Consider the following 288,358-nt stretch of genomic DNA (forward strand, 5'->3'; position numbering starts at 1 on the left):
GACGAGGGAATCTAAGAGGCCTTCATTGTTCATATTTACTAAAGAAAATACACGCTTCCAGAGCTGCCAGGGTTACTGAACAGAAAACACAATTACCACTGGAAAAAGCCAAGGACTGTTTTTTGATCATAAATGTTCTAAAGATAGCTGTATGCTGGTTATTAGTTGAGCTGAGGTTTGAAGGAGCGTTTGAGGACCCGATTCAGGGAATTAGATGGAAATGTACTCGAATGAGAAAGAAAGATCAAATCCAAAGGAGACGCAAATCAAGCACCTTCCAGCAGCTTATTGGAGAAATACTTTCATAGTCCATTGTTCTTGGCCCTTGAAAAATGTTTGTTGAATGAACAAATGGATACTCGGGTGGTAGGAATAAATGCTACCGTGCCTGAAAAATGTGCTACCCTGTGGCCCCAGCTTTGAGATCGGAAGAATTCGCTTGGTATTGAAATGGAGCTGGATACAGTTGTCTTCAAGATTTCTCTTCCCAGATCCCACAGAACTCCACTCGGAGTCCAACACTTCCTCTGAACGTCAATCCTCTCTCCCGTGCTCTGTTTTCCCCTTCCAAAAACAAGATTAGACCATCTAGAAAGCCTAGATTTTGGGATTCTCCGTGGAGTAATGGAATTCGCCTGGAGAAACGAGTGATCTGGGTTTACTTCCTTGCTTGGCCTCTTGCCAAATGTGTATGTGCCCTTGGGCAAGTGATGCAAACTCTCTGCCTCAGTTTCCAAGCCTGTAAAATGGGACAGTAATAGTACTTGCAAGGTTGTTGGGAGACTTTGGGATAATATATGTGGCGTTCCTGGAGCGTGAGGGCTAAAGAGCTGGAAATGATTTACAATGAATAAGCTGTCGATTGGTGTAGAGCAGGGAGAATACAGTTTGTCTCTTCTACTGGGACTTAGGAAATCTGGAATTTCTGAGTTTGTTCATACCTGTCAAGTACAGGGGAAAACCCTTCTGTGCCCGTTCAGCTCCCATCTTCGTTTAGAATTCTGAACTCCTTCTTTCTGACTATTCCTTCCTCCAAATCCCCCCCGGGGACAAGTCACATTCTCAAGCTGCTAAATCAAATGACAGCTGCCTTTTATGTCATATGTTTCTCATTCCAGAATGTTGTTTCAGATATTTTCAGCTACCAATCATAAACTCTGCGTAAACTCTGGTTGCCTATGTTTTGCCTTCTAATTCCTTCCTTCTTTCCCTCCTTCCTTCCTTCCTTCCTCTTTCTTTCTTTCTTTCTTTCTCTCATCTTTCTTTCTTTCTTTCTCTTTTTTTGCACATTTCAGATGCCTGCTTTTGGGTTTCACATTATTCTGTGGTTTCCTACTCATTTACCCCGCCCTCTAATTGCTCTGCCAGCCCTTCATCTCCCGGCCAGCCAAGACTGTCTCCCCCTTGTCCTAATATCCCTGGCTCTCCCCAAGGGCTGTCCCTAATCCAGCGGGCTCTCGAATGCTTTGCAAAATTGAAAGTCCTCTGTTTTTCCTGCCCCCTCCCCTCCATGTTCATGGCAGCATCTCCCCAGGGGTCCCGTTTCCTGCTCTTATTCTTGGCTCCCAGCCAGGCATCACACATTCACATGAAATCCTGCCTCTCCTCACAGAAGGGAAAGCCTGGCAGTTTCCATTCATGGAATGTTCCTGTGCCACAAAGATGCTACGCCCTGGCCACAGGCAGGGTGTTCTGAGTTTCCTGGGCAAGATTGGAGGGCTCGGGCCCCAACTGTTATTTCCAGTAATGGCAGGTCAGCCTGGAGAACAGTGTAGCCTTTGTGGGGAAGAGGAGAGAGCACAAGCAGTTGATTCTAACTGACCTGCATTTTGGTCCAGGTACTGTTCCTGAGCCTCAGTTTTTTGGTCTGTGAAATGGGCATTGGAATATTAACCACTTGACCGTGTTATTGTGAGGATCAGGAAGGGAGGAGGCTTTGCACAGTGGAGAATGATATTCTCCCCTTAGGCTTTTATTTTCTCTCCCTCTTATTAGTTGCTAAGCCTTCAGGTTGGCCAGAATTTCAGCAACGAAAAGAATGACAACTCAAAGGGATTAATTGCCAAGAGTGTAATGAAGGGATCACCTGTAAGTTTACAGTGGCATTGCAGGGATGAGGAACACCCTGGGCTGCCACAGCCAAAAGCCACAGCACGCGCAGAGGGGTGAGGCCAGGGTGTGTGTCTGCCCACGCCTGGTGCGAGCTGAAGCGTGAGACAGGGGCAGGGCAGACTGGCGCTGGGAAAGTGCTCTGGGGTCTCAGCAAACCTACATCATTTCCTCCCCTCTTTTCCAAGATCCTAGATTTCTACTAAAGCCTAGGCAAACCCAGGTGTGCCCTCTCACCTTCCTCCCCTCCTTCCTTCCTTTCTTCCTCCCCTCCTCCCTCCCGCTTTTCTTTTCTTTTCTCCTTCCTTCCCCTCTTCCTTCTCTCTGTCTCTGTCTTTGTCTCTCTCGTGGTTCGGTAGGGGTCATGGCTCAGGTGAAGGAGTGCAGCCACTGCTAACCATAGCCATCAGAAAGAGAGAGGGACCCAATACCCCCATTTTTTCTCTTTCCTCCCATGGTTTCCATTGGCTGACTGGAACGGAAGCCACGGGCTGAGGTGCCTGGGTGACAAAGTCCAGTAGCGGTGGCCTTCTGGGCACAGAGAAAGGCTAAGAAAAATGGAAAATGGACATGGAAGAGCAGGAAATCATCTTGTCATTTTTCACTTACTCACCAGTCACTTTGTGGAAGGCTCTGAGCCTCTGTTTCCTATAAAGTGGGCAGGAAATGAACCTGGTAGTCTACCTCACAGGACTATCATGATGATCAAATGGAAGCATTGGGACAATTTATTCTGTAGTGTGCTCCCCTTCTTCATCTGCATTAGCTCACTTAAATGCCCAACCTTCCAAAACAGAGGGACTCTGTGTTCAGAAGGAGCGGGTTGTCCAATATGGCTTGGCTGAGTTTGCTAACTGCGGGATTATAAGCAAGTAACTAAAGTCTCTCAGTCTCGGCTGCTGTCTTACTTCAGGTTCCCCCCAAAGTAGATCCTGAGAAAGTATTTGACTTCAAGTAATTCATTTGGGAGGTGATTCCAGGAAGCATAGACCGAGGGGTTGATGGGTGGTGAGGCAGAGAAGGGAGGAAGGCCTATAGTGGGTCTCAGTCCCACAGGGAACTCTGGGAGCCTGTGTAGGACAGACATCCTTGGATTGTTCTAATGCAGAGGGCAGGTGCTGGGGTGTTTATCCACCAACTCCCATCTTTCACTGGCTGAGGGTCACTCCTAAGGCTCTAACTCCCTTCCAGGCTGCCTGCTTGTGGACAGAGAAGACTCAAGCAACCAGAGAGACCCAGGAAGTCACGTAGATGCTCTCCAATGAGCCAAGAAATGGCCGGAGGGCCCATGGCATCCACTTTGGCGTCCTAATTTGTATGAGAGATGATGTCTTTCTTGCAGGTGAAGATAAAATGATTAATGATAATGTAATTAAATGTCTGCCAAAGCATGGCCCATTGTAGGTGTCTGGTGAATGGAGGTATTCGTAATAAGGTGGGTAAATATTATCCCTGTATTATAGTCTAGGGCAAATGGGATGCAGAGAAGTTAAGACACTTGCCCTAAATTATAATGACAGTTCTTCAGCGACCAAGTCTGGTCCGATTCCCAGTTCGTTCCCCTTCTGCTCCCCTGTAGCCGCCTCCTGGTAATGGACAGCATAGGCAGGCTGCTTTGGCATCATAAAGTGTGAGAAGCTCCATAAATGTAAAATGTTCGTAGTCCCAGGCATGCTAGCTCAGATCCAAGTTAAAGTGACCCTGGGTAGCTCTTCCCTCAGTCCCGATTCCCACAAGCCCAAATATATATTTTCTTGGTCCCCCAGGGTCTTCGTTCTGGGCCCCCACCATCCCCAGCCCTTCATTAGTGATGCTTAGGTGTCTCCACATATTTCAAAGGGTGCCAGAAAGTCTCCAGGCAAAATAAAGTAAGCTGTAAAACACTAAGGGCATAAAACTCTAGACACCTTGTTCTCCATGTAATGTTTCCTTTTAAAAACAAATATTTGCAAAAGCCCTCTTTACTATCCTGCTGATACACACATAAACTGTACAACACTTTTTAAAAATTGTAGTAAAATATACATAGCATTAAATTTATTGTTTCAACCATTTTTAAGTACAGTTCAGTGCCATGAGGTACATTGGTGTGTAAGCATCACCACGGTCCATCTCCAGGTCTTTCCATCTCCCCAAATTGAAACTCTGTACCCCTTAATAACACTAACTCCCTATCCCCTTCCAGCCCAGCCCCTGGGAATGACTGTTCCACTTTCTATGTATTTTGTGAATTTGATTACTCTAGGTACCATGTATAAGTGGAATCACCCAGGACCTGTCCTTTTGTGGCTGGCTTATTTCGCTTGGCATTAAGTCTTCAAGGCTTGTCCATGCGGTAGCGTGAGTCAAAATTCCCTCCCTTTTTAAGGCTGTATAATGTTCCATGGTGTGTGTAGACCACACTTTGTTTATCCGTTCATCTGTTGATGGACACTTGGGTTGTTTCAGCTCTTGGTGATTGTGAATAATGCTGCTATGAATACGGATGTGCAAATATCTGTTTGAGTCCCCACTTGCAATTCTTTTGGGTATATACTGAGCAGTGGAATGGCTGGATCATGGGTAATTCCATGTTAAATTTTTTTTCATTTTTTAAGATGTATGTATGTATGTGTTTATTTATTTATTTAAGAGAGAGTGTGAGAGCAAGCAAACAGGGACGCAGAAAGAGAGAAGGAGAGAATCTCAAGCAGACTCCCCACAGAGTGTGGAGCCTATCACGGGGCCTGATGTCACAACTCTAAGATCATGACCTGAGCCAAAATCAAGAGTCCGACACTCAACCAACTGAGCCATTCAGGGGCCCCTCCATGTTTAATTTTCTGAGGAACCTCTGTATTGTTTTCCTCAGCAGATGCACCATTTTACATTCCCACCAGTATAACTGTTTTATAAAGGACAAAAATAGGAAAGTAAACTGTAATGAAATAGTATGTAGTGTTTTAGAATGTCGTCCCTGGGCTGGAGCACATAGAGACACAATGTGGCAATCGCAAGTCTGCATATCTGCCTCGTCTGCCATTTGACTTGTTACCTTTGTGTGTGTGTGTGTGTAACATACATACTATATAGATACTATGTACTACAAATCATATATATAATATGTATTATATATTACATGTTATATATACAATTACATATTATATATAATATGTAGTACATAGCATATATAGTATGTATGTGTTATATATATATATATATATATATATATATATATATTTGTTGTCATTAATTTGTGAGAGCGAGAGAGAGAGAGAGAGACATAGCATGAGCAAGGGGGAGGAGGCAGAGAGAGAGAGAAGCAGACTCCTCACCGAGCAGGGAGATCCACAAGGGCTTGATCCTAGGACCCTGAGATCATGACCTGAGCCAAAGGCAGATGCTTAACTGACTGATCCACCCAGGTGTCCCATGGACACAATATAAATTGAATGTGTATTAAAAATGTACAAACAGTACCTTGATATGTGTATGTGAAACAAAATTATTATCAGAAAATTACAAATAGGCTTTTCATCTACTTGCCTTTCTAGTAGGACATTTAGAAGTTGTATGGGGGAGGCTTATGTTGTATTGTGAAGAACTATCCTATGCCTCACCTACTAATTTCTAGTAGAGAGTTTCTCCCCAACGTTGCAGCCAAAAGTGCCCCTACAAATCCTGCAAGTGCCCTCTAGGGAGTGAGATGCGGCCCCCCATAAAGAAATGCTCTATCAAGCTCACCTAGTGTCTTAAGCATGTAGGTGGGTAATTTTGGTTGCTTGGCAGTATGAATGAGAGTTGTTGGAGCAAAGGCATTTGAAAATGTCCAAGGAGTCCAGGATCTTGGTCATAAAATCAGCACCTGGGGTTTCTTCCATGAGTTTCTTCTATCCCACTGGAGCTCAGCTGTTCTCAAAATCTGTTTTTGGTGCCCAGCCCACAGACAAGGACAAAAGGCAGGAGCAAGTGTGGTCTCAGTGGATGGGCACAGAAAGGGCAGACATGTGAGGAGTTTTCAAGGCTGACTCTCTAAAACTGAAGTGATAAGACGTGGGGAGTGAGGCTGGACGGCACACTCTGGTAGGAAAGAGTGGATCTAGGAGACGGGGCTGTCAGTGGTTCAGAGTGCTAGCAGGGGGAGCAAGGCATTTTGGAGCAGAACTCAAATTTAGGTTTCTGCTCCACCATTCATAAGATGTGAGATGGGGACAAATTGATTGCAAATGCCAGTTTGCTCATCTGCAAAATGGGGCTAATGCCAGCCCCAACTTCCTTCCCAAGGGACCTGTGTGCATGAGCACAGAATGTTTGGCTCCACAGCCTTCTCTGAGACCTGCAGCCCCTCTCACCTCACACTTGAAATGTTAATAATTACCCTGTGCATATCAGATAGGGTTCTCCAGAGAAACAGAAGCAATAGAATGTATGTTTTATACACTAAGGGATTTATTTTAAGGGATTTATTCACGTTGATCTTGCAGGTTGGCAACTTTGAAATCTGTAGGGCAGGTCGGATTTCCGCGTTAGTCCCAAGGCCTTGTGAGGTAGACATTATTAGCTCTTCTTTGCTAAGTGTCTTGACTGTGGCCGCACAGCTAATAAATAAGGGTGCTTTTATTCATTGACTTTGTACTGTGTCCCTCTTGGAAACCTGGGACACTGGAGCCTGGTGTCTGCCTATAACTTAGCTGATCAACTAGAAGTAGTGATACTTTAGTAAATAAATGTATTTCTTCATGGGCTGATTTGTTCATTCATCTTGCATTTGAATAACCTCCCAAGTGCAGCATCTGTTCCCTAGGGAAAGTTACTGAGTCCACCAAAGAGGGAGTGAAGGGGTTCTGTGCATTTGTACGTGGCACCATCAGGAATGTGGAGTTGGGTAGGGAGGTGCGAAGAAACGCTGACTGTGGGTTCAGCATGAAACAGCCCTTCCCCATAGCTCCCAAGTAGGAACACCAGTGTCTCAGAATGTGTTAGTCTTAAATTCCATCCCAGCTGCACGGCCCACATTGGCCCCACCCAGGCTGGCAGGGAAGGGGTGGGCTGGGGCCAGCTGCCATCTTTCCAGTCCCACCACAGGGCACAGGGTCAGGCAGATGTATGTGGATGTCTGTTGGAAAGTGTGATACAAATATGGAGAACTTTCTGGTGGTGACTGTGCCCGCCTCCCAGCCTTTGGCTGCCTCTGCCTAGGTCACCCACCCTTCTCCCTCTTGTGTAACAGAAGCTGCTCCTCATGGCCCTGGCAAGTGATTCTGGAATTCTGGGAACCACACTATCATTCTCTCTCCCTTTCCACGGAGTCATGGGTGTGATGAGGCTGTACCTGGGTTGCATGCCTTGTTTCCTGGCATGACTCTGAACTCCCTGTCAGGTTGCCCAAGGCCTGAGGTAACAGAAGCACCTGTCCTGTCCCCTCCACACATTCCTCTCATGAACACGCTGCCCGGGCTTCCTTTCTCTGAGTGTCCTGTCCTCACCCAACAGAGCTCTGCACCTGATGGACTTCGACCCCTGGGGAGACTTGTGGCTTCCTCAATGCAAAGGCTGCCCAATTCTGAAGATGTAGCCTCTGCAAGCTGTCAGGCAGCTATGCCCTCAGGCAACGGTCTTCTGAAGGGAGAGGGGAGCAGCCCACCTTGCAGGAGTAACCCTGGGACGAAGCCAATGCTTCGGATCCAAAAGGTTCTACTTACTGGTCACATGACCATAGGTAAGTAAACGAGGTTTTTTGAATAGTGGCCTCTGACGGACGGGTGGATTAAATGAGGTAATGTATATAAGAGCCTGTCATGGTTCAGTTGCTTAAAAGGTGAATTCATTTCCCTTTTTTGGAGTCAGCATAAAATAGGGGCTAACAGGACAGATACTGGGTGCAGAGCACTTGGGTACAGATCTTATTTCTGTTCCTTGTTAGCTGTGTGATCTTGGACAACTTGTCAACCTCTCCAGGACTCAGGTTTCTCCTCTGAAAAATAGAGGTAATAATAGTTCTTAATCTCATGGGGTTCTTGTGAGACTCAAATGGGATTATCCGTATAGAGGAGTCAAACAGAGTAGCTGGTATTATTTGCCTGAATTCTGGTTCTGCTTCTTTCTTGACATGCCATGCACAGCAGTGACCAGCAGAGGGCAGCATCCCCGCAGTAATCTGCCTCTCCTCTGGGCCACTGTTTTTGCACCCTTCAAGTTTAGGGCAGACAAAAACAAAGTAGACAAAGTGACAGAATATACCAGAGAGATGCGAGGGCATGCGAAAATGGGCACAATTAAAAAATACATACATTTATAGGTGGAAGCTGCAATGAAACAGAATGAGAAAAATATCCAGAATTTAAAAGAAAAAACCCAGGTAGAACTTTGTGTGAGCATGCAAAACAAAAGCCTCTTACTGAAAATAAGATATGGGCTCTCTCTTTCGGTCTGTCTTGGGGACTGCTGGAATCTGGTGACCTGTCCCTTGTTTGTTTGTGTAGTTTGTGCCAGAGATCAAGACACTCTTTGAAAATACTTGGAAAGCAACCGGAAGTCCAATGATCCAGAACTGACCAAGTTGAAAGTGGAACATCTCTGGACTTAACACAGGACATCCATCTGGTGTCTGATGCCATCTCAGTTCCTAACCAGTGGGGTGACTTTAATGACCACTGGGACAGCTTTCTATGGGATGAAGATTACTTTTTAAATAGTCAGGAGCAAGGGCCAGGAAGGGGATAATCATGATTCCATAATCTATGCCACACCCCCTAGAAGTTCTTCTAGATTTACCTCCATGTTATTCTGCAGGACATTTTCTCAAGCATCCTGGCTACATGGGGGCATTTTCCTATACTCTGAGCATGCCCGTGACTCTTCTTGTGACTAATTATAACATCTACTAACCTGGCCTCTTAGGAGCCTCTTGGGACCCTCATTAACCATCTTTAAACCCAGAAATCCCCAGAGCTATTTGCATGGAGCCTTGCTTCCTGTACAAGAGTACTTTTTTTTTTTTAAATGTTGTTTTCAACCTAAACGTTTAAATTCCTGCCTCGTTCTGTACCTAGCATTCTGCAATTTGGCCTTTTTGCCTAACCCCATACCTTAGGGAATATCCCAGGCCACATGTAAAAATTGACCTTGTTCTTTATAATGACTTGATGGTAATCCATTGTATGGGTATGCCAGAATTAATGTAAGAAATCTAGTATCAATGGACATTTAAACTCTTTCCAATTTCCCTCTTTCAAAAGCAATGCTACAAGACTGTTCTGTGTGTCTTGTTGCCCATATCTGCAAGTCCTCCACTAGGATGGATGCCAAAGAAATGGAATTGCCAGATTACAGGGGGCGAGTGTTTAAAATTTTGACAGATACTGCTGAGTTGCCTCCAAAGGCCATACCTATTTACATTCCTGTCTCTAACACGTTTTTTATTATAGCCCACAGATGACAGGTAGGTTTTAAGTCAAAAACTGATGGACTTGAGTGGAAGTAAAGCTTCGTGGTCAAGAGCCAGAGACTATATTCAAATCTTAATTCTCCCTCAAACAATTTATGTGAATTTGGCAAGTCACTTAACCTCTCGTGATATGGTTTTCTCAAGGGTAAATGTGAATATAAATTGTACCTAAATCACAGGTAGTTGTGAAAAGTAAATGAGTTAATGTATGTAAATCACTGAATCTTGTTACACTGGAATCATTTTCAACGTTCTTTACTCTTTGGCCTTGCTTCGCTCCTGTCTTTCTGGCGTGTCTGTTTTTTTCCGTGTTTGGTGCATTGCGGTCAGTTACAAATCCAGTGTGTGCTCCCCTAGCAGCTTCTTCCAGCAAACTTAAGTGAAGACGTGACTTCAGATCTTGGCTTGGTTCCTTAATAAACCTATAAAGTTGTGCAAGTGAGCTAATCTTTTGGAGCCTCATTTACCGCAGCTAGGAAATAGGGATTGTTTCCGTGTCAGGTAGGAACCCTTCTGTCCCAAAGCCTCAGAAACTCATCCCAACCAGCATCTACTGGCTCACATTGAGTGGCGGGGTCGCAGATTCCCATTTTAAGCATATTTTGATCTGTGACTAAAAGGCCATCCCAGGGCCCAATTTCTTTTGCTCCTTTTTGATTCTTTAGTTTTGATTCCATTCCCAGACTTCAGTGGGTAGCGAGATAGCTGTACATGCTCCATCCCCTACACATCCCAGGTTTGCATCCCAAGGAAAAGCCTGTCTGCCTCTGTCCCAGCTTCCGGGTGAACACTCTGGGGGCCTCCCTGAAGCTGATTGGGTCTTGTGCCTGTGCCTAAACCAATCACGATGGGTAGCAGAGTGGGAGGTGCTGATTGGCTTACTAGATCACATGACCCATGCTTGCGGAATAGAGCTCCTCTGGATGCTTTAGACTGAACGTGGGAGGACCTTGCTCCTGGGTGCAAACTGTTGGACGTTACTCAGGGAAAGAGAATGGGTGCTGGGAGGCAAATGACCAACGTTTGCTCTCATAGCTCTTCTCCAGGAAGGGATGTGTTGTGTGGATGGTGACTGGCCACAACTCCTGGCAAAGTGATAAGTGCTCAATGATCAGTGTCAGTTTTCTGTCAATGTCCCCTATCTGGTGACGCTTTGGATAATGCTGCTTTCTCTTTGTGTTCTTTCTTTCGAGATTTTGTTCACTTTGTAACAATCTCCCAATTTGTATTTTTATCCCTAGCCCTAAACTCCACATAGATTTAGTCCTGTGTCTCCGGTTGACTAATGATCGTTTTCACTTAGGTATCTCACTGCACTTTACAGTTAAGAACGTCAAAACCCAACTCCTCATGTTGATCTGTAAATCAGATCCGCATTCCCGAATCCCTCACTTCTGCTCTCGGGTCCCCTACATTCATTAGGTACTAAAATGGCTTTGATTTTACTCCTTTCCATGTCCACTTGATGCCTGGATCGTTTAAATGACCTCTTCTGCCGTGTGCATGCCCACCCTTCTGGTGAACCCTGGGTCACTCAAGACGAGGCTCTCAGTCCCACTCCCTGGGGTCATAGCTTGGTTTACAAGTCTTATAAGCTACCAGAACTTGAATAAATAACCCTTCTAAGCCTCAGTTTCCTCACCTGTAAAATCTATTTTGCTTTTTGCAATGTCTATTTTTGATTTAAATCACATGTTTCTTTGATAAAGGATTGACTCTTCAGAGCACTGTATGGTCTGCTGGCTTGACTACCTTATATGGTCTTTCCTATCCCATTTTACTCTAGTTTATGATTCACTTCACTCTTACTATTATTATTTTTTTCTTCAGCAGCAGATATTTTTGATTTAGAGAGTGTTGGCCAAACCTATGGAAGTGCTACTTTCACACCTGTGGAATATCATGTTGCCTGACATTCACTTCTGTAGCACTTCTAATCCTTGCCAGCTCTGGGATATGTAATTGTATACACCCTTTCTCAGCTCTGGCTGCTGTAGTCCCACTGCTGGATTGCTTGTCTGTTTCCTCTTCACCTTCCAGTGACCCCTATGAGGGTTGTACCTGGGAGGTGGATTTCTCCAGGCAGAGGCAAATGCCCTAGACACAAATATAGCCTCATCTATAGGAACCAATGGGTGTGTGGTGAGTTACATGTGGGACGGGACCTGACTGTGAGTGGCTAAGCAGCCATACGTGAGGTGAAGTAATGTCTGGGAGCAGAGACGCAGGGAGCACACCTGGTTGCCCAGGCATTACACCTGCACTGACCAATATGATAGTCATTATTTGCAGCCTCATGTGGTGATTGAAATTCCAATGAATTAAAAATCACTATAAATTTCTGTTCCTTAATTGTACTTACCGCATTTCAAGTTCTCAATAGCCACTCGTGGCTATTGGCTTCCATTGTACACAGCACAGATACAGAACAGTTCCATCACCCCAGAAAATTCTGTTGAACAGTGCTGCTCCGAAGTGTGGCAATAGGAGTGGGCATGCTGGGACCTCAGCCAAGGCTGTCAGGAGGGAAAGGAGAGCCCTGCCCCTTGGCTGTTAGGATGTGGCTGAAGAAATTGGCTTGGTTTCAGAGGTGGGCCCTGGACGCCCAAGGAGCAGACAAATCCAAGTGAAGCTCCCTTAATGCTACGCAAGGAGGGTGGTCTCGTCTTCTTGGGCCAAGCACAATCTTGAGAGACACAGGCAGATGGGAGGCCCCAGGAGGCATGCCCTGTGCTGAGCACTTTACATAGATGATTTCATTCAACCTTAAGAGGGATAATATTACCTCCATTTCATAGATAAGGAAACTGGGCCACAGAGAAGGGAGCCTATGTGTAAGCTCCATACTGCCTCAAAGTCAGGCTTGAGGGACCTGAGCGCTGGAGGAATGGGAGGTCGAGTTCTTGGCAGGAAGAAAACTTGAATCAGGCAAGCTCGGATTGGAGCTGGGGCCAGCTCTCCCACTGTCCAAGAGAACTGGAATGTAAGGTTGAGAAGAGGAGGCGGGGCAAAGTGGGAAGGGGACACAGGATATACCTCGCTCTGGGGGTGATGCTCACAGCTGGGGATGCATGAAGATGCTATAGTAATGTCTTCTGTAGATCAGGAACAGGACTGTACGTCCTCCAGGGATTGGACAATTACGCAGCACTGGCATGACATGGACTCTGTGGGTGATACAGCCCTTCTCTATGTCCTACTTCTGCCATTATTCCTTTGCTGGAGCTGAGGTCACCTCCCTGAGCTTCAGTTTCCTGGTCTGTAAAATGAATATGAAAAGATGGCATTTAGTATTATCATCATTATCTTTCTAGCCTCAGGCATGAATACCATACTTAAGTACAACCTCAATAAAAAAAATGGAATAGAATTGAATCCAGCTGTGAAGGCTGGAGAACATAAGGACTGAAACAAGAGTCCACCTGGATGGAAAGAAAGATACCTACTCAGGTCCACACTAGGGCAATAATTACAGGAAATTACAAGACCATTTACTTCTGGCCTGATAAAAACATTTGTTCAGCAATGCTACTGGGAATCCCAGAGATGTGTTCATCCATTTGTAAAATGCCCACTGAATGCCACCATTTTATGACCTTTGGCCTTATCCGTATCAAGATCTATATTTACCTGATGAATTACTTGGCTCAAGCTAGAAATTTATAAATTATTGTTGTCCTTTGAGTGGGGTATAGTATGTTGTACCTGTACACACAAAGAAGTTTAAAGCCATTTGGCTTAATTTAGTTAAAGAAATTAATTTAAAAAATTTTTAGTTTCTAAATATTAAAGCCAAATTTTAAATTAGTTTATTTGTACCTAAGAATTGGTACATGGAGACTTTCTCAGGACTGGCCAGACCCATATTCCAGCTGCCTGGTGAGGCTAGTGGGTTTTTGGCTTCTCCTATGTATATATCTTGGAGTTAAACTCAAGGTCAAACATATTGTGATCAAGGTTCCCAGTATTAATAACATTGTCAGTAAATATTGTCAGATGTCTGTTATGGATGGATATGGATGTTAGCAACCCTTACCTACCACTACCATCCACTCAATACATAGGTGTAATTCTAACCCAATTCCTAAGGTAAATACCAACTGCTTTGAATAAACCCATATGAAGGAGTTTAGTTATTCAATGACATAGTCCAATAGACTGAGTATTTGACTCACATAAGGTGAGGACACTTGCAACGAGTCCCTCAGCTAAATTCTCCAGGCAGAAGGTTAAAGATAGAATATATAAATCCTGCGTCCTTGTGTGTGTGTGTGTGTGTATGTGTGTGTGTGTGTGTGTGTGTGATATGTGTGGTCTGTGTGCATGCATGCACGTGTATTAGTGAGGGAGAAGGTACACCTGTCTCAGGATGCAGGCATGGGGTCTCCATGAATTACTGTCACATAGTCCTTTACCTCATGACTGTGAAGACAACCCTTCATGAAGAAGCCAAAGAACTTAGAAAGCCATTTATTAGGTGCTAAACTTCTTAAAGATTTCCCAAATAGCTTGAAAACCAAGTTTCAGTTTTCTCTTTGCCTTAAAGTATCATCTCCTTTAAGGGTTTTTGGGAAAGGAGATAGGGTGGCAACACGGATAGGTTGTCTCTTATCTGCTCTGGAGTTGTCTACCAGCACCCTGTCTTCTTCTCCTGATCCCAGTCATGCTGGTCCCTGCCTGAGCAACAGGACACAGAGCCCTCGCTAGGATGCTGTTGTGTTCTTGCAATGGCAGCAGAAGGGGGGGAGGTGGGCAGGCTGCCCTCTCCTTTCTATTACAACAGCCTGACCATTCAAGGCTTTGTGTGAGTGTCACACTGCAGTCAGGATTGAGGGAAAATAAGAGGAGGACATTTGAAATTATGTGCTAATTATTAATATTCCCATCCTAAGGAAAAGCCCCAAGGGAGTTCAAAGTCTTTATATGCTGTTGGTCTCTCATGGGCATCCCCATCTCCTAACATCAATCCTTTGTCCCAGGTCAAGTCCTCTGTGAGTACAGTCTTCCTCTGTTGTGTGCTCTATGTCTGACTTTCAGGAAAACCTCTTTTACCCACAGGATAGATCCCTCTTCTCCAGCTGAGTCATTTCCTAAGTCTCAGTTATTAAGATAAAGTAACCCAGAGTGTTGCTGCTGTTGTCAACCCACAATTGTCCTTCACTATTGTGTTTTTGGTATAGTCTGCGGCAGAGTGGGGTTGTAGGGCTGGCTGAATCTGGAGACTCTAAGCCTCACGTAAGGTCCTTGATGATCCTGGGCACCCAAGTGAAGTGTTGTTGGAGGTCTCTACAACAGTTGTGAGTTTTGGAGCCTTGATTCTTTCCTTTCTCTGATTGTCTGGGTGCTAATTGTTGGGACCTCTCCCTGACTCCAGACACCATAGATACATCCAAACATACACATATATCCTTCCCAAGGACCAATGTGGATTCCCAACAGTAGTATAGTCAAAACTCACATGATGTCAAAGCTTCTTTCTCATGATGACATTCCTGTCTACCTCTCTCACCTTGCTTTCAAATCATTCCCCCTTCAGCCTATTGGGAATATGAGATATGCCTATCCCTGAGTTGCACAAAGATCCAGGAATCTTTGGTTGCTATGAACAAGGGCCTGCTTATTTTCTTAGGAGCCACTTTCTACCCCTCTCTTTCTGGAAAGAAAATCTGACTGGGTTCATTTCTCCAGCTACATAATTGTGTCCATTCACCTTTACCATTACCACCTTGCAGATTTGATTTAAAAAAAACCCCAGTACCAGTCTTATTAGAAACTTCGATAGGTGTTTTGAGTTCATGTCAATCATTACTAATTTGACATAATTCCCCGATTTCCCAAAATTTATTAAAATAGTCATTGCACTTACCAACAAAATAGTTCATCTGAGTCTTAAACATCACTGGTAACCAGTAGTACTTTCACATAGACTATTATCTCATTTGATCCTTATAATAATCCTGGGAGGTGGCCAGACCATGTTCTTCTATTCTCTTTTTATAGATGAAAAACTGATGTTCAGAGAAATGGACTCTTCAGGTCTCTCAGCTTGTAAGTGATAATTTAATTGCAAATAGTTGATTCAACACTTTTGCAACTATCCTTACAAGCATTCTTCCATTTCTTCATAAAACAAACAAATTATTTTGCAAATGAGCTTAGGGAAGATTTAAGAATGTGAAAAGTGTGGTGGAATTTGGTTTTTATTTTCTGCTCCATAAGACCCCCCACTGTTCAATTGTAAGCAGAGCATTCAGCCGGCTGATCTGTGAGCTATTGAAATCTTTGGTTAAAAAGGAAATCTGATCTCTGTCTAAGTGGCACTAATGTGTGGGCTGAGAATTCTGTAATTCAGCATAACAGAATATCTGTAATACAGAATTGCTGTAAATTCAGCAAGGGATTCATTAATGCCATGAGCCTCCTAGAGTACTGTGGATGGGTGACCTCTGAAATAAAAGCATAACCAGAAAAGATAAGGCTTCATGCATGATCTACAGGACTCTGTTTCTGGTGATCTTCAAGATATCTTAAGTCAGGAGTACTTGGGGCCAGAAAGCCAGGAGTTTGGTGGGGAGGGGGAGACCACCCAAAGATTAGATGATGCCACACAATAGATTCTTGGCTTTTTGAAATTCTTTGGCAAATCTCCACTCCCCCCCACCCCCCATTTCCCTTTGCTGGGAATAGTTTTTGCACTTTTCTCTTTGCTGGGAAAAATAGGCTACTGTTTTTGAAATGACTAGGCTGTAGTAAATAAGGCTCATGAGCTCCTGATGGGAAGATGGGCTGGAAAATATGTCAGAATCCTGCTGGGAACCCCAGTTGTTGGGGTGTCACACAGACTTTGATAGAAGGTGTAGGGTAGGGGCACAGAGGGCCATGGCTTTCCTAAACTAGCCTTCTGGATCTTCCTCTTAGGATACCAAAGCTATCCTGACTGCAGGGCAGAACTGTTTTTATTACAAATCGATACTCTCGGTTTGGATGTCAAATCGGCTATTTAAAAAATTATGCTCCCCTCCCCAAACTACTGTATAGGATTTCTCAGGCTGCTATAACAAAACTCCCTAGGTTGGGTGGCTTAAACAAGAGCAGTCTAGTTTCTTATCCTTCTGGAGGCTGGAGCTCCAAGATTAAAGTGTCAGCAGGTTTGGTGTCCGGTGAGAGCTCTTTCCTTGGCTTGCAGATGGCTACCTTCTTGTTGTATCCTAATGTGGCTTCTTCTGTGTTTGAGCAGAGAGAAAAGGGAAAGAAAAGAGAGAGAGATTGATCAAGATCTCTGGGGCTTCTTCTTCCTATTCTTGTAAGGACACCAGATCTAGTGGATTAGGTGTTCATTTTATGACCTAATTTAACCTTTATTATCACCCTAAAGGCCCTATTATCTCCAAGCATAGTCACACTGGGTTAGGGTTACAATATATGGATTTTGGGGGACATAGTTTAGTCCATAATAACTACAAGAGGATATATACTTACTGTAAAACATTGAACAATGTTGAACTATAACAAGAAAATGTCAACTGTCTCCTCTCACTTCTGCCTATCCACCCAAGGGACCGGTGAGTATGTATTTCTCCACATCTTTCCTTTCCTGGTATAAGCACATGGCACACTGTATTTTTGTTTTTTGTTTTTTTTGTTTTTTACATCAGTGAGGTTATATTGTGTTCACTACTTTGCTTTCTATCGGACTAACATTAAATTGATTTTTAAAAAACCTGTTGAAATTTCCCATAGGTGTCTATGACTTTAGAGCAAGTGTTCCCAGCTAAAGTTTGGGACTCCTAAAAGTCTGTGGGTAGAAGTCAGGAAGTCTATGAACTTGACTGGGAAGGGAAAAAATGCATCTTGATTATCGCTCACCTTTCACTGAAATTCAGTGCATCTTTTAATTAGGAATATAGATAACAAATGATAGTTGTATTTTCAAGAACTTCAGGCATTTTTTTTTAAGATTTTTTATTTATTGTCAGAGAGGGAGCACAAGTAGTCAGAGTTGCAGGCAGAGGCAGAGAGAGAAAGCAGGCTCCCTGCTGGACGAGGAGCCTGATGCGGGACTCAATCCCAGGATCCTGGGATCATGACCTGAGCAGAAGGCAGCGGCTTAACCGACTGAGCCACCCAGGCGTCCCAAGAACTTCAGACATTTTTATATCATACTACACTTTTGCGGATATCTCAGAATATCCTATATGCTTTATTTTATAATTATAATCAGATCTATTACTATAACCTGTTATTTAATGGGTTAATAAAGATGTACTTATAGTACTATACTGCAAATTTTTAAATAAAACTTTTTGATAATGTTTCAATATAATTTTTGTTTAAAGATTTTATTTATTTATTTGACAGAGAGAGAGAGATCACAAGTAGGCAGAGAGGCAGGCAGTGAGAGAGAGAGGGAAGCAGGCTCCCTGCTGAGCAGAAAGCCCGATGCGGGGCTTGATCCCAGGACCCTGAGATTATGACCTGAGCTGAAGGCAGAGGCTTAACCCACAGAGCCACCCAGGTGCCCTCAATATAATTTTTTTAAAAAATTTTATTATTTGAGAGAAAGAGAGCAAGAACACCTATGCATGTGAGGGGGGAGGGGAAGAAGAAAAGAATCTCAAGCAGACTCCCTGTGGAGCACTGAGCCCAACATAGGCTCCATCTCACAACCCTGAGATCTGACCTGAGCTGAAGTCAAGAGTTGCTTAACCAACGGGGCCACCCAGATGCCCGTCAATATAATTGTTTTTTTTAAAAAATTATCCTATGTTATTATTTTTTCTTTTTCTAAAGACTTAAAAACAGGATTTTGAGAAGGGACCCATAGACCTTACCTGTTGTCAAAGGGATCCATGGCACAAAAAAGGTTGAGAACCTCTGCTACAGGATATGGCAGACTGAGGATGTAATATTTTGCTTGGAAGCCAAAAAGGATGTGGAATGTGGAACAAGATCAAGTTTTTAATACTCAGTTTGGGAGGTTTATAAAGGATAAGACACATCATAAATGTGAGTACTGACTGGACAGTGATTTTGTGTCCACTTGTTTCTTTGAGTTTTATATGAATAATGAGAATTCCAGCCACCATCGGTGAGTATCTACTGTTAAAGATGATATTCAGAAAAGACAAAATCATGATGTTTGGAGTTAGTTAGGTGGTGAGGGCCAGGGCCTCCAACAAGAAAATATAGAGTCAGGACGGCTAAGACAAAACAGTGCTGACATCCTGATTTACAGCGTAGGCAGGAGCACACTAGCATTCTGTTTTGCAGTCTTTCCAGAAATGACTTATGCAAAACATCCTAAAATAGGATAATTAACCACAAAGCATGTGTCACCATCACAGGCAAGGGTCAGTTGAAACATAAGCTCCCAGACATCAGCAAAAAAGGCCATCAGCACGTAGACATTAACCTAATAGGTAGACAGATATGTGACCAAAGCCCTGACTAGCACAGCTCAGCACACCCTGGTTGCTTAAGATAGTTCTGCAAAATTGCTTATAAAAACCCCTAAACTTAGAAACTCCTGTGGCAACCCTCTAGGGTCCCCTCCCTCTTTGGGAACTTTATATTATTGCTCAATACATTTTGCTTTGCTGTGCACCACTGTTCCTCTGGTCTACCTCTTCATTCTTTGAAGTGGTGTTGACCAAGAATCACGGGCACTAAAGGCAGAGAATTCCTGTGATAATGACTTTCATGTAGATACAAAATAATGCATGAAAATGATTTTATTTAACTCATAAATTAAATAAGGGTGATAGAAGCAATGGGACAACTGTGACCTTCTACCCTTGTAATTAGATTGGGCGCTGAAAACCAAAGCCACGGGTCACTGTCCATATTAACATGACCTGTGCTGTTTCCTTACCTTCATTAGCATGATTTATTTCCCCAGGTGTCTGCTGCACACCCCCCCAAAAAAGGGTTTCATTCATTGTAAGAACTTCCTTAAAAACACATCCTAAGATTCTTTAAATTCCTTGCCTTTCAATTTTCCTCTTGCTGCTTCTGTCAATCCTGGACTATTGTTTCATGGTCCTTACTCGATCCTCACCAAGACTTTGAAAGATCTGCCTTGAATCAAACTTTCAAATCCCAATGAAGTCTGACCTCACATTTCCTTCTCTGAGACACTGCCAAAGCTCTGTGAGGTGGCACTCCCTCTTAATGCAGTGAGTAGCAAGTTCAGCTTTGACATAGCAAGAGGTTGTGTTGGTGATATATGGGGAGATAGTTTTTGACAGATTTGAAGGTCCCACTGAGATCCAGCTGGGACCAAGATCTCACTGCCATGGCCAATGCCCTGGAATGGGAAACAGGATGTCCCCCTGAGGTCCTTTGAACCTTTTGTTCAGGTTCCTTCTGACAGTGATGATAGGGTAGATAAATAGATCTTGCGTTAGTTAGAAATTTAGATCTCCTTCATTCTACTCCAAAATGCTGAGTTTATTTCATTTCCTAAGATGAAGAAACCCTCCTTAGGTGTCTACATTTGAAAAAGTGCATATATGGTTGGTGGAAATCGGTTCGTCTCTCTGTCTTTGTCATTTTTTGGTCCATCAGTAAGAGGAAATTGATTAGGAAGAGGATGGGTATAGGCCCTCAAGTAAGCTCTTTCCTCAAGCTGGCCCTGGGGACTGAGAAGTTAGTTCAAACAAGAAGCAAATGTGCAACTTCCAGCTGCCCTCCTTTCTCAGCGGGCATAAAGAAGCATTCCAAAACATTCAGATTCCAAAATCCCTTCCTTAAGAGATTCTTTGGCCAAAGCCAAAGAAAAACTGAGTACTGTCTCTCTTTTAGATCCTCCTAAAGCACAATGTAAGCCTAATAATAGCCTTTGTCCAACTGCCTTCCCCAGTTCTGTACTCTGCCATTTGCCCTGCCTCTGTCCTCCTTCTGATTTGCTCCTCTTCCCTTCTGGCCTGCCACACTCCCTTAAGCTCAGCTGTCTCTTAAAATTAAACCTCCCTCAGAACAAAAAACCTCTTTCCTCTGATTTCAAGTCCTGGTCTCACTCTGAGCTGAAAGCCCAGCCAGGATAGGAGAAATTTACAGAGGAACTTAGAATAATTTTATGAATGTGTAGTAAAAGCAGCATTGGAAGCTCTCAATAATGATTTAAAGGACCCTGAATTTCACAGGAAATTGGAGGGGTTCAGAAAAACTCTACATATTGGATAAGGTCTTTTGGAGTCTATCCCCCAAATATTACTTAGGAAAGTAGGTTAGGTTCCAACCAGCCTCAAGTCCAAAAAGGATGAGAAGTTTGGAGACTCCAGGGAGAGACCTCCTCCACATTTAGACAACATTCAGGAGAAGATCTAGAAGCAGATGTGACCCCAGCTCCTCTCTCACTTTTTAAAAACAGTAATAAGCCAGAAATTGAGTATTGAATACAAAAGCATGAGCTAGAATGGGAAATAGCCCTACTGCCAGAATTCCAACACTTATGGAACATTTTGAAAATAGGATAAAAACAAGTAGAAACTGGAATAAATGAATAGCCTTATAGATAAAACATCTAGATGCTCCCATCTCAGCTCCAAAGGAAGGAGTCTCTTGATGTAGATAGTTTTAGATATTATAAACAGAAAAGACATTGGGGAAGAACTGCCTGGTCTTGGCTAAGAAAAGAGGCAAAATATTTAACAGATGAAATGATTGATTGATGAGGGGCTCAGAGGGGTCTGCTGAGCAGAGATTTCTCTAAAGTTTAAGGGAACTCTTCTGATTGGTTTATTCCAAGTAAGCGCTATGTCAATCAATTAAATATTAAATCCTAGAAATTAAGGAGATCAAAGTAATACTTCCAATATGTTAAAAAGAATATTCTTATAGAAATTTAACTCAAATGGTTTAAGAGGCCAAGCTCAGATACATTAAGTAAAATTTTGCACATGAAATTCATTTATTATTTTTGGTTTAATAAAAAATAATAGTCTCTGATTTATAGTGGTAAAGCATAATAGGAGCCTATGATTCTATTCTCCTTGGGTATGTTCTTAAACTTATACAGGTTCACTGTACTCATCAAATAAAGTAGCATTACTTCTACATAACGCTTATGGTTATGAAAAGTAAAAATTTGTGTGGATTTCTTCTGAAAATTTAATTGCAATGATGATTATATTTTGTAATATGTCAGCTGGAAGATTCATTTCTAGGACCTTTGGGACTGATATTAAACTGAGTTGATTAGTGGGTACTCATTGGATGGCTAGATCATTTCTAAGTAAGAGAGACTATTGAAACTAATCTCTGAACATAATTTCAAATGTGTATACTTTTGCTTCTTATTTTTATATGCTATCTTTGGGCCTCTTGATGAATGTGTTCATTTTTGCCACGTTGAAAAGCTTTATAAGGGATGTTTGTGGCTCTAGAAAGTGGTGTTATGCGTATTCACAGGCTCTGCTGGTCTGCTAAAATGTCTATGTGGGATAGTCAACAATTATCCACACTCCTTTTCCTGCTCTCTCCTGTTCTCTCTGTGAAATAGAAGTTTCTTCAGTTAAAACTTGTAATTAAATAACCTGATGACTCTCTACTATAGCAATCTTGGCAGAGAGGTACAAGTTTGTATGCAGGATAATGAGGTGTGGTTTTGTTAAGGGAAAGAAGATTACAGTATGTGCAGATGAGTCTGAAAAGCTAGAAAATGTGTTAAAAATCTAAGCAAAATTTGCTCAGTGTTGATGGGCTTGTTTCCTTGTTTTACTGTTCATTGCCTTTACTTACAATATAAAGGCTTTATTTATTTATTTATTGGCCCATTGGCTTTTCCTTTAGGAGAAAGAGACCAGTGGATTTCTCACTACTCCAGGGGAATTCTGGGTTTGACTTGCCCTAGGCCTCTTCATTTCATGCTTAATAAGAAGCTTGGAAAGTTGGGGGAAGTCCAGCACTCTATGGTTCAGAGAAGAGCAGAGGCAATTTAGACAATTCCATTAAGGCCACTTAAAGGGATCTGAATATGCTACCCCAAATATGTCACTTTGGCACAAGAATAATTTTGAGCTGAAGGCAATTGAGAAACAGCAGATACTGGATGTACTCTCTGCCCTCTCCCTTTCTGCCTAAAAGCTGTACACATATTTCCCTTTGCGGAGGGGACATAAATTTTCATTTGTAAAAGTGTTTCCCTCTTCCACGCCAAGAAAAGGAGACCAACTCTTATCTGCATAACAAGCCTTACCAAGCAAGCCTTATGTACCATGCCTTTTCTCATTACCTTTGCGAATTTACCACTCCTTAGAGCCCCCAACCCCCTTTTTCCGTTGTTGTCCCGTCACTCCTCCATAACACCTTTTGTTAGGAGGGTACACAAGCTTCCAGGTCCAACCACTTTTTTGAGGTCTTCACTCCTTTTCTATGAAGACCTCCATGCATGGAAAAATAGATATTTTAACATCAAATCACATTTGTATGCTTTTTCTCTTGTTAATTTGTCTTTTGCCGGTTTAATTAGCAGGCCCCCGCACTAAACCTAAGAGAATAGAGGAAAAGTTTGTTTCCCCCTACATCATAGATCTCTTCATCTAGGAGGATTATGAAATTGTGCATGTGGTTGTTTCGAACAAAGCGGCTTCAAGGAGGAATGTGTTCTGTTTTAGAGGAAGAATATCATACTAGATCCCTGAAGACTTCTCTTAGCTCTTTAATGTTGCCAAAAAAAAATCTGGGAAGGAAACAAAGAAATCAGACAATTAGGTAATTTTGTTAAAGACTCCATATCTGGTTCTGTGGATTTTCATATTGGGAAGTAGACTGTTCTGTTAGCTTAATCTGGGTATCCTTGGCTCCTGGCTAAGAAGTGGATGATGAGGGGCTCCATCAGTTAAATGTCTGACTCTTGGTTTCTGCTTAGGTCATCATCTCATGATTCATGGGATGGGGCCCCACATTGGGTTCAGCACTCACTGGGGAGTTGGCTTGAAGATTCTCTCCCTCTGCCCCTCTTCCCATTTAACATGTATATGTGCTCTCTCTCTCAAATAAATAAATAAATATTTAAAAAAAAAGGAATGGAAGGTGAACTCTGATCATAATCCCTTCAATTATTATTCATCTATATGGCAGTGTTCTGGAGTGATCTACAGAATTGTAAATGCTATTGCTCAGCCGCTGTCCCAGCAAATGGTATAGCAAAGGGCCAGCAGAAAGAACTGGAAAATATGACAGTTTTAGAGATGGAAACAACTACTATAGGAAAGTTGAATGGAACTCTTGGTGGAATTTGGAAACGCAATTGTGAAACCTCAAACAGCTGTGGCAAAGACCTGGGTTATTACACCCCCAGATATTAATGATCTAGATCTACTCTTCAGTTGAGGCTGAGGAATGTCCTCAAGAGGCACCGAGAACCAATCTGCCTATCCTCACACTCAGTATCAGTATGGGCACTGAGAACCAGACCATACCACCTTACTCTCTACATTTGCGTGATTTCGTGCTGTTCCTTGGTCTTTGTAAACATGACCTTATTCTTCCAGGAGTTTGCTGCAAATAGCAAATAGTACAATTGTTCATTACAGATCTTCCAGAAGATTCTTTGAATCTTTTGTTTTGAGGTTCTCACCTCGCTGTGTCCACCAATCCTGGACTCTTGTACCACCATCTTTACCCAAGACTAATCAGACCCTTGCTTTGAAAACTCACTGTCCATCAAACTCCAATTCTTAATAAATGCTGACTTTCCCCTCCTTCTTCAGAGTCACTGGCACAGTTTCACTAGGCGATAGTCTCCCTGACTGCAATTAGCAGTAAACTCAAGCTTTGTTTTATGTGTTGTTGACTTTAGGGAAGACAGCTTTTAATGGATGTTACACTTGCTTTAAAGGAGGAGTCAAAATGCAGACACTTTGGCAGATTAGAAATAACTAAATGAATTTGCAACCAACCACATAACTGTCTTAAAGGGAGGGGTCTGTTATCCCTCCACTTAAGAGAATTTATTTGCCTGTCTATAGACAAAAATGACTTGCATTGCTATTGGTTAACTACAACTTACAGAGCCATAAAAAAACCTCAAAGGCAATGTAAGTTGCAGAACCCCCAATGAATCAGAATGCGATGACTCAGAAGGATGTGCTCTAGACAGGGCCCAGTTCTCTACTGAAGCCCAAATTCTTCCCTACACTGCTGAATGCTGGGTATCTAGTGAGGTTCTAGGACATTTCCCAGACCTGATCACACTTCATCTTTACCACGCCCTGCAAAATGAATATTACAATTTCCTCTTTTCAAGAGAGGAAACTGAGGCTCAGAGAGGCTTTTTCAAAGCCACAAAAATGCTTGAAAACATGTGTCCTAGATATTAGGTTGGTGGAAACGTCCTGTACAGAGAGGAAGAATGCACAAATCTTTGAATGATGAAGAGAGAGGGATTCCTGGGTATCCTGCGGAATGCTGAGCCCTCTCCAGTTCTTTAGCTCAAGTTCCTTAGTTTTATCTGCACCTTTCATTGTCTTTGAGTTGTTTCAGAACTGTCTGAGTTGAAAGAACCCCCATAGTAACCTAGACAAATCTTGGTCACATTCAGTGCAAATTAATGTCTCGGGGAGGAAGCCGGAGTTGCATCTCTTAACAAATGCATCTAAGCATTTCTGAAAAGCAATCAGCAGTTCTGATTGCCTGCATGTGTGTCTGCTCCTTGCCTTCTCCTTTGAACCAGCTGAGCACCTGAGGCTGCCCTCTTGAACTGATGAATCATGTAGAATCTTTGATATGTGTTCATTTTATTTTTGTAGAAGAGTCATGATTTTCATCTTTTCAAAAATACCTTTTAGCATTTGGAAATGCGTTTAGTCTTTAATTAGCTGGCTCTGGCGGCACTTAGCGTTTCAGGCTACACAGTTGATTAGCGGCTCATCTAAGGCTCTGAAATGATTTGATTTTATGACTACATAACTGGCATTCCTCGAGTCGCATGTTAAGCCCGTTATTGTTTTCTTTCCAGAGCTATCTGATAGCACAGGCTGTCTGTTAAATACAGTCTGAGCAATTAGGCCCAGCTAACATCTTCCTGACTAAAATGCCAGGACAAATATCTAATGGCAGTGAGTGAGTGAAAATAAATACTGCCAATTAATAAGAACTCATTTGGTGTTATAAGGGGAACAGGGGCAAATGTATGCATTCTCAGTTCCAGTTAAATGTGAGTTCACTCCAAGGGTGTTTGAATTTCAGAAACATTTAACTGTTTGGGTCCTTGGAAACTTTCACAGATGTCACTCTTGCATTGTAGACATGTCTGGATTTTCACAGGTCACCTTCGTAAACTTGTAACTCCTGTTGCGGTGTCCTGAGAGTTGCACCATGAACTACTCAGTATAATGTATGAAAGTGGGTGTTTTCAACTTCCAAGCATCAAAACATTCATATGTGTTCAGAGGAAAGAGTTTTAGTTATGACCCTCTTTGCTGCAAGTGACAGAAAACCCAACTCAAGCTAGTTTCAGCAACAAAACAAAACAAAACAAAAAAACCCACGGTTGGGTCACATGGCAAAAGTCCTGGGGCAAAGTGAGTTCAGGTAAATCTAGATCTAGGGGCTCCAAAAATTTTACTAAAACCTGGTCTTTCTCCTTTTGGTTCTTCTTCATCTGGGTTCACATCACTGCAAGAAAGCCTCCCCTTTGATGATCTCAGGATATTCCTGTCTTGTAACTTCACTTGCCCAAAACCAGTGGAAAAGAGTCTCAGCAACTCTTTCTGGGTTGTTCAAACCAAAGTCTTAGAAGCTTCTGCACAGCAAAGGAAACAGTCAACAAAACAAAGAGGCAACCCAAGGAATGGGAGAAGATATTCGCAAATGACAGTACAAAGCGCTGATATCCAAGATCTGTAAAGAACTCCTCAAAGTCAACACATACAAAACAGATAATCACGTCAAAAAATGGGCAGAAGACATGAAGAGACACTTCTCCAAAGAAGACATACAAATGGCTAACAGACACATGAGAAAATGTTCATCATCACTAGCCATCAGGGAGATTCAATTCAAAACCACATTGAGATACCACCTTATACCAGTTAGAATGGTCAAAATTAGCAAGACAGTAAAGAATATGTGTTGGAGAGGGTGAAAGGGGAATGCAAGTTGGTGCAGCCACTTGGGAAAACAGTGTGGAGATTCCTTAAGAAATTAAATATAGAGCTACCCTATGATCCTGCAATTGCACTACTGGGTATTTACCCCAAAGATACAGATGTAGTGAAAAGAAGGGTCATCTATACCCCAATGTTCATAGCAGCAATGGCCATAGTTGCCAAACTGTGGAAAGAACCAAGATGCCCTTTAACAAACGAATGGATAAAGAAGATGTGGTCCATATATACAATGGAATATTACTCAGCCATCAGAAAGGATGAATACCTTTCATCCACTAAGTTGATGATATATGAATATCATATATCATATGTATGTTTTTGGCATTGGATAAGGGGTTGTTTTTGTAAAGGAGGAGTTGTAAGTGTAAAACTTAGAACTTACTGCAATAAGAGCTAGAGATGAATAACAGGGCCATGTAGTTCTGTAACAGGGGACCCCAAGCCAGGCTTGTGGTTGATGAAGTCTTCTTGAAGAAATTGAAGGTAATGTTTGAAGAAGGAAGGGGTGGGTTGCCAGTGGCTCAGTCAGTTAAGTGTCCAACTCCCCATTTTAGCTCAGGTCATGATCTCAGAGTCGTGTGACCAAGCCCTGCATTGGGGTCTGTGCTAAGTATGGAGTCTGCTTAAGATTTTCTTTCTCTCCCTCTGACTCTCCCCTGACTGTACTTCTCCCTCTCTCTTAAAAAAAAAAATGTGCCTGTTGCTGTGCTTTGTGACTTATGTGAATTTGGTCATTTTATACTTATAGCAGCTCTGTAAACTCTGAATTATTGTTATCACCATTTTTCCAGATGTACAAACAGACCACCCCCTCAACCTCTTCTCTTGCCTCACCACACACACACACACACACACACACACATAGACACACACACACACAGATTAAGTAAGTGGCTCCAAGTCACACCACAAGAACAGGACAAACCAGGATTTGAATGCAGGGGTGTTCATTATACAGTCTCTTAACTGCTGTGTACAGAAGTTTCTGGAAAAAAATTGCCAGTGTGGTGGGAGCTCAGGGAATTAGGGGGAAAATGGTATGAGATATGGCTGGAAAAGTAGCTGGGGTTAGGCAATGAAATGCCTTGTATGCAGAGGTGAGAACTGGGCCACGTGAAGCCTTTGAGAGGTTATAGCAAGACCACAATGTGATCCAATTTATGTTTTGAGAAGATTTGTCTAGCTGCTGGCCTGAGAGTAAATTGTAGGATAGGATTTGAAGCAGGGAGACATTTTAGGAGGTTGCTTCCAGGTGAGAGCTAATGGCTCACTGGACAGAGGTGGTAGCAGTAGAACCAGACATAAATGGGTATACTCAAGAGATAGATAGGGTATAAAATTGCTTGGGTTTAGAGATTGACTATGGGGGGAAGATGGAGGGCAGTGTCATTGGTGACATTTAGGGAACTGACTTGTGGACCTGGATTGATATTGGCACTGCCCACTGAGTTGAGGACATAGAAGGTGACTATGCCCTGTGATTAAGTTAAGGCCAATGGAAATTACAACTCAATCCAGGCAGGACTAGTAATGGTCCAGATCTTTCAAGAATGAAGCTTTGGGTCATCCAAAGGTAAAGAACCACAACCAGCTGAGGTACTTGCTGGAGGCCAAAGGGATACAGAAGGGACAGTAGAAGGTAGTTATAAATACAAGGACTGTAATCGGTGTGAATGTTTCCTCCTTATTTTGTGTCTATATACATATAGGAAATAATATCTTCGATCTTTTTCCTCTCCTGTTCCCTCATCGTGTAACATAAGATATACTAACTTCTTATCATAGTATTTAAGTGCTATTAATATACACCATACTAATTTAAGTTTATGGGATATAAAAAAAAAGAGTAAACGTCAGTTACCTTTTCTTCTGGAGAAGGGGTTAGTGCATTTGTGGCTACCTAGTACACTTGTATCATGTTAGGCAGAACTACTACCTTATTAATGTCTTTATTTGGAGATTAAGTATGGTTTAAGGAGATGCATATAGGTATAAAGTTGACGAACAGTGGTCTTGTGATGGTTAATTTTGTGTGCCAACCTGCCTGGGCTAAGGGATGCCCAGGTAGCTGGCAGGGCATTATTTCCAAGCATGTCTGGGAAGGTGTTTCTGAAAAAGATTAGCATTTGATTCAGTAGGTTGAGTAAAGAGAATGTCTTCACCAAGGTGGGTGGGCATCATTCAATTTGTTTGGAGCTTGAGTGTAATAAGAATACAAGGGAAGGGCAAACTCTCTCTCTTCTTGTACTTCCCCATCTTATCTTGACCTTGGACATTGAAATTCCTGGGTCTCAGGCTTTCAGAACCTGGCACTTATACCTGTTTCCCCCAGGGTTCTCCCGTTCCAGTTCTTAGGCCTTTGACCTCAGACTGAATTATACCATCAACTTTCTTGCTTCTCCAGCTTGCAGACAGCAGATGGTGGGACTTCTTGGCCTCCAGAACCATGGGAGTCAATTCCTATAATCAACCTCCTCATACATATCTCTATACAGTTGACCCTTGAATAACTCAGGGTCAGGGGTGCCAACGTCCTATGTAGTAAAAAAAAATCCATGTGTAACTTGGATGCTCCAAAATAATTTCTAATAGCCTTCTGTTGACTGGGAGCATTACCAATAACATAAATAGTTGATTAACACATATTTTGTACATTATATATATTTTATACTGTACTCTTACAATAAAGTAAGCTAGAGAAAAGCAGATATTATTTTTTCAAATTTTTAAATTTTTAAATTATATTCAATTTAGTTAACATATATTATTTGTTTCAGGGGTAGGATTGGAAACAACATACAGAAAAATGAAACTGGACAATTTTCTTACACCATACACAAAAATAAATTCAAAATGGATGAAAGACCTTAATGTGAGACAGGAATCCATCAAAATCTTAGAGGAGAAAGCAAGCAGCAACCTCTTTGACCTTGGCCATAACAACTTCTTTCTAGAAACATCGCCAAAGGCAAGGGAAGCAAGGGCAAAAATGAACTATTGGGACTTCATCAGGATAAAAAGCTTTTGCACAGCAAAGGAAATAGTCAACAAAACTAAAAGACAACCTATAAAGTAGAGAAGTTATTTGCAAATGACTTCTCAGATAAAGGGCTACTATCCAAAATCTACAAAGAAATGATCAAACTCAATACCCAAAAAACAAAAAACCCAGTCAAGAAATAGGCTGAAGACATGAAAAGCAGATGTTATTAAGAAAATCATAAGAAAGGAAGTGAATTTTCAGTACTGTGCTGTATTTATATTAAAAAAAATCCACATACAAGTAGACCTGTGTGTTCAAACCCATGTTGTTCAAGGGTCAACTGTATATCCTATTGGTTCTATTTCCTGGAGGGCCCTGGCTCATACGGGTGGATAAGATGTTGGATTACATCAGGGATATGTTGAGTTCTGTTTTCTTTGAGACATAAAGTTGGCAGTTAGAGATATTTGTCTGGAGCTCAAGGTGAGGCCAGAGAGCTTAGCTACACATTTGGGTGCTATATTAGTTTTTAGAGCTGCTGTAACAAATTACCACAAACTTGGCTGCTCAAACAACAGAAATGTATTCTCTCATAGTTGTGGAGGCCGGAAGTCCAAAGTCACGGTGTCGGCAGAGTTGGTTCCCTCTGTAGGCTCTGAGGAAGAATCTATTGCATGTCTTTCTTCTAGCTTCTGGTAGCTGTTGACAATCCTTGGCTTCGGGTTGCGTGACTACACTCTGTCTTCACATGGCCCTCCTTCTCTCTGTGTCTTCTCCTTCTCTGTCACTTACATGGTCACCCATCATTGGATTTGGGGTGAAAACTAGATACAGGATGATCTCACCTTGAAATCGTTACCTTGATTATATTTGCAAAGAGTCTATTTCCAAATAAGGTTACATTCATGGATACTGGAAGGGATTGGACATATCTTTTTGGACTACAACTCAGTCCACTACAAGTGCTATCAATTTAGAGATATTATCTGTACCTTGGAGCTTGCATGTCATCACCTCAAGGGAGAATACACAGGGAGAAGAAAAAAGAGGGCCCAGAGAGAAGCCTTAAAGATCTCCATTATTTAATGGTTTGGGTAGAAGTGGATGAACCTACAAAGTAGGATAAAGAGAAGAAGCCAGAGAAGTAGAAGAAACACCAGGAGGTAGAAGTCAGGAGAAGAGTGCATTTCAAGGAGGAGGGAGGGAACAATGCTTTCAAATGATCGCTGAGAAAGTGCCAGGTACTTGCTTAAAGTAATATTCATTATTGGTCTTTAATGTTGCTAATCTTTTAAGAGTTAACGTTACACATTTGTTCTATTTTTTTTTTTTGGTTGAACTTTCATCAGAACATAAAAAGGAATCTTAATTTTACAGAAAGTTCAGTCAGAAAAACACACATATATCAACAGAGAAATTTTCTGAACTCTCTCTCTCTTTTTTTTTTTTTGGTGGAGACCATCCACATAGATCATCACCTGAATCTTCCCACCTAAGATTTAATTTTTATGTAGTAAATCATTTATCCTTCGACTTTGGAATAAACCAAACTACAGCCCTGAGTCTTGCTTGCAGCAACATTTTTGAAACAATTCCCTTCTTTTGGGGCCTTTGTAGCACAATGATATTGCCAGGAAGACGATACATTAAAAAACATAGGGAATAGACTACCCATTTCTAGCAATATCACTGGACTCCAAAGAAGACTTAATACTGTGTTCCTTTGGAGATAGCACACGAGGCAAAAATGCTTTGGTCAAAAATATTCCCCTGTATTTACCAAATGAAATTTCTGGCTAATGGGTAGATTGAAAACAGGGTCTAGCTTTGTGGAGGAACACTACCTCTTTACAGGTATATTGGTGCTTCCTGCTTTTGGCTGAAGTGTCTTCCAGAGGGACTGGCTAAGGGTGACATACATGCTACCTGCAGCAAACCTGGGAGCTGGGGTCTCCATGGCATGAACGAAGGACATAATTTTTCTGGTTGTGTTTGTGTAGGGAGTGACGGAGAAAGTGGAGAGAGTTGGGTCAAATTATGGAGAACTTTGAATGCCCCGCCAAGTTCAGGACCTCCCAGGGGAAACAGTGGGGTCTGTCCCAGAACAGAAAAATCCTTTCTCTACTTCCGTGGCTACAATGCATTTTTTATTTTCAGTGCAAATATAGGAATCCAAGGTGTAATTATTTGTGTTCTCTCTGGGTTAATTTGAGAGTTTCTCTGGACTGAGGTCAGATTTTCATAAATTAATGATAGACTAGAATAGAATTCCTGTGCTAGGAGCTGGGAATAGTGGCTCAGGTAAAGGCAGCTAGGTTGGGGTCCTATGATGCTACAGGCACGGTGGCCCCATGGGCTTGGCATCACACAGTGTGGCCCCCATCAAATGGGTTACAGTGGTAGAGTCCCTTGGATGCCAATCAGAAGTGACCAGCAAGGTCATGTTCTTCCTGTGTGTATTTTTATGTCCCTACCTCTTCCAGCTCAGAGCAACTCTGGAGAGATGTGTTCTTTCTGTGTTTATTAAGTACTTCTGGTTTGAGGAGTGAAAGAGAAGGGGAACAGGGAGGGGGTTGCAGATGATATGGCCTCCAGGCTGGGATTTATAAGAACATCCTTCCACTGGGTGATGTCTGCATGAGGTAGAGGTATGGTTTCAATTCCGCTCTGGCAAGGAGGGCCAGCCCATGTTGCCAGCGCATAGCTCTCTTTCAAGTCTCACACTGATTCGAGAGTTTGTAGACAACTTTGTACTTTGGGTCTCTGCCAGCTGTCCTGGAGAAGCAACTGCCCTTGGCTTCACGTTTTCTAACTCACCCTCCCCACTCCTAACTCAAGTTAGAGAATAACAACTGTTTTCTTAGCAAACTCTGCTCCTAAGTAAACCCAAGCGGGACCTCAGCAACTGTGCATTTGGGACCCATGGAGTCTTTTTCATATTTTTGTGACTTTCTTTCCTTTGGCTGCAGAAGAACAGTGCCCTCAGATTTGTACTGCCTTAGAGACCGTCTGCAAGGACAGGGTCATTACGCATATAGACATCAGGCTGGTGGTGGGGGCGGGGAGATGACTTTTTGGTTTTTGCTTTGTTTTAAACTACTAACCCTGCTCTAGATTTTTTTGTACTTAATTTGCCACCATATTTTCTGATGTATCAATAAAAGGAAAACAACATATTTCTATTTTGTCTCTCTCATTCTCCAAAATGCTCTTTGTTTATTAAAAATGTAACCAGCTCCTGTAAAATCTTATTTACCTGTCTGGGGACTACCCAAACCATTGGCCCCTTCCTTGTCCTCCTCCTAATCTTTTTTACATGAGGACAGTTCCCTGTGTGCTGGCCCAGCTAGGGTATAAAGAAGGGGAAGGTGGCAGTAGATCTCCCCTGTGTCAGCACATTCTAGATCAGCATCCAGAATCTGTGCAGAATGCAGGTTTGACCCTAGAACCTGTAAGCTTAAAAAAGGGACTGGCCACTTTTTATGTAAAGAGTCTGATCCTACATATCTTAGTCTTTGCAGGCTGCACTGCAACTGTGTTTATAGCATGAAGGGTGCATAGATCCTGTGTCTGTGAGTGGCTATGGCTGTGTTCCAATAAAAATGTTATTTACTAAAAAGGGTGGAAAACAGATTTGGTTCAGGGCTGCTGTTTGCCAATCCCTGGCTTAAAACCCTTCAGTGCTGTGCCTGTGCCCTCAGATGGAAACCTACACTCCTAGCCCACATGCAAGGGCCCTGTGCTTCATTCCCTCTCACATCTAGTGAGCTTTCTGCCTCCTGCACTGCCCTCCAGCCCCATTGGGTTGTTCCTGGCCCTCAGACGTGTCTCACTCCCTCTCACTTCGAGAAATCTGTGCAAGTTGTTCCATTTACCTTAAACCATCTTCCAACCCCTTCTCTTTTCCTGCATACCCTTACATGAGACTCATTTTCCAGATCTCAGATGAAGCTTGTCTAGCATGTCTCTCCTAATCCCTGTGCCTAAGTGAGGACTCCTGACAGCAAATGACAGCAATTAAATCTCATTATACTGAGGCATTACAAACAAATGATGTTGTTTGGCTGAAATCAACAAACTCTGGATAGGGCTCAGAGGAAGTGAGCTTAGGCATGACTAAAATCAGAGATGTGATGAGTGACATAGTTTATGTATAACATGCTCATCTCACAGCAGACAGGTGGGGATGTCTCCTAAATCTGGTGGCCTCACTGATTACAGCATAGCTGAGAAACTGAAACAACAAGGGCCTTTGGGCATCAAAAAGGATGGTAACAAATGCTTTGTATTAAACCAACCAACCAACCAACCAACCAACCACACAAACCCAAACACTTTAATTGTATCACAGGAGAACTTTTCAGATACTAAATCAGAGCCTGTTTACATTTGATTTAGGCACAATAATAACAAGTTTATTTGTCAAGTTTCCCAGGCTATAGCAGATTAGCAACAGCTGATTTATTTATTTTGTTGTTTTACTGTGGTGAAAAGGAACTGCCAGAAGCAGACACATTGACATCAACTTGGAGTGACAATGAAATGACAAGGAAGGTAGAGAAGGAAACTTTCAGAAAGCAGAGGGGGCTGGGGCCATTTAGTGAAGAGAAAGCACTTACATTCTTTAGTAGGTACCGAGAGCGTCAGTACTTTCGAATAATACCTAAGAACAAAATGGAGAGGAGAAGGGAGTTGAGGGAAATTGGAAGGGGAGGTGAACCATGAGAGACTATGGACTCTGAAAAACAATCTGAGGGTTTTGAAGGGGTGGGGGGTGGGAGGTTGGGGGATCCAGGTGGTGGGTATTGGAGAGGGCACGGATTGCATGGAGCACTGGGGTGTGGTGCAAAAATAATGAATACTGTTACGCTGAAAAAATAAAAAACTAAAAAAAAAATGTATATGATGTTTATTATATGCCAGGCCCCATTCTAAGTACCTCATGGGAATTATTTAATTTTGCAATAACTCTATCAATGAATGCTACTATCATTACCATTTTATAGGTCTTATTAGTTATCTTTTACTGTGTAGCCAAAATTCCATAGCTTGTAATAACAGACATTTATTTTCTCATAGTTTCTGTGGATCAAGTGGCCTCTTGTGGCTTAGCTGGTCCTCGGGGTCAGTGTCTCTTCTAAGTGTGTGATCAAGATGTTGGCTAGGGCTGCAGTGACCTCAAGGCTCAACTAGGGAAGAACTCTCTTCTGAGCTAGGTCATGTGGCTGTTGGCAGGATTGCGTTCCTTGTGTCTGTCAGACTCAGGGCCCCAGTTCCTTGCCGTGTGGGTCTCTCCATAGGACAGCTCATAATACGGCAACTTGCTTTATCAGAGTGAGTACATGAGAAAAGTCAGAGACTGAGCAAGACGCGAGTCAAGGGCTTTTGTTACCTAAAGTCGGAGATGACAACCTATTGCTTTTGCTGTATTCTGTTCATTAGAAGCGAGATACGAAGCCTAGCCCACACTCCAGAGGAGGGGATTACAGAAGAGCCACTAGAAACCAGGTCAGTAGCCTACCACAGAGATGAAGAAACCAAGAGACCAAAAGGCATGGACCTGGCCTAGGGCCACATGGTTAATAAACTAGAGCACCTAGAAATGAGACCCAGGACTTGCGCTCATAAACATCAAGGCACCCTGGGCTATTAGATTTGAATAAGCTCCTGGATGATTTTAATGTGCGATTGAGACTGAATGACAAGTCTACCCCTTCACAAGCTTCAGTGTGTGCACAGCTCACCTGCATTCTGTTTAGAATGCTGACTCTGATTTGATGGGTTTGGGGTGGGACCTGAGATTCTGAATCTCTAGCAAGTTCTGGGTGATGCTGATGCTGGTCTGTAGGCCATACTTTGAGTTGCAAGGCCCTGAAGGAACAACTCTGGGCTGAAAGTCAGGCAATTGTATTCCACTTGTGGTTTTTCCTCAAGCTGGTGGTAAATGGACTAGTCATTTGATCTTTCTGATTTTTAAATATCATACATTTATTTTTTCATATATTCATTCATTCATTCATTCATTTGCATTCAGTGTTCAGGAGCCATTCATCCAACAACAGCCAATGCTAATTTTTAAGCCGTTTGTTTTATCCTGGTTGTAAAAGTGATAGCAATTCTTGTCTTTCAGATTTGATGAAAATGTTACTCCCTATGGAAATCTCCCCTACTCCCCAAAATGCCTTCAGACATGCTTACATGATATCCTTTGTATCTTCATCGCTACATTTACATTGCATTGTAACTGCTCATGGTCACGGCTACCCCGTTAGATGGTTTTATGTGTATTTTAATTTTTTAAAAAGTAGGTTCCATGCCTGAGTTTGGGATTGAACTCATGACCCTAAGATCAGGAGTTGCATGGTCTACCAACTGAGCCACCCAGGCACCCCCAGTTTTATATGAATTTTAAATATTATTTATTTGACAGACAGAGATCACAGATGGGCAGAGGGGCAGGCAGAGAGAGAGGAGGGAAGCAGGCTCCCTGCTGGGCAGAGAACCCGATGCGGGGCTGGATCCCAGGACCCTGGGATCATGACCTGAGCTGAAGGCAAAGGCTTAACCCACTGAGCCACCCAGGCGCCCCTATATGAATTTTAAAAAGACATCCCCTTTTCAAAACTCTGTATGTTCATTCCCAGGAAAACTCAATGAAATATCAAGTCTGGGATGTATGTGATGTTGATGATGGCTCTCAAGTTGTTCACTGTCCTTTGCCTTTGTTTCTCCTTGTCCCCCATGCTGGATGTCAGCTCTGGGGCTGGGACAGTGTCTGTTCCATCTTTCTATCCCTCAGGGCCTAGCACAATGCGTAATGTGTGATAAGCATGCAAAAAGTATCTGTTGAACAAACAAATGTTTATTGTAGAAAATATTGAAAAGGAAAAAATAAAAAATCAAGCACCATCCTATTTCACAGAGGTAACCTTTGCCAATGGTTCATTGTACTTCCTTTGGTCTTTTTTCCATTCATAAATATGTGCATTATCTGTATCTATGTTTGCATTTGTGTATGTATTTTTCCTCCCTTTCTTTTGAGTGATAACAGCCAGCATTTACTGACACTGTGCTAAGTGCTTGGGAAGATCCATTGTTAATAACCCCCCCTTGTTGCCACTAAGCTCTTGGGAACTTGGAGTCTGGGGACAGAGTTGGAGTCATGCTAACAAGGCACAGCTGTCATGAGATTTAGCCTGGCATCTTCAGTATGCAGTGGGGAAAGCAGTAGGTCTGAGTGCTGCTAGGAGGGGTGGGACAGACCCGAGGACCTGACCCCGGGCCACCCCTTCTGGGACCCTCTGACAGCCAACACCGTTCTCCACTTGATAAGAGCAATTCTACTCTGAAAATCTCCCAGAATAAGGCACATTATCCAGAGCTGAAACACACTACTACTTTTAGTGGGGAAGAAATATTTTTATTGCAAGCCCTCAGATTGACCTCTGTTCTGCTAAAAAAAGAAAATAAAAACAAATAAAACAGCACAACCACCAAATCCCATTAAAATGTATGAAATTACTTCCTTTGTTAATTTAGCCTGACAAAGCATTGCCCTTCATCAGTTACTGTCTATAATGTGGCCATTTACTTGCTCTCATTAATCCGTTATACTGAGCATAATTAAGGCTTTGCTCTTGAATTATAGTTATGATACCAAATTTTTAAGCAATTCAGTCTTTAGTGCAAACACATAAACTCAAACAGAGCAGTAGGGACAAAAGAAATCAACTAAAGCAAAGAATCCTACTACACTCTCAGGAGAGTCATCATTGTGCAAGGGTCGTGCTAATCTTCTCTTTATCGTTCCAATCTTAGTACGTGTACTGCTGAAGCGAACACTACACTCTCTGGAGAGTTGATATCACCGGGCTTAAGGGACAAGATTGTGTCCTTTATAAATGAGCAGACCACCCAGATTCTGAGGGGGAAAAATTCAGTGAAATGTGTGCTAACCATATAATGGCCAAAATGGCCCTGTGGTCACTCTGGACTGTGGCACCCAGCTGCCTGCGAGGTGAGCAAAGGGCCAGCGGATCTTGCACTAAGTGTAAAGTTACAAGTAGCTGAAGGAGGACTACTGAGTAAAACTGGGTTGATGAGGTGAATCTAATGTCGCGTCTATGTAATTATATCCACATTGTACCAGAGGCTCCCAAATGTCATAGAAAATGAGCTAGTCTTTCTCTTTTGATGCTGTTACCTCTAATCCTGTTCCTCTGTGCATTCTCCATGGTGGTAAAAGGTACCACCTTCCACCCAGTTACTCAAACTAAAATCCTAGGTGTTCCCTTTGTGAAAGTTAAGTTCATGTGTCAACTTGACGGGGCTGCAGGATACAAAGTTGTCTGGCTAAACATTATTTCTGGGTGTTTCTATGAGGGTGTTTTTCCAGAAGAGATCAGCATTTGAGCTGGCGTTGACTTGAGTAAAGTAGATGGCTCTCCCTAACGTGGGTGGTTTCCATGCTGTCCACTGAAGGCCTGAATATTACAAAAAGTGGAGGAAGGTAGAATCTGTGCTGTACCTGGGTACTTGAGTGGAACACTGACTGACCTTCTCCTGCCATCATCACTTCTGGTTCTCAGGCCTTGAGACTCAGACTGGAATCCATACACACCAGCTCTGTGGCTCTCTGGGCTCTCAACCACACCCCTGACTTTCCTGCGCCTCCAGTTTATAGACGGCCTCCAAAATCATGTGAGCCAATACCTTCTAATAACACTCTTTCTATATCTCATTGTATCTATAGGTCCATATCTAACTTGTTGGTTCTGTTTTTCTGGAGAACCTGGATTCATACAGTCTTGATTCTTGCCTTTCTCTAATCTCCCGCATCCAGTTTATCAACAGGCTGTGATAATTCTGCCTCCAGAATATATCTTGAATGGACCCACTCCAAGCCACCCTTACCTTTCTGAACATCCTGGAGCAATACAACAGTCCTGGTTGGTCTCTTTGCTTCTTCTCTTACCCCTTTCAAATCTATTCCCCACAATGCAATGCTGTTGATGAAACACAAATTAGATCATACCACTCCTCTGTGTAAACCATACCTTAAGTTGCCATCAAACTTAGAATACAATCTGAACTCTCACTGTAGCCCCCAATCACCATGTGATCTGGCCATAGCTAACTGTACTCCCACCACTCTCTGCCTGGCTCACCACATTTGGGTGGCTCTATTAGTTACCTAGTGTTGTGTAACAAATGACCAAGGACTCACATAAATGACAGCAATCAACACTGAATGCCTCACATAGTTTCAGTGGGTCAAAACTGAGAAACAATGCAGGTAGGTAGCTCTGGTTCAGGGTGTTTCATGAGGCTGCCATCATCTGGAGGCTTGATTGGAGGACCTACTTCCAAGGTGGCTCATTCATTTTTTTTTTTTTTTTTTAACAGAAGGCCTCAGGTCCTTGTCATGTGGGTCACTCTGTAGAGCTGCTTGAGTGATCCAAGAAAACACAACAGAATCTGCAATACCCTTTATGACCTAGGCTTGGAAGGCATATTCCTTAGCTTTGCAGCATTTTTAGTTACATAGACCAGCCTGATTCAATGTGTGGGCAAGATACATAAGGGCATGAGTGTCAGGAGGTGAGACTCACCCGGGGCCATGTTGGGGGCTGGCTATCCCCTAGCACTCTCACACACACCACAATCTTCGTACACCATGACACTGTGGTTGCTGGTCACTCTATTCTCCTTCTTCCATGCTTTCCCAAGCCTGACTTTTCCCTCATCATCTACATTGGAGCTTAAGAATCTCTTGGAGAACTCTTCCCCAACAACCACGTTTGGGGGAGATACTCTACGCAACCCCCTCCCCAGTGTTTAGTTCATAGCAAAAATGGTAATCCATAATGGTATTCTTCATGCAGTCATATGTTTGGGGACTTATTATCACCTTCCTTATCCACTGAATGTAAACTTTCGGAATAGCTGGGATCCATTGGGACCACAGCTCCTAGCGCAGTATCTGGCAAATGAAAAACTCAATAAATATCTGCTGAATGAATGATTTTTAAAAGTTAAGGCTAAGGTAGGATGGCTCTTTTTCTTTCCTTGGTTTGACCAAAAGTTTTCTCTTGTGATTAGGTAGGAGTCTGGGGATAGGGTGGGAGCAAAGGAAGGAAACTAGGAGGTCCTGGTTGGAAGCAGATTGAGGGCTGGGCTAAGAGAGGAGGATGCCTGAATGTGACTCCTCCTTTCATGCTCACCACTGGTCCCCACAAAGACAGGACTCAGAGACAGCTGCCTATTACCACAAGCCCCACTGGGTAGCACTAAGATTTTATTCTGACTCCAGTAGAAGGGGATCTTCATTGGGATTCCAAAGGAGGTAAGAGACTTTCTAATTCTAGCTTTTGCCAGAAAGTAGCAGAATGAGAAGGTGAGACAAGGTCACATTCATCCTGAGTGGCTGGGAGGTAATAATGGGAATGACTGGGATGTGTGGAGGGGGAGACCTAGGTTCTCCATCCTTTTCCTGTCATTTATCTCCAGAGTATCCCATTAGGGAGCATTCAGAGCCGGGCAGAACAATGTGAGGAAATTTGCAGAATGTTATCTCTGCACTTTGCCAAATAATTGGTAAGCCCTAGGGGGCCGGTCCAGCCTCTGCTTTGACCTGGAGCCTCACTTGGAAGCTGGGGAGGAAAGCTCCTCAATGGAGCTCAGGAGTCAAGTCCTAAAGCTCCCACACAGTGTGTGCTTGTGGCAGGGGTCAGGTCCAGGGCTGCTCAGTGGCCAACACAAATTTGAAAGGTGTTGCTGGGATGTTTCTGTTCAGCCAGGAATCACATAGCTCCTTAAAGGCCTTGTTTGGTCCCCCAGAGAAAGCCTCGTCTCTGTGCATGGTGTTAAAGTGTAATTTTCAAAAGGTTAAAAAAGCATGACTCTAAAAACAAAAGAAAAACTCATGCAAATACAAAAGGAATACATGTCAAAGATTTTATTCAACTCATTAATTAATTAAAGAACCAGAAATATGTTGAAACTTGTCCAAAGGGCATTTGAAAATCTAGGAATATATACATATGTGTGTGTATCAAATATATGTATGTATAATACATGTATGTATATATATGTATATATGTATGTATTTATATATGTATATATTATATATTTATGATATAATTATGATTACATCATAAGAGTATAGTTATATAATTATAATTATTGTATAATATATAATATGCTAAATATAATCATAGCATAATATATAATATGCATTCATATGTATGTATGCATATCTCCCAAGATTCTCAAATAATAATATTATGTTATGAAGTGACTATTTTGTAGCCCTAGAGTATACACTATAGGCTGTTGCATCTACTGAATTTCTAGTATTAGACCGTCAGAGTCTTGGCCATTATAGATTGTCTGAGAATGACTTCAGAGGTCTGTCCTCTCCACTTGGGCTCCCTGAACACCTTGTTCTGCTTTGCCCTTGGGTAGAGAACATCAGAGAGTAGGCTGGTTCAGCTGGACAAGCAGTGCTGGGAGCAGGTCAGGGTCAGATCTGCCTGGTGTGGGCCTGACAATGGGTTAGTGGGAGGGTGGGATTCCAGGATGGCTCTCATGAGATGTGGGGAGGATTTGTCAAGGGAGCCTGGAGGAGGGGGAGGAAAGGGTATCAGCAGGGGATGCTTTAGCAGCTGGAAGTGGGACCTAGTAGGCTACATACAACTGGAGGGTTCAAGTTTTTTCCAGTGGAAAAATGCAAGGGCAGAAGTATCCAGAAGTATGTGTTAGTGAGGAATTAGCAAGGACAGGACAGGGTGGCCCCAGTGCAATATTTGCAATGCAGATCGGATGTATCATTTCTTTGCATTATGGCGGGATGAGCATGTGTTCGGACAGCGGGTTCCAATCCTCACTCCATGATTTGTCTTCTCTCATACAAGTTACTTCATTTTTTAAAAATACTACTTGCCCCATACCATGTCATAAGATTAAAAAGAAAAAAGATATAAGGCCCTCAGACATTGGCACACCATGAAATAAGTAACAGATAAATGAATTAAGTAAAATTGACATAAAATAGAAGCCCAATGCTACCCATTGGTAGCATTTCGATACACTAACAATGAAGTCGCAGAAAAAGAAATTAAAAAACAACAACACCATTATAATTGCACTAAAAAGAACAGAATACCTAGGAATAAATGTAGCCAAAGAGGTGAAAGACTTGTACTCTGAAAACTATAAAATACTGACAAAAGAAACTGAAGATGATACAAACAAATGGAAAGATATTCCATGCTCATGGACTAGAAGAATTAATATTGTCAAAATGTCCATACTACTATAGATCTATAGATTCAATGCAATACCTATCAAAATACCAACAGCATTTTCCACAAAACTAGAACAAATAATAGTAAAATTTGTATGGAACCACAGAAGCCCCCCAAATAGCCAAAGCTTTCTTCAGAGGAGGAACAAAACTGGAGGTAGCACATTCTGGATTTCAAGTTATAGTACAAAGCTGTCATAATCAAAACAGTATGGTACTTTCTCCACATCCTCTCCAACACACGTTGTTTCCTGTCTTGCTAATTTTGGCCATTCTAACTGGTGTAAGGTGGTATCTCAATGTGGTTTTAATTTGAATCTCCCTGATGGCTAGTGATGATGAACATTTTTTCATGCGTCTGATAGCCATTTGTATGTCTTCATTGGAGGAGGGTCTGTTCATATCTTCTGCCCATTTTTTTTATATGATTGTCTGTTTTGTTTGTGTTGAGTTTGAGGAGTTCTTTATAGATCCTGGATATCAACCTTTTGTCTGTACTGTCATTTGCAAATATCTTCTCCCATTCCATGGGTTGCCTCTTTGTTTTGTTGACTGTTTCTTTTGCTGTGCAGAAGCTTTTGATCTTGATGAAGTCCCAAAAATTCATTTTCGCTTTTGTTTCCTTTGCCTTTGGAGACCTATCTTGAAAGAAGTTGCTGTGGCTGATATCGAAGAGGTTACTGCCTATGTTCTCCTCTAGGATTCTGATGGATTCCTGTCTCATGTTGAGGTCTTTTATCCATTTTGACTTTATCTTTGTGTACGGTGTAAGAGAATGGTTGAGTTTCATTGTGTTGGAGAGGATGTGGAGAAAGGGGAACCCTCTTACACTGTTGGTGGGAATGCAAGTTGGTGCAGCCACTTTGGAGAACAGTGTGGAGATTCCTCAAGAAATTAAAAATAGAGCTTCCCTATGACCTTGACATTGCACTACTGGGTATTTACCCCAAAGATACAGATGTAGTGAAAAGAAGGGCCATCTGTACCCCAATGTTTATAGCAGCAATGGCCACGGTCGCCAAACTGTGGAAAGAACCAAGATGTCCTTCAACAGATGAATGGATAAGGAAGATGTGGTCCATATACACTATGGAGTATTATGCCTCCATCAGAAAGGATGAATACCCAACTTTTGTAGCAACATGGATGGAACTGGAAGAGATTATGCTGAGTGAAATAAGTCAAGCAGAGAGAGTCAATTATCATATGGTTTCACTTATTTGTGGAGCACAACAAATATCATGGAGGACAAGGGGAGATGGAGAGGAGAAGGGAGCTGAGGGAAATTGGAAGGGGAGGTGAACCATGAGAGACTATGGACTCTGAAAAACAATCTGAGGGTTTTGAAGGGGCGGGGGGGTGGGAGGTTGGGGGAACCAGGTGGTGGGTATTAGAAAGGGCATGGATTGCATGGAGCACTGGGTGTGGTGCAAAAACAATGAATACTGTTACGCTGAAGAGAAATAAAAAATTTAAAAAAAACCCATATGGTACTGGCACAAAATAGATACATAGATCAATAAAAAACAGAATAGAGACACCAGAAATAAACCCACATTTATATGCACAATTAATCTACAACGAAGAGACGAAAGTATAAAATGGAAAAAAGAAAGTCTTTTCAGTAAATGGTGTTGGGAAAACTGGACAGCTACATGTTGGGAAATCTGGACAGCTACAAAAATGAAATTGGATTGCTTTCTTACACCATACCTAAAAATAAACTCAAAATGGATTAAAGACTTAATTGTGAGACCTGAAACCATAAAAATACTAGAAGAGAACACAGGAAGTAAATTCTCTGCCATTCGGCATGGCAACATTTTTCTAGATATGTCTTCTAAGGCAAAGGAAACAAAAGCAGAAATAAACTATCAGACTTAATAAAAATAAAAAAGCTTTTGCACAGCAAAAGAAACCATCAAGAAAACAAAAAACAATCCACTGAAAGAAGGAAGATATTTGCAAATGATCTATCTGATAAGGGGTTAATATCCAAAATATACAAAGAACTTTTACAACTCAACACCAACCCCTCCCCCCCGTACAATCTGCTTAAAAAACGGCAGAGGACCTGAATAGGTATTTTTCCAAAGACATGGATGACCAACAGACACATGAAAAGATGCTCGAACATCATTCATTGTCAGGGAAATGCAAATCAAATCCATTATGAAGTATTACCTGGCATCTGTCAGAAAGGCTAAAATCAAAATCACAAGAAAAACCAGGTGTTGGCAAGGATGTGGAGAAAAAGGACCTTTGTGCACTGTTGGTAGTAATGTAAACTGATACAGCACTGTGGACAACAGTATGGAGTGTCCCAAAAAATTAAAAATAAAAATACCATAGGATCCAATAATTCCACTATTGGGTATTTACCCAGGAAAAATGAAAACACTAACTTGAAAAGATATATGAGCCCCTATGTTTATTGCAGTATTATTTATAATAGCCAAGATATGGAAGCAACCTAGGTGTCTATTAGACAAATGGATAAGGAAAAACTGGAACACAATGGAATATTATACAGCCATAAAGAAGATGAGATTTGTGCCATTTAAGACGACATGTATGGATCTACAGGGTATTAAACTAAACAAAATAAGACAGACTGAGAAAGACAAATACCATATGATTCTACTCATAAATGGAACCTAAAAAATGAATAAAAGAAAAGCAGACTTAGACCTACAAATACAAACAAACTGATAGTTACCAAAGGAGGGGTGGGGTTGCACAAAATGGATGAAGGGGAGAGGGAGATACAGGTTTTCAGTTATGGAATATGTAAGTCATGGGAATAAAAAGCAGTGCATAAGGAATACCATCAATGATATTATAATAGCGATGTAATGGGACAGATGGTAGTTACATTTGTGGCGAACATAGCATAATATGTAAACTCATCAAATCACTAAGTTATGTACCTGAAACTAATGCAATATTGTGGATCATCTATACTCAAGAAAAAAAAAGAAAAAGAAAAGAAAGAGAAAGAAAGAAAGAAAGAAAGAAAGAAAGAAAGAAAGAAAGAAAAGGCTTATTATTCATGCTGTTGTCATTATTATTAATAGAGAATGGACTCTAAATCTTGTAGCATGGCAAAGAAAACCATCTGTGATCTGGTTCTGCCAATTTCCCTGGCCTTATCTCCTCCTCTTTCTGCCTCATATTCTCTGATCTAGTTAGGATTGCTTATACCACCTCCCAACCCACACACAGCTAGCAGAACTTGGGTGATTTTGCTCATGTTGTTCCTCCAGCCTAGATTATCTTCCAACCTAAATAGATGTAGTTGATCTTTTTTTGTTGGCCTGGTGCACCCACCCACACCTAGCAGCTCTGGGTATGGGCTGCTGATGGCTTATTGCTGCACTCTTTTCCAGAGATTGCCCTTGATCAGGAAGTCTTCCAGAAGGGAAATGGCTTGATGGTCATACCCTCCAACCAGCAACCTTTGACTGAGTACTACTAGGTTACAAGAGCGCAGCCTCCTTGCTTCAAGGAGGGACAGTTCACTCTGTTGAGTTTCTCACAGTCTACAACTCCCTGTGGGATCAGGCTGATACCAAAGCTTTCTAGCTTCCTACCATCCCCTACAGCCTCTTCTAAGGTCACTCCTTCAGTAAATTTCTTAGACATGAATCCTCATCTCAGGCTTTCCTTTTAGAGAATATGACCTAAGAGGTTACTTTTCTCCAAAGTTCAGCTCAGGTGGTACCTCCCCGACAGAGCCCAGCCAAGGTGGTGTCAACTACATCTCTGTGCTCTCAAAGCTTCTTAGACATAGCTCTATCTTATCACTTATATGTTACACCAATATAACCTGCTTATAGGCCATTTCTCTGCCACCAGACCATGAGAGTACTTCCAGGCCATTACTCATTCTTTTTTCCACTCCACTCTTGGCCTCTTGAGAGGTGATTGTAACATAGTAGATGCTGAAAGAGATATTCAAGTAGACACCTTATTTGTATTTGGGGATCATGAAAGTTTTTCTGAAAGAAGTAGAATCTAAAAGGCTAATTTTGCCAAAGAACCAGGTACTATCCAAATTATTTCCCCCTTGTCTTTTCCTTCCTCTCAGGGTCTGGCTGGTGCTAGGTGTTTATTGCAAGAGTAGGTTGGCTAAGATGTTTGACAAGTAGGGAGGATGGGGTTTGGATCTGTCCTCTCTCATGTGGTTGGATATAAACAACCATAGTGACCTTCTGTATTAGTTAGGATTCAAGACAGATGCATAGGAAAGAAAAGACAGTGGTTAAAACATAAAAGTTATTTCTTCTTATAAAAGAAATCCAGGGGGCGCCTGGGTGGCTCAGTGGGTTAAAGCCTCTGCCTTGGGCTCGGGTCATGATCTCAGGGTCCTGGGATCGAGCCCCACATCGGGCTCTCTGCTCAGCGAGGAGCCTGCTTCCCTTCCTCTCTCTCTCTCTGCCTGCCTCTCTGCCTGCTTGTGATGTCTGTCAAATAAATAAATAAAATCTTAAAAAAAAAAAAAAGAAATCCAGGACTAACATGGTTGTGTCACAGTCATAGAGATCCAGCACCTTTTCTCTTTCCAGCTACCATCTGCCAGTGTATGACTTTCATACTCAAGGTTGCTTCATGGCCCAGGATAGCTGTTAGTATTTTGGTAATTACATGCATACTTTTACTTGGAAGAAGGAAAGAAAGCAGAAGGGCAAGAGGATATGGGTTCCATCCCGGTCAGCTTCTTCAATGGACCTTTCTGGAAATACCATACAACACTTTGACCAACAATTCTTGGACTGAGGCTTAGCCATATAGGAGGATGGATGAAGTAACAATTACAATCTCTTGCTTCCTGCCTCTGAGGGGAGAATGGACATTTGGAAGGCAACCGGCTGTCTCTTCCATACTGTTCACTCCAGGTTTTCTGGAAGGATCTTATTTCAATATTCTGCCTCATGGTTTCACAAGCCATTGAAATATCCTGGAATATTCTCTATTGCAGTCCAAGTTATACCACTTAGACTGCCTTTCATAATAAAAACCCTTTGCCTAAACACATATCTGAATTTTTGTTCTTTGTAACTTGACCTCTAAAACTTGATCCTGATCAAATAAATTATGTAGACAGAAAAATGTTTGGTAAATTTTAAAAAGACCAAGGAGTCAAACCAAGCAATTTCTTTGCAATGAATGGCGTAATGGCCATGGACAAATTTCACTCCTTTGGCATTTCATTCTTTGATATCTGAGCAAATAATTCATCTAGGAGATGGGAAGGAACATCTGCTGCAGTTCCCAGGAAGAGGAAGGGAAATGAAGGGATGGCAGATCTTTCTGAGATGGTTGAGATGGTGGGAGCAGAGAATGCTGTCTCAGAATTAATGATGACCACTGAAGAACTGAGAAATGACTCTGTTTGCTTCCATTGTTGTGTAAATTGTCAAACATAAATAAAAGCGAGCATGAATTTTGAGTCTTTCCTCTGCTATATGGTTCCCACTTGTGTTCCCAGCCCTGGGGTCTCTCCATCTTCTGTGGGCTCCATAATCAATCAGACTTCATGACTTTCTGTCCTCTGTATACACCTGGCTTCTTGCTTCTGTGCTCTTGCTCATGGTGTTGTAAGAGTTGGTAAGCCTAGTGGTCTCATTTCCACAAGTCCACATTTGATAATGAGGCTTATGAGCATGCCTACTTTAGGTTAGACACAGCTTGGCTGCTATTCAATTGACTTTTCATCATTGACTGGACTTGATTGGAGACCTCACGTTACCTAAAGTTGCCTTATGACCTTTCAAAGGTCAAGTGGAACCTGGGCCACTTCCATTTTTTTGAGGCATCTGGTTTATTAAAAAGAAAGAAATGCCCAAAGTTGGTGGAATTAAATATTTATATAAGTTCGAAATGGATGGCAATGGCTCTCTGTATTTCTATGAATAAACTCAGTTGGAGGTAATTTAAAAAAATGTAAACTCAAGGTCTTTTTGATTGGGATATTTGGGCCAAAGATCTTGTTCCCTGTGAGAGGGGCTTTGCTCTGGGTTCTATGAATCACTCCTTCTGAGTTATTTCATTCAGCATGGTATTTTGGGAGCAGATCAAAACTTATTGTATATCTGTGACCCAGCTTTTCCTCCACTGTCAGGCTAGACTTCCATCAGCCATCTTGTGTAGTCTTCACAATCCCCATCTTTTAAAACATGAATTACAGGGTTGCATCCTGTGAGTACTTTCTATGTCAAGAGTTTTTTCATGAATTACCTCATTTAATCCTTTCATTGATCCCTAAGAAGTAAATATTATTGGCCCCAATTCACAGACAAGAAAAGCTGAGATTCAGAAACATAGGTAAACTTATTGATGGGTGGTGGTGGAGTCTGAGCTGGAACCCCAGCACCCTTGCTCTAGCACCCATATTTTTTACAACCTTACCTCCCTCCCTCATTTCTGAGAGAAACATACTCTGAGGAGCCAATCCTTCCATCCCTAACTCAGTTGCCATATTCTCCACAGGGTCTTTTTGGGTTACCTCAGTTGGAAGCTCATTCCTTTCTTAACTCATGTTCCTGAGCACTTTCTCTAAACTCTTTTATAACTCTTACCACATTTTTCCATTTCCTAGAGTGATTTGTGTATGTTTCAGAAAATAGGGCCCTTGTCTAATTCTAAGGCACAATGCCCTGCTTATAGAAAGGACTCAGTGCGTTTCTGTTGAATGAAGGGAATTTGCTTGTTGCCCTCAGGGGCCAAGCCTTCAGCTCCTCCATCTGTGCCTTGCTCAGGGTTGTGCAGAAAGACGCATGCTCAACACATCCTGCTGACCGACTGACCAAAACTGAAGTGCCTCCTGAGGATGGTTTTCTGGTTTTTTTTTTTTTTTTTTTTTTTTTTTTTTTGTCTTTCATGTGTATGAGGCTTTGTTTCTTTTTTTATGGTATTAAATTTCTAAATACAGAAGCTAAGAATTTTTCATTTCATAAGGTAGGAAATACTGGATGGAAGGAAAACAGAATTTTGCCAATCCTTAAGAAAGTTCTCAACAAAGCTCCCATCAGGAGCCCCAGTAGCCTGTTGAAGCCCAAAGGCCCTGGGTTGAAACTCTGTCGAAAGAGGTCTTTTTATCAGGTCTTAGTGGGTCAAAATCCCATTCTGTGTGTGTGTGTGTGTGTGTGTGTGTGTGTGTGTGTGTGTATTTTTTAAATAAGGAAAGCTATTATGTCTCTGATGAAGAGACGGCAAGTTAACATCTTTTCAACAGACCACTCCAGGAGTGGTTATTTTCAACAACAATGGGTTACATGGGGACATGGCAGAGACAAGCAGCAGAACTGGGCTTTTGGGGCTGGTTCTAAATAAGATGGAGACATAAGTGCTACCTGACTGGCACATCTGGCTTTCAGATCTTTTGGCCAGTTTTTCCTCTTCCTCACCTAGCCTACTTCTAACTGTCACCTCGTTGGCCCCTGTCTTCAGAACATGAGTCTGAAGTACCAGACTCTTCTCCTGTCAGGATTTTTCTGACCCTCTTCCCCCCTGTAGAAATGTAGATATCCTTCCATGTTTCCTTGCGACCTGCTCTTGGAGTCTAGCTAATCTGTTAATGTGATAATGGGAATGCATGCCTTTCTTCCTACCCTAGATAACATACTTGCATTTTATTTTCACTCAGACACAGACAAGCAGGGAGGTTGTTGGAGCAGGGCCAACACTATCAGATAGCATCAAAGTTACTGCAGTTCAGCCTCTTGTTATTGTTTTTGTTTTAAAAAGCAAAGTACAAGCCAAGCAACAAACAAAACAGAAGCTGTTCTGCAAATTCAGGTCCAATTTATGGTTCACTGTAGCTTTGAAAAAAAATTTTTTTTGGTTGGACTCATACATAACAAAGCTCTCCCCCGCTTGCAGGTTGTACAATGTATTTTTCTGGGTGACTTGCATAAATAAGAAAAATGTTTAATAAATAGAACTCCTTCTCCACGTCTATAAGATTCCCATTTCTTTCCATCTTCTCTGCAGTAAGAGCCTTCCTCACTGACAAGGCTATGACAGAGGAGAGAGGACAAGGATTATCATTCTCACAATTCTTGAATCCTCATCCACCTGCCTGCCCCACCATGCTCAGGATTCTAGAGATGTATTTGCAGGGGGGAAGCAAGGCAACACCAGTTACTTCTCACCAGAGCCTGAGCCCTGTTCTTTCCTGGCTTCTTTCTGACAGGGCAGCTTGTATGGGAGTCCGGAGAATTCCCTTTGCTCCTTTTCCCAGAGTCACCCAGGCCTCGTCTTCCACCTCCCTGCTTTGTACTCTGAGATGCAGGATGCCCCTGACTAAGGGGTTATCTCATTTCCTCAGTTACGAAGGAAGGAGAGGAAGAGCCCATCCCATGGAAGAGAACCAGCTCTGCTTCAACCTCCCACCCAAGCTACACTACCTACCTCAGCAGCCCCAGTGTCAGCATTCTGTGGGAATTCCTTCCCTATGAATGGGGAGCCTTGATCTTCCCTTGGAGGTTGATAAAAACAAGGTGAACACTCTACCATCTCTGCTCCAGGCACATGGCAGACATCACTAATCAATTATAACTTTCCACGGAGCCTCGGGGAGGGCTGGTCCCGGCAGGCATTATCAGTCTGTTGGAGTTTGCTTTGTAGAGCAAACCCATTTGTCATGCTTTACATAGTGATGCCTCTGTGGTTCATGCGGGAGGGTGGGAGTCGGGAGCAGTTCTTCAGCTGCCTGTAGCTAACAAAACATGGAAACAGGGGAGGGAGGAAGAGGCTGTTTTCTTAGGTTTCATGTGGATTTAGTTTTAAGTCTAAGAGCTTTACCTGGCTCTCCTGCTCTGGGCCTAGATGTGGCATCTCCATTCATTTTATCTGCCAAATAGGAAACAAAAGTGCAAGAAACCAGCTCTCCTTAGGCTGGCATCAAACTTTCTCCTTGGGGAGGAAGGTGATGCATGACAGTGACTCAGGCAGCCAGAGGGTCTCAGAAAGGGGGAGGGGTGTCAGGGGCTGGGGACAGAGGGCTGGAGCTGGAGGTATCGAGTTCCCTGGCAGCCCAGGCAATCCTGCAGAACAACACACATTCTCCTTGCTCACCGCTGGTGTTTAGACGCCGCTGGAATGTCCTGGCAGGACTGTCTGTACAAATCCATTCAAAATTGATTTTTGTGTCTTCGATGGGGAATTTTGGCCAGGATCTCCATTGCCTCCCATTCAGTTAGACATTCTCCTTTCACTGTAGCTTATTAGCTGTCTCTCTGTGGGAGTCTGAGCCGGTTCAAATGATCTGAAGCTGTAGGGAGGATCGAGGTGGGTGTGCACTGCAAATCTGAAATGCCCAGATGCCTTTATTTAAAGCAGCAGCCTCTCAGCAGGGTTGACACAGCCCAATGCTGAGAAATTGGGTTCTGGGCCAGAATCTCCCCACTTCATTACAGAGCCAGGGAATGGGTAGGAAAGTCCAGTGCCAGAGCAGAGGAACAGAAGGAGGGAGTCAGAGAAGAAAAGCAGAGGATGTATAGGAAAATCCTTGTAGGATTTGCTGCGAGATCTGCTCCTCCACTCAAAGTGCCTTCCTTCAAGCCTGCTGCTTGCTCATGGGGTCAGCAGCTGGGGGCACATCAGTAAATGCCAGGTGCTCTTAGGGGCTTGAGGGCTGGAGGAAGAAAACTCCTATTCTCCAGGAATTTACAACCAGGAGAGTGATAAGTACACACCTAATGAAACTAAAATGTGGGAAAGAAGGTGGATAGCAAGGTATGTTACGAGGAGTTCAGATGAAATGGTACTACATTCCTCTGTGGGTTCCAAGAGCTAGATTTTGAGGTGTGGGTGTGTGTGTGAGTGTAAATCAGGAGTTCTCTGTCCTCCAGACAAGTGGCTGTCTTCTCAATCTCAGCTTCCTGACTGTGTGTTGGAATCAACTGAGGAACTCTAAGAAATGCCGATGCTAGGCTCTAACTGGGGCTCTGATATGATAGAGACTAAATCTACTCCGGGGAGAGTTCCATGTGGACGGCTACATCGTCCTGTATGGTGACTGGCTGCTGTGATCCATGAGTGCTCGTCTGCTTTGATCAATAAGCCAGAAAATGGTGACAGTGGGAGGGTTTCGGGCAGCTTCTGCAGGTCACGTGGGAGATACTGCTCTTTTCCCTGGGGCAGGTGAGGAAGGAGAGGGTCTCTGTGTTTGGGAAGTGCAAGGTGCACCTGCACTGCCCAAAGAAACACATTCTTCTATTTCTTTAATACCAACATACACTCCGGGGCAGACTTTCCTCATTCCCTCTCTCCCTTCCTTACTTTTATCCATAAATATTTATTGAGTCGTGCCATGTCCCAGTCACAGTTCTGGGGGTCCAGCCAGGAGCAATGCAGATTAGTTTTTGATTTCAAGGAGTTGACACCTTACGTGTTACCCTAAAGCAGACACGGGTGATGGTAGAGATGCATTTGTGTTCTGTACGCAGTACTTTTCCCGAAGAGTCAGCAGTTGGTGCCTTGGTGCTGTATTTTGTGGCTGTCCCAGTATCTTTGGTAAGCCCGGCATCCCAGGAGCCAGATATGTAGGTGAGCCCTTTTGGATATGCCAGTCCGGTAGAGGTCCCAGAAGACTGAAACCTCACCTGACATCACGGTGAGCAGACCCTCCCAGCTTGCTGTGTCATTTTCACATTCAACAAAGATGTCCCCCATCCCTGGAAAAGATGGTGAGGTAATGATGGTGAGATGGTGGAAAGAATTTTATCGGGCTATGGAAGACTTGGGTCCACATCTAGACTCTCTTTCTCCTACTAGATAGAATACTTTGGGCAAATTACTTAGCCAGGCTCAATTTTCAGGTTCAATTTTCACTAATTGTTGTAACCAAATATTTTCTGAGAGCTTGTTGTGGGCTACTTACTAGGTTGAGAACTTTATACATGTTCTTTTGTTTTAATCCTCACTTTATTCCTATGAGATAGATGCTGTTATTATAGGACTCAGAGAGATTAAAAAGCATGTCCGATGTCGCAAGGCTGGTAAGTAGCAGGATGGGAATGAAAACCCGGGCTGTGTGACTTCACACAGTGAAGACTTCAGGGCCGGAGCTCTTGCCATACATTGGAATAACAATATTTCCCCACTCACTTTTTCTGAAGACTACCTTATTTACCATGTGAAAGCAGAAACCAGCCCAATTAGTGCCTGACACACAGGAGCTTTTCAATCACTGTCTGATGGTTCTTCAACTCAGGTGCTTTATGACCCCATATTTGTCCTTCCCTAAATCCTGACGTTATGCTAACGGGAACACAAAAGGGACAACATTTCCAACAGCATTCTGCAATGTTCCCAGTCACACTCAGCAGTGATCACGATAAATAAACGTGTATACAGTGCTGTAATAAGATGTGCATCCTGTGACCTGAGCTTGCTTCCTGGAATCGCCATGAAGTTTGGCATTCTCTAGTTGTTTATACAAAGATGAAAAAGGTGACATAAGGACCACACTACTCTTTGCCACTGTTATGATAAAATCGTTCAGATCTTCTCACTGGAGAAATTAGTTTGATTAATAGTCACGACAACCAAAATGGGGCTTAATATTTCTGTAGCATGTTTTCATTGGGAGAACTTCAAGCCAGATCTTTGTATTACATCTTTGTACTCAAGCCTCACTTTTTGAGCTTATCTTGCTCCGCTTCTCTGTGGCGGTAGCGACACTCCTGGGTTCTCCTCCTGCCCACCTGCCTTCCAGGATATCAGACTCCTTATTTACTCACCCCTGAAACTGTTCTTTTCAATTTGGCTGGTTCTTTCATCTCTGCCCAGCCCTTAGATGTTGAAGCTGCTACTTTGGAGGTGAAGCACCACTCCTTTATTAATTTATTCGGTCATTCAGTGAAGATGTCTCAACCCCCTACTATGTGCCAGGCACTGTTCTAGGTGCTGTGGATGGATCAGACCTTACGGAACTTCCATGCTCAAGAGCGAGGCAGATAATGAAATAAATCTGTAAATTAGATAGTGTGATAGGTGATGGTAAGTCGTAGGAAGAAAAATAAAGTGGGAAAGGAGGGGAGAGTACTAGCATTTGCTGGTGGTCAGGGCAGTTCTTGCTAAGAAGATATTTACCCAAGGACTTGAAATCAGGGAGGGAGTGTCCTGTAGCATCCGGGGGAAAAGAATTAAAAGCAGAGGGAATAGCAAGTACAAAGGCTCTAGGAGGATCCTGCTCAGGGAGTTTGAGGGATATCAGAGAGGCATGTGTGGAGTGAGTGAGTGGGCAGGAGTGCAGAGGAGAGGAAGTCATGGGAGGAGACCTCTGACACCACTGTGAGGCCACTGGCTTTTAGCCATCTCAGGGCTTTGAGCAGAGGAGTCATATCTGACCTACGTTATAAAAGGATCACTTTAGGTGCTGGTGGAAAACCGACTGTGGTGGGGGTGGGGTGGCAGGAGGAGGAAGTAGGAAGACCGGTTTGGGGGTTATTCTAACATCTAAGTGCAAAAGGAGCATGGGGACTTGATCTAGGGTGGGGACTTGCAGGGGCAGTGGCAAATGGGGTTCCTCCCAAATGGCCGTCCCAGCTCAGCTACTAATTTGTATCACAGATAGGTCTCCCATAATGTTTTCAGGAATGGGTCAAGAGTACAAATGGAGGTCCCCAAGCATTTAAAAGGTTCAATCAAGCTAACAAACTCTTACATTTTTATTTTCATTTTTTAGATTTTATTTATTTGAGAGAGAGAGCACTAGTATGTGCATGATTGAGGGGGGCGGGCAGAAGAAGAAGAACAAGCTGACTCCCAGCTGAGTTCGCAGAGCTGGATGAGATGCTGGGCCGGATCCCAGGACAGATCTCAGGACCCCAAAATCACCATCTGAGCCAAAGTCAGATGCTTAACTGACTTAGCCACCCAGGCGTCCCGTGCAAATGAACTTCTAAGCAAAATTATTTTATTCCTCTTGCCATGGCAATATACCTTCATAATGACAAAATAAAAAAAAATTATTGTTAGAGAGCAATCATGTTTCCCTGGAGCCATTCAGGTGATTGCAAATCCCACAGAATTAGGGCTGCTGCGTCCACCCTGCCTGTGAACTGCCCAGGAGCATGAGTGATGAACCCATGTGGACCAACCCTACACATGCATTCTCCTCTCTCACCTTCTAGCAGGATGTGTACCCTTCTCTTCTTTTCTTTATGAATTCATATTTTATCCCCTCCCCCATTTTTAACTTAAATTACACATACTGCTATTTCTGCACTTGATTTTTTTTCTCTTAACAATGTATCTTGAAGATCTTTGCATGCACTATTATGTAGTGCACAGAAAACACCCTCTTTTAAATCATTTTTAATGACTGCACACTGTTTTTTCTATATGAGTAGACCATAAGTTATTTAATTAGTCTCCTACTGATAACTGCTTAGGTTGTTCCCAGACTTCTGCTCTTTTTTTTTTTAATTAGTTTCAGATGTAGAGCTCAGTGATTCATCAGTTCCATGTAATGCTCAGTGCTCATTACATCAAGTGCCCTCCTTAATGCCCACCACCCAATTACCTTATACGCCACCACCTACCTCCTCTCCAGCAACCCTCAGTTTGTTTCCTAGAGTTCAACATCTCTTATGGTTTGTCTTACTCTCGATTTTCATCTTATTTTATTTTTCCTTCCCTTCTCTTATGTTCATCTGTTTTGTTTCTTAAATTCCACATATGAGTGAAATAATATGGTATCTGTCTCTCTCTGACTGATTTATTTCATTTAGCATAATATCCTCTAGTTCCATCCACACTGTTGGAAATGGCAAGATTTCATTCATTTTGATGGCTGAGTAATATTCCAACACACACACACAGACACACACATTTTTTTTTTTTTAACAAATGTACAATGGGTCCAAGACATGGTTGCTTCCTTGGCTCCAAATCAGAGGGGGCTAAGTTTACTTTCCCACATTTCAGGAATGGCAGAAGTTTTTCTAGACAGTGGTTCTGGTCTCCCTGCTGGGAAGAACCAGGTTTTGGTTTCATTGGTTGAGTTCTGTTTTTTTTTTTAAATAGCTTTATTGAGATGTTATTAACCTATAAAATTCATCTGTTTAAAATGTACATTTCAGTGATTTTTAGTATATTTTCAGAATTGTGCATCTATCTCTATTTATTTTAGAACATTATATAACACCACAAAGAAATGCTGTACCCACGAGCAGTTGCTCTCCATTTTTCCCTCTTTCCCCCTGAAAATCTAGACAACCAATCTATTTTCCATCTCTAGAGCTTTACAAATTGTGGGCATTGCATACAAATGGAATCAAATAATAGGTGGTCTTCTATGACTGCCTTCTTTGACTTAGCATCATGTTTTCAAGGCTCATTCATGTTGTAGCATGTATCTGTCCTTCATTCCTTTTATGGCTGAATAATATTCCATTGTATGGCTATCCCACATTTGACTTACCCATTAATCTGTTGGACATTTGGATTATTTCTATTTTAGGCTTATTATGAATAATGCTGCTCTGATCATCTGTGAACAAATATTTGAGTGAACATGTGCTTTCATTTCTCTTGGGTATATACATGGGAGGGAAATTGCTAAGTAATTTTGAGGAACTACCAAACTGTTTTCCATGGCAGCTGCACCTTATACACACTCACCAGCCACATGGGGGGTTCCAGTTTCCTCATATTCTCACCAATACTTGTTACCATCCATCTTTGATTATAGCCATCCTAGTAATGGCAAAGTGGTGTCTTGTAGTTTTGATTTGCCTTTCCATGATAAGTAATGATGTTGGGCATCTTTTCCTGTGTGTGTGCTTGCTATTTGCATATCTACTTTGGGGAAATGTGTATTCAGATCTGTTGCCTGTCTGTAAAATTGGGTCGTCTTTTTATTGTTGGGTTGTAAGAATACTTAATATGTTCTGGACACTAGCCCCTTATCTTGATCTGCAAATATTTTCTCCCCTTCTGTGGAATATGTTTTCATGTTCTTAATTCAGCTCGATTGCTGACTTTTCTAGGTTTTGGAACATATCTGGGCCCTGGGTGCTTCTGGTCCTTACCAAGTCACCAAACATTAGAGACAGGGACAAACATTTATCAAGTATCCTTCATGAGTTATTCATTTTAATTTCCACATAGTCAAATGGTATATATTTGTTGGTCCCATTATACAGTGATAAAGGTGAAACTCAGAAATAGGAAGGTAACTTGGCTAATGTTCCCCAACTAATAGGAATGTAAAAGGAGATTTAAATCCATAGATGTTTGATTATAAATCCATGCTTTTCACTCTAGCTGGTAGGTCCCCTCCTATCACAATGAGTTGACACCAGATTCATCAGTTATAAAAACAAAATACTGATATCAAAGAAACAATTAAGGGCTTGGCCTGAAAAGCCATTCACCTAACGTCACCTCCATTGAAAGGAGTGGGAATTGTGTGTATCTGGGAGCTTGGCCTGGGAATGAGAAATCTCAAGTGAGGGCAGGTGAGTATTGTTGGTAAGCCATTGTGTTTGCTCTTCCTTTTTGAGGGTGTTGGGGTAACTCCACATGGCAACTATTTATTACCACACTTGGCACTGCAGCCTGGGAGCTGGCAAAGTGGGGCTCCAGGGCATGCTGGGATACTCATTATTGAAGCAGATAAAGGAGTTTGAAATCAGCAGCTGGCCTGGATTTCCTGGTGAGATTACAGGGACAGATATTGCTGGCAGGGAAAAGGACCATGGGTAATGCCCTGGGAGAGTGATTGGCTGTGGAAGGCCGAGAGGGCCAGCTTCAAACAATCCTTTGTCTCTGGAACACGATGTTGGGACATTTGATAAACTAGGATCCCAAGGCTAAAGTGACAAAGTTGTATGGAAAGGAACTCTCCTGGAAATGAGGTCCTTTACTCCAGCCCACTTTTTTTTTCTTGGAAAATTAACCAAGTGGTCTCTCTCTCTTGAGGGGGGTAGCAAAGATAACCTTTATTTTTTCCTACAAATATAAAACTGAAGATTGCATTCGCAGCAATGTTATGTAATATAAATAATTTTTTAAATTTATTTTTTTCTTTTTTAAAAATTAACATATAATGTATTATTTGCCCCAGGGGTACAGATTTGTGAATCATCAGGGTTACACATTCACAGGACTGACCATAGCAAATATCTTCCCCAATGTCCATAACACAACCACTCTATCCCTACCCCCCACCCCCAAGCAACCCTCAGTTTATTTCATGATTAAGAATCTCTTATGGTTTGTATCCCTCCCTGGTCCCATCTTGTTTCATTTTATCCCTCCCTACCCCCCATGACCCCCACCCTGTCTCTCAAATTCCTTATATCAGAGACATCATATGATAATTGTTTTCTCTGATTGACTTACTTTGCTTAGCATAATACCCTCTAGTTCAATCCACATCATTGCAAATGGCAAGATTTCATTTCTTTTAATGGCTGCATAGTATTCCATTGTGTGTGTGTGTAGGAGTGTGTGTGTGTGTGTGTGTGTGTGTGTGTGTGTGTGTGTATACATACCACATCTTCTTTATCCATTTGTCTGTTGATGGCCATCTAGGTTCTTTCCATAGTTTGGCTATTGGGGACTTTGCTGCTATAAACATTTGGGTGCATGTGCCCCTTCAGATCACTGCATTTGTATCTTTAGGGTAAATACCCAGTAGTGCATTTGCTGGGTTGTAGGGTAGCTCTATTTTCAACTTTTTGAGGAACCTCCCTACTGTTTTCCAGAGTGGCTGCACCACCTTGCATTCCCACCAACAGTGTAGGAGGATTCCCCTTTCTCTGCATCCTCACCAACATCTGTTGTTTCCTGACTTGTTAATTTTAGCCATTCTGACTGGTGTGAGGTGATATCTCATTGTGGTTTTGATTTGTATTTCCCTGATGCCGAATGATATGGAGCACTTTTTCATGTGTCTGTTGGCCATCTGGTTGTCTTCTTTACAGAAATGTCTGTTCATGTCTTCTGCCCATTTCTTGATTGGATTATTTGTTCCTTGGGTGTTGAGTTTGCTAAGTTCTTTATAGATTTTGGACACTAGCCCTTTATCTGATGTCAATTGCAAATATCTTCTCCCATTCTGTCAGTTGTCTTTTGGTTTTATTGACTGTTTCCTTTGCTGTGCAAAAGCTTTTGATCTTGATGAAGTCCCAATAGTTTGTTTTCGCCCTTGCTTCCCTTGCCTTTGGCGATGTTTCTAGGAAAAAGTTGCTGTGGCTGAGGTGGAAGAGGTTGCTGCCTGTGTTCTCCTCAAGGATTTTGATGGATTCCTGTCTTACATTGAGGTCTTTCATCCATTGTGAGTCTGTTTTTGTGTGTGGTAGAAGGAAATGGTCCAGTTTCATTCTTCTGCATATGGCTGTCCAATTTTCCCAACACCATTTGTTGAAGAGACTATCTTTTTTTCATTGGACATTCTTTCCTGCTCTGTTGAAGATTAGTTGGTCATGCAGTTGAGAGTCCATTTCTGGGCTCTCTATTCTGTTCCATTGATCTATGTGTCTGTTTTTATGCCAGTACCAAACAGTCTTGATGATTACAGCTTTGTAATAGAGCTTGAAATCTGGAATTGTGATGCCACCAACTTTGGTTTTCTTTTTCAACATTCTTCTGGCTATTTGTGGTCTTTTTTGGTTCCATATAAATTTTAGGATTATTTGTTCCACTTCTTTGAAAAAATGGATGGTATTTTGATAGGGATTGCGTTAAATGTGTAGATTGCTTTAGGTAGCATAGACATTTTCACAACATTTGTTCTTCCAAGCCATGAGTATGGAATATTTTTTCCATTTCTTTGTGTCTTCTTCAATTTCTTTCATGAGTACTTTATGGTTTTCTGAGTACAGATTCTTTGCCTCTTTGGTTAGGTTTATTCCTAGGTATCTTATCATTTTGGTGCAATTGTAAGTGGGATTGACTCCTTAATTTCTCTTTCTTCTGTCTTGTTGTTGGTGTAGAGAAATGCAACTGATTTCTGTGCATTGATTTTATATCCTGAGACTTTACTGAATTCCCGTATGACTTCTAGCAGTTTTGGAGTGGAGTCTTTTTGGTTTTCCACATAAAGTATCATATCATCTGCAAAGAGTGACAGTTTGACTTCTTCCTTGCTGATTTGGATGCCTTTTATTTCTTTTTTGTTGTCTGATTGCTGAGGCTAGGACTTCTAGTACTATGTTGAATAGCACTGGTGATATTGATATTGATAGTGCTATGTTGATAGCACTGGACATTCCTCCCATGTTCCTGACCTTAGGGGGAAAGCTCTCAGTTTTTCCCCATTGAAAATTATATTCACTGTGGGTTTTTCATAGATGGCTTTGAAGATATTGAGGTATGTACTCTCTATCCCTCCACTGTGAAGAGTTTTGATCAAGTAAGGATGCATTTAGCAAGACAGGAAACAACATGTGTTGGAGAGGATGTGGATAAAGGGGGACCCTCTTACACTGTTGGTGGGAATGCAAGTTGATGCAGCCACTTTGGAGAACAGTGTGGAGATTCCTCAAGAAATTAAAAATAGAGCTTCCCTATGACCCTGCCACTGCACTACTGGGTATTTACCCCAAAGATACAGATGTAGTGAAAAGAAGGGCCATCTGTATCCCAATGTTTATAGCAGCAATAGTCACGGTCGCCAAACTGTGGAAAGAACCAAGATGTCCTTCAACAGACGAATGGATAAGGAAGATGTGGTCCATATACACTATGGAGTATTATGCCTCCATCAGAAAGGATGAATACCCAACTTTTGTAGCAACATGGATGGGACTGGAAGAGATTATGCTGAGTGAAATAAGTCAAGCAGAGAAAGTCAATTATCATATGGTTTCACTTATTTGTGGAGCATAACAAATAGCATGGAGGACAAGGGGAGATGGAGAGGAGAAGGAAGTTGAAGGAAGGAAGGGGAGGTGAACCATGAGAGACTATGGACTCTGAAAAACAATCTGAGGGTTTTGAAGGGGCAGGGGGTGGGAGGTTGGGGGATCCAGGTGGTGGGTATTGGAGAGGGCACGGATTGCATGGGGCACTGGGTGTGGTGCAAAAACAATGAATACTGGTACGCTGAAAAAATTAAAAATTTAATAAATAAATAAATAAATAAATAAATAAATAATATCTTAAAAAAAAAAAAGAAAAGATGCATTTTCAGCACCTATTGAGAGTATCATATGATTCTCATTCTTTCTTTTATTAATGTATTGTATCACATTGATTGATTTGCTGATGTTGAACCAGCCTTGCAGCTCTGGAATAAATCCAACTTGGTCATGATGAATAATCCTCTTAATATACTGTTGGAGACTATTGACTAGTTTTTGGTGAGAATTTTGCGTCCGTGTTCATCAAGGATATGTGATTCTGTAATTCTCCTTTTGATAGAGTCTTTGTCTAGTTTTGGGATCAAGGTAATGCTGGCCTCATAAAATGAGTTTGGAAGTTTTCCTTCCATTTCTGTTTTTTGGAACAGTTTCAGGAGAATAATTCTTCTTTAAATGTTTGGTAGAATTCCCCCTGGGAAGTCATCTGGCCTTGGGCTCTTGGTTATCTTGGAGATTTTTTTTTTAAGATTTTATTTATTTATTTGACAGAGAGAGAGATCACAAGTAGGCAGAGAGACAGGCAGAGAGAGAGGGGGAAGCAGGCTCCCTGCCGAGCAGAAAGCCTGATGCAGGGCTCGATCCCAGGACCCTAGGATCATGACCTGAGCCGAAAGCAGAGGCTTTAACCCACTGAGCCACCCAGGTGCCCCGGTTATTGGGAGATTTTTGATGACTGCTTCAATCTCCTTACTGGTTATGGGTCTGTTCAGGTTCTCTATTTCTTCCTGGTTCAGTTGTGGTAGTTTATATATTTCTAGGAATGCATCCATTTCTTCCATATTGTCAAATTTGCTGGTATAGTTGCTCATAATATGTTCTTAAAATTGTTTGTATTTCTTTGGTGCTGGTTGTGATCTCTCCTCTTTCATTCATGATTTTATATATTTGGGTCCTTTCTCTTTTCTTTTCAATAAGTCTGGCCAGGGGCTTATCAATCTTACTCTTTTAAAGAACCAGCTCCTAGTTTTGTTGATCTGTTCTACTGTTCTTTTGGTTTCTATTTCATTGATTTCTGCTCTGATCTTTATTATTTCTCTTCTCCTACTGGATTTAGGCTTTCTTTGCTGTTCTTTCTCCAGCTCCTTTAGGTGTAGGGTTAGGTTGTGTACTTGAGAACTTGTTTCTTGAGAAAGGCTTGGATTGCTTTATATTTTCCTCTCAGGACTGCTTTTGCTGTGTCCCAAAGATTTTGAACAGTTGTGTTTTCATTATCATTTGTTTCCATGAATTTTTAAAAATTCTCCTTTAATTTCCTGGTTGACCCTTTCATTCTTTAGTAGGATGCTCTTTAGCCTCCATGTATTTGAGTTCTTTTCATCTTTCCTCTTGTGATTGAGTTCTAGTTTCAGAGCATTGTGGTCTGAAAATATGCAGGGAATTATTCCAGTCTTCTGGTACTGGTTGAGACCTGATTTGTGACCCAGGATATGCTCTATTCTGGAGAATGTTCCATGTGCACTAGAGAAGAATGTGTATTTGGTTGCTGTGGGATGGAATGTTCTGAATGTATCTGTTATGTCCATCTGGTCCAGTGTGTCATTTAGAGCCTTTATTTCCTGTTGATCTTTTGCTTAGATGATCTGTCCATTTCAGTAAGGGGGGGGTGTTAAAGTCCCTATTATAGTATTATTGTAGATTTTTTTTTGTTTGTTTATATAACTGGTTGCTCCCGTGTTAGGAGCATAGATATATTAAATTGTTAGATCTTCTTATTGGACAGACCCTTTAAGTATGATATAGTGTCCTTCCTCATCTCTTATTATAGTCTTTTGCTTAAAATCAAATTTATCTGACACAAGGATTGCCACCCAGCTTTCTTTTTTTTTTTAATCTTTTTTTTTTTAAGATTTTATTTATCTATTTGACAGAGAGAGATCACAAGTAGATGGAGAGGCAGGCAGAGAGAGAGAGAGGGAAGCAGGATCTCCGCTGAGCAGAGAACCCGATGTGGGACTCGATCCTAGGACCCTGAGATCATGACCTGAGCTGAAGGCAGCGGCCTAACCCACTGAGCCACCCAGGCGCCCCCCAGCTTTCTTTTGATGTCCATTAGCATGGTAAATGATTTTCCACCCCCTCACTTTAAACCTGGAGGTGTCTTTGGGTCTAAAGTGAATTTCTCATAGACAGCATATCAGTGGGTCTTGTTTTATTTTTTAAATCCATTCTGATACCCTGTGTCTTTTGATTGGGGCATTTAGTCCATTTACATTCAGGGTAACTATTGAAAGATATGAATTAAGTGCCATTGTATTGCCTGTAAGGTGACTGTTACTATGTATTGTCTCTGTTCCTTTCTGGTCTACTACTTTTAGGCTCTCTCTTTGCTTAGAGACCCCTGCCAATATTTCCTATAGGGCTGGTTTGGTGTTCACAATCTCTTAATTTTTGTTAGTCCTGGAAGCTTTTAAGCTCTCCTATTTTCAATGACAGCCTGGTTGGATATAGTATTCTTGGCTGCATATTTTTCTCATTTGGTGCTCTGAATGTATCATCATGGTCCTTTCTGGCTTGACAGGTCTCTGTGATAGGTTTCCTACCAAACTAATACTTCTACCATTGTATGTTACAGAACTCTTGTCCCGAGCTGCTTTCAGGATTTTCTCTTTGTCACTGAGACTTGTAAGTTTTACTATTAGATGACAGAGTGTGGACCTATTTTTATTGATTTTGAGGGGGGTTCTGTATGCCTCCTGGATTTTGATGCCCTTTGCCAAATTAGGGAAATTCTCTGCTATAATTTGCTCAATATATGTTCTGCTCCCCTCTTTCTTCTTCTGGGATCCCAATTATTCTAATATTGTTTCTTCTTATGGTATCACTTATTCTCGAATCTCCCCTCTTGGTCTAGTTGTTGTTTGTCTCTCTTTTGTTCAGCTTCTTTATTCTCCATCATTTGGTCTTCTATATCACTAATTCTCTCTTCTGCCTCATTTATCCTAGCAGTAAGAGCCTCCATTTTTTATTGCACCTCATTAATAGTATTTTTGGCTTCAACTTGGTTAGATTTTAGTTCTTTTATTTCTCTAGAAAGGACTTTTATTTCTCCAGGAAGGGATTCTCTAATATCTTCCACACTTTTTTTGAGCCCAGCTAGCACCTTGATAATCATCATTCTGAACTCTAGTTCTGACATATTGCTAACATCCATATTGATTAGGTCTCTAGCTGTCAGTACTGCCTCTTGTTCTTTTTTCTTTTTCTTTTTTTCTTTTCTTTTCTTTTTTCTTTTTTCTTTGTGGTGAGTTTTTCTGCTTTGTCACTTTTCCAGATAAGAATAGATGAATGAGAGGGGTATCTGGGTGGCTCAGTGGGTTAAGCCTCTGCCTTCAGCTCAGGCTATGATCTCAGGGTCCTGGGATTGAGCCCCACATTGGGCTCTCTCATTGGCAGGGAGCCTGCTTCCCTCTCTCTTTGCCTGCCTTTCTGCCTACTTGTGATGTCTCTCTCTCTGTGTCAAATAAATAAATAAAATCTTAAAAAAAATAGATGAATGAGAGAATACAATACTAAAAGGGTAGCAACAACCCCAGAAAAATATGCACTAACCAGAACAGAAAAGACCTGAAATGGGGGGGTGAAGAAAAGGGGAGGAAAAAAAAAAAATATATATATATATATATATATATATATATATATATATATATAAAAGTTAGTGACTAGAACAGAGCCACCACTTGATTGATTTTGGGTGTATTGGAAGAGGAAACTACATCCCAAAATTTTAAAGGGAAAAAAACTTATATATATATAAAAATAAGGGTAAACATGATGAAGGGATGGAGTATGATTGTAAAGATGAAAATTTGAAAAGATTCTAAAGAAGAAATTGATAAGATAAGAAGTTGGTTGAAAAAAGAAAAAAAAGTGGAAAGAATACGATCAGGCTAGAGACTAGAACAAAGCCATGTGCTAGATTTAGGGTATATTTTGATCTATTAGAAGAAATTGTATCCCAAAATTTTAAAGAAAAAAAACCTGTATGTATATAAAAAATAAGGTTAAATAAAATGAAGGGATAAAATATGACTCTAATGATGAAAATTTAAGAAAAAATTTTTAAAAAGGTACTGATAAGGTAAAATAGTTTTAAAAACCCTTAAAATAAGAAAGAGGAAAAATTTAGAAAATAGAATAAGAAACAAATAAAATTAAAAAAATTTAACTTTGAAAGACTAAAGGATCATGGGGAAAAAGCCATGAATTCTGTGTTGCTTTCCTCTAGCTCTGGAGTTTGCAGTTCTTATTGATTGGTGAACTTAGTCTTGGCGGGCTGTTCTTGCTGATCTTCTGGGGGAGGGGCCTATTGCAGTGATTCTTAAATGTCTTTGCCCGAGGTGGAATTGCCCCGCCCTTGCTAGTGGCCAGGCTAAGTAAACTGCTCAGGTTTGCTCTTGGTAGCTTTTGTTCCCTGAATGCTTTCCCTACAGCTTTGGAGGACGGGAATGAAAATGGCAGCCTCCCAATCTCCAGCCATAGTAGCCAAGAGCTCAGGGCCCCACTCATCAGTGCACCCTCAGAGAAAAGCAGGCAATCCCTCCTGTCTCCCTGGTCTCTAGCTGCACTCCAAGCTCACCCAGTCTGTGACTGAGCATTTCTATCTCTGGTGCACAGCCCCTTTTGGAATCTCCAAATCCAGCAGATTCCTATAGCACTCTCCCATGCCACTCTTCCCAGAGAAAGATGGTGAGTCTCCCTGGTTCTGCCACTTTTGGGTCCCTGCTTGAAGGGCAATGGTCTGACTGTGCCGTGGATCACAGTTTAAGGTAAGACCAAGCTGAGAGCCCACTCCTCTTCTCTGTCTCTGCAGCTGGCTTCCCCATTCTGATAGCTGGGAGCTCTGCCACACTCAGACACCTCCAGTATTCCTGTGACCCTGTGGGTCCTGAGACCATACTGTCCCCACAAGGGGTCAACACCTGGTTAGGCTCTGGAGTGACATCCCTCAGGGGAGCAGATTTCTAAAAGTTCTGATTTTGTGCTCTGCTGCTCTCTCACCTTCTGGGAGCCAGCCCGTCCCCCTATGGTCTACCTTCCCATTGCTTCAGATTCACTTCTCTGCACCTCTTACCTTCTGGAAAGTGGTTGATTTTCTGTTCCTAGAATTGCTGCTCTTCTTCTCTTCTATCTCTTTTTGAGTTTGTAGGTATTCTGAAAGGTTTGCTAACTATCTAACTGAACTCCTGGTACCTGATGATATTTTGGTCTCCTACTCCTCCACCATCTTGCTCCTTCCAACAGATGGTCTCTTATATGCATTTAAAACATACTCTATGTAGGCTTTTCTAAAACTTCCAGGTCAGTTGGAAATGACCAGTGTTGGAGATAAGGATTCAGTAGCTGGTATTCTTTCCTACCCAAGATGCCTTCCCCTGTTTCCATTCACTGTTTCAATCTGGCAGAGTAAGCAGAGATCAGCAGAGCAGATGGTGTGCACTGGTCAGTGGTGTGGATTTGGTGAATGGGGTGATTTTTGAGGGAGTGTTAAAAAGCCTTCAAGTGCTTTCTAAATACATGCTGAGTCTTCTCCAGCTCTGCATTAGAGAGCCATATATGGGTGCTAGTGATGGTAGTTTGCTAAATTCTGATATAACTGAAGGAGTAGGGTTTGCCAAGCCTCAAGAGCCCCTGTTCAAATAAGATACTCTAAATCATGAATATTTTCAACAGAAAACTGTTAGATACATGGTATTGCCTTGATACCAGACACGTGTTAGGTGTTCTACATCATAGCAAATTCGAAGACATGGCCCTTACATTCATGAAGTTGACTGTGTAGTGGGTAGAGGCTGCCATGGAGGAGTAAATGAATTGATTATTACAGTTCAGACAGGAGAGAAAGTGTTTGTTCTCTTAGAAGGCAAATCCAAATCAAATTGGGAGGATCAGGGGAGACACAGGAAAAACCGACTTTTTAATTTCAAGAGCTGCCTTTAAGACATTTTCTAAACTCCATTCATTTGTTTCTTGGAACAACAACAACAACAAAAGTCTGGAAATGATTACAGTCCTACATGTCTTGGTAGGTGTACCAAGAATGCAAAGTCCTGACTTCTCTGTACCTGGTCAAATTTCAGACTTGTGTGCAGTGAGTATCCTTGAGGGATGAAGTAGAATCTCACTCTAGGACAAAGAGCAGACAGGCTTACTGCTTGCTATAAAAATAGTAGATTCCCCCATGGGTGCCTGAGTGACTCAGTCAGTTGAGCATCTGACTCTTGGTTTCAGCTCAGGTCATGATCTTATGGTTGTGGGATCCAGCCCTGTGTCTGTGCTCAGCATGGAGTCTGCTTCATATTCTCTCTTTCCTCTCAGCCCCTTCCACCTTCAAATAAATAAATAAGTAAAATCTTTTAAAAAAATTAGTAAATTCCCTCAAGCTCAGTGCTCCTCAGCAACAACACAGACTCACTTTGTGCAAAGCTTCCCTTGGTCTGATTTCATTGTCACATGGAGCATGGGGTAAGGGGTTCTGATGCAAATGTGTTGTCACCCATGTTGCTCACTATGCAATGAGTGATAACGTCCTTCATCTCTGACCCAAGAGTCTTGTGTCTTCTGCCAGTGTCCATGAAAGAGTGACATGCTAAGTTACTGGCTTGTACAATGTGAGGCCCAGCAATGCTTCTTTCACCATGTGAGGAAATGACTTTTCTGTGCTTTGCTTTGTTAGAAAGGAGGAAGAGGGCCCCATGGTCAGGTTGCTTGAACTCCCAGACTCTCACAGACAAGTAAAAATGTAGTTCTCTTTGAGCTGCTATCACCATGGTACTGGGGGGTAAAGATCTGGAATGAGACAAGATGAATTTTTCCAGAGCACAGGTTTCTGATGTTTTTCATTTTGACAGCTGAACCATTTCTTTTCCTCAAGTAATTTATAAAAAACACCAATATATATGAGAAACACAGAAAATTACCTCTTTAAGGATTATGCTAAACTTGAGAGTTGCTGACTTTTTGCAATTTAGATGTATTACAGCAAAGAACAATTTTATTTTGATGACAGTTGACCTGTAAGGCACCCTAGTTATCCCTCTGTTAATTCAAATACAAGGTGTTTGGCAATGGAGGGCTCTTGCTAGGAAAGGCAGCTAAATCTCTGCTCATGGGGAGGCATTTATTTCTCTTCTGTTCCTCAAAACAGACTAGTACAGCAGGGATTTATTTCTAAAAGAATAGTGCTTTTCTGACTTAGAAAATCCTTTTACACATATTAGCACATTTGATCTTGTATATGTGTGTGTGATTATAACAGTCCTGTGAGGTTGATTGGATAGGTTTTCCCTTGTTTTATGGTCGGGAAACTGAGACTCAGAGAGGTTGTTTGACTAACTCAAGGTTATACAGTTCATAGATCTTAGAAATCCAGCTCTCTTTCTTCCTCTCTGTTTGTGATGCATATAGTTTAGCTTTTGGAGAAGAGTACTATTCCCTATTAAAGACTGGTGGGTGGGGGGCACTTGGGTGGTTCAGTAGGTAGAACATCCGACTCTTGATCTCAGGTTTTGATCTCAAGAGTTGTGAGTTCAAACCTGCATTGGGCATGGAGCCTACTTAAAAAAAAAAAAAAAAGACTGATGGGTGGAGCTGTCCCAGGAAGGAGGTGGAACTTACATGTGGTTGCTGTATTAGCTCAGTTCTGGATGGCTTTTCCTGTTTAATAAACTGTGTTAACTTTACTAGCACTTGTTCTTGGCCTCACTACATAGCAGTGGTTTAGGCAATGTGTTGGGAAACTGTGCTAATTGCAAGTTCTAATTTCCTTCCATGCTAAAATAAATACTTAGCATTTTAGTACTTGGAGAGAGGAATGACAGTGTTGCTGGAGACTCGCAGTGGTGGTGGCTCAAGGATGGGCTGGAGGGTGTGGGTGCAGAATGTACAAGGGGAGAGAAATAGAAGTTTGCAGATGGTCCTGGGGCTTGGGGTGTAGTTGGTTGGAGGGGTATGTACATGGGTGTGTGCCATTGGGAGGGTGAGGTGCTGTGCAGAGAGAGGCAGAAGGAAGGGGTGATGGAAAGTTCTGGAATGATATCATCAATGATCCTTGTTCCAGAAGAAGGGAGAATCTGATAGTTCATAGGGCTTGTTGCTATGTGGCAATTATAAATGGATAATGCATCTGGTCATGAGTTGCATAGATTACAGAATCATTCTCTCATTCAAGAAGTGTTGTATAGCACCTATGTCTCCCAGGCACTGTGTTCCATGCTGGGCAGACAATGGAGACAAGGCAGAGCTGATAGTGGAGTTCTGGAATACCAGAACTGGAGGGACCTTAAAGATAATCTCTTCAACCCTTTATTTTATAGTCACAGAAACTGAGGCCCAGAGAGGGTGATGACCTGCAGTCCTATCATTCAGCTAGTTAGTGGCAGAGCCTAGACAAGAATGCACATCCCTCTCTCTTATGTAAGATTTTATGTATTTATTTGAGAGAAGGAGAGAGAGAGAGAGAGAGAGAGAGAGAGCGAGCACGAGTGGAGGGAGGGGTAGAGGGAGAGGGAGAAGCTGATTCCCTGATAAGCAGGGAGCCTGATGTGGGGACTCCATCCCAAGACCTGAGCCAAAGGCTGACACTTAACTGACTGAGCCATCCATGTCCCTCAAGAGCTCATGTCTCTTGATCCTGGCCCAGATTTCTACTAACCTCCTCTTACCACCACTAAAATGTTGTACTATTCATGACAGGAAGCCATGGATCCATGGAAGTACGCTCTATTGTAGTGAGGGCAATGCTGGTGGCTATAGGACGTAAGTGGCCTAATCAATAGAAGTTGATTCCTCCCTCGTGCTGCATTCTTTCGGCAACTGGAATCTGCGCCGCTAGATCCTGTCATCTTTAAACGCTGGCTTCTCTGGTCATCCGAAGGACCTGGATTTTGCTAAGAGGACGGTTTCACTGCCAGGCCTAGAAGTGGCACTCCTGATGCCTTGGCTAAACCTCATTCACAAGGCAGGACCTCACTGTCCTGGGAGATCAGTCTAGTGGCCCCAGATGGAGGAAGAAGCAGGTTTGGTGGGCAGTTAGCCAGTCACTGTCATGTACATTACCTATGAGTTTCCCGGCATGATATGAAAGGGAAAGTCATAAAGTACTTGTCACAAAAAGAGGATGCTCGGTGTGATAGATCTGAGACTCATTCTGGTATGGGAAAGTCCTCCTCCAGAGGCATTCAGGAGACACTTCCAATTTTTTCTCTTCCTGTGGTTTTCTCTTCCTTTTTTTTTTTTTTTTTTGCAACAGCAATCAGACAACAAAGAGAAATAAAAGGTATCCAAATTGGCAATGAAGAAGTCAAACTCTCTCTCTTCGCAGATGACATGATTCTTTATATGGAAAACCCAAAAGACACCACCCCCAAACTACTAGAACTCATACAGCAATTCAGTAACGTGGCAGGATACAAAGTCAATGTACAGAAATCAGTGGCTTTCTTATACATTAACAATGAAAATACAGAAAGGGAAATTAGAGAATCAATTCCATTTACTATAGCACCAAGAACCATAAGATACCTGGGAATAAACCTAACCAAAGAGGTAAAGGATCTGTACTTAAGGAACTAGAGAACACTCATGAAAGAAATTGAAGAAGACACAAAAAGATGGAAGACCATTCCATGCTCTTGGATCGGAAGAATAAACATTGTTAAAATGTCTATACTGCCTAGAGCAATCTATACTTTTAATGCCATTCCGATCAAAATTCCACCGGTATTCTTCAAAGAGCTGGAGCAAATAATCCAAAAACTTGCATGGAACCAGAAGAGACTCCGAATCACTAAGGAAATGTTGAAAAACAAAAATAAAACTGGGGCATCATGTTAACTGATTTCAAGCTTTACTACAAAGCTGTGATCACCAAGACAGCATGGTACTGGCATAAAAACAGACACATAGACCAGTGGAACAGAGTAGAGAGCCCAGATATGGACCCTAAACTCTATGGTCAGTTAATCTTCGACAAAACAGGAAAAAGTATACAGTGGAAAACAGACAGTCTCTTCAATAAATGGTGCTGGGAAAACTGGGTAGCTATATGCAGAAAAATGAAACTCGACCATTCTCTTACACCGTACACAAAGATAAACTCAAAATGGATAAGACCTCAACGTGAGACAGGAATCCATCAGAATCCTAGAGGAGAACATAGGCAGTAATCTCTTCGATATCAGCCACAGCAACTTCTTTCAAGATATGTTTCCAAAGGCAAAGGAAACAAAAGCCAAAATAAACTTTTGGGACTTCATCAAAATCAAAAGCTTCTGCACAGCAATGGTTTTCTCTTCCTAATAAGATTTCCTTTGGCTTGCTGAATGCCAGCTCAGCCTGATTTGGAAGGGCCTAAACATGGCTCCAAGGAAGAGGGAGAGAAGTTGGTGGACGGGCTTTCAGCAAAGACTCCCCATGACTTGCATGTGTGGGGTCCTGTGCTGGGCAATGTTGAACCTGATGCCCTCCACAATCTTAATCTTAATCCTTCACTAATGAGATATGAGCCTTCAAAAGCTTTCATGTTTGGATAACGCCTCCTGGTTTGCAAAGAGCTTTCTAGAACATTATCTTACTTTGGCATCACATTAAGCTCCAGAGATGAAGGAGGGGGAAGAAGGAAAGGAGCTAGCAGAAACCAAGGGAGTTCAGAGAGAGGGAAGGTTATTTCCAGCTGAGTGAGGGGCACAAGGGGCCTCGCTGAGGAAGTGGTATTTGAGACGGGCTCACAGAGGACAGTATCCCAGGGGGAGGCCATGTCATGGGCAAAGGCGCAGAGGGGTGAAACACTGGTGCATCTTGGGATTGGGAGATGAGGTTAGCTTGGCTGGAGCACAGACTGTCTGCAGGAGAATGGTAGAAGCCTGGCTGGAAAGATGGAGTGGGTGCTGGAGGCAGCATCCTTCCTATCCTTATCCTCCCTTATATTCCCTGAAACCTCTTTCTGGATCACCTGCTAGAAGCCAAGCACTTTTCTGGGTGTGGGAGACACATGCAAACATCACACACAGTTACTGCCCATAGGGAGCTTACAGACCCACCGAGGAGAAATGGCACACACTCTGCAACCTTTAACGAAATATATAGGAGCTGCTTATAAAGTTTGCACTTCCATTTAATGTGTGCGTGCATTCCTGCTCAGATTAGAAAAACAGAAACCTCCCAAAGTTCCCCTTTCACCTGCCTCTAGAGCTCTCCCTTGAAAGACCCTAGCACAGTGTCTGGGGAGACACAGTAAGCCCAGTGGTTAAGAAAGACCACAGTATCTGGAGACAGAAGGCCTGCGTTGAATCCGGGTTTCACCACTGATGACGTAAGGGCTCTGCTGGAGCTTTCAGTTCTCTAGTCTTGGTTGTCGCATCTGTGAAACAGGTGCAAACACTACCTGGTTGATTGGGCTGTCATGAGTATCAGTTGGGACAATGCAGGGAAATGCTTAGTGCCACAGGTGGCATGCAATGAACATTCAGTAAATGCTAACAACAACAACAACAAAAAGATACTGGAGCACCTGGGTAGCTCAGTTGGTTAAATGTCTGCCTTCGGCTTAGGTCATGATCCCAGGATGCTCAGATCAAGTCTTGCTTGAGGCTCCTTGCTCTGCCAGAAGCCTGCTTCTCCCTCTCCCACTCCCCCCACCCCACCTGCTCTCTTGCTCACTCTCTCTGACCAAAAAAATAAATAAAATCTAAGGAAAAAAAAAGAACAAAGATGAAAGAATGCTCTTGGCCGTGCCTTATAGAGCTTGCTGAGCAGGAGTCGGGTCTCTGAGGGGGGAGACCCCCAAAGAACATGGTCTTCCCGGAGATCCCCCACACAGAAAGCAACACTGGGCTGGTGGTCCGGATCCTTGGCAACATTTCTTGGCTTGGAGAGTAGAGATTTCTTAGTAAGTCAGGTGTGTCTTGGAGACACACGCGGCACGCACACCCTCTTCAGCAGTGCCTGGAATGCAGGGAGGATATTCGGACTGCGTCACCACGCATGGCTACAGCCTGTTCTGGGGTGGCGTGTTTCCAGGGGCCAAGCCAGTGCGGGTGTCTGCGATGGGGTGCCGGAGTGCGGGGGTCGTTCTGCGCGGAGCCCAACTCTGGGGCTGCACTCCTCTGTACCGCAGACTCCTTGAGCTCTTCCTTCCATGATACTGCCCAGAGGGACTCCGCGCTCTCCGGCTTAGTTGGCTTTCCTCTCCTAAGAGTATGGACTATTTCAGGCTGTGAAAATCAGCTGTGTTTATTAGACAGCCTTTGTTTCCCCTTCTTGGATAGGAAGCTCATTAGAAACAAGCACGAACAATTACCCTTCAACCTGGAGTTTAAATTGTCCCCTGAGGACCAGGAATATGCCTGCGGGGGGTCACGTTGGGAGGCGCAACCCTACTCAGGGAGGCTCCGCTGCCAAGTTAGGTCCCAGGCGAGGCGGGGCCGGGGATCAAACAGCCCTCTGCCTGCAGAGGATTTGAGGTTCTCCGAGGTGAATGCTTTCCTTCTGTGACCCCATTTCACAGAAGAGAAGCAGGGGCCATGCATATACAATGGTACACAGCGTGCTGCTTCGATCCCTCGATGGCCCTGTCTCCTCTGACCTCTCCTGTGCGCACGCTGTGCCCACTGCGGGTAGAGGGGTCCTGGGCTTGCGTGGGAGAAACAGGATGGACACAGTGAGTGGAGCCACGCCTCCCCTGGAAAAAGAGGCCCCTTCAGAGACCGCAACAGGTGGTTGTTGACCCTTGGGGGCAACCAGTCCTGGAGTGACTCTCCGTGGAGACTGGATGGACGTGGAACTTGAAAGAGGGACCCAGGACGTGAAGGCCTCTGGTACGCAGGGCAAGAGGACTCCTGCGACAGGGTCCAGCGCGACCAGGGGTTGTGGTGGCCCTGAGCTCTCCTGGGCAGCAGCCGGTTCCTCTTCTTGGAGGGCTCTGGGAGCCCACAGAGACAGAGGAGGGGCTCATGCCTCTGTGTCCCAGGGGGGCTCCACTCCGCTGAGTCCCACCACTTCTTAGCTGGGCAACTTCCTCACTCTACCTAAGCTGGGCCTCAGCTTTCTTATTTGTATTATTTATTTTTATGAGTCTAGGAATAACACTTCCCTTATAAAGGTTGCTGTGAGAGCTCAAGGAAAAAGCGCTGGTCAGGGGGTGCCCAGTGCCTCCCTGTAACGTGTGGCTGAGCAGTGGTGGTTGGATGCTTCGAGCCACAACCCATTCTAGAGAAACCGAGACTCTGGGCCTGTCTGGGCCTTGGAACATCCCTGTGCAAGCGCCCAGAGTGCTGTGACAAGACCCATTCACCTGCTTGTCTCCCTCCTGGCCTTCTTTCCGGTCGGGGGCAGCTGGGTGGATGCAGAAGAGGTGGATTCCCCAGGGGCTCCGTGGGGGAAGACAGTTGTTGTCAGATGGCCTGTTCAGGGCCCACAAGCTCCACTAGGGGAAGGTATAGAAAGAGGAAGCGGTATTGGGTACATTACATCTTTTACTGGCATGGCAAGGTTGGAGCTTCATCACCATGGTTACCAGAGAGGTTATCAGTGGCTTATTCTTTGTCACAGTTTTCAGGGGGCAGAATCAGAACTTTAACCCACTTCCCACCAGCACTGCATTCCCCTCCTTTCCCTATCTCTCCAGGGTTGCCCCCCTTTCTCCATGCTTCCTCGTATCTGAGAACACTATAACTATCTGCCAACACCCTCGTCATGGGCTATGCCTTCATTATCTGTTAATGCCAAGAGGATGAGTGGGACCTGTGTGCTCGGAACCCAGCTGGGAGGCAGGCAGATTCCCAGATGGGTAAGAAGGAAGATGCAGAGGAGAAGCTGCCCTCATTACTGGGCTGTCTCCTGGCTGGGCCTGTGCCAGGCAAAGAAATGTTTGCACTGAGCTTGAGTCTGAAAATAGGAAACATAAAGGTCCAGTCCAGGGGCCACCACATTGGGAGCAGACACACCAGTGTACTAGCCAGGGACACAAAGAGCTGTGTCCCTAAGACAGCTCCATCGTCCCCAGACACAGGACTCGGAGGCCAGAGGAGCAGTTCACATGTAAATTTCCTAGTGTGGTGCCGGGTGGAGGAGGTGGGCTAAGAGGTGTCCCAGTTCCCTTGAAAGATCACTTGGGATCTACAATGTCCCACCCCTCTTCAGGGACCTTCCTCCTTCAGTTCTATTCTTTTCTGAGTTCTCATTCACTCTTCATCCCTGTCATCATCCCTTTCAGGGTCTGATATACTAGAGTGACTTCAGTCACTATACCATTTTTCTGGTCCCAGTGATAGAACTACTTGTTTAAAGATGTCCATACTTGCTACCTTTACTTCCTCATCTCTCATTTATTCTTTTATTCTTTTTTTTTTTTTTTTAAGATTTATTCGAGAGGGAGCAAGTTAGAGTGGATGGAGGGGCAGAGAGAGAGGGAGACAAGCAGATTCCCCGCTGAGTGGGGAGGCCAACATGAGGCTTGATCCCAGGACACTGAGATCATGACCTGAGCTGAAACCAAGTGTTGGAGATTCAACTGACTGAACCACCCAGGCCTCCCCTTCTCATTCATTCTTAAAAGTGTTTGTATGTGTACTATTACATATTTGAATAAGAGTATCTCAGTAACTTATTGTAAGTACATTATTAGTTAAGTTAGGCTAAACTATGCTTCTGTGTTATATAATCTCAAAATTTCAGTAGGTGAATGGGCTAGGCATATTGTCATCTCTACTTCAAATGGTGTCGGACTTAAGGTAGTATTCCTCCATTTGATTTTTCTACCCAGCAGTGTTCCTAAGAGTCATACGGAGTGATGAAGGTAGCTACAATTTATTTTACAATTCATGTGTACTGCTTGCTAGATGAACCGGTTAAATAAATCCAATGCACTCATCACTGAATGTCAGCAATTATGAATACATGATCAGTCTTGTTTCATTGACAACCTTGCCTTCTCCCACCTTAGAACTTTTTTTTTTAAAGATTTTATTTATTTATTTGACAGAGATCACAAGTAGGCAGAGAGGCAGGCAGGGGGTAGGGGGAGGCAGGCTCCCCGCTGAGCAGAAAGCCCGATGCGGGGCTAGATCCCAGGACCCTGGGATCATGACCTGGGCCGAAGGCAGAGGCTTTAACCCACTGAGCCACCCAGGCGCCCCCACCTTAGAACTATTTTTAAGAAAATCTCCAATATTACATTATTTCACTGCAAATGTAAATCATACCTTTAAATTTACATTTTAAACTGTTGCTGGTGTGTAGAAATGCAAATGACTTGAAAATTGAAATACTGGATCTAATAGCTTTGTAAATCTCTTACTCCAGTTCAGTGTGGAAGAGAGGTGGTGATATCTTCGGGTTTTTTCCCCTGTTTTAATAAGAATAATTCTAATATTTTATACTAAGAATGATGCTTTTTGCAGGTTTACTGGTTTACTGGGTTAGTACTGGGTTTGTTCTTTGTTATCTTGGTTTCCTAAGAGGATTTAAAAAATTTTTTAAAAGATTTATTTATTCATTTTAGAGAGCGAGAAAGAGCCGGGGGTGGGGAGGTGTAGAGACAGAGGGAGAAGTAGAGACTCTCAAGCAGATGCCGCACTGAGCACGGAGCCCAACGTGGGGCTCCATCTCACAACCCAGAGACTATGACCTGAGCCAAAACCAAAAGCAGGAGGCCTAACTGACTGAGCCACCCAGGTGCCCCTTTAAAATTTTTTAAAAAATTATAGTTTTTGAATTTTATGAAAACCTTTTTCTGTTTGTACTGAAAAGATTATGTGGTCCTTTGGACACTTCTTCTGCCAAATTCTCAGATTCTCTCAGCCTTAACTTTCTCTTATTTTGGTCACTGCAGCAGTGACCAATTTTGTGTGAGCTCCAACCAGTCTTTTGCAGTGTCCCCTGGCAACACCTAACTTCCGGCGCCACCGCACCTTTCTACCCTTTTTGCTGATGCTATGGTGGGACTCAGTATGGGAACCACTTGGCACTCACCAAAATTTATGCACTGAGACAAAAGATTTGTCCTTCTCTTGTATGGACAGTAATGAGATGCATTTTACATGACAATTCAAACAGTCCAGGGGGATTAAGTCACCTATGCAGTGGCCAACCTGAGAACTCATCTTTTTGTTGGTTCTCCTTCCTTCCCTTCGACTCTCCTTTCTTCTCGCCCTTCACTCCTGCTCCTTGGATCTCACTTCTCAGAAATTTACTCACACTTTAGCCTTTATTTCTGGAGAACTCAAGTTAACATCTGGCATTTCTCCTTTAGTCTATTAATGTGTTAATTACACTTATAAAGTTTCTGATGTTAAATTACCCTTGCATTTCTTTGGGTTGACCAGCCTGGTCACAAAGTGCTACTTAAAAAAAAAAAAAAAACATTTCTGAAGTCTGTTTGCTAACATTTGGTTTGGAAATTTCACATCTGTGTTCATGAATAAGATCAGAGTATGTTTTTTCTTTTTAAAGCTCTCCTTTCTCCTTGTCTGGTTTTGGCACCAGTGTTATATTAACCTCACAAAATGAGTTGTAGGGTGTTCTTTCTTTTTCTGTTCCCTGGAAAAGATGTTTGAAGATAAGAAAGGCACGTTCCTTGAAAGTTTGTAAAATGTACCTATAAAGTTGTCTGGGCCAGGTTTTTGTTTTCAGAAGGATTCATATGGCTGATTAAATTTCCTTAGTGGTTATAAGATTATACAGGGTTTCTATTTCTCCTCAAGTCAGTTTTGGTTACTTATTTTTTCCTAGGAACTTATATATTTTAATCTACACTTTCAAATTTATTGACATTAAAAACATTAAGTATTCACTGATAATTTTCAATCTCTATTATAGTGCTATAGATTTCCCTTTGTTTCTACTTTAATTTGTATGTTCTTTTTTCTTTGATTGGTCTTGCTACTGATTTATCTGTGTAGTCTTTTCAAAGAAATCTCCCCAAAACAAAAAAAACCCAAGTTTCAGCTTTGTTGATCCTTTCCATTATGTTTTTGTCTGATACCGTGTCAGCATTATTCTTCTGTTCTCTTCATCACTTTTTCAATTGGTTGCTCAATTCATTAATTTTAAACCTTTATTCTTTCCTAATGCAAGTGTTTACAGCATAAATTTCCTTTGAAGTATTGCTTTCACTATACTTGTAAGTTTTGATATGTAGCATTATTGTTTTAATTGAGTTCTATGTATTTTTAAATTTCTACTAGGTACTTCTTTTCCCATGAGTAATTTATACATTTTTTAAAAAAAATTCCCAGTGTGTTTTAAAAGTTATTCTTTTTGTTATTGAGACCTAACTTAATTGCATTGTAGTTAGAGAATATCTTCTCTATGAGACTCATGCACATCTCCTATGTGACAGTTTGAAATTTGTTGAGACTTATTTTTTAATATACATGCATGAGTGGCAATTTAAAAATAAATGTTTCACGTTTGAGACACATATTTTCCAATTATGGGAAGCAAGTTTCTATGCGCTTACATCAAGTTTGTCAATAAGTTGTTCAGATCTGCATTTTTTACTTTTTTGTTTGCTTGATCAATTAATCATTACAATGGTGGATTTATCAATTTCTCCTGGTACTTCCATCAATTTTGGTCTGTATAATTTGATGTTATTTCATTAAATATGTCCTAGTTTAACATTATTATAACACACTGGTTAATCAGATTGTAGCAGTCTGCCATTCACTACATTGTATCAACACCATATAATTGTCTAACTGTGTCTATACTGCCCACAGATTGTCAGTCCTGGGAATTCAGGCCACAAATCTGTCTTACTCACCCAGTACAATGCTCAATTAATAATTGTCAAATGAATGGATACATGAATGAATTGAACTCAACCCCACCAATATGGCAAATGATTAATACCGAGTTCTGTATATCAGGATCTCTCGCTTTATACCAAGTCCTAATATGTGTTAAGAGTATCAGAATTGCAATGCATCAGAGGCTGGGTTGCGAAAATCCACATCTTGGTTTAGTGTTCATCCTTACTTTGCTAAGGACTAATCTGCTGAGGAATCCTGCTGGCTATAGAATTTTGATGGTGACTCTGTTTCTACTTGGTTGGTAATCACTCTTCCTACCCTTTTTTGCTTTTTGGGACTTTTTACTTAGGAGAAAACACACAGTCAGCAGGTTCTTTCCTTCCCTTGAGGTAATATCAAAGTGCTGATGAAGGAAAAGAGGGAGAGTGGCTTTTATAAGGGGCAGCAGGAAGGCTTCCTTGCCATTTGTGTCTGGAGAATCTGAGATTAGGTTGGGAGTTTGCTAAGAAAGAATCCAAAAGACTTTAGTTAGTTTTAGAAGCATAAAGCCTGAAAGCCCTATTTGTTGCCAAGAGGATTGACTAAATGAAGGCTCCTCCTTCAGGCTCAACTGTAGATTTAGAGGGGTGGGTAACTATTTTAAGTCAATCAGACAAAAATGCTTTTATTGGGCACCTGTTGTATACCAGGCACTATGCTAAGCATAATGGTTGCAAAGGACTCACTACCTTCCTGCTCTGTTGCAGGTCCTATTCTAGTTGTTTTAATACATTACTGACTTTAATTCTCAAAAATGACCCTGCGAGTATTGGTACCATTTAATCCCTGCTTTGCAGATGATAAAATTGATGCATGGAGAGATTTAAAAAGGTTGGCAAGGCTAACAAGGGCCAGTGGTGGGATTTGAGCCTACAGAGTCAGGCTCTGGGACTTACATTTTAAGCCCTACAGATGCAACATGATTTAATACAATAATCTTGGACTTGGAACCCTAAGACTCCATTTTGAGTCTCAAATCTACCTCCAACCTTCTTCCTACATACAGTGGGTCCGTGGACCAGCATTAGCATCATCTGGGAGCTGCTAGACATGTAGAATCTAAGCTCATCATTTGGCCTAAATCTCCAGATGATTCACTTGTTTGTCACCTGACCCCAAAGCACTGTCATATCAGCTTGGCCAGAAAAAGATCCCACAGGATCTCCCTTCAGCCTCAGTTTCTCCAACTGTAAAATGAGGGCAGCATATGCATCTGCTCCCTCTCAGGGCTGCTGTGCAGATCAAAAGGCAGGAGGTATGCGGAGAGGCGTTGTAAATTGCACAGTGTTCTGCAAAGGTCAAAGCCAAACAGTGAACCAGAGCATTAAAGCTTTAGAGACAATTCGACAAACAGATAATGCCTTTTATCCCCATGGCCTGGCTGCGCAGGAACTCACAGTGTGGTGTGTTATGCAAAATAACCAGACAGAAGAAATGCCTTTTACAAGCAGTTCCTGGAAATTTCGAGCTTTATCAAGGAATTTGGTCTCTCCAGTTCACTGCCTAGCAAAAATAGCGGAGACTTAATAGGGTCCAGATGTTGACACAGCCACTCACCTTCCCCGTTGCATGGATGCGTTTCATACTGAATTTCACCTAAGGAATTTTAGACTTTAAAGATAATCAAAAACACGGCTAGCTTCCCTTTGGGATTCTTGCTGATTTGGGAGATCAAAGATGTCCCAACAACACAACGAATGTCATGTCGACAAAGTTGGGTTTCTTTGCCCGCTAATGAAAAGACTAACTCAGTGTAACAATGGTCATTTTAGCGCTTTTGTCCAAGGTCTGCTCCAAGCCGCTTCTCTTCTCACATATTTTTATAATCCGCACCCTCCCCCCACCCCCCACGGCCTTCTTCCCCTTGCGCTATCAGACAACGTGGTTGGTGTGCTAACAACATTAGCTTCTGTTTCAAATACAATTAAATGGATGCCCTTGCTGGTTAATTCTTGGCATACCTAAAAAATACTTTCTCCGTGTCTGAGATGTTTAAATTCCAAACAATGAATGACTCCCAAGGGCATCTCACATGGAGTTCGGTGGGATGGAAATCTGGCTCAGAGGAAAGGCACCGCCCCCCCGCCCCCCAATGGTGGCCCCTCGCTTTTTCCGGAGGCGGCCTGATTTGACTTTCTGTGAGGGGCTGAGAAATAACATAACTCTTGACTTTCGAGAAAGCCCCACACTCTCGTAGACGCACATCTAGAGACCAGGCTGTTTTCATTACACACTCACTGGAATGCATGGGATCTGCGACGGGTCTCTGGGGATTGCACAAACCCCAGAGCAGGAATGGCAGAAATTTGACTTCCAGAGCCTGCTGCCCCTCTTCTATTTGCTTTTATCCCCCTTTCTAAAGAAGCTATCAAGGGAAATAGTCTCAAAATCATTTTAAAGGGCCAGACAAGAGAGACATAACCTCAATGAGGCTTTCTTCCCCCAAGATTAGGGTATCCTGTGGGCATGAAAGACAGAGGCATGAAAATGGGAAGCATATTTACCATTTGGGTCCGGATTTGCACCCTGCTCTGCCACTTAGCTCACACCGTGGCTGGGCAGGACCTCACTGTCTTGCATTCTGTTGTGTTTTTTTTTGTTTGTTTTTTATTTTATTTAATTTATTTATTTTTTTCTATAAAAAGGGGGCAGCCACATCTCAGAACATGCTTCTGCAGATGACATGGGTGTCTGGCTCCTGCTACTGGCAATCAGTGGATTTCTTGAGAAAGATATTGTTTCTGTCCAGGTAGGAAGTCACCACGGTCAAGCTTTATTTTGAGTTATATGACCTGGAAAATATTTAAGAAGGTAAATAAAGAGTTGGTCTATTTAAGGAGTAGCCTAGATCATGCCAAGAACCTGGGTCTGCTCCAGTAGCTGCTCTCAGTGGGAGTTTCAGACCAACTGAATTCTTTTCCACCCATATGTACCAGGCTCCCGCATCAGCACACGCAGTCAGCGTTTACAGGAGGGAATGAGCCAGACCTGGTCCCTGTGGTCAAGGCACTGAAGAAGGATAGTGGAGAAAATAAGTAATTGGACAGAATAGTGTGATAAATGCCATGAGGAGGAAAGCATAGGTCCTCAGAACACCTGCGAAGACCCAAAAGGTAGGGGGAAAGTTTCCCAGAGGCAGTGATATTGAAGATGGGAACTCAGTGACAAAGGAGACAGACTGGGGGACACGGGTGCAGACATGTGGAAGTGGGACCAAGCAGGACTTGTTCTGGGAGGTGAGAGATGTGCCATGAGGAGCAGCAGGGCTGGGGGAGAGGGGAGCGTGATGGCACATGAGGCCTGGGAGAGAGCAGGTCCCATCCTCGAGGGTTGTAGACTAGTTTAGGGAATTTGGATAAAGCTGAGGACAATTGGGAGCTACTGAAGAATATAAAGCAACAGAGTAACATTATCAGGCTTCTATTTTACACAGACCATGGCTTCTGTGAGTTCAGCTTACAAGCAGGTGTTTCCATGAGCCTCTAAAGTCCCCTCTGCTCACTATCCCATCTTTTATCCTGCTGGATGGCAACTAACTCTTCCCCAATTTGTATGCCTCTGGAGCCTGGAGACTGGGTTTGCTCACCCCTAACCTCTCTGTCCCCTACAAAGTGCCTGCATGAGGTAGGAGCCCAATAAATATTTTCTGGGCAATCTAAAAGGAGAAAGAGAGAAGAGCGCACAGTTCTGAGTACCAGGCACAAGTCGAGCTATCAAGATAGCCCTGAGCTATCATGAGGTCCTTAACTCTCTACAACTATCTTATGAAGTAGGTACCATTTTTGCCTCTACTGATTGAGGAGAAACTGAGACATAGAGAGATTAAATCACTTGCCTATGGTCATACGATAGTATATAGCTGACATTTGGGGGTTGAGCTTACATGACCTAGTGGTAGGGTCTGTCCTTTCCTGATGAAAGAAACACTCACCAGGCTGCTAGCTGTTTACCCAGACAAGAGCTGCCAGGTCTCCATGTGATATTCTGCATTCTCTCTCTGCCGTGCCCTCCTCCTGTCTCAGTTGAGGGCACCACCTGGACCATCTAGAGGTACCACAGGAGAGAGGGAGTCAAGTGGTTTCCTGGAAAGGACGTAGCACCATCAGCAAGGCCTCTCAGAGAAGCAGGGCCCCCCTCTCTCAGGGCTTAAATAGAATGAAAGACTTTTGAAGACAGAAATGTGAGAAGCCTGGTGCCCAGTTCTGAAATGCTGAGCAAAGCCAGCAGAACGGTAGACAGTGGAATAATTTGGCTGGAATGGCCACTTGGGATTCCCTCAGGAACTAGGTTATTGGAGTCCTGTGTATCGACACAGGCAGCCTCTGATCTCCCTAGCAGGCCACCTCATGATTCCTCCAGGCCTCCTTTTGCACCTCTATGCCTTCGCTCGTTCTGTTCCTTCTACCTGGAATGCCTTCTTGCCTAGTCTGGCTCATTCCTACTTGTCCTTTGAGACTCAGTTCAAATGCCTATGGATTCCTTCAAGCACCATCTTCACCGTGCCACTGTCATTCCTGCTGGGGTCTCCTAATTGCCTGGGACAGCCTCCTAACTGACTCCTCATCTCATCTCCTGTCCCTACACTTGACTCTCCACAAGGCAGCCCCAGGGATCGACAAAGACTCTCTCCTTGACCAAGTTCTAGCCAGGCTCCCCTCAGCCTGTTGCCCTGCCCTTGAGCTGCTGAGCCCAGTTTTAGCAAAGAATCTTGCTAAGTCATTTTAGCAGGAATCAACCCACCCTTAATATCTGATCAAATTCATTACTCCCCACTCCACTCTTACCCCTCCTGATCTAAGTCCTCAGCCTGGCTTGAGTGAGAATCCTGGTAGACCATGTCAGCAAGACTCCCCTGCCATTGACATCTCCTTTAGTGATTTCCATCCACTGACCCCCTTGCTCTTCTGTTTGGCTATAAATCCCTGCTCATCCCTGTTGTGTTTGGAGTTGAGTTCCATCCCTTCCCCTACCTCCACGGTCTTGAATAAACTCTTCCTTATCATTTTAACAATTATCAGAATAATTTTTCTCTAATAGCATCCTATTGAGATATGAAGTCAGTCCTTTGATAGAATCTGAAGTCCTTACCATGATCCCCCCAGGGCTAGTCCTCCCTGAGGCCTCCTGACGTCATCTGTACTTGCTTATTTTGGCCACACTGGGCTCTGCTCCTTTGGGTCTTCACCTTTCCACTTTTGCACTTGTTCTTCCTTCTTCCAGGAATATGCTTCTCCGGCTCTTTTCATGCTCACTCTCTTGCTTTATTTGGGGCTCTGGTTAAATGCTACCACCTCAGAGCAACCTTCCCTGGTTTCCCATCCAACCAGAGCCCCTGTGACTCTCTAGTTCCTCACCTCTCCTTTGTTTACCTCACATTACATATCTGCATCTGCATTATCTTATGTCACTGTGTTATTGGCCGTCCTCCCAGGAGGGCAGGATTTCATCTGCCTGGTTCACAGTTGTATCAATAGTGCTTAGAAAAAAAATGTCTGGATTGTAGTAGATGGCCATTAAATGTTAGTTGATGAGTCAGTCAACAAATGTATTTGAACACTGTTCCAGGAAGGGAGGCATCAGGAAGGAGGATTACATTGTACCCAGATGGCTCAAATGGGTGTGAATGGAGAGGAAACTCCTACGGTCTCTCTACTCTCTCTCTCTCTGATCACTATGGCTCTAAACCTGCCAGCTATAAAGCCCCTGTGAAGCGGTCCGCAGGAGTTGGTCTTCTGGAACAAAGAGGAAGACACAGAAGGGTCTTGAGGCATGGGGGTGAATTCAGAATAACCAACTAAAGCACCCAGTCTATACCAGGCCCTCTGCTTGGCACCAGGGATACAAGATTGAGGAAGACACAATTTCTTCCCTCTCTTGCTATGGGAAAGCCTCCTTTGATACATTTTGAGAAGAATTATAGACCCTTCTACTATGTTCTCAGAGCATTCGGAACATCTCCATCAGCAGATTTTGCCTTATATATCTTATAATGGATTACATCTATGTGGCTACTAGTCTCATTTTCTCCAGTGTGAGCTCACTGAACTCAAGGGACTAGATTTTATTCACTGGATCAGTTAGTTACTGCCACAATCATGCTGCATAACAAACAACCATACAGCCTGTTGAAATCTTTAGTTAACCCAACAGTGACATTTCTTTAGTCAGCTGGGCATTACTGACTCTGAGAAATGTCAGCAAACCCAAACCTAGCATTAAAGTTTCATGTTCCTATAAGGGTTCCATTTGCCCAGAAGTCACACCATCCAGGAGACCAATCCTTGATTGTTACGTGACTCAAATATTTCCCTTGTTCATTTTTAACTTTTCTATTTCTTGTTTACTTTCTGTTAAAAATTTGCCATTTTCTCCCTGCTTTTTAGTTCTCTGGACCATTGAGAATGGAGAATACTGGCTTCATAAAATGTTAAATAAAGTTTGTTCTGTCACCTAAACTGTCTTCATTTTTTTTTTTTTTTTTTTTTTTTTTAGCAAGCCTCAGTAACCTGCAGCAATAAGCACTTAGGTAGCTCACACAGCTGGGTGTTGTCTGGGGGCTGCTCATAGAGCCTGGGCTTGGTGAGATAGGTCTGCTCTGTTCCACCTATCTTTGGACAGCCAACTAGACTTGCTTTGGGATGCTCTTCTCAGAGCAATGGCAGAGGTGCTAGAGGGTAAGCAGAAGAACATAAGGCCCTATAGGGCCCAGGTTTGGAACTAGCCCCCCTTCATGTCTGCTGTATACTACTGGAATTAGTGAGTCACAAGGTCAAACCCAAACAGAAGAGGCAGAAGAATCCACACTACCTCTTGAGCAGAATGAAGCACAAAGTCACATGGCAAAGGGCATGATGACATGGAGGGGGACAAATTAGGATGTGGCAATCTGCCACATCAAATTTCTATCTCCAGTGCTTGATGTATGAATGTATTCAGTACATGCTGCTGGCTTGAAATGAGAAAACTAAGCCTGAATGATCAAGTGACTTGCCCAACTAAGTTGCCCATGATCAGTACAGGGAGACAGAAAGTGTGGTAGGAAGTATTCAGTAAGAAGCATAAAGCTCAAAGGGTTTTCCAATGGTTTAGGACAATTCCCTCATTCTCAGGAACCTGGGAGATGAAATCACTCACTCAAGATCATGCAGCTCATCTGTAACAGAGCTTTCCCTACAATGAAAATGCCCTGTGCTCTTCTGAGCTCCTCTGGTGTGCTAGGAACCCATGAGCTGTAGGTAGCTGAGGCTCATCATCAGTGGGATGGAATGGGGGTTTTCTCCCTTTTCACTGTTCTTTCAAAAACTAGCATCCAAACAGGTCCTTAAAGTTGAAGCACTTAGATACTAAAACTCAGGCAATACAGTTAGAGGATGCCCATCTTGGCAGTGTGAAAGTCTGCTTTTCTGGAAAATGTTCCATTTACAAGATCAAAAGAACTCTTTCCCTTAGGCAGACCCCCAATATAACCCTAGTTCCACAACCCTACTGATGGAGACTGGATCTGGCAGAGTTTATTATTAAATTCTCTTACTGTTAGTCAGCCAAGTACACTCAGAGAGTCCAGGATAATGCACAAAAGAGTCCTTTATTTTACAGTCAAGTCCCATCTTTCAGTACCCACCGAGTGCACGTGGCATGAGAGGCTTTGGAAGGGGTTTTTCCTCTTTTTCACTCTGCCTCTGACTTCCCATGGGCATAGAACCTTTTATCTCGCCTGACCAGGTAGCTTCCCTTCTCATGGGGGCTAGAAGATAAAAACTTCCTTTTTTTAAACCTCTCCTGTCTTTGGACTTGTGGATAGAACATTTGTCAGGCACTTACATCATTTATGCTGATGTTATGCTAAAAAGAGTTCCTGGCTCTTCCTCTACTTTACCAAAAGTCCTCTTTTTATTTTAGTTGTATTTAAAGGCATAGCTAGGCTTTAATATCATGAGTGTAACTGTGGGTGTGGAGCCAGGTCAGAGTGGTTTTGGAGGTGGTGGTGACAATGGTGATAATAGTGGCAGTGGTGGTGATGGTGGGATGTGATAGTGTGATGGTAGTGATGGTGCAGGTGATGGTGGTGATAGTAGAGGTAATGGTGGTGATGGTGATGATAGTAGTGATGATGGAGGTTATGGTGGTGATGATAGAGGTGATGGTGATGAGGGAGGTGATGATGGAGGTGATGGAGGTGATGATGGAGGTGATGATGGATGTGATGGAGGTGATGATGGAGGTGATGATGGAGGTGATGGTGTTGATGATGGAGGTGATGGTGGGGATGGTGGAGGTGATGGTGGTGATGGTGGAGGTTATGGTGGAGGTGATGGAGGTGTTGTGGAGTTGATGGTGGTACCATTAGTGATACTGGTAATGATTGGGGTTGGTTGTTGTTGGTGGTACATCTGTGTCACTGATTAGTGGGGTAACAAACTTCAACATTTTTCTACTTTTGGTGTAGATTTCATGGTCTTGCTTTCACACTGTATCACTTAAAAAAGAATCATACTCTCAATAATCATTTGTTGTTACCAGCTATGCCTTTAATCACAGTCAATTATGCCCATAAATTATTTGAAAAATTATTGGAAAGCTGTCAGTTTGGGAGAATATGCTTGGGGAATCCACTTCCTTGTTGAACATCTGTGGGTCTCTATTTCTTTATGATCAATCCAGCCTCGTGCCTATGAGTGCATGTAATAAGCCTGATAATGTGTGTGAAATGTCACTATTTGTTTAGCACCAACTCAGTGATAGTATTAGAAACTCACATACATTATTGGTAATTCTAAAACAACTCTGTAGACATTGTTTTGTCCTATTTATTTATTTTCACTTTGATTCAGAAAAGATTTTCAGGTTTAAGAGTATGTTTACATTATATAAAATGGCATTGCTTTATTTTATTTTATTTTTTAAAAAAGGTTTTATTTATTTATTTGACAGAGAGAGCGAGAGGCACAAGCAGGCAGAGCATCAGAGGGAGAGGGAGAAGCCGGTCCCCACTGAGCAGGGAGCCCTATGTGGGGCTCGATCCCAGGACCCTGGGATCATGACCCAAGCCGAAGGCAGTCACTTAACCAACTGGGCCACCCAGGTGCCCCAAAATGGCATTGCTTTAAAGATTAGGTAAAAATGATGGGGTTTCTGGGTGGCTCAATCTGTTAAGTGATCAACTTGTGATTTTGGCTCCGGTCATGATCTCTGGGTCTCTGGTTTGAGCCCTGTATTGGGCTCCATGCTAGGTATGGTATCTGTTTAAGATTCTCTTTCTCTCTCTCTCCCCTGCTCTCCACCGCCACCCCCCCACACTATCTCTCTTTCTCTGAATAAAATAAAATAAAAGAAAATAAATAAAAATCAGGTTAACAAAAACATAGGTGGAGCCAGCAGAGAGGTTGGAAGGCTAGCACAATGACTTCCTTATAATTTCCTTTTCATATGTGTGTTATCCTCACATTTCCAGGGCCACAAATTGGACACATCTTCCTAGCCGCTATTTGGAAAGAAAAGTTGGTTAGTGACATACAACTCAGCCTCCTTCAGAAAAAGTTTACTGGTTGTTTGGCAGGTCAGAAGTCCTGTAGGTGACCTGCAGGCCACCTTCCCAGTGACTGGGGAGCCAGGTGAGATACTTTTGCTTGTCTCACTGCCTTGTGTTCCATTCCTCTAGTCTGTAAAGGCAGCAGCAGGTGTTACAGACTGTCCACGTGGGCCTAGTTCTAACTTGTCTTTAAAAAGAGAAGCCCCTTGCCATCTTGTGTATATATTGGAAGCAATCTGAAACTTGTAAGATTTTGGGTGCTTAGGATTTGTTATCAAGCTTGGGGTAAGACACAGACAGCCACCTATCCCTTTTACTGTGGGGTTTGTGGTTGCCTTGAACAGTGCCTTCATACAGTAGCCAACTCAACTGCTGAAGAAGGCTCAGAGCAGGGGAAGTGTGTGGAGGGTGAGACCAGTAAGAGGGGAGGGAGGACATGGGTAGGGGAATGAGTGGGATTCTCCCTTCTCTTCATTCTGAGGGATATGGATATTTAACTGCCTTTCCCACTAATCCCTAGAAATCCTAATACTTGTGGAATGAGGAATTTCTCACATATGGGAGAAGACTGGAACCTTCTAGGTGATGTGTGTAGGCACATGTCAAATGATGCATTAGCAGATAAGAAAGTGACCCCAGAGGTGGGAGATGTCAGTGCTCCGTGCTTCCTGTCTTCTTGTTTAGAATTCTTTTTTGGAGATATGATATGACCTCCAGGTTCTATCTATCATTGTCAACTCGAGATGAGGGAAATGCATGTGTTCTCTATGCACATTGAATTTTGTTCCTCTTCCCTAATGCCTTGGTCTCCCTTCTTTATGACATGTCTATGGAGAGATAATGTGCTTAGATGATAATAAGGCAGTGGAGTTTACCAAAGAGCTACTGTGTGCCAGACTCCATGCTGATTGCTGCACTATGTCACCTCCTTTGATCATCCTAACAGGAACCATTATCACATCCAAGTGTACATGAGCAATGTAAGACACAGGGAGGTTGTAGAAACTGTGTAATATCATATGGCTTAGATGTAGTGTGGCTGAGATTTGAACCCAAGACTGTCTGATTCCAGAGCTCACAGGCTGAACCACTAGTGTTTATCACCACCTCTCAAAATGGAAATAGTAGTACAGGAGTCATGGCCTTGAGTTTGATGCTGGCTTTGCCATAGAGAGAAGTGAGAGCCTTGGTAAGGATGTCACATCTCTAGGACTCAAATCCCTGTTGAGGGACACTGGGACACTGTTGTTCTAAATATTCTCTAAGGTACCTCCAGCCACTGGTGATTCTAGAATGATACATATGATCAAGAGCTGATCAAGAGCTTGAACAGTGCCTTCATACAGTAGCCAACTCAACTGCTGAAGAAGGCTTTATTTATTACCTTTTTTAAAATGGGCCTGGCTTCTTAGAAAGAAGTGTTGGTTTGAGATTAGGAGCCTGATCTCATTAAGAAGGCTGATGTTCAGCATGGAGTTTTATGGGCTTTGGAGTCTTTGGACTAAGATCCAAATCTTGGCTCCATCATGAGTTTACTGCAAGTCATTTTATCTCTCTAGGCCTCAGCTTCCTGACCTGTAGAATGAGGACAATAAACCTTTCCTACAGAGAATCCATGAATACTTCAACTATAAAGGTGAGCACAGTATTGTGTCCTCCTTGAGGGTGGGATCATGCCTTATTTATTTCTGCAGACATGGGGTTGGGGCTGGATTGATTTCAAGAGGGAGATAAAGGCAAGCCTGACTTTCTCTGGAAAACAGAACAGAACAAAAACAAAAACAAAAACACAACAACCGGGGTGTATTTCGTGCTTGTTGAAGGTGAGTAGGGTGCATTTCCCAGCTCTGGTATTTCCTGTTGGCCAGGATTTGACCTGTCCCCAGAAGATCACTATCCTCAGTACAGCGGACTATATTATCTCCTGCTACACCAACTGGATCATGCTCACGTAAAGGGACATAGCATACTGTGTCTCTGACTTTGATCATGAAAGAAGGATTTGGGGTGGACTGGTCTTTCTTTGACCTTATATCAGGTAGCCAGGTTGTGCTTACCAGTCTCCCTTCCGCACATGCATACACATGGGTTTACTTGGTGGATTTTCTCCTCGGGGCTCCCCATATTGAGAAGTCGTCTTGGGAAACAACCGGTTCTGGAGTCACACACACTCTGGTTGGATCCTGTCTGTTACCAACTTTCTTTCTCAACCACAAAAGGGGGTGATGAGGGTACCTGGGACCGTTGTGACAAGTAAATGAAGCCCTGTACATGGTGAGGGCTCAATGACTGATAACTGCTTTTGTTCTGGGTCCCCTCTGCCTGGCCCTGGAAACTCATGATCACTAAATAGATAGAGTGATGGGGAGAAAAGGAATGAGAGCTGTGGCTTTCTTTTAAGCTGTGCCAGCCACTCTGACCCAGAGTTGAATCTGCAGTTTAACTTAGAAATATTGAGCTCTGTAAAGGCATCCACAACTCTTAACTGGAATCATTGGCATTTCAGACCTGGGATAGACTTAGCGATCGTATATTCTGACCTCCTTTTGGAGTTGGGGGAATTGAGTAACAACAACTCCAAAAATAAGCAAAATAAGCAAAAACAACAACAAAATAAGCAACAACAATACCAACCAAACAAACAAACCCAAAGAAACCAAACAAAACAAAATAGTGGTTTACATAAGATATAAGTCTGTTTGTTTTCATGTGAACATCAGCAGCCCAGGGCTGAAGGAACAACTCCATGAAGATCAGTGAAACGAAGCTCCTTTCAGGCATGTTGATCTCTTATCCTCAATAAGACTTCCACTTTGGGGTCCGGAGACCACAATAGCTGCTCCAGCTCTGGCTATTGCACCTTTAATCCAGCCTCCAAGAAGGAAGAGAAGGACAAAGAATGGCACAAACATTCCACTTAAGTACACACATCATGGGTGTTGTGCAAGCCCTATCGTACATTCATAAGGATTTCCGTATAGAAGGATCACATAAGTCATATTAACTTATATCCCATCAGTTAAACTCATCATATGTCCATACCTAGCTGCAAGGGAGCTTGGGAAGTATACTATTTGTTGAGGTAATTATGTACCCAGGCAATATTTTGGAGGGAAAGTTGTGGAGGAATAAAGAGAGAATGCATCTCAGGAGATAACCATCAGAGGCTCTAACACACTAAAGTAACATACCTACTTTACTGTAAAGTTCAAATACAGATCCCTTGTCCTCTCAACCCATGCCTTCTCCATGCCATCACGAATTTATGTATATATATATATGTATTTATTTATTAAAGATTTTATTTATTTATTTGGGAGAGAGAGAATGCGAGAAAGACAGAGCATGAGCAGGGGCAGGGGCAAGGGGAGGGCAGAAGGAGAAGTAGACTTCTAGCTGAGCAGGGAGCTCCACATGGGGCTCAATCAGGAGCCCTGGGATCAGGATCTGAGCTGAAGACAACCCTTAACCAACTGAGCCACCCAGGTGCCCCCATACCATCACAAATTTAGATTACATTTCTCTTCAGTTCTTAATACAGTTTGATAAAAATTTCAAATCACAAGATGTGGCAGCTGGCAAGTTCCAGACTTGGATGAGTTGGCAAGAGTATAGACGGTGAGTTGGGGAGAACAAAGTGGGGGAGAGAGCCAGGGCCGGCAGTAACACAAATGCCTTCTGTCTGACTGGATCTCTCATGTTGAGGATCTTGGAGCAGGACAGAGGAGTTTCATTGCCCACTGCTGAGGGAGCACAGAGAAATGAGGTTGCTCAGTGTTGAGAGAAAAGGGTGAGAATTTCTAGGGGAAACAAGACATACATAGAAACTCCATCTGATCTGTAAATGTAAAATAATTTGCTGCTAAGATAGGTAAGCAGGCAGCCAGAGCAGTTCCAGTCATCCGAAACAGCGGCCAGAACACTGGGGAAGACCAGAGGAAGAAGATCTGAATCCAGAATTGACAAAGGGCAGAACTGTGGAGCCTTCAGAATGTTTTGGTCTCTGAGACATAGTAAGGAGATGTGTGTGAGAGAGGAGTGTGTGTGTGTGTGTGTGTGTGTGTGTGTGTGTAAGAGAGAGAGATGTGGGGGGAATAGAGAGACAGACATGGGGAGGGAAAGCAGAGATAAAAATGAGAAAGTGAGTATGAGAGAGAAAAGTAAAAGGAGGAAAGAAAAAAGAGCATTTGAGACATGATAGAAAAGAATGGAAGAGAAGAAAGAAGGAAAGGAAGGAAGGAAAGATGGAAGGAAGGAAGGAAAGAAAAAGGGAGGGAAGGAGGGAGGGAGGGAGATATAGAAGGAAAGAGGAGAGGCAGAAAGGATGGAGGGAGTGAAAGAGTGAGGGAAGGGAGAGGTGTGTTTACGTGTGAGTTCATATCAGGAAACAGATTGCTGAGTAACACAAGCTGTCACAAGCCTCTGCCATAATTTAATATCAAAATCTAGCTTCTCCAACACATAGCAGATCTCATGGTAGCTCCCCAGGTTCCAGGAAGCAGTGAGGACTCACTGAAGTTTCTCCCCCCTTTATCTGCTCTCCTGAACATGTTCCTGATCCTGCATGACCCCCGTCGCACCCTGTCTCCACCCTGGTGGGGTCCTAGAGCCACTTGGGCAATCATGGAGTCATTGGCTGTGCTTTGGCCAAGGAAACCAGGGGTTTCAGTCTGCCATGTGTTTTCAGCGTGCTGGCTGCCTGAGAACACACATCTGTCAACCTTCACATCAGAGAACAAAAGCTTGCATTTGACATGAGAAGGACAGCAAAAGAGCAGCCCTGACCTGACTGCCATGTGGCGTTCCTAAGCATGCAGAGATTCGGCCTGGAAGATATGCACAATACTTGAAAGAAGTCTTTTATCCAGGCAAGAGGGGATAAACACATCTGTATGGCATTGATTCCCCCCACCCCCTCATCCCGCCTTTCTTTCTGGGATTTGAGCTGGGCTGGGGGAAGGAACAATGAAAACATTTGAAACATCTGACACTGAGTTGGGGTTGTGGGTAGGCAGCATTCGGGGGGAAATGGAAGGTGAAATGCCAAATTTAGTTTGGCTCTTCTTTGTTTCTGGCGCCATTTTTCTCTCTTATATACCCATGTTTTCCTTTTAGCACCGGCTCACGGGGCCGGGGGTGGGTGGGGGGAGGAGATCATGTAACATTCCTACTTAGCACATACATAGCTTGCCTTGTCTTGAAAGGGAAATATACACTGACAACGGAAACCTCACAACCCCCCGAGTGGAGATAGCCTCAGGATTCTGGCTTCCAGGATATTTATTTTGGTTACTGTTTAGTGTACTGAACACCAACCAGGATCCCTTGACTCACAACTGAAATGGGATCAGAATCCAAAGGCATGATGTCTTTGCTGGAAACACAAAGACTGTAGCTATACGAGAATAAATGATTGTATTTAAGAAGAAACAAGTCATTTGTACAAGGATGGGACCAAGTATACCCATGTGTCAGGAAGAGTTTGATTTGTTAGGTTCTGGAAGAGGCTGGGCTGTTTTATTGAAGGCCACCACACAGCCTGCTGGTGCAGCTAGGTTCTCTGCTGTGGTTTACCAGGTGTCCCAGAAAAAGGATAGATGTAGCAGGAGAGATGAGAGAAATCATGAAGGTGATCATCCGAGATGTAGGAAACTTGAGATTCTTCATGTGGTTATGTGTTGAAGTAGACCTTGGTTCAAACGCAGGTATTTCATCTAGTAGCTGAACGGTGTCTGAAAACTCAACCAACCTTTCTGAGTTTCTTATTCGTTGTTTTAAAAAATAGGATGCATCATATGGTTTCGCTTATTTGTGGAGCATAAGGAATAACACGGAGGACATGGGGAGATGGAGAGGAGAAGGGAGTTGGGGGAAATTGGAGGGGGAGATGAACCATGAGAGATTGTGGACTCTGAAAAACAATCTGGGTTTTGGAGGGGCGGGAGGTGGGAATTTGGGTGAGCCTGGTCGTGGGTATTATGGAGGGCATGTATTGCATGGAGCGCTTGGAGTGGTACATAAACAATGAATTCTGGAACACTGAAAATAATTTTAAAAAATAAATAAAAATTTAAAAAATATGTACAAAAATGCTAAAAAAATAAGATGCTGTGAGATATAAATGAAAATATATATGTTTAAAAAAGTGTGATACACTAGGAACTTAACAAATGCTAAATAATCTATATTTTCTTATTTCCTACAACTGTGTCCTCCACTAGATCATAAGCTCCTGGAGTGTGTATGTACTAATTTTTGGAATTTCTATATAATTTTTAACTTTAGAACCTTCTTAACTTTCATCAAAATTTTTTTTTTACTAAATGTGCCTTACTTGGTTATAATTAACTTTCTTCCCTTTTAAGAGAAATTTTTTTAATGTCTTTTTTTTGGAAAGTCCTCCCTGAGCTCTTGAAGTATTTTTCCAAATCTTTATTTTTTTTAAATTTTTTAAATTTTTCCAAATCTTTATTTTTTTTAAAAATAAAGATTTTATTTATTTATTAGAGAAAGAGAGAGAGAGATTGTGTAAGGGAGAGGGGCAGCGGGAGAGGGAGAAGCAGACTCCTCACTGAGCAGGAAGCCCAATGTGGGGCTCGATCCCAGGACCCTGGGACCATTACCTGAGCTGAAGGCACAGTTAACTGACTGAGTCACCCAGGCACCCCTCAAATAACAGTTTGATTGAGGTATGGTTCACATACCACAAAGTTCATCTTTTTTAAAGTGTGTCTCTCAGTGATTTTTATATATACACAGAGGGATGTGTCTATCACCACTAATTCCAGAACATTTCATCTACCCGAATAGGAACTCTGTACCTAATAGCACTCATTCTCTATCCCCCTACCTTCTTCCCTTGCAGGTCCAGGTAACTATTACTTAGTTTTCTTTCTCTATATTTGCCTATTGTGAACATTTCACATAAATACAATCTGTGGTCTTTGTGATTGACTTCTTTCACTTACCATAATGTTTTCAAGGTTTATCCATGTTGTAGCATGTATCAGTACTTCATTCCTTTTTATGGCTGAATAATATTCCATTGTATGGATATACCACATTTTGAATATCTGTTCATCAGTTGAACATTTGGGTTGTTTCCATTATTGGCTATTATGAGTAATTCTTCTTTGAACATTCATTTACAGATTTTGTGTGGACATGGTTTTCAATTCTTTTGGGCATATACGTAGGAGTGGAATTAATAAGTCATAACTCAATATTTAACTTTGTGCAGAACTGCCAAACGGTGTTCCAAGGAGGCCTCATTATTTATTTTTAAGATGTATTTATCTGTCTGAGAGAGAGACACACATGTGTGAGTGGAGGGAAGGACAGAGGGGGAGGGTGAGGCCAGGTGTGGAGCCTGACCTGCAGCTTGACCCCATGACCCAGATATTATGACCAGAGCCAAAATCAAGTGTTGGATGTTCAGCTGACCGAATCACCCAGGAACCCCAATGCTGCATAATTTTATATTCCTGCAAGCAATATATGAGTTCCAATATCTCCACATCTTTGCCAATATTTGTTATTGTCCGTTTTCTTTTTTTATTACAGAAAGAAGTCCATTTTTTACTTTTGAATGGAAATAACACAAAAAAATCCTAGAATAAACAAATTTAATTGTGAAGATAAATCTGTAAAGTAAAACTCAGTAAATACACATAAGAAGTTACCTTTATTTTTAGTACTCTCTGTAATATTAATTTCCTGAACACAATAGGATTGTGAAATAACTTAGTTCAAAGAAGAATGACACATATTCCTATTAATATTAAATATGAAAAAACACCTCAAACCTAAGAAACATCAATACAAATAACATAGAGCTGACTACTACAGTTTTCTTCTAGTATTTTACTAATGCATATATGGATTTATATAATAGACCTCATGCCCTGCATTATCTTTTGTAGTGTAACTTCCCAAGACTTTCAGTATTCCAGGAAAGGACAGTACATTGTGGGGTCAATGGCTTTTTAGGTTATATCCATCTTGGTGGGTATGAAGTGATATTTTGTTATGGTTTTGATTGCATTTCCCTGAGGATTAATGATTTTGAGCAACTTTTCATATGCTTATTGGCTACTTGTATATCTTCTTTGAAGAAATGCCTCTTCAAATACTTTGGAGAGTAATTAATTACTCAATTAATTTTAGAGAGAGAGTGAGAGAGTGTGCCAGTGGAGGGGAGGGTCAGAGGGAGAGGGAGAGAATCTTAAGCAAGCACCACACCCAGCATGGAGCCCATTGCTGGCTTCATCTCATGACCCCAAGACCATTACCTGAGCTGGAATCAAGAATTGGTCACTTAACCAACTGAGCTACCTGGGTGCTCCCTTTGCCCATTTTTAAATTGAGTAGTCTTTTTAGTATTGATTTGTGATTTAAAAAATATATTTTGGATACAAGTCCCTTTTCAGATATATGATTTGCAAATATTTTCTCCCATTGTATAGTTTGTATTTTTGCTTATGGATAGTATCCCTTAAAGCATAGAATATTTTATTTCCATTTTATTTTTATTTATTTATTTATTTTTTTAAAGTTTTCTCTCTTTTTTTTAAAGATTTTATTTATTTATTTGACATTGAGAGAGATCACAGGCAGGCAGAGAGGCAGGCAGAGAGAGAGGAGGAAGCAGGCTCCCTGCTGAGCAGAGAGCCCGATGCGGGGCTCGATTCCAGGACCCTGAGATCATGACCTGAGCCAAAGGCAGCGGCTTAACCCACTGAGCCACCCAAGCGCCCCTTTATTTCCATTTTAATATTTTTTTGTCACTTGCATTTTTTGTACATCTTTAAGAAATTGTTGCTTAATCCAAGGTCATGAAGATTTACTTCTATGATTTCTTCTAAGAGTTTGATAAATTAAAAATAGTTTTAGCTTTTATATTTATGTCTGTGATGATTTTCAGTTAATTTATGTATACAGTGTGAGGTAGGGATCTAATTTCATTATTTTACACATGGTGTCCAGTTTTCCCAGACCACTTGTTGAAAAGACTATCATTTCCCTGTTTAATTCTCTTGGCATCCTTCTTGAAAGTCAATTGACCATAAATTTAAGGATTTATCTCTAGTCTCTTAATTATACTCCACTGATCTGTATTTCTATTTTTATGCCAGTAGCAGACTGTCTTGATTACTGTACATCTGAAGTTTTAAGATCAGGAAGTGTGAATACTTGAACTTTGTTCTTTTTCAAGATTGTTTTGGCTATTCCTGGTCCCTTAAATTTTCATGTGAATTTTATTATAAGCTTCTCAATTTTTGCAAAAAGGGCATTTGAGACTTTGGTAGAGATTGCTTTGACCCTATAAATCAACTTGGAGAATATTATCATCTTAACAATAGTAAGTCTCCCAATCTATGAACATGGTTTGCTTTTCTAATTATTTAGTTTCTTTCATTTTTTTTCAGCAACGTTTTATAATTTTCAATGTATGAAGCTTATGCTTATTTAATTTTATTCCTCATTATTTTATTTTTTATGATATCATACATGGAGTTGTTTACTCAATTTAATTTTTGGACTATATTGAAAATTTATAGAAATGCAACAGACTTTTTTGTACACTGATGCTGTATTGTGAAACCTTGCTAACCTCATTACTGGCTTTAATAGTTTTTAGCGTATTCCTTCTTATATGCAAGATCAGGTCATTTGTGAATAGAAATAATTTTACATTCTTCTTTCCTAGACAGGTTTTTCTTTTTTTCTTGCCTAATTGCACTGGCTAGCACAGTGTTGAATAGAAATGGTGAGTTCACATCCTTGCTTTATCTTAATCCTAGAGAGAAAGCATTGTTTTTCACCAGTAAGTATGATGTTAGCTGTGGGCCATTCATAGATACCCTTTATCAGATTGAGAAAGTTACTTTCAATTTCTAGTTTGTTAAATGTTTTTACCATGAAAGGGTACTGGAGTTTATCAAATGCTTTTTTCTGTGTTTATTAAGATGACAATGTGTTTTTTCTTTGACTTAATTAATGAGTCACTGATTGATTTTCATATACTGGTTTCATGTGTTGAACAATTCTTGAATTACTGGCATAAACTCCACTTGGTCATGATGCATAATCCTTTTTTATTTATGTTTAAATTCTATTTACTAACATTTTCTAGAGTTTTTGTGTCTATACTCATAAGGGATATTGGTCTATAGTTATCTGCCTTATGACACATTTGATTTTGGATTCAGCGTAATACTGGCCTCCCCAAATGAGTTGAAATGTGTTTCCTCCTCTTCAAAAGAGTTTGTGAAGGATAGATATTAATTCTTTATATGTTTGGTAGAGTTTACCTATGCTGCTATCTGCACCTGGGCTGTTCACTGGGGTTTTTTGATTGTTAATTTAATCTCTTGTTATAGGCATATTCAAATTTCTATTTATTCTTTTTTTTTTTTTTAAAGAATTTATTTATTCATTTGACAGAGAGAGACCACAAGTAGGCAGAGAGGCAGGCAGAGAGAGAGAGAGGAGGAAGCAGGCTCCCTGCCCAGCAGAGAGCCCGATGCGGGACTCGATCCCAGGACCCTGAGATCATGACCTGAGCCGAAGGCAGAGGCTTAACCCACTGAGCCACCCAGGCACCCATCAAATTTCTATTTATTCTTGAGTCAGTTTCTGTAGTTGTGTCTTTTTCGGAATCTTAAAAATTTGATTTATGTTACCTAATTTGTTGGCAAACAGTTTTTAATATTATTGCCATTGAATCCTTTTATTTTTGTAAGGTCACTTCTGAGGGGAAAGTTGGCACAGAGAGAGTAGATCCCTTGCTAGGTCTATCATCCCAATCAACAAGAGAAAAGTGAGAATGAGAAACAAACACTGTGCTGTTTTCAGGGAAGTGATGCTCTCTCCTGATACATGTAGCTCAATGGATGTCAGGATTTACTGGTATCACCAGTCAAGTTACTTCTCTTCTCAGAAGATACAAAGGAGTCTATACTACCTCCTCCAGGAGAGTGGGGCACATATTCCATTTTATATCGGGACTCTTTAGAAAATCTCCAGACTCAAACTGGTTTGAGTAAAGAGTTTATTGATCCATATAACTGAAAAGCTCAGGAATTCTCTAGGCCATGACAGCTGAATTTCTTTTTATCTTCCTCTACCTTTAACATGGTGGCTTCATTTCTGGCTCTTCATGGTGGCTTTTGGTATTCCAGGGTCATATGCTCCCATATTCAATCCTGCAGAAAAGAGGATGTTTCTTTTTCAGACGTCCCAACAAAAGAATCACTATATTTCAATGACTCTGATTGGGTCATATGTCCATCCCCTGAACCAATCACTATGTCCAAAGCCATATAATGACCTGAGTAGCCACCTCCTATGAATCTGGCATGGCATCAACTCCATCCATAATGCATATGAGCTAAGTAGGAGAAAGGTGGTTCTGGAGAGGATGATTCAAGGATACCACTCAAGGAAAAGAATTATAATGGAGAAGAAAGGCAGATATTCACTGTGATGATTTTCCCATTAACATTTTTGAGATTTATGTTGCCTAATATGATAACCATTAATCATGACTTTGAACACTTGAGATGGGACAAGGCCAGACTAAGATATAAAAGATGTATTGGGCTTTGAAGACTTGGTAAGAGAAAAAAGAATATAAAATATCTCATTAATGATTCCCTTATATTGAAGGAAAAAATTCCTTATATTGATTACACATTGAAATAGTTTTGAATATATTGTGTTAAATAAAATATATTATCAAAACAAGATCCACCTTTTCTTTTTCTTTTTGTAACGTGGTTATTAGAAAATTTAAATTTACATTTGTGACTTGCATTATATTTCTATGTGACTATGCTATTCAAGATGTTTTTATTCGTCTTTAAGTTCCATATTAGATGTGTGTGTTATCTGTCTTAGATAATAACCCATTTTCAATAGAATGAATGCATACTTCCTCAACAATCTGACTTCAATATTGTATTTCAAACTTATTTCCCTTAATAGTAGGACCATATCTCCTGGGCCATGTTATATGCAAACAGGCTTCTGTCCTCTTGTCTCCTAGTCCAGCCTGCAGAGATGATGGAGTCAGGACACAGAAGAAAGAAGTGGATGAGAAAGTGTATGAAAAGAAACAGGCTGTCATATGAAGAATCATTCATCTCTTGATGCTCTAGCCATAGCTAGAGAACCCTCATTCTCTGAGGTGCCCCAGAGTTTTAAGGAATGTCTGGGGGCATTGTCCCCAGTAATCTAGTCTTGGACTTACTCCAATTTGGACTTCCTGGAAAATCTTCTTAAGATTCCCAGTGTCTGTAAATATGCTGGTTCCCCCTTTGGCTTAAACTAGTTCATCTGAATTTTGGTCAGTTGTTTTCATCAAGAATCATCAGAGAAACACAACCCTCCTAAGAGTGTGGATGGTAAATATTGAAGGAACAATTGGAAGTTTCTGTGACCTTAGTTTAGAGGGCAAAAAGAGCAGGAACTGGAACCCAGATCATTGGGCAATGTGTTCAATGGTTTTAATTTCTGTATCACACTGGGCCACAAGAGTGAAATACTAAACAAGTACCGTGCACTCTTTATAAAAGGACATGATGTCTGGTTTCCTTCTTCAGGAAGTTTTCCTGTGGAGGGAAGTAGAATAGATTGTGGGCACATGGCCATGGTATCTGTTGTGTCTGTACTTGTTCCATGAGTTTTGAGCTGTTCCCTTGGTCCCCCAGGAAACAATGTGTATGTTAATGTTTCCTGCTCAGGTTTTCCCTCTTTTCAGGAAAAATTTCTGGGAAGAGTACAATGCAGACACTATCCTTAGAGGGAGACTACAACCCTCGTCTCAGGCCTGTGGTGCTCTGTAGTACTGAGTCTGGCTCTGTTGCAAGGTCAACAGACACACCTGTAGTCTGACAGTTGTGAATCCCAATAGCAAAACATCCAGAGTTAACTGAGTTCAGGCATAGTTAGACCTAGGTGTTCACTGGTTTTATCAGGAACCTGCTTTTCTACACCTGTTTCTATCTTTTTTGGTATGGACTTCATTCTTAGGGTGGAGGGCTTTACTCTGAGTGACCTGAGGTAGCTCTAGGTTTATAGCCTCACAATTGAATGACTCTTCCTTGATCATGTCAACAACATTTCCAGAATTAACTCTTGGACCCACTTAAGCTACATTTCCACTGTTGAACTATTTCATTGTTTCATTGTTTGTTGAACCATTCCATCGAATACATGAATTATTTTCTATGTTCAAGTGGGATTTTAGGTTCCTGGGGATATAGCATTAAGAAGACATACACGATCCCCACTTTCATTCCAGAAGTGAGAAATACACACATACACACACACCCCACAGAAAAATGAGTGAATAATAAGAAAAGATTTCACATAATGATAAAAAGCTAAGCAGAAAATTAAAATAGAGAGATTGGGTTTCTATCTTCAGATTGGGTGAAAAGGACAGGCCACCAAACACCAAGCCAGCAAATGGCATTCCCTGAATGGTAATGCTGCTGTTGCCCCACATATCGCAGAGACAGGGCAGCATTCCTATTGAAACCGAGTGCCTGAGAAGCAGAAAAGGCTGGCTTCTGAGGGAAAACTAGAGTGCTATTTCTAGAATCAAAGGGAGTGGATGATGGGTGTGGAAAAATCGTAGTTACAGACTATAAGAATCTTTTCATCAAAAGATTAATAAAATTTTTTATGAAGATTCTTAAAATATTAAAATAAATGAACACAGCATTTTTTTCTTAGGATGAGTTTATTTGGTAAGTTCAGTGTTACTACAGCAAAGCTTTGCGAAGTCAGGCTATGAGAACAACGGCACTGTTTGATGAACATCAATGTACGATCTTTGTTGAGTTGTACGAAAGGCAACCCCAACCCTTTCTCCTGTTGTCTCTTCTGCAAAGGGAACAGAAGGCACACTGTCCATTTGCATTCTGATCCTTCTGCAAACAACTGTATGAAGGAAGAAACACCAACTCTGAAAGAATAAAAAATGGTCAGCTGAGTGGTAGACAAATCCATATGGAAAAGAAATTTTTCCATCCCCCCCAAACCCATAATGTTCACAGAGACATAGCTCTGAGAGGCTTTGGGCATAACAAAACAGGCTATGATGTTTGTTTGCCTAAATTAGATGTATTTACCCTACTGGAGTCTGTCTCCTCCAACATATTCTTGTTTTACTTTTGCATATCTAAAAGGATCGTTGATATGGTTCTCTAAAGAAAAAAAAAATCCACCAAAATGGATTAGCCTATCCCAAGGGAGAGATCAGATTTTGGTCAGATTCTTAACCTTATCCATTCAGAGTCCTCCAATCATGATTACACCTCAGTGCTCATATTTTTATCCTTAACTACCAGCCAATGCATTGTTGGCTTCAGCCTGAGCAAGTTCCTCTCCCTCCTTTGTATATTCTGTGCCAATTCAGCCTCCACATTTTTTACTTATGTTGTGATACCTCCAGATTCCCTCTCCAGTTCTTTCCAAATCCCAGCTATCTTCCAAGGGTCTATTTAAAGTCAGCCTTGTTCAGGAAATCCTCTCAGACCAGCCCCCCGGATTTCCGTAATGCTTCATTTCTCTCAACGATTTGGATTTCATATTTAAGTTGCAGATGGGAAAAATGAGGTGAAATGTTTATGATCTGACTTCTTCTTCTTCTTCTTCTTTTTGGGGGGGGGGGCAAAATGGTGGTTTACTAAAGTAAGGGGACAGGACCCATGGGCAGAAAGAGCTGCTGCATTGTGGTTGTCATGGGCAGCTTTTTATAGACTGTGGGGTTGGGGGAGGTGAGGGAAAATGGAGATTTCAATAGAACTTTCATATGCTAAAGAGCACATACAGGAGGACTTGCCATTGTCAGGTTAAGATTGTTTTTCCCTGGGGCACCTGGGTGGCTCAGTGGGTTAAGCCTCTGCCTTGGCTCAGGTCCTGATCTCAAGGTCCTGTGATCAAGCCCTGCATTGGGCTCTCTGCTCAGCAGGGAACCTGCTTCCCCCCACCCCCCGTCCCCCTCCGACCTGCCTCTCTGCCTAGTTGTGGTCTCTGTCTGTCAAATAAATAAATAAATTCTTAAGAATAAAAAAGATTGTTTTTCCTCTCTAGCAAGGTATTAACTAACATTAACATAGTTGGGAGATTCCTGGAAGAATGACTTCATTTTTTTTTTTTTAAGAGTGTGAACAACTTTGACCAAAACACCTTGATTTGTTCATTAAGGGGACAGGCATCCCAAAAGGCAGGGGTTTTTGTGGGCTTATAGGCACATACAGGGATGGCTCCGGTGCTCTGCTGGAGAGGAAAAGAGAGGCATTTGCTTTCTGCTTCTGAGAGGGAGGGGCAGGGAATAGAAGTGAGATGATGGGATGGGAAGAGAGGGAGGAATTGGTGAGACCTATCAAGGTGGGGTGGGGCCCTTGGACAGTGAAGAGCGCTGCTCTGTGGTGGGTGGCAAAGGTCTTTTAGAAAGAGGGGCCTGACGCTCCCCCTGACATTGTGGGCACAATGTTGATGTAATCCCATTCTCTCCTACACCCCTGTAGGGAAGTCTAGCCCTCTCACAGAGCTTTGAGCAAGAAGGTTTTAGAGGGAGTTGAAGAAAGAACTGGGTTTTAGATCTGGGTTGATGTGGTATGGAGAGCATGAGGGAAGGGAAGCGAGAACCTGGACCTTGTGGGTATGCAAAAGGCTTTGTAGAAATCTTTTAGGAGAATCTTTTTGGAGTTATAGTCTATCATCACCTTATCTCAGGAGCTCACACTGGGGCTACTCTGATTCTAGTCTCCACATGGCAAAGTACACTAGTACCTTGGTAATCTCCAAACACCCATACAGGATATCTCATCCCAAGGTCCACTGCTCCAGTAAGCTGCTTCTCATTCTCTCCCCTTCTTTCTCACATCTTCCATGTCTTCTTTGTCCACCCTTCCCTTCTTCTGCCTCACCTGGTCTTAGTTAGGACAATATGGCTTCTACCGTCCTCTGTTTACTCCCTCTGGGAGCATGATAGAGACCTGGTAATGGACCAAATGATCAAAACGTCATTCCTTTTGGGATAGTGGGAGGTAAGGTGTGGAAGGGGTGGATTGCAAATTTTTAGAGTTTAGTACATTTGATACTTGTCTCACTGTCATATATATAAATATATATATATCTTATCGGAACCTCTAATTTTTAAATTCTCTGTAAGTAGGGACTGTGTCTTTTTCATGAGCCCTATCGAACAAATCATAGGGGACTTTCAGTGAGTCACATGCCATCTATGGGAGGAGGAAGGGAGGGAAAGGGATGGGAATTTGTGGCAATTCTATTTCATGCCAGGCACAGTGTGCGCCACTTGACATGTAATATCTACAGTGTATTCAATGTCTGTTATGCATCCAATACTCTGTGTGAGTTCTCTTATTTAATTCTCACAGTTGAGCCATATTGCTCACTTCTAGGGATTTTGCAGAATGATGGCCATTCTTACAATCACTTTATCACCGTAGATACTGTGGGAAGCATTACACCGATGAGTTTGGGGCTCTAAGAATCATTAACTCTGTTGAGTTTCCACAGAGGAAGTGGCAGAAACAGAACAATTTGTCCTGGTCTTTTTGACTCCATGGCCCCCTGTCTTTTCCTCTCCATAAAACAAATCCATTTCAAATGTTTGAAGATAAGACACGTAGAGACCAGGAATGAGGGAGCCTGTGCTTATCACCAATATGCTATGGAGGAGGAGGAGAAAGGATGGGTGGGGGATGACACAGCTCACTCCTGCTGTGTTTCACAAGGAGGACACTATTGACGTTTTTGGCAGGACAAGTCTTCATGTGCGAATGTTCTGTGAATTGCAGGGCACTTTGTGTCCCTAGTTCTTGCCCACCATATGCCAGTAAGGTCCTTTCTTTTTGTGCCACCCCCAAAATAAGGGCTCCCAGACTTTTCCAAATGCCCCTAGGAGCAGGTGCTGTCCCTCGACCCTAAGAACCACTATAAAGTTTCCTCCCTAAGTGAACTCCTAGGTCTCCTCTAGTTTTGCTATTCAATCAACAGTGTAAAAATTAATTGGAAAAACAAAACAAAACAACAGTGTAGAAATGAGTGAATGAATGAATGAAGAGAGGGTCAGGAACAACCCCAGCATCAGCTTGCTCTTGTGAGGGCAGGTTTGAACGGAGGTTTGAAGGACTCAGGATGACACCCAAATGGAAGTGTGATGTATGACCCAGATGCGAGATGAAAGGACCCAGAAGGCAAACTTCATCTACTCCGCAGTTTACCTCTGACCAGGTCCCTTCCGGGTGCTTTCAAGACTGTTCAGTGAAGGCTCTGGCTATTGAGCGGCAGCCCAGAGCGGGAGCAAAGGCAGGGAAGGAGGTGCATCAGCCTCCCTAGAGTAAAGTGGACTAGCATCGCTCTCGGCGCTAATGCAAACCAGCTGCACGCCGGCCCCAGCCTGTGATAGAACAGGCCGAATTCTTGGACACTGAGTTATTCTTAGAAGCATGTGCACAGCCCCCTGGCAAGGCTCACTGTGAATCGGCTGTTGCCAGCCCCTGTCAGGGTGCTGTGCCAGCAGACCCAGGAGTGACTGTTCTTGCTTATGAAAAATAACTTTGGGATTTTAATTTCAAATTACTCACAGAGCTAGGGGCCTAGATGTGTAAAGTGGTGGTAAGGGCAGAGAGGGGAGCAGGACAAAGGGAAGGGACAAGGGACAGAAGAGCCTCAGTCATCTCCTCAGCAAATATTTATTGAGTCCCCACCCTGTGCAGATATGGGGGTTCTCATCATATCTTGACTTCCATAGATGGACAGTTAGTTAGACCTTGAGAGTGGGCATGCTCACATGTTTTTAGATTCTGGGTATTGGGTACTTTGTGTAGACCAGGCTCTTTACAAAGGAGATCTTATTTTGTCTTCACAGGAACACTGAGAAGGAGACATCACCACTCTTATTTTACAAGGAACAGAGTGTTGGAGAAGGAATCTGCCCAAGGCTCCATAGCTATCAAGTGGCAAAGCCAGGATCTGAATTCAGACAAGCCAACGCCTGCTTTCCCACTTGTGTTGAACACCAACTCTGTTCTAAGGCTGAGCTAGACAATGGGGCTACAAAACCAAATAAAGAGGCTGAATTCTAGCCTTCAGTTCTCTCTGTTGTATTCTCTATGGCAGAGACAGGCAAGGGCAAGGCACGATAGTAGCAGGATCTGTAAAGAAGGAGATCAGAGGTATTGGAATCTGCCAGGATGCACCAGGGACAGACTTGGGGAGGCAGGAATGGTTGAGCCTTACACATGTAGGGAAGGCGATGGAAGAGAGCACCTCCAGCAGAGGACCAGCATGTGCAGTAGCCCATGGTCAGCGATCATGAGATGCTTGCTGGTGGTGCAGCATGGGGTGCATGAGAGGGGATGTAAGATCAGGCCAGGTAGGTGAGCAAGATCTGCCGGTCAGGGCCTTGCAGGACAGGCCAAAGTGTTGGACATTTGTCCTGGAGGAACTGACAATGCATGTATCCATTTGTTTAGTCATTCACTCATTCATCGTCTATTTGCTGAGCACCCAATGTACACCAGGCACTCTACATTTAAAGGGTTTCAGGCAGGAAGCAGGTGCATGCTTTGTACCTTAGGGGGGGAAAAAGGTACTTGGATGGCAATTATTTAGGGGCCCTCTAAGTGACCCAAGTGAAAGGTGATCCACTTGACAGACATAAGGGTTTCACTGAAGCTCTTGATTTCCTCTGTAGAACACATTGATGAATGCATGCCCACGTCATGGAAAGTGCCCTTAAATGTGGGCTGCTCTCCAGGACACCCACATATGTCTGCTGCCATCTAGAATCGTATGTTTATCGAGAATCATTTGTGTTGGGTTCCAGATCTATTTATGCCAGCCTTACCTGTTAGTCACTGAATGCAATATTAGCCACAAAAATAAACTAAGTGTGAAAAAAAGGACAACTGTCTTCTATGAAGGCTGAGTTGAAAGCTTTGAAAAGACTTAACTTAGGAGAATTGCAAAAAAAAAATTTGCTATAGAATTGGGTGTGGTTGAGACAATGAAAGAATTGGGGAAATCATAAAATTCTAGCAAGATTTTATACTCCAATTGCTTTACAAGGGTCTTTAAGGTCTCACTCTACTTCAAAGCAACTGACGCTGGAAATTGTAGATGATGCATTATGGGTGTGGTTTATGTAAGAAAGATGACAAGAAGCTCCAGTCAGCAGATCCCTTCTCAAAGAAAAGCCTTGGCTCCACATCAAAAGGGTGGTGAATGAATGTGCATTTATATGCTTTAAGTTAAAATTAAACAGGTTTGAAGTATTATGTATCATTTTTTAGCTTTAAGAAAAGTTTTTATTGAAGTGTAACATACATAGAGAAAAGAGCACCGATCTAGGAGGACAGCGAGATGGAGTTTTACAAAGCAAACACCCAGCATCACCAGCAACCAGCTCAGGAAACAGAACTTTGCCAGGACTCCCAAAATCTTTCCTCGTGTCTTATTCCAATCATTACACGCTCTTGCCTCAAATGTGACCACTACCCTGACTCCTATCAACATTCGTTATTTTGCCTATTTTATAAATCAAGCAGAATGTTTTTTGTTTTGTGTTTTTGGCTTGACTTCTTATGTTTGGGACTATGTTTGCAAAATCCCCCTATGTTGTTAAGTTAGCAATAATTGGGTCAGTCTTGTCTAGTAGTCCATGAGCTATAGTGGTGCACAGTAAGCACTCAATAAATGGTAGCCAACAAGAGATGCTTTAGCAAAATATGTGATCTTTAGCAAAATAAGACCACATCTGGATAGTTCCCCCCCATCTAAGTTTAATGGTGCTTTGGAGGTGGCAAATAACCCAATTTATTTATCCATTTTATTATTGGAGGATATTGTTTCCAATGTCTGGCTATTGAGAATGGCGCTGTAATACACATTTTTATACAGACCTTGTGACAAACATATGTATGCTTTTCTTTTGAGAATCCTTCTAGGAGGAAAATTGCTGGGCCCTAAGTTGTACTGGTATTCAAGTTTTGTAGATACTGGCTGACACTAACACAACAAAGTAGTTGTGTTAGTTTATGCTTTTCGCCATAGAGTATGAAAGGTCCAGTATTTCCAACATCCTTGCAAATATTTGGGTTTGCCTGTGCCATTGTTGTGTTCCTAATTTTAGCTATTGATGGGGGGGGTGATGTGGCATCTTACTGTTTGTTTTTAGGACCTCTTTTATTGTGGAATAATTTTAGATTTTAAAAAAAAGTGGCAAAGATAGTACACAGAGTTCCTGTGTTGACCTCACCCAGTTCACTCCATTGTTCACATCTTACATTACCATAATGTATTGGTTGAAGCTAGGAAACTGACATTGGTACATGACTATTAAGTAAACTCCAAACTTTATTTGGATTTCATCAGTTTTTCTATTATTTTCCTCTTTCTGTTCCAGGAGCCATTCCAGGGAACCGCACTGCAGTGAGTTGTCAAGCCTCCCCAGCCTCCTCGGGTCTGTGACAGATTTCCAGTCTTTCCTTTGTTTTTATGACCTTGATCGTATTGAGAAATGCTGGCAAGGTAGCCTGCAACCTAGCCTTTAATCTGGGTCTGTCTGATGTCATTACTAGAATGGGGTTAACGATTTTTGGAAAGAATGCCACAGAGGTGAAATGCTCTTCTCATTACAGCATAATTAAGGACTACATACCAACCACATGACATCACTGATGAGGTTAACCTTCACTTGGTTAAGATAGCATTTGCTGGGTTTCTCATTGCAAAATCTCCATTTTTCCTTTCTCTGTTCTGTAGTTTGGAAGTGAGCCACTGTGTCTAACCACCCTCAAGGCGGGGTGGGAAGGGAGAACTTGATTTCATTTGTATCTTCCTCATGCACGCATGGGTTCATGCATTTGTTCCTATCAGTATGGACTCATGTATATTCATTTTGTACTTTGGGTTATAATCCACTACTACTTTATTTCTTTGTTGCTCAAATTTTCCCAGCATTGGCTATTGGGAAAACTTTCAGGGTGGCTTCCCAGTCCCCCCCCCCTTTTTTTAAGCACTGTTTTACTTCCTGGGACTATAAGGCACTCCTGGGTCATGCTATATTTGCCCCACTCCAGCCTTAGAATTATCCATTTCTCAAAGGAGCCTTCATCCCCTCTATTGGAGAGTCATATTTAGAAGCAAGATCCCCAGAGCTCAGGTGAATCATGAATTTGCATTTCCATGAAGAGGAGCACATTTTCAAATGCTTATTGGCCTTTTTTTTTAAATCAATAAATATTTATTCAAAATCTACTATTCTTTTTTTTAAAAAAGGTTTCAGTTTTTACTGATTGAGGATGATATGATTTTTTAAAAGATTTTATTTTATTTAAGAGAGAGAGAGTGAGAGAGAGCATGAGAGGGGACAAGGTCAGAGGGAGACGCAGACTCCCCGTGGAGCTGGGAGCCCGATGCGGGACTTGATCCTAGGATTCCGGGATCATGACCTGAGCCAGAGGCAGTTGCTTAACCAACTGAGCTACCCAGGTGCCCCAAAATCTACTATTCTCAGGTACAGTGCTAGGTGAAGAGTAAGTTGAAGTATATGATATGTTTTTTTTTTAATTGTGTTATGTTAGTCACCATATGAAGTGGCTATTCAAGTAAGTCATTTTTTCTGTTTTTCTCTTGGAATGTCAACATCATTTCTTAGAGATTTATAGATATTTTTTCTTTTTCTGTATAGTCTAGATTTCAGTCCTCCATTGAATGTGTGTATCACAAATATCTTCTTCCACTCTGTGGCCTGTCTTTTAATTTTCTTGGGACTGTCTTTGAGAAACAGACCTTCTTGATGTTATCACAGTACAATTAGTCATCTTTTCTCTTATGGTTCTGTTTATGATCATGAGAATATTCTCTGAAGTTAGATCCTAAAAGCTTTATTGTTTTACCTTTCCTATTTGGATCTATAGTACACCTGGAATTGATTTTCATGTGTAGTGTATGTTAGGATGAGGATGCTTTCTTTCTTTTTTTTATATGGATGTACAATGAGCAAGCCCCATTTATTAAAGAGACCACCCTTTCCTCCCTCATGCATTTTCATCTTCGTTTTTGGAATTTCTGTTTAATTCTGTGTGTTTGTCTATCCTTTCACCAATGCCACACTACCTTAATCACTGTCGCTTTATAATAAGGTTTAATAGCTGGTAATGTAAGTCCTTGATTTTTTTCTTATTTTCCAACATTATTTTGGCTATTCTTGGTCTTTCTCATATAAATGTTAGAACAGCAGTTTAATTCTCTCTCTCTACATGTGCATGCGCGTGCACATACACACACACTCACACATTCCTCTCCGATGGGAATATCATTGAATCTATTGATCCATTTGGGAATAACTGACACTTTCAAATGATCAAGTCTTCTTCTCCATGACAACATAGCAGATCCTTCAACTTACTTAAGTCTTGTAAAATTCCTCTCAGTAAGGCTTTCCAGTCTTTGGCGTAAAAGTCATACATATATTTTTAAATTTTATTTTCTTATTTTTTATTTTTTAAATTTTGTTTATTTATTTTTAAATTAACATATAATGTATTATTTGTTTCAAGGGTACAGCTCTGTGATTCATCAGTCTTACACAACACCCAACACTTCCCACAATACACACCTTTCCCGATGGCCATCATGCAGACACCCCATCCCACCAAACTTCCTTCCCTCCAGCAACCCTCAGTTTGTTTCATAGGATTAAGAGTCTGTTATGCTTTGTCTCCCTCTCTGGTTTCATCTTGTTTCATTTCTTTCCTACATATTTTGTTTTAATTTTAAGTAGTTGGTATTTTTTGATGTTATTGTATAAAGTAGCTTTAAAATTTTCTTTTTTAACCGTTTATTGATAGTGTATCCAATATTATTTTAAAATACATTGATAGTTGCTCTGCTTAACCCTTGCTAACTTCCCTTATTAATTTAATTATTTGTCTGAAGACTCTTTTGGCTTTTCTATGTATACAATCATATTATTTGTCAATAAGGGCAACATTTTTTCTTTTTTTTCAATCCTTATACTTTTCATTTATTTTTTCATATTTCTTTCTTTCTTTCCTTCTTTCTTTCTTTCTTTCTTTATTCCATGACTTCCAGTACAATGTTGACTAAAATGCTGGTAGTGGATACTCTTGTCTCACTCTTGATCTCAGATGGACATTTTTTTTAAAAGATTTTATTTATTTATTTGACAGACAGAGATCACAAGGAGGCAGAGAGGCAGGCAGAGAGAGAGAGGAGGAAGCAGGCTCCCTGCTGAGCAGAGAGCCTGATGCGGGACCCGATCCCAGGATTCTGGGATCATGACCTGAGCCGAAGGCAGAGGCTTTAACCCACTGAGCCACCCAGGCGCCCCTCAGATGGACACTTTTGATATTTCACTGTTAAGTATGTTTTCTGTAGCTTTTAAAATATATATACTTATCAGATTATAAAATTTCCTTCCATTCCAGGTGAAGTTTGCCAAGATTTTTAGAATTCATGAGTGGATATTGGCTTTATACATGCCTTTTATTCATTTATTGAGATAATCCTATGATTTTTCTCTTATATCAAATTAATTGGTAAATTACATTGATTGATGAATTTTGAACATAAAACCAACCTTGCATTACTGAAATAAATCAAACTTGGTTGTTACATATCATTCTTTTTATATATGGTTGGACAACAACATTTGGTTTTGATTTTTCTATGTTTATAAGAGATATTGAACTGTAATTTTCAATTCTTATAATGTCCTTGCTAGGTTTGTTTTCAAGACTCTGCTGACATGACAAGATAAGCCGGGGAAAAAAGTTTTGTTTTTTTTAAATTTTATTTGGAAGAGTTGTTTAAGATGAGTGTTATTTCTTCTTTAAATATTTAGAAGAATTCACCAGTGAAGTCTTCCGGGCCCAGAGACATTTTTGGGGGGAGGTTTTTAATTACAGACTTAACTTTTAAATTAGATATAGTACTATTTTAGGCAAACTCCAGGAGTCCTTGATTCCTGAAAATGTAGTTAAGCCAAAATGTGCTAAAGAGATCAAGATTAAAGCCTGGGCTACCAAGTCCATACAGCCTAGTAAGAACATGAGCTCTGGAAATCTTCTACTCTAATTCTCTTCAAAAATGAATTTTAAATGCAAACAAAACAAAATCCTTGATTATTGAGTTTCTGTATTAGAATCTTACACAGTCAACAGAATCCTGGATTAAAATTTTCATCACATTTCTGCTCCACATCTTAACCTTCTGTTCTGGACAAAAGCTTTGAGGAAAAAGAGGGTTGGGCTTGCTTCTCTATGCTTGTCTTCTCTCAGAGACCTTGGACTCTCAATTCTTCACTTGATTGGAAGCCATACACTATAACCTTTTATCGTCCCAGCTCTGTGAGATTTTTGAAAACCTTCCTGGCATCACTGCCCTTAACAATTGTCCTCTGCCTGAACACCTTGCAAATGCCATGAGGGGAAAGAGAGAAGGATTGTTGGCTCACCTGTCTGTGGTTACCTGCTCTCCAGGATCTTGAATTCTCCTGTACTGGCTGCATCAGCAACTTCCAGGAGACTTTGAACAGATTTGTATTTGCATTTTAATCAGCCCTTCTAGTTTTTTCTTGGCATAAATGATCTGCTGCAAGCTATCCGATATAGGCAGAGTTAGATGTTTGAATATATTATTACAATTATAATTATTATTATTAATTTCTCACTTGATTTGGCTATTTAACTTAATCAGTCGACTAGGGATCTTAGTTAGTAAGAGATCTACTACTATGATAATGATATTAATATTAATTAATGTCAATATTAACCAATATCCTGTAATAGTAATAGTAATAACTGCAGCTAACATCCTTGGCTAAATCACTGGGTGCAAGACTATATGTTAAATTATTTCTATGTATGCTCTCACTTAATCTTCCTAAAACCCCAAGAGGTAGGCACTATTATCTTCATTTTTTTGGAGGAGAAATTGAACTCAGAGTAATGTCCTCATGGTCATAAGACGAATGAATGGTGACAATAAAGTATGAGGCAATTCCACTTTTAAGCAGAGGCCACACCCTTACACTGTGTTTACTTTACAGTTGTTGTATTTGGGTTAGAGGGACATGAGGTAACTGGAGCAGGGGAGAGTATTTGGAAGTCTAGGATAAGAGGAAAGAAAGCCAGTCTAGAAAGGTAAAGGGGGCAGGCTCCTGTCATGTGGGAGATTGACTTCTTGCTTAGAAGAAAGGGAGATTCTAGTTCCAAAATACCCTATTTCCTTCAATCTGAAAATCAGTAGTTCACATGTTTTATGTTCTTATGAAAAGGGGTTGTGTCTTATAATCTATGTCAAAAGAAACTTGGCATCTGCTCAGCCCAGAATCAGCGATAACAGACAGTTATCGCCAGCAAATCCCAGCACACAGTGTGACCTGCCTTTCTTCGTCTGATTGTCACTTCAGTTGAGTTACTTAATTTGGTAGCACCTTACAGAGTTGACTATTACTTAATGTTGTCCCCACTCATGAAACTTCTTCAAAGAAATTATACTAGGATAGAACATCATCGAAATAAGAACTGCTGAATTCACAGGTTTTCATCATATTTCAGGAAATGCCATTAATGCAGTTGAAATTGCCAAATGTTTTGGAATTCAGCATAGACTTTCAAAGCCGACAGTGGTTGGTTTGACTGATTCACATGTCATGAAGAACACCAAGCACCCAATGTCTAGCTGTCAACGGCTTCCAGCTGACTTTCAGGAGAAGCTCTTTAACTTCCAGGAATGTGTACTTCAATAAAGGAAAAAACAAAACAATTAATTTAACCAAATCGGAAGCGCAAACAAACTCCAGCATTCTTTGATATGCCTGGAAATTACTCTGTTAGTCAAAGGTTCCCGAAAGGTCAAGATCAAAGGTTTGATCTCCAGAGGAACTACAGCCTATTGTTAAATTGCACCACCTGCTTTTCAGTAGCTAGGGAATTGGGGACACCTCTCTCTGCCTCACCTCTCTCTGCCTCTGTGCAAAAAACCAGTACCTTCCTAAGACAGTTGTCATGAGAATCAAACACAACATAACATCAACACTAAAAAGGATGTTTGGCGAATGGCAAGTGCCCCATGGGTGTTAGTTATTAGGATAAGCTGCACACCGTCCCTGATATGCCCCATGCTGCGCCTGACTGCTCCTGGCCAAACGTGATAGAAAAATATTTAGATTCAGGATTGAAAGAGGGCTTGGGGGCCAATTTTGAATGCAATCTCCCTGAAGTAAAGGGTATGAAGTACATGGATCCACATCATGGATAAAAGCACAAGGATAACTGTCAGCCACTAAAGGTTTTATTTGTTGTTGTTGGTTTTGCTTAGACTTATTATAAATTTTCTTTCAGCTCTTCACCAAGCTGCTGTTAGATTGTAATTTCAGGAAGTGGAATCAATAATCTACTCTCCATCCCAGCCCTGTAGTCCATATCTATTGTAGCTACCTCTGAGCAGGTCTCCCCTTTGTTCCTTTACCTCTTTGCAATCTTTGCTATGCACAAATGGCAGGTACTACTAACACAAATTGGATTGTGTGGCTGTCTGTGCAAAAGCATCCAACGACTCCCCACTGCTCTCAGAATGAATTCAGAACCCTTCCGGTGGTTCCCTGAAACTTACCCAGTATGCCACCTTTCTGGTCTTATGCACCTCTGCTTCTCACTTCCGGCCGCCCCCCGATCCTGAGTCCCATCTGTTGGTCCCTCCCAAGCGCATCTTGCTTGGAACCTTTGCTGTCTTCTTTGCTTTGCCTGAAGGCTGATGGTCTAACTTCTACCCACTCTGCAGAGGTAAGCTGAAGCCTCACTTCCTCACAGAAGCCTTCCTGGATGCTAGGTCTAAATCACACCTCGTGTTAGAATTCTTTTATAGGACTTACCACAATTTGTTATTCTTTATTCCTTTGGGGATTATTTGCTTAATTCTTTCCCCCTACTTGCTCCTAAATTCCAGAAGGACGTGGATTGTGCAGTTTTTAAAGTCTCAAATCCCTAGTTCCTGGCACATTCGTGTGGGCTGTGTGTGTGTGTGTATGTGCATCATACATATATATATAGATGCATATAGCATATACATGTCTTACTAAAATATAATATACATAAAGTATACAAACTTATAATGTATAGGTTGATGTGAAACTAATAGTATGTTAACTGAATTTTAAATAAAAACTTTAAAAAAAGGCTGAAGCTTCTTCAAATAGGAAATCTTCTCCAAGTTTAATTCAAGTGCTTCTTGTTTTGGTTTCAATTATGAATACTTCAGAACCGGTTTGTTTGGTTCTAGCTTTATTCAATTGCAATAGAAGCCTATAATCAACAACAGAATATAACACAAAAACAAATAACAAAGTAACAAAAACGTACAGGTTGATGAATTTTTGCAAAGAAATACTTTCATGTTACCAGCACTCAAATCAAGAAACAGAACTTTATGAAGGCCCAGAAGTTTCTCTTCTGCCCCTTCTGGTCACTCCCTAAAGGTAACTACCATTTGTTACCTTTGATGAATTTTGCCCGTTTCTGAGCTTTATATAAATGAAATTCTAAGCTTGTTGTCTTCTGCTTAACATGTCTGAGATGAAATGCAGGTTCTAGTAACCCTTTTTCATTGCTGTATTGTGGGTCTATTGTCTGAATATACCACAATTATTAAACCATCGTTCTATTGATAGACAGTTACATTGTTTCTAGTTTTTTTGGTGGGGGTGGGTTATAACAAATAATGCTGCTAAGAATGTCCTTTTGCATGCTGTCTGGGCAGACATAGACACTGATTTCCCATTTCAACAATCCAAGTTTGTGACCTGGATTGCAATTTCAGCCACTGTAGCAATTTGGCATCTATGTATTTGACAAAACATATGTTTTCTCATATGTTTGTTATATGTCTTGTCAAATACATACTTGCCAAATTTTACAAAACTGCAAGAATTCATGGAGTGTGGCGGGGAGCCCTTGCCTCTATTTCTGATGGGGATTCTGCCAGAGTTCTGGAACTTACCGTAGGCTTCTTTTTGCTAAGTGTTTCTGGACCGCGAAGATTGGCAATGACAGGTGGATTGAAACTGACTGTCAGGAGCGTGGAAAGCATTTGTGGGGGGCGGGGGGAATGCAGAGGTGCAGATTTCTTCTGACGTCCTGTGGAAAAGTGCTGATCTCCGTTCTGTAGTCTTCCGGGCTGGGTCCCGTCAGCCTGCCGCACCCATTCACTCCCTTCCCTCTCCTTCTTGGCCTTCAACCTTCCGATTGTTCTCACTTTCTGGAGGAAATAGGTCCCAGGGATGAGATTGCAAACATCTTAGTTATTTGTCTCCTGGGACTGAAGTTTCTCCCCCAGACCCTGCTGCCATTGAACCAGCAGTGTTGGAGGCATATAGACCCACTTGCAAGGGGCTGTCCGTTAGATCTAGTCGAGGCCAGTAGCCAGGACTGTGCTGATTTAGAATTAGGGTTTGGGTAGGCGGCAGAAAGATTGCTCTGTTCAATCCTTTCATCTCCTTTGGTGTGACAGTGACAAACTCCATCGTGACTTATCTCCCCTTTGGTTAAGCAGCCACCCGGCTATCACACCCAAACTTGGCTGCCAAGGTCTCACTGGCACCAGAGCAGAGGGATTATACATGCCCCGCAAGAAGGCCACACCACTGGGTCCTGAGTGCTTGACTGTGAGGACAGCTCTGTCTTCTAGATGGGAGGCCCTGGGGTGTGCTAGTGGAGGATGGGGTGGCTGGTGGAAACTAACACAGCCCCAGTGGTAAGGTTCTGGTTGGGGTGACAGGGACTGAGACTTGGGTCTAGAGGGGAGCTGGGAGAAGCATCCACCCAGGGAGTGAACCTGAGCTGGGTGTGGATGGGGGAGGCGTGCAAAACCAGAAATCAGGATGTAGGAACTCAGTCGAGGTGGGTTCTTCGAGCTGGGAGTCACCAGTGTCACTGGACTGCAGGGCTATGGGCTGAGATGGAGAAAGGACATGGTAGGGGGAGGTCTGAGTGCCTTGCAGATGTGCTGATTTCGGGATGTGTATGTGCGCGTATGTGTGCACGTGTGTGTGTGCATGTGTGTGTGCACACGTGTGTGCGTGTGTGTGCATGTGTGTGTGTGTGTGTGTTCAGAGACTGTGGCAGGTATTTGTCCATCTGGAGACATGCAGCTGCCCGGCATCCACAGTCTGGTGGGGAGCTTGGGGCCTCGTCTGCCTGTGCCCATGAGAGCCCCCTGCTGCCTTGCCAGCAAGCCCGCTGAGCAGCGTGTGCTGGGGGTTGAGGGGGTGTCAGCCGTCACCCCCGGCTGGGGCAACCGCACATTCTTAGACGCTCTATGTCATGGAAAGAAAGGTGATGTGCTCCGTCTGCTCTGCTCTGTTCTCCCCAAACATTACCACTCCAGCAACAAAGAGGGGGAGATTTTCTCTCTCCTCTTGGAGGGTGGGGAGAGTCAGATCCTGGAGTCCACGGTGATATTAAGTTTAAGGAATTTTTCAAATCATCATCCCGCAGAAGCAGCTGCTAACCACCCTTCAGGGAGACTTTGTCCCAGGAGAGGGATGCTGCGGGAACTCACGACACGCTCTCTCTTCCATAGCTGTTTGCTCCAAGTGATGAACACATTCAAACATCCAGCCCCGCTATGTGCTCTATCCTCAGTGGCTGACAGCCTGGCAGGTCCCGTGGAGGTATAGGAAGGGGCTCCAGGGGCAGGGGGAGCCAGGGCTTCTAGAGTCCCAAGTAGGACTTCCCTGTGCCCATGCCCTTTATGGAATGGCCATCTGTCTGTTCTCTTTCTTAGAACCCTGCTCCTGCCGTCTGAACACAGTTGGCTCTTGGCCTTGTCTTGTAATAGAGAAGAGCTCGTTTGTCCAAGTGAAAGCCCTTCCAGATCAGATGACAGCCCAGCTGATTCCAAAACACATGAGGAATTCCGACCACAGCTGACCACTGTCGCCTGACCATGCTCCACCAAGAACAGCAGGACCACTCAGCTCCCCTAGAGATGCATGAGCAAAAAGAAAACTCAGTGTTTTGAGCCTCTGAGTTTTGAAGTTATTTATAATGCAGCAAATGCTAGCTGATGCTGTGTGGAGGGCACACGTCCTGCCTCTCAGAAACTCGCTGTCTAGTGACTGCCCAGCAACCTCTTTGTTCCTTACAGAGGTGTGACTTGGCCAGATGCAGAACAACACAGGGGCTACCGCCAAGGTAGAACTGAGTTTGAACCCTGGTTTTGCCACCTATCCATTGTGTGAACTCAGGCTCAGTTTCCTCATTTGTAAATGGAGTTGATGATAATATCTGTACAGGATGTTATCTTATCTATTGGCTTTCAGCTTCCAACTAATCCTTCTGTATTCTCTTCTGTATATCAGCCCAGGAGCCCAGAGAATTCCTTTTCCTACAGTCCCTTCCCACCACTGGCTTCCTGTTGGGATCTGCCAATTGGACCCAGGGGTGGGAAGCTAGAGGCAGGAGAAGCATGTTTATCTACCCTCAGCGGGCCTCCAGCAGCAGCAGTGGGCTTCTGAGGCCACTAACTTTGGGCAACAGTGACTGCACCGGCACCGGCCAGCTCTTCCAGCAGCACTGGTGGGATTTGACTCCAACCACAAGGTTAGCAGCAGCTTCTCTGCTCCCCTTTGCTCTTCCAGCCACCAACACCTTTATAATGAGTTCTCTACATTAATTGGCTTTGTATTTGAAATGCTTAAAGTGGCTTCCAAAAGAGACCCACAAAAGCCCCTGAAAGGGCGAAGTACTCAACCAGTGGGACCTGAGACAGGGAGGAGATTCGAATCCAAAGAGAACTGGAGCTCTAAGGTGCTGATGTTCTTACCATGAGGTTGGGAACCTGTCTTATGATAGGAAATATTGGGAATGAATGAAATTGCATGGAAATAAGGCCCCAGGAGAGTTGGGTCAAGCACCAGTCCTGTCGTCTTGTGTTCAGAGTCCATCTCCTTACCTGGTTGAGGCTTGCTTCCAACTACCTGATCCCACTGCTCAAGGATTGGGGCCCATGTGGGGAAAAAAAGCCCATCTTAATAGTTGGCTATGACCTTGTTGAGCTGTTGGGGGTTTGCCACCCCTGTTGAGGTGGTGGCTAGAAATTGGGAGGTGGGCAGTTCCTGTTGGTTTAGAGAACAGCCTCAGTTTGGAGCAGGGAGGGAAAGTGTCAGGGAGGAGCCCAGAAGACTTAAATCTATTCTGGTGCATCTTTCTTGTGCATTGTAATTTCTAGTACATTCTAGTGCATTCTAGAGCATCCGAGACAGCTTTGTCTTTTGTCTTTCATTTTAGCACATGGTTCTGTTGATGGAGGAGACAGGTGGGTGGTTAGCGTATTTCTCCACTCTGTGTCAATGGTCACAATGTTGTTGGATTTTGGCTAAAGACCTTGATTTTGGCTTTATTGTGGATTGTCTTGGTGTAGAGAGTGATGAGGCGAGGTTCAGGTTCCAGACCTCAAGCACTTTGAAATATCTATTTTCTGAATCTGCACATTATGATTGTTTGAAATTTAAAAAATTGCATACTCGAGCCCAGCCCCAGAGATCTGATAAGTCAGACATGGGATCTGGCCTCTAGCATTAAAAAAAAAAAAAAAATCCACCTAAGGGGATATTAATGTGCTGGTGGGGTCAGAATTAACTTGCTAAACCTTGACCCTTATTCTCATTTTAGGATTGAATGACTGATGCCAGTTTCCCCTCTCCTTGCCAAGCAAGATGGCACTTTCCCTGGAAGACCAGACTCACCTTGCTTCACCTTCCTCCAATGCTTCCAACTTCCTAAAATACCTCATCTCCAGACACTCTGCCAAAACCTCATGATGACAACTTGTCCCCAAAATGTCTTTTACTTTCCAGTTAGTAATACTAATAATAGCTAACATTACTGAGTGCTCTCTGTGTACCAGGCATGGTTTCAATTGCTTTCTGTGTATTAATCCATATGACCCCCACAGCAGCCCTACAGATGCCCATGTCATAGGGTGGTTGTAAATGCAGACTCTGGGGCCCCAGGTCCTGCATGTGATTCCTGACTTTGTCCATGTACCCTCTGTGTGACCTTGGGCATATCATTTACCCTCTCTGTGCCTCAGACCCCTGTGGATTATAAAAGCATCCACTTCTGAGGCTTGTCATAAGGCGTACAAGAATTAACTTGTGAAAGTCTTCAGAAAAATTCCCGAACACCTGACACATAGGAAGTGCAATGTAAGTGTTAGTATTTCCACTCCTATTTTGAAGATGAGTTAACGGAGGTGTTGAGAGGTTAAGGAACTTTCCCAGAGTTCTACAGCTAGTAAATAATGGAGACACTCTTTGTACAGCACATCACAGTTAAAATCTTGTCTTGATTGGTGTCCGAGCACCCTGCTGAAGTAAGTTACCATCGTTATATGGGTGAGGAACCTGAGACTCAGAGAGGGGAATTACCTTGCTCAAAGTCATCTAGCTGACTTGTGATAGAGCTGGATGTCTTATTTAGCATGGTTTCTTTATGTGATGGGGCTGATCCCTAAGCTTCCCCCAGAGCTGCCACTGCGGCAGCTTAGCGTAATGGCAGAACCCCCCTCACCTCTCACCCCCAACCTTATGGCTGAGCCCTGGTGCAAAGCCCGACTTCCTGACAATCATCTGGTCTTGTTACTCTTCCTCATCTCCGTCTCTCTTCACCCTTCGGCACTGATGTTGAATCCTGCTTGTCTGGCAGGAGACTCTCCCTTCCTCTCTGCCTTCTCCCCTCCTGGCTCCACAGGAGAGCCCCTTCGTGTAGCTTTCATGGGCCACAGCTCCTGCAGATTCACCTACAATCTTGATCCTTTGACTCTAGGTTCAGCCCTCTCTCACCTACACCAAGTGAGGGCCTCCTGAAGCCATTTCTGAGTGATTGGTAGGGGCTGCCTGGATGGAGTTCTAAGTTAAAAAGGACTCTGAGGCCCTGTCTTGGCTCAGTGGCCGAGCTCTGTGATTGAGGTCCCATGTCTGCCATGGGTGCAGGGAAGGGGACTGGCAGCCTGCACAGCAGGTGTGTTTGTCATTGATATCCTGTCTTGCTTTGGTTTATTGTGAGATATGGAATGTCTGTGCTTACTCAGACTCCTCCTCTAGGTCTAAACTTTGGTGTCACATCTTCCAGGAAGCCCTCCCTGAGTTTCTGAGTCTAGTGAAATCCCCCACATCTGTGCTCCTACAGCTGTACCTGGCTGCTTGTGTGTATTTGCCTGCAGCTCTGTGAGCAGAGGCCATAAGTAGCTGCTTCATTGTTGTATTCCCAGCACCTTAGAATTGTGCATGGCAAATATGAAGTGTTAAAGAAATGTATGATGAATGAATGCATGCTTGCATGAATGAATAATGGAGAGGAGTTTGGCGCTGCTTTCCATGCCTCTGTCTGAGCCTTGGTTTCTCAGTGAGGCTCTCTTTGTTCACTATTGGCCTCTGCAAAGTTCCTGATTTTCTGCAGGATCAAGATGCACATTGTCGCCGAAGCAGCCCTTTTTTTATCCACCCTCCATCTTCCAGTTCATCATCTATTTGAAGCAACAACAATGTTATAGTTATGTGTTGTAATTACATATAATATAATATAATATGTTTAATTATATATAACATAATATAATATCTTATATTATAATTATATAACAACAATGTTATATAATTATTGAACGACTACGAGAATGTTATATAGCATTTCACAAATGCTTTTACAGGGAGGAGAACAACATAGGGATGTCTGTACCACCGATACTTATTTTCCCAAAAGCACTTACCAGAGGCTAGTTGTGGAAAGAAGGAATCTGCTGAACACCTCTGCTGCTTGGGGAGAGGAGAATCTTCTGGAAAAGATCTAATGATGAGAGAGAAGCAAGACACTTCCCATTTCTTGCAGAAGGGAGGGAAGGGAGTAGAGGAAAGATGTAGGTCTTTCCAGGTAGGGATTTGATGGAGCGGATCAGAGATTAATGCATCTGAATATTCATTCATTAATTTCTTTGTTCATCCACTTGCCATCTTTTTTGAGCACCCACTATGTGCTGGGCACCTGCTAAGCCCTGTTGTTACCATGGGGAACATGGTGAGCATCATTTCTGTCCCTTAAAGCTTGCATTCCAGACAGGTGAACAACACTGTGAAGGACAGATGTGGTGAGGATTCTCCCAGGAGACATATGGGTGGACAGTGCGGATACCACGGAGTATGGGACTGGAGGCTAGGCAGCAGCTCTGGCCAGCTCTGGCTGCTCAACCTCCTTTCCCCCATTTCTGGCTTGAGTATCCTGATTTCCTGCAGTGGAATCATCTCTCCCTGTCCTTGTGCAGTCATGGTGAGTTAAATCAAAGTGCCTGCTCCTCCTCAGCCACTCAGCTCCTTTCTCTCCCCTGGGACTTTGAATTTTGAGCTCAGTGATACACACACACACACACAAATATAACCCAAGAGTTGGGGTGCATTCATCTCAGGGGCAGAGGCCTGCCAAGGCTCTGAGTCATTTTTGCCATTTAGACCCTGCAACTCTCCCGGCTGCTGCCCTTTTCTGGGAACAAATTACCAGTGGTTCCTTTGATTTGGTGAATTATCTGATAAACTTCAGATAAATTCCCTTCCCGTGTAGGCTAGCCAAGACTTGTTGCTTGCCACCACAGACCTCTATTTGATTCAGTGGCCTTCCTGGGCTGTGCTCAGCTGCACCATGTGTTAATGTCAATGATTGACAACGCTGGCCTGGCATAGGGCTTCTAAACATTCCTATCACTTCTCTCAATATGTGTTCTGAAAACTCCATACACTTCTCATAATATGATTTTTTTCCTGACTTTTCTTCAGTGCAAAGATTAGCAACATGTTTCAGTATAGGGCCAGGCCAGAAGGTACATATTTTGGGTTGTGTGAGCTATATAAGATATTAATTTTCTATGGTGAGGAACAGTTTATCACAAACTTAGCAACGTTAAACAACACATGTTTACCATCTCACCAGTTGAGCAGGATATGGGCATGACTTAGCTGGAATCTCTGCTAGGGTCTCATAAACCTGCAGTCAAGTGAGCCGCTGGGCTGCATCCTCATCTGGAATCACACCTTGGGAAGATGCCACATCCTAGCTCACATGGTTGTTGGCAGAATTAAGATCCTTGCAGTTTGTAGGACTAAAACCTCAGGTCCCAAAACCACCTGCACTTCCCTGCCATGTGGTCCTCTTCATAGACAGCTCACATCATTGCAACTTGCCTCTTCAAAGCTGATAGGAGAGTCTCTCCGGTCTGCTAAAATAGTCTTAAAGCAAAGCGATCAAAGGAGTGATATCCCACCACTTTTGCTGTCATCTACTGGTCAAAATCAAATCATAGGTTCTACCTAGATTCAAAGGGAGGGTATTATACAAGGTTATAACTCATTGGTGGGGGGTGACCTTAAGGTGTGTTGGCTATGTAAAGTCTGTTGCAACTGTTAAACTCTGCCTTTGTAGTGCAGAAGCAGCTGTAAACCAACGAGCATAGCTATGTTCCAATAAAACTTTATTTTACAAAAACACGCTGAGGGCTCAGCTGAGGGATTATAGTTTGCCAACCCCTGATTTTTAGAGTAATATTGTTGACCTGCCCCAGAAGATTTTTGCTAAAAAAATGATTGAAGTAAAACATACTGGAAAAAATGTTTTGAACACCATGGTTTTTATATTTGATTAGGTTTCCTTCTTCACTTTGGTTGCTAGGGAACTCTGAGCCAAAGTACAACATCCATACCAAGTGTAAAGGACTCCACAGTATGCATTTTCTGTATTGCCTTATTCCTGGCTCCATTCAATGTTCTAATCTTGATTCCTCTTCTTTCATGCTGGCATGATTCATGTCATCTTGCTGCATTGTGTGTGTCTAAATCCTCTCTGTATAAGGTGGGGAGAATGTTTTATAAAGGAAAATATAATTGTCCTTTAGTATGTAGGGTGCATTGGAATATGAATTTCCCAATTCCAATATTGGAATAACCCCTATATTCAAAGTAGGACTAATAGCAATTTAATGGATGAATATCCATGTTCCCCTCTGTTATTAAGGCTGAGGAGAGTTGAAAAATTCTTCCTCAGTGAATATTGTTGGTTTCTTTTAGTTTATTCCAAGGTTGGGCTTAGAGAAGAATATTAATACCAGTTCATGGGCATTGTAGGCTGTATTGGGTGCACCTGGGTGGGGCTAGGCTGGGGCAGGGATTCTGGCTCAGCATTTCTGGACCTTTGAGATCACAAGCTATATCCTACAAGGGTGCCATTGTGTGTGGCGCCATGGTGATGATTTCACTGCTGGGCAGTCTCCCTCCAAGATTTCTTACAGCCTGGGGAAGGTAGGTGGAGCATGGTTCTCCAGTGAAATCATCAGGTCCAAACTGCAGCTGTCAGCCTCACCCTATACACCCAGGTCCCAGTCTCATCTCCTGGGGTGGAGGTGGTAAGGGGCGAGCAGCCTGCTTTAGTCAGCAGTGGTGATGCTAGCAAGCTGGCCCAGGAGGTCTGAGGTAGCATAGCTCAGATGATGTTCCCAGAGAAACCTGGCCCTTTCCATGGAGCTGAATCATGAGACCAGCTTTCTGAGGCCAAAGGACTTTGGCTGCCCTGCTCCTTCCACACTATGGATGCCCTGGAATCTTAGGATTTTTTCTGGGGCGGGGGGTGGTGATGTGTGCATGACTGAAATGTCTCCTGAAGTGACTAGCACAGGAGGAATGAACCCAAATGAACTAACTTAGGGAAACATATATTACATGGCTCCTCACAGATAGTTTTCTTTTATCCAGCAAATATGTACTAATTTGCCTAGAAAGCCAGTATAGCATAATGGTTAAGAGCAAGGGTTCTGGAGCCAGGCTGCCTTGTGCAAATCTTGCCTCTGACACTAACTAGCTGGGTGATCCCGGACATGTTACCTGACTTCTCTGTGTTTTCTTATATATAAAATAGGGATTGAAACAGATGTGGATTTTCTGTCATGTCCCTGCTTTTCCTCTTAATTTGCTCTCCCTGGGAGAAGCTAGCTGCCATGTCATGAGGACAGTGAAGCAGCTTAATGAAGACATGCCTGTGGAAAATCTGAGGCCTTCTGCCAACAGCTGTGTTAGCGAACCATCTTGGAAGTGGATCCTCCAGCCCCAGTCAAGCCTTCAGATGACTGTGGTCCACACCAACATCTGGATTATAACCTCATGAGAGACTATGAGCTAGAATTGTACAGTTAATATGCTCCTGGTTTCCCAATGCTCAGCGTGTGAGATGATAAATGTTGTTTTAGGCCACCACACTTTGGGGTAACAGTAGATACGTAATAAGAGATTACCTAATACAGACCTTTTTTTATATGTACAAGACAGACATGGTTTTGACTATCATGGAGGTTATATTCTACTACAGCATAGAAATGAGTAATGTATTTTCACAATACAATGTGAAAAGTGCTCTGGGGAAAGCATAGAGTGTGATGGGAGGATACAGGAAGGATGTAGGTGGTGGTCAGGAGGTCTACCTAGAGTCAGTAATCTAAGTTGCATCTGGAAAGGTGAGCATAAGTAGAGAAGCCTATTTCAGGAGAAGGAATGGCATGTGCAAAGACCTGAAGGTGAGAAATGGTAAGTAGGGGCAGGAGTTAGAAGGGGGCCAGATGATATTGGCCATTGGGCTCTGTGATAAAGGAATTTGGACCTTGAAGTGTTTTAGGCAGGATGGATAAGGCTTGCATCATGAAAATGTCAATCAGACTATGCACTGGAGTAGACTAGAAACAAAAGAAAACCTAACTATTTATTTCTATTTATTTGTTCTATGCTGATAGCATATTACATTATCAAATATATGCAGACTTGTTTTTTTTAAAATAGAAGTAACTCTGAATATACTGAATATACTTATTTTACTTAAAATAACTTTAGGTTGTAAAGATTTTCTCATTATTACCATTAAATACAGTCTAATATGATGGCAAAGTGGATCCGAATGCACCACAATTGATTTAACCACTCTCCTGTTGGTTGGTTAGATTATTTTTTATTTTCCACAGTTATAAATACTACTAGGGTAAATGTGAGAGGGTCTCTAAGAATCTTTTATCTTGTGAGTTTTGTTTTCTGGTGGTTTTGAGTAAGAAGTTGAAGGGTGTGTAGGGACAGGAGTATGTAGAAGTAGTAGTAGATTGTGCCCTAATTACCTAATGTATTTGTGACATCATTCTTGGTATTTTCTGAGACATTCCTGATTTGGAACATTCCACTTCATTGGGACCATATATCCTGAGTTTTTGTTTGGAAAATATTATCACCCCTCCAGGCCGCGAACTTCATGCTTCAGCAACATGGACTTACTTTTCACATCCCACACCTGCTATGCTGTTCTCACTTCTTTGCTTAGGCTGAAGCCTCTGCCTGGAATGCCTCCTTCTCTATCTTATCTGTCTATGTCCTTTTCGCCATATTTTGGACTCATCTGAGGCATCTCCTCCAGCAGGTTTTCCTAATCTTGTTCTACCCCAGACTGGGTAGGGATCTTCTTCTCCATGTATCTATAGTGTTCTGTGCTTACTTCTCCCAATGAACTCAGCATTTTACGGCTCTTGCCCACCCAGCCATGAGGTCCTGGAGAGAAGATGATGATAGATTTCAAAAACAGAACAAACTATTACTTTATATGATGACTGAATACTTTGGGCATTGAGCAAAATTTTAGTGCAAGGGTAAATGAATCAATGAGCCCCAGTGGAAAAGGTGAGTAGTTGGGCTGCCCTAAAGCTGGGGTTTTGCTAGACAAAGCTAGCCTATTTGGGCAAAGAAATGGAAATTGTCAGGACAGTTGAAGTGGTGGACCATGGGTTGTGTACTGGTCAGGAAGGAAGTGAAGACAGGAAGGGCTGGCAGAGTGAATGCAGAAGAATCAAGAACCAGAGGGCTCTGTGAATTTGAAGGACTGGTGTGGTGACAGAAATGTTAGGGCTGGAGCCACAGGTAGTGGTACATGATACTGAAAAAATGAAGCAGCAGGGCCACGATCCTGCAGCTGGCAAGTGGGGAGCTCTCAGGTAAAAATACAGTCCCATTTGGGTGCCACCTCCATACTCTTTCTACTGCATCATGGTGTTTGGGGGTGGGGGGGCTTTCCAGGTTGGAGACATAATCAGGAGACTGGATTAGCACTATCATTAGCGGCGCCCAGGCATGTTGAGTGTACTGGTGTCTACAAATATCTTCAGAGGTACTTTTCATTGTAGGCCACATCTACTTGAAGTGAAAGGCAGTTCAGTGCTTTTCAATGCTTAAGCATCGAAAGTCAGGGTTTTTTTTTTTTTTTTAAATGCTCTTGACTCAGGTCAAGATCAGAGCTAACAGACCTTGTAATGGGCCAGATCAAAGTCATGATCAAATGGCAAATTGGTGCAAACATCAGGACCCCCTGCCACTGAAAGACTCTTGTTCTCTTCTTAATTGCATAAAACTAGGCAGTTTTCTCTATTCTTTTGTTTCCCCTTCTCCCCTTCCTTTACTGGACATAAAGTAACTGTATATGTGCACAGACATATTGCATTTTTAAAAACTAGATGTCCAAAGGCATGTTTTGATTGATATCAAATGGAGATGGGCTGGCGGAAAATGCTGTTTCTTTGAGAATACCCCATCTCTCCATTCATGGCTATTCACTCAGCTCTCATCTCTATATTCCAGTAAGGTGTTTTGCTTTCACTGCTTAAAAAGAAAAAAACAACATAAAAATCCTTGCATCCCTTGTTTGATTGGAGAATTTTTAATAATTTTCATTTATCATTACCAAACCAAGGACAATTTCATTAATTTTTTGTACATCATTGTTACAAAGAGGGTGATCTGTCTTTAAGTAGGGATAAATCGAAAGAAATGAATCCTAGGTGGTTTTCTCTTCAAGCCAAGTATGCTGTTGTTTAAATTAACTTCTTCTTTAAAAAAATAAACTGCCATGTAAGATCTATCCTGAACCTGTCTGCTTCTCTGTTGCTATGACTCCCGCTCTTGTCCACACCATCACCTCCTTCCTCTGAAGCTGCAGGAGCCTCCTCAGTGGTCTTCCTCTTTCCAGTGGGCCTCTTCCAACCCATTCTCTGCATATAACTAAAGCGATTGCTCTAAAAACAAAATTGGGTCACACCCTGCTCCCACATTTAATCCTTCAGGGGCTTCTCATTACACTTGGAGCAAGAACAACACTCCCTCCTATAGCCCCAGTGGTCCTCTGAAACCACGTCCCTGCCTCACTCCTAGCCCAGCTTTGCTCCCCCATCTTGCCTGTGTGTGTTCCTGGAACAGACCAAGATCTTTCCCACCCCACGGTCTTTGTTCTGGCCATTCTGCTGGCCTGGAGGGCTATGTCCCATCTTTGCATGTCCTGCTTCTCCCATCATTCAGAGTCTCCACAACTGCAGAATCTAAAGCCCTCTCCTCTCCCTCCCCCAGCTGTTTTTGCACAAACCTGCTTTATTTTCCTGAGAGTGCTAACCAGAAGGAGAACCTATGTGATTTATTTACTTGTTCACAGGTTTGTTGTCTGTCTTTCCCTGTAAGGATGTCAGCTCTGCAGGAATAGCTTGCTGTCTTCTTTGTTTGAGTCTGCACCAGCAGCACTGAGAAGAGTGTTAGGCACATAGTAGGTGCTCAGTAAAGATTTACTGATGGACTAAAGATCAATCAGCAATGAAAGTAAAGCATGTTTAAATAAAAATGTAAGTCAGTGGGGGAAGAGGTGAGTCAAGCATTTGTGTTGTATGCAACAACGTATTTTTAATTTATTGGCCCTTAGAGGAAACCTACTTTCTCTCGCCATAAAATCAAACTTAAAGGAAAAAAATCATAAAACAGATCTAAAGGCTTGATTCAGGATGAGAAGAACTTGGTGTCTATGTCTCCAGTCAAGTTTCCATCAGGGAAATTAGAGGGGAATTGAGAGAACATTTGGTGCTGGCCTGCCAGAGGCTGGGGCCGTGCTGGGCTCATGAAAATCATAATAAACGGCACTTACTGTGGGCTTATGTGGTCATACCAACCTCAGCACACATGTGACATCCCTTATGTTAATTAATCCTCACCATGATTCTACAAAATTGCCACTGCCACGGACTTCATTGTACAGAAGAGGAACTGGGGTTCCAAGAGAGAACTTGCCTGAGGTTTCCATCCCATTCTCTTTGACTTTGAAGCTTGTTATCATATAACCTTATATATGACACACACAGCGACCATTAAGTATCTGTTCACAAGGGCAAGGCCCAGTCTTTAGGTAAAGGTATGTTAATCAGCCAGGATCAAAATTCAGTCTCTGCTTCTCACTTTAGGCCAGATAGCTTACTGATTGGTTTCAGCCATCTCCTACCTTTAGTTTTCTGGTTTGTTTTCCTGGGAGCAGATGTCAAATGAACTGTGTGATTGATTCATCTGTTCCTGGTAAACCAAAGGCCTGGGAAATTTTTGCTGACTCATGGAGTGTGATGTTTGATGCTTGGCATTGGAATGCTATATGCCATTGGCAAGAATACCTCAAATGCTTATTGCAAGCCCACTAATTGTCCGATATTCACAGTAAAGGGTTGTTCTGTGGGTCCTGGTGTCAGACAGAACTAGGTTTAGTCCTGGCTCTGTCACTTATTAACTGTGAGACAATGCCTTTTGAAGGTCCCCTTTATGTGTGTGTGGACGCACCCAGGAAACAGAAGTTGCCCACCTCATAGCCTGTGCTTGATTGTGGCCATGCCCTCCACACGGTGCCTATAATTAGCCCTCAGTAAGCATTAGCTATTGGTGATATTTTTATTATCATTACTACACCAAACTTAAGGTCTGTCCAGACTGCAGAAGAGGACTGGGGACACAATGATGGGTGAGTTTTTGTGGCCCAACTACATAGGGAAGCTTTAGATTAATAAGACCAGGGACGCCTGGGTGGCTCAGTTGGTTGGGCAGCTGCCTTCGGCTCAGGTCATGATCCCAGCATCCTGGGATCGAGTCCCACATCGGGCTCCTTGCTTGGCAGGGAGCCTGCTTGTCCCTCTGCCTCTGCCTGCCACTCTGTCTGCCTGTGCTCGCTCTCGCTTCTCTCTCTATGACAAATAAATAAATAAAATCTTTAAAAAAAAAATGATTAACTTATAGATTAATAAGACCAAATATCCTGACTGCTCATGGTTTCTACATCTATAAAATAGCAATGATAATAACCTCCTATGGGCATAAAATGTCAATAAAAACACCTGTAAGGTTGATGTTAACAACGGTTAATATTGATCGAACCCTTAACATGTTTTGGATATTGTTCTAAGAATTTAATGTATATTAACTCAGTAAATTCACATGACGAACAGTCTGCCGAAGCTGCTGTCATGGCCTCCATTTTGGAGATGAAGGACTGGAAGTAAGTGTGTGTCTTGGGTATCGCAGAGATTAATTAAATATTTATTCCGTGTGGACATCTCTCAGGGGAAGAAACTTTTTATTATTGCCAGAGTGTGAACTGCTACCTGGTACATAATAGGTGATCAGTAAATTTTTATTGTTGAGTAAATGAGACAGAGCAGAGTTTGATCTATCCCGTTAGGGATTTCATAGTAAATAGGTTGGCTTTGTGTTCTGTAGAACATAGGGGGCCGTCAAAAGGTGTTGTCTCACGGTTAATAAGTGACAGAGCCAGGATTCGAACCTAGTTCTGTTGCAACTTCTCAAAACTTCTGGGGCTGGGAACGAGCTGCCATAGATAGTCTGGAAATGCATGAGTATGATTGCATTCTGATGAAACTATTTCCAAAAACTGGTGGCAGGACAGATTTGGCTGCAGGCTGGAGTTTGCCCACTCCTCATAAGGATGCTGATGCTGATAGATGGTAACACTTATTTAAGTGCATATTCTGGGCTAGGAATAGTTCTAAGTACTTTCAGGCACTGTCTCCTGAGGAATGGACAAGGAAGTTGTGTTCATCATGAAGTCTAAATATTTTTTCCAAGTCTGAAAGACAATAGAGCCCTGGCTAAGGAGATAATGTTCAAGATTCTGAACATTTTCCAGATGAGTGTATGAATTAAGTCTAGATCCTTACTAGTCAATGTCTGCTCCATGGGCCAGTGGCATCAGCATCATCTGGGAGCTTGTTAAACGTTGGAGTCCTCCCCAGACCTCTTAAGTCAGAATTTATATTTTCATAAGATTCTCAATTGGTTCTCATGCATATTACAATCTGAGAAGCCAAACCAAACAAAGCAAAAGACCCAATAGTGTTCAGTTCCCTGAAGTTTTTAGCTGTTGTGAATAACTTAGTTAATAATAATAATAAGGCTAAGCTTTTCATTCATCTTGTGGGTGTGAGCCGATTGATAGCCTGTTGCTGTAGAACATGAGAGGCAGGAACATGTCTCGCATGAGGAAAGATAAGTATAATTGCCAAATAGAAGCTTTATTGTCTAATAAACTTTGGAGGCTCCTTGGAAAATGCAGCCAATGACTTAATAATTTTTAACATAAAGGCATGCAGAATATACATGAGCTGGCAGTTTCACCAACTGGAGATAGAATTCAGTTGCTTGTGCAGAGATTAAAACCCAGTTTGAAAATTTTCAGAAGCTCCCAATCGGAGCCAGGAAGAACCGTGTTGCCTTTGGCTTCTTTCTTGTGACCGGACCAGTCTCAGTAACCCTTGTGACAGCCTCTCCTGGCTGTGGCTTTAATCTGATTGACAATCAGATCTGCACACAAAGGGCAGTGAGAAATCAGTCTGCTAACAAGCTCCTTGCTCTCCAGTCTCTGGAAGAATGTTGACTGACAGGGACACAATTCAAAGGGGATTGATTTATTGAACTGGAATGCTCTGGCCCCCCCTAATCTCAGCATCGCTCTGCTTGCAATCACCATTCCCAAACAAGAGTCAGCCTACACAAATGAAACCCTCGTGATCACCAGGGAGCCAAAGACACTCTTAGTTTACCAAAGGTAGCTCAGCCCCAGAAGCCCATAAAGAAAAAACACATAAAAGAAGTCCTTTCCTGCACCAGGGCCTGGATAAGGATCTGGAATTCAGCAGGGAAGGATGATCTAAACAAAAAGCAAGCAATGGTGATGAAAACTGCTAACCTTGGCTCTGGGTGGAGGGTAGGAGGGAAAGGGTTGAGAAGAGTAAATGGGCAAGCAGCCCTATTTTTGTCTTTTATATAATGAAACTGTAAATTTCTCTTGGAAATCACAGGGTCATTGGGCACCTGGAATGCTGATGGGGATGCCAATGGGATTCAAGGGAAGAAAAAAGTCTGTGCATTTGAATTCAGTGCTTCCTTTGAACTGTTTCATTGAACTGATGCGGTTGAATCTCAGCGATGTGTCTGCCAATAATTATTTATAGTTGTTGCGACTGGAGGGGCACCCCAGCATTTGTACCTCTCTTGCTCACCAGTTATGAACTGATGAGGAAGTAAAACAGAAGACTTGGCACCTGGGGAATCAAACTGCAGTACCATCTTTGTTACTCATAAAGTAGAAAATGTAGCTGGTAGATTTTTTGCTCCTGAGCCCTCAACCTAAAAAAGACTTACCTTCCCGAGTCGTTGCAGCTCTGGATGGGCCCTTGTGAAATGTTCGCTGCTGGGGGGCAGAGCGCGACAGGTTCCCTACAGACAGGCTCACTCCCAAGAACAGGAGAAAAGAAAGGAGCTGGGGCAGGATGTGTCTGATTTCTCTTTCCAAACTCACCGGATTACAAATATCACTTTCTCCCTGGGGGTCATGAATGAGGGGACAGTAAGAATTCAGGAGTGAAGTGGAATTTTTCCCCATGGAAGCGATTGTCATCCATGAGGAAGAAGCACCTTTTACTTCCTGCGAGTGAAATAATTAACAGAAATAATATTAATAATGACAAGAGTTATAGTTTATGAAATATTTACCCTGTTTAGGCTTTGGACAGAATACTCTACCACATCTATTCTTCATGATAACACATCGAGATTGCTTTCTCATGTCTCTCTCACAGGAGAGAACAGAGTCTACTGTCTACAGTCCATGGGCACACAGCTAGCGAGGAGAACTATGGGACAAGCCCAGCTTTACTGGCTCTAGAGCCTGCCATAGGAAGCAGGGTTTGCTCTATATGTGGAATGAACAAAGGGAATGAAGGGATGAGTGAATGAGGTGAAATCTTAGGGAAACTGGGTGAGAAGCTTGGCCATGGAACAATCTGTGCAGTGCTGTAGGTCTGGCCATCTTTCTTCTAACTCAGGGGCTGGCCCTACAACCCTTCATCTGGATGTCCTGCCCTGCCAGGCCAGGCCTGCAAGGGCCCAGCAGTTGAGCTGTGGAGCTGGTCCGGCTGCCCTAGGAGCCCAGCATCAGGATGTGCTGAACAGAGAGTCCTGGGCATCTGCTTGTCCTCTAGGCCAGCACCATCCCCTTGGTTTGGTCTTCGATTTTATTCTAGATGGCCAGCGGATCTGCTCCGACTGGCCTTCCAGATGGCCTAAATGCCACTGGCCAGAGGAGCAGTTGGACAAAGACCCCTTCCTCAAAGGGAGTGGGCTAAGCCATCTCTGCCCGAGTAGAAGTCCCACTCATGGGTGAAGCAAAAGTCTGACTCCCGGAGGCTGACATTCAGCTTCCCCTCTTCTGGTGGGAATTTGGCAGCCTTCTGTGCATCTGGCCACCACACTTCCAGACATCCTTTTACCACAGGGTATTACCAGATACAGAGCCCCCATTACCTTGTTCTCCCCTGCTAGCCCTTCATACCTGGAGATTTATCTTGTATCCATAGAGCAGCCATAGCTCTCTATCGGTGTGTCCTCCCTGCAGGAGAGGACCCGGTACCTGTCTCCTGCTCACCAGCCTGGCCTCCTCATTTGCAGTCATGCCAGCCCTGGCTTTGACTTCTGTTACCTTTATCTCTTTCTCTGGAAACTTCTGTCGCTTCCAGTTTTCCCATTTTCTCCTCCTACCTCAACCTCCAACCCCCCAGGACCCCTTCACCTTCTCAGCTTTCTTTTCAAAGATGTTGTATTTTTCTCCTTATTTGGTCCACTGTGACCTGACAGGGTGGCCGAAGCAGCATATTGGTGATAGAAATATGTACTGGTTTTCCACAGATATATATATATATATATATATATATATATATATATATATTCTTTAGAATGGGGCATTTGCAATAATTTATGTGGTTTAGTCAAAAGGTTAACAATTTTCTATTTAAGAATCAACCTCCCTAAATGAAAAATTTGGGTGCTTTCTTTTGTTTTCTTTTCTTCTCATTGTAGTCAGGTCTCCACGTGCCCTGAGCATAGAGGCTGTCCTAGAGGGCTTCCTGAGGGATGCATGTCAAGTGTGCTCTGCTTCGACTCATGCCTTAGGAACGCTGATTTCATGGACAGAGAAGAACATGCAGTTCTTTTGTCTTTTTAGGATTCTCTTTCAGAGAAGGGATGTCAAAATGAGGTGTCGCTGATGGTGAGGCACATGGAGTCGAAACTAGAGTGGTGTCAAGTCAGGGGTTCATTTGTACTTGAACCCCTCCAGGATTGGTCTCTATGGAAATAAATGTTCACGGAACAAAAGAAGACCAAGCAACCCTGAACTTGTTGGGGAGACCCCGACTCTAAACCTAGTTGCCAAACTTCAGTAGATCCAGGCTCTTCTCCATAGATATTTTCTTTTCTTAAGCTAAATGGTCCCAAGGAGTCTGGAGGGGGTGCAATTCCTATTCCCACCCAGATCCCCATTATCAGGCTGGGGTACCCATACTCAAGTGGCTCTGGGTATTGCTTGCTGAGATTCTGACATGAGAATTCCTATTGGGTAAAACCCATGTTTGTTGAGAACGTGTCTTGGTACCTTGTCTTCAGCAGCAGACGCTGAGCCCAGGAGGGCTGAGGTGAGTGGGACACTTGATGTAACACAAGGAGGTGACTGGTTGTAGTGGGGAATGTGGAAGGGCAACCAGAACATGGTGGAAAATTATCTGCCCCACACAGTGTTTCCTTTCCCTGGGGTTTTCCAGATCTTTAATAAAGAGCACATTCTCGAGGCAAGAAGCATTTCTGTGGAATCAGGGAAGGTGCTTACTCATGGATCCATGGCATCCCACGTGACCTAGAAGTGGGTGGACCGAAGTAGCATGGAAAGCTCACATGTCAGTAACTTGCAGAGGGTTTGGTACCCATGAAAGTCATGGAGTATGGTTTTTGACTAGTTCAAGTCCATTTTTTTGGTGAGGTGACTTGAAGGGGATAAATTTCTTATCCTGTCTGAGAGATTCTTGGGGGCAGAGCCCTAAAATCCATCTTTTTTGTGTCTTTAATTTAGTGTTGATGCAACAATTATTGATTTAAATTGAGATACACAAAAATAGAGGGTGACTTCTTTATGGAGGAGTGGGTCCTATAGGCGATTTTGTTTCTCGTACTTGGAATGACACAATATGCTCTTCTTCCATGTTCGCATTTGATCTTCACCTTGGAAGATAAACTTTGATAAACTTGTAGACAGATAAAGAAACTGGGGCTCAGAGAGGGTGAGTGGCTTCCTGAATATCACACAGCCAGAAAGTTACAGAGCTGGGCCTTGAACCAGAGCTCCTGGATCTAAGTTCATTGCTCACTTCGTCTCTTACACCAGGCACCCCCGTGCACTCTTACAACTCATCAGGTTGGACAGGAAGAACCTGGGGAGATGGGTTGCAGAGCCTTCTACATTAACTTTTGAAGAAAAATTATTTTGAGAGTATGAACTAATGCCAGGACCTGTTCTTTTTTTTTTCTGAAATTATCATCATGAAATGTTTTGTTTATACACAGAGAGCTAAGAATCACCAGACTTGCTTCTAATGCAATTCCAGGATCCCAAAGCTTGGAACCATCAGAAACAACTGATCACCTGGACCACCAAACCAGAGCATGCCAGTCTCTCTGAAATTGGAAAGATTCTTATATGGGTGTCCACCCCACTGGGAAGATGGTCATTGATGGTGGTGGGGTGTCATCTACCATTTGTTGCCTTCGTTATTGTTGGGCACTGATCCCTGTATCCCATCCCATGCAGCATATATGAGATTTCCTCCTGGTGACAAATGAGGAACTGAAACTTGAAATTGAAACTTGAATTGAAACTTGCCCAAGTTCATGCAGCTAATAATGGCGAGATTTGAAATACAAACTCCTTTAATACAAACACCCATAAGCTGCGATCTCGGCCATGGTGCTCTCGTGCCTTCAAGTAGATACTTGGTGATTGAACGTGGTTGAACGGGAATCCAGGAGCAAGTGTGGCTAAGTGCCAAATGGCGAGCACAGAGGGAACCGCTGTAGCTGTTGAGAAAGAGGGGACTGTTTCTGAGAGGCAGTTGGTGCTGTTCAGGGGTTGTCAGGTGGCCTGGCCACTGGGTCAAGCTGGCAACTGCTGGCGGGGAGGGTCTTCTGGGCAGCCAGGGAAGGATGATACCTCATAGGCAAACCGTGCCAGCAATGGCCACTCCGTCACCAGCCCCCTTTTAGGTCATATTTCAAAGACTGGCTCAGGGCCACTGGCTGGGGCGCACGACTGTGAGATCATGGCTGAGCAATCTGACTCTGAAAAATGTAAGGACCAACTTGGGAGTTTTATCGCATTTCTGCCGCCCAGGCATGAAGTCAGCTGGACTGCGCGTGACAGGGAGCGATCCTCTTGTAATTAGCCGAGGTGTTTTTCTTTCATGTTCTGCCTAGATTCGGTGTGCTGTGAGCGCGTCCGCTCCCTCCCAGCTACCCCACAGCAGTAGCGGAGGTGAGTCATGGCCATAAAATTTGGAAAGCTCATCGGGGGATGGAGGGTGGTGGAGAAATATAAATTATCATTATCATCTTTCAGGCACAGTCGAGTTAATTATTGCACTTTGTCCAGCTGCATCGTGCCTCCACTAACCCAAGCCAGAAATGATGCTTTTAGCGGGAAAGAAATAGATGCCCTACTAGGACGGTGGCGCTGGAGGCCCCTTGCTCTTTGCGGGGAGGGTAGGGCACACTAAATTCCCAACACTGTTGCTCCCCAGCTGGGATCTGTGTGGATTTGCTTCGAGACACTTGAGTGTGAGCAGGGTCACGTTTTCTTTATTTTTTTTTCTAGAGCAAGTAAGTCTGGCTTGGTTCTGCACCTGCCAGGACTGCTGGGAAATCCTTTTTTCGTTATGCCTTTTTTTTGGAGGGGTGGTGGTAAGGATTTTTTTCCCTCTCTTCCTTGGGAATTAGGTAACTCAGCAAGACTGAGGGCAAGTTTCTAGGCATGGGTCCACTGTGGAGAAATCCTTGCTCATGGTCTGCAAACGCCATTTTGAAGGGAGTCTCCTAATTCATTCCTTCCCAAGCCTGGTCAGGGGGCCTCATATTTTCCCTAGTGCACCCATAGTTCACCACCCTCCCCATTCTGTGCTGCACATCTCTGCCCTCAGAGGCTCTCAGACCATGGTCCTTCCCCTCAGGGGAGACAATAAACATTTCAGGTTCAGCCACTTACCCTCTGTCTTCCTACATTCAGGTGAAAATTAACTTATCTCTCTCAGCCTTCCTTCAAACAAAACAGACAAACAAACAACGGTTAAGTTACGTTAGATTTTTTCCTTGGCTATTTGCTCAGAAAAGGAGAAAAATGATCTTTCAGTTCTTTGAGTCTCCTCTAGGAGAATAAGAGAGAGCCCCTTCTCCGTGAGTTTGTCATCACTCCGACTCCTCCATCTTCAGCCTCTCTGAGGCTCAGTTTCTCCTTTAAAGGTGAGATATACAGCCCCTTAGGGCAGTGACGTTGTGAGGATGAAGTGTCCTATGACAGTGATGTGTCAGGCACTTAGGGTGCCTACAGTTGGCTCCCAAAGCATGGCTATTGCTAGAAAACTGTGAGCTCTGGGACGATGCTCTTCATCCTTGAGGACAGGGCTGGAATGTGCTTATCTCAGTCACCTCAGCAACTGGGCCAGTACCTGGCACTCGAACCTTCACTATAGGAAGGCCACTAGACATGACCTCTAACCTTCACTATAGGAAGTCTCCTCACTCAAGGCCACGTTAAGATTTCCAGGAGTCTGAAGCAATCTTGTTTTTTTGGGCAACTTCCTCCATAAAAACATGTGAAAACATAGTAATGGATTTTCAAGGGCCCTAAATATTTCATTTTATTTTCCAATGTAAAAACCAAGTTAAAACATCTTATTCCATCTGAAAAGTTCATATATATATATATATATATATATATATATAGAATTTTAAAGAATAACAAAATTTTTCTGGGTCCCTGAAGGTATGGTGGGCCCCGGCACTGTGCCTACCTGCACAATGGAGAAGTCAGCCCAGTCATCACAGATGAAGAAGAGGCATCAGAAGGCAAGCTGGGACATGCTTGGGGGTTTTGATTTCTTGGTGCCCATATCTAGATGCAGCTTCACTTAGTTGAGAGCAAAGTGACTATGGTAGAGTGGTCTGTACTGAGAGTAGGAGCCAAGGTCTGCTTGGACTGTGGAGGGCCTGTGGAAGCCCCATCCTGCAGAAGCCACCCAACCCTTCCCTGCATGTTCACCTCAGAGCACCGGCATCAGCGGTTCCCTCCCTTCACGGTTCAATCGGCCTTTGAGGAATAATTTCTCTACTCAGGACATGTGCGCATGTCCACTGGGAGACTTCCATGACACCCCTGGAGACCCTGTGCTTTTTTTAGGATGAACCATGTGGAATTGCCAGTTGTGTGAGTCATGAGTTGTTATAATCATTATGTGTGGTTCAACCTGATTCATCAATTATCCAGTCTTGAGTGCGGGTCTCACCATCAGTGTGTAAGTTCCTCATGCATAGAGGCTGTGATTTGAACGTGTCTGGGTCTCCAGCAGCTATATCACTGTTCTCTAAGTATTTCTGGGGTGAATGGGTAATTCAACCTGAAGGGAAGATCATCCCTATTGCATACACTCTTCCCTGCTTATAGAGCTGTAGGGTTCTCAAACTGGAAAAGGCATCAGAGTTTTCTGTGAAATTTGTTGAAACACAGATCACTGGACCCCATCCCAGGGTGCTGATTCTGGAGGCCTGATCATTAGCATTTCTAATGAGTTATCAGGTGAAGCTGGTCCTAGACACCATGCTTTGAGAACCTCTGTTTTATTTTTATTTTATTTTTTTAAATTTAATTTAATTTTTTCAGTGTTCCAAGATTCATTGTTTATGCACCACACCCAGTGCTCCATGCAGTATGTGCCCTCCCTAATGCCCACCACCAAGCTCACCCAACCCCCCACCCCCCTCGCCTCCAAAACCCTCAGTTTGTTTCTCAGAGTCCACAGTCTCTCATGGTTCATGTTCCCCTCTGATTTCCCCCAATTCACTTTTCCTTTCCTTCTCCTAGTGTCCTCCATGTTATTCCTTATGCTCCATAAGTAAGTGAAACCATATAATAATTGACTTTCTCTTCTTGACTTATTTCACTCAACATAATCTCCTCCAGTCCCATCCATGTTCATATAAAAGTTGGGTATTCATCCTTTCTGATGGAGGCATAATACTTCACTGTATATATGGACCATATCTTCTTTATCCATTTGTCTGTTAAATGGCCACAATTGCCAAACTGTGGAGTCAAGACACCCTTCAAGAGAACTTCTGTTTTAGATTAATAGTTAGTTCTCTCCTGGGAATGGGAGGAAGATTAGTCCTAAGTATTCAAAAAAAAAAAAAAATCCCCCCTGAACTGGGTTGAACAGTGCCCCACCCGCAAATTCATGTCTACCCAGTGACTATGAATGTGATATTATTTGGAATAAGATCTCTGTAGATATAATCAAGCTGAGATCATATTGGATTAGAGTTGACCCTAAATCAATTATGATTAGTGTCCTTATAAGAAGAGAAATAAAATAAAATGAAAAAAAAAAAAGAAAAACTTCAACACACAGACACACAGAGACCCAAGGAGGGGGAGAATGCCATATGAAGATGGGGATAGAAGGTGGAACGATATATCTACCAGCTCAGGAATACCAAGGATGGCCAACAACCACCAGATAAGCCATGGGACAGATTCTCCATCAGAATCCCCAGATGGGACCCATCCTTCTGACACCTTGACTTCAAAACTGTGGGCTCCAGAACTGTGAGAATAAATTTATGTTGTTTTTAACCATTTCAGTTGGTAGTAATTTTTTACAGCCCTAAGAAACTAATATACTCACTAAAATGTGAAAAAAAATTCCACAGAAAACCCCATGCAGTGATTTTTAAAAAGCTTTTCTTTTTTCATGAGAAACTTTAGAGGGTATTGGAAATTACCAGGGTCTGCAGGCTATTCCCATCTGGCAAAGGGGGTCCAGAGCACTCTAAGTCATGCAAACCAAGGGCCACACCCATTCAGGGATACCACACAGGGCTGCTCTACTAGGTTCCAAACCCAAGAGTCTGCTTTTGTGATTTGGATGTGTGTCCTGGAAATCTATATTTAACAAAGTTCCCAGGTAGTTTATTGATAGTCCAAGACTGCATTTAAAAAAAAAAAAAACATAGGTGGAGGGATGGAGTATGTATAATTTTAAAGTTGGCAAACCATACCTTTGACTTTCTAAACAAGAACTTATTTTTTCTGTGCCATTGATCCTTTGGCAATTTGTTGAAGCCTGTAGATGCCTCTCAGAATAGAATATGACTTTTTTAAATGCATAAAACAAAGCACATAGGATTATAGAAGTAGTCAATTATATTGAAATACAGCAATGAGATTATGTAAAATTCCCAACTTTTTCCCATAGTACCATTGTTTATTAACATACTACATAATGAGAATTAGCAGTGCACCTAATAACTACTATAATTTCAAAGTGGTAGAGTATAAATAACGTTTTGAAAAGTAGTGACCCTATAAAGTGATAAGAAAAATCTGTGATCTCACTTCATGCAAAGTCACAGGAACTGCTCATACTCTTGTGGTGTATGGTCCACATTTATAATTGAATACATTTCAGTTAGAATTAGTAGAAACTAGAATTAGTAGAAATAAAGGTGAAAATGTCCCCCAACTTCATGGTCTCCTGAGCTCTGTTCACATTGCATTGAAAGCCCATGACCTTAAGTTAAGAACCTCTGGGGAGCAGCTCTTCATCTTTTTGCTTTCTCAGTTGTGGCTCCTATCACCCTACAAGGTCACAGCACATTCAGATTCTCCTCTTCTTAGCCACATAAAAATCTCCCTTAGTGGCTGTACGGGGAGGTGGACCAGACATGGGCATTAGGGCCACAAGCTCCATGGGTTCAAATACCTCTTTTCCAATTTATTAGCTGCGTGACTTTCATCCTGTGAGCCTTGGTGGCTACATTTATAATATCCACTTTGTAAGACTACGGTGAGGATTTGAGATGATGTATATAAAGTACTTGTAACACAGTAGGTGCCTAATACAGACTAAATGCCAGTTATTACAAGCTATAAATAACAGATTAAAAAACACTTTTTTAGTATTTCTTCAGTTAAGAGATATTTAAGTTTTGACGAGGAGTGGATGGGAAGAATGAGAATTCCTCAAATCACTCCATGTGGGAGCTGGGTAGTTCATTCATCCAACAGTTTTTCAAAGAAAGTGCTGAGCCCTGCACCTACCGTGTGCACAGCTGAGCCAGAGGAGCACCCAGAAGATGCTGCCAGAAGCTGCGTCAAGTTTTAGCCTTTCAGGCCTCCTGCCAACTAGCTGGCCAGGTTGTGACCGTGGCAATGACTGGGCCAGGCAGAAGGCAGGTGGGACTTGCAGTAGCTTGACAACTTCTGGAACATGGCTTGTGCTTTGGCTGGTGTGGGGGCAGGCTGTTGAGAGGCAGGCAGATAGGTGGGGATACTTTCTACCACACTGATCCAGGCAGCCCTCATGGGGGCCTGCTCCTTGTAAAGCCCACGTGTGTGTGTGTGTAAGGGCCTCTGACAGATGTAATGGGGGGCCTCTACTTGTCAAGTTTGTTCCACTGGCCGTTCTCTGGCTGGCAGGGGGCCAAGCCCTCCTGCACTCACTTCTTCCCATCTTTGTGAGGTTAGAGCTAGCATTAGAGGTCTTGAGAGAGGCACACCTTTTGTCCCAAGGGAAGGAGGGAGTGATGGGTTTGCAATTTTCCTGCTGTCCTCCAGGGTCTGGCCATAGTAGTCAGGCAAACTGTAACAGTGTCTACCAAGGTGAGAGAGACAGGGAGACAATCCTGTGCCTTGGCTCCTGCCATCCAAAAGATGAGCTCTCCATTCTTTCTTTGTCTCCCCTAAACCTAGTCCTCCTCTCTTAGTGGATCCTCCCACTCTTTCCTCCAGTTTCTCCTTTCTGCCCAAGGTCAAGATATTTCCCCTTCTCTGTTGTTGGGGTCAACACCTCTCCCTTCAAGATTCTCCACCTACCTCAAGTGTCTCAAAGCACTTTTCCACAAAAGACCATTACATCTCCAAGTAGAATTTGTAAACTTGTTAATAATAATAATAATTCACCAAATCATATGAAGATTACATGAAATAATGTAAATGAAAGTATCTTTGAAATACAAGGTATCGCACAAAATTCATTCCTCCACCCAACCATTTCTGCAACAAACATTTGTGAAGACTTTACTAGGTGCTGGAGATGCCTTCAAGGATTTCACAGTCTAATGAGATGCTAGAAATAAAGTGAGATGCTATAATAAAGTGTAATAAATGCCATAATTGTACAACATCTCATGTGTAATGGCATGGTAAAGAAGGGAGGGATTCATATTACTGTAAATATAATATAGAATACACATATATAAAATACAATATAGTATATAATATAATTCTATTATAACATAATAGAATATAACATAGACAAACAAGATCAAAGTGCTCTTCCAAGCATTTTGGAGACAAGCTTTCTGTTTGATTGATCTAGTCCCTGGAATTATATTGACAACTATCTGCACCTTCTCTATGTGTCTATAAAGTCAGATCTGTGTTCAAGGTCTGGAACTTTATCCTTGGGACAGCTTATTTGAATTCTTAAAAATCTCAGTTTTCTCATCTGTTAACTCTGTATGATAATCCCTCGTAGGTTCACCATAGATACTGAAAGAGAGTCATTAACTTGTTTGTTTGACAAATAATTCTTGAGCAACTCCTATGTGTTGGATACTGATCTGGGCACTTGTGTTTTTATGGGGAGTGAGACAGTGGGTTCTTGTTCTCTCAGAACAAATGCCCTACTGGGGAGATAAGATAATTATTGGTGTGCAGCCCTGTTAACTGGCACCTACAAACAATGTAGCACCTTCATTGTAACCTTTCCTTTCAGATTATCTTCTTTTCTCAATTCCTTTGCACTTTGCCTCAAAATTCTGTTGCCTTGGACTCCTTCAGGTAGAGGCTGCATCAGGGAAGTCACAGAAGTCTGGGAGGAGGAGGCAATCTCAGCTCATGGGCCTGCAGGCTGAGCTAGTGAGAGTCTGAGCTAGTCCAGGCTGTTACAACAAAATACCATAAACAACACACATTGTTTCTCATAGTTCCAGAGCTGGGAAGCCCAACATCAAGGTGCTGGTAGATTTGGTGTCTGGCGTGGAAGGACCTGCGATTATGCCCTCACATGGCCAAGGGAGAGACAATCTCTCTCACTGAATTCCTTCACATTCATGACCCAATCACCTCTCAAAGTTCCCCACCTCCAAATACTGTTGCATTGGAGGTTAGGCTTCAACATATGAGTTTGGAGGGGGGCACAAACAGCTCATTGTAGGGAGAAAGAGTGGGGAACAAATTAAAGATGTTTAAACCAATGAGCAAATCTCTCTCTCTCTTTGCTGCTTTCTGGGACACGCCCAATTTTTTTTTTTTTTTAATGACTTCTCTTCTTTGGTTTAGGATTTATTACAAATGTGCTTCCTCTGTTTCTCCTATAATCAAGTCATTGAGTGGCCCAGAGATAAATGTCAACAACGTAGCCCTTAAGGAGCTTTGGCCATGGGGAGAGCGAGGGAGCTGAGTAGGACGCTGGCAGGCTCATCAGAAGACACATTTATTAAACTGTGGGAAGGGTGGGGTGATCCATCCAAGTCCTGGGTCTGGCAGAGTTTACAATCAAGCCATAGGGAACAGAACACTTTTGCGTCTCAGCAAAGCTTCTCCTTAGCCATTGGGCTATTTTTCCCTGGCTCCTTTGTCAAGCCTGGGTTCCTCAGTTTTGACATTTGTTTTTCCTTTTGGACTTTTCCTCTCATTACAAATAGGTGTTGTGAATTCAAACTTTGGGAAAGACAGCTGCATTTTAGGCATGGAGCATTAGCTATATACGGCACCTGGGAAAGGAATCCTGTGCCTGGGACTCAGAGGCAAGGCCTGAGGTTTGGTGAAAGAATTGGGTAGGATAGGTCAACCATTTGGGAATAGGACTGGGTCTCTTGATTGCCAGGTGGGACTGCTATACAACTCCAAAGGGCTCTGCTCACAGAGAAAGAACATAGCTCGTGCTCTGGGCAAAGCTGTAAACTCCCTTCCTTCCATCCCCCGTTCTCTCTCCACCTTCCGAGTTTTTAAGTGGTTGGATTAAGTGCCAATTTCCTTAGGAGCTAGGACTGGATCCAAGAAAGTCACTCTTGGGGCTGGGGGAGTTCATCTAGAATTCTGCTGCAGAGATACACGTATGGGAGCCCAGAGTCAGCATTCACTGTGAGGTTGGAAGAGGAACTCTGCTTAAAAAGGCCCTGAGTGGGGACCCTTCTTAGAATTGGGTGGGGAAATCAGAGGAGACCTTGCTGCTGTGCCTCAAGGATGTGTTTACCTTTCCCCTTTCCATGTTCCCTTCCATACTCATTCCTCCTCATGGGTTTCATATGTGCCAGTGCTGGCATTACAATGATGATAAGGATGGGAGTCTGGAGTGAGGCATAGGTGTGTGAACTTCACCATTCTCTCTTGTGTGCATTGGCTTAGAGATCAGAACTGCCCAGGGACAAGCACTGGATGGAAACAAATACTGCTCCAGTAATAGTTGGGTATGCACTCCATAGCCCCCTTCTCTGTCTACTACCTTCATCCCTGCTGCTATTACAGAGATCTTTGGAGAGCTGTGCTAGGTACAAGACTGAGACCTGGAAGCCCAAGCAAGGCTCCTATTGCCTCCCCACCTCCAAAGCCTAGATAGATCTGTGAAAGAAGTCCATGTGTTTATCCATCCAATGGTAGATGTGAAGGTGGAAGAGAGCTGATGAGATGGATTTGGCTTGGTCTAATGTGTAGGAAGCACAGGAGAGTGTGTCTGGGAAAAGCCCTGTCCTTGTCCTTGAGCACACATGGTGGCACTGCCCACAAGAAATCACAGCCCTTGTATTCTAGTCCCCAGTATCACAAACTGGAAGCCAACTTTGATTCCTTTTTCCCCTCTTAGTTCCTCATCTACCTATTCACTAAGCCCTATCAATTGTAACTCTAAAATATCTTTTGGGTCCATCTGCTTCTCTGCACACCCTTTGCTGCCTTCCTAGCCCAGGCCACTGGAGTCTGACTTCCAACACAACAAGTGTATCTTCCTAGGTCTCCACATACCCTCTTTGCCCCTCCCATCATCAGTGGTCAATATTGCTGTCTATCTGGTTAAAAAACTCCCCTACTGAATATTTTTAGTGTCATCCCTTTGTCGTTGGGGGAGGGGGGGAACCTTCTTAAATGTTTCTGACTATTCTAAGAATCCCTGTTTATACTTTCAATACCATTTTCACCTCACCTATTCCAGACATAGAGAACTGTTTTTCTTTTTCCCAGATGGGCCACCTTCTTTCTCGCCTTTTCTCATGCCCTTCCCTCTGTCCAGTACTTTTGCCCCAACCCCACTCCCCTTTTAACAAACTCCTATGCAATCTTCACTTGTTTTCTTACCTGCAACTTTTTCCAGGAAGCCCCCCTTCCTTTGTATGGGTCGGTGGCCTCTCACATGCTCTGCAGCCACTATCCCTTTCTGATGATGTATTGTCATGGTCTGTTTATTTGAAATTCCCCCTGGCTGCTAGAGCAACCTCTGCCACCAACAGGCACCTCCTTGGCTTCTGGTAGGCTACACACACACAATTCCCCTTCCATTCCACACCATGTGGTTTCACTTCATCTCCTCATGAGTTTGCCTTAAGCAGAAGAAAAGGGACACTAGACATCATAGTGGATGATGGTCACAAGAGCAAAAATTTCTTTTAATACGGAGACATTCCACACATTGCTGGTTGTTTTATTGGTTCTCAACAAAGCCAAAGGTGAAATATATCAGCTCTTCAAGTAGTGATCCTGTGGGGTAGCAGTGTAGGGACTGCTTTTGAAGTTATGCTGGAAAACTCCCACATGGGATGCAACTTCACCTCCTCTCTTCTTTGTTATGGTAGAAATTTTGGAGAAGCCTTGGTAAATATTTTTTTCTGTATGAAGCCTCAATAGTTCAGCCAGGCTTTTGACAGGAGCTGTATATCAGGTGACTCACTGTGGAGACACTGTGCGGGGTCTGAGGTGATGTGCTGTTGACCAGGAGAGGATGCACACACTGTAGATGGCAAGATGCTTCTCTCCTACAACCAGCCCTTCCTGACCACCTCTCCTGGGCCATGCTTCTGCTGGGTGCTGGAGCATAAGGAGACTCCCTGCCCTTGAACATCTCACTAGTCCCTAAGTTTTATAGGAATGGCTCAGATGACACAGTAGGAGTCAAGAGAAGTGAGGGAACACAGGCAGAGACACACCAAATAAATGAGAAAGAATGCTGCAGTTCATTTATACAGGTAAACTTCAAGAAAGACAGCATGTGATTGCCTTGGAAAGTGTCCCTAGGTGGTAGCAATGCCAAGGGCCAGGGTGGCATTGGGAGACTGTAGTTTCCCCCATCATTTCTATCAGTACCCCATATTTTTGTACAATCACTTCTCCATTGATGTTAGTTAAAGTGTTATGTAAACATATCCTCAGTCTGCAGATTGTTACCCAAAACCGACACTGGGCATTTTGTGGCTTCATTTCCTTTCTCCAGTTCCTTGCTAATTCACAAGTTGCTGATAGTTCATTCTTCGTTGGAAAATGAGGCACACTGGGCTTGTCAAAGATCTGGGCACAGACAGATGCAGACGCCTGGGCTTGTGCAGACAAGCATACACTTTTATGTGCATACACACACATATTTCCATATACACTGTGACACCATATTGTTGTCCAATTCTCTTATGTCATTGGGTAGGAATGTGTGAAAGCACTCCAGGGACTGAGCAGGCTTGTGGGTAAGACCCTTCCTCCTCCTAGATGCTTGGCAGGCTTCTGCAGACTGACCTAACAAGGTCCTGGCTCAAGACAGCAGGACAATAAGGACTTCAACATTATTTATGACAGCCTCTTTTGTATTGTAAGTGACCTAGGTACCCGGTTTCTGAGAGAGGAGTTTACATGCTGAGAAGACAGGAAGACATGTGGGTGTGGAGTGATGGATGAGGTGTTCAGGGGTGAGAAGTGCAGAGGGGATGGAGTGAGGGGACAGGTGCTGATCTTGAGGCTGCTTGCAGTGGTATTGGGACATCTCTGACTAAACCAATGGAGATGGAAATCCTCAGTGTTTATTGTTAATAAATCTACCTCAGAAACAAGAAAATGATGCTATTAATAATAATAGCTATTAGTTGAGGGGGCGCCTGGGTGGCTCAGTGGGTTAAGCCGCTACCTTCAGCTCAGGTCATGATCTCAGAGTCCTGGGATCCAGCCCCGCATTGGGCTCTCTGCTCATCAGGGAGCCTGCTTCCTCCTCTCTCTCTGCCTGCCTCTCTGCCTGCTTGTGATCTCTCTGTCAAATAAATAAATAAAATCTTTAAAAAAAAATAATAAGGGCGCCTGGGTGGCTCGGTGGGTTAGGCCGCTGCCTTCGGCTCGGGTCGTGATCTCAGGGTCCTGGGATCGAGTCCCGCATCGGGCTCTCTGCTCAGCGGGGAGCCTGCTTCCCTCTCTCTCTCTATCTCTCTTTCTCTGCCTGCCTCTCTGTCTACTTGTGATCTCTCTCTCTCTCAGGTAAATAAATAAAATCTTAAAAAAAAATAAATAAAAAATAAAAAAAAATAATAATAGCTATTAGTTGAAATAGCTAGGGTTTTGAGGGGACACAATCAATATCTTCCCCTCTGATTCAAAAGCAAGAAAAGATGTGAGGCAGATGGGATCAAACTGTCACTTTCATGCCTGGAGTCAGTACTTCAATGAGAGTCCAAATGGTCTTCTTAACTCCCTAATCCAAGACTGGACTTCAGACTTACTGACCTGAGAGTAGACTGGTGTCTGCAAAACAAGGCCCCTTGGTAGGTAGGGAAGGATGGGAAAGAAAATCCAAAATCCCTCTCCTGGGTATCTTTGCTAGATTAGCACCGTTCATTCATATATATTTGTTCTTGTTTGCTAACAACTAACTCACTCTGTCTCCCCAGAGAGTAAGGAGAGGAGGGCCAAGAAGGCCAGATGTGGTCAGGGAAATCACCCTCACTGTCTTGCACATCTAGTATCAGGAGAACTTGTACCCCTGAATGTTCCCATGCTTTTTTCCCTCAGGGGAGATGAGGAGTCCTTTGTCATGACAGTTCTACTCCCCCATTCGAGAGGCTCTCCTTCCCATAAATCCCTGCTCTTATGGTGTTCTCCTTGGGCTGCTGGTGGGCAGGGTACTTTTCTCTCAGAAGGTTCTGAAAGGAAGCAAATCATATGGTAATTGAGTCACTACCATGGACATTCTGTTCAAACTAAAAAGCTATTCCATTATCTACTTCCTACCCCCAATTCTGTCTAGATATGTTGCCTATTATAGCTCCAAAGAGGTTAATGTCCAGTGGAAAAACAGGAGTGATAAAGGGGATCTGTCAGGACAAAGCCCAACTGATCCAGAACCTCTGAGGTGGGGTGAGGTTGGTGCTGTGAGGGGCTTGTTGAAGGGGCACCAGCTGCTTCCAGAGAGGAGCTGCTGATCTGAACTTGGGGACCTGTGGATGCTATTCAAGGCAGGAGTGAGGCTATGAATGAGGGCAAAGTCTCTCTCCTCTCTACCTCCCAACCTCTCTCTTCCATACTCTTCCTGAATTAATAACCCCACCAGAATTTCCTAAGAAAAACAACCAAAGGGGCGCCTGGGTGGCTCAGTGGTTAAAGCCTCTGCCTTCGGCTCAGGTCATGATCCCGGGGTCCTGGGATCGAGTCCCGCATTCAGGCTCTCTGCTCGGCGGGGAGCATGCCTCCTCCTCCTCTCTCTGCCTGCCTCTCTGCCTGCTTGTGATCTGTCTGTCAAATAAAAAAAAAAAAAATCTTAAAAAAAAAAAAAAAAAAAGAAAAACAACCAACTCAGAAAGTCAGAAATCACCCCACCTCTCTAACAACCCAGCCCAGCCCCGCAAACCTGTATCTCTTAGACAGTTACTCCCACATGTCACCCAGGCCACGGAGAGACTTCCTGTTCATTCCACTGTCAGGGACATTAGTTGTTAGCACTTTTTGGCAAGGGATCTTGACAATCACCTTGAAAAGTAAAACAGTACCGTGGGTTAGTGGAAAGAATGTGGCTTTGGAGCCAGGCAGCCGTGGACTCTACTCCCAGCTCTGCCACTTAATGGCTGTGTAAGTCTCCGCGCCACTTAACCTCTTTGACTTTGTTTCCTCATCTGCAAAACAAACAACAAAAGGATAATAGTGAACCTACAGAGGAGTTTTAAAAGGTGAGGGATTCAGTGCATGAAAACGTGCCTGCAAGACACAGAGTAGATAGGTTTGATAATTTGGGAAGATTCTACTGAAGGCTAATCTTCCTCTTGATAAATAGCAGAACTTATGTGAAGAGTCTGAAATTACAGAACTCCTTTGGCATTTGCTCTGCATAAGGAAGTTCTTCTGAAACAGTCTTCATTAGGCTTTCTAAGGAATTACCTTTCTTCTGCTCTACGTCCATGCCTGTTTTTTCTCAGCTGTAGCTCCTCATTAAAAATAATTCTGTAAGTACACTCTCACAGTATCCTCTCAGCCATTCCTTTACTACACTGGCCCTCATTTGTAATGAATTGTGTATTGGGGTTGCCTATATGTGGCCATGAAATTTATAGTGTGGGCAGAAGTCCATAGGACACAGGAGCCTGGCTGGCTCATGTCACTGTGGCCTTTGTTATGGGCCTGCCCTGCAGGTGACTCAAAGCTCCTTTGTCTTTCCAGACTCTGGATCTTGGATGGAGCCTAAGCCAAGACCAGGCTACCCATATATAAATCGTGCTCTGAGGCTGAGTGTGTTAGAAGGTCTCAGCATGTCATGTGAATGTTTCCCTATGGGTATCACTCAGGATTATTAGATGCAAGTGACCGATATTTCACTGAAAATGCATGTAGTGAAAAGATATTGAGTAGCTTCCAATATTTATGGAAGACCAGAGAACCAAGTTTAAAAAATGTGTGTATTCCTGGGAGGTTAGGGCACAGCTGAAGTCCCTTTTTGGCATCGTTCCACCACTGGACATGGAGATTTCCAGCATTGAAACCTGATGCCACTGGACAAAAACCCTCTGACTCTGTGTCATTGGATTGCCTGTTCAATATTCACATGCCAGAGTTGGAACATCCCATTGGCTGGTCCAAGTCACGGGCCTGGTTCCAGGGACCAGATAACAGGGATAGCCCCCTTTGTCTTTCCTCATGGCTTCACATAGTAGGGAGTTCCTCCAAAAGTAGGAAAGTGTTTTAAAGATTAATTTTAATATGCCTGAAAACTAGGTAGCTTTAATTTATTGTCATGACTTTTGGTTCAACAAACAAAAAGTATGATTGAAATGTGCTCCTTACCCCTACAACTTGGGTATAGAAAAAAAGTACCAACTTGGACTCAACTTCTCTGACTTTTGGATTTTTCTTCTATGAAATGGGAATTAAAATATCCTCATACCTCTTTCCAGTTTGTTATGAAGATCAAATATAATAATGTAAATACAAAACCAACTGTTAAATGCTGTATCAAAGGAGTAAATGGTATGAAATTTCCCTTTACTATCTGGTAAACCATTGGCAAACAATAGCATCTATAATATGGGCTATTTGCTGTCTGGAGTGTGGTGTTGTGTGCAAGAGCATGGAGAATCTTATTCTACAGTTAAGACGTCCAAAGCTCAGGAACATGAAATGTTGAGTGAGTCCCCCGAAGTCATATAGTTGGTAAGTGGCAGAGCCAGAATTTACACCCAGGTCTGTCTGATTCTGAGTTCTGTCTTCTTTCCAGGAGGCCTGGTTCTCATTCCTGAAGTTGGATGAATTGACTGGAAGCTCAGGAAGGAGGTTTCTCTTCAGGAAAGAAATGGAAGGATACAAGGGGGAGAAATGGAAGCCCATTTCCTGAGTTCTTAGAATGATGATTATTCCATAAGAACACACTGAGCTATCAAAGCTGGAAGGCCCCAGTGAAAACCACAATGAACCTTCTCAGTAAGCTCATGAGTGATTGCACTGAATGGTTTTCATTTGGTAGATGAGGGAACTGAAACCGAAAGAAGTTAAATAATTTGCCCAGAGACCCTCAGCCAATATCTTCAGGGTTTGAGATTTAACTCAGGCATATTTATTGCTTTGGATTCTTAGTCGGAAACAATAGAACCCAATATTGGTTAGTTTAAACAAGGAAGTAATTTCATAAAGGATATTGAGTGGGCCTGGCAAACCAGGCATGGAACAATATCCTAAATTATGCCACTGAATTAGTTCAGCAGCTTATACTGCTAATGTCACCTGCAGGTTGCTCATGCTAGAACTTTTTCCCACTGCAGCTTCCAGGAGCTGGATGTAGCTGCCACCACTCTTGTTTAAACCAATTCCTCCTGGTGCCACTTCCCCTGCATGAAATAGTTTACAGAGGCTTCTCATAGTCCGAACCCAAGTTATGTGCCTGCAACTTAGCCACAAGGGCATTCAAGAAAGTGAATATATGGCTTCTACAGAGGGAAGAAATTTCTTTATCCTATTAAGGTGGGGGAAAATCTCCAACATGGCTAAGTGTTCCACAATACTGGGGGTGTAGAGACTTTGCTTGTTCTTAGCTGAATTCCCAGTGCTCTGAACACTGCTTAGCCACATAGTAGATGTTATGGACTGAATGTTTACATCCTCCTCTAAATTCATATGTTGAAGCCCTAACCCCCAGTGTGATGGCATTTGGGAGGTAATTACGTATAGAAGAGGTCCTTAGGATGGGGCATCCATGATGGGATCAGTGCTTGTATAAGAGGAAGAGACACCAGGGCTCTCTCCCTTCACCATGAGAGGACACAGCAAGAAGGAAGCCATCTGCAAACCAGAAAGTGGGTTCTCACCAGGAGTTGAATCAGCTGGCACCTTGAACTTGGAGTGTCCACTGCCGAAAAATAAATGCCTATTGTTTAAGATACCCTGTTTATGGTATGTTGTTTCAGCAGTCAGAACAGACTACAACTACAAGTGTGTAATAAGTATTTATCAACTGATTGACCAAATGATTCTGTCTGACTTTCAAGTCCATGTCCTTAGCCGCCACAATCTGCCTCTCTACAGGTGGTCCCTTGACAATATCTAGTATAAAATATGCAATTGCATAATAGTGAAATTATGTAAAGTCCCTATCCTCTATAAAACTACTTTCATGTATACATATTATTCACTCATTCATTCAATAAAATGTGCTGTGGTGGTTCATGACTATGAGCTCTAAGAAGGAAGGACCATATCTATCTTGTTCACCATCATATCATCAATTTTTTGAACAGTGCTGCAGAATAAACAATTGTTATTGGATGAATGACTAAGAATTGAAGTTGTCACCACATGGGATGAATGGATCTGATAGGTAGGGAGAGAGGTGGTGTCAAGGATAGCTTCCAGTTTTTTGGCTTGAATACCTGGCTGGATGGGGACTGCCATTTACTGAGATAAGGAGCATGGGAGGATGAGCAGGCTCCAGAAGGGAGATCAGGAATTTAGTTTTGAACTTGCTGAGTTGTGTGTCTGTAAGACATGAAAGTAGGGATGTTGAGTGGACTGCTGGATATATGGGTCTGGAACTTAAAAGCAATGTCTGGAATGGAGATATAAATTTGGGAGTTGCCAGCATAGCTAGTAACTGAAGTTATGGGCAAAGACATGAAAACATATGATATACACAATGCATAAAACTACTCATGAGTCTACAGATAATTGAATAGGCAATTATATATTATATATGTGTATAACCATACAAACAATGAACTGAAGTTATTGGTCATATTCAGGACTGAAGAATACATAGTATCAACTTAAGAAGTTGATTACTGCTCAATGTTCAGTGGACACCAAAATGACAGAAACCATATATTGAGGTTGGAATAGTTTAATTCCAAGTTGGTCTGTCTACAAGGACAATATGAACACAGATCAGCATCCATGTCTCAGAGCTCCTCCTGTTGAGTTACTGGACACAAAATGTTAGATATGCTAGATGTTAGCCATGGTGCAGGCATTTCCTTCATGTCAAGCCCAAGAACATTCTGAAGGAGGAGCACAAAGGCAGGGCATTGGGAATGTCAAGCTCAGATAGGGCTGGGGGCCAGCAAAGAGCTCTAAGGGACTGTCTTAGGAATTTTGAAGAGAACACCCCACATTTTTTCTCCTCTCTGTGAAAGGTATTTTCAAAAGGCAAGGCAATCATGACATTAACACTGGTCCTTCCTCAGCTCACAGTCTGGGAATGGGTTCAGGCTACTTGTGTTAGGAGGTTCTTGTACTCTGTAATTCAGCCATCACAATCTACCATCTGTCACTCGGATTAAGAGCAAGAGTTATGGACTTGGAGTTCAAAAGTCACTTCTGCTATGAGTTTACTGGGCAGCCTTTGGTAGGTTCCTTATTCTCTCTGAATCTCAGTTTCCTCACTCAGCTGAGATTGTAATGATAGTATAATACACAGGGTACTTCGGATGTAGTGAATATTTAAACAAATTATTATTTATGACAGATTTCAATCTGCCACCTTGTTAGATAGGTAGCCACTGGTGGGTTTTAGATAGGGAGATGATGGCATCTGATTCACCACTTAAAAAGATACCTCTGGTGCCATATAGGAGGCCAGAGAGGACACCAGGATGAAATAATTGGCTAATGATTTGTCCAAACATGGAGTGATGGTAGTTTGGATCAGGGTAATAGGGAGTTAGGGGCTGGGGTGATGGTTTTCCAGGTTTTTTTTTTTAATTTTATTTTTTTCAATTTATTTATTTATTTATTTATTTAATAAACATATAATGTATTTTTATCCCCAGGGGTACAGGTCTGTGAATCACCATGTTTTACACACTTCACAGCACTCACCATAGCACATACCCTCCCCAATGTCCATAACCCCACCCTCCTCTCCCAATCCCCCTCCCCCCAGCAACCCTCAGTTTGTTTTGTGAGATTAAGAGTCACTTATGGTTTGTCTCCCTCCCAATCCCACCTTGTTTCATTTATTCTTCTCCTACCCCCTTAATCCCCCCATGTTGCATCTCCACTTCCTCATATCAGGGAGATCATATGACAGTTGTCTTTCTCTGATTGACTTATTTTGTTAAGTATGATACCCTCTAGTTCCATCCATGTCATCGCAAATGGCAAGATTTCATTTCTTTTGATGGCTGCATAGTATTCCATTGTGTATATATACCACATCTTTATCCATTCATCTGTTGATGGACATCTAGGTTCTTTCCATAGTTTAGCTATTGTAGACACTGCTGCTATAAACATTCGGGTGCACATGCCCCTTCAGATCACTATGTTTGTATCTTTAGGGTAAATACCCAGTAGTGCAATTGCTGGGTCATAGGGTAGTTCTATTTTCAACATTTTGAGGAACCTCCATGCTGTTTTCCAGAGTGACTGCACCAGCTTGCATTCCCACCAACAGTGTAGGAGGGTTCCCCTTTCTCCGCATCCTCGCCAGCATCCATCATTTTCTGACTTGTTAATTTTAGCCATTCTGACTGGTGTGAGGTGATATCTCATTGTGGTTTTGATTTGTATTTCCCTGATGCCAAGTGATATAGAGCACTTTTTCCTGTGTCTGTTGGCCATGTGGATGTCTTCTTTGCAGAAATGTCTGTTCATGTCTTCTGCCCATTTCTTGATTGGATTATTTGTTCCTTGGGTGTTGAGTTTGCTAAGTTCTTTATAGATTTTGGACACTAGCCCTTTATCTGATATGTCGTTTGCAAATATCTTTTCCCATTCTGTCAGTTGTCTTTTGGTTTTGCTAACTGTTTCCTTTGCTGTGCAAAAGCTTTTGATCTTGATGAAATCCCAATAGTTCATTTTTGCCCTTGCTTCCCTTGCCTTTGGCGATGTTCCTAGGAAGAAGTTGCTGCGGCTGAGGTCGAAGAGGTTGCTGCCTGTGTTCTCCTCAAGGATTTTGATGTGTTCCTTTCTCACATTGAGGTCCTTCATCCATTTTGAGTCTATTTTCGTGTGTGGTGTAAGGAAATGTTCCAATTTCATTTTTCGGCATGTGGCTGTCCAATTTCCCCAACACCATTTATTGAAGAGGCTGTCTTTTTTCCATTGGACATTCTTTCCTGCTCTGTTGAAGATTAGTTGACCATAGAGTTGAGGGTCTATTTCTGGGCTCTCTATTCTGTTCCATTGATCTATGTGGTTTTCCAGGTTTTTGTAAAGATTAGTTGTTTATCAGGAGCTTAACAAGTAATAGTTAATGTAATAATTATAATTACGGTTACTACTCTCATTCTTAGTATCATCAATCAATTACAGATAATTTGGCGATATATCAAAAACATGTACGTTCTAGCTTATTTTACTGCTTTTGTATTAAATAAACTCTTGCATAGTGCTTACTATATTTGGAACTGAACTACACACTGCACACACAGTACCTTATTTCATATGCATATGCATAACACTTATATTATCCCCATTTTACAGAAGAGGAAAGAGGTTCAGAAATGTTGCATAGCTAGTAAGTGGTAGAGTTGTGTTTCAACTCCATGTAGTCTGGATTAACAGTGAACTTTAATAAAACAAACAGACAAAAAAACCAATGATTTTTAGAATTAGTTTGGGATCAATTCTGTTTTTATGCCTCCAAGCAGTAACTGGGCTGGGAATCTCTTGCCTGAGGGTTTGAACAAAGATCCTCCACAGAATCCAGCTGTCACTCCCTCCACTTCGGGGCAGCTTAGGAAACACCCATTTTGATAATGAATGTATGAACACATCACCAGTGGGCATCTGGGTTGAAAATCTCTCTTGGAAAACTTCTTTCAGTTCTCTGGAGTCTATGATTTCATCTGCAATCAAAAATTAATAATGAAACAAAATAAAATGAAAAGATTTAAAAAATTGCCTGTTGAACTGCCAAGGGCCCAATTAGTCAGAGCAGACCTTACAATAATACCAAATCAGGGAGGAAGTCCGATAAGAAAACACCGCCTAAGATGATTTTTAATTGGCAGCAAGAAAATAACTTGAGAACAATAGCCTAATGGTGCCAATTCCCTTTCACATTTCTCACTAAATCAGTCTTTTCCTCATCCGGAATGCTCTACCCTCCTCTTGACCCACCCATTTACATAATTACCTTTGGGACTTGGCTGAAACATTAGCTCCTGCTCAATGCCTTTCCCACCTAGCATCCCTTTGCTTGGCCCTGATGGATTACATCATGAATCCCTCACTCCACTCAGTGAGGGTTTTCTGGGTCTTAGATACCTCTCTGCTAAGAACACAGTGGTGACCTGGGCACCATTCCTGGCCTCTGAGCGTTCAGAACTTTCTGTGATGATGGAAATATTTTATGTTTGCATTTCCCAATACAGCAGCCACTCACTGTGCATGGCCTCAGAGTGCTGGGAAAGCAGCAGGTGCGACTGGAGTACCGACTTTTTAAATGTTATTTAATTTTGATTAATTTCAATGTAAATAGCCATATATGACAGAATAAGTCTAAAGCGAAAGGCTGATAACCAAGATAGAATTGAAGCAAAGTCTTCAGGGGCTGTGTTAGAAATGTGTCAGAGTTTGAGGGAGATAGCCAGAGTGAGGTCGGTCAGCTCTCCTTGGCAGAGTCAGGGCTGTCTAAGGGACTGGCTATGCATAGCCCCTGGTGGTTACCCTGGCTCAAGTTCAGGTGTTTTCCACCTGTTATCTCTGTGATTATAGGCAAGTTACTAAAGAAAACTCCTGTTCTACAAATGGGGAACTTGAATCTGATCTTGGGCAAAGGTGAGTGGAGCCGGAGGGAAGGTAGGTGATTCAAGATCTGGCCAATCTCACCAGTAGTCTCCTTAGCATCATGACAAAGTTTATGCACCGTTACTTTACAGGGCTTTTCTTCCCGAGAACCACATTCCAGGTATGCACCTTGCGTAGGTCATTCCTCTTGTTCACTCACTCGCGTGCTTGCTCCAAAATGAAGTTGCTGGGGGTGCCTGGGTGGCTCAGTGGGTTAAGGCCTCTGCCTTCGGCTCAGGTCATGATCTCAGGGTCCTGGGATCGGGCCCCGCATGGGGCTCTCTGCTCAGCAGGGAGCCTGCTTCTTCCCCCTCTCTCTGCCTGCCTCTCTGCCTACTTGTGATCTCTATCAAATAAATAAATAAAATATTTAAAAAAAACAAAAGAAAAAAAACAAAATGAAGTTGCTGTATCTTTTTTTTTTAAAGAAATTTTTCCTCCATCAGAATTTTTTTTTTAAAGATTTTATCTATTCACCTGACAGATCACAAGTAGGCAGAGAGGCAGGCAGAGAGAGAGAGAGAGAAGGAAGCAGGCTCCCTGCTGAGCAGAGAGCCCATGCGGGGCTTGATCCCAAGATCCAGAGATCATGACCTGAGCTGAAGGCAGAGGCTTTAACCCACTGAGCTACCCAGGTGCCCCTGCTGTATCTTTTTTTTTTTGCTTAATTCCAAAACAAGATCTTTCTCCCTATCAAAAAAGTGTAGAAATCATGGAAAATTATAAGGAAGAAATAACAAATCCCAGAATTTCAGGAAGTGGGTGGATGATAAATTTAATATCTCTGTTTAGGAATATTGGCACATCCACCCAATGTTCCTATAGAGATATTAAATTTAGATAAGAGGGAGTGTACTGTACACTATGTTCTCTAATTGCTACTTTATCATTAATTTGCTGTGAACATTTTAATATGTTAATGATGAACTTCGTAAACACGTTAATGACTATGTGATATTCCATTGTAATGGACATGTAAATTGTTCGTAATTTCTCCCCATTCTAAAACATTCTATGGTGATCATACATCTTTATGTGCTTGTAATTAGAATTTAGGATAAATTCTAAAATGGGGAATTTTGGTATAAAAATACGTTTAAGTTTTGATACATAAGGGGGATTACATTGACTCTGTAGAGTGCTTTGGGTAGTAGGAAACTTTAAGAATATTAACTCTCTTAATCCATGAGCAGAGGATGTCTTTCCATTTATTTGTGTCTTCTTTAGTTTCTCTCATCAATGTCTTACAGTTTTCAGTGCATAAGACTTTATGTCTTTTGTCAAGTTTATTCTCACATTTTATTCTTTTTGATGCTATCCTAAATGGGATCATTTTCTTAATTTCCTCTGTTGTTGTTAGAATATAGAACACACAACTAATTTTGGCGTACTGATTTTGTATCCTGCAATGTCATTAAATTGGTTTCTTAGTGATAGCCATTTTTGGTGTGGGTGTAGGATTTTCTACATATAAAATCTACAAATCATCTACAAAAAGAGATAATTTTGCTTCTTCCCTTCTGATTTAGATGACTTTTACTTTTTTGTTTTTTCCTAACTGCTCTGGCTAGGACTACCAGGCCTATGCTGCACAGAAGTGGCAAGAGTGGGCATCTTTGTTTGTTTTTGATCTTAAAGGAATAGCTTGCAGTTTTTCATCCCCGAGTCTGATAGTAGCTGAGCTTTTCACATATGACCTTTATTCAGTTGAGGTCAATTCTGCCCTCCAGAAAAGTGTCTACTCACGTGTGCTCCTTTTCATCGTGATGACACGCACCAAGGACACGAGATATGCAGCTGTTACCAACTTCTTTTATGTGAGTCAGAAAAAAAATGGCCCTTTTGTTTAGCCCCCCCATTATTGCTGGCATCTGGTATCTACAATCTCAAGGTGACTCCTTACTCACAAAGCACTCAGCCATTGAATGTGCCTTGGCCCGCATTTCCATCACTCTTCTGTCCCTCTGTTTTTTATCTTGGCTACATATCTCACCAGACCCTGGGTGAATCTAAACATTTAGTTTCTTTGTGCCAAAATTCAAGTGCTGTGTGTACTTCTGGGGGAAAAAATGACATAACAAGGCAGTGTGGCACCCTGAATTCAGAGCAAACAACCACTGATGGGTCTCTACACTGTCCCTAGTAATCTTGTTATATCTGTGTATCCTTTCTTGTTTTCCAGGGCCTTGGTGGAAAGCAACACTCTCCCCACTCTTCTGACAAGTCCTCACACAGCCACCTTGCCCTGTCTCTCAGTAGATGACATCAGGAGCTCTCTGGCGGTGACAGTGGGGCCACCACAAGGGGAAACCCTTTCTTCCCTTCCCTGCATTCTCCTGGTGCTCTAGAAGAAAACCATTGAAACTCTTTGCTGGTGAGAGAATAAAAAGTCACGTCCACTTTGGAAACTTGTGTATTGGTTTATTATAAAATTAGACACACTTTTACCAGAAAACCCACCCAGGAGAAACTAAAAGTTGCACAAGTATATTTCATAGCAGCTTTATTCATAATTGCTTAAATAAGGAATAACCCATCTGTCCATCTATCAATAGAATAATTAAACAAAGATAATCCTACAATAGAATAAAAAGTAATAATAAGGAATCAACGGCTACTAGGAGACAACAGCACAGAGGTGAATCTCACAAAACACAGAAGAGAATCTGTCATGTGATTCTGATCATATGAGCTCTCAAATAGGCAACCCTCACCTATGACGACAGACATCAGAACAACAGTAGTTGCCTCTGAATGGAAGGCTGAGATTAGCTGGGTGGAGGTGGAGGGAGCTTTCTGGGGTGGGAGGGAGTGTGGGTCATGAGAATCTATGCTTGTGTCAAAATTTCTCCAGCTGTGTCCCTAAGATTTTTGTGTTTCACTATGTATACATTTTAGCTTAAAACTGATACATTTCTATGGACACAAAATAGAGATTATTGTACAGGAAACCCGATGTACTTATTAATTGAAAAATTATTAAAACATGACAAGTTTTGTTTCATTTCTACTCCCACCCACCCTCTGGATTATTTTGAAGCCAACATTTCAGTAGAAATCTGTAAAGATAAGAGTCTGAGGGTTTTCTTCTCTTCCTATCTGGCTATCTTTTCCATCTGCCTGCCCTCATGGTCAACACCATTCCCACCACCAGGACCACCTTCATCTGTTGTCTCCTTCCTGAGCTCTTGCCTTTCCAATTCATTCTCATACAGCAGCCCAAGGGATCTTCAGAAACCCAGTGTGATTATGTTATCCCCTTCTGCACTCTCCTTAAAATTCTTCAATGACATCCCAATGCTCTAAAGGTAAATAGCAAAATCTTAAAGACTTTTATTAACTTCTATTGAAACACAACAAATTGCCACTGCCTTAGGGACATATTACCCATTTACTAGCTCATACCTTCTGCAGGTGAGAAGTCTGAGTGTAGGGTGACTGGGTTCACCATTCAGGGTTTCACAGGGCAGAAATCAAGGGGTTGGCTGGGGCTGTGGTCTCACCTAACCCTCAGGATCTTCTTCCCAACTCATGCAGGTAGTTGACAGAACTCATTTACTTGAGGTTTGAGGACAGAGGCCCCCATTTTCTTGCTGGTTGTTGTCTGAGGATTACTCTTCATTCCTAGAGGCTGCCCTCAGGACCAGGCCACAGGGAGCCCTCACAACATAGGCAGCTCACAATATGGCCAGTTGCTTTCTGGAAGACCACCAGGAGAGTGTGTGCTGCAGCTGCTTATTCTTTTAAGAGCTCACCTGATCACATCAGGCCTTCCCAGGATCATCTCCCTTTTGATTAACTCAAGGACAACTGATTAATAATCTTAGTTACATCTGCAAAACCCCCTTGCTATTAAATGTAACGTAATTATAGAGTGTTATCCCATTGTAGTCACAGGTCTTGCCTACCCTGATTCAAAGGGAGGGGATTGCAGGGCATGGGTATCTTGTACACCATCTTAGAGTTTTGTCTACCAGACAAATGCTTCCCAGCCCTATTGGACTGGCTTCTGCCTCCTCTCTGGTCTCATTTTACTCCAGTGTCTGCCTATCTTTCTCTGTTCTGGCCCACTACATCCTAGCTGCTGTCATGTTTCTGAATGTCTCCTGCCCTCTCCTACCTCAGGGCCTTTGCATATGCTTTCTTTATGACTCTTTCTCCCCCCACATCCTACCCCCTGTTCATTTCATTAAAACCTATCCTTCCTTCAGTTCTTAGATCTGAAAGGATTTCCCTATATAGTTGCTGGCTAGGTAGGTTCATCTGAAATATGTTCTTAGAACACTAAGTCCCTCTTCACAGAACTCCTCACTTTGTGTTAAATATTTATTTGAGTGATTACTCAATCTGGATCTCTCCCCTTCCCTAATGTACTGGAAACACCTTGAAGGGAGAGGCTTCATGTACTTTTGTTTTATCCCTAGCATTTATCACTTTACCTGGCACATCACAGGCCTCAAGAAACACATATTGGACATACGAATCAGCCTCAGTTTACTTGAGTGTCTGCAATGTGAAGGACTGGGTTAGCTCACCAGTCATTCTCCAGTATTCTGTTTCCAAGATCCTATCCAGCTTTCCAATTTTCAGTCAGGAAAGTGGCTCAAAATATGAAGTGATTTCCAAATATTTGGTGGAGCAGAGGAGCTGCTGCCCCCAATCTTTCCCCACTATAGTTCTGGGGCACATTCTGGCAGTCAGTCAACCAACCAGTCATTGGTTCCTTTTCTTTTCCAAACTCCAGGATGCCCGAGTGAGATTTCCCATTTACAGATGGATTGGCTCTTCAGCTAGGATGACTGTCCAAGTGTGGACACGGCCTTTGGATGATTTTTGTTGGCCAACTCAATGTGACCTACTCAGTAAAGAAAGACAGTCCCTCCTCCCTCTTGGCAGCCAGTTGAGTGATGCTGTGGGAAGACGTCACAGCATGCTGGCAGCTTTAGAGGAGGACTTCTTTGCATTGTCTACACCAGGAGTGTGTCAGCCTCCTTGCTGGACAGCTGTTATTGCTCGTTGGCCTACAATGAACACCAAGCAGCAGACCACCTGAACGGAGGCCTGTTTCCTATTTGCCTATAGCCAGACGGCCTGTCCACCTCAGCTGTGTGAGGAGCGCCAGATGCCTAGAAAGGATTCTAGAGACAAAGAGAAGCATTTATTTCTCTTCTGGATTATTCTCTTTGACTTTGAATTACTGATAGAGTTTGGAGAGGAACAATAGATCAGGATGATGTTTGGTGTCCTGTAACCTGTAGAGGAGTCTAAATATGTCAAAGAAGACACCAGATTCTCAAGGGAGGGAAACAACCTTGAAAGAAAATAAAGAAGCAAGAAACCCAGGTGTGTGCCTGTCTTAATGCTTGGTGTTCCAAGACAGGAATGCAAACCAGGTTTTCCATGCAAACGGGCTCCTGGGACTCTGACTTCTAGTAGCTCTGAATCTTAAAGGCTAGAAGCAAGAACAAACTGATATTTTAAGGCTGCCTCCGGTTACTTTCCCTGTAAGGGTAGAAACAGAATTAGTCTCTGGAGCAAGGTGGGGTTTGTTTGTTTGTTTGTTTGTTTTGTTTTGTTTTGTTTTTTTGGTGAAAAACATAAAATTTTGGAGTACATAAAGGCCAATCTAAAATCCTACCCTGGAGCAAACAAATTTGAGACAGAGAGAAAGCACAACAAAATAGCTAAATAAACTATTCTGCATAACTGTGTCAAATGATGTAACAAGTTGCAACTCTGGGAAGTTTTCCATGTCTGAAGCCAGTTGGGGGTTTGAGTTTCAGGATGTTGGCGATGGTGGGGGGGGGGGGCTGTCCCTCAACATGGCGGAGGGCAGAGAAGTGGCTCGTTCAGGAGTGGGATGCTGGCAGCAGGGCATGGTTGATGGACCGCAGGAGAAATGATATCTGATACCCACTTTAAAAAATGTACTCCTGTCTCACCCCAAGTGAATCAGTGAAGTTTCTTTAATTGTCAGTAAAAAACCCAATGGTGTCTAATCAAAGAAAGCCATTCTGGAAACAGATGTTGGGAAGCTCACAGGGATGGTGGAGAAAATAGACAATCAAGAATCAGAAAAGCAGAAACAAGCAATTCCTCTGAAATACAGAAGCAAGGTTTATGTTCCTTCTCTCTTGAATGGGCTCTTCATGGGACCTGGTACCTCGATTCTGTCTGTGTCTCTGTCTAAGCTTTAAGGTCCAGGTAGACAGAAGGTGATTACCCTGGCTTGATAAGGTATGCCTATTCCTGGGTCAGTTGGCAGTACTGGGGACAGGGAGGGCATAGATTTGGTTGCCAAGGCATTTTCATAAGCTGGCAGCTGCCTCAATGTGGCTTCCCTACAGCTAGTCATCAGACAGTTTGTTTGAAAATGATCTTCCTCCACTACTGCATGAAAATAAGGAAAGAACAAGTGCCTATTGACAGAAGCTCTCCAAATCTTTAAAATTACATGGTTTAACTATTTTTTAGGTTTGTTCTTATAGAACGAAACTGAATTTTAAAAGCTTTTCTATTTTTCTTTTTTTTTTTTTGAAGATTTACTTGTTTATTTGAGTGGGGAGAGGCAGAAGGAGAGGGGGTCTTAAGTAGACTCCTCCCTGAGTGCTGAGGCTGATGCGGGGCTTGATCTCATGACCCGTAGATCCCGACCCTGAGCCAAAACCAAGAGTTGGGCACTTAACCAACTGCACCACCCAGGCACCCCTTAAAAATGTTTTTCTAATTTCTTTCACTTTTAGAGACCATAGTGTAGACACATGCTTCACTTTTTGTTTTAAATATGAGGACACTCATTTTGTCTATTGTTAGTTCATCCTAATCAATTCAGTAAACTTTATTTTATATATCTTAAACCTACTTTATGCAAAAGAGTGTATGATTCTGGTTATATTATACTTTAAACCCTCAAAAACTACTATTTTTACATTAGTCGGCACTTTTCTGGAAGTAAGTGACAAAATCTAAGATTTGGCTTAAGCCAAAATCAGTGTTTATTGGCTCACATAAGTTGGAAGGAAGTCCAGAGGTGGTTGGCTTCAAGCACAGCTAGATTCAGGAACTTAGAAAATGATATCAGGGTTCTATTTTTTCTTCATTCTTGCTCTGATCTCCTTTGTGTGTTAGTTACATTTTGTAGACACACTCTCTAATAATGGAGCAGATTGCTACTAAGAGGCCCCCATACACATCCTTCCCTCACAGAATCCCCAGTAGAAAAAAATAGCTTCTGTGTTCCAACATGTATATATAAACTAAGAGAAGAATCTGGATTGGCTCTTGGTCCTGTCTCTGACCAATCACTGTTGTAGGAGAATGGAACACCAGTGTTCCTTCTGGGCCACCGACCTTCTTCTGTGGTAGTGAAAGGTTGGGGCTGGGTGCCATGAATCCCAAAGATTCCCAGCCCATCAGAACCATGGGAATGGAAGGAGTGACACTCCCCAGTAGAAAATAGGGTCCTGGGAAGGCAAAACCCATAGATTTCCTCTTCAGTTATATTCATAATTCCTGAATTACATGTTTTGGAGGAATTTTAGAAATCACTTATCTGCCACATCACTTTTAAAAATCAGGAAGCAGACCCAATACAACCAAAGAGACACTACTTAGTTGTTCATTTGACAATGTTATGCTTTGCAGATGTAACTGTGGCCAAAACAATTATTGTCCCTACCTCCAAGAAACATTTTGTCCAGTAGGAAATCTATACAGACAAGTAGAGTCTCTTACAATACCACATGGTAGGTGTTACTGACAAAGTAAGGATGGAGGGTATGCTATGGGAGCACATAAGAGGTCCACTAACCCAGTTTGAGGAATCATTTATGAGGGAGAGATATCAATGCCAAGACTGAAATAATGGGCAGATTAGCCAAGATGATGTTAGCTGCTGTAACAAACAAACCCCCACACTTGAGTGATAACAAGATGGAAGTTTGCTTCTCATCCACAGAACTGCCAGTATGATTGATCTCTGGGTGACCTTCCTCATTGTGATTCAAGGATCCAGACTCCTTCTATCTGGCAGTTCCACCATCTCCTAGGACTTAGAGTCCTTTACTTGCAGTTGTCAGGTGAGAAAATAGGAAGGAAAAGATACACTTGCTTCTTACCCACTTTGGGCCAGAAGTGACATGCATGTTTATTCTCACATTCTAGAGGTAAGATCTAGTCACAGCCCACCTCCCCACCACCAAGCTGCCCAGATGTAGGGAGCTTAGAAATATAGTTACTGACTTGGTAGCCACAGCCCAGCAAAAATGGTACAATATGAAGGTGAACATGTAGTTTTGGTGTCCTTAACTCAGTGAATTAGCCAAACAGTGACAGAGGGAAAAGTTTGGTGTTGTAGCTAAAGGTGATAATTTTTTTTTTTTTAAATAACCTCCACACCCAGCATGGAGCCCAACATGCGGCCTGAACCCATGACTCTGAGATCCAGATCTGAGCTGAAATGAAGAGTTGGACACTTGCCGACTGAGCAACCCAGGTGCTCCAGGTTGGTACTTTTTTTTTTTTTTTTTTAAGATTTTTATTTATTTATTTGACAGAGAGAGATCACAAGTAGGCAGAGAGGCAGGCAGGGAGAGAGGAGGAAGCGGGCTACCTGCTGAGCAGAAAGCCTGATGCGGGGCTCGATCCCAGGACCCCAGGATCATGACCTGAGCCGAAGGCAGAGGCTTAACCCACTGAGCCACCCAGGCGCCCCAGGTTGGTACATTTTTAAGGCCCAGAGGTAAGGAAAATCAGGATCCAACTGGAGTAGGGATGCCAGATTTATGTCAGATTTAACAAATAAAAAGGGAGATTTTCTAGTTAAATTTGAATGTCAGATAAACAATGAATAATATTTTAGGTTAAGTATGTCCCACATATACCTGGGATACACTTATACTAAAAGTCAGTCATTGTCTTTGTGAAATTTGCATTTAACCCAACACCACATATTTCATCTGGCAACTCTACATCTGGGGAAAGACCAGATGATTCAGAATGACTGGACTATAGGGATTGGGTGGGTGGGGCATGGGGATTGTGAAGCTGGAGAAGAAGGCATGGGTCAGTCAGGTTTGTGACTGTTCTTACAAGCAAATGTGACAAATTTATCTTGAGAGCAGAGGGGAGTTATCAAAGGATTTTAAGCAGGGGAGAAGGTGTGAGACATGCTCATATCTTCATTTTGGGAAAATCTAGTGGTGGTGAAGAATGGGGGTTACAACGGAGATTACAGGAGGGGGTAACCAGGGGCAAGGAGGTAGTGACCAACATGGGACCGAATGCAGGTTACACGTCAGAGTCCACCTGCTCGTGATTCTGCAGGGTACTTAGAAAGCAGTTTAGAACAGCAGAAATAGCACAGGTGGGAGACCTGGGGTTCACTCCTGAACAGCTGGGCTAGAACTTTCTAGACCCCCACAGGTCCCCATCTCTCACTTTCTCGAGCTCTAGGACTCCACGTACTCTCTAGATGAGTCTCTCCCATCTCTGTGTTCCAGTTCCTCCCACACCCTCAGACACCAAAAGGCTGAGGGCCTCGCAATCAAAAGTCAGACCCTGCCCGGCTCTTGTACTTATATAACTGTCAGAATCTCCACCATGTTTTATTTCCATCAACAGTTTGGTGCTATCAGCTCCAGCTGCCATTGGCAAATCCATCACGTTAAGCCGCAAGAAGTCACACCTGTCAGGCCCAAGCTGTTTATCTCAATAATTCCCCTGCATAAAGCACAAACAGGGGACTATTTATTTTCCTTCCTGACATACATAAGGCTGTTAAAAGTCTGAGCGTGCTGGCAGTTTACATGAAGCTAACCTTAATTGCATACTAGAGCGCCATAAAAGGAAGATCAGGCCTCATTAGCTAGGGACCAATTTTACATTTTTTCCCTCTGACCGAAACTGTTTAAAAAGTGTGGGGTACTATCTCCTCCCAGCCAGACATAAATTTCAGTGCTGTCAAAATGCCCTTTGCTGATTCCAACTTCTCTCATGCTTAAAAATGTTCAGTGTGTCAACTTGGGCTACAGAAAAGAAATGTTATACCTTCCTTGGTTTCCCCCCAAATGAATGAAAATCTCTCATATTCACAGCATAGCCTCAGTTACCCAGAGGACATGACCCTGATGAAATTTTTTTTCATGATTCAGAGTCAATCAAAATACTTTCAACCCTCCTCATAGAAAATCTTCCAGGCCTTTCTATTGTTTATGGGACACTTGCGCTGTGACAGGCACACTAATAAATCTGTGCATTAGCTCAGTATCCTCAACTGCAGTCCAAATGTCTACCACCTCAATATTCCTCCCCTGCCTGGTGGTGGGGCAGCCTCAAAGCCCCCAAGGTCACTCTGTGACCTCCTCTCTGCGCCTTCTCTGCTTTTCACGGGCCAGTGCCTGCTCGGCTACTGGGAAAATTCTACAACGCTCTTCCCCATTGCCTGTGTCAGCCCAGCTGCTCCCAGGAAGGAGCTGAGGTATTTTTGCAGAGTCCTTCTCCCTAGAAAACCTCCTTCCCAACTCTGAGCCTCGCTTTGTAGCGGGGCACTGTGAAGCACCCTGCGCATGTCCAGTGTCTCTGCAGCCCCATCAGTCAGGCTTGTGGGCCTGGGGTGTGAAAGCTGTCTCTTGGTTTCTCTGCGCACCTCTCCCATCTTGTTCCCCTTCCTCACTTCCAAGGAGCTTCTCCTTCCTTCCTTAGGTATATGTAACATGAAAGCCACGAAATTCGAGATCTTTACAGAGATAAACTACAGCTTCTGTCTACCTGAATGGAAGGTATCCAACAGCTAACGCACATGGAGCGTGTGTACCAGGCGCTGCCCTCCATGGTTCTCATGGAACAGCTCATTTAGCTTTCGCAACAGCCCCGGGAGGTAGGCTTTATTGTTAACTCTGTTGGTAGATAAGGAAACCTAAGGTAGAAAGATGTAAGTCGACCATCTGGGAAGTGGTAGTCCATGATAAACAGCGTGCTATACCGAGTCTCAGATAATAAGGTTTGTGTGTATCTGGAGTATTATCTATCCTAATAAATCGCAGCCAGGAGGTCATACCAGAATTCTTGAGAGAGGTAGGACCATTCCTTTGGTCCTGAGAAGTAGCTGATGCATAACAAGATGAACCTCAAAGTCAGCCAGCCCTATGCCAGGCATCCAGAACTCAGTCTGGAGCGTCCACCTTCAGAAGCTGAGGTCTTTGAGGTACAACCACCACTTCCATTCCAGAAGTGGATTCTTGGATGTTCCTACTATAGCCGCTGTATGGTGTGCAATTCAGCTGATTCCCTCCCTGAGAAGCTAAGGTGAAGACGGCTAGGGTTGGAGGGAGGGACACTAGGCTTGCGGCTGAAGGACTGGCTTAGAGACATCACTTCATGCCTGACTTGGTGTGCACCCTCAGGCAAGTTCCTCGACCTTCTGGTTCTCATTTGCCAAATGGACATTTGTTCATTTGCCGGAGACAAAGAAGGAGAGAAAAATTGTATAGTATTAGGAAAGTAGATTCTGGATTCCAACTTCCTGGACTTAAATCTTGGTTTGGCACTTCTAAGGAGAGCTGGGAACCCTGTAGGTCACCGAATTGTCTCAGGCCTCAGTTTCTCTTTCTGTGAATGGAGGGTAGTAACAGGGTTGACCTCACAGGTGATGTGGAGACAGCAGACGGAGGTCAAGCCCTCAGCTCCAGCACTTAGTTTGCAATGGACAAAAGACAGCAGTTTTGTTAATTCAACCTCCATTCTCTGGGGCCTGCTACATGTTAGGCTCTGCACCCAGAACACTTGCCAAGACAAACGAGGACACAGTCCTTTCCTATCAGCCCCTTTACCTCTTGAGACGGCTGACAAAAATCAGTGGAGGTGATGTTTTATACAGTGTGGAGCTGCATGGGTGTGGGTCAGAGTTTTCACTCTTTCACAGAGCTGTGGGACCATTGCAGACACAGAGGAGAGTGGCATGGAATGTGCTAGGAGAACTGGATGGCTAGCCAGTAAGATCATGTGGCCTGGGCAAGACACTTCTTTTCCCTGTCTCTAAGATGAGGGGTTGTACAAGAAACACTTCTGGGTTCTCTTTCAGCTGTAATCCTCTCAGATTTGATGTTATACATTCCCCCCAATAGGGTCTTTGGGTAGATCTCTAACATGAATTATTATTATTATTTTTGAAGGCTTTGCCTTTTCTGCTTCATGGGGAGGTTGGCAAAGGGGCCCAGGAATCAAAGGTTTCCGATCAGTGGGTTGCGGTAAACTGGAGTTTTGCTTCGTGTTCGTTGGTACATGACCTAATGTGGAGAGAGGGGACTCAGCCCTGCCAGGGATTTTTCTTACTTTTCAAAAGATGGGCTCATTAATCCTTTTTGTTATTCCCAATCACATCTTCCAAGCAATTAATGATGCTCCAACACCCCGAGGGCTCAAAGTTTTAGAAGCTTGCCCTGGTATTCTCCACAGGGAAGCTGCCAGTGGGCCTCAGAACCCTACCCAATATGTCTGCTCCAAAATATGCATAACCTCAAGCACTACTTGGGAGCCTTCTTGCCCTTGAATCTTAACCTGCTGATCCATGCTCTGCTCCCTGAGCCTAGGAGGGCTGTGGGAGTGGTTCTGAGAGCCTAGATGTGGGAGTTCGTGTGGTAGGATTCCTGGGAAGCTCCTTTCTTTCCTTTTTCCTTTCTCATTTCCTGCCTTTCCATTTCTCTGTGTTCCTTTCTCCCTTCTCCACTCCTTTTTATAGTCAAATTGTTTGGTTTCACATTCATAAATATGAAACATCTGTGGAGGAACAGTGGGAATAGTGCTTTTCTCTGTCCCCAGAGGGTCTGAACTATGAGGTATCTTCTTTCCTCTATGTTCTAATTTCTTTCTCTTTCTCTCTCTCTCATCTACAAAGTGTAAGGAATACAGACACTGGAATCAGAGATCTTCATTCTGAGTTCTGAGAGTTGTGTGCTGTGTGACCCTGCATAAGTTACTTAACCTCTCTGAACTTCAGTTTTCTCAACATCTATACTCACTCACATTGTGGTGATTGCTTTCTAACTTGCCCTCTTCCAAGCTACTATTCTAGGGCAGATGAATGGAGCTTTATAAAAAGTAAAGCAAATCTTTTCATTGCCCTGTTCAGTATCTGCCTGTGGTATCCCAGAGCATTTAGAATAAATTCCAAACTCCTCGTCTAGGTCTATGAAGCCCTGCACAGTGTTACCCAGCACCAGGTGGTTCTCACTCCCTAGGCTTCCCCTGCCACATAATTACTGCCCCAGGGCCCTTGCAGCTGCCATTCTTCCATTCAGGATAGTTTTTCTCTCCTCTTTACCTAGCAGATCCTTTTGATTCCCAAGTCTCAATTTGAATGTCATTTCCTGAAATAGACCTTCCTTGACTCCTTCCCCAATCTAATTTGGGGCCTATGGTTACATTCTTTTAGAAATTTATCTGTCATCTATCTATCAATCTATCTATCTATCTATCAGATGCCTAACATAAAATTCACCATCTTAACCTTTTTTTTTTTTAATTTAGAGAGGTGGAGGAGGAGCAGAGGGAGAGGGAGAGAATCTCAAGTAGACTCTCTCCTGAGTGCAGAGCTTGATGCAAGTCTCAACCCTGAGATAGTAAGATCATGACCTTAGCCAAAATCAAGAGTCACCCAGGCAACATTCACACTATTGTGCAGCCCTTGTCATCATCCATCTCCAGAAATTTTTCATCTTCTAAAATGGAGACTCTATACTCATTAAATAACAACTCACCATTCCCGTCACCACCCAGCCCCTGATGACCACCATTATACTTTCTCTCTCTAAGAATTTGACAACTCTATTCTCATATAGGTTGAGTCATACAGTGGTGGTCCTTATGTGACTGGCTTATTTTAATTAACATAATGTCTTCAAGTTTCATCCATTTTGCAGCATTTATCAGAGTTTCCTTCCTTTTTAAGGCTGAATGATGTTCTATAGTATGTGTAGAACACTTTGCTTTATCCATTCCTTCATGAGTGGACTCTCAGGTTGCTTCCATCTTTTGGCTATTGTGAATAATGCTTTTATGAACATGAATATATGTTTATATTCTTTTATAGCACCTTGTATTTTTCCTTCAGATCTTGTGCATTTATTCATTTATATTCATAATCCTCTAGTAAGCTTTAAGCTATGTGAAAGCAGGAACTGTTACCTGCTTTTTTTATTATGATATGCCAACCGCTTTCACATTGTTTGGCATGCAGGGTTACGACACGGGGAACTCCAGAGCTAGCCTGTTCATGTGCAAATCCTAACTCTACCACTTAATTTCTGTGTGGCTGTAAGCAAATGATTAACCTCTCTGTGCCTCAGTTTCAGTGGGAATAAAGAGAGTACTTGCCTCCTAGGGTTATTAGAGGGAATATGTGTAAAGGTTTTAGAAGGGAGCCTGACCTATAGTAAATGTTCAATAAATGTGCACCATTATTATCATAGTCGATGTTCAAATATTTATAGAGTCAATATGTGAGACAAATGAGATGACACTGGAGATGAATTTATCTGTTTCCCTCCTCACCTCTGTCTTTCAAGTACATCCTCATCTTCCTGCCCTTCACACTAGGAGCAGATGCTAATGGAAGGTAATTTTCCTGCATCTCCAGATGCTCATTAGTATACCATTAGTAGGGCCTCTCTCTGAAGCCAGGTTTTTCAGTCTCCCTGCACATTTGAATGACCTGGGGAGCTTTAAAAAAAAATCCTGATGCCTAGCCTGCCTGTATACGAGTTAAATAAATAACTCTGGGGATAAGTCTCAGGCTTTAATATTTTTAAAGCTCCCTTGGTTTTTATAATGTGTAGCCAAGGCTGAGAACCACTGATCTAGAGCCTGAACCACCCCTGGAGGACTGGATATGTGGGCTCAGCTGTTGAGAATCTGAGAATCCCTGAATTTGGGGGAAGCTTCTGTAGTCTTAAAGAGGAGATCCGTCATTCACAAATGAACCATACATGGCTGATAGTCACATGAGAACACTTTCAAACTTACTAGAAAATCAAAGAAAGACAGATTAACAACTGGGGTGAGTATTCATTTGCTTCTCCTCAAATTGGTACAGATTAAAAAAAAAACCCCACAATAATACCTGATAATTAAGGTTATGAGGAACTGAGCCCTGTCACACACTGCTGGTGAAAGTATAGTTGGGACAGTCTGTCTGAAGTACACCATGGCCTTAAATATCAAAATCTTTAAAGGCTTTTGTATCTTAGACCCAACAGTGACAATTTGGGAAATTGTCCTGAGGAAATAGCCAGCAGATATTGGTACACGTTTATCTGTGAGAATGACCATTGCTTCATTCTATGCAATGAAAACATCAAGATCCACTCAATGGTATTGATTTGCTAGATTATGCATCCCATGCCCTGTTATAGAATGGTGACTAGTGTAGGTCGAGTCTGTGCACTTTGGATTCAGAACACCTGGATTTGCTTTCTGTTTTTGCTCTTTATTAACAAATAACAAATCTGATGTGCCTTGATGTCTTCATTTCATTAAAAGTATAGTAACATCATATGCTCTGTAGTGTGAGAATTAGATAAGTCTATTTGGAGTGAATAGGACAAAGTCTGGCACACAGAATGCCCTCAGTTTCAGTGTATGTTGGCTGTTCATCAGTGCTAGTTATATATTAATCATTAAGCCAATCCTGTGGGATTCAATGGCACAGCAAATATTTATGATATAACACATTTCCTAGATTTCTGAGATGCCTATTTAACAAATTTGACATCTTTGTCATTGGGATGCCTCTGACAATTGATAGTATCTTATAATTTCCAGAGGTCTGGGTATAGAGAAAATGCAGTTTTTCATTTCCTGTGTAAACAGGCAAATCTCAAAGGTGCCAGTGTTAGAACTGGCAGAATGAGTGTTAGTGGTTGGGTTGAAAGAAAAATCATGGTGATGGGTGGTTGTGATGAATCAAAGGAACATAAAAAATAGGCCAGGTCTATATAATTGTATCACTGGTTAAAGAACCAGCTATAATGTGTCTTGGATTCTTATAAGAAATGCAACATTACCAATGTTTTTGATGTCACAGAGCATGCAAATGTTTGGAAAAACACCGACATTGGTAACTGAGACAAAAAGTCACATAGTCAAGTTGAACTCCAAATGAGAAGCTTTAGGAATAACTATTTTCCTTTTCATATGTATGCAAAGATAGCATGTAACAATCTAAGTCTCTGATCCCTTTAAGAAAATTATAAAGTAATTTTAGGTGATATGCATTACATCATAGTTAATAGGCAACATTATTATTGCTTAGTGATTCATAAAATAATGGCATATCTTAGCACTGATGCTGTTTCAGAAATGATGAAACATAATACTCAGTGGCAAGAGATGTAGGTCACAGAACAGCTTGTGTAGCATCTGTAATATCTTAAGGTACACGAAAGTGCTTATATATATGTTTCCACATGGTGCTGTTAGGACATTTGGATGGAAATGATAAATTGGTAATATTCAACTGAAGTATAAAATATATGTCGCTCATTTGTTTGTTTAATAAACCTTTCTTTTTTTTTTAAAGATTTTATTTATTTATTTGACAGAGAGAGATCACAAGTAAACAGAGAGGCAGGCAGAGAGAGAGAGAGAGGGAAGCAGGCTCCCTGCTGAGCAGAGAGCCCTATGCGGGACTCAATCCCAGGACCCGGAGATCATGACCTGAGCCGAAGGCAGCGGCTTAACCCACTGAGCCACCCAGGCGTCCCATTAATAAACCTTTCTTGAGTGATGACTCTGAGCTGGTTCCTATGCTGGTTCTAGGCTTATAGAGATGAAACATATCAGCTCTGCCAGGAAGGAGTTGGATCCCATTTGGAAACAGCAAGAAGTCAACTTCTAATTATAAGCCAGTGGAGATGTGCCATCCCCCAGGTAATCACAAGAGGAAGGTCTTGGATGTGGCCGTTTGGGGGTCATTGGAGGTAAAAAAAGAGCTAAAGCTGTGGGAGGGGATGAAGTTATCAAGGAAGGATGGGCTTTGCCCAGTCCTTTGAAAAACACTTGTGTTTAGGGACTGAAAAGGGAAAGAGAAGGACAAGGGGCTAGCATTTGCTGGGACCCTTCTTGGGCCAAGTGTCATGTTGTTGATGACTCGTTATCCTATTTAATGCTCACATCTTACCAGGAGAAACCACTATTTCTTAACTTTGTAAATGGGAAAACTGAGCCCCTTAAAATTTAAACAATGTGCTGAAGGATGTTACTTAAATTTTGTCTTTTCCATGAGACCTTCACTGATCATCCTTTTTAGAATTGCAACTCGCTCCTGCCTCCATGACACCCCATCCCCTTTCTCTTCTAATTCAGGAAAGAGCATTTCTCACGGTCTGATGTATTGAATTCTTTCAATTATTTATTGTTTGCAGTCTGTATCTCCTGCTAAAACTCTAGTGAAGGGGGCAAGGGTGTTTTTTTTCCCCCCTGTTTTGTCTATTTGTGGAATACCTACCACTTAGAACAGCATTCTAACACAAAGTAGGGCCTCAATATTTTCTTTCTTTTTAAAATATTTACTTTATTTTTAATTAATTAATTAGAGAGAGAGAAAGTGGGGGGTGAGGGAGAGAATCTCAAGCAGACACCCTCCTGAGTGGGGAGACTGCCACAGAGCTTGATCCCATGACCCATGAGATCATGAGCTGAGCTGAAACCAAGAGTTTGATGCCTAACTGACTGAACCACCCTGGTGCCCCAGGGCCTCAATATTTTCTAAGTGAATTCATTAATATAGCTGAAGGGCCAGCACAGGATTTGAATCCCCAGTTCCCTCATGCCTGAGGATGTGAGCTCCATGCACTGAAGATGAAATAGACCAAGAAGAGATTAAAAAGTCAGGAGAAAGATCAGCGTCGGGGAGCTCTACAAAGATGATGATGTAAGAAGTAGGTAGACAAGCAGAAGTGACTCAAGAGGAAAGAAGACTGAGAGCTTTGAGGTCACTGGTGATCCGGAGGATCCTATTTTAGGGGAGGATACAACTGTGCAGAGAGTTATGTGATGGAGAAATAGCAGTAGGAGCCCTGAAATTATTAGCTGAGCTTGACCTTGAGAGGAAGGCACTAAGAGCTGAGATGAATAAGATCTACTTTTCCTAGAGCTTTCACTGCAAGGCATTCCTGACCGAGGAGAAGTGCTACACCATCTCACTGTTAATTCCAGCAACAGCCTTGTGAGGTACATCCATGCCCCCTCTTGTGGATGAGTACACTGAGGTTGAATAATTTACCCAAGGTCATTCAGTAAGTAGAAAGGCTTAAATTCACCCTCATTTCTGGGCCCCTGCTTATACTCGTTGCACTACACTATTAATACACTTTAGTGGCATTTTGAGGTTGATTGTTTGTTTTCCCAAGAGATTCAAACAGTCATCTCTCACCTCCATTCTCCAGGCTGAGTGAGAGCTTCAAATGTATGTAATGTCAAAGGAGTGCCTGGGGAAGGCTGGAACCTCAAATCTGAAGCTTCCTAATCCCTGTACACCTTAAGAGCATGTGGGTTACCTGATTAGAACTCCTATCTCTCTTCTCTTCCCTGGATAAATGATCCATCTTCCCACCTTTCCTTAGAGAACCTATTGAAGGAAAAAGATCATGGGGTCATGACTGTGATCTCTTTCTGGGTAACTGAGATGTGATCCATGTAGAAGAGGGGTGATAATATCCCTAAGGTTAGCTAAGCCCCTCACCTGGTACTTTTCACACCTGGTGAGATTCTGCCTCAGAAACTATTGACCAGAATCACCTGGAGCAGGACCTTCTGGGAAGCTGGTGACTGCATGTAGAGCCCCTAAGTTTAGGTTGCCACAATATTGGGTTGCTGCCCAGAGAAAAGGAAGACTTCCTTATGCTTGCATTTGACCTTGACTGAGCTCTGTGTGCCTTGCCAATAGAGACTTTTGGGAAGGCTTGGTGGTTATGTGACATTCTGAGTTAGAATTCATCAGCTGGCTTATGGCCACCAATACTTGGAATATTTGTTGTTAGCTTTTGCTCAGGGTTGATGGGAACTTCAAAACCCCATCACTTATTATTTAACTAAAAGTTATTGTTAATATTAGTGGTATTCATATAGCAAAAATCAGATGTTTTGTGTATGGATAAACAAAACAATTGGTTTGAATTGAAAAAAAATCATTTTTTTCTGATTACATAATTTACATATATTCATTATAAATAAAAATGTTACCATGACCTATAATTCCCCTCCCATCTATCCAACATTGGCTAACATTTTGGTTTCTGATTTCAGACATTTTTATACACATATTTATGAATTTTTAAGAAAATGCAAGCTTATTATGACCTCAAATTTATAAATTGCTATTTTTCTTCTACTTTGAATATCACATTTCATAGATCATTTGTGCCAAATAAATATTTCTTGTCTGCTTAAGTGAATTAATATTCTCCAACAACATAATTTTTAATAGCTTGAGAGGATTGATTTTTTATGATGTGCCATGATTTCAATAATCCTATATTGTTGGTTATTTATATTGTAAATTACTTGGCAATTAATACTTGTGTTAGTCCATTCAGGCTGCTGTTAGAGAATATGATAAACTGGGTGGCTTATTAACAATAGAAATATATTTCTTATGGATCTGGAGGCTGGCAGTCCCAAGATCAAGTTGCCAGCTTGGTTGGGTTCTAGTGAGAGCTTCTTCTGGATTGCAAACTGCTAACTTCTCCTTGTGTCCTCACCTGGTGGAAGGGGCAAGGGAGCTCTCTTGAGTCTTTTTTACAAGGGTACTAGTCCCATCATGAGAACCCTACCCCCCTCATGACCTAATTACCTCCCAAAGACCCCACCTCCAAACGCCATTGCAGAAAGGATTAGGGTTTCAATATATGAATTTTGGGAGGACAAAAACATCTATTTTTTTTTCAGCAGTACTCCTATAGATAAATCTTTGGTATGCTCAGATAGATCCTGAGTATAAATTCTTAGTATAAAGTAGAATTACTGGGGAGCACCTGGGTGACTCAGTTGGTTAAGGGTCCAACTATTGATTTCGGCTCAGGTCATGATCTCAAAGTGGTGAAATCAAGCCCAGCATCGGGCTCTGCTTTGGGCAAAGAGCCTGCTGAAGATTTTCTCTCTCTCTCTTTCTCTCCTCTGTCCCTCCTCATTGCTCATACCTACGTGCTCTGTCTCTCTAAAAGAAAAAAAATAAAGTAGAATTATCGGGATAAAGAATATATACCTTTATAAGGCTTGTTTCCCTTTTAGCATTCAAAGCCTTTTTACCCAAAGCTTTCATTAAAAGGATCTAAGTATGCTAATAGTAACCAGTAATGATATTCTATGATCTAAGTAAATTGTATATAGAAGTGGCAGAAACAGTTAAAGGCAGGTTCAACCTACTCGTTAGTTATTCATAGTATATATTATCTAGTTGCCGTATTATAGGTGCAACACATACACCTTTGTGTGTGTGTAACACACACATGCATGTACTTCTGAGATACGTGTGTCTTGATGATTCCTCCATTAGGCAAACAAAAGCTAACAGTCTCTGCTTCTAAGTAGGCTCCTTTCTTAGTCTTGACCTTCCCTTTTGAGTCAGAGATGGGAATTGCCCTCTGCCAGTACGGACTTCCTTGGAACATGCCCAGATGGGCTTCTTCCTGGTCCCTTTTCTCCCCCAACCCAGTAAGTGGAATTCAGGCTATAGGGAAGGGCGTAACCAGAAGATCTAGGATCTGGGATAGGAGGCACCTCCACCCAGCTGCAACAAAAAAGGGGCATTTTTCTCCTTCTCATCCGTAGGCTTCCCAGTGCTTCCTGGAAGTCACTTTTCTGCCTGTTTCCTCCCTCCGTCTCTTTTCTTCTTCTTTCTCTTTACACTGAAGCATTTTCCGATCAAGAAAATGGAGGATTATAAGGAGAAAAAGGCTAAATTTAATGCCAAAAAAAACAGGATAAAGTCACACTGTGCAGCAAGAAGCCCCCAAAGCTCTTCTAACATCTATTTTCTGGGCAGAGACGAGGCCCTGTTTGCTGCTTAAACCCAAATCGTGATCTTCAGGAGCTGCCGGGGAGTCAGAAGCTAGAATAATGAGACCCACACAGGGCTTTGGCAGAAAGTTGGGATCTAAGTGGCAGCTCCTGCTGTAATTACTCATGAAAGCCAGATACAACGGCAAGTTATTTATTTGATTTTTAATCGTAAAAGGCCTCTCTAGGTTAGTTGATTTGGAGACTGGAGATAAAGCTGGCTTTCTTGTAAAATGGCTATAAAAACACTCACAGAAAACCACTCTATTCTAACCTGGAGCCTGGTTGGAAGGGCCTTTATCAAAATGTTATTCTTTTCCAAAAGGCATTCATCATTTTCAACAAGGCTTCGTCTCAGTGTCGTAAAGTGAAGTCTTGCCTTGGGCAGGTTAAACTAGCAGCATTCAGGAAAAAAATAATCCTTTTGACTGCATCCAGGGAGCTGTCACGATGATTAATTAGCCCCCACAGTCCCAGGTGGGTGATAAGGACCAACGTATTCTCACCTACTGTTTGCACTTAGTCAATGACACAGGCTCGGGCTCAGGTCCCCTGCATGTCATCCTCCTCCTGTGTTAATGACCGCCCTCGGTCCTATCTTAGGGGAGTCAATACGCAGGTTTTAGTTTAAAACCTGGTGAAGTTGGAGTCTAGCCTGGCTCTGTGCCCAATGAGTAAGTTTCTTGGTATGCTTTGGTGTTCAGTTTTCTCAAACTTAACATGGCTCCCGAAGTCCCTTAGTATTGGGCTGGTGCCTGCCTCTCCAACGTCATCTCCCTGTTGCCCCCGGAATAGTACACTATACCTCAGCGTTATAGAGCATCTTTCAGCTCTTTCAAGTTTCCCTTCATCCTCTTGCCTCTAGCCATTATCCAAGCCCTTCCCTGATCTACTCCAGAATATTCTTCCCTTTCCTTCTTCGCTTGGCTAATGCCTGATATCCTTCAAGCCCGAGCTTAAATAGAGCTCTCTTTGGAAATCTTGCCGGATCCTCCTCTGGTTAGTTAGGTTGCCCTGATGATTCCTCCCTTACTACTAGGTATTTCCTTAAAGTGGTGCTTACCACTCATTCAGTGATGGTTTAATTCATGGCATGCTAGCTCACTTCTGGCCTTCTTGAAATCAGGGAAAATGTCTATATTTCTCATAACAGTAGGTGTGGCACCTAAGTACATTGTATGGCACATGGGAGAGGCTCAAAAAATAACAAGGGGATGAATAAAGATATTAGATAAAATAAGGGGAAGAGTATTAGATGAATGGCATACTTTGTTTTGAGTATAAACACTATCTTAGAATCCTAAAATTTGCTTTATTATCCTCCACCTCCACTCACATGTACAGTAGTTGCTGGACATTTGATACTCACAGACTGATATATAGGAAATGATAGAGGCCACTATGAATTAGCAATGTCTTTAAATTAATTTGTATTTTATTAGTCACCATCGCATCAACATACATTTGGAAATACTCATACATACAAGTAGTAGGATACTACATCAAAAACCAAAACTTGTGCTTTAAAAAGTATTTCCCAGTGTGATAGGTGTCATAATATTGCTCTTGGAAGCATTGAAAGTGGTACCTCCCGCACACCTCCGTTCTCTCCCCACCCAATTCTTCCTGCTGCAGTGGGTATGGAAATCTCACACCCACTTGGAAAGTTTCTCTTGGAAGAATAAACCACTTCTAAGTCACCAAGAATTATTATTATTATTGCTACTAGTAATAGTAGTAGAGTGTCACGATTATTATTACTCACATAGAAGGGTGATATGCAGCCCTACAATTTGGAGAAAAGAGTGTTTTGAAGGTGTAAAGAAAAGCTACTTGACCCCAGAGGGAAAAGAGACAGCAGTTCTGGGTCCAAGAGCTAGCAGACATCATCATGGGCCATCCTGACTCTGTGCTTCTGGGAGGGCTTAGACTTCAAATGCATCAAAAACGCTGAGTATCTGAGCTCCCATCATGTAAATAAGCATTTCAGAGTGGAACCCTGAGTGGCCAGGATCATTGTGGTCCAGGAACCACTGTGAGATAGTGAGCTGACATAGTTGCCAGGTGTTGGGTCCTCAGGGCCAGTCTTCAATGGCAACATAGTGGCTGATCAGTCCCTTGTTCCTTCTGTCCCTTTCAGTGGGAAACCAGGTTAACACCCTCTGAACTGTAGAAGTCTCTGGGGTTCTTAGGCAGTGTAAGGGAGGGAATTGCTGAATGGAAGAAATGGATTTGCTGCTAATTTCATAGGGTCTGCTCATGAAAAATTAGTGAGAAGGAGTTTTATAGGTGGGAAAATACCTTGTATGAAGGCAAAGAGCTGAGAAAAGGTGGGATTGATGGGGAAATGAGAGTAGCTCACTTAGTTGAATTCATAAGGAAGAAATAAACAGCTAAGAGTTGAGAGATTGGATTTTGGAGTTGAACAGACTCGAGGCCTTTTTTTCTCTCTCTGTGCATGCTGATCTCTTATCCACTCCCAACATTTTTATTATAAAAAGTATCAAACATGCTCAAAAGTTGAAGTTATTTTACAGTGAACATATATCACTCAATTTTAGAATTAACAATTTAGTTGTTTTACCATTTACCTATCTATCTGCTGATCCATTTTTTTTTAAAGATTTTATTTATTTATTTGAGAGAGAGGCAGTGAGAGAGAGCATAGCGAGGAGAAGGTCAGAGGGAGAAGCAGACTCCCCGTGGAGCTGGGAGCCCGATGCGGGACTCGATCCCGGGACCCCAGGATCATGACCTGAGCCGAAGGCAGTCATCCAACCAACTGAGCCACCCAAGCGTCCCTGCTGATCCATTTTTAATTACATTTCATTGTAAGTTGCACATATCAATACAATCTCCCCTTAACCCTTTGCATGCATGCCATTAACTAGAGTTTGATATTTGTGAATCTTTTGAGAATTTTCCATTTGAGATCAAATTTACATACAATGAAAAGCATTAATCTCACATATACCATTTGGTGAGTTTTGTTGAATGTGTCATCCATTACCCTATCAAGATATAAAACGTTACCAACACCCTAGAAAATTCCCTCTTGACTATTCCCAATCATTTCCTGCTCCTGCACCTTCAGAAGCAACCATTGTTCTGATCTTTCTCTACCATAGATATTTTTGCCTGTTCTAGTCTGATCTTTCTCCACTATGGATTTGTTTGCCTGTTCTAAAATTTTTAGAAATAGATTTTTATGTTTTATCCTCTTTTGTGTAAGGTTTCTTTCAATGTTTTTGAGATTTATCCATTTTTTTGCTTGCACTGGTGCTTCATTCCATGTTATCACTGAGCAGTATCCTTTTGTATGTGTAACGCTTTGTATGCCCATGCTTTGAATCTATTAAAACATCACATGTGTTTTTTCTCATTTATTCTTTTAATATGCTGAATTGCATTGATTACTTTTTGAATGTTAAAACTTGGCATTTCTAGGATACATTCAACTTGGGTGTAATGTGTTATCCTTTTCCTGTACATTGCTGGGTTCAATTTGAGAATATTTGGTTAAGGATTTTACATCTGTAATCATGAAGAATATGGGTCTGTAACTTTTTCTTGTGTAATATCTTTGTCAGGTTTTGCTTTAGAGTTATGCTGTTCTCATGAAACAACTTAAGAAGTATGCATTCTTCCTCAATTTTATGAAAAAGTTTGGATAGTGGTTTTTTTCCCCTTAAATGTTTGAGGTATTGCATCATTGAAACCATGGACTGGAGTTCCATTTGTTGGGAGTTCTCTGATAATGAGTTTAACTTCTTCAGTAGGTCTGTGACTCTGCAGGTTTTCTGTTTCTTCTAGTGTCAGTTCCCAGTCATATTTTCAAAGAAATTTGTCCATTTCATTTGTCAAATTTTTTGGTGCAACGATGCTCATAAAATTCTATTATTATCATTTTTACATCTGTAAGGTCTGTAATGCTAATCCTTATCTTGCATTTTTTATATTAGCACTTGGTGATATTAGCACTTGGTGTCAGTCTTGCTAGGAATTTATCAATGTTTGAAAACCAAGAACTCAACTTTTGGCCATGTTAATTTTCTCTATTGTTTGTGTTTTTAAAAATGGATTTAGGGGCACCTGGGTGGCTCAGTGGGTTAAAGCCTCTGCTTTTGGCTCAGGTCATGATCCCGGGATCCTGGGATGGAGTCCCGCATCAGGATCTCTCCTTGGCAGGGAGCCTGCTTCCCTTCTCTCTCTGCCTGCCTCTCTGCCTACTTGTGATCTCTGTCAAATAAATAAATAAAATCTTTTTAAAAAATGGATTTAAAAAATCTTTATTCTTTCCTTTCTTCTACGTTTCTTCTTCTTATTATTATTATTATTTATTTTACTCTTTAGTTTCTTACATTGGAACATTGAGTCATTGATTTCTACCTTTCATCCTGGGCTGAATTTTTCTCCCCTTTATGTATATGTTGGAGTCCTAGCCCCCAGCACTTCAGCATGGGACTGTATTTGGAGATGGGTGAGTAAGGTTAAAGGAGTAACTGGGTGAGCTCTAATACAATAAGACCAGCCTCCTTGTAAGAAGAGGAAATGAGGACACGGATGCAGAGGAAAGATCATGTGAAAGAAGAGATAAAATGCCATCGAGGAGATGAGAGAGATCCTAGAAGAAACCAAACCTGACAACACTTTAATCTTGGACTTTCAGCCCCTAGAATCATAAGAAAATGAATTTCTGCTGTTTGAACCACCCAGTGTGTGGGCTTTGTTATAGTAATCCTAACAAATTAATACTCTTTGTGTGTGTGTGTGTGTGTGTGTGTGTGTGTGTGTGTGTGTGATACAAGCTTTTATATCTATAAACTTTTCTCTGGGCCACAACTATCAAATTTGGATATGTTGTTTTTCATTCAATTCAACATATTTTCTCACTTCCTACATCACATGATTTGTTCTTTACTCATGGCTTATTTGGAAGTGTGTTAGTTAATTTCCAAGTATTTGGAATTTTTCTCTATATCTTATTGTTTTTGCTCTCCAATTTTATTTCATTATTGTTAGAAAACGTCCTTTGCATTATTTCAGTCATTTTACATGTATTGAGACCTGTTCATGGCCTCATCTGTGATGTGTCTTGCTGAACATACCCTATGCACTTAAGAAGCACATGCATTCTACTGTTACTGGTGTTGTGTTCTATAAATTATCAATTAGGTTAAGGTGGCTGGTAGTGTTGTTCATATATTCCATGTCTACCTATTTCTTGTCTAGTTCTATCAGTTTCCAGAAAGGATATGTTAAAATCTCTAACTCTGATTATGGAGTTGTGAATCCCTTTGCTCCTATCAATTTTTGCTTTATGTAGTTTGAAACTCTGTTATGAGGAACACATACATTGGTGATTTTCATGTCATCCTGAAAAATTGAGCATTTCATATCATCAAATGTTCCTCTTCAACTCTATCATCTCCTCTATCTTGAGGTCATCTGTATCTAATAGTACTGCTGTTCCAGCCTTCTTATGCTTACTATTTGCATGGCAAGAATTTTCTGTCCCTCTACTTCATTCAGTCTGTGGCTTTGTATTTAAGTTTATCTCATGTAGACCGCATATGTCTGGGTCTTCCTTTTTAAATTTGTTCTAGCAGTCTCTGCCCTTTAATTGGAATCTTTAGTTTATTGATATTTAATTTTTGATTGATTGAATTCGATACTGCAATATTACTAGTTGTTTTCCATTTGTGCCTTTTGGTTTTTGTTCCTATGTTCTTCTTTTCCTTCTTTCTATTGGATTAGCTGAATTTTTTTAAGAATAACATTTTATCTGTTGGCTGTTTAGCTGTATTTCTTTGCATTTTTTTCTTAGTGATTTCTGCAGGAATTATAACTGCATATCCCTAACTTTTAATAGTATAATTAGAATTAATATTGTTACATTTTATAACTTTCTCATCCTTCATGCTATACTCCTCATGTATTATATCTACATATGTTATGAATCCCACAGTACAATATTGTTTTTTGCTTTAAACAATTGTATGTCCTAAACAAATTAAGAGGAGAAAAATAGCCCTTTGTATTTACCCACATATTTACCCCTCTGATTCTATTCATTCTTCCCTGAAGATCATTTGGTGTCACTTCCTTTCAGCCTGAAGGACTTCCTGTAACTCTTTGTTTGTTTGTTTGTTTGTTTTTACATTCAGGCCTCCTGGCAATGAATTTTCTTAAATCTAAAAATGTCTTTAGTTTGCCCTTATTGTCAAAGTCTATTTTTGGTATCTAGAGACATCTGGTTGAGAGTAGTTTTCTTTGAATACTTAAATGATTTTATTTCACTGCCTTTTGGCTTTTGATGAAAAGTTAGAGCTCAGATACAGTAATGTGCCATTTTTCTTTGGCTGCTTTCAAGGTTTTCTCTTTATATTTGGTCTCATCAGTCTTGCTATGATGTTCCTAGGCATGTTTCTTTGCATATATCTTGCTTGGTGTTCACTGAGATTCCTGACTCTGTGTTTCAAGTCTTTCACAAATTTGGGAACTTTTTAGTCATTATCTCTTAAATCTTTTTTTTCCCCCTGCCTATTCTCTTGCTCCTCTTCTTTTCTGTCTTTGCTGTATTCATGTAAGACCTTTTGATATTAGCCACCAGCGACATTCAAATGAAAACCACATTGAGATACCATCGTACACCAGTTAGAATGGCAAAAATTGACAAGGCAAGAAACTATAGATGTTGGAGAAGTTGTAGAGAAAGGGGAACCCTCTTACATTGTTAGTGGGAATGCAAGGTAGTACAGCCACTTTGGAAAACAGTGTGGAGTTTCCTCAAAAAGTTAAAAATAGAGCTACCCTATGACCCAGCAATTGCACTACTGGGTATTTACCCCAATGATACAGATGTATTGAAAAGAAGAGCCACATGCATTCCAATGTTCATAGCAGCAATGTCCACAATATCCAAGCTGTATAAAGAGCTGAGATACCCCTCAACAGATGAATGGATAAAGAATATGTAGTCCATATATAAAATAGAATATTACTCAGCCATCAGAAAGGATGAATACCCAACTTTTGCATCAACATAGATGAAACTGGAGGAGATTATGCTAAGTGAAATAAGTCAAGTAGAGAAAGTCAATTATCATATGGTTTCACTTATTTGTGGAACATAAGGCATAGCATGGAGGAGATTAGGAGAAGGAAGGGAAAAATGAAAGGGGGCCAATCAGAGGGGCAGACTGTGGACTCTGAGAAACAAACTGAGGGTTTTAGAGGAGAGGGGCATTGGGGGATGGGCTAGTCCAGTGATGGGTAATAAGGAGGGCACATATTGAATGTAGCACTGAGTGTTATACACAAACAATGAATCATGGAACTAATGAGGTACTATATGATGACTAACATAATATCATCATCATCATCATAATAAAAGGCCTTTTGATATTGTCTATAGAGTCCTAAGATTTTTTCCTCTCTCATTTAAAAAAAAATCTTTTTCTTTTTTTGTTCTTTATATTGGAATTATTGCCATCGATCTATTTTTATATTCATTGTCCACTGCTGTCATATCCAGGGAGGTTTTTTTTTCAGGTATTTATTTTTCAGTTTTGGAATTTCCATTTGGTTATGTTATGTTTTCTGATTCTTTACTGAGTTTACTACATTCTTATCCATTATAATACATTTTTCTTCACATTCTTAAATATAGTTAAATAGCTGCTTTAAAAGTTTTATCTGCTAATTCCAATATCTGGGTCATCTCAGGGTGGTCTTCATTGATTGCCTTTTCTTTTAAAAATATATCACATTTCCTGTTTCTTTGTATATTGATCAATTTTGGTTTGTATTGTGGATTCTGAATGCTTGCTATGTTGTAGAGAATTTGGGTCTGGGTGTATTCTTCCAAAAAGTGGATTTTATTGTTGTTGTTGTTTTCCTGGTGGGCACCTAAATGGGCTGCACTCCAGGTGCAAACATTGGTTCCTCTATGTTGGGTGGAAGCTTTAATGTCAACTGAATCTGTTATTCTTTACTGATCTGCTTGCAGTATGCTTCATGTTTTCATGATTTAGGACTTAGCCAGAGATTTGGACATGGTTTTTACATAGAAATTAGGACTCTGTCTTTCCGGCTTTCTCCTTCCTGGGGTTATCCTTTGTACTTTTCAGTGTCTGGAATTGCCTTCAAGTCTGTTCTCTGGTTCTTCAACTCAGTAATATTGGGCTTTCTACTGGAATTTAATGTAATTTAGTTTAAGTTTTCAAAGCAGGTTCCATGGAGCCCAGTGTGGGACTTGAACTCATGACTATGAGATCAAGACCTTAGCAGAGATCAAGAGTCAGATGCTTAACTGACTGAGCTACCCAGGACTCCTCTACTAGAATTTTAGCCTGTTCTCAATGTCAGTTCTCCTGTCCTACGATATTTTTTTGCTTTTAATTATTATGTATCACTTTCAAATATTTCTTTTTAAATTTTCCAGAGATTTTAGTTGTATTCTGTGAGAGTGTTGGTCCTAAAGGAGGTTCATGGTTAGACTTGAGTTTGATTCTCAGAACTGCTGCTTATAAATATCTTACTTCAGACAGGTTGACTGATCTCAGAGACTCTCAGCATTCTCATCTATAAATCAGGATGATGATGATGATGATGATGATGATGATGATAAATCATATAAAATTAATCTGAGGATTAAATGAGATAATGTAAAGTGCTTAGCAAAATGCCTGGCACATAGTAAATGCTCAGTAAGTGGTAGTTGTTATTAATAATTATGAAGATAGATGCATAAAGCTATGGAGGAAGAATGATGAGTTGTATATGGGACTAAGAAATCTGGATTTTACTTGAAAGGCATGATAATCTACATAGTTGATGAATTTTTCCTACTTAGTTTAGATCTCCATAATCAATTTCTTAAGAGCTAAGAACCTCTTCAACTTTAGATGTGATATTGTCCTTGGTGAGGTTTGCGTGGAGGTGACATTCTCTGGATATCATTCTATGCATCTCCTCCTTCTGACACAGTGGTGCTACCTTTAAAATTTGTCTCTGCAGCATGAGCAATGATTTTTCTTTGTCTTCAGGGATGCTTCATGTGTTGGCATACCTGTTATACTCGAGGGGTCTCAGGCTGAGTGGTTGAGAGATTTAGTGTGCATTGCAGAGCATAGAGCTTCCAAAGGTTTGATTTACTAGATACTTAGCCTGGAGGCCTAGTTGGTGCTTTCCATTGTAAACTTCATGCAGACTGAGGAAACTCAACATCTATGTCTGATTTCCCATACATGAGAAACCAAGGAAGGCTGTCTGCATCCAGTGGGTCACCAAATTGTGACAGTTCTACTTTCCAAATATCACTGAAATCTTGCTCTTTGTCTCCATCGGGACATGTTTCCATTGTTCCGTTGTTTCCAATGTTCAAAACATTGGAATGTTTCCATTGTTCAAAACACATTAAACATTGTAGACCATAATTTTACAAACTCAGAGCATTGTACTTAAGACCATTCATGATCTGACCACTTAATTGTTCATTTACTAATCCACCACCACCACCACTTGTTCATTTACTAATCCATGAATCCTACCAATATCGTAGGACAGGCAGAGTCTCCTCATATGGTGTCTTCTTGTGTCATTTCTTCACTTTACCTAATAATAATAGTGATAATTAGTAATAATAATTTTTTGAATATTCAAGTGTCACTATAAAATTCACTGTCAAATTAATAATTGCTTGCAAGAACAAAAGTAGCACCATTACATTAAATAAATGAACATTTTAATTGTAAAACATATTGCAATTCTAGAAACATCAAGGTGTGAACAAGTTGCAGGTGTGAGCTTTGAAGACATACCCTAATGGTAATATTTATTAAGTATCAGCAAAAGCTTCAGTACTAATTTAGCTAAAGAATATTTTCTTGCTAAAATACCTCCAAGAAGTTCTCAACCATGTAGTTCTTCCCCTCTGTACACTTTCTAGGTTGTTCTTTTGTGATAGAATCAAACTTCACAGAATCTGTGCTGTCCAAGCTTGTCGGGCCTGAGAAGAGAATAAGTGGTTTGTCTACTAACTGTGTAACATTGGCTGTGTTTTAAGGAAAAACTGCTCTTGAAATGGACCAAAAAACCCCCCAAAAGACAAAAAAATAGGAATAGTCCCCAAATTTATATTCTATATTGCTGGCAGCTAAGAATTAATTATTTTTGTTTCCTGGAAAGGATATAGGGAGTGAAAGTGAGGGGATTTTCTCTTTTTCCCCAAAACATAATCTTCTCTTTTTTGAGATATTACCAATGAGCTTATTACATCAAGGTAAATTAAATACTTGGGTCCCAAACCTCAGCTTTTTTTTTTAGCCATTTTGTCCTTTTCATATTTTACCAGAATTTGAGCTGCAATTAAGCAGTCACAGATCTTGATTTGGTAAGGGAAAGAAAACTAAAATGGACAAAAAGAATTGAGGCTAATTGGCATTTCCAAATGATTTTCCCTTTGCAATTGGGGGAAGAAAATCTCATGAGGGAGAGTGGTGTTTGCTTTCTCCTTGCAGCTTTCTTTTTGTCTGTGCCCCTGAGACCCCTGACCAGGCCTCACCCCCAGTCTCTCCATTCTTGGGCTTTAAGTGAGGCGGGCTTTGTTGCGAGTGTCTATACACATTTAATGAGACTTCTGTTGTCTGTGTTCAGAGGATTCCAGACCCTCCACTACATTTCATTTGGAATTCATCCGACGTGGGCTGTTCTCCAGGCTTAATGGCTGAGAGGTCCTTTCCAAAGGGGAAGGAATTCAGGGATAGAATTTAATAAAGTTTAGTATGAAAGCTAATTCTTCATAAAACCCTAAAAAATTTTCCCTAAAGTCCAGACACCAGAACTGTCGTGTACCTCAGGATTTCATCTCTGCCTTCCTCTCCTGGGGCAATGAATCTGCATTTGTAAATAAGGAATAACTTCATGACAGTTTAATGGGTTTGGGAAAAATAATTGCCTTTCTCTCTTTCTTTCTTTCCTTTCTTTTTTTTTTTTTTTTTTTTGGAAAGTGGCTCTTCCTATCATGTCCTGTTATGGTGACCCATGATGGTGGGTTTACTAGAGATAAAATCCTTAAAGTGAGACTAAAATAAACACAAAGATAATCTTATTCCATTTCTGGGCTTAAACTGTCTACCGAAGAGAAGCACGTTCATTATAAAAATGAACAGGATTCCTAGCGAAGCAGTCCGAGAGGCAGAGCTTTGGGAGCTGGGCAGGAGGCCCCGAAGAAGCAATTAGCTGAGGGTTGCTGTTGATGTAGCCTCCTCTGGCCTTTGTGGCCTCCTCACTGGCCACTTATGCATTCCCACCCTAATGACACCTCCTTTTGTTTCAGCCAATTCATCCTCAGTGCTATCATTTTAAATTTGCCTTTGAGCTTCAGTATCCACTCTTAAGTCTTTGCTTTGCTGATTTCTACCCACCTTCAAGAATCATCTCTCTGGAAAGTCTTCCAGTTGCCCTCTTTGTTCTCTCCTAGCAGTTTGCTTAGGTGTTGTTTGGGCTTGTTGATGGGTTGATAGCATTTTTTGTCTGTTCACATGAAAGACTTTCACCCTAGACTTTGAGCCAACTGAGGTCAGGCATGAAGTGTGTTCATTCATTAATTCATTTGCCAGTACACTCATTGAATCACTGAATCACATGGATTGTGCTAGAGATACAAGGGAGAGCTCAGCAGACATGTCCTCTGTTTCAGTCCAGTGAGGGAGACAGGACACATAGCAAGCAAAAAATAAATGCTCTGAAGGAAGCTTGTTTGGGCGGTCGAGATAAAGAACTGGGAGGACTACTATATTGTAAGTGGGGTCATAAGGAAGTTTCTTGGGGAGTTGTGAAATCTCAGTTAAGATCTGAAGAAAGAAGAGCTAGCTTTAGAGCAAATCATACTGGTGGATCAATGATTCATTAAATGAAAGAACTTAAAGGGAAGGTCCTCAAGTTTTATTGTGCTCAGTTAAAAATACTGTGAGAATGGAGTTCTTGAGGATTGCCTATGGTGTTGCTGGAAAGGCTTTTCAGCCTTTCTGATCTCTGATCTATTGGCAGTGTCTGCTTGGAGTGCAGTTTTGAAGACTGTGGTTATATCCAAGCTCAGTGGGAAAGAGTGCCAAGATCAATGAAACAGGTCTCCATGGGTGCAGAGACAATGGTGTCTAGAGTGCTAAACCCTTTCTGTTCCTGTCAAATGGACTGACTGGCGCCAGAGACCATTTCTCATTTCTTCTAATCTTTCCTCTCTTCAATATTGATTCTTTTCCAAAATTCAACTCATTTCTTCTTCATTCAATCAGCTTATTATAGTATCATACTTTAATTCCCCCAGCTATATATATAATATATGCATATTCCCAAGTATATTACATACACATATGTGAATGTATGCATGTGCCCATATATAAAAACATATGCATATGAATGTGTACATATGTGTATATGTCATGTGCACATTGCATATTCACATGTGTTCCCAACCAATTCCATCTCACCTCTGGTAAATATGAACATTCACTAGCACTGCCCCATCTGATACTCAGTTACTCCCTCTGGTTTTAGCTGGAGCAAATATTTTATCTTATCTATATATAACTGCTTCAAGCAGCCTAGTGAACCCTAAGGAAATAGGATTTAGGTTTAAAAGATCCATATCTAAATCTTCGCTCTTCTACTTATTAGTAATAACTCCCCCGAGCTTTAAATGTAAACTGTAGGTTTAAAAATGATAATAGATTTCACATACACCTCACAAAAATGTCAGAAGATCAAATGAAACAATGCATATGAGTACATTTGAAAAACATGCAGATATTTAGGAATACAATATTCCACGAGTGTGTTTCAATTATCCATTTTATTTGGTACTTCTTTGTACCTGGTACTCACATGTGAAAGATCTGAGGGATGGAACTCCTTTGATTTATCTTGTAAATCATGATGTATAAATTTGTATTTATTTTTTTTTAAACAATTTATTTTTTTAATTTCTTTTCAGTGTTCCAGAATTCACTGTTTATGCACCCAGTGCTCTGTGCAATATGTGCCCTCCATAATACCCACCACCAGGCTCACCCAACCTCCCACTCCCCTCCCCTCCAAAACCCTCAGTTTGTTTCTCAGAGTCCACAGTCTCTCATGGTTTGTCTCCTCCTCCAGTTCCCCCAACTCACTTCTCTCCATCTCCCCATGTCCTCCGTGTTATTCCTTATGCTCCACAAATAAGCAAAACCATATGATAATTGACTCTCTCTGCTTGACTTATTTCACTTAGCATAATCTCTTCCAGTCCCATCCATATTGAAAAAGAAAAACAAAACTGGGGTCACGCATTGCCTGATTTCAAGCTTTACTACAAAGCTCTGATCACCAAGACAGCATGGTACTGGCACAAAAACAGACACATAGACCAATGGAACAGAGTAGAGAGCCCAGATATGGACCCTCAACTTTATGGTCAAATAATCCTCGACAAAGCAGAAAAAAATATGCAGTGGAAAAAAGACAGTCTCTTCAATAAATTAGTATTTATTAAGTGTATTCTGCTATAAATAAAAATGACTCCATACATGTTTGTTTTTCCTCTTGGTAATGAAGAAATAAACTTTAACATGGTTTTAAAACTTTTTGATCTGCTGGTTTTCAAAGTAAAGATCTATTAGACTACAGTTTTTCTCCTGCTAGGTCCCTTGTACAGAATCTAATATTTTCATATAGAGAAGAGAGAGCTCATCTTATATTAAGGTTACTATTAATTTGATGCAAATTAAGCACTTTAAAGTCAGGTCTTGTTTCTATGGGAAATAGACCAATGGAGAGAATGACCCAAACCTCCTAACCGGGAAATGCCAGCTGTAGAGAAAGCACATCAACTAATATGAGAAATGCAATGTTGAGTTTTGCCAGCCTTGGTTTAGGGTAGAAACACAAGCAGGGAGTCAAAAGAGAAGTGGTTCTAAATTCTGACTCTTCAAACCCAGTGGCTGCATGATTTGGGAAAAGTGTACATCTCTGAGCCTCACAGGGCAGACCCAGACTCTTTTCTAGGCACTAAGGATGCAACAATGAAAATAGCAGAGAACATTCTGGGAAGAAGCGTAGCACAATGAAATAGAATAAAAAAATCAATGGAAATTGCATCTGGGTATATTATAGTCAAACAATAGAAAAGATATAAAAGAAATCTTAAAATTAGCAAAAAAAAAAAAAAAAGGCACATTGCATAGGTGAGAAAAACTTCCTCTGACTATAGACACTTCATCAGAAACCATGGATGCCAAAAGCCAGTGCAAGAACATCTTAAAGTGCTAAAAGAAAAAAAAAAATCTGTCAATCTTGAATTCTATATCCAGCAAATATATCCTTCAATAATGTAGGCAGAATGAAGACGTTTTGAGATAAAAATGTTAGGCCAAGTCATTGCCACCAGCCCTGCTTTACCAAGAAATGCAAAATGAAGTTATTCAGTGTGAAGGAAAAGGAGTCTCAGAAAGAAAAAGAAATGGACACACAGTTCTTGAGGAATGGGTGAAAAGTACCAGAAATGGTAACTATCTGAAGTTCACTGTAGCCTAATAAAGTAGTTGTTCACACTCAGATTCACACATGAGGAAAACATGGCAGAGAGAAGTTTAAAGACAACCGTAAGTCATAACTATAGAGAGAGCAGAGCTTACACTTGAGAAGTTCTCATTTCTTTTTCCTTTGACTACAGCAACCTTCATCTCAAAAGTAGTTTGGAAGGAGAGTAAAAGATTTAGAAGGGAAGGCCCACCCTTGTCCTCTCTTCTCTTCCCTGCATGAAAATATCACATAGAGCTGTGGAAAACATGGCCTTGTGGAGGAGAACAGAAGGCTGATAGATGCAGAATGGGAGTGGCAATTGCTGGAGAGTGACTTTTTCCCCTTTTATGGTTCCAAGAGATTGTGTTTAGTGGGCAGCAACTCCAGTGGGGCTGATTTCTGGGACGAATAACAGGGAAATAGTACTGCCTTTGTCGTTGGTGAGCACAGTCACTGACTGCAGTGAGCTTGCATGAACCTGCACAGAAGGGCAAGTGGGCTGGGGCAGCATGCTCTAACAACACTCTGGAGAAACTACTTGTTTTGATCCAAGACTCTCATTGTCTAACTCATTACTCACTTTCAGGCAATGTAGGCCGACTGTCTTAGCAACATCTCCTTGCCGTCATTTAGTGGACTGGATTCTACTAATTCTCTGTGCTTGAATACTACTATTTCCTCAGCCTCAGTCTCTAACAGTAAGACTAAACCTTACTTATCCTTAGCCCAATTTCTATCCTCCTTTCCCTTACATTTACCCCACCCTCGCTCAGATCTGACACTCAGGAATTCTTTCAGTTTGAATCCTTTTTGGTTTTCAAGGGCCAAATCCTGTCTCACTTCCTCCAGACAGCCTTCCTTGACTTCTCACTTCTCTAGCCCCATAGCATCTAGGACACACAATGTGTGATACCTTTCTAGAAAAATCCCTGCACCAATTCTGTCTTTTCTTCTTCTCTGCCTCCCTATTACAATAGCTAACATGTATTAATGACCTAATACTTGCCAAGCACCACACTAAATTATTTCATACATTATTTAATCTTCATACCAAGCCCACATTGTACTTTCCATTTCACAGATAAGGAAATCAAGGTTCACTGAGATTCAATCCCTCACCCAAGCATCCCAAGTTGTCTACAGGGCTTATTAGGTAGTACTCTTCTCTTATAACATTTTACCGTATTTCAGATCCTTTGGGTGCAAGTAAGAGAGTCATTTCCAAGAAAGATTCACACATGCACTGACACATAAATCTTCATTCACTTTTTTTTCTCTCTTTACTGTCATCCCTTATGGGCTTGGGTCCTGTCTCAATGAGGTCTTGTGTCTTCTCATAACAATAACTTCAATAAATATGCTGATTGGCTGAGCAATGGAAGTTTGGTGTTCCCATGGTGACGGTGATTAAAAACAAATAAGTAGCTGGTCAACAGTTTGAGGTTATTTGCAAAAGTGAAATATACCTAATCAGGTGTAGAGATTGTGGCCAAAACTCTAGTCAAGAATGCAAGGTTCAGTGGAGCCTTGTACCCCGTGTTCATACTGCACACCCTCCCACACCCCCTTTAAGTTACAAAAAAAAATACAAAAACGGAGGCAAACCTCCAACCTCTCTAAAAGTCTGAGACGAGAAATGTGAACTGATTTTTCATGCAGTAGATGAGGCCAGGACAACCAAAACTGAAAGGAGGATTTTGCAAACATGAAGAAGTTTATTAGTCTGGGCAGAAAGTCAAAAACACTAATTTTTCCTGCAGAGATGTTTTGTGCCTCATTCTTGCCCTCTTGGGCTCTGAAGCACACTGAGAGCCATTAATTGAATTTTGCACGATGGAGATCATAGCTCCCGGTTCTTTCTACACTGGGCATGTTTCAGGGGTATCATAGTCTCATGGCCCTCAAAATGTAGCCACTGCCCTCCACTTCCCTCTCCCCATCCAAAAATGTGAATGCATGGATGGCTGAGGAGTTGTGGCACCTTATACATGATCCATTCAGACTGTCAAGCATCTTTTGTTTGGAAGGAAAGGAGATGTGACAAACGTAAACACTGGAGGATGGGACCTGCTGCAGAGGACGGATGCCATGTCAAACCTGATAAAAGCTGATGATGCATTCCTTTGCTGTTAGTCAGCTGGCTGCTCTTGCCTTCCAGCTCCTCTCAGCCCCGTTTGCTCTACTGTGATATTTTCTTTCGTTTGGACCCTGTAGGCATGCTCTGGAAGCAAGGTTCTGATTAGTCTAAAACTGCCTACCTTATGTTTTTATTTTCACCCATGTTTCTAGTTTGATGCCAGGCCACAAGATATAGATCAAATTAGATGAGGGCCTCTTGTTTCCTAGGACACGAGGCAAAGAGGATTCCTTTCTGTCACCCGGAGTGGAAGGACCATCTGGTTCAAATGCTGATGGAGGCCATGCCTTCCATTATTGAGGTCCTGGTTTCTTAACATTTCCTGAGGCAAAGGTATATGTTGGAAAGCCTGGGGAACCATCAAAGGAAAGGAGTAGCTCCCGCCAAGTTGAGAAAACCAAATCAGCATCTTACTCCAACTCCATCCCTAAGACATGACTAAATTGGCTCCTGGCATGTGGAAAGTTGCACTAAAGTTGGACTTGGCTGGTTGAGGATGGTGCCTCTTCGAGTAGCTGTCCAGGTGTGGGTTATCAGTTGCTAGCTCTGGCCCTGTTAGTATATCTGATGTCTTCTCCATTTGTACAGCTCTTGCCTCAGATAAGCTACAGTGTAAAGTAGAGATTAAAAGAACAGGTGTTGGGACGCCTGGGTGGCTCAGTTGGTTAAGCAGCTGCCTTCGGCTCAGGTCATGATCCCAGCGTCCTGGGATCGAGTCCCACATCGGGCTCCTTGTTCTGTGGGGAGCCTGCTTCTCCCTCTGCCTCTGTCTGCCACTCTGTCTGCCTGTGCTCGCTCTCTCTCTCTCTCTCTGACAAATAAATAAATAAAATCTTTAAAAAAAAAAAAAAAGAACAGGTGTTGGAGTCAAACAGATTTTGGCTCAAGATCCAGATGCGTCTTTTCACTCTTAGTTGACCAAGATTGCACTTGGTTGCAAGCAAGAGAAAAGTTGACCCATGAATAACTGGGAAGTTGTTCATCCTATACAACCAGAAGTCCAGGGGGAGGTAGGCCAGGTCCGTCACAGTGGCTCAGGGATTCCACTGTGAGCCAGCTCCTTTCGGCTTCCTTCCCTGCATCCTTAGGGGGTTGTTGTGTGATGAAAATAAAACCCAACGATCTCCATGGAATGTGGTTTATTTTCAGGAAAAGATACAAAGATGGTGAGATAAATAAGCAAAATCCCTCAGTGTATCTCAGCATTCCCAGGAGAGATGCTGCTCTCTGTTTCAGCTAGAACTTCCCTAAGTGTGTTCCAAAGCAGAGGCTGCATAGGGCAAGGACCTCCAGAATCCTCTCCTGGGTCTTGTCAACTAGAAAGGCCATATGCATGTCTGATGTCTTTTGTCCTCTTGTTATGCTCACTTATTTAAGAATGACTCAACTCTGAGCCAAATTTCTAGACTTGACTTTACAACATTTTTACTACTGCATAGCCATGAGTCTAAGCCGATGTGGTGATAGATGGGGGCCAGAAGGAGGGTAGTGGTGGTGGGCTTAGAGAAGAAAGAATCTGTGAATGAGACACTCTTTTTGGCTAGAGATTGATTGGATGTGGAGGGTTCCAAGTTGACTCTGGGTTCTTTAGTTGGAGGAGCTGGGAGTATGGTAAGGCCATGAATAGGAATGAGAAAGTCAATAGGAGGAATCTGTTCAGGATGGAAATGACGAAGTTCAATCTGGGACACACAGAGGTTTTGGGGTTATACAAAAGCATATCTAGGGGGAGATATTCAAGCCACAGCTGGAGATCCAGGCCTGGAGTTCAAAAGCTAGGTTGGTAGAATTAAAATGCAGGAACTATTTAATAATATTAATGAGAGAAGATAGATATTTTTAAGCTTTGGACTGATGGTGGGGTACTTTCCCATTAGTTATGGGCATCCATCCTGTGACAGAATCCACAAGCTGAATAAAATGAAGTCTGTAAGCCATCAAAAGAAATGAAATCTTGCCATTTGCAACAACGTGGATGGAACTAGAGGGTATCATGCTTAGCGAAATAAGTCAATCGGAGAAAGACAACTATCATATGATCTCCCTGATATGAGGGAGAGGAGATGCAACATGGGGGGTTAAGGGGGTAGGAGAAGAATAAATGAAACAAGATGGGATTGGGAGGGAGACAAACCATAAGTGATTCTTAATCTCACAAAACAGACTGAGGGTTGATGGGGGGAGGGGGTTGGGAGAGGGGAGTGAGGTTATGGACATTGGGGAGGGTATGTGCTATGGTGAGTGCTGTGAAGTGTGTAAACCTGGCGAGTCACAGACCTGTACCCCTGGGGATAAAAATATATTATATGTTTATAAAAAATAAAATAAAAAAAAAAGAAGTCTGCAATTATCTGGTGAATATGATCTTTGTGGAGAGCCTGTTGAGGGGAAAAATACAAACCTCTGATTCCCCGTAACTGCAGGAAAAGTGGGGAAGGGTGGGTATTTCTGAGCTCATAGGAATACATAATTACTTGTGTTATATAAGTTTTACAGGTTTTTTCACACATCAATTCATTTGAGGTTCACAAGAACTCTATAAAGAAAGCAAGGGAGAGCTTTTCTTCATTGATAAGTGAAGGAAGAGAGATGCAAGCAAAGCCCATGATGTGTCCAGACTCAAATGGCTGAGCCCACAATAGATACCAGAGCCTGCACCAACTGGCCTAGTGCAATTTCCACTGGGCCTAATAGCCCCTCCCTCTTGGGAGGTGCCTAAATATAACTACTTCAGAGCACTTTACAATACTATCTCCACTGGTGACTTTGTAGTAAATTAGGTAAATGATCCTTAAACTTCATTTGGGGGACTTGTAATATTTGACCCTCACCCTAAAAAATTCCACTTCACTATGTGTACTAGTCAGTGCTCTTCAGAGAAACAGAACTAATGTGTTATATATCCTCTATCTATCTATCATCTGTCTACCTATCTATCTATCAACTATCTATCATCAAGAGAGAGAGAGAGAGAGATATTTATTGGAAGATACAGATATAGATATTATGAGGAATTGGCTCACATGATTATGGAGACCAAGAAGCTCCACCATCACCATCTATAACCTGGAGAACCAGGACACCTGTGGTATGGTTTCAGTCTGAGTGTAACAGCCTGAAAACCAAGAGAGCCAATGGTGTAAGTTTTAGTCTGAGTCTTAGAGGAAATTGATGTCCCAGTTCAAAGAGATGCTCCAGTCAGACAGCAAAAGAGAATTCCCCCTTTCTTCTGCCTTTTTGTTCTATTCAGTTCCTCAGTGGATTGGATGATGCCCACACACACTGAGGAGGGCAAATTGCTTTACTCAGTCCACTGATTCAAATGTTAATCTCTTCCAGAAACACCCTCACAGATACACTCAGACATAATTCTTAACCAAATACATGGGCATCCCATGGCTCAGTCAAGTTAATGGGTAATTTTCACCATCACAGTATGTCTGCATTTTTGCAAACATCTCAAATGAGTCTGATATGGATGGTTCACCCTCCACATTTTTAGAATCACTGAAACAGGGGGACTGGAGGTGGGGGAAGGATGTCTTAGTCCCATTCCTTTCCCACCACTCTCCCATTCTCTAGATGATGGGGAGTTGCTTATCTGATTAGCCAGATTCTAAATATAGACCAGGATATATTTACTAATGGACGTGATCATTACATTTTAAAATGTCAAGTAGTTGCACTTCTTATCCTATTTTCTACTTTTTGCAGCTGCGTTGATGATACCTCACTAAGCTAAGCCAAGATCCCTCAGTGCCTAACTACTTTATCATCTTTTGCTTTATTTGCATGCTTTCTTAAATGTTGTCATGAAAACTGGTTCCCTGGATGGGGCCCAACCAGAAGGTGATAATACCCAAGAGTTGTAGTTGGGTGATAGAGTCTTTGTAGGCTATTAGACTAATTTGTAAGCTTCCCTTAGTCTTAACCAGAGCACCACATTGGATATACAAGTTATTAGTCCCAATAAAAAAAATTTTTTACCTTGTATACATTTGGTTTTGTTTTCTATGTGTATAGCATCTTTAGGATTAAGAGCTAACATTTACTGAGTTCATACTATGTGCCAAACAGTGAGTATTTTGCATAAAGTAATTCATTTTGTTTTCATAATGACTCTGTGAGAAGGTACTATTTTTATTCCTTTTTTTTTTCCAGATGAAAAAATTGCCCAAGGTTTTCTTAAGGTAAGTGAGTAAGATTTGAACCTAGCGCACCTGCCTTTAATTGCACATAACTTGTCATTCCCTCTCTCCTCTTACCTAGTGTACTTTATCATCTTAAGGAGCTGCCTGGGGTAGGGAATGGGTAATAAGGTAGAATAAGATAATAGGGTAGATGGGTAATAAGGGGATGGATAATAAAGGGATGGGTAATAAGGGACAAGGTAGAATGTTGGAATCCTTGGGTCCCCTGCACATTACAATCTTAGTATCATCACAACTCTGCTTTAAACCCCTGAGAGAGGCCAATTCAAAGTCAAAAAGAAAGAAGAATGCAAAGCCATTATTTGTGTGACAGAATCAAAACTCTATTTTGAGTTGCGTTAACTAGACAGGTTTTTTTCCATAGCTTGCTGACTCTTCTGAACGGGCACTCAACTCTGGCCCCTCTTAGCTGCTGCTGAAATTTCTGTAACCTCAGTGGTTCTGGGATCAACAGATGATGAAACATTTTAGCAGCTCCACTTTCTCTGAGCCAGCAGACAAGTACAGGGCTGGTATTCCCTATCTCAGAACAAACTATTAATCAAAAAGAAAGACCACAACCATAAACCAACATGAATTGGGTACTATCATCCCTGAATGACTTTGCCCTGCCAAAAGTGTTTTTGGCTTGATAACATTGGTCAACACTGGCCTTAGCCCAGCGGTTTTCAGTTTTTCTTTATGGAGTCAAATAGACTAAACTCAGCACTTTCTCAGTCTCTCAAATAAGTGCACTGACATCATTTGGAAATTATAAGAATCCACATATCAGGCCAAATTCCACCCTGGGTTCAACATCCGCTCTCCTCCACCCCCGAGATCAACCCCCAAGAGTATGGTTAAGTGAGGGTAGAACTTGGCCGGAAGCTTGTTATTTCTGCAGTTTTAATTACACATACCTCATCCATTTGACCAAATTAGGAGCGAAGGTTCACGGAGGGAACCTTTGCCTATTGGCTTGCTACAATGTCTGGTTCTTCAACTACCTAACTTGGGAATTCCAGGAAAATAGTCAAGAATTGACATTTTACATTTTTTAGGGCTGGAAAGAACTTGGCTCATTAGTATCTAATCCAAACCCCATGGTTTTGTAGACCAAAAAAACAAAACAAAAACAAAAAGCTCCTGAGATTTAGAAAGAAGAAGTGCTCAAGGTCAGATGAAAGGTATGGTGAGCCAGGTCAAAAAAGCTAGGAATCCATATCTCTTATTTAGGGGGCTTTCCACACACCCAGCTAGAAAAGGGTGATTTATCACATAAGTTTGCTCCTGCTGTATTCAGTAGTGGGAAGGACGTAGGTTTTAGAGCCAGGGAAAGGTAGGAGTAAATCCAAGATCAAGTACGTCCTATTCATATGTGCCTCGTCTCTTAACTTCTCTGGGTTTTGGTTTTCCTACTTATCAAATGGAGAAGACTGATACATACTTCTTAAGGATTTTGTGACAATGAACTGAAATGATATCCCTCAGGCAATGAAGGCACAGTAGCTTTTTGGTCTTCTCCTTAGGACTCCTGGGTTATGAGTGACAGAAACTCAAACTGGCTTGAGCATAAACGGGAATTTGTTAGGCTACCTGTATGATTTTGAGTAGATTTTGGCTCAAGAGAAGCTGGTTTATAGGCCTACATGTTATCATTAGAAATTACAGTTTTCTTCTGTGGCCCTCTCAGGCCAGCTCCGTGTTGGTGTGACAAAATTGGCTATCAGCAGCTCCAGGCTTCTATCTTACAAGGTTTCAGTCCAGAAAAAGAAAAACTTCTCTTTCCCAACATTTTTTTTTTTACACTGGAGTTCCCAGAATTAAGTCACACTTAATATAGATGTAACAAATCAGGTACAAAACCACTCACTGTGCCACACAGCTGGGTGATATAGATCAGAAGGCCAGGTGGTCAGGAGGAGGTCATATGCTTGCTTCTGGAGCTTGGAGGTAATGGTGAAAGAGGATGGGGTGAACCTCCAGGATTGGATTGAGAGTGAGGCAGGACTGTTTCTCTGTAAAACAATCCAGATTCTCTTGGCAGGATAAAAGTGAATGGACACCAGAGAAGAAAGAACAAGTTTCACTTCCCTTCTTTTTCCTTATTCTAGGTTTGTCAATACTCAGGAGGATGTTTGTTCTCTCAAAACTGTGATATAGTTTATCTATGCAAGAAGGAAATAGGTAGTATTAAAGCTGGTGCCTCTTGGGCTAAGTAATTAGACTTTTATTGTTAAAAACAAAGATTTGGTCAGAGGAAGTTATTCGTTTCTGCTAACTATGCTTTATCTTTCTTTATAAAATCAAAACAGCAAATTATATGAAAATAGACAAATAATGCTTACAAATAGGGATACCAAGTGCCACCCACCATGAAATGTGAGTCATCATACTCTAGCACTATGTCCTATTTAAATGTAATGTTGCTTATTAAGACAAAAATTATTTATTAAACATTTAAAGTGTGCTAGGCACTGTGCTTGACTTAATTGCAGAGGGCAAACAAGTTCGTTAAAAATAGTTTTGAAAGTAATATACCTCGAGATTCATCAAATGAAAAACTGTTTATTACGGCCCAGCCATGTGTTGACCATCTTTCTAGGCAGGACAGGAAGTGAAAAACTAAAAGCCAGAAGAGCATGGTGATTAAGTACACAGGCTTTGAAGAGAGATGGCTATGTGTCCAAAACTTGGCTTCATCCCAAATCCACTGCATGACCTTGAGGAGCCTACCACTGAACTCAAGTTCTATAAAATGAGCCTAAGAATCACACTTATTTTCCAGGGTAATTGTGAGCATTAAAAGTCATAATGTATTTCAGGTTATTTGGCACACATCACATGGTAGGTTACAAAATGGTCGACTATGTAGAAATTTTTGCATTGATTTGCTACCACCTACCTCCAAGCAACAATATGCACATGTGTGTGCCTGCGTGCATGCACACACACGCACACACACACACACACACACACATACACAGAACCGCTGATGTAACAGAAGGTAGGGCTAAATATATACATGCATATATATGCATAAATATGCATAAATATATACAAGCATATAAATATATATGCTGTGATCACACGAGGCCAGAACATGAAACTATTTGTAACCTCCAGTTGTTCAGGTTATCTTGCTACCAGTGCATTGCCTGCAGCTGCCCCCATGGCACACATGTCCACACACATGTGAACTGTGAGTTGATGATACATGAGAAACCAAGCAGACAAAACACTTAGGTCCCCATGTGGTGCATTGTTGTGATGCTCACACAGAAATTATTGTTTGCAATGAGGTCAACCCAACTGCTAATTGTGTGACTAAGAAAGTGGGAAGGGCTTTGAAATAGCAATGATAAGACTTTTGCCTGTGGTCACAGTGCATTAATGGGTACTGGATTTACCTTTCTTTATTGAACAACTAAATACCGGACAAAAGTGTGAAATTCACAGTGCATGACTCGGAGAAGCTGGCAACTCAGGGCAGTGATTCTTGAGAGAAGAGAAATCAATGCTTGCCCCAGATTACTGCCTAGAGAAACATTCCAGGAGAGGAGGAGGAACTGAAACAGAGCCCAGGAGCCTCCTTGAGTTGAGGTTGGACCTCTTGGAGGCCAACACAGATATAAGGCTGAACTGAGAACTGCATAGTTTGGATCAGCTCTTTCTTTTTCTTCTTTTTCTAGTTTTCTGGAGATGGTAGCTTAGATATTTGATTTTCAGAACTTTCCTCTTTTCTCATACAGATATGCAGTGCTATAAATATTTTTCTAAGCACTGTTTTCTCTGCATCTCACAAATTTTGACAAGTTGTATTTTTATTTAGTTCAAAATATTTTTAAATTTTCTTGAAATTTCTTCTTTGACCTATGTGTTACTTATGTATTTATGTATGTATTTATTTTCCAGAGGACATAATATTTTGTTGTATGAATGTCAAGTGTTTTCCAGTACTTATTTACTATATTTTATGTATTTCACAAAATAAGCATTATTTTATACTATATTGTAATTCATAACAGAAGGGATGCAAAGAATAGGGGCTTTCAATACACCCAGTATCATCCAATCCTTTCGATAAGAAATGTTCCTAATGTTATGGGCGAACTTGACCTTCTTTGAAATATGTTGTCCACCATTTTTCTGTTTCAGTCACAGTAGCTATAAGTAGTTATTGAAGGATGTCCTCGTCTAAATTCCCATCAATAAGAACCGATTGATTTTTTGTCTCAGCATCTTCTTTCCAGCTCACTGGTCTCCAGATTACAGAGCTCATGGACACCTTGGCTGATTGTTGGTTTTGGTGTGTCTTTGATCAACACCGTCCCATGTAGTCATTGCCCTTGTTTCTCACCTTCTTCTCCCACAGAAGATTCTGAATAAATACATTTAGATTTTCTTCCTTCATGTTTCCTGGTACTTAAATGTGACTGTGATAATGCCTTAATCGGGGCAAAGTTGTGTGGTTGGTAAGTGGTGGAGTTTTTTCTGCAAGTGTATTCCAAAGAGACTGTCAAAGGCATGAAGATCTAGTACATTAGAGAGATCAGCTCACTTCATCTTTGTTTTTTTTTTTTAATTTCCCTGTCCATTTATTGATCTAATAGTCATTCTTAGTTTGCTTAAATTCCCTTGTGAAACCCTGTCTCTTTTATTAATAATGATGATACCTGCCAAAGCAGCTTGCCTAGAAGCTTCATGGATAAGGGCATCAGGTTTTTCTTCTGCTAAATGTTTTAATCCATATTTTGAATCCCTAAGAGTTAAGATCCCAGCAAGATAAATATCAATCCTTAATTCAGCATCAACCCAAAGCAGAGAAGCTACAGCACCAGGATCTGCTCATCTAGTGGTCTCTAATGGTATAATCATCAAATTTTCCCTTCTCTGCATCAAATTCTCATTAACTCCAAGGCCATTGTCTTTTACTGAACAGCAGAGGCAACAGTTTAAAGTTCCAACCTTTCTTGGTAGAGCACTTTGGTTGACAGCTAAGGACTTCTCCACTGTACTTCCTTTCTCAAATTTGTTTGAAATAACTATTCCTCTTTCACTATGTTGCTCTCATTCATTCAAAAAGTATTGTCAAGATATCATTCAAAAGTATTGTCTTCCTAGTACCGAAATAACTGGTGACAATTGTGGCTGGGATCTTAGCACTAGGGCCAGACTTTTCCTCCTTCTCTCTTTCCTTCATCTCCATGGGGCATCTCAGCAGAGTCCTCCTCTGCCTGCTCCTCTTCCTCATCCACAGCTCCCATAGCCTGTAACATCCCGGCCAGCTTCACAGCATGCCTCCCACTTAGCTCAAGAGCTGGGACCCTCTATGTTATGTAGAAGCATATTGTTTGATCTCCAAGTATTTGGGGATTTTTCCAGCTATATTTTTGTTATTGATTTCTAGTTTAATTCTACTGGGGCCTGAGAGCAGACATTGTATTATTTCTATTCCACTACCTTTGTGAAGATGTGTTTTATGGCCTGGAGTGTGGTCTATTTTGGTGAATATTCCATGTGAGTCTGAGGGTTAACTGTGGTCTCTATTGAGTTCAACTCTGTCTTTACTGATTTCTGCCTGCTGGATCTGTCCATTTCTGATAGAAGGGTGTTAAAGGTTTGAACTATAATAGTGGATTCTTCTATTTCTCTTTGCAGTCGTATCAATTTTTGCCTCAGGTTGTTAGGTGCATACACATCCAGGACTGTTATTTCTTAGCAAATTGGCCCCTTTGTCATTATATGATGCTCTTCTTTATCCTTGATAAAGTGAGAAAGGAGAGGACAATGGTTAAAGACAAGACTATCACTCTGTTAGGAGTTCCATCATGGAAAATAACAACCCTGCTTTCTTACCAAGAATCAACTCTCTGTTGCACTGATGATACTTGTGTCCATGGCTGAGTACCTTTGGCTAAAGCACCATCTAGGAAGTGGTGGATCTCCTGTCAATGATTCAGTTACTCAGAAGACTCTATTTCAAGGAAAAAAACTTATTGAGTGCTACAGCTGTTTCAGGAATAACCTTCAAAAAGCACATTCTGGATTGCCTGAAGAAGATCCTGGTCAGGGACATTGCTTCAAGAAGATGGATGAAAGAAAGGGAACTAATATAAGTTAAAGACCCTTTATGAATCAGGTACCATACCAGATGCTTTGATATATATTTTCACCCAATATTATAACAATATTTATTCACTGCTTACCATTTTCCAGTTATCTCTTTTAACCTTCAAAACATGCTGATGAATTGGATCAAGAAGTGTCGAGTATTGGTTAAAACCATGGACCAGACAGCCTGTATTTTGATTCTGGTTCTGTTCCTGGTGTGTTACCTTGGGTGAATTACTTATCTGATTCAGGGTCGTCATCTGTGAAATGAAGGCAGGAGGAGCTCCTCCTCCTAACCTCCTCCTTTGCAGGGTGGCAGATGCAAAGAGCTCTGTCATTGTAAGCTATCACTCCCATTACTAGCCGTAGAGCAGGTCGGAAAACTAAAGCTTGAAGAGCCTGAGTCTCGGGTCACACAACCAGGGATTTGTCACCTTGGGGGTGGAGTGGTAAGCAGTGAAAGAAAATTTGAGTTGGATAAGCAGACACAGCAGGGAGTGCACTGCAGTGCAAGACAAGAAGATGGTTGAGGACAGCCTGCCGGGAGCTTAGATATTGTAAACAAGTGCCTTGGAGATGGAGTTTTCTGCCAATGAGATCTTTCCCAATTTGTTTTTCTACAGAGGCATCCCTACAGGTTGCTTTTGTACTGACAAACATGCAGGATGTGTTCTCCTGGGAAGATAAGTGGGGAAGCCTCCCTCCCCACTTACTGGCTCCCCAAGTACACATGATGAGTCATGGACTATTTTGGTTCAGGTTTAGGAGGATAACCTGGTGAAATTCCAAGGCTGGCTGGTGCAAAGAGCTTTCTTTTTTGCTTTCCTTATGGAGTTAGTCTTTGTCAACAGGGTTTCCCAGACAGGAAGAGGAAATCGGGTTCCAGTAAAAACAAGTCACTTGAGGAGAGACAGGAAGGAAGTTGTGTGGCTGTTTGGTAGTACTTGCTTTGGTTCTGGGTGGTCTTTTAGTCCCTTCCTGGTGGCTAAGGAATTTAACCAATACTTTGGAATAAAGCTGAGAAAGACCCTGCGGGCTTCTAGGACCCCACCTTTGATGACTTGATGGGGGCATCCCATTGTGCCTGAAGCCTCTCATGCTTGCTATTCCTACCAGCTAAGGAATTTTAACACTTTCTGATATCTGGGTTCTATATAATGTTTAATTTCTTCAAAGTCTTCTGTGGTTGTCGTCTCTAGGATTCACAACAACCTAGCTGTGGTGGGCAGGACAAGAGGGATTATTCCTATTTTGCAGATGAGAAAACAGTTCCTAGGAGAACACATTTCCTGCCTGAGGTCACTTAGCTGGTGAGTGGTAGTGTTGAAGCTGAACTCAGAGCTTCATAAAGAGCCTTTTAAACTGTTTGCACGGGGCGGGCGGTGGGGGGGGCAAGTATTTGTGGGAGGGAGAGCTGGTGCAACCATGGGAAGTAAAGCTGGACTCTGAAGGGTGTGAACATAGGGATGCAGTTTTCTGCACCTTTGCAGCACGCTCCTGCCTAGCCTGTGTCAGCCTGTCACAGCGGGTCTCAGACAGTTGTTAAAAATGCATTAAAAGGAAACCACTGGAAGTTAGGATTGTCTCTGCGCTAGGGGAGGGCTGAGCAGGAGTCTTGGCTGGGGAGAGTCCAGGGGACTGTCATGGGGATCTGATGTACCCTACAGCCTTAATGAAAGACTGCCTGTGGCATGCACTGGTGAACTGTCCTGTGCAAGAGCATATACTATGTCACTCTGCCTTGTTCTGGTCAGAAAGGAAGGGCCTGAGACCTGGAAGCAGAATGAGATGTCTTTCTCTGTCTCCATGTTGCCTTGATGTGTTGTCAGACAGCAACCCTTCAACACACCTCTTTACCTTTCTGCCTGCACCATCCACACTTCCCTCCCACCTGATACCACAAATCTTCCAGGTACAGTCGTTTTTCCCTTCACAAGCTGAGACCCTTTGGATGCAGTTTAAGAAAGACAAATGTGCCCCCTTTATCCTTACTGATGACAGGGTAGGGAGGCAAGAAAACTTTGCAGTCAGGTAGACCTGAAGTCTCCTACGTTAAGGTCTTCCGTATGCACCCTGGGCCTTAGGGCAACTCCCTGTCCTGTCCCCTCTGCTGTGGCCCAAACCACAGGCCCAGGTGTGCAGTTCAGGTGAGTCATATTTGGCTCCTCAGAGAATATGCAAGGAATCCCAGTCTGCTCCTGGGATGCTGAGAGAGGGCCCTGAAAGAGCTTATTAGGTGTGAAATCCCAGGCAGCAGTGCCCTGGGGCTGTCAAAGAGGGCACTTTGGTCTTCTTCCCCTCCACCTGGCTCAGGTGGATCATCCTCTGCTCATTCACAGGGAGGGATGCCAGCTTCTTAGCTGCTTCTTATGGCTCCCAGTTTTCCACTAAGGGACATCACTGCTGTTTCTGCAAGTACAAAAGGTTTGTTTCTGGAAAGACTCTTCCCAGTTTTGAATAGTTAGCCTGGGAAGAACCTAACCTGGTGAGAGTGTCTGTCATGTTGAGCAAATACCAGTGAATAATAGTAGTAATGGTGATGGTAATAACAATGGTGTGCTTTAATGAACACCTACTATGTGCCAGACACTTTTAATTGCATTGCATTAACTATCTTGCTTAGTTCTCACAGCAAAATGAGGTAGGTATGATCATAATATTTTAAGATGAAAAAGCTGAGACTCAGACAGTTTATGTCACTTTCCCAGGACAAAGTATGTGTGGCAAGTACATGACAGAACCTGGATTCTGTCATAGGACTTTCTGACTTCCCAGTCCAGCCTGGTTAACACTGTGTCTCAAATTTCATTTGTGTGTGTGGATATTACATGATGGCCTTTGCCAGTTGGAGTTCAGTGAGGCTGGTTTGAGGGGTCATGCATACTCCTCTACCATCCCTTCAGTGGGCCATGCCTCCAGGCCCATGAACCCGTAAGTGTGCTCTGGGGACACCCCTGATCCCACCTCCTGCCATCATTCTACCCCCTCCTGTTCTGGTTTCACTGACTTCTTCACCATTCCTCAAACATATCAAGCATTACCCTGTCTCAGGGAATTTGTGTTTCCTGTTCTTTCATTCTGGAATATTCTTCACCCCTGACTTCATGCAAGTCTGCTCACATATCACTTTAGCTAAGAGGCTGTCTCTAATTTTGTGTATAAAAGAGCATCTTTTTCCCCCCAACCATCCTGGGTTCCTATCCGTTTCCACTGCTGAGAGCTTCTTCATAGCTCCTGCCACCACCTTGCAGAGTATACAAGTTGGACGCTTGGCTAATGTTGTTCCCTGCATGTCCTCCACATTTAGAACATTACATAGCCCATGATACACTCAATAAATAGCTGTTGAATGACTATACTGGTGAATGAAATGGCCCAGGCACACCACTCCAGATTATGAAGCCAATCTCACATTACAACTTAAGGCAAATATTGACATATCAAAGTAGAAACTGATAAAAAAAAATATCCAGTGGGTTGTTATTAAATACAGTAGCTGAAAATACTGCAAAGACTTTTTAAAAAATAAGAAAAAATATTTTCCTTATGCTCATATACAGATTATGTACTTATAATTAGTGCATGAAAATTTAGAATTTTGGACTTCTTCCCAGCAAGAGTTACTTATTATTATATGTATGAATGTATACGTTGAGAACTCTGTGTAGAAATTATATGTTCCTTCTTCATGAAGTCTTCTAAGTATTCCAGTAAAAATCAGTAACCTATGCCAGAAGATGCCAAAACACTTTACCCATACCTCTCTAATAAATAAGGCAGCTAAGCCAAAGTGATTCAAAAAACCCTGGATATGAAGTCTAGCACATATGAGTTTAAATCTTTCTTTTGAAATTCCATAGCTAGATGACTGGATAATCCATGTAATCACTATCAACTTCTGTTTCCATGAGGGTGAAATAATGTGGTTAATATTTCATTCATTCAACACATATCTCTTGAGTATTTATTGTGTGCTAGGAATTTTCTCTGTGTTTATGATACGTCCTAGAACAAAAGCTACAACAGGTATCTGAGCTCATGGAGTTTATATTCAAGTGATATGGGTATGAAAAGGAGTTACATAGCATCAAATGCCAAGTTGATGTTAAATATTCTAGCAGATCTCAGTTGCCTTCCTACCATCTACCTTCCCTTTGTCTTGAGTTCTAGAACCTCAATTATGTTTTGGTGTCTGCCTCTTCCACATGTTTCTGGGAACATTGCCCACAATCATAAACTCAGGAGTAAGTCCTCACCATGGTCCCATGCCTAGTTTGCCAATGGTTGGAGTAGAAATGGGAATGTGACTCAGGTCTGGACAGTGATGGGAAAGGGGGTTTACAAAGGAGAACACAGAAGAGATAACCTCATTTTGCCTCTGGAAATTGTCATATCCAGGTGTTATATATGGAACTGGCATATAAGAATGAAGTAATTTCCTAAACGGAGGAAGAAGGCAACACTGAAGACACACGCAGAGAAATGGAAAAGACCTCCATTCTTGATGATGCTGTCAGCCACAAACTCACCCAATTCTAAATCCTCCCCCACCCTTGGACTTGCTGCTACATTTCTGAATTACTGAAGCCAGTATGAATTAGCATTTTCTGTTATTTGCACCCAAAGATACTCTAATTGATATGAATTATTATGATGATACAATTTCTTCTGATTATCAGGGAGATCTTTGAGAGTTGGGTCTGTTTCATGTTTATGTTTGTTTTTATACTACTTGGTATATATAGCACCGTGTTTAATATAAAGTATATGTCAATGAAGATGTATCTACAACCATATATTTATAGCGTTGTGCGTATATGACTCTTTAGACTTTTGGTAGGTCTTGGGTTCAGTGCTTTATGCAGTTATATAAGAGAATTATAAATAACAACTTCCAAATGTTTAGAAATGGCAGATACAAAATTTTTAAAGAACCCCAGTTTTAAAATCCACGTAGTTTAAGACCAGATCCTGAGATTCAGTGTGTCTGAGGTGGGTTTACCTGAAGCAATGGCCTTCAGTACAAGTCAATACAAGTATCTCTTATAAAACCCTTGAGTGTGGCTGAGCCTGCACCTCCACTGCACAAGCAAGGACAGTCTAAACCCTGATGTTGGCTGTGTGTTCATGCCAGTGAGCTGCAGTGAGGGTGGGGTCCACCCTGCCCCATGATTTTGTTCGATGAGGTCATGGGAACTGGACAAGGTTTGCCCTGGTTTCTGAGCTGACAGCCTGAGGTTTAGTGACATAGTGTTGGTGTGTCATGGGCCAATTACTCTGCTTTCACAGGTGGAGAAATGGAGATGAAAATAGCAGAAAGACAAGTGGTCCATCTCAAGGGAACACAGGATTTACAGGGGAAATTCTTACTGCTCCCAGAGTGTACTTGCCTCTATACAGAGAGGACCCTTTAATTAAATTCTGCTTCATGTTCAACACCTATTCCATGTTAGGCAGTGTAAGGGATATAAAGATTTGAAAGATACACTCTTCCCTCAAGGGACTAACCATCTGGTAGAGAATATTGCAAGTAATATAATTCACTCATACATATGTTCTCTCGTTCCTTCCTTCCTTCCTTGCTTCACCCATTCAACCAACTTCTAAAAACTTGAAATAAAGCATCAAGTGATGCAGCACTGGTCTCTGCGTCCTTGGAGCTTGTATTCTGAGAGAGAAGACATATATGAAAGTGTTAACTACCTAATCCATGACTTAAGTACACTGGTGATCCATACCACAAAGGAAAGAAGTACATAGAACACCATGAGAACACTAACAAGGAGTCTGATCCAAATTGGGGATACTATTACCTCCACTTTACACATGAGCAAGTAAGTAACTTGCTCAGGATAACCCAGTTAGGCATGATGGAGCCAGACTGGCTTTCTCCAGAGTTCCTAACCATTTTACTCTGCAGGGAGATATCACAAGCTCTGGTGCAGACAGTTGGGTAAATAAGCCTGGATCCTGGAAGAAGCTTCTGGGCAGGGGCTGTACCATGAACGAGAACGCAGTGAAGGCCGGCAGAGAAGTACACTGTGCTCATGAGGGACCTTGACTGCATCTATCTGACAGAAGTGTAAATGACTTCCTAGGGAGGTTCCCTTTACCTTTAGAGCCTAAAAGAAATACAGAAGAGTTTCCGCAGTGAGACCGAGATCAAGGGTGAAAAGGGCATTCCAGGCAGAGAAAAGAATATGAGAAGTCAGTAGAGGCAGAGTGGTTACTTAAGAGGGCCCTGCCAGCTCTTTCTTGTGCCTTGCCTGTTGCTTCCAGACATCCTCAGCAGCACATGGGGTATTTGCAGGCATGTCGGCACACACTGTATTGTAGCTAGTTGTTGAATATTCATAAGGGCCCACATTTCTAGAATCTCTGAACAGGAAAGAACCAAACTCAGCATATACCCCGATATGGGAACAGTGTATTTCAGCTGGTCTCCTGGTCCTTTCCTAGCCCTAGTTTGAGGAATGAAACACTATAAAAGAAACTAGTTCAGAAAGACAACTATCATATGCTCTCCCTGATATGAGGAAGTGGAGATGCAATGTGGGGGGTTTGGGGGGGTAGAAAAAGAAAAAAATGGAAGAAGATGGGATTGGGAGGGAGACAAACCATAAAAGACTCAATCTCAAAAAACAGACTGAGGGTTGCTGGGGGGAGGGGGGACGGGAGAGGGTGGTGGGAATATGGACATTGAGGAGGGTATGTGCTATGATGAGTGCTGTGAAATGTGTAAACCTGGCGAATCACAGACCTGTACCCTGGGGATAAAAATACGTTATATGTTTAATAAAAAATAAATAAATAAATAAATAAATAAATAAACTAGTTCAAGACACAGGTGGGAAGAACTGATCTAAACACAGGGACCTGGGTGCCTGGCTGGCTTAGTTAGAGAAGTGTGCAACTCTTGATCTTGGGGTTGTGGGTTTGAGCCCCGTGTTGGGTATAGAGACTACTTAAAAATAAAATCTTAAAAAAAAAATAAACACAGGGACAGAACTTATGTGCGATCCCCCAGAAATCAGGAAACCCTCAGCCCACTTGATCTCTGGCTAACACATTCCCAGACTTTTAGAACTGAAAGGTACTCAGAGATCATGTAGCACCAAAATCCCATTTTACCACTTAAGACTTGAGGTTCAAGGGGCACCTGGGTGGCTCAGTGGGTTAAAGCCTCTGCCTTCGGCTCAGGTCATGGTCCTTGGGTCCTGGGATCGAGCCCCGCATCAGGCTCTCTGCTCAGCGGGGAGCCTGCTTCCTCCTCTCTCTCTGCCTGCCTCTCTGCCTACTTGTGATCTCTTGTCTGTCAAATAAATAAATAAAATCTTAAAAAAAAAAGACTTGAGGTTCAAGATATGAAGAAGCCATCTTGAAGTCATGCAGCCCTTTACTTAAGAATTTTATTCCCTCCCACCACCTCCTCCTTTCTTCTTCCACCTCAACATCTCCAGTAAATTTCTGGAGAAATGTATGTATGTATGTACCCTCAGGCACATACTACTATTTATTATCCCACTGTAAGGCTTTGTACTGTGCATCTATCCTCTCTACGCTGCCCCACACCTTTGCTTTTCATGTTTGTTTTGCCATGTTTTACTTTGTTTTGACCATTTATGGAGCATCACTATGGCTCAGAAGACCCTGTTAATTGATTTACATGCATTATCTTTTGTAATCCTATAATCCTGTAAATTATAGATTTTCTTATGCCCTTCTTGCAGATGCAAAAACAAGGAACCTTGGGAGATTAAAGCACTCTTCCCAGGTGACATAGTATTTATTTGAGCCATAATTTCAACCCTTGTCTACCTGACTCAAAGCCTATGTTCACATCGAGGCAGCTACACTGTCTCTACCCTGCTTCTCCTTCATGGAAGCCTGATTTCTTTTTTTTTTTTTTACACAGAGAGAAATCACAAGTAGGCAGAGAGGCAAGCAGAGAGAGAGAGAGAGGAGGAAGCAGGCTCCCTGCCGAGCAGAGAGCCCGATGTGGGACTTGATCCCAGGACTCTGAGATCATGACCTGAGCTGAAGGCAGAGGCTTAACCCACTGAGCCACTCAGGTGCCCCAAGCCTGATTTCTTTTAGGCTAGAAGCATTGAGTGGCTGGCAGACTATATTCTCCTTGAGACATGGGTGTCCCTATATACAAATAACAGGTTCCTCTTTCTTAAGTGTGCTTCTTATTGCTTCTTGGTCTTTTGGTTAAAATCAAGTATAAAAATGTATATCTTCCATGTGCCATCTATTTTAACAATAGCTGGTGTTTTCAGGCCAGATTGAAATAGAAATTCATGCTATATTGTAGTAGCTTCTCTTCTTCACCTAAGCAAGTACTGTGGTTTTTTAATATTATTTTTTGTTGATTTCTTATCTAAAGAAGTTGTCTAATCCTCAGAACTTTGGAGGAGGGGGAAAACATTGCTAACTTGACTGTCAGTTTTGGATAAGCACTCAATTTTCATAGTTTATATATAGCTCTTCGGGAAAGATAGAATCAATTTTATCTGGTACCCAAAAGGATGGGATGCCACATTTCATTGTTTTCTATGTCCTTCTGATGGAATGTCAGCAATGGCTCTTATTATGGATCCATTTAGCCTGGCCTGGAACTAGAGAACATTATCTCCCTTCCCAGAATGCTCTTGAAGGAGCCTACATATCAAATTACCATACATCACCCAGGAATGCCAGGACTCTTGCCACTTACTGTGAATTTACAGTTCTTCGTCCTCTTCCAAACGTCTAGCATTTCTTTTGATGTGAAAAAGCAATTTTAAAATGTACCATATCTAATATAACACATGGACATATTCACCACACACATTCTTTTAATTAAAAGAATCGGTACACTGCCTTTTGCTGACAGTTAACACCAATGCTTTAATGTCATTTTCTATCATTGATTTATGAGGTGCATACTCAAAGCAAATTAGGGAATAAATCATTGATGACATTGATTTGCTTACCAGCTCTCTAATAAATGTGTATAATTAATTGTGGGTGTGCTACCTGCCCCTGCTCGTTGAGACCTTCCCACAGTTTTGGCCTCTTCTCTGTTACACTGCTGGACTTAATGGAGAAGGATTGGCGGTATACTTGAAGGTGTCGTGCGGGTGAGAGCTTAAGCCATCAATATATCTGAGACTCTGAGGTGGAAAAGAATTTTTGCATACTTCTCATGAAGAGACGGGTGGGGAGGGAGTTTCTGTTTGCGTGAGGCAGCTCATTATTTCAAAGGATTTGCATGGGTAACACCTCTGGAACCAGTTATTTCTCAATCAGGATGGCCATAGAATCAAGTGGTTTTTACTTTCATGGTCATGCTGGGAAAGGGCTTTGGTCCGCAGGTGTCAGGTAAGAACAGGTGGTCATGCTTTTGTTTCATTGGTTAAAGAATCTGCTCTTAAAAAAACAAGTTTTTTTTTTCTTTTTTGTGTTTTTTGTTTTGTTTTGTTTTTGAATGCAGGAAGGGAGCTCAGTACCCTTCAGCAGGTGGGTTCTTCAGTCTCAGTAGGGTGAGGTGGGAAGTATACTGCCTTTAGAGCCAGATTTGTTCAATCCCAGCAATGTCAGTTACTCTCGCATTTTGGTGTACCTTTCACAAGTCATTTAACTTCTTGGTCTCTGTGTCCTAGTCTACAAAGAAGGAAATAATAATTGTACCTACCTCCTTACAGTTGCTCTAAGGATTAAATGAGATAATTTGTGTGAAGTGTTAAACCAGAGCGTGGCACAAAGTTGGCATTACATGGTCACCATTATTATTTATTATTCTGGAATCCAGGGATGGGCTTTTGTGTGTCTGTGAATCTGAAGACCTGTGCAAACTTTGTGTGTGTATACATGTTTCTGGATAGTGGGTCCATGATATTCATTGGTGTCTCAAAGGGATCCCAGACTTCTCAGGAGTTGAAGACTTCCTGCCCAAAGGGGTCTCCTTCCTATTTTTGGAACATATCTACCTTGGGCTCTCCTTCTTGCTTTGAACATGCTATTGCACCTGCATGGAATATACTGACCCACATCCTATTCCTCCTTTCCAGTAATAATAATAATACTAACAATGATAGTAATAGCCTAATAGTTACAGAGCTTCTATTATGTGGCAGGTCTCAACTTACATAAAGAACTAATTTTTCTCTGAACCTCATTTCTCATCTTGTAGGGCTGTTGTGAAAACTAAATGAGAAAATGTGGGCAAAGAAGCCGATACGCTATTGGTATATAGCCTGTGATCAGGATATCCTCTTCATTTTCCTAATTTGCATATTTTTTTCAAGCCTCAATGAATAAGAAGCATTAGGAGAATAAGCCTTTCTTGCTTTAAAACATTAAGTTCTTGGGTTGTTTGTTACTGGAACATGGTGTAGCCCATTCTGACAGATACATTACTATATCCCTCAGTGCCCAGGATAATCAGGCATGTAATTGAATATTCAATAATTATATGTTGACTAACTCAGTGAGGGAAAGAAGAAAAGAAGGGTGGGAAGAGGAGAGGAGGAAAAAAGTTGGAGAGAGTTAGGACGAAGTTAACTAAAGTGACTCATAATGGGTCATCTTCTCTAGAGATGGCCTAAACAATAAATATTCTTCCATGTACAAAAATAAAGATTTTCTAAATCCTCCAAAAGACTGAGATATAATTATAAAAGGAGAGCACACTTTGGGTTTGTGACAGGATCCAAGAGACTTGGGGCATTCTGCTCTTTTTTGGGTGGTCATCAGATTAATAATCGCTGTGGTATTTCCAATCCTCTTTGGCGCCCGTGGTCTCCTGAGAAGGATGAGACCAGAAGAGGGTTTAGACCAGAACCTGGCACATAGTTGGCATTACATGGTCAACATTATTATTTAGTATTCTGGAACCCATGGATGAGCTTTTGTGTGTCTGACTCTGAAGATCTATAGGATGATCTGCAAAAAGATTCTATTGCATGTAGGCCTTTGAGCCAGTATTACATTCCTGATCTTTCACAGAAGTACCCTCTTCCCATACCGGCCCTGTGTTGATTACATCCCAGTTCTCATTGGAGTGTGGCTCATACCTCAGTGTGTCTGGCTCCAAAGGCTCTCAGTCACGATGTACACTGGGTCTCAGCATACTCCTGGCTGCATGGCCACACAGAATAAAGAATAAGACCAATTAAAAACAGATGTCTCACACAACCATCAGGAACTCTCTCTCTCTATTTTAATCTCCTGAAGCACTGTTTCTCAGAGCTCAGGAAGACTCTGGCTGGTGACATAGCAGTGTGAAGGACTGATGAATTGTTGGCATTCTTTTGTTCTGAGGAGAATAAACTAGTTTCAGTTAAAATAAGAACCAGATTACCCCCAAAAATGTCTAAGTCTTGGGACTTGCCAGTTAAAAACAACCTCTAGAGTGTTTGAATGAGAACTTTTCCCAAGGATGGCTTTGGTGAAGGAGGAGAGGCTGCCAGACACTGCATCATTAACTAAATACCACAGAAAATGGCTCTGTGTTTTATTGCTGTGTGTGTGTTAAACTATAGAAGAAATTGGAAAGCCCAGTTCTATTCAAAGAATGGAGAACAAAATGCTCCAGCTGTTCTGTTTGGGAAAGGATAATTTAAACAGAGAAACAGGCAACAGATTTCTGGATATGACTCAACAGCTATTTGGAGGCCATCATGGTGGCAGAACTCTTTGGGCCACCAAGTATCACTCCCCACTTTCTCCCCTCAGATGTGTCTGAAGACATGTCTTAATTTGATCCTGGAGGAAGTCATGTAGCATGCATGAGACTCAAATTACCTTGGTCCTTCTGGTGACTGTTTCTTGCTTATATGGGCCATGCAGAGTGATATACAACCTAGCACAATACCAGGGTGGCTGCCGTTGCTTCTAAGTTTGGGTTTCAAAAGAAAAAAAAGGAAGAAGGAAAGTGGCAAAATGTGCCCCCCACCGTCTCCATATTAGAATCATATTAGAGCTTCCATTCAAGTCTGGAAAAATTCATCTGATGACATCTGCTTGACCTCCTGGGAAATAGAGAAGGGGTGGGGTTTGCCAACAAGATAACTTCCTCCTTCCTTCACTTCCTGCAGCCTCCCGCTCCAGCAGCGCCCATGGCTGCCTTCCAGCTGGGCCTGGATCCTCTGCTATCATGGACCCCACCCTGAACATTCATGTCTGCATCTGGAGGCCTATGGCCTCTGGCTATTGGCCTACTAGAGCAAGGCAGACTTTCTCAGCTCAGCAAAGGCATCTGCTCTGGAGATAAGAAGTTAGAGAGGGCTCAAGAGGCCAGTGGGTAAGGAATTCCAAGGTCTTTATGGAGCTCCCAGTGAAAAATATAGATCAATACTATTTTTATAAAAGAATTCCTCCTTTAGGAATTTTGGAGTCTGTTATTCCCTTTGCACAAAAAATAAGGAAAAGATAAGGAAAGTCAATTTCATTCAGTTGTTTGTAGATTGTTTGCTACCATTCAATTGTTTTTGAGCTACGAAACTGGCATTTTCATATGGTTCTACCTTGTACATTATTTTAACATATTTCTGAGTACTGTGGATAAAAAGAATAGTAAGAGAAGTTCCTTCAGGGGACATAGCATCTAATAAGGGAGATGGGCATTTAAGTGTATGTCACAGAACTTTGTGAATAGTCTAACTGTAGATGGTGTGGCAAATCCTGCTTGACCAGAATGGAAGATTGCCAGAATCATTTCTCAGTTTTTGCATACATGTGTGAGCTTCTTTGTTTAAGACTAGTTGCTCTCTAACAGCTCCTAGAGTGAGGAGAAGGAAGTGTATAGCATTCTTTTTTAACTCAGCTTTTTATTTTTGAATGATTTTGGGTTTGTAGAAAAGTTGCAAAGATAGTACAGAGGTTTCCCATATCCCATCACCCAGTTTCCCCTAATATCTTACAGTTCCATGGTTAAATTTGTTGAAACTAAGGAATTAGTATTGGCACATTACTATTAACCACACTCTAGACTTAATTTAATTTCATGTTTTTCCACAGCTGTCCTTTTTCTATTCACATTGCATTTAAATGGGGTGGTTTTAAAATGTGTTTGCAAATTTTTTGACCTTCCTCTCATGGAAAGCGGGGTCTATGTTCTCTGAAAACCGACAGTCTTTGGTGACTGTTTTGGCCAAGGTACAGTGGAAGTGACAAATGCATGACTTTCCAAGTGTAGGTCATAAGTGGTGATTCCTCTTGAGGACTCCAGTCTTCATATAAGCAGGCCAACTGCTCTGAGCTGCCATGTTGGGAGGAAGCTCAAAGTAGCACACCCATGCAGAGAGATCACATGGAGAGTCCTTGAGACAACATGGGGAGAGATACCCAGTCGCACTCCAGCCTCCTAACCCCCAGCTTCTCCACACTATTCCAACTTCAACCACTGTCAGACTGCAACTGAGTGCAACTGAGTGAATGACCCTGACCCAGCCAATACTTGCCAGCCAAGTATTTCCTGAATTCCTAACTCAGAGATGCTGTGAGTGGCATTAAAATGATTGCTGTTTTAAGCTACTCTGTGTTGGGTTATGTTAAACTACTCTGAATATCATTTGGTAGCATTAGATAAATGGACTAAAAGGGCTCTACCAGCAGGTCTTAAATGAAATGTGAGCCTCATTCATACATAGTAATCTCTGAAACATTCCACTATTTTATTATTCACACATTCACTGAGCACCTACTATATGCCAGGTACTGACTGTAGTAGATGCTAAGAAATTAGGTGCCTAATATAGTTTCTGACCTTGAAGAATGAAAAGCAGATGGTTAAACCAATGGCCACAGTATGATATGTTAAGGCAGTGTCATGAGATGAGAGAAAAGGGACAAATTTTCCAGATGTGCTGAAATCCCTTTGCATGGGCCAGGATTCGAAGAATGAATCACAGTTCCCATTGGGGAAGCATATGAGAGTGCATGGTGCATTTGAAGAACCCAGAAGAGCTCTGTGTAGCTGGAAACACTGGGTTTATTTGCATACATGTGTGTTTGGGGTTTAGGGATGCAGTCAGGCATGGAGTAGGAAATAAAAGTGAAAAAAAACTGAACAGGGAGACTAAGGTCAAGTTTCCAGAGTGGAATCTGAGGTGAAAAGTGGAATATCATATCTTTTAGCCTGAATCTGATTATTCTTCTAGAAACTTTCCAAGAAGATGATAGTTATTTATTTATTTATTTATAAAAATATTTATTTTTTTTTTTAGACAGAGAGCGAGTGCATGACCGGGGGAAGGGTCAGAAGGAGAGAATCTTCAAACAGACTCCACACTCAGTGTAGAGCCCAATGCAGAGCTCTATCCCATGACCCTGAGATCATGACCTGAGCTTAAGATCATCAAATCAAGAGCCAGCTGCTTAACCAACTGAGTCACCCAAGCATCCCAAGAAGGTGACATTTAAATGTTAGTCACTAGTGCCCTCAGGAATTTGGGCTCAAAATGTACATCCACTGTGTGTAGCTTGACCTCTTGGAAGACTAAACTTTGGAAATGACTAGCAGTTAGGTTCCTGAGCAAGTCTGTCAAAGTGCTGGTCAAGGGATTTATGAGGTTTTATTTCCATGATTTGTCTTTTCCGTGGAACCAAGTGTGTGTTTGTGTGTGGAAGGGGTAGAGATGAAACACATGTTTTCAAAAGTAAACAGAGCTTAAGTGAAAGGAAGTCAAGTAAACTCTTTGAAGGCAGCAACCAAGGACAGAACTGGGAAGAAGGGTGGAAGGAGAGCCAGCTTGAAGGGGAACTTCAGACCAGGTCTCTGACTCCAAAATCCATAATCTCCTTTCCCAGAACTTTTGATGCATTCTTATCATTATTGATGATAAAGCTGTACAATTAACTAATACACACACAGTGCTTACTGTGTACCAGGCACCGTTCTTGTACTTTAGGATATCCACTCGCTTAATCTTGGAGATAGTCCCATCCTGTATTCTGTTGGTGGTGAATATAGTTGCAGAAGTAACTAGAAATGAGTCTTGAGAGCAGGTGGCCCTTCACTTTGCTATCTTAGTTTATTCTTTCCTTTCACACCTTTTGCATTCCACTTGCTCTTGAGAGGGGCTTTCTGGCGCTTGTCTGGGTAAGAAGTGGGGGTTTAGGTGAATCTAGCTCCTCAGATAAAAATCTGCACCCTTCTGGGTTCAGTGGCTTCTATGCACACCTCCCCATTTCTTAGAGTTTCTGGCCGGAGCAGGGAGGGAGGCCTTTTCCATTTGGGTCTTATTTTTCCACCTCCCTTCCTGTCTCCTTCTGGCAAAGACTGATTTGTCTCTTTAACAGCTGGACACCTGTTACCAGAAGAAATAATTCCCATGTGCGCAGGGTGTTACCAAAGGGAACAGGGTGGAGAGAGGAGGGAATGGCTTCCTGCCAGCAGCCCAGTGGACAAGGGAGAGGAATGGGAAAGCTGTGCTAGCCCTGCAGGGAGAGGATCCGCCTGGGAAGGAGCAGGGTCCAGGGCCAGCTGGGAAATAACAAGGGATGGGAGAAGTCAGGAGGCAGAGGGGACTAGGAGGCAGCTTCCAACCGGAAAGGGAGGGAGGGAGTGGTTGGAGGTTGAGGAAGCACATGGGGTGGGGAGGTGCTGGTGGAGGAGGCAGTCGTGGGCGGTGGTAGCAGCTCCCTATTGTATAGCATCTCACTGCTTACACAGCATTTTGACCTACATTGTAGAACGTGTATAACATGTTAACCTTACTGAAAGTCTCTGGGTCTTGGTTCCCTTATTTGTAAAATGACGATAGCAGCACTTACCGGGCAGTCTTCCCAAGTCTACCCACTTTGCTGAAAAGTAAGGCGAAGCTCACATCATAAATGGGTAATAATAATGCTTACTGGGTACCCACGATGCGCCAGGTAACATCCTGGGTGCTTTTATGTCTGTGAACTGAGACAGTTCTCTAAGGTAGGCAGACGAAGCTGCTCTTTTGAGGACAAAGAAACAGGATCCTGTTAATTCCTGCATTTTAAAGATACATACTTGCCAGTACCAGTTTCCAGGTAGGCATGCAAAGGCTGGAGGCAAAATCAGTGCAAACACTTCCCTTGGTCCAGGACCGTTCCAAGGGCTTTGTGCATATGATTTCCTTACATTTCACAACCAGGAGATAAGCATGCTATTATTTTTTTTTAAGATTTTATTTATTTGACAGTCAGAGATCACAAGTAGGCAGAGAGGCAGGCAGAGAGAGAGGGGAAAGCAGGCTCCCTGTCGAACAAAGAACCCGATGCGGGGCTTGATCCCAGGACTCTGGGATCATGACCTGCGCCGAAGGCAAAGGCTTTAAACCCACTGAGCCACCCAGGTGCCCCAAGCATGCTATTATTATCATTCTCTTTTTACAGATGGAGAAACCGGGTCACAGATAGGCGAAGTGGTGGGGAGGTAAGTTGTGAGTGAAATCTGAACGGAGGCAGTGTGGTTCTAGAGTCTATGGGTTCATCTACCATGTTCTATAGAAGTGAGTGAAAGAAATCTGGCTTTGTTTTGAATTTCAGGTGACTGACTCCAATCCTCTGTCTTTCCCACTAAACCAGACTTCCTTCTGGGCTTCACTGAAGGGACAATGTATACGTCCTAAGCATAGTGGATGGCATGCAACACATGCCAGGATGAGCTGAACAGGTGGCCCCTCTACCCTCCCGGCACAACCTGACTTGAGGACCCCACACCAGGATCCTAACAGAGAAATACATCAAAGAAAATGCCAGGGTTTCTGGTTCCTTGCCGATGAACCAAGTTTCATGCATTTGGGCGACGTCCAGCTCCAGAATAATCTCTACACACAGGTAAGTAGGTTATTCAAGTGGTTTAAATGCCAGGCTCGTGGGACAGACCTGGCTTCAAATCTCTGTTCTGCCATTTGCTGGCTTGGGACGTCCAGCTCACTGCTTCATTCTCCTGAACCTTACTTTTCTGCCATAAAGTGGGTTGGAAGAGTACTGATATTTTAGGGCCATTGTCAGGATTCAATGAGATCATGCTTGTGAAGGGCTGCACTCTGTACTCGGTGCACGGTCAGATGTGAAGTCAATGTTAGCCTTGGGGTTAAGAACTTAAGGCCTGGTCAGAAGTACCTAGGTGTAAGCCCAGGCTCTGATATTGACTCTTTGTGTGGCCTCTACAAGTCAGCAAAGGCCTCTGGGTCTTGGTTCCCTTGGTAAACTGGGGATGGCAGCATCTACCACACAGGATGGCTGGGAGGGTTGCGTGAGTGAACTGAAGCGGGGACAGCACAACAGCCAGATGGTTCAAGAGCTCTTATGGTTCCTAGCAGTTAGGAAGTGACCAGGGGGCTGCTGCTCTCACTCTGACTATGTCTTGCCTAGAATTTCAGGGCACTTTCACATGCAGGCCAAAGCCTCAACAAGTGGCCTTCTCTCTTGATGGCTTAGTCACTCATGAAATTGGGAAGATTTCACTAGAGTGTAATTTTGTGAAGCCTTTATCATTGTGTGGAACACTCCTGTGCTAGGTGCTCTGGGGTGTGCAGAAATGTTTAAACTGGGACCACTTTGCATGGGCTTTGCACTTAGGCAGTTCTAGGTTTCAGATTGGGGTAGGCTGCTCTGCTTTTCTGAATTGCCATTTCCTCTTCTGTAAAACGGAAGCAATTTTTTTACATGTATTACTGGGTGATGAAATAAAAGGGCACAGGACTTTGCGCAACACCTAATAAGCTTCAAACAACTGATAATTGTTACTCTTGACCATAGGGGACCTTTTTTTTTTTTTTTTTTAGAATAGGCAATAATTAATGGAAAGTCCCTGTTGTCTTTTGATATGAAATATCTCATACAATATCATCTTTATATCTTAAATAAGTGATAGTTTGGTTAAAGAAGGAAAGAGAGGGAGGAAGGGAGGAAGGAATGAAAGAAGGGGGAGGGAGGGAGGAATTCAAAATTAGAGCTACCATAGGTCCTGCCACATCTTTACATTATTTGCTCTGTACTATCTATCTGTCCTTTCACTGTTCCCCACCCTCACCCTACTTCAAAGCTATTTATACATTCTGACACTCTTTTTGTGTACAGAAGGGATCTAGTTAAATAGTTCCTATACAGTGAGCAACTTTAAGATGAAAAGGTAACAATTACACATGTATAAATATAGCAACTCATATTTACAGAGAGAAAAGAAAGAGTGAGTTTCTTCAGAAAAGCTAACTACAGGGTATGTTTGCTTGCCCCCCATGACCTTCTGAACTGGTTTTCACAAAGTCAACTTCTGAATGGTTTCCATTTCTATGATTCATCTAAGACATCCTCTGTGGACTCAGTTCCTTCCAGGACCTGCATTCCAGGCAGAAGTCTGGGAACAGGAATGTTTGTGTGTGTCTGTGCTTATGTTTCAAACGCCAAATAAGATTTTAAGCCTCTTTTTTTTTTTTTTTTACCCTGAAAGCTTGCATTCACTTTGACTTCTTGAAGTTATGTTAGTAGTGTAATTTCAAGGCTATCTCTTTCTCACTTTCTTTATGTCTTTTGTTAATGTCAATTTGTACTAAGAAATCAGCGAATTTCTAGATGGTTATGACAGCTACAAAAGATGCTAATCTGGACTTTATCTGGGTTCTCTTCATTATTTATCATCCTTTACCTGTATTGTCTTCTGAGCTGCATTAACATCCATTACTAGTTTCCACCCCAAATTTTATTACAAAGCTATAATAATCAAAACAGTACAGTACTGGCCTAAAAAACAGACACACAGATCAATGGAACAGTATAGAAAGCCCAGAAATAAATCCACTTGTATATAGTTAGCTAATTTTTAACATAAGTGCCAAGAATACACAATGGGGAAAGATTGCTTCTTCAATAAATACTGCTGGGAAAATTGGTTATCTCTATGCAAAAGAATGAAATTGGACCCTTACCTCACACCATATATAAAAATCAACTCAAAATAGATTAAGGACTTAAATGTAAGACCTAAAAACATAACAAACCTACAAGAGAGCATGAGGAGAAGCTCCTTGGCATGGGTCTTAATGATTTTTTGCACTGAACACTGAAAACACAGGCAACAAAAATTAAAATAAACAAGTGAGACCACTTTGAACTAAAATATTCTGCTCAGCAAAGGAAATCATTACTAAAATGAAAGGGCAAACTTCAGAATGGGAGAAGATATTTGCAAATTGTGTGTCTGCTAAGGGGTTAATGTCCAAAATATATAAGGAACTCATACAACTCAATAGCAAAAACCCCAAATAACCCAGTTTAAAAAAATGGGCAAAGGAATTGAATAGAGATTTTCTCAAAGAAGACATACACATGGTTACAGGTGTATGAAAAGATGTTCAACATCACTAGTCATCAGGAAATGCTAGTCAAAACCACAATGACATGGATATCACCTCATACCTGTTAGAATGACTATTATTGCAAGTCAAAAGATAGCATGTGTTGGCAGGGATGTGGTGAAAAAGAGAACTCCTGTACGCTGTTGGTGGAAATACAAATTAGTACAACCATTAGAGAGAACAGAATAAATATGAAGTTTCCTTTAAAATTAAAAATAGAATTACTATGTGATCTAGCAATCTCACTTCTGGATATACATCCAAAGGAAATAAAAATAACTGTCTTGAGGAGATATTTGCACTCTCATGTTCATTGTAGCATTATTCAAATAGCCATCATGTGGAAATAACCTAAGTGTCCATTGACAGATGAACGAATATAGAAAATGTGATTTATTATTGAATCGAAGGGAATATTATTCAGCCTTAAAAAGGAAGGAATTCCTTTTTATTAAGCTAAATGAAATAAGCCAGACACAGAGACACATACTGCATGATCTCAGTTATATGTAGAATCTATGAAACTTATTGAAGAAAAATGTTGAACTCATAATAGAGAATAGAATGGTGGTTACCAGATACAGGCGTTGCAGGAAAAGGGAAATATTGATCAAAGAGTATAAACTTTCAGTTACAAGATGAATAAGCTCTGAAGACCAAATGGACAGCTCAGGCTATCATTAATAATAATGTATTGTTTCTTTGGAATTTGCTAAGAGAGTAGATCTCAATTGTTCTTCCCACACACACACCCGCGTGCGTGCGCGCGGCGCGCACACACACACACACACACACACAGGCACAAGGTAGCTATGTGAGCTGATGGATATGTCTTTAAAAATTGCCGAGTGATTGTTCCTCAACAACCCCTGATGGTCCTCAGTAGTGTCTTTCTTGCTGATATTATAACTTGAGATTTAGTAAATACAAATAGAAAATTTATAAAATTTTATAGTAGAGGAAAACTGCAGTAAATTAACACATAACTGATTAATGTAAAAGACATCAAGAAAGGGGATAAAAAGGGAATGTTTTGTGGGAAGTAGAATCAAATGATTTATTAGCAATCACACAAAATGTAAGCAGACTATTATGATTAAAATAGGTGGTTGGACTGCATGCAAGAATAAAGAAACGTTGAAAGATATACCATCAAACACTAATCTAAAATAGACTTTAAGACAAAAAACATTCCTAGAGATAAAAATGTACATTTCAGTTACAAAAGGTTTATTACACCTTAAATATATAATAGTTCTAACTTTCAGTGTATTTAATATCAAAAATAAAGCAAAAATTGTGAGAAATAGAAGACAAAACAGATTAATTCACAATCACAGTTAAGATATTTTAACATATCTCTCATAGTAATTGATAGAAGATCAAAGGAAAAATCTGTAGGATATAGAAGATTTGAACACAATTAACATATGCAGAAAACTGTACCTCAAAACTGAAGAACATACTTCCTATTCAGATGCACATGAAACGATTACCATTTGCTGAGCTATAAAGCACAGCTCAATAAATTTGAAAGAACTTAAATGACCCAGAGACTGTTTTCTGACCACAATAGAATTAATTTAGAAATTTAAAGGTACCCAGAAGAGTGCCCTCTTTATACTTCTAAACAATCCAAGGGTCAATTAAAAAAATAAGTTTGGAAATAAGAAAATGTTTGAATTTAATAATAAGATATGGGATGTCCAATTGCTCTTCATTGGTGCACTGGATATTTTCCCTAATAATTTACAAACTTTTAAACTCAGGAAAGGATGAGGCCAGCTGGATCCAGAGAACAAATCTGCATGAAGCCCTTCTTCTCAAAAAGGTGGGGGAGGAAGGAGAGAGGACTGGTGGATCTCGGCAGGAGGGCGGCAGAAACTGTGACCTTAGGAAACAGAGCACTGAGAACAGTTACACCATGAAAAGCACTCCTCCTTACCCTTCTCTTTAAGGAAAAAAAGAAGTGGGATTCTGCTAATGCAGAGGAGAAAATTAGAGCCTTAAATACATATATTATAAAAGGAAAGGCCAAAAATCAATGGCTAAATATCTGTCATAAAAGTTGGCAAAAAGAGCAGCAAATTAAATCCAAAGAAAGTAAGAAGGAAGGAAATAATAAAGATAAGGGGTAAAAATTAATGAAATGGAAAAGAAATATGCAAAAGAAAATGATTAACAAAACCAAAATTTGTTTTCTTTTTTTTTTTTTTCAAAATTTGTTTTCTTGAAAAAACTAATAAAATTGATAACTCCCAGGAAAAAATAATTAAAAGAAAAAGAAAAAAGTATAGAAAATTCGTATAAACAAGGGGAAAGACATTTAAAAAATGACTATAAGTTATTATAAACATTTTTTTAAATAAACCTTGTCAACTGAGATAAGACGAATAAATTCTTAGTAAACAGAAGATACAAACTTTTAAATAATTCTGTATAATTCTATTCAAAATAGTAAAACCATAATTTAAATCTTCCTATGAATAAAAATCCAGGCCCAGATGACTTCACTGATGAATTCTTCCAAACATTTAAAGAAGAAGTGATTCCAATCTTAGATAAACTTCCTTAGAGAAGCAGGATAGATACTTCTCAATTTCACTAGGCCAGCAAACCTTGATATCTGACAAGGATATTACAAGAAAGGATTCAATCAGTCTTTCTTATGAATATATACGATGATATTTTAAACAAAATGTATAAAACTAGATATACAAAAAAGGTATATATCATGACCAAGTCAGGTTTTTTCCCCAACAAGCCACAGCTGATTTAATACCAGTATAATGCAGTAAACTAATAGAAAAGGAAAGAGAAATAAGATTGATATGCAGAAAAATATTCAATAATTCATATCCATACATGACTTAAAAATAATTGTGGCAACTAGAAATAGAGGGAATTTTCTTAATTTGATAAATGTCAGTAGAAACTTATAGCAGACTTTTTATTTAATGATGAACCATTAAAAATTTTCTCCCTGAGACTGGAGTTGAGGAAGAAATGGTGGAGATCACCATTGTACATCACCATTATATCACCACTACTCAATGTTGTATTGGAGGGCCTACCACTTACAATAAAGTGAGAAAAAGAAATAAAATGCATAAGAAATGAAAATAAAGAAACCATCATTTTTTATGCATGATATAATTGTGTACCTAGAAAATCCAAAATAATAATTACAATTAACTTAAGCAAAACTATAAAACATTATCAAGAAGAATTAGGGGGGCACCTGGATGGCTTAGTTAGCTAAGCAACTGCCTTCAGCTCAGGTCATGATCCTGGAGTCCCGGGATTGAGTCCCGCATCAGGCTTTCTGCTCAGCAGGGAGTCTATTTCTCCCTCTGACCCTCCTTCTCATGCTCTCTCTCTCTCTCATTCTCTCTCTCTCTCTCAAATAAATAAACAAATAAATAAGAAGAATTAGGGAAGATCTAAATAGAGAAATATATGGTTTCTCTCCAAATAGATCTATAGATTTAAGGCAATCTTAATCAATATCTGGTAGTATTTCTTTGAAATTATCAAGTTGATATCTAGAATTTATTAAAAAATGCAAAAGTCTCCTAATACCAGAGGCAATTTTGAGGAGGAAGAACAAGTTTGGACCTCATATATTACTGGATAATAAAAGTTATATAGCTATAGTAATTAAAACAGCAGAGTATTATTAGCATAAGAATAACACAACGGAGCAGAACAAGTCCAGAAATCCAAATGTATTTACATAAATACTTGATTTATGACAAAGGGAACATAGTAAAGCAGTGAGTGAGAATGATTTTGGAAAAATGATATTGACCCCGTCTCACACCATACTAAAAAAAAATAATAATTTCAGATGGACTGTGGATCTCAAGTTGAAAAAAATAGCTTCTGGGAGATAATACAGAAAGTATCTTCATGATTTGGGGGGTAAACAAAGATTTTTGAAACAATATAAATTCATTACTAAATGTAATGAAAGTTTTGGTTGATCAGCTGGAATATATTAAAATTGAGAACTTATGTTCCTCAAAGGGCACAATTAAGGGGTGAAAATGCAAACCACGGAGTGGGAGATGTTTTAAATATATTACCAACAAAGAATTCATATTCAATCCTACAAATCAATTTTTAAAGACAGATAAGCCAGTTTTAAAATGGGCAAAGTATTTAAACTTGTCTTAACTAAATAGTGAATAAAGCACATGAAAATGTGCTCAAAGTCATCAGGGGAAGGCAAATTAAAACCGCAGTCCAATACCATTACAAAGCTACTTAAAAAAAAAACACAAAACAATTTTAGGGGCACCTGCGTGGCTCAGTAGGTTAAGCCTCTGTCTTTGGCTCAGGTCATGATCTCAGGGTTCTGGGATTGAGCCCCGCATCGGGGTCTCTGCTCAGCCAGGAACCTGCTTCTCCCTCTCTCTCTGCCTACTTGTGATCTCTCTCTCTGTCAAATAAATTTTAAAAATCTTAAAAAAATTTTTGAAAAAAAAATTTTAAATGTCATTTTACACAAATAATGAATTATGGAACACTGCATCAAAAACTAACAAAGTAGGGGCGCCTGGGTGGCTCAGTGGGTTAAGCCTCTGCCTTCGGCTCAGGTCATGATCTCAGGGTCCTGGGATCGAGCCCCACATGGGGCTCTCTGCTCAGCAGGGAGCCTGCTTCCCCCCTCTCTCTCTGCCTGCCTCTCTGCCTACTTGTGATCTCTCTCTCTCTCTCTCTGTCAAATAAATAAAAAAAAAACAACTAACAAAGTACTGCATATTGACTAATATAACATAAAAATAAAATTTCATATAAAAATTTAAAAAATTAAAAAAATAGGGACACCTGGGTGGCTCAGTGGATTAAGCCTCTGCCTTTGGCTCAGGTCATGATCTCAGGGTCCTGGGATCGAGCCCCACATCGGGTTCTCTGCTCAGCAGGGAGACTGCTTCCCCCTCTCTCTCTGCCTGCCTCTCTGCCTACTTGTGATCTCAAGTAGGTCTGATCTTATTCTGTCAAATAAATAAATAAAATCTTTTAAAAAATTAAAAAAATAAATATTGACAAAGATGTCAAGACATTGAACTCATATATTGTTGGTAGGGGTATGAACTTGTGCAACCACTCAAGAAAGCTGAACATTTGTATACCCTAGGATGCAGAAATCCCATTTTTAGGTATGTACCCAAGATACATGCTTACACCTGTTCACCAAAAATATCTGCAGAAGATGCAATATCATATGAAGTTCATAGCATCGACAGTGAAAAAATCTGCCCAAAATATTTAACCTGAATTTATTCAAGCTTTTAAGTTTAATTTCCAATTTACAGTCAATGCAGGGTAAAGGGAAACCATGTTATCATCAGACAACACTTAGATAAATCCAGAATACTAAGTACTGTACAAAATGGTCTGAAATTTTTAAAAAGTCTCTATCAAAAAGAAAATAAAATGAAAACAAAACAAGTGTGAGCCAAAAAAAAAGAATTACCAAATACAATACATGGACCAGGACTGGATATTGGTTGATTAAAAAACAACCCATATATGACAATCTTGTGACAGCTGGGGAAATTTGAAGGCTGGATATCAGATGTTATTGTGAAGTTATCATTATTTTTCATTCTGTGAAATAATAGAGAGGCATGTTCTTATCCTCAAGAGGTACACACTGTGTATTTAAGGGGAAGTGTTATGTTTTCTGCAATTTATTTTCAAATATTTAGCAAAAATAAGTATAACTAGATGATAAATGAATGGATGTAGTTGTAATCTATATACATCATGAGAAGTAAGGCAGATATGGCAATAGATTTTTTTTAAAATTAAATTTACTTTTTTTAAATTTTATTTTTTATAAACATATATTTTTATCCCCAGGGGTACAGGTCTGCGAATCACCAGGTTTACACACTTCACAGCACTCACCATAGCACATAGCCTCCCCAATATCCATAACCCCCCCAACCCCCCTTCCCCCATCAACCCTCAGTTTGTTTTGTGAGATTAAGAGTCACTTATGGTTTGTCTCCCTCCCAATCCCATCTTGTTTCATTTATTCTTCTCCTACCCCCTTAACCCCCCATGTTGCATCTCCTCTCCCTCATTAAATTTACTTTTCTTCAGTGTTCCAAGATTCATTGTTTATGCACCACGCCCAGTGCTCCATGAAACACATGCCCTCCTTAATACCCGCCACCAGGCTCACCCATCCCCCCACCCCCCTTCCAAAATCCTCAGATTGTTTCTCAGCGTCCACAGTCTCTTGTGCTTTGTCTCCCCCTCCAATCTCCCCCAGATAGGGCAATAGATTGACAAGTTGTTTAATTTAGGCTGTGGGTATTTTGGTGTTTATTATGCCATTCTTTAAATTTGTGTGTTTGTTTAAAATTTCAGTAACAAAATCCTAGAATGTATTTTGTAAATGGAATTTTGTACCTTGACTTCTTTGAAAGGGCAATTATATTCTTCTCTAAAAGAATAGAAACTAGAATTCCTAACATATATATCATGGATGTACTTTGTGTTATAGATAATGTCAGAACTCCAATTAGAGAATTTACGGTCAAAGAAAATACCTTGGCTTTACATAAAGAGTTTGGTTCATGAATGTACATTGATATGGTTTAGGTTAAAATAAAATGCTTAATGTATGTATAATACATCACCTTGTAATGATTCCCAGCTTTAGCCATGCTTTTTCCAATGAGCCAACTAACCACAAGTGCCAAGTAATGCCAGGTAAGAGGGCATCTTCTGTAATACTTCAGTATGGAAAGAATGTAGAACCCAACTCATAGCGGGTTTAGTGATTATGATTGGGATAACCATCTATTAGTGCTGTTGGGACTTCCCAAAGGAAATAAGTGGAGATGGTTCTGGTGTTCTAGGGGACCATATGTAACACGATACTTCAAAAGCTGGACGCCTTGACATCATTGTGCATGCATTAAACATACACAGAGGCCAAATCAGAAACTCATTGCTCTAGGACTCTTATAAAGGGACAGAGATGTAGGGTTGACTTGTGGGCTTCCTTATATACCCCTTAGGCAGCCAGTTACCGCTTCCTCTCTTCTTTTTCTATTTTCCACTGAACTTAAGACCATTATTATTTGGTTTTGCTGCAGGGATTTGCTGTGGCCAGAAAAAGGTGGGACCCCGGTCCTCTTGCTGCATGAGTCGTCCTGGCCAGTGAGCTAGCTTTATGCACAGCGATTGTTTTCTATCTTGGCTGCACTTTAGAATGACCTGAGACTCAGCCCCCATCCTAGACGAATTAAATCAGAATCACTGGATTTGAGATCCAGGTATACTGGTATTTTTCAAAAGCTCCCCAAGTGATTCTGCTATGTTGTAAAGTTGAGAACCATTGGCAACAATAATATCGATAGTTCTAAAACTTTCAGTGTTGAGTGCAAAAGGTGGAAAGCGATTTATAGCACAGTACCATTTGAGGATATCGAAATTTAACACATACACAACAAAGCTATATGTTTTTCAAAGCCATACAAAAATCTAAGGACATATATGATAACTCACGAAGGAGGATAAGGGAGGGGGAAGCATGGAATGGAGAATAAATGGGAAAATATAAAATAAATCAAGAGATGGGCGTTGTACAGGCCTTAAAGCCATATACTAAGGAGTTATCATTTCTTATTATAATTGATATAAATAAAACATTCACATGCACCAGATACAGTGGTAATTGCTTTGCATGCATTTATTTCTATTAATTGTCATAGTAATTATAAGGCCAATATTATTATACAGAGTCGTTTTACAGATGAGAAAACGGAGGCTTAGAGTTCAAGAATATTAACTCCGGTCATTCAGCTAGTATATGGCAGACTTGGGAATAAGCCATATCTGTCTGACCAGAGTTGAGGCTCTCTTTGCTCTATTCATGGTCTGCCTTGGATCTTCTTAAGTATGTGCTGGAAGGAAAGCTTCCTTCTTCCAGAACCCTCCTCACTTCATCCTACCCTTTGCCAATGATGGCACTTACAATGACCATTCAAAGCTCTGGGCCTGCAATCTTCCTGACCTGGAAACATCCTGGACCAGCCTCCTTTTCCTCATGAGAACCAGCCATGGTTGTTGGGTTCAAGAACAGAAAGAAGCCTCATATGATACAATAGAGGAGAAGGGATGGTGGGGGCTTTGAAAGAGAGGGGAGTTCAGATCCCATTTAACATTTTTGACTTAATTTAAAATATTTGACAAGAACAGCTATTTCCTTTTGCTTATGCAGACTCAGATTGTAGAAGACTTCTATGCAACTTCATATCCATTGCTCACAACACCTATCGCTGAGGACACCAATCTCAGGACCCTCAGAAATTAATTATAAGAATGATAACGTACCTATTGAGGCAGACACAGATATTAGTCTTCCTTTTCCTCATAGGGAATTGAGGCACAGAGGGGCAACTTGAATAAGATTTCCCAGCTAGAAAGTGATGATAGAAGTGTAGTCTAGTTTCTGGGTTGGTGCCCCCTCGAGGTCAATTGAGTGTCTGATTGCCCTTCTCCCCTCCCAACTGGATGTCCAAGTCCTAGAGGTAGAACACTTTATCCCAGAAGCCAGCCCACCACCTGTCTGTGCTTTACCCTTGGGGTGCACTCCTAGGGCTGGAACAGAGAAGGCAGACTCTTTGTTTTGATGACACGAGCAGCTACTTCTGTGGGAAAAATCAAGGGGCACTGGAAACTCCTCTTCTCCCATTTATTTTTAGTACACTCACAGTATCAAAAATCATCCCATCGGTTTATGGAATTAAAAGGTTTTTTGGTTAAAATATAATCTGAAGGGTGTGCAAAAAATAAGGAAAGGGCTCAAACTTTACTGTGCTTAAAAACTCGACTCAAGGGGTGCCTGGGTGGCTAAGTGGGTTAAAGCCTCTGGCTCAGGTCATGATCCCAGGGTCCTGGGATCCAGCCCCACATCAGGCTCTCTGCTCAGCAGGGAGCCTGCTTCCTCCTCTCTCTCTCTCTCTCTCTCTCTATCTCTATCTCTCTGCCTGCCTCTCCACCTACTTGCAACCTCTGTCTGTCAAATAAATAAATAAAATCTTTAAAAAAAAAACAAAAAACAAAAAAACTCAACTCGAAAATTGAAAATGCAGATTCTTGGGTCCCTGGAGCAAAGATTTTGATTCAACAGCTTACACAGAGGGACCTGGAAATCTGATTTTAGTAATCCTTGCCATCATTCTGGTGATGGCATTCCCTGACACTCACTTTGAGAAGCACTGGGTTAATAGGCACTCTTTCATTTTAATTGGTTAATGAGAATCTTAGCCCAGAGGTCAGCTCAGTCTCTCCTGGCTACTTCTCTGAGGAGGCAGGGAGATCTGCCGGCAGCTGCTCCTCCTCTGACTTACACTCCGCGCTGGTCAGAGCTGTGTTCTCAGCTCAAGGCTCAGAGTGAGCATTTGGGGCCCTAACTCAGAACCCCAGTCTGAGGCTTGCCAGGCTTTGCCTAGACACACGTTTGGGGATAGTGAAGTCCTGGTGCTGTTCCAGGACCTCACACAGTAGTTCTCTGAGTCATGGGTCCAGCTAAGAAGTAGAGGTGGAAAGAGAAGAGTAGTATTTTGAATTGTGGCGACACAGTGTTGAAACATATTCTTGCGTGTTTCCGAAGTCTTTGGTGGTATTACAATAGAGTGTCACATGAGGGCGCTCTAGCGAATCAACAGGAGCAAATCCCACTGGAAAAGGGGAGGGGGGCTTGTGTTAATGATTAGATTTCACCTTTCCGATGTGATGGAGCCTCCTTAGCCTGGGAGAATCCACTGAGCTTCCAACTGTGTATTCATGCCCAATGATGTTCAGTGCGTGCGCGCACGCGTGTGTGTGTGGGTGTGTGTGTATGTTGCACACCTTCAAGAGGGAGCAGTATGAGGAGTAGAAACTGATGAAGGAGCAAAGGGAGAGAAATTTAAAAGCATGAGCTTTCATATGCCACCTTCTTTGTGATTTGAGAGACCGTTTTCTGCACTCTCATGAAATGCCCCATCCTTTTCCTTCAGGGAGAAATAGCAGATCCCACCGAGAGTCCTTGAGAAGGAGGGAGCATGTGGAAAAATGTGCCAGAAGAAAATGCACACAGAGGGAGGCTTGTCACTACAGGCACATGTCTTGGGGTCTGCTTTTGCTGGGACCACATCAGCCCCAGCCTGGCCCTCAGCCCTCACAGGCTGACAAGGGGGACAGCTGGCACTCTCTCGGGCAGCTGCCCATGTGGGTCTTATGCCCCAGAAAAAGGAGCTCTGGTTACACTTCAGTTACAAAAAAAAAAAAAAAACAAAACCCCCCAAAAAAAAACAAAAAAAGCCCCAAAACCCAAAGCAAACAAACAAACAAACAAAAACAAAACAAAACAAAACAATGATCAAAGGCAACAAAAGGCCTGAAAGGGCTTCATTTTCTCAATTTAATTACTGGATGGGAGGATCCATTTAGATCTGGAAGGAGCCTGATTTCAACTTGTTATAAAACAGTTGAATAACGTACTGGATATGATTTTTATTTCCTAGTTTCCCAGCTTTCCCTCCCCTCACCTTCCCTCCCCACCTTCAGTGCAAGCTCTTAAGGGCCTCTTGGGCCCTTTTCAGTCTCTCCCCATAGACCCATGATAAGGAACACAAATGAAAAACCACATTTGCTCCCCTTTCACCTGGGATATCCTACTCAAGAGGCTGAAGCCAATTAGAGCCTGCAGTGAAGGCCCTTGGACTATCCTGGGCCCCTGAAAGGAATGACAGCAGGTGAGTGATGAGGGGACCTCCCCCTCTGAGCAAGTGCAGTGGTCTCATTGTGAAGGTATTTGGTTATCTGGAAAAAAGGGGCCCATGGCTGCTGGATCAGATGACAGTGCTCCAAATGCTTTTGTGGTTACAAGTTGTTTTACTGGGCAGTGGAAGATGTGGATCAAAGCTTTGTTTCAGGTACACATGATGGGCTTCTCCTTTGCTCCTGCTCCCTGGAACACAAGCATGCACACATACACACATCCCCGGCCCTCCTGCCCCAAAGCGAAGGCCTTGAACTTTAAAAGTCTATCAGAAAAAAAAAAAAAAAAAAAAAAAGATCAGGGAACGAATTGTCATCTTAGAGGTTGGCTAATTTTTATCCTTATGAAGTAACAGAGTTTAATGAAGTTGTGGTTTTGTGAGGATAAGGCCACAGGGTTATTTGAGGAACAATGAGGAGACCATCCTTTCTGCATCATTCATTGTATGTAAAGGATTCTGTTATGACCACGTGGAAGGCGAAATCATCTAAATCTTGGATTGGCCTCACAGAGGCAGGGAGAGGCTGAAAGTCTGGGGTGCAGTTTCTCTCCATCAGTCCTGTACTTCCTTTCTGTGACTTGAGTTTGGTTGGGGGGAGACTCCTCTGGGTTCCTGTTCTTTCTTTGTACTTGGTGACTTCTCTATCTCTGTATCTTCTGAGCTCGAAGGTTTCGGGAGCCCAGGCCTCTCTCTGAGGCCCAAACATCTGTGTTCCACATTTGTAGACGACTTCTGCTCTTTCCATGTATGTTGCTTTGAGATTTGTTTGGAATTTTACTTATTCTCTGTAAGGTTTAACTTGAATGCTAGGGGAGACTTTTTTCTACTGCCCAAGAATTAACCCACAATGTATATTCTAGCAAGAAGTAGATGGGACAGGTAAGTCTGGGAGGTTTTGTCTTCTCTTTCTCTGGACCTCTTTGCCTGTTTATATTAAAGCCCAGCTCTGCCTCTCTCCCTTCATATTCCTATTTACAAACTACATAGGACAGAGATCTCTAGGCAAGTTCCAACTTGGTTTTTCCTCACCTAAAATTTAGTATGTTCTTCCTCGCAAAATGGATTCACCTTTTTAAAAAATTTAATGCAGCTAAGCTGAGAAACAGTAAGGACATAATCTGAGAAACAAAGTGTAATTTCATTGGTATCTTCTTTTAACCCAAAGTGACAGGTGCCTTTCCAAATTATATATGTACCAATGCCATATGGAAGCAAACTCCATGCTGATTTCACACTGAGGTTGAAATGTACGTACTCCAAACTGGTAAGAAGCCATACGTAAAAGTAAACTATGCCTTATATTTTATATGATAGACTTGGCAGCATAAATAATCACATCTGAAGGCTTGCGATTAGCATTGGCAAACACGAACACAGACTATTTATGTGTAGGCAAGAGTGGATGGAAAGAATTTTCACCTTGGAATTCCTTGTTACTGACTATTTAAGGATTTTTACCTTGAAGCTGGATTCACAAAGGTTTTAGTTTTGGTGACATTTAATATTTGTGCATTTTCCCAAAAAATATACAAAAAGTAGAAGACAAAGTCTTCATTTTCTAATATCCAGATTCACTCCTGGTTTAATTCAATGGTGCTTTTAGTGGGCATTAGAATCACTGGAGAACTCGTTTACAATGTTGATTCTCAGACTCTACTCCTCAGGGTGTTTGATTCTATAAGCTGAGTTGGATGCAGAAATCTGGATTTTAGCAGGGTTCCTTGGTGATTCATATGCTTCTAATCCAGGGAGACTGTGCTTTCAGACACACTGGTCTTATATATATTGGATTTTGTCCAATTAGAATTTTTCATTTTTATTTTAACTACATACTCAAAGGCTTAGCGGTATCACTAATAGTGTAGTAGAACTTACTTGATAGCATTTTATAAATTGCAAAACATTTTATAGATTGCCAGGTAGCTGCCATGTCTTATTCATCTTGTTCCAGAACTTAGTACACTGCTTGCAAGAGAGGAGACTCTCCAAACGTGTTGATACATTTCATAGGACCAAAGGCTCCCCTGTGATTTAACATAGCTGCAATCTCGGAGCTTCCACCCACAGCCTCAAGCTTTGGAAGACAAAGCAGAACCATTATCTGACCTCCAAAGAGGCCAAGTCTTTGTATCTTTACACTAACACATGCCCTTCGCTGTAAATGCTTTATTATCATTTAAGTGGGATCTGTAACAAGCTTGCTTATCTTGTTTCCTAGCCTAAAGAAAATAAAGGAGAATTAGGAGAGGCACCTCAACAACCAGGTCCTTCACTTTGCATCATGCAGGTCCCATGTTCTCCTGCGGGATGCTTTCTCCAACTCGGTGCCTGTAGGGAATCTGTGCATCCCACAAGGCTTAGCTCAAGCCTCATGGGGACACCCACTCTCAGTATTCTCACTTTCTCTTCTGATCTTCTGTGGCCTTCTGGTGTCAAGCAGCCCCCCTGAACCAATCCTCATGTCGGCCAAGCAAATCTTTATTACCTTTGCTGGCTGCTCTGCTCTCTCACCGCTCACCTTACAGATGCTGATGGGAGCTGGAATCCTAATTTCCCCTCCCAGCTTCTCTTCCCACATTCTTGAGTTCAGAAGAAGTAAATGGCTTCCAACTCCACAGTGTAGTGTTGAAAATCTTGAGTTTATACCACTGATTACAACTGGAACATTCCCTGCTTAGATTCTTGTCTTTTCATAGAGATTGAATCCACTATAAATCCTGTCACTTTCAACTCCTAAAAAAATTCACAAACTGACCACCTTCTCCTTCTCCACCACTGCTTCTCTAACTAGCCCAAGTTACCATCTCCCCTCATTTAGGCTTTTGTCCTCATTTTCTGCTTGGTGTTCCCACAGCCCATCTGTTCTCCTCACTGCAGCCAGAGTGATCTCAGAATGCAAAATGATCTTATCTCTCCCTGGCTTAAATGCTACATAGTTTCCCACTGCTTTTAAGAGAGATAAAGTTTTTCAACAGGAATTACAAAGCCCTGCTTGGTATCAACCCTGCTCACTTGTCCAGCCTCTTCTTCCCATAAGCTCACCCCAACCACTCTAGCTGTCTTTCAGTTTTCTGTATTTTCTAGACTGCCTTCTGCCACAGGGCCTTTGCACACACTGTTCCCTCGTTTAATCTTTTCTCACTTCTTTATCTAAGTAACTGCTATTTCAGTACATAACTCAGCTCTGATCTTTCCCTAATTTCCTTGGCTAGGTCAAACCTCATTCTCATAATACCATGGATCTTCCTTCAGAATGCTTAGTGCAACTTTAATTTTACAGATTCTGTGTTTGCTTGATATCTGTTTCTGCCATTGACTGCAATCTTCATGAGGACAGGGGTCATATCTGGTTCTGTTGTGATACATTATGATACATTGTGTCACAAGTATTTAGTCCAATGCTTATCAAATGGCAGGCACTTTATAAGTATTTGTTAGATGATGAATGTAATAAATTTATTCAACAATGCTAAATGTGCTGTTTACTGGGGATGTGAATGTACATCAGATATTGCCCTTTATATTTATAATCCCACCCTCTGTTTAAGAAAACAGACCTGAAAGCTTTTAATTTCAAGAGGGTAATAGAGAGAGATGACCTCAGAGCTTGGGATCCAAAAGAAAGAGTAAATAAATTCACCCAAAGGAATCTGTAGAGGCTTCACAGAGGATGAAAACTGTTCTGTGTCTGGAAAGATAAATTGTTTATCAAATGGAGAAACATCCAAAACATAAGGAAAGCGTGTGCAGATTCCTGAAGGTATGCCATAGCTGGATGGGAGGTAGATAGAGTTCAGGAGTGGTGTTGGGTTGGGGTGATGGGCTTGGATGAGGAACGGGTGCAGGTGGAAGTGAAAGGTCTTGTTGAGGACACTGAGCTATAAGAGACAGAGTCAATGGGAGTATAGATATAATAAAGTTAAGAGTGCTTACATGTTGGGAAGGTCACTCACACTGGAGTCGGGAGTCCTGGGAGGGAAAGCCAGATGAGTTAGGGAAAAAAAAGGAGAGGCAACTTCAGTAGCTCATGTAGGAAAAAACTAGGCGGATACAAGACAGTGTTAGAAGAGAGGGTGGGAGGTAACTCTGAGAGCTGTTTCAGAAGAAAAATCAACAAGACTGCAAGATTCAGTGATCAACAGGATGTGAGATTTGAGGAAGAGGTGAAAGAATAAGGTGGTTCAATTAGGTAGACTAGCAAAATGGCAGAATTGTTAGTTTCCATGAAAAATACTCTAGGAAGAATGGGTTTGGAAATGAGGAAAGAGAGAAATGGTTCATTTTGAACCAGGGTGAATTTTACGTGGCAGTGGGCATCTAAGTAGAAATGTTCAGGAGACGGTTGGACAACCAACGAGATTTCTATGAGCACCTGTTACTTGGTTTTGTTTCTGACATTGGTGATGACCTATAAGAATACATTAGTACTGTACACCTTTAAAAAGATAATAGGCAGCATCTGCTGGGTGCCTGGAGCCAGGCAGGTCATCACCAGGGCAAGGAATCACTCAACCAATAGCATAGTTGAGGGACAGTCATCATATGCTGTTTGAATAATTGAAGAGGCACCTCTAATATCCAAATGGAGCTTAAGTTTGGAATTAACCATCAACAGATGGATGCCAGCTAGCTGAGTGAGTGGAATGGAACTCTTTTAAGATTTAATATTATCATGGTAGGGCACAAAAGACACGAACAAAGGATCATTATTTTCAATTGTATCATTTTCATCTATGGAGGCCACACAGTGCCCTCTGGTTTGGCTTGGGGGAGAGGAGCCATCACTCCTGGGCTCCCTTTTACTCCAAACTGCTTATTTACTTCTTCATCTATGTCATGCTCAAGGTACCTGGGTTCAAAATCTCTCAGCAAAAGGTGAAGATAGCAATTTTAGTACTTGCTCTTGAGTTAAACATGTGGGATCCAGAGATTGAGAGCTTTGGGCTCAAATCTTGCCTCTTCCACTTATTGATTGCACGATTAGTTTTGTGTTCTGTGTCTCGGTTTTACTTTCTGTTAAAGGGAAATAATAAGAGTCGTTATTTTAGCAATTTTGTGATGATTAAGTGACTCAGTATAGGTGAACTTCTCAAAGGAGCGCCTGGCATGCGGGAGGTACCCAATAAATGTCAGCTTCAATACTGGCTCTGGAAGTTCTAGGATGCAAAGTGAGGTGTTTTGTTTGATAATCAGCGGCTTAAAAAAATAAATGCAAGTGCCATTAAATGAGCAGATACTATCCAGTTCCTTGGACCCCACTAATCCCCACAGCCACTCATCCATTCACATGTTATTGTTCACCTCCTGGCCCCTGTATGTTTTGGAATCTAGACACCCCAATACAGCCCAGAGGAAGAAAGCACTTTGAATTGTGTCCTAATGATGGGAGGGAGGACAATTTTTTTAACTTTACAAATAAGAACAATTTGTTCTATAGGAGAGCATAAAAACATTTGTTACCTGGTATGATTAGAAAAGGCTAAGAAAATCTCATTGATTCTGAAATCCCACCATTGACAAATATTTCCTACAGATGAAGTAGCATAGAGTTGGGGACAACTCTGATACACAGGGGGTGGTAAGGTTAGTTTCAGGTATGAGTGGCACTTTGAAGCCTGGAGACAAAGTCCATGTGGATTTCTCTCCCAGATTAAAATATTGCTTTGATAATTTGAGCCTGGCTGAAAATGAATCTTTTTTTTAAAAAAAGATTTTATTTATTTATTTGACAGATAGAGATCACAGGTAGGCAGAGCAGAGAGGCAGGCAGAGAGAGAGAGAGGAGGAAGCAGGCTCCCCCCGCCGAGCAGAGAGCCCGATGCGGGGCTCGATCCCAGGACCCCCAGATCATGACCTGAGCTGAAGGCAGAGGCTTTAACCCACTGAGCCACCCAGGCGCCCCTGAAAATGAATCTTGATTCAAATTAAGTGTGGTCCTCACATGGGCTCTTGGGAGGCTGGGGCTCTTTACTGTGAATCAGGCAGTGTATGTGGTGCTTTATCTCAGGAGCCCTTTTGTTCTTCAGCGACCTTGTGTTTGTTACTGTTGGCTTTGCTAAACATCAGACTTGAGGGTAGACAGAAATGGCAAGGAAAGTGCTCATTCCTGCATTTCCCCTTATCTCCATCATTCACACATAGCTGAAGTGGTTAATTTCCAGGAAATAAGAGACACAGAAAAAATAAATTCATGAACGAGGCTAATTGCATTCAATGGCAAAGCTAACACTGTTTTTAAGTTTTTAAGCGCAAGTTTAATCACTCAAGTCACACTACTGATCTCAGCAGCAAGAGAGAACAGTTCATTCCAGTGTCTCCCAGAAAATTCCAAACAGAGGACATATTTTCCCGGGATCCTGCGTGACTCCTATGGTCCTGATGTTCATCTCTGGAGGAAAAACTTGATTGCATTCGATGACAAAGCTGTCAACAAGCTGTTTTAAGAGAAACTTCCTTTGTTAAGAAACTATCTGTTGCCCATGGCTTTTGAACTTGGACAAATTTATAGGGCCCATTAAAAAACAATCTCATTCATCTTTTGTTTTATTTGTTGCTTTGCCTTGTTTTGCTTTTCATTTCCTTATATAAAGAGATAACCTGGGGCAAAATTGGGAAGAGGAAATATGCCTTTACCATCCTTTCTCTTTTTTCCTCTTCTTTTAATGGACCAACATCTAACAGACCAGATTCTTGAGTAGTAATGGTTGAGTCAACTAATTGACTGAGTTGGAGAGCTCTAGCAAGTTACTTGTCCTCATGGGCCTGTACCTGTGCCATTGATAATGGAGAGTTTCACCTATTAATCTAGCACCAATTGATATGCCATTAATCTCTGCTTTACGCCTTGCCCCAGAACAAGATTTCCTAATACATGGACCTTGATATATCCACTTTCCCTTCCTATGCTCAAGGCAGACATCACTAATCAATCATAGTCCTTCTTCTGATTGAGCCCAGATTTAACTGCCTGGCTCCTTTCTAAACATCATGTAAGCAGAAGAGGAGTGGGAGATACAGGTTTCCAAGTTGGAAAATGAATAAGTCATGGGGATGAAAGGTACAGTATAAGGAATATAGTCAGTGGATTGTAATAGCATTTTATGGTGACAGATGGCAGCTACACTTGTGGTAAGCTTAGCAGAATATATAGAGATCTTGAATCACTATGTAATACACCTGAAACCAATGGAATATTAAATGTGTCACTGCATTAAAAAAATTAGTTAAAAAAAGATTTTCAAGAGTTAAGAATTTTAATAAATGTAATTAAAACTACTGGAAGTAACGAGGGAAACAACTCCATGTAAGGAAAATAAGATATGTGTTTATGGTAAGAAAGAGCATTAGGAAAGCATTTTTGTTGTGGGGGAAAAATAATTTTGTCTTAAAGTGAAACTGGTTACTTAAAGAGGAAAAGCTTAGAACAAAATCTGAGTGTAAAGAAAAAAGTTGTAGAAGGCTTATGGAAAAGGAGTCTCTGGAAAGGAATTTCATGTATGGTCAGTACTGGCTAAGATGAGGCTAAATTTAAGAAAATGAGTTTTAATATCAAAAGTACATTGGCACAAGATTAAAATGTTGTTTTCTCCTTGTTCAATGGACAAAAAAAATTTTTTTTTAAGATTTTTAATTATTTGACAGAGACACAACGAGAGAAGGAAAATAAACAGGGGGAGTAGGAAAGGGAGAAGCAGGCTTCCTGCCAAGCAGTGAGCCCGATGCGAAGCTCCATTCTAGGACCCTGGGATTGTGACCTGAGCCAAAGACAGACACTTAATGACTGAGCCATTCAGATGCCTCCCCGCCCCAGATTTTTTAACCATTTTTCTTCTCATAAGAAGGAATTATAAACAAAAGTTTTTCTTCACCTTTAAAGTTATCTGTCTAGGAAACAAGGACTCTGTCTTACCAAAATCATTTCCTATGTTTAATCAGATCTTCGATTATTTAAGAAAACTGAGTCATAATATTCAGAGAACTCATTTTTGCTCACTCACACACTAAAAATCATGTAAACAACCAGTGGAATGCAATTGTACTTAAATACAACACCATCCCTATTCTGTAACTATTCTACCCCTCCTTCCCATGAAAGTATCATTGTTTGTGCTTTAGCAGCCATTTTTCCCCTTTATCTTGAAGATAGTGAGTGGGAGGCACTGACATGCCATGCTTGTTTGAGTTAAATCAGTCTCTGTACCTGTCATGCTAAAGCTGACCTAAGGTAGTCTTACTGAAATAAAGATATTAATACTAAAGTTGACACATGAAGCTATGCCTCCTACATATGTCACCCTCTTTGTCAATGCTTCAAAGTCTCAGAACAGCTCTGTGCATGATTACTTCCTAGGCCAGGCCATAGCAAACTAGCAGAGTCAAGATTCAGTTACCCAGAGTGGGAGAAATCAGGTAAGTAAACATACATTTGTTGGAATGAGACATTTCTATTTGATATTGCTACAGATACATAATGAGCTAACCAGAAAAATTATATTGGAAAAATGATTTGGAGGAAAGCAGGATGGAGGCATTACCTAGCACTAGAATAAAACAACGTTTAAGTTCAGTTTGCAATGTAAGCAAAGTAGCAATTATAAAGAGTGTTTCAAGACTATTATCAGATCTAAGCAAGATAGCAAGAGAAAAAAAAAAGAAATGGAATGGGTCTCAAATTCTATTCGTGTCAAATGTGCTTTTAAATATGGACTGTAAGTTGGGTGACAACATAATTTTTTTTTGTCCAAACTAGGACGTGTTTGAGAGTGAAAGGAGCTCTATTAATAATTGCAGTGGGACGACAGGTGTAAGCTAGGACATATGATCACTGAAATCATCATCCTATCCATTACAGAAATTTCTGAATGTATGTCAGTCAGAATGAAGTAACCGAGTGAAAAATTTTGATGGAGAAACAGAGTCTATGAGTGCTGTCTTCCTTCCCATTCAAGGGCATAAGGCATAATAAAGACAAAGTTCAGATGAAGACACAGGGAAGAATATTAAAAATATGTGGTTTTCCTTCCAATATGTTGTTCATAATGTATTTTTATTTCAAAGTAAGAGTGAATTGGAAGATTCCTTCCTGGGAAGACACATTCCTAGAAGAGAATGCCATTCTTAGAGAATAAGAAACCTTAATTGTATAGTCTTGGAGCCAGCCATGTAGCTTTAACAACCAGAAGTTTCCATGCAGCCCACAGAGAAGTCACATTTCTGTGACACATTTCAGAACTGCCAAAGTGGTGTCACAAGAATCACTTGAGACTCTGCATCAACTTAAGATTTCCTAGCTGAAGAGACTAACATACTTAGTCTCACAAAAATTTGGAGTATTTGTCAGTTTTTCTGTTTTTTAAAAGATTTTATTGTTTGAGAGAGAGCGAGAAAGACCCTAAGTGGGGGAGGGACAGAGGAAGAAGCAAGATCCCCACCGAGCAGGGAGCCAGATGTGGGGCTCGATCCCAGGACCCTGGAATCTTGACCCAAGTCAAAGGCAGCCGCTTAACCAACTGAGCCGCCCAGGCACCGCCAGATTTCCTATTTTATAAATGTAGAAACAGCCCTCAGAGATGACTTGCCCAAGGTTATCACAAAAGACAGATTTGGAGGGGCGCCTGGGTGGCTCAGTTGGTTAGAGCCTCTGCCTTGGCTAGGGTCATGATCCCAGGACCTGGGATCCAGCCCCGCATCAGGCTCTCTGCTCAGCAGGGAGCCTGCTTCCTCCTCTCTCTCTGCCTGCCTCTCTGCCTACTTGTGATCTCTATCTGTCAAATAAATAATTAAAATCTTAAAAAAAAAAAAAAACAACAGATTGGGAGTCAAACTCAACCAGGTCCAGCTTTCCCACATTGTTAAGATAAAGGCATCAAACAGAAAGAGCAGAGCATGCATCTCATTTGTTAGTTCATCAAATATTTCGTGCCTACTTTGTGCTCGACAATGTTCTATGCGCTGGGGGCATAGAGATGAACCCAGGGCAATGCCCTTACGATGCTTATGTTCTTACGGAGAAGGGAGGTAGAGAATTCATAGCAGGGAGAATAGCACATGCAAAGGTAGTGAAGAGAAGCTTTCCAGACTTTGTTAAAGGAACATCAAGGACAGCAATCTGGCTGTAACGAAGTGAGTTAGAGGAGCTTGGAGAGGAGCCCTGTAGACCCCAGGTGAGCTCTTTGGATTCCACAGAAGATGGGCATTCAGAGAAATGATGTGATCTTCTTTACAGCTGGGGGAAGGGGGTAAAAGAAGAAGCAGCAAGAGGAAAAGAGGGACTACCGTAGTCTTCCAGGCTGGAGGTGAGGGTGGTTTAGACAGGGCAGCAGCTGGTGAGGTGACAAGTTGAGTGAGGGTATGCTCTGAAGGCCACGTGGCAGGGTTTGCTGATGGATTAGGCGCTGACCTTGGAGGGTGAAAGAGGCAACTGTTAATGAAACCAGGAATGTACCGTTGGAAGCAAGAAATGGATGAAGCTGGGAAAGTGAGCAGGACTTCATTTCTCTTCAAACAGAAGGATTTAAGATGTTTACTGGAACTTTAGGTCCCAAAGGATCTCCTAGGGGATCCTTTGGGGATTTTTAAGCCAAGGGAAAAAAAAAATCACTCCACTTTCCTTTTGGAAAGATGCTCTTATAGCAGAGTGTTTGGAGTGGATTAGGGACAGGGGAGAGAAGGAACAGGGAAAGCTGTGGGAAAATTAATTGCTGAGTTAGGTTAGGGAATGTGAAGCCTTGGATCATAATAATGACCAGGGGGATACAGAGGGAAGGCACACATATGGGAAATTTTTAGAGGTGGGGGAGTTAATAAAAAAAAATAGTCAACTTACTAGTTATAAAAGGAGGTGCATATTTAGAATAGTTCCTCTTTTCTGGATATTCTGAGGTCTGGGAGAGACTGTCATTCACATACTGACACTCAAGTTCTCCTTTCTTTCTGACAGAACCCTTAGTTTATTGAGATAGTGATGTCTATAATTCCCAGTCTTCCTTGGTTTGGATGTGACCATGGGATCTAGGTCTTGCCAATGATCCAAAACAAGGATGGGAAAGATTTCCAGTAGAGCTTTAAAAAAAAAAAAAAAAAAAGATTTATTTATGTGTGAGAGAGAGAGTGAGCAGAAGGGAGGGGCAGAGGGAGAGTCTCAAGCAGATTGTACAGAGCACGGAGTGCAATGTGGGCTTGATCTCACAACCCTGAGATCGTGACCTGAGCCAAAATCAAAACACTTAGCCAACTGAACCACTCAGGTGCCCCCCCGAAGGGCTTCTTAAAAGGTGAACAGACATTTGAGGAAAGTCCTTTTCCCCATTCCTGACACTTAACATAGAGATTACCTTGAAGACATAATCTGTCTCTAAGATAACAGAGCTAAAGATAGGATTCTAGATCCCTGTGATGTTACGGTACCAGCATTATCAGCTGTAGTCAGCTCTCTTCCAACATCTTGGACATGTGGAAATAAATCCCTGGCAGTTTAGGTGTTCCTATTTTCTGCTATAGGCAGGTTAACCTGGTCCTGATGAGTATAGGTGTTTAACAGAGAATATTTTAATTAACTTTCACAATATCCCCATGAGTTAGGTATGAGTCCCACTTTACAAATGAAGAAACTGAGGTAGCAGAGTTGGCTTTGAACCCGGGGACCGTCTGGCTGCAAATCCTGCAATTCTTACAAAGCTGACCCTCTGTTTTGAAAGAATTCATGCTTTTCCACCAACGTGGGAGTTACAGATTTTATACTTTTCTAAACACTTCTTGAGATCATTTTTCCCCTTTTACCTTCTTTTATGCATTTTTAAAATGCATAAAATGTGATCAAGATTTGTGGTTGGACAAGAAACCAGTAAGACCTTGTCCCCAAAGATTTCAGCCCAGAGAAAAAGGTCTAATGTTATTGTTCTCTTGATATCTGTATAGTAGGAGTTTTGCTTTAGAGAAATGCCAACCCTTCCTTTGTCTCCTTTTGTCCTCCTGATGCTCTGAGACCAAGGCAGTCCTGCCGATGTTTCCATTAGTTAATGAATATGAAAACCGAGGTTCTCAGGATTAGCTCAGCATGGGGCCATTCGGAGGCTACTGAACACTTTTCATTCTGTACTCAGAATTCAATACTCCCGGGTCACTCTGCCCTGCCTGGGAAGTTTGCAGGACCAATGAAATAAATAATGCACCCTGGGAGAATTTTAGATTCCTTGAAGGGGGAACTCCATCATATCACTCAATATATTTCTTCTAATTCAATTCTAATTTTCAACTGTATGTAAATTTTACACCAAGAATTCTAAAGAACGATAAAAAAAACAAAACAAAACAACAAACAGAAAGAGATCACAGGTATTTGTGCCTCTGCTTTTCTGAGTAAAAAGAGCCATCTTGCAAACATACTTTATCTGCCACATGTTATGTATTCATAAAAAGATAATTCAATTCTAATAAATATCTCTTGGATTCCTTTATAAATATTAAGCTTACCATGTCCTTGCCTTTCATCTTAATGAAACTCATTCTAACCTTTAAGAGGATCATGTCATTTTGCACATCAGTGAATAAGCCTCACAGCTCCCATTTCAACCCACAGCAAACGCCCTTGAGGTTAGAGCTTGATGGTTAAACACAAAAGGTCCCAATGCCCTAAAATTCCACAGATGCCTGTTGAATTACCAGGATGCCCACAGACTGCAAATACTTAACAAAAGAGGTTTCTCCTCCTGACATCCCCCACACTCCCACCCTCACCACAACTAAAAGAGAACCCCCCTCCCAAACTTCAAACAGTGCACCTGGCTGTAATCTTTTCTACTTGAACTAATTGCTGTTTGCAGTGGCATAAAGTTGGGGGGGTGGTGGTGGTGGTGGAGACTCCTTTGGCTAATAATGAAGTATCAAACCACAAAATGATTTCATACGGTCGGTTGTTCCATTCCAGGGCAGCCAACATCTTACAGTAATTTTCAGTTGCAGAAAATATAGTTCTCATACAAAGAGATACATTCCTAACAAGGTACAGAATTAATTTTCAAAATGCCCTTAATGTAAATGCAGGCAGAGTTTCAAGTTGCTGCAGAGTTTCAGAGTGACTTTTGGAGTTGTCTGAAAATTGCGCAACTTCTGGACTTTTTAAAAGTGTTAATATTCTTAAAAGAGGAAAACCTCCCGTGTTTAGAATTATCCACATTCTTTATTATGCTTTCATGTTTATGAGGATTTATTTAACCTATCTCTCACCCACTAGATTGTACATGCTATGTGGACAGGGACTCTATTTTTGGTCACCATCGAACCCTCAGTATGCAGCGGAGTGCCCGGCACGTGGCAGGTGTTCAATAAATCATCGTTGATTGAGTAAATGAATGAAATCCCAAGGCCACAAACAATTCTTTAAATGTTTGCAATAATAGCCTGCCACCAATCTATCTTGTAAATAGATTTAAAGGGAGGAGATAGAGGGAAGGGGATTTATAAAACTCTATACATTTTATTGTTCAGGGAGTGTCTTGTCTAAGTGGAAATATTTTCATGTAGAGTAATATGATGGCTACCAGTATTGTTAGTGGGAGGAGGAGTAGCAGCAGTAGGGCAGCAGTAGCGGCCCTGAGTGGCTATGATGTGCCAGGTGTTGGGCTTAACTCTTTGCATAAATCATCTTTCATTTTCACAGCGTGTCTGAGGGATAGTGAATATGAGTATCTCCATTTCACAGATGAGAAAACAGAGACATAAATACATAAAACACTGGGACATAACAAACCTGACATTCCTATAAGTGGATGACACATGTTAAAGGACCCATAAATACACAAAATAGCTTTCCCAAAGTCCCAATATTATCAGAGTACCCTCTGACTCCCCTTCCCTCTCCCCTCTTCTCACTCTCCTGCTCCCCTTTCTCTCCCCCTCCCCTCCCCCTCCTCACTCTCCTCTTCCCCTCCCCTCTCTCTCCCCATCTTCTCCCCTCCTCTCCCTTCCCTTCCCCTCCAGCCTCTCCTCTTTTCTCCTCCCCTCCTCTCCCCTCCACTCCCTTCCGCTCCCCTTTCTCTCCTTTCCTCTCCTCTCTCCTCCTTTTCTGTTCTCTTCCTAGAACAGCATAATCATGGTAGACATCATGATAGTCATTGTACTTTGACTCTCCAAACATCCACTCCCAGGCACTTTCTCCCTGACCTTCCTCTCCTAAGAGACTGGAAAGCTAAGCACTTTTTCCCCAGCATCCTTTGCATCAAGGCTGGCCATGTAACACCATCTGGGGCAAAGAGTTAGGGGTGGAAGTCAGCAGAGAGAGGCTGCAAGTGGGGGTTTGGGAAAGCTCTTGATTTCCTTACAAAGAGGCACGTGCAACTGGACAAACTGATGTTTTTCTGGAGGTGCAGCAGTTTCAAGTTGTAACCTTGAGGCCAAGAGAATCACAGGGCAGGGAGCTCCAGGAATATGGACCCACTGAAGTGACCTCTGTTACCACCTATGTAGGTAACGTCGGTTTCCTTTAGCCACAGTGAATTCAGTTTTCCACTATTTGTAGGTGAAATCATTCCATAATGATGCCAGTCTAAGTCCTCTAAAGTGAAGGTTAAGGACTTAGAAAGCTGCTTTAGGGGCAAACTGGGGAGGCTGACATTTGGTGATGGAACGAAACTAACCTTCTCACTTGTGTTGAGGTTAAATCAACAGAGTGGGGATACTGAAATCCCAAATCAAATAGAATGCACAAAATTGTGAAATTAGGTATAAATATTTTTATATGCCTTTGTCTTCTCAAATAATCACAGACCATGAGTTTTGCTGATAAAAAAAGTGTAAATCAGTGTTTTGCAAACTGTAATCAGATGAAAAGAAGAAACTCAAGGTCATGAAGGAAACCTGATATTCCCACAAATGGATGACACATGTTAAAGGACCCAGCACCATTGTTCAAAAAGTCCAGTAGATTTTGTGAGCTGACATCAAGAATTCATAGGGACCATTATCAGTCACTTAAGGCAAAAAGGATATATATGTTCTTGCCCAAGTAACCATTCCTTTTACTGTTTTACTCTATCTTTAAGAATGATCTGGAGAGTTTCTTAACAACTACCTAAATAAAAAGCTCAGAATAGGTGTTTCTCCTTTCCCACACTTGAATCCCTGCTGGTAGCTCTTTACTGGTATGTGTTGGCCTTTGTTCAGTTTCAGGTAACTTCTTCTATTTGGATAGAAAATTCATAGTCTTTGGTAGAGAGAGATTATGTGTATTCACTGGGACTACATGTGAATTAACCTGGAGACTTATTTCCCCAAATCTTTCAGTTCATTCATTCATTTGTTCAGCATCATGGTAGACACTTCAAGGCTGTGTTTCTTTAAGTGCTCTCTCATTGGCAGTTAGAAGGGACTTGAGAGTTACCAAGGAAAAATCCAAAATTTATTCATATTTCTTCACCAACTTGAACTGTAAAAATAATTGTGGTTTGCACAGGGATTCCATTATATTTTTAAAGATTGTTTCTGTTACTGTTCACTTAACCTGACTAGTTTGTTTTCACCTCATTAGTGTTTACGTTTGCTGAAATCTCATTTTTCATCAGCACTATATGGTTTTATATCTACAATTCTTATCAACAGAAAAGTGGCTCAAAAATGATTTGCTGAATGTGAAGTTAGTGATAAAAATAGGTGTACATGAATCACAAAATTCTACCCCTGGAACTAATAATAAAAAAAAAATAAAAATATAAAAAGAACACTTTAAGAAATAGGTGTACCATTACTACAGCTCAAAAGAATGTTACAAACAAGGAATAAGACTTGAGTATAAATGTGAATATGTATATGTTGAGACAAATGGCTATGTATGTTAATATGATATGTTTTTGACAACCTGTGCCCCGAAGGATGCACAGGAAGGATCAAAATGAATATCTGAGAGTATATCTTACCATAAGCAAATTATACCTAAAGAATCTTGACTTTCAAGATGAAAGAATGAATACACGAATGAATGAATGAACACTTATTGGAATGTTAGATTGCATTATTCCCTAGCACCCAGGGTAGTATTTATTTTTAAAATGTGTAGAATAGGAACATAAAGTCAACAATGTATTCACTTAATTTTTAAACAAAAGTTAGTGGTATCCCTGTTAAGCACTTGAGCTTCTCCCAACAAGAACAAAATAATGCTTTCCAATATAAAATTGGGGGAATTAGTTAAGGCAGTGAAGAGACCAAAGATCTTGAAGTATCATCCAAATTCGTACTCCTTGAAACAAAACAACTTAGTCATACTGTGGCCAAGACCGTGACAAGACTGGTCTCAAGTTGATAAAAATTATTATGCCCTGGAAGTACTCAGGATGAGGCTTTGGCAAGATTCTCTCTTCCAATGACACTTTTGGACCTCTTATTCATGATAATGCACAATGGAGAGACATTGCTATTACTTTATTGTAGGAAGAATTACTTATATGCCGAATATGGATCAACTTTTAGCTTTTATGGAGGGTGTATATTAGGGGAAAGTGCAAGACAATGTCTTGTTCCATTTAATTGCTCTAAGCCCCTACAACAGGAGAAGACATTTCTCATGCAGTTTGGGGTTTTTTTGTGGTTTGTGTGCAGGCTGCAGAAGGTTGCTAGATTTGGGAGGGATTGCCTTCTCATATAAATAAAAGATCTCAAACCCAATATCTGTTCACACACTGCTTGATTCAAAGAGACCTGGCTGAAACAACTCTAAGAAATGTCGTGGACATGGTAGAGGAAGATAGTGGTCGTATTAACTCCCCACATTATGCAACGAGGTGGCCCTGATGCTCTGCCACTTACTCTTGAGTTGAAAGAAATGATGAGGATTCCAAGTCCTAGCTAACCACACTAAAGTGTGTATGTCTTTTCTCGTATTTGTTATTAACTGAGCAGCAAGTCAAACATTCTGCTTTTTGGCACTGGAGTGTGCTGGCTCTTGAGAGGGAACCTGCTCTTACAATTTTTTTTTTTTTCAAATGAATGATGAGAAATTTTTTTTTCCATGACACTAAAATACTCTTTTTAAATATCATTTCAAGTGGCTTGCTCAAGTGGACTGTCTCAACAGTATGTACTCTGTATTTGTTCCAAAATGCTGTGACTTTCAATGTCAAGCACTAGATGATATATTAGGGACCACTTAAGGAAATCAAACTGGTACAAACCCTTTCATTGCTGGGAATTTAATTCATTCCCAGGGCTTGATGATTTTCTATGCTTGCAGAAGATAATTACTAATGACATATTACCAGGCATATTTTAAAGCCACATCCAAAGGCTCCAATATAGTAAGAAAAAATACTTTTGAGAGCAGAAGGCAACAAAATGGGTGCATTAGGAATTCACTGACCAACAAATACTCCCCAAGCTGAAAAAGATAATTTCTAGCATTTGGATAAGATACCCTTACCAACTAGATATTTAAATGGTTGCTGCCAGCCTCAGCTCCCTCCCTCTATGCTAAACTAACATGTAAACTGATATATGAATAAGCAGACATGTGTTCCTTCCCTTCTCCTTCTTTTTATAAACAAAAGGATGATATTTTACCCTACATTTTACTCTGTAACTTGCTTTTTATTGCTAAAAAAAAATATCCTGGGTAACTTTCCAAGTCAATAGGTACAGAAAATTTACTCAGAATATTCTAATTTTGTAAGTAAAGTAATAAAAAAAAAACCCAACTGAATGTGAAACTTAGATGAATATTGCAAATGAATCCCTCATAAAGATGAGGGAACTCTATTATTAATCTTTCATGTAACAGCTGATCATTTAAAAACATTTTAATAGTTACTGAGGTATAGTTGACATAAAATAAATCACAAATACTTAAAGTATAGAGCTTGATGTTTGGACATATATCTGTGAAACCATCACCACAATCAAAATAATATATCTATCGTCCTGAAAGTTTTCTCATGCACCTGTGTCATCTCATCCTCCAGCCCCACCTGGCTCCATGATGAAGGCAAGGTTCAAGTCTGCCCCCGATGTCTTATCTTGGACTCGCAGTCATATGAGGTATATACTCCTATACTGGTAATGGTAGAAGAACATATTACACTTCTTGTTTTGTGATCACTGACATTCCAGTGACCAAAACGAGTCACATGGCAAATCTTTACATCCAAGTGGTAGGAAAATGCTCCAGTGGGATGTCCTACATCATTACCTGTCAAAAGATCTCAGTGGATTTGTCTTTCACTGAGAGGAAGTAAAGCACTGGGAAGAAGAGCCCAGTTACAATAAACAGGCAGCTGAAAGTATAGACTTGATGTTCAAAAGCTGAGAATTCAGATTTGGTCATGGAAGCCATCGTGTGTATTTGAGAGCATGCAGAAGGGAGGGGATTGAACAATAAGGCTAATGCTGGGACTGCAGGCTATACCACAGTTACAGAATAAGTGCAAGATAAAGAGAATCAGAAGAGCGATCTGGAGGTTGGAGGAGTCTCAGAAGTGCAAAGGGAAGTGTTGTCAGGAGTCATCTTTCAAGCATTCAGAGATCCTACAAAAGTTTTGAAGGCTCTAACCATAGGTATTTTATCATGTATTCCCTTTGCTCTTGAACTTTTAATCACCTTCTTAGCCAGATCAGGGAGTTGAACGATTTGTTGGAGTCTCTAATTCCACTTTTAAAAAAAATTACTAGATTACTATTATCACCAAAACAAGTATTATAAAAAGGCAGAGTAGAGTTCATCTCAGCCTTCTTTTAAGCCTTTAGAGCATACACAATTGAGAAGTTATTCACTGTTCCACAAAACCTTCTATGTACAAATATATACATATATGTCTAATTTTAATATATGTTTACTATGAAGGATCTTAAATATCACATAAAAATATATTGTAGGGTCAGTCTTCTGGAATAATGCACACTAGCTCATTTTCTGTGACTCATCACTTCATGAGCATTGGGAGGACCCTGACCGCAGCTGTACAGAAACTTCCATAATAAAACCATAATGGGCACTGCACAAATTACCTTTTTTAGATTTGGGGTTTCAGTGCAATTGAAAATGTTGGAGGAATTTCCTTGAGGCTTGGCTTGAGGAACTTCCAGTCGCTCTTCGCCCAGTCCTGAATCTGGAATATAGCTTTAGGTGGAAAATATATTCTAAGCCCAGTGCTAGGTGTGGTGGTATTTTTGTTGTTGTGCATGTAACAAACTCTATAGAACATTAAAAATGTAATTGTTCATGGAAAGAGTTACTTTTCCTTCCTGGGCATGGATTGAGAAGAGAAAGTGATAGTTCATTTAAAATTTTCTAATATGATATGTTAGTTATCAACTTATGGCCTCTAATTTCCCCTGTTTGACCTACCATGCGGTTTCCATCTCCTGATTGGATCAAAACTGCTCCTCATGGTACTTAATTTCCCCAGCTTCATCTCCTGTCCCTTCTCTCCTCAAATTTGACTCTTGAGTCAAACTTCCTCTCTTCTCTGGCCTAGGTCACCATTCCTCTTTCCCTACTTCTCTCTTCCTCCATGTCTTGTCTTTTTTTTTTTTTTAAGACTTTATTTATTTATATGACAGAGACCACAAGTAGGCAGAGAGGCAGGCAGAGAGAGGGGAGGAGGCAGGCTCCCTGCTGAGCAGAGAGCCCGGCATGGTGCTCGATCCCAGGACCCTGGGATCATGACCTGAGCTGAAAGTAGAAGCTTTAACCCACTGAACCACCCAGGCACCCCACTTCTTGTCTTTAAATCCCACTCATGTTTCACGTGTCAGAAAGGAAATTTTCCTTCTGGAAACTGTCTTTTGAACCAGCCAGCACTGTGTTGGTTATCTTTTCCAAGTGCTCCTATAACCCTCTGCTAGTACTGGTCACTTTATACTGTAGTTGCCCGTTTATTTGTCTTTGTCTTCATGAAATTAGTTTCTGGAAGGTCTAGAGCTTCCATCTTTCCCCATTGCAACTTCAACTCCCAGCTGGGCCCAGGCAAAAGGACCCAAGCTGTTACCTTAAACATGTTTATTGAACGAAAGCCTGAATGACAAGGTACCTATTTTCGGGGAGGATCATAATCTACCACAGAGACTAGTGCAAAGAACACTAGATGAACTTAAACATTTAACTCTCTAGTGATCTGAGAAAGCTTGACGGGAAAAGCCGTATTTACGCTGAAGGATTTCATGAAACAGAGATGAGGAGTTAAGGGTGGAGGGAACAGAGTAAACAAATACAGAGGAGAATCTGTTTGTGTTCCGGGCATGTGGGAAAAAAACAACTGTTTTCTAGGATAGTCAGCTACGTGATAGAAAACCCAACTGTGGCAAGAGTGTGAACTAGAGTCTTGGGGTCAGATTCTGAAAAGCTTCACAATATATGCAAGAAGAGTGGTTATGAACACGGGGTCCTGCAGTATCGGTACCACCTGGGAACTTGTAAGAAATGCAATGTCAGAAAGGAAATTTGAAATTTTCCCCAGGGAACTCCCTGGTTCAGGGGTTCAGGAGGTGAGGCCCAGAAACCTGTGTTTTTACAAGCCCTCCTGGCAATTCTGGTTTGTGCTAGAGTTTGAGAACAGCTCTAAGATATTTGCCCTTTTCCTCAAAATGCAAGTCATTGTCACTGTGTGTGTGTTCACTGTAGTACATCTTCCCCAAACCTCCTGAGGGATGCTGTACTTTGAGGTTAATTCACCCAGATAAATAAAGTGTGGTGCAGTGTGCTGGCTTCTGGTTCACATGTCAGACATCCTCAGCAAAGTCTGACCTCAAACATCAGCCCCAGTCCATAATTTCTGCATTAGCACATCACATCCTCTCTCCACCTCCCAAGTTTATCAATGGGCCATGCTTCTCTTCCTTACAGAGATTGTTTGTGGGATTCCTCTGCCTGGATGTCTCCAAGAGAAGAGACCAGACTCTCAGGAATGGTTTGTATTTGTCTGGGAGTGGAGTCATGGATGAAAAAATGCTCTTCCTGAATCTGTTCTTCTAGTTTGGTAGTTCTTACACTGATGTTCACACTGTCATTTAGAGAAACAAGGTCATCTGTCCACAGATTGCACACTGAGGTCAGTTGTCTCCCCCACGCATTCCCGTGGAGACCTAATATCTGGGATTAGCAAGAATCTTTGTCTCTCTCTCTCTCTTTTACTTTATTTATTTATTTATTTTTTGAGCCACCCACTTTCTTTGAAGACGTTCTTGATTTGCTTTTGCCACTGACATTTGGTTTCCTAAATAATCCAAACCCAGTTTCCTCTCTCACAATTTTATCCCCTTCCTTCCCTCTTCTTCTATCCCAAAAGCCTCTTAACTGCTGAAATCAATTAAATCCCAGTTACAAGCACTCCTGAGCCCGGGCACCTAATTTTTGAAGTGCTCGCTATTCTTGTAATTATTCAGTACCTTCTTGTATTGTGAATTCCATGAGTTTGGGCACCATTTCTGGCTTGTTCTCTACCACATCCCCATGTGTTACAGTAGAGCCTGGTTCGTGGTTAAGTGCTCAATAACTATTTTTTAAATTCTTTGGCTAAAGGAATGATACAATTTTATCATGTAGGTCCCAAGAATTTACCTCTTAGCAACCCCAGAGCCTAGAGTATGTCAACAGTAGGCTCTAAATAAATGATGGTTGATACTTTTGCACATACCATTTCTCTCAGCCTGGACTGCCTTCCTTCTGTTTCTGTACCTATTAGAGTCCTAGTCCTTTAAAGCTCAAGCCCGGGTTACCCTGCAAGATGCCATGGCATGTCCCTTTGATCACTTCAAGGTTATCGCTGACGTAGGCTAATATGAATGGTGGCCCTTGGAGGTGTGCTGTATGAAGGCCCCTCCCCCCTCAAATGTCACATCCACTAGGGAGCTTTTCTGGTTAGAGGCTGTGATCTTCATGAGGGCAGGGATTATTGTCTCACTTAGCACCTGGCATAGTGCCTAGCTACCTCATAGCAAGCAGTGAATAAATATTTGTCCAGGCCATGAGTGACCTCCTCTCATGAGGAGTTATTTTTCCTCTATGTCTTACACCTTGTCTTTGCTTCCAGTTTGGCAATGAGTGTGTGTGTGTGTGTGTGTGTGTGTGTGTGTGTGTGTAGGACGATGCTCTTAAGTTTCTCCTGAGTATGATCAAGTTCCCCATGATTCTGAACCTTGTTCTCTTTTATATTGAATGTGAGTGTTTCAGAGAGTCTGTAATTATAAGATTGAGGGCTTTATGCCACATCTATACACAGGTGGATCAACTCTCCATAGGAATTTCTGGAAACTGTGCACACCCATGTTTTAATGTGGTCTGGAAGTTTTACCTCAGGGTGTGGTTACATGCACTTTAGGCCACAAACCATGGTTTCTGAGAAGTACTGTTTTGAGAGTCAAGGCTCTGGAAACTTGGATAGGAAGCAAGAATAAGCCCTAACCGTGGACAGTTATACTCAGAGTCTGCCAGCCCCACCCCAAACATTAGGTACAACCACCAGGCACCGTTGGCTTGAATTGTATAGAGGGTGGTGTCCCATGTTCTGAAGAGCCTGGGGAAGGGAGGACTGTCTTAAGCTTGGGTGACCAGACCTCACGTTCTTTCGGCAGAGCCATCTGGGATATGTTATTTCATATTCTGTGTTTTCAGGGTCTTAGATCACACAAGATCATTTGTTCTCCTGCGTGCAGTACAAAGCCCAAGGATCTATTTGCACTTGACTGGACCCTTCTCTCTCTATGGGACACGTGTGCAAAGATGTCCTGTGTTGGCCCAAAAAACTCAGTCAAGCATTGTCTAGTGTCAAACTCAGGACTGGCGCCAGCAAATGACGGTGCTTTGTCAAATCCGACCTGCATCCCGTTTTTATAAATAAAGTTGTATTGGAACACAGCTGGGCTCACTGTTTATATGTTATCTATGGCTGCTTTCATTCTACAGGTTGAGTAGTTGAGAGAGAGACACACAGAGCTGAAACTATGTACTCTCTGACCCTTTATAGCTTGCCCACCTCTGACTTAGGAGACGAAACTCCCTCTGCCAGTAGGAGACTGTAGTTACCTGTTATTTTAACTCTTTCCCTCCACAGATTTAAGTTCCATGATAGCAGAGAAGCATCGGTCTAACTCACTGTCGCATCTCCGGGAACTAAGTGCTTTCTGAAAATGAGTCAAGTTAATTAAGGACTAAATAGGTGAATACAGAACAAGGGAAATGAAACAGACCTTTGAGGGGCACAGACATTTTAAGTTCTTTGATATTCCCATTGACTTCTTGGAGATCTACACACTAATTCTTGTTGTTCAATTTTTTAAGTTGAAGCACTCAAGAAAAAGTTGCATGTAAAGTTAATGTTTGACTCTTAGTTCATATGTGTCTAATGACTCCTGTTTTAATTTCAGAAATGTTCGCACAGAAAATTTTGGCCTTTGATATGCAATAAAAAGTATACTTAGGAAGCCCCAAATATCTTTTCAGGGACATTTTAACATCACTGCCTTTGGCTAGTATATTAATTTTCTAGGGCTGACATAGCAAAATGCCACAGCTAGGTGGCTTAACCAACAGAAATTTATTTTATTTCCTCACAGTTCTAGAGGCTGGAAGTCCAAGACTAAGGCATTGGCAGTTTTGGTTCCTTTTGAGGACTCCCTCCTTGATTTGCAGAAGGCCACCTTCTCACTGAATCCCCACATGGTCTTCCTTTTCCTGTGTCTCTTTTTGTGTGTGAATTTCTTCTTGTTGTAATGACACCAGTCAGATGGAATTAGAGCCCATCTTAATGACCTCATTTTACTTTGATTGCTTCTTTAAAGACCCTGTCTCCAAACATGGTCACAGTCTGAAGTACTTTGGGTTAGGGCTTCACCAGGTGCGTTTTAAAGGGACACAATTCAGCCCATCACACTCACGTATTTCTATGTACTTTCTTCTTTTCTACAAGCTATACGTACTTGTATAATACCACATGTGAGGTGACTGTCACATTACAGAACACCAAGGCCAATGTGACCCATCCTTCTGATTAGGCAGGCATGTGTCCTCTTCTTCCTCAACTTTTCCATCAGAGAAATTTAAGCTCCCTCTTTGGTCAAAGGCTTACTGATGACCATTTTGTCCAGTTCAAACCACCAACTAAATTTCAAGGGCAAATTTTTTTCCCAGCATAGAGAAATCATGGGGGGAACCGAAGAGGGAGCACTTAACCTAAATGTTCATCTACTGGGGACTGACTAAGTATGTTACAATGGAGCCATAAGGTGGGATCTCATGTAGTCTTAAAAGATGGGCTGCTGAGAAATACTTAGTGACCTGAAAGTTCTGTATCATATTGTTATAGAAAAAGAAATGAAGTTACTGACAAAATTCACTCACCTATTTAATGCTATTTATTGAGCACCTACTGTGGACCAGTCACTGCTTTAGATTGTGGATATTCAGGGATGAACTAAACAAAAACATTTGCCTTCTTGGTGCTTAAATTGCAGTAGAGAATGCCTATAAGAAACGGAAAACTCTGTGATACATCAGGTGGTGTCATGCACCAAAAGAAAATGAAGCAGAGCAAGAGAGTAGAGGAATGAAAAAGAAGCAATATTTCAGCTTTTTGGGTCATAAAGTCTCTTTGGGGGAGGTGACATCTGAGCTGTGAGTTTGAGAAGTTGAGGGAGATAGTCACTGATATATCTAGGAGAAGAACATTCCACGAAGAGGGAACAGCCAGTGCCAAGAGCCAGGAGATGTGAACATGCCTGGTGTGCTTGGAGAATCTCTAGGGGGCTGGTGGGGCTGGAGTGGAATGAAATAAAGGCTTTTCCACCAGGAGTGGCATAATGTTAACTCTGCAGAAATAAAAAACAAATGCCAAGAAAAAAGCTTGGAAGGACATGTATTAGGATTGTGACATTCTGGGTAACCTTGATTCCCTTCCCTTTGATTATTATAGTATTTCAGATCTTCTACTACACATGTGTGTTACTTTAAAAAAGAAAAACATAAACATTTCAGTATGAAATTTGCCATGGGGCTCATTACCTTTGTTCATTACCTGGAAGCTCTCACTGAGATCTCAGGGCCTGGGTCTCCAGACAACTGCTCAAACCAGGAACCAAGGGGAACCCCTAGTTGGAAAAGTCAGAGGGAGGTATTTTTCAGATACTCACAGACAACCAGAGTGGCCCTGATTTACAGTTAGCAGTAAAGGTGTTAATGTCTCCTCTGCTATCGATAAGTGTTGGCTGAGTCTAATGACAACCTAACTGGCAACAGAGATCGGAACAGATGTCTCACCTAATAAAAAGCCTTTGTGTCCACAGGCTGACCCCTTTTGGTCTTAGCTGAGCTTTGGTTCTGTGCGTGATCCTTTCTGGCAATTGTCATTAATCACACATGCTCACTAATTGCGGCTTGCTGTGTACCAAGTGTACTAGATAGACCTGGGCCAGCTGAGCCTGTGCACACTGGCTTTCCCTGAACTCTGACCTAGGCCATGTCTTCTGTCACCTCATTTAATACATACACAGGTTAGACTCTTCACCCACTCTTTTGACCTGTGAGCCCTTGGTGGTTTTTTGAAGGATCCTCCATCCTCCAGATGTAGGTAAGAGATTGTTACTAGTTCTTAGTGCAAATAAGTAGGGGCCATGTGTGTTGTGAATGGAATTGGCCCAAGGTAGAAATGTGGTAGAAATGGGACCAAGGGCTTCCTGTGTAGGGAAGGAAGAAAAGAAAGTGCTTTGGAACACAGATATCCCTTTCCCTTCTGAATGTATACCAGACTGGGTAAGGTTAGGACAATGTTTATCAGCTTGCAAAGGCAAAGGTGTGTTTCACCTTCTAAATATCTGGTCGAATTAAGTATATTGATGAACAAAGTGTACTGGTGGTAAGAGAATAATGTCTTTGCTTATGGAGGCCTGAACAACCAGCTAACACAGTTAAGAAACATTACATGAAGACCAGTTGCCCAGGAAGCAGCATTCAGAACTTAAGTAGAACATTCCCTTTAGAACTAAAACCTTGAAAGGTGTATATCCTGTAATCCTAATTCCAAAGTTCATTAAGTAGTCAATGAACAAAGGAAAAATAAAATTCCATGGTCATATAAATTTGAGCCTTGTTAAGTTAGACAAATTTAGCCAGGTTGCTTTTCTACAGGATTTTAATGGAAGTGTGTTACTTGACTCAACTTTTTTTTTTTTTAATTGAGAGAAAGAGAGTGAATGGGGGGGGGGGTGGGGGCAGAGGCAAAGGGAGAGAGAGAATCTCCAGTGGAGTCCATGCTGAACACAGAGCTTGACCTCATGACCCCAAGATTATGACTTGGGTTGAAATCAAGGTTTGGATACTTAACTGACTGAACCACCCAGGTGCCCCTTGACTCAACTTTTTGTAATAAAACAGCTGTATTAGGCACAATACAGGTCAATCTTTTAATTTTTTTAAGATTTTATTTATTAGAGAGAGTGAAAGCAGGAGGAGACGTAGAGAGAGAGGGAGAAGCGGACTCCCCATTGAGCAAGGAGCCCCATGTGGGACTCGATCCAGGACCCTGGGGTTCAAAATCTAAGCCCAAGGCAGACGCTTAACCAACTGAGCCACCCAGGCACCCCCAGGTCAATCTTAATACAGAAAGAGACAGCATATATTTTTTCTAATTTCTGGCATTTGATGTTTCATGAATTTTTGCTCTAAGAAGAAAGATTGTATTGTTTGACCTCCTTGTTAGGTTCACCCATTATAAACATACTTTTCTGAACCAATTCGCAGTTTTCTGAATCAATGAATGGTCAGATGGATGAAATGGGATGAGATGGGATGGATTGGGATGGAAGAGTACGGCAGCAGAATGTTCTCAAGAGTCTTGTTGCTTCCCCTCCAGCTCTATTTTTATTGTTGTGTGATTCTGGGCCATTTCCTGTTATTATTACACTTATTGTTGTCAGAGGAAGCCAATTCATTTTAATATTAGCTTGAGCAAAACATAATGAGGAAGAGAATCTGCTACCAAAAAGGAAACATGTATGTGCTGCTTTGCATTCCAAAGCTTAGTACTCAGATAAAGAAAACATCCAGAGTGCCCTCCACACAGTCTCAAAACATCCTGCCAGACCAATGAGAAATTCAGTCACATCAAGGAAAAACTGCCTGAGAACCAGATGATTTACCAAGCTCTTCACTACTCCTATTTTTATTTTGGAAGGGGAATGAGGTGGTGATGGAGAAGGAGAGAGTTAAGAAGGGGGCCAGAGTGGGAACAGCTTGGAACATGATGTCACCAGACCCTAGGCTGAAGGGCAAACGGCTAGCCTTCTTCCCTTAGATCTGCCAGTGCAGCCAGGGCCACTACTGATATTTTCCTCCAGTGAATGGAGAGCCTCTGAGAACTTGAAAGTCTGTCCTATCCATGGGCCAATGCTTCTTTTTCTATTCTCTCTCTCTCCTTCCTTTCCCAAGTATGTCCTCTGAATTGTGTGCGATGTCCACTAGTTTTGGAAAGATAGCTAGCTATTTTCTGGGCATGCGCAGGAGATGTGAAAGGCAGAGAGAAGAGGAGGGACAGGGAACCAGCAGGTAAGGAGCCCAATTCTGGGCCAGGCTGGGTTAAATCTTTTCACATAATGTGTTCGCAGCTCACAGTAATAATCTGGTAGGTATTGTTATTGCCCCCATGTTACAGTTGAGGAAATCAAGGCTTAGTGACGCTAAGGAGCTTGCCTGCCCAAAGTTACCGGCCTACAAAGTGTTGGAAGCCAGGCTTAAATAGAGACACGTTTGTTGACTTTCCAAACCAATGCTTTTAACCACAATCTCATTAGTCTTCACTTAACTTTGTTGAGCCTCAATGTTCTCATTCATGAAATAGACATTATCCTTGTTTTGTCCCTTATCCTCCTTATTATTTATTCTCTACACGGTGGCCAGAGATCGTACCAGTTAGGACTAGGCTCAGCGGCCAGAAACAGAGACACAAAATAAAGATCTGGAGGCGACTTGGATGGGTAGGAATGGACCTGCTCCATAAAGTCTGTGGGGGCTTCAGATTATTCCAACTCACCACTATCCCATCCAGCCCGGTGGCTCTTGTCCTCACGGTCCAAGGGAGCATATAGCTCCAACCATCACATCTGCATTCCAGACAGAGAGTAAAGGACAGAGCAAAGAAGAAAACAGCAAAAACATTATGTTCTGGGAGTGATTTTCTGAAGCATACTTACTGCCCCTCGTCAGACTTGAGTCCTCTGGGTACAGCTACCTGCAAGAGATGCTGGAAAATATGGTCTTTATTTTTATTCTGGGATGACATGTGTCCAGCTAAAACTTGGGTTTTCCATTATTATTCAAGTAAGTGGAAATGGGTACTGGGGGCAGTGCAGTCTCTGCCAGAGTAACCCTAACTGAAATGTGAGTTGGATCATGTTGCTCGCTCTGCTTAACACGTTGTAGAAAGCCTGCTCACTCACTGGGGCTAGAAGTGCAAGCCTTTGCAGCCTGCGACAGGGCCTTACATGTCTGGTCTCCCTTGCCTCATTTCCTCTGACCTCATTTCCTACCGCTCTCTGCCTTGCTTACTCTGTTTCAGCCACGCTGGCCTCCTCACTGGTTTTATAATGAGCCAAACACATTGCCTGCCTAAATGTTCCTTCTGAGCCTCTGGAAGCCTCTTCCGTGGGGAATCTGCTCATCTCGGTCCTCAGGGCTCAGCTCAAATATCACTTCATCAGAGGCCACCCTACAGAAAAGCACATCCCCCATGACTCTCTATCCCCCTTGTCTTGCTTTATTTTGTTTACTACTTTTATCCCCATCTTACCCCATTTGACACACTATATTTTTCACATTTGCTTATTGCCTTTTTCTCCTATTACAACAGAAGTCCAGGGATTTTGGGGGCTTCATCTGTTGTATTCAACGTCTTATATCTCCAGTACCTAGAATAGCACCTGGCATCTGCGGTAGGCAGCCAATAAACATGAGTAGACTAGAGGAATGATTGATTGAATAGATCCCATCTTATCTATCTTCCAAAATATAGGAGAGGATGATTTGTGATAGCCAATGTAAAGGGGTGTGGAAAATAGAAAGAGTCAAATATAAACGTGTACTTTGTTCTTCTTTGATGTCCTCCCATTCGAAAAAGCCCTCCAGTTGCCTATGAAGAATAATGCAGATGCTGTTGGCTTTTGTTATTTTGAAGTCATGCATAGTGGGATAGAATTTCCAGTCTTTTTTTCCCAAAGCACCAAGACTACTTATTCTAAATCCATTTCTTCCCTGCCTTTACTTTTGAATGAACCTGGCTTTGCCTCACATAGTTCCCTAATATATCACTTTGATGGTTTATTTCACCCAAAGTAGCATGGAATTGAAGTCTGAGACTGTATCTGGCGAATTTCAGAGCTTCTTGTCTTCCCTTTGTGCCATCACAGTGGGGGAGAGTTGTCAAGCTGTGCTTGGCCAAGTTAAATGGGGAGACCAGATGGTCAGAAAGAAAGGAATTTTGGTTCAGGTTTAGAAGAGGAAAGGTGGAAGCCAAAAACTTCTGCATAGTTTTTGACTAAGAGATCAGAGTACTCAGCACTGGGGTGCATTACTTAGTGGTGGGGTCCACCAGCAAATGTTTGCAAGATTGGAGTTCCTTTTCATGTTAATCTCCTGTGACTTTCTGCCAAAACTTCAAAAATCATCTCCCAGTGCTGGGGTTTGGGATATATGTTGCTTTTCATTTCTGAAGACAGAGAAATGGATTTATGTTAAACACAGTGAAAAGAAAAAAAGAAAAACAGGAGGTAATCAAGTCACTTCAAGCTTTTGTAGGGGGCAATTTTAGGAAGAAAAGTCAACCAAAATTCCAAAATTGGGGAAGAAAGGTTTGATGGGAAACAATGGAGCAATGATGGGAAAGGCCATTTTTAGGAGGATCTCTTGCTCTAAACAGAAAAAGGCAGGTTGTGCAGAAAGCCAGAGGCCACTCCAAGTTGAACTGAGAAGTGGCAGCCTGAACTGTCTGGCACCGAAATGGGGTCAGAAGGCGAGAGATAGAAAGTCAGGCAGTAGAAGGTGGCAGAGATCCAGGCAGGAAATGGGCCGAGTGTGAACAAGTATCTTCATGGTAGAGACAGATGGAACAAGAGATGTTAGGGACATACTGCTGACAAAGTCTGACTCCTTCACGTTCTCTGATAAAGTATTTCATTGCCTCTGGCATTCAGCAGGCCTTGTTTTTTATTGTGATTATTCCTGTGCTGGAAATAGAAGGGCAGGGCCTCTGCTCCGTGGTCTCAGAGCTTAAATGTGAAAGGCAGAAGAACTAGACGCTGACTTGAGGGAACTGGGCTGGCTGAAAGTCTCTGGTTTTCACTGGATTGTCTCTGGCAGCCAGGGTGACCTCATGACCACATGCCATGTCTCTAGCTGCGACGTAAGCCACTTGCCTATCCGCACTCCGATTTGAGCACAACAACCATATGGCATAAATGTGGGATGAATCATGGCCACCTCTGTGGGTGGGAGAGGGATGAAACTTGGAGTGGTGGAATGGCTTGCTCATGGTCTCTTAGCTAGAGGACTGTAACACTCGGACTAGAATATGGTGCTCCATCTCCTGCCATGCTGTCTCTCCACCGCCTTATTTATGTGAGTTAGTTAGCTGTGCTGGTTGCATGTGCACATTGGTAGAATCTTCTGGGAGAGCCAGGAGAGCAACCCAGAGGTGACCCTTCTCCCAGGGAGGCTTCTGCTCTAAAATAGAGACAGGACAAAGGCAGATCAATGAATCCATGAACAGATGCTCCCACAAGCGTACACTAATGATGTTTGGACATATTCATACCTCCCAGAGTTGTTGGAAGCTCTGGAAGCAAAGCTCTGGGAATCTGAAGAGACTCAGAAAACTGACCAATTGGCTTGGCTCTGAAGCTATTTCAGATATTGGAGAGCTCTGAAAGTCGGGCCCAGATGGGGCCAAAGGGTGCATTTGACTGGAGGGAAGGGATCTGGGATTGAGAGTTGAGCAGTTGTTGGGCAGCAAAGAAATTAAACAGTCTAACTTCTCCAGGGGTGATTTCTGTGCTTGAGATAATGGGATGTTTCAGACTCCTTGTAACTCGGATCTAGATATAGACAGATGTCTGGGAATAGCTGGTCCCAATTTGTCATCTGGCTTCCTTTTCATGACTTTCTAGTGTGGCATATGTCAGACTTTGAATGGCTGGGGCTCTTAGAAATACAAATACCATCTGGGTCTAGATAATCCCCAAACCCAGGGATGTCACATGGGGAAAGACTAGAGGAAAACCTAACACTCAGTTGAGGGTTTGTCCTTGGGCCACACTAAACTTTGGCTGGACATGCTCAGATTACCTGCACAGAAGGTGTCCCTGGGGAAACACCACAGACCCATCTTTTCAGGACAGAGTGACCTCATAATCTGGTAAAAACATCCTGATTTCTCCTGGGAAACCATCTCTGTCCAACATGGACTGTTTCAAGGGGCAAGATTCCCACTTGCATCTGACCCAGGGAGCCTGAAACTGAAGCAGGACCAATCCCTTCTCCCTGGATCTGAGTCTTGAGCGGAGTGACAACCAGACTGGAGTTCAATCAGGTAGAAGGTGGTTTTCTGAAGATACTGCATATCTGTGCTATTCCCGAAACCTCCCAAGTCCTACAAATCCAGCTTTACCTTCTGTTCTCTGATCTGCTTCCTATTCTTCCTCCCGTTCCTTTTTTGCTTTGGGCAAAATCTGTTTTTGTTGCCTGCAATCAAATAACTTCAAAGGATAAACAAGTAAAATCATAAACATATTTCAGATGCTAAGGATGCATCTCCCTTTGCCCATCCTCCAACGCACCTGCCTCAGAACCCCCTTGAGAGCCCGTCCCATGAGCCAAGGGTGCCAGAAATGGAATGTGTAACACCAAACAGTTGAAACAATCAAGGAAATAATGTATGAGGCAGGCTTCTATTTCAGAAAAATCACCAATTAATAACTGCTCCTTGACCTATGTGTCTTCCGACAAGCACACCACCAGTCACAGGGATGGTTTAAGTCTCAGCAGTAAATTTATAGGCCATGTGCTCAAAACTATTTCCAGTTATCCATAGAACTTCTATTTCTATTTCCTTATGTTAAAAGCCAGAGCAGTAAAAGATAGTCTGGGTATCACCATTATGACATTTACATCCTGGAAACTTAAATGATCAATACAGAGATGGAATGCCGGGAAACCGCTGAAGTCTTTTGCTAAGAGAGCTGGCTTTTTATTTCTATCATGTGGAGCCCAAATTCTTTGGCAACAACTGGTAGAGCACAGAAAGTTGATAACAGTTTACTACAGAGTTAAAAGGTGGCCAGAAAGGAAGGAGAATTTCACAGCTCTGGAATTACATGGAAATCTACTGCAGACAAGACAAGGTGGGATCTGAGTGGCGTCTTTGAGTGCTGGAATGGCTGCAATGGGAGTGGACAGAGAAAGGCTCCATTTCAGGTGGCCCTGAGTTCACCTTCCACTTATATGTTTCCTTTCGTCCAATTCCATATCCTTTGGGTCCAATTCCAATTCAAAACCAATTCTGGTTTTGAAGTCCACAGCATAACCCACCAAATCATGTCTCTGTCTGACATAGGCTGGGCATGATTGGTGTGTCTTAATATACCACATTATGCCAGTGGAAGTGTGAGAAATAAACAGTAATGGAAAACTTTAGTGAAAATACCAATTTACTTATGGTTACCTTTATCTACCTTCATCCGCCCCATCGGAGTGACGCTTTTTCTTGTACTTCCATAGCTGACTCCTAGCATCCTTACTGCTCACCTGGAAACCTCACTACTCCCGTGGTGTGAGATAGCTGTTTGCATGGAGATAACTTTTGTCATTCCATCTAGATGGTAGGTTGTATCAGTCAGGGTTCAAACAGGGATGCATAGTAACAATTAATATGATGGGAGGAAGGGGTTTATTATGCGACTTAGACCCTCACAAGTGTGAGAAAAGCTGGAAGACTGAAGGTAAAAGAGAATAGAAGCATCAGAGAAAGGGACACTGGCCAGCCCTCCAGAAGCACAGGTGCATGAGAACCAGCAGCATTTGCAGGGAGCTACAAGAGGCCAAGTCCATCCAGCCCTTGTGGTTCCCTAAGAAGCTATGGGAAGTTGATGTCTGTGTGCTACTGGATCCCTGAGCCCATAGCTGAGAATAGCACTTCAGCAGTCAAGAATATGAGCTAGATGTGGAGCAAGGAAGAGCAAGTGTAAGGCAGGACTCACTGAGGATCTCAGTATCTCTCCAGCACCATCTCTGAATGCATATTGTATGTCTGCTGGGAGTGGCCAATGATTTGCTTCCACCTTCAAAATATTGAAAGAATTCCTCTTTTGGCCAACTCTAACCTGGAACCATGCAGATGAGGGAGAAACAGAAAATGGAATTTTGAGAAGGTTTCTAGCTTAACCAAGTTGACAAGGTAGCACTTCAAAATAGTACAACTCTTATCAACTTAGTATCTCTCTTTTTTTCCATATTTAACTTCCAGATAAAGACAATGTGAAAATCATGGTTTCTCTTAACATGATGCAACCATTCTTTGTAAAAACTAAAACAGGCTAACTGTCTCCAGGGTAGTAGAGCTGGATACATCTTTGGCTTGCATTCATTTCCATTGCTAGCTGAATCATATTCCTCCCTTAATATCTTATAATTTAAGTATCAGGATCAAAGGCATATGACTTTTATCACATCTTATGTTGCATAGTAAATGAATAGGATTAAATGGGAAAATAAATAAAAAATATGTAAAAGTATATATATACACTCACACACATCCATATAGATACACACAAATATATTAAAGAAAAGAAGAAATTCTTATAGCTATTAGAGTCACTGTTTCTGCAACTGGTTATATTATTATAGTTGGTATTTATAATTTCTTCCTTCCACGATCATTTCCGCATTTGCTTTGCCCTCAGGAAGCAACACATCTGGCCCTAGATCATAGTCTAATGGAATGGTCCAAGATTTGATTCTACTAGAGTTCTTGTCCTAACTGGGTTACAGCCTCCCATTAATTTTTATCACAGGGAGTAGTTTTACTAAGATCCCAAAGATTGCCTGCATTCCGGACATACTCTTCCCTGCCCTCAGTGTTTAGTAGTGACTCAATTTCCCCTTGATAGGGCCAAACACCTTGACCAGTACAGTAACCCCCTTAACTGCTTGTTGGCTTCCTAGCTGAGGACCTTGGAATGGCCAGGTAACAGGCTCAGTTCATAGTTAGTTAATAGAGTATTTAATAGATATAGTTAATATCTACAAATTATATCTATAATAGAATAGTTAACAGAATTATTCTGAGTGTCTGGTGGACACTCCCTGTCAGAAGCACCCCAAACCTGCTCATGTTTTAGCAAAGCTATAGATATTTTCTTGGATTCTCCTTTAGAGCAACTTCTAAATTCTCTCTCAGATGTGAATTTGGAATTCAAGTTGTCTTAGTTCTTTCACAAAAAAGTTCCACTTGGAAACTAAAGAAAGAAAAAGAAAAAGAAAAGAAGCGGGTGAGGAAGAGGAGGGAAGGAAGATGTTGTCTCCCTCAGGGAAGGTAGGCTTTTCCAGATAGGATTATGTCACAGTTGTTTCATGTCATTGACCCTAAAGCCACCACCATATCTGTTGCTTATGAATCTGCACCTCTATTTTCTGGTTTGATATATCATGAAAAACATTAACATGAGAAATCTATGCTTGAGAGCAGTGAGATCATGTGATTCCTGAGAGCTAGAGCTGTGTAAATCCAGAAATGTGAAATAATTCTGGAAACAAAAACAGAAAAACTACTTTCCAATCTTGGGCAGGGTTTTTTAAATTTTAATTATTTTGTGAGACTAAAAATAACAAAAATTGTAGTTTGACAAAATAACACTTAGTTCAAGACAGAAATTGGTAGGGGGGGAAAGACTTGCATTGGCTGGGTTTTAACCTATAAATCAAGAGAAATCAACAGAGAATTTAATCCAAACATGTGCTGCACATAGTTTCCACTGGCCTTGTGTTACCAAGGTTAGAATTATGGTTGGGTTCACTAGTAAGAAAGTGAAAAATTGATGACATATGCCCTCTGAGGTCTTTTTGCTTTCCTGATAGCTACTACAGAAGCCTTGGCATTCTGTGATGTAGAATTCAGATGTATGATGGAAACTGTCATGTTGGGATTGAACAATGTGAAACCAGAACCCTGTCCATGCTCCTAGGACTCTTGTAAAGCATCTCCCTCTCGTTACTGACAAGATCAGACACCGGATATTTCATAGGAGAGTGTCCTGAATGATGGGAAATCACTAAGATGGCAGGAAGTTTTAAGAGTCATAACAAAGCGAGGAAAGTTAAGGCATCTTTACCTCCCATCACCACCATCATCTCTTTCATCCATCCATCCATTCATTCATTCATTTACTCAACAAGTATTTATTAAACACTAGCAGATGCTGGTGGTGCCTGACCACATCCTTCGGACCTTATCACTTTGGTGCATTGCAGCCAACTTCCTCTGCCAGTGCCTGTATCTCTTTACCTGAGGAATTTCTCCAAAGCCACTGTGCACACTCACTGACAGAAGAAGTGGTAAAGAGTTCATTTCCCCTGGGAGAATTCCTCCACCAATGACTGATGAGAGTTTACTTATAAATGTCCCAGCATCCTCACTCTTGAGGTGGGATAACACTAAAGCACATTTTCTATACCTTTCCGCAGTGTTCCCCCAAGGCAGTGGGCTCCAGGGGCCCATGATTTTAGAATCTGAAAAGACACCCTTTTATAGGCTGCCTTCCCTTCCCTTCCCATCCTTTCCCTTCCCTTCCCTATACACCTACCCAACCCACCACAAGGGTTCCTGCACTTCCCTCCCAAATGAACCACTTCCACTCAAATCCTTGTCTAGAGTCTGCTTCTGGGGAAACCAACACACCTGCTGTGTACCAGCCATGGCACAGGGATTTATTGATTAGAGAACCACCAGATTATAAGATTTCAGACAACCTGACAAGTTGGTAAAAAGACATTTGATGGAAGTTTGAGAGCATATCCTAAAAATGAATGTTAGTTTAGTTTGTGTGGGGTTTGATCTCACAAAGCCCTCAAAATACAGCCTGGCATATAGTAGGAATGAAGTAATTACCAGTTGTTATATTTACCATTCTGCTGACCTAAGGCATTGGGCATCTATCAGTGACTTGTTAAAATATAAATTCTCACTGGGGATTCAGAGTGCACCTGTCATGATGAGCACAGGGCGATACACGGAACCGTTGAATTACTATATTGTACTCCTGAAACTAATATAGCACTATATATTAACCAACTGGAATTAAAATAAAAACTTAAATTAAAACAATAAGTGAGGGATTAAAAAAAAATTCCCATGCACATGCAGTGCTTTGGTTCTTGGCTGCCATCAACATTTTAGAAATAATAGATCTTTCAGAAAAGCTTCAGTCACTTCTCCACAAAAGGCCAAGGAAACTTGAAAGGTGGCAGTGGGAAAAGGATGAGCTGGTGACAGGACAACGGGATGGGGAAGGCATGGGACAGTCCAGTGGGGCCTCCTGGCCGGCAAGCACCAGCCTGGTACTCTCTTTGGATGGCCTGGGTGGTGAAGAACATTCCAGAGCAGATGAATCCCAGCTTCTCTGATTCCAAAGCCCTCAGCAGAAAAATGGCAGTGCCAAGATTTGAACCCAGGTCACTCACTTTTTCATTTATCATTTTGATACATTTGTTCAACAATCAATAATTCAGAGACTGTCAGAGGACTCCTAGTGGGAGGACACATATTTGTGGACCAATGGTGTATGAATAAAATATCTTAAGTGCTTTGATAGAACGTGTGTATGGATCAGAAATGAGGGAACGTGCCTTCCACCCAGCTGGGAAGAGAAGGCCTAATTTGGTTGTGACAGGCAGCTGACCCTTAGGTCACATTACCTCCACCTCACTCCTTTGCCTCCCAGGTGCTAGGGTGTGGACAAGTCACTTCATTTCTCTGCACTTCACTTGGGTTCTTTAGCTGTGCTATGGGGAGGAGCCTGACCCCAAGCTCACAGGGCTGCTCTGAGCCTTGCAGAATTGTTGATATGGGGAGCAGCTCAGCAGCTGATCTATAGATGTCAATTTCCTTCCATCCCTCCTCCAGCCTGAAAAGCGCAAGATGCAAATAGGCAAACCACCCAGCAGCATAAAGACCATAAAGACCGACAGTTCTGAAAGTAGAACAGGCTGCTCTGGGCCTGAGGGAGCCCTGACACAGCTGTGTGGGGACATCAGCAGGAGATCACTGAGGGCGAGGAGTGAGGTCTTAAGGCACACAGCCTGGGTCCAAATCTTGGCCTCATTCCGTACTGAGTATGCGATCTTGGGCACATCCCTGTACTCTGAGTTTTAGTTACTTCATCTATGCAACACTAGTAATAGTATAATAGTTCTCACCCCCAAGTGTCGTTATAAAAATGAAATGAGATGATTAAATGCCTAGCATGTTGTAAGCACTCAATAGATGTAGTTATAATTTAGAAGGGATTCCTGGCAGAGGAGAGAGAAATCATCTGCCAGGGTTCTAATTTCTGTATCTCGAGGGCCATGATTGAGCAATCTCTAGAAGGAATGGGATAAGGTCTGACTAGCCAATGCTTTTGTTTTAGGAGCTGTTGTGTGTTGTGTTGCTGGTTGTAGACATTGGCAAGGCCCCGCCCACATACCCTAGACATTCTCCACACTCTGCCGGCTATGTACCTACCACACCCACAATTCTCAGCCCAAGAGGATGGAGCTTGTTCTACATTCCCAGCAGACTGGATGTGCCCTCAACTCACAACAAAGGAGAGCTGATGGTGGATAAACACATCAGCTTCCTTGCCCTTCTGTAGGGGTGGGATCCTGGGACATTTCCAGAATGAACTCCATGGTCACCCGGAACCGTTGAGTTCCACTTGCCCACGGCGGCAACTAACTGAACAACACTCCCCTTTATTAGCTTCTTTCCCTTCTTCTCACTCCTTTACTTCCCTATCAGCATACTTGAGGATCACTTCCTTAGGAAATTCGTTGCATTAAAAGCCTTCATTCTGAATCTGTTTTGGGGGGGGGCCTACACTGAGACACCCATTGATAAGTACCCTTAAACGGTTCTGCACAGGCCAAATGAAGTGCAAGGTCATACCTATGTGCAATCATGACTGTCTAGACAGCCAGCTCAGGTCCAAACAAATTTTTGCTTGCCTGAATTATTTGGGTTGGCTCGCCAGGCAGCCCTGGACTCCCTCCAAAATTCTTTCAGCCCCCGCTTCCCTTTAGTTTTAGAGACTTAACCTCCAAAGCTGGCAGGCTTCAGATGAGAACTGCATATAATTCTGTGAAGGGCAAATGTGGGCTGCTCTTCTGAACAAGCACAGGATAGAAACACAACTTTTTCTTGTACTTCAGCTGGAACACCAAGGCCCTCCCATCTCTTCTGATCCCAGATATGAGACCCAAACCATTATTCCTCTGGAATCAATATTATTATCAAAAATGAGATGATAACAAAGCATGGGAAGATGGGAAGTATGCATGGAAATGGGGACGAGTTGTCACCTTTGGAAGCACTCACAGCAAGCCCGCCGTTGATCTGTAATTCATGTTTGGGTTCCTAAGTTACACTTATAGCTCTGTTCAGCATAGCTGATGTGATTCATGCATTTATAAGGGTGCTGAGGCTCTCAAGAGAAGCCTTCTTGCTAAGCAGATAGGGAACACCAAATCAATCTCAAGTTCAGAGATGGAACACCAATACCGAGTTCAATACCAGGAACTTTTTCTCTCCCCGTAAACTCCTTGAAGAAAGGAAGGGAGAGGAGCTGAGACCTCAGCATTGCAGATCCGGAAATGAGAAGGCAGGGATTTTAAAAAGGGACAGAGGCCAATGAGACAGTAAATAAAGGTGAACATTTTTTGAGGACTTCATGTGGGCCACGCAATTGAGCTAAGTAAGCACATTATACACATGATTGTATTTAGTCTCTGTCTCTTTGTCTCTGTCTCTCTCCTTCTTTTATTATCCCTCCTTTACTGATGGCGAAGATGAAGTTTGGAGAAGATAACTTTCTGCCCAAGACCACCTCCCTACTAAGTAAGGAAGATGAGACTTGACCTAGGTTTAAATGACCCCAAATTTGTGTTATTGACCACTATATTCAGAGAGTTTGACTCAGAATAGCCATGAATTGTGATTTTGCTGGTCTTCCTCATGAATGTGATGGGTGATAAATATTTGTGGTATACCCACTATATGCTAAGTACAGTTATGGAAGCTATAAAGATAAATAAAACATGGGCCCACCCTCCCTGAAATCACTTTGAATTTTTCCTTTTGACCCTTTAAATACCACATTTAATTATTCAACAAGCTTCTTTCATAAAGTATCCCAGACTTTGCCGTTCCTCTTGACTTCTTCAGTTGCTAGGGAGACAGGTCCTCATCACTTCCCTCCTGGTGGAATGACAGCCTCAGCCTCTTGGTGGACCTCTCTTTGCCTTCAGTTTTCTTGGGGGTAACTTTGTGAAGCATGACCTTCATAATGTCACACAGCCAGAAGGTGGCACCCAGTCCTTCCACTGTTGATGAGGCATGTATGGAGAGGCTAGACCAGGGAAATGAAAGTCCCTGAATCTAGACCATGCCTGCTACTGACTGTTGGTTGATCTTGGGAAAGTTACTCCTCTCTTATTTTGGGCCTCAGGTCCTGATCTGTAAAATGGAAGAACAGGGGCCTAGGGGTTTTTGGACATGCCTCATGGGCCTCTTCATAGGATTCATTCATTCATTCATTCTTTTTCTTTTCATTTAAATTCAATTAACCAACATATAGTACATCAATAGTTTCAGAGGTAGTGTTCAGTAATCTATCAGTTGCATATAACACCCAGTCCTCATCACATCATGTGCCCTCCTTAATTCCTGTCACCCAATTACCTCATTCCCTTATCCATCTCCCCTCCAGTAACCCTGTTTGTTTTCCATAGGTAAGAGTCTCTCGTGGTTCATCTCCCTCTCTGATTTCTTCCTATTCTGTTTTTCTCTCCCTTCCCCTGTGATCTTCTGTGCTGTTTCTTATATTCATTCATGCATTCATTCATTCATCCTTTATTAAGCTTCTGTTGTATGCCCGGCATTGTTCTAAGCACTGGGGATAGAGTGGCAAACAAAAGGAGACAAAGTTTCTGCTCTGGCTGAGCTGACATTCTAATAAGAGAGAAGGATGGTAAATAAGTACCATATGTCAGATAATGGTAAATTCTAAGAAAAAAAAAATAATAAACAGTGTAAGGACACAAGGAGACAGTGGCCCCATGCTTAATATGGTGGCCAAGGAAGGACTCAAAATGGGGTGATAAATAAAAAGGGGTCTGAAGGAAGTGGGGGACAGAGCCCTATGGATATTTTGGTTAGGGTTCTCTAGGCAGAAGCCAGAGCCAAATAGCCTCATGTAGGAGTAATCTTGACATATAAAATAATAATACAGGAGCCTGGGATGGAGGCTCAGTTGTAGAAGTGGTAGAAAAAAAAAAGATTTGGCTGGGCACACAATTATGGATGACTTGCAAACCTAGGTGGGTCTATCGGATCTGACTTATGTTTGTAAGTATGGTGAACAGATGAAAGGACATCAAGGGGGAAGTAGAGAGTTCAGTGAGGAAACTCCTGCAAAATCCGGGTTTGAGATGGTGGTGATCTCAAACAGCATGGGAACAACAATAAAGAAGTGACCAGATGTGGAGTAACACTGACAGGGTTTGCTGACAGATTTGATAGGGGGTGAGAGAAAAGGAGGCCAGTCATTGTGGCCTGAGAACCTGGAAAAATTCATCACCATTTATGGAGTTGTGAAATCCCAAGGAGAGGAACAGGTTTGGGTGGGGAGGTAAGGAGTTTGGTTCTGATCATATGAAGTTCAATATCTGGTAGAGATGTGGTATAAGGCATTTTGTTTATGGGTCTAGGGTCAAGAGAGAAGTCTGGGCTGGAAATATAAATCAGAGAGATATCAGCATGGAGATGGTGTTTAAAGTTGTGATACTGAATGGGCTCTAGCAGAGCACAAGTAGACACAGAGGACAAGGACAGAACCCTGGACATGTCAGCCTTTAATAAGAGAAGAAAAGAGGAAAACCTTATAAAGGATGCATATAGGAGCAAGCAGCAAGATAGAATGACCAGAAAGTGGCATACTGAATACTAAGGAGAGATTTTTTTTTTTTCTTTCCCCAAGGAAGATGAAGTGATTAATTGTGGCCAGTGCTGCTGGCAGGGCAGGGGAGAGGAGGACTGACTACTGAATGACCACCAAACTGAGAACTGGCCCCTGGTTTTGGCCACATGAGAGTGACATTTATGGGAGTGGTTTCAGTACACTGATATGCAGGGCTCTAGACCCCTTGATCCCCTCCAGCTGGAACTTGTACACACATGTGCACACACACACCCCATCCATGGCAATATACTGAAAAAAATATCTTAAATTAGTTATCTTTGTTTTTTGTTTCAACACTTCTTTGTATGAATCCATGACATTTTTCTAACTAGTCAAAAACACCTAAATTGACTCCTGCAGTATTGACAATGTAGCAGAAATTAAAAGTAAAAGAAATGTCAATGTTCAATTTAATTTTAGGATGTCAAATCCCACACTAGAATAATAGTTTAGAAAGCCAAAACTTTGCTTTGTGAAACCAAGTTTTATCAAAAGAAAAAAAAAAGATTCTTGATAATCGGAACATTGGGAGCAGAATGGAGACTTTGTATGAGAATGTACGTTGTAGAGGAAGAATAAAGTCCTAAAGTACACATTCCACCATTTTCGGGGACTACCTGAGGGTCAGTTGGGCTAGAGTGGGGCTGACGGAAGAGGATGGGGCATGACGTTGAAGGATCTTTTTAAAGTTTGGACAAGAGGACCAAACCTTGACTGCTAGGGTGAACGGCACATAGAGAGGACTGGAAATCAATATTGAGAGAATGGCCAGCATCAAGGAGCTTCATGGGGGCCAAGCCATAGCTTGAGAATATCTGCCTCCCTTTCATGGGCAAAGTGAACCACCATCACATGGAAGAAACCACATGAGCCCTTCCTCCCATTATTGTCTGGTGAGGTTTTCTACTGATTCTGACCATTTCTGTTGGTCTAGCTAAAAAGATTCTTGACCATGCCCAAAGATTTTACTGAGTCCCATTTTTACGTCTCCATATGGACACTCTACTTTTAAATGGCCTATGATGTTCGTAAATCTCCTGAAACACAGCATGAGTCAAAAGGAAGTGCCCTAGATACCCAACAGAACCATGGAAATGTAGGTGGGAAATATTCCAGTGCTAGGACTTGGATTAGGCTAGAAAGTGATGAGACTCATGCAGTTACATAAGATTTCATTGGAAAGAGCTTCTTCCTTTTAAAAATGTTTCAGATCCCACATGTCAAGTCATCGCTTCCAAACTTACAACAAGAAAAATTTGAACAAGCTGAATAAACTGAAAATCAATAAGTTTTCTGGGACCCATCAGAAAGCTGAGGTTGCCAGGGTAGCCAACACCTTGAAATCTGGAGAGTTTCTAGAGAAACCCAAACAGGGCTTCAAAAGGGGACACAAAACAAGGACAACAGGGAAACCTGAAGCCCCTACAGCCACAGCAAACATGAAATACAGCCCAACTTGCTGCCAGAGCCACAAGAATCCTCTCTCACTAAAGCCCTCTTTACCTCAGTTCCCATTACCTGATACAACATATCCAGCTCCTACAAAAAATTAGAAGTCATGTGAAAAGGCAAGGCAAATTATAGTCTGAAGAGTCAAAGTAAACATCAGAACCATACTCAGATATAATACATGTTTTGGAATTATCAGCCAGGGGATCAAGGCCAACATTATCGGTGGTGGGTTATATTGAGAGTGTGTACTCTTGACATGATGTGATGGGAATGGCACTTTACTTCTGTGGTATTCCTCCCTGAAGCATGTAGAACCAGTCTAATATGAGGAAAATATCATATCTCACCATACTGAGAGCCATTCTACAAAATGTCTGAGCAGTGCTCTTCTAAACCTGCCTGGTCCTCAAAAACAAGAGAAGCATGGAATCTCTCACAATCAAGAGGACCCTAAAGAGATTTGACTATTAAACATGGTGTGCTGTCCTGGATGGGGTCTTGGAACAGAAAAATGACATTAGGTTCAAAGTAAGGAAATCTGAATGTAGGATGAACTTTGTTAATACTAACTTATGAATATGGGTTCATTCATTGTATCATATGTACCATAGTGATATGAGATATTAAAAATGGGGGAACTGGGTGTAGGGTATATGGGAACTCTGTACTAGCTTTACAATTTTTCTCTAAACTTAAAATTGTTCTAAAAGTATGGATTATTAAAAGAAAAAAATGTATGGCAATGCCTGGGCTAATGATCACTGAGGTACCTTGAGCTCTAATCTATGCTTTTTTGTTTTGTTTTGTTCTGACTATCCTATGTAGGGAGCTCAGACGCCCAATTCATCTTGGTCCACCATAGAAAACCCCTGGGTATAAAGGGATTACAGAGGTTGGGCAGTGGTAACAGAGATCAAAAGTCTGCCAAAACTGAATTTCAAGGGCAGAAAATTGTGGTGGTTTAGAGCACAACTCTTACTATTTATTATCTGAGTGACCTTAGAAAAGCTATTTAATCTCTCTAGGTCCCCACTTTTCTCATCTGTTAAGCAGAGATTAAAAATAAGAATACCTAGCTCTTAAGATTTGTATCAGGATTAAATGAATTAGTATTTGTACCTTGTGTACAATAGCATCTGGGACTATCTACATCTATGGAACTATCTACCTCTATGTACTATCTACATCTGTGTCCTCTCTACATGTATATTAAATAAATACAAATGATCATCTGATATTAGCAACTATGTGGAAGCAGTAGAATATATGGAGGATTATGTACAGTTTTTCTACTAACAAATAAACAAACAAAGAAAACAACCACAATTAGCTATGATTTATCTGAGCATTTATTTAATACTAATGGAGGAAATTTTATTGTTTGGCACAGTGCTAGTCATTTCACATGCATTAAATGCATTTCCTCATTAATAGTTAACAGTTTCTGATACTTTCTTGTCTTTTTTTTTTTTTTAAACAATCAGAAATGTCTGTTCAGCTCATAGTGAACATCGCTGGGCTTCCCCCTGAACCTGGCCTGCTCTACAACCAGGTTTCCCTGGTGCGCTGATTGTAGAGATGAGCAATGAGTTTACTAAAGGAAAATGTGTTTTCAGGCTCATTCTGTTGACAACTAGGAGAGACACCTTTTGAGGAAATCTCATTTCCAGGCTCCTATGTCCTTCTCCATTTTCTTTGGGTCTCCTTTGCTTGTCGCATCCCAGGAATGAAGTGTCACACCTGGGGAAGTTGCTGGATTACATTCTGATGATGTGTGGGGCTCAGGAAGTTGGAAGTGAAGAGGCAGGCAGGACTGGCTCTGCATCTCTTCCTGATGAGTCTCTTGGCTGCCATTGTTTTCCCAACTATGAGCCTCAGCTGAGGCTTCCATCCTCATGGCCCAATTTATTTCCCTAAGCTTAAACCTTCAGCTTAGTGTCTGGAAAGGAACTTGGATGTTTAAGGTGGCTAAAGCTCTCCAGAGGAAAAATAAAAAGTCACCATCAAGTAACGAGGCCAGACTATTGGGTGTCTCATATCCTGGCTCTAATGCAGATGCCAAAGAAGAGTTCAGAATGAATTTCAACAATGACAGCATTGTTGGAACAAGTGACGCTTGGCTATGGTGACTTAGAATCCAACACCTATTTGGATGTGTGAGATCTGGTATTTTCAAAAATCAGTCTCATAATGTATTGTCATACTTGATACTTCTAATATGGCTGATGCAGGAAGTTGAGAGGACTGCCATAATATCTCAGTTAATTTGCTATCACACCATTACTTCTTTCCCTAGGTCTGGCTCAGCAAACAGTCCCAAATCCTAACAAAACCTATTCTACTGGAGGGAGTAACACTGCTATTTTTAGTAAATGTTATGGGCTGAATTAATGGCAAAGCTCACTTGATTGAACCTCCTCATTGCTATCATGGCTGTCCCTTTCACCTCCATTTCAACAGCCCCTATCTCAGGCTCTTCACATATTTCTCCTATGCAGATATAATCTCTTATTGATCTCTCTGTGTTTAGTCTTATCCTGTCAGCAACCAATCCATTTCACATGTTGCTTCCAAAGTCAGCTTTTAAGAATACATCATACACACTGATTTTTTTACTTATGTATTTAATACTCCCTGATGCCTTTCAAAGTGTTTGAAGATACTGATATTGGCAGGTCTTTGTTTGCTGTCATAGGAAAGGAAACAGGGGGAATCATGCTCCATGAGATAGAAAGAGATGGAGAGATAGAGGGGGAGGGGAGCATGGTTCCTGAATAAAGACCTAGGGTCACAAAAATGAAAGGTTTTGCAGGGGAACAGTTCAGAAAGATATAGGAAACCTGCTTGTGGCCAAAGGAGGGACTGGGGAGGATAGGGATTTGGGTGAGGGAGATTTTGCTCACCCTGAAATGTGATTCCGACCACAGTCTTCCACATAAAAACTTCTGTTTCTGTGGAGATGTAGAAATCTCCACATTGTACACATGAAGAGAAAAATCTATATTTCTTAGTCATGTTTTGTGGAGGAGATTGTTGGGGAATGTGTGGAAGCACTGAGTCATGCTACAAGCATGGCAGGGAGCAAACAAAAACCACGGCAGGATGCAGAACTAGCCAATCTGCATAATGCACAAATCCCATCTCCCTGTTTCTCTGGTCTCTCTGATGAAGTCTTTTTTGGATCTCCTTCCCCCAGGGGGTGGTCTTGGGGTCCTGGAACAGTTTAGCGTGGAACACAAGATCTTTCCAGATCTGGTCTCCACATACCTGGCCAACTGTATCTTCTAAGCACCAATTCTCTTTCTCTCTCTTTCACACACACACACACACACACACACACACACACACACACACACACACCCTTTACAGCCCTGGGCACTGAACTGTAGTTTTAGCAAAAACTGCTAATGACGATATGTGCTATTTCACCTTGCCTAGATGGTTCTTCCCCTGCCCATGTTCGGCTAAAAAATGCTCCTCTTTTCCCTGAAGCATACCGAGGAGCTCCTGTCTCTGGGTTCCCATTTTGCTGTGAAGATACACACTTTTATTATACTATCACACCGTTTTGTAGTTGCATATTTGCCTACCTATGTCCCTGACACGACCATTATCTTCTTAAAGCCAGGTTTAGTCTTCTCTCTGTAAAGTATTTCTAGCACAAAATAAAGGGCCACACATTTACACTGGCGTTTGATAAATACATTTACCTTCTATAGCTTGTCAGTGTTATACAGAGAAGTTGCCAAAATAATTCGCTGGTCAGAAAGGAAGAAAAATTCTTATCAGTTCTCTAAAATCTTGCCCAGTACCTGTCCTTTTTCTCATTATGAAGCCTGCTACTTTGGTGGTCCTCAACAAAGCATGACTCCAGTATTCAAGTCAGCCTTTCTAATATTGACTCTGGGCTTTGCCATATGAATAGCTTTGGCTATTAAGAAATTGGCAAGCATTGTGCAGCAGTAATTACTTGAGAAGAGCTTGCACATTGGGTTTGTCAAATTGGAATGCTCTTTCTTGGAACCCAGGTACCATAGTAAGAGGAAGGTCAAGGGGCCATGTGGAAAGGCCCATGTGGATAAGAACTGAAGCCCCTGAATTACTGTCCCAGCTGAGCACCCAGCCAGTGACCACTACCAACTTCTATCCATGTGAATGGGGATGTTTAGAACTTCCAGCCCTCTCAGTACCCTAGCCATGACCACCTGAGGCAGAAGAACCACAAGGCAGAACCCAAGGCAGAATTGGGAGAAATACTGGGTACCTCAAGTCTCTTTAGGACTGAATGATACTCCATTGTATGGATATACTACATTTTGTTTATCCATTCATCAGCTGATGAGCATTTGTGTTGTTTTTACCATTCCACCACGAGGAATCATGTTGCTATGAACAACAATATTTCAGTTTTTATGTACACATGTGTTTTTAGTTCCCTTGGGTATATGGAGATATACACAGGAGTAGAGAGGCTGATTCAAATGGTAATTCTGTTTTTTACCTTTCTAGGAACTGCCAGACTGTTTTCCAAGTTGGCTGTCCCATTTCACATTCCCACGAACATCACCACCCTCTTTTTACAGATACTCATATTGTAGAAAAATGATGGGATTCCGTAAAGAGCCGCTAAAAAAGAACTGAGAGTAAAAACCGAACTAGAGTCACTGAAAATAGAAGGAAAAGGAGAAGCCTTCATCATACAACTGTTTGAAAGAAAAAAACGTCAGAAATGTCAGCGTGAAAATAATCCCAAGCAGCAGAAAGGTAAATTACAATAATTCCTGAAGAGAGGATTTTAGGATGTGGCCGGTAGATGGTACTTGGTAACTCTTACCAGTTCCAGGGAGAATGGCAGAAGCCTGACTGCAGTGGGTGACAGGTAAACAGTGTGTAGCCAGTGTATTTTTGAAATCCAGCTGTGACAAAAAGGAAAAAGAAGAAATCCTCCCTCTTTAGGATAAAGGAGACTTGAGCATGTCCGTAGAGACGAGGATCTGGAGTGATTAAGATACGATACAGCCAGTAAGATGGTGAAGCTCTGTTTTGGAAAAGCCTAGGAAGGCTCAGTTTCAGACGGGAAGGAAACCTAGTTCTCTGTGGCCAGGGATGGAAGGACACAGGGGTGGGTACCAATGACGGTGGTCTGGAGACATTGTCAGGTCTGATGACTTCTTTGAGAGTTTTCTATGTTGATAGGCACAGGAGTCCTAAGAAGATGCTAGGACCCAAATGGTTTGCCTTCCCTCTCTTTCCACCCCCTGTCCCCAGAAGGTCATCTGTGGGAGGAAGCGGAGCCCTTGGCAGGCCTGCCCCCACGCCCACAGAGCCCCGTTTTCAATATACATGATAAAAAGACAAGGAGGGGCATTCATGTCTTTCAGCCTACTCAACCATTCACGGAAGATTTAAGTCTTGAGCCAAATCCATAGAGCTTGAAATGAGCTGTTCTATGTTCTCTGGAATTCTGAGTATTCACTATAGCATTTGTGGAAGGTAGATTTACAGCGGATGCCAGTAAATGCAGATTCCTGGTCAGCTCAGATGATCCTTTGGAATTGCCATCAATCATGCTTGTTCCTGTATATTTATTATATGTTACATTTTTTTCCTTCACAGCCTGAGAAAGCCTTTCTATTTGAGAAGCCAGGAAATAGTTCATTGTTTCTTAAAAGCGGAAGGGATGGCGCTTACTTACCGTAAGTCTCTGCCATTCCAGTTAATAGGACTGATTTATATAGCCTTCGGGGGCTTTCCTCACAGGGAAAGGACAAATCCCACTGCCTGCACTAGCCGCTGCCTTACCACAGCCCCTCGCCGATCTCGCCGATATCAGAAGCATTTTAATAAAACCCAGCACAGAAACGCAGGTTTTGTTACGCTGACTCCAACTGGTAATTAGCTGCAAAATTTGACAATCTCAGAAAAAAAATGATCAGCGTGACTACATGTGGTTTCAGATCTAGATTACAAATTCAGGGGGTGGTGAGGGGCAGAGAAGTCTGTGCTTTCAAATAAAATGAGAATCTTTGCTGTGGAATGCTGGGACACCTCTTGGGCCCCAGCAAGCCCCACTTTAGAGCAGCTGGAACCACTTATTTTGGCCTGTGTCTTCCCTCTGCTGAAAACAATGGTCTGTCCCAGGGGCCCTTCTGAACATGGTCCCACAGAATGCAGGCACAAGAAAATGGACTTTTGCATAAAGAGCTTCCTCAGTGCCCATGGCTCTTTTTGCATTTTTCAAGGATGTTTGCATCCAAGGATGATTTTGTTATGTTGCTTGGCTTTGTTTTAATCACAGCTGGTGAGGGAGGCAGGACAGGTATCTTTACCCTGGATTCAGGGAGGTTAAGGGATCCTTCCTAAAGCCACGTAACAAGCTTGGGTAGGAGAGAGATGGTTCTGAGTTTCTTGGCAATGTTTGAAGATCTCCCATCAGAACAAACCTAGCAGGTACAGTTTAAAAGCCAGTAGCCCCATCCCTGTGGGTGTGTGTGTTGAGGATGAAGGACTAACAGAATAGCTTGGGTTTCTATGTGGCAGGAGGGGGTTTCAGTTGAAAGACACATCTCATGCAGTTAGCACCCTTAACACAGATGCTGGCTTTTTAGAGACCTTTATCCTCCCGCCTGCTGTAGTTACTCTGTCCTATGATGTTTAATAAAAATTGCTTGTACATCCGTCTCACAAATAGTGGAAACCCCACTGTGCCTCTCCCACCCCTCACGCCCACAGGGATTCTCCAGGTATTCACAATGTTCCTGGTGACTCCCAGGCTTTTACTGCATTCCCAATATTTTACCAAAGCCTCCCTGCACAGCTCCCCTTTTCAGAGCTTTCTTTCTGGGCCTTTCTCTTGAGATGTTTAAAAATCCAACCCATAGGGGCCCCTGGGTGGCTCAGAGGGTTAAAGCCTTTGCCTTCGGCTCAGGTCGTGATCCTGGGGTCCTGGGATCGAGCTCCGCATCAGGGTCTCTCCTTGGTGGGGAGCCTGCTTCCTCCTCTCTTTCTCTGCCTCTCTGCCTACTTCTGATCTCTCTCTGTTGAAAAAATAAATAAAATCTTAAAAAAAAAAAAAAAAAAGAATCCCACCCATAGGAGGAGATCCTGCATAGGACAATTCATGTAAATATCTGAGGGTGATGCCCAGGAGCCAGGAGCTGGAAGGTCCCCATTGCTCTCAGCCACACAAAAAGTGAACAGCGATTTTCAAAATGCCCCTGGCCAATGGAGTCCTGCTGATCTGAATGATGACTTCGGGTGACTAGGAAGAAAGCTCATCTTCCTGGAGAACTTTATTACCATCTGCTGAGAAACTGTTGCAATAACTACATGAACCAAGAGGTCGTGCTCTCCCCCTGGAGTTGTGTGCTACACAGTTGACACAGCTGGTAGTGGCAGGTGCTCCGGCCACTGGGAGCCTCTCCCTGGCCCCTGCTTCTTCCTAGGGCCCAGTCCTCCAGCATCTTCTGCCTGGTTCTCCTCTCTCTTTGCCCAACCCCATCTCATCCTTTAATCTCCCCCAGGCCCTCTCTATTCTAGCTACTTCACGCTTTTCCGGTACATTCTTACTTTAGTTGTCTATTTGCTTTTCTGCTTCTCTGTCCTGCTCATCCCACCCCTGGCCCAAGGATTGCCCTTCTTAGCTGAAATGGCCCATGGTCGTATTTTGCTATTAATTGCCTGAGGACTTCTGTTTCCAGATTTTTACATTAACTTTCTTGTTCCACCTTGTCACATTATTAAAAAAAAAAAATGAAAAGAAAGGAAAGGATTTGGGACTTGGTTATTCTATTATAATCCCCATAGCACCTCTTACCTCTCCTTTAAACATCTTCATATTATGGCATACAGTGGGTGCCCACTAAATGCTTGCCAATGGAATGTTTATGAGGGAAGGTATAATGCTATGCAGTTTTATTTTATAAGATATATTAAGTGTGATTTAATATCAGTTCTTGGTGTGTGTTTAGCAAAGTGCTCCACTCACAGTGGGTACTCAAAAGATTTGTTAAATGAATATCCTCCAACAAAATAATCTATTTTCTACTTCATCCAGTGTAATTTGTGGAACTAACCACCATGATGTTAAAGAAAAATAGTGGAGTGTGGGGTCATACTAGCTTTCTAGGTATCACAGTTGATTAATTCATTAATGGGACCAAATTATCTAGAATGAAAGCAACAATATAGCATGATAATCCCTTCTATGGATACACCACACCTTAAAAATAGTCTTCTTGGAACACTATGAAATAGAGAGTAGCAGCCCCTCCCCCCACCACTCCACTTTACAGGTGAGGAAACTAAGATCCACAGAAATTGAAGCAAGTCAGTTAGGCTCACATATCCAATACATGATGAATCAAGACCTTGAACACAAATCCAGTAATTCCAAATCTTCGACACTTTTCTGCCTTACAACAGCTTCCCTGGTTCAGAAGCAGAGTACCGTAACTCCCGAGTTCTCTTTCCGGTGTAGATGTTTAAAAAATATGTTCTTTTGCAAAAGCATAAAACACATTGCTCAATACCAACACCAGTCTTCAGTCTGGAGTCCAGACCATCAAGTGTATAGCCCAGCCTACTTTGAAAGAGGCCTCATAAAAACACAAAATTGGAATTGTCTCTGAGGACCTTAGCTAAGTAGACTGCGCCTTGTGGGGAAAATAAAATCTTTTCCCAGAGCTTCACGGGAGTGGAAACTGAAAGATTAAGAGCTTGTGAGAAATAACAGATACTTTAAAAAAATGTTTGATTAGCAACAAAAGAATGACAGAAGTGTTTTAAAAAAACAAAAATAAAAAAGGTATAATATTTGGATTATCCTTTAGAATTATATAAAAGAGCTGCAAGGGACCAGAAAGAACATCTAAATCTCCCCTTTCTTTGACAAAAAGTAGCAGTATTTTGTGTCCTGACCGGCATCAGCTACATAAATTGTGGGGCCCAGTGCAAAATGAAAATGTGGAACCCCCTTGTTCAGAAATGATTAAGAACTTCAGGATGGCAGCCAGAGATTGATAAGTCAAATGTGAGACTGTCCTAAGTGTGGCCCTTATGACTGCTGTGCAGGTCACACACCTGTGAAACTGACCCCAGTCACAGCATTTTTAATACCAATACTTTGCATTTTTATGGCACTTTACAATTTACACAGCCTTTTCACAGGTACTTAATTTGAGTTTCACTATTGCTCAGTGGAGTAGAATAAACATTTCTTCTCAGAAGTGAATTTACCAACCATGACATTTTGACCGACTATAATGATCACTATGCCTCCTATACCATGTAAGTCTCATATCATGGGGAAGTCAGCAGATTCTATGAGATTAGATAGGCAGCAGTTAATTTGCTCACCGACGGTCATTCAGCAAACTCTTAAGCACCTATTGTGAGCCAAACACTTTGCTAAGGATTTCAGACATCCAATGTGAACTTCACAATAGCTCAGTGATGATATACATCATCATTCCCCATGTGCTGGAGAACATGCTAAGAATCTGAGTGGTACAGTTGCAGGTGCAAAGTCACAGATTAATGCATGGAATGACTGGGATTAGAATATTAGTTTCCAGACTCTTCTGTGATACTCTTCAAAGTAGCAGGGTCTCTAAAATCAGATGCAAATGTAAATTTCAAAATTGTCACCAATAAATCAATATTCTCCCTTTCCTACTTCTTTTCTCTCCGTCTTCAACTTTGGTTTCCATAGTAGAAAGCACAGAAGTATAGAGAAGGTTTCATACATTTTAGGAGGTTGCCTAGTAAATAAACTAAAAGTAAATCAGTTGACCTGTCCCCAGCCCTTAAGGCAGAATACTGATTGCTTACTTA

At 41.8% G+C, this 288,358-nt stretch overlaps 1 long non-coding RNA gene, 1 other non-coding gene and 1 pseudogene across 3 annotated transcripts; 1 reads left to right on the forward strand and 2 right to left on the reverse strand.

Annotated features, from left to right (window-relative positions):
- Positions 1-37,367: 37,367 nt before the first annotated feature.
- Positions 37,368-37,474, reverse strand: LOC125108095 (U6 spliceosomal RNA). Its single transcript, XR_007129782.1, has one exon. It is a non-coding gene; the product is annotated as a U6 spliceosomal RNA (small nuclear RNA).
- A 2,376-nt stretch (positions 37,475-39,850) lies between these two features.
- On the forward strand, positions 39,851-152,796 carry LOC125107911 (uncharacterized). 2 transcript variants are annotated; one of them, XR_007129704.1, is made up of 4 exons: positions 39,851-39,977; positions 89,923-89,999; positions 108,816-108,872; positions 151,673-152,796. It is a non-coding gene; the product is annotated as an uncharacterized LOC125107911 (long non-coding RNA). The 2 variants fall into 2 exon arrangements; XR_007129705.1 differs by lacking the exons at positions 108,816-108,872; positions 151,673-152,796 and adding an exon at positions 106,278-106,953.
- A 50,923-nt stretch (positions 152,797-203,719) lies between these two features.
- On the reverse strand, positions 203,720-204,896 carry LOC125106821 (COBW domain-containing protein 6-like; annotated as a pseudogene).
- Positions 204,897-288,358: the final 83,462 nt, after the last annotated feature.

This window comes from Lutra lutra, chromosome 8 (assembly GCF_902655055.1).
Source record: "Lutra lutra chromosome 8, mLutLut1.2, whole genome shotgun sequence".
Lineage (NCBI taxonomy): Eukaryota > Metazoa > Chordata > Mammalia > Carnivora > Mustelidae > Lutra > Lutra lutra.